Source organism: Leptodactylus fuscus, chromosome 4 (genome assembly GCF_031893055.1).
Source record: "Leptodactylus fuscus isolate aLepFus1 chromosome 4, aLepFus1.hap2, whole genome shotgun sequence".
NCBI classification, from domain to species: Eukaryota; Metazoa; Chordata; class Amphibia; order Anura; family Leptodactylidae; genus Leptodactylus; species Leptodactylus fuscus.
Window position 1 is genome coordinate 39902990 of NC_134268.1, and position 229044 is coordinate 40132033.

General features: G+C 42.8%; 1 protein-coding gene across 2 annotated transcripts; it reads left to right on the plus strand.

Moving 5' to 3' along the window:
- Positions 1 to 119295: 119295 nt before the first annotated feature.
- Positions 119296 to 228263, plus strand: CNGB3 (cyclic nucleotide gated channel subunit beta 3). 2 transcript variants are annotated; one of them, XM_075270346.1, is made up of 19 exons: positions 119296 to 119402; positions 124976 to 125049; positions 129734 to 129875; positions 145907 to 146029; positions 162036 to 162187; positions 162639 to 162851; positions 164367 to 164575; positions 166273 to 166323; positions 167995 to 168081; positions 170532 to 170596; positions 173027 to 173149; positions 188289 to 188430; positions 191352 to 191511; positions 193264 to 193361; positions 195316 to 195399; positions 214532 to 214650; positions 215073 to 215219; positions 221435 to 221612; positions 227877 to 228263. In XM_075270346.1, exons 2-19 carry the CDS (start codon positions 125007 to 125009, stop codon positions 228162 to 228164), a joined length of 2424 nt encoding a protein of 807 aa, XP_075126447.1. In that variant the 5' UTR covers positions 119296 to 119402; positions 124976 to 125006; the 3' UTR covers positions 228165 to 228263. The 2 variants fall into 2 exon arrangements, with proteins under 2 accessions (XP_075126447.1, XP_075126448.1); XM_075270347.1 differs by lacking the exons at positions 119296 to 119402; positions 124976 to 125049; positions 129734 to 129875 and having other exon boundaries at positions 145921 to 146038; positions 162042 to 162187.
- The last annotated feature ends 781 nt before the right edge of the window (positions 228264 to 229044 follow it).

Here is a 229044-nt window from a genome sequence, read left to right on the forward strand (position 1 = left end):
GGGACAGGAACTACGACACCGGTGACGTTGAAAAAAGTAGGCAAAACCCATTGGCTGCCGAAAACATGTGACCTCTAATTTAAAAGAACAGCGACGCCCAGCTTCGCGTCATTCTGAGCTTGCAATTCACCGAGGACGGAGGTTTCCGTCCAGCTAGCTAGGGCTTAGATTCTGGGTAGGCAGGGACAGGCTAGGATAGGAAGGAGAAGACAACCAACAGCTCTTGTAAGAGCTAAATTCCAGGGAGAAGCTTGTCAGTGTAACGTGGCACTGACGGGCTCAATCGCCGCAACCCAGCTTTCCCAGGATCCTGAATGGAATACACTGTCAGTGTATTCCCGTATACCCGATATATACCCCGATACCCGTTCCAACGGTGTGCCCCCCCACCTTCACCCCAGAAATACCCTGCAAGTCCCCTAGCAATAGAATTGGGGCTATATACACCCACAATTTTTACTACTGGTATACAGTGCCATTGTCTGACTGGGAATTCAAAGAGTATATTGGGAATACAAATACCCTCATTTCTTGCTACTGCCATATAGTGCCAGTTTCTGACTGGGAATTCAAAGAATATATTGGGGTTACGTGCACCCACAATTTTTACTACTGGTATACAGTGCCATTGTCTGACTGGGAATTCAAAGAATATATTGGGGTTATAAATACCCTCATTTCTTGCTACTGCCATATAGTGCCAGTTTCTGACTGGTAATTCAAAGAATATATTGGGGTTACGTGCACCCACAATTTTTACTACTGGTATACAGTGCCATTGTCTGACTGGGAATTCAAAGAGTATATTGGGAATACAAATACCCTCATTTCTTGCTACTGCCATATAGTGCCAGTTTCTGACTGGGAATTCAAAGAATATATTGGGGTTACGTGCACCCACAATTTTTACTACTGGTATACAGTGCCATTGTCTGACTGGGAATTCAAAGAATATATTGGGGTTATAAATACCCTCATTTCTTGCTACTGCCATATAGTGCCAGTTTCTGACTGGTAATTCAAAGAATATATTGGGGTTACGTGCACCCACAATTTTTACTACTGGTATACAGTGCCATTGTCTGACTGGGAATTCAAAGAGTATATTGGGAATACAAATACCCTCATTTCTTGCTACTGCCATATAGTGCCAGTTTCTGACTGGGAATTCAAAGAATATATTGGGGTTACGTGCACCCACAATTTTTACTACTGGTATACAGTGCCATTGTCTGACTGGGAATTCAAAGAGTATATTGGGAATACAAATACCCTCATTTCTTGCTACTGCCATATAGTGCCAGTTTCTGACTGGGAATTCAAAGAATATATTGGGGTTACGTGCACCCACAATTTTTACTACTGGTATACAGTGCCATTGTCTGACTGGGAATTCAAAGAGTATATTGGGAATACAAATACCCTCATTTCTTGCTACTGCCATATAGTGCCAGTTTCTGACTGGGAATTCAAAGAATATATTGGGGTTACGTGCACCCACAATTTTTACTACTGGTATACAGTGCCATTGTCTGACTGGGAATTCAAAGAATATATTGGGGTTATAAATACCCTCATTTCTTGCTACTGCCATATAGTGCCAGTTTCTGACTGGTAATTCAAAGAATATATTGGGGTTACGTGCACCCACAATTTTTACTACTGGTATACAGTGCCATTGTCTGACTGGGAATTCAAAGAGTATATTGGGAATACAAATACCCTCATTTCTTGCTACTGCCATATAGTGCCAGTTTCTGACTGGGAATTCAAAGAATATATTGGGGTTACGTGCACCCACAATTTTTACTACTGGTATACAGTGCCATTGTCTGACTGGGAATTCAAAGAGTATATTGGGAATACAAATACCCTCATTTCTTGCTACTGCCATATAGTGCCAGTTTCTGACTGGGAATTCAAAGAATATATTGGGGTTACGTGCACCCACAATTTTTACTACTGGTATACAGTGCCATTGTCTGACTGGGAATTCAAAGAGTATATTGGGAATACAAATACCCTCATTTCTTGCTACTGCCATATAGTGCCAGTTTCTGACTGGGAATTCAAAGAATATATTGGGGTTACGTGCACCCACAATTTTTACTACTGGTATACAGTGCCATTGTCTGACTGGGAATTCAAAGAGTATATTGGGAATACAAATACCCTCATTTCTTGCTACTGCCATATAGTGCCAGTTTCTGACTGGGAATTCAAAGAATATATTGGGGTTACGTGCACCCACAATTTTTACTACTGGTATACAGTGCCATTGTCTGACTGGGAATTCAAAGAGTATATTGGGAATACAAATACCCTCATTTCTTGCTACTGCCATATAGTGCCAGTTTCTGACTGGGAATTCAAAGAATATATTGGGGTTACGTGCACCCACAATTTTTACTACTGGTATACAGTGCCATTGTCTGACTGGGAATTCAAAGAATATATTGGGGTTATAAATACCCTCATTTCTTGCTACTGCCATATAGTGCCAGTTTCTGACTGGGAATTCAAAGAATATATTGGGGTTACGTGCACCCACAATTTTTACTACTGGTATACAGTGCCATTGTCTGACTGGGAATTCAAAGAGTATATTGGGAATACAAATACCCTCATTTCTTGCTACTGCCATATAGTGCCAGTTTCTGACTGGGAATTCAAAGAATATATTGGGGTTACGTGCACCCACAATTTTTACTACTGGTATACAGTGCCATTGTCTGACTGGGAATTCAAAGAGTATATTGGGAATACAAATACCCTCATTTCTTGCTACTGCCATATAGTGCCAGTTTCTGACTGGGAATTCAAAGAATATATTGGGGTTACGTGCACCCACAATTTTTACTACTGGTATACAGTGCCATTGTCTGACTGGGAATTCAAAGAGTATATTGGGAATACAAATACCCTCATTTCTTGCTACTGCCATATAGTGCCAGTTTCTGACTGGGAATTCAAAGAATATATTGGGGTTACGTGCACCCACAATTTTTACTACTGGTATACAGTGCCATTGTCTGACTGGGAATTCAAAGAATATATTGGGGTTATAAATACCCTCATTTCTTGCTACTGCCATATAGTGCCAGTTTCTGACTGGGAATTCAAAGAATATATTGGGGTTACGTGCACCCACAATTTTTACTACTGGTATACAGTGCCATTGTCTGACTGGGAATTCAAAGAGTATATTGGGAATACAAATACCCTCATTTCTTGCTACTGCCATATAGTGCCAGTTTCTGACTGGGAATTCAAAGAATATATTGGGGTTACGTGCACCCACAATTTTTACTACTGGTATACAGTGCCATTGTCTGACTGGGAATTCAAAGAGTATATTGGGAATACAAATACCCTCATTTCTTGCTACTGCCATATAGTGCCAGTTTCTGACTGGTAATTCAAAGAATATATTGGGGTTACGTGCACCCACAATTTTTACTACTGGTATACAGTGCCATTGTCTGACTGGGAATTCAAAGAGTATATTGGGAATACAAATACCCTCATTTCTTGCTACTGCCATATAGTGCCAGTTTCTGACTGGGAATTCAAAGAATATATTGGGGTTACGTGCACCCACAATTTTTACTACTGGTATACAGTGCCATTGTCTGACTGGGAATTCAAAGAGTATATTGGGAATACAAATACCCTCATTTCTTGCTACTGCCATATAGTGCCAGTTTCTGACTGGGAATTCAAAGAATATATTGGGGTTACGTGCACCCACAATTTTTACTACTGGTATACAGTGCCATTGTCTGACTGGGAATTCAAAGAGTATATTGGGAATACAAATACCCTCATTTCTTGCTACTGCCATATAGTGCCAGTTTCTGACTGGGAATTCAAAGAATATATTGGGGTTACGTGCACCCACAATTTTTACTACTGGTATACAGTGCCATTGTCTGACTGGGAATTCAAAGAGTATATTGGGAATACAAATACCCTCATTTCTTGCTACTGCCATATAGTGCCAGTTTCTGACTGGGAATTCAAAGAATATATTGGGGTTACGTGCACCCACAATTTTTACTACTGGTATACAGTGCCATTGTCTGACTGGGAATTCAAAGAGTATATTGGGAATACAAATACCCTCATTTCTTGCTACTGCCATATAGTGCCAGTTTCTGACTGGGAATTCAAAGAATATATTGGGGTTACGTGCACCCACAATTTTTACTACTGGTATACAGTGCCATTGTCTGACTGGGAATTCAAAGAGTATATTGGGAATACAAATACCCTCATTTCTTGCTACTGCCATATAGTGCCAGTTTCTGACTGGGAATTCAAAGAATATATTGGGGTTACGTGCACCCACAATTTTTACTACTGGTATACAGTGCCATTGTCTGACTGGGAATTCAAAGAGTATATTGGGAATACAAATACCCTCATTTCTTGCTACTGCCATATAGTGCCAGTTTCTGACTGGGAATTCAAAGAATATATTGGGGTTACGTGCACCCACAATTTTTACTACTGGTATACAGTGCCAATTTCTAACTAGGAATTCAAAATGCGCAAGGCTCCCGGAAAGGGACGTGGACGAGGCCGTGGGCGAGGTCGGGGGAATGGTTCTGGGGAGCAAGGTAGCAGTGAAGCCACAGGGCGTCCCGTGCCTACTCCTGTGGGGCAGCAAGCATTGCGCCACTCCACAGTGCCAGGGTTGCTTGCCACATTAACTAAACTGCAGGGTACAAACCTTAGTAGGCCCGAGAACCAGGAACAGGTCTTGCAATGGCTGTCAGAGAACGCTTACAGCACATTGTCCAGCAGCCAGTCAGACTCTGCCTCCTCTCCTCCTATTACCCAACAGTCTTGTCTTCCTTCCTCCCAAAATTCCGAAGCTTTACAGAACAATAACCCAAACTGTCCCTGCTCCCCAGAGCTGTTCTCCGCTCCTTTCATTGTCCCTCAACCTGCCTCTCCACGTCACGATTCCACGAACCTAACAGAGGAGCATCTGTGTCCAGATGCTCAAACACTAGAGTCTCCTCCATCTCCGTTCGATTTGGTGGTGGATGACCAGCAACCCACCCTCATCGACGATGATGTGACGCAGTTGCCGTCAGGGCATCCAGTTGACCGGCGCATTGTGCGGGAGGAGGAGATGAGACAGGAGTTGGAAGAGGAAGTGGTGGATGATGAGGACACTGACCCGACCTGGACAGGGGGGATGTCAAGCGGGGAAAGTAGTGTGGATGTTGAGGCAGGTGCAGCACCAAAAAGGGTAGCTAGAGGCAGAGGCAGAGGTCAGCAGCTTAGGCGAAGCCAGGCCACACCCGGAATCTCCCAAGATGTTCCAGTTCGTACCCAGCCCCGAAAAACTCCCACCTCGAGGGCACGTTTCTCGAAGGTGTGGAGTTTTTTCAAGGAATGCGCCGAGGACAGATATAGTGTTGTCTGCACAATTTGCCTCTCGAAATTGATTAGGGGCTCTGAGAAGAGCAACCTGTCCACCACTTCAATGCGCCGTCATTTGGAATCCAAGCACTGGAATCAGTGGCAGGCAGCAACGGCAGGACAAAGGCCGCCTGCCGTTCACGCCACTGCCACTGCCTCTGCCTCTGCCACTGCCACTGCTGACTGTGCTGGCGATGCACTCCAGAGGACGAGCCAGGACACCACTTCATCTGCCTCCGCCACTTTGTTGACTTCTACCTCATCCTCCCCTGGTCCTGTCTTATCTCCTTCTCCTGCACCATCAAAGGCACCATCAGGCGTTTCTTTACAACAACCCACCATCTCTCAGACATTGGAGCGGCGGCAGAAATACACTGCTAACCACCCACACGCGCAAGCCTTGAACGCCAACATCGCTAAACTGCTGGCCCAGGAGATGTTGGCGTTCCGGCTTGTTGAAACTCCCGCCTTCCTGGACCTGATGGCAACTGCGGCACCTCGCTATGCCGTCCCTAGCCGTCACTACTTCTCCCGGTGTGCCGTCCCCGCCTTGCACCAGCACGTGTCACTCAACATCAGGCGGGCCCTTAGTTCCGCGCTTTGCACAAAGGTCCACTTGACCACCGACGCGTGGACAAGTGCATGCGGACAGGGACGCTACATTTCACTGACGGCACACTGGGTGAATGTAGTTGAGGCTGGGACTGCTTCCCAAACTGGCCCGGTGTACCTCGTCTCCCCGCCTAACATTCCTGGCAGGGACACGAGAAGAACACCCCCCTCCTCCTCCTCCTCTACCGCCTCCTCCTCCGCCACCGCCTCCTCCTCCGCCACCGCCTCCTCCTCCGCTGTTAGATTGACCCCAGCTACGAGTTGGAAACGTTGCAGCACTGGCGTTGGTAGACGTCAGCAGGCTGTGCTGAAGCTGATCAGCTTGGGGGACAGACAGCACACTGCCTCCGAGGTGAGGGATGCCCTCCTCGATGAGACGGCAATATGGTTTGAGCCGCTGCACCTGGGCCCAGGCATGGTCGTTTGTGATAACGGCCGGAACCTGGTAGCAGCTCTGGAGCTTGCCGGACTCCAACATGTTCCATGCCTGGCCCACGTCTTCAACCTAGTGGTGCAACGTTTCCTAAAGAGCTACCCCAATGTTCCAGAGCTACTGGTGAAAGTGCGGCGCATGTGCGCCCACTTTCGCAAGTCGACAGTAGCCGCTGCTAGCTTAAAATCTCTCCAGCAACGCCTGCATGTGCCACAACACCGGCTTTTGTGCGACGTCCCCACACGCTGGAACTCAACGTTTCAGATGTTGAATAGAGTGGTTGAGCAGCAGAGACCTTTGATGGAATACCAGCTACAAAACCCTAGGGTGCCACAAAGTCAGCTGCCTCAGTTTCACATCCATGAGTGGCCATGGATGAGAGACCTTTGTGACATCCTACGGGTCTTTGAGGAGTCCACAAGGAGGGTGAGCTCTGAGGATGCGATGGTGAGCCTTACAATCCCGCTCTTGTGTGTTCTGAGAGAATCCCTGATTGACATCAGGGATAACTCAGATCACACAGAGGAGTTAGGGATAGCATCCGATCCGTCACAGCTGGAGAGTAGGTCCACACATCTGTCCGCTTCACTGCGTTTAATGGAGGAGGAGGAGGAGGAGGAGGAGGAAGAAGAGTTGTCCGATGATGTGATGGTGATACAGGAGGCTTCCGGGCAACTTCGAATCGTCCCATTGTTGCAGCGCGGATGGGTAGACATGGAGGATGAGGAGGAAATGGAGATTGAACTTTCCGGTGGGGCCAGAGGAGTCATGCCAACTAACACTGTGGCAGACATGGCTGAGTTCATGTTGGGGTGCTTTACAACCGACAAGCGTATTGTCAAAATCATGGAGGACAACCAGTACTGGATCTTTGCTATCCTTGACCCCCGGTATAAAAACAACATCTCGTCTTTTATTCCGGTAGAGGGGAGGGCCAATCGCATCAATGCTTGCCACAGGCAATTGGTGCAGAATATGATGGAGATGTTTCCAGCATGTGACGTTGGCGGCAGGGAGGGCAGTTCCTCCAGTAGGCAACCAAGTTCTCACCGGTCCACACAAACGAGGGGCACACTGTCTAAGGTCTGGGACACCTTGATGGCACCCCCTCGCCAAAGTGCCGCCACGGAGGGTCCTAGTGTCACCAGGCGTGAGAAGTATAGGCGCATGTTGCGGGAATACCTTTCCGACCACAGCCCTGTCCTCTCCGACCCCTCTGCGCCCTACACGTATTGGGTGTCGAAGTTGGACCTGTGGCTTGAACTTGCCCTATATGCCTTGGAGGTGCTGTCCTGTCCTGCCGCCAGCGTCCTATCTGAGAGGGTGTTCAGTGCAGCCGGTGGCATCATCACTGACGAGCGCACCCGTCTGTCAGCTGAGAGTGCCGACCGGCTCACTTTGATAAAAATGAACCACCACTGGATAGAGCCTTCATTTTTGTGCCCACCTGTGTAAAGCACCCCAACATGAAACTCCATGTCTGTACTCAACCTCTCCAATTCCTCCGCATCCTCATACTCATCCACCATAAGCGTTGCACAATTCTGCTAATACTAGGCTCCCTCCAACATGATTTCCCCCAACTCTGCTGGTTAGAGGCTCCCTCCACCCTGATTTCCACCAACTCTGCTGGTTAGAGGCTCCCTCCACCCTGCTTTCCCACAACTCTGCTGGTTAGAGGCTCCTTCCACCATGAATTTGCCCAAACTGGGCTGTTTAGAGGCTCCCTCCACCATGAATTGGTCCAAACTGGGTTTTTTAGAGGCTCCCTCCACCATGAATTGGTCCAAACTGGGCTGGTTAGAGGCTCCCTCCACCATGAATTGGTCCAAACTGGGCTGGTTAGAGGCTCCCTCCACCATGAATTTGCCCAAACTGGGCTGGTTAGAGGCTCCCTCCACAATTAATTGGTCCAAACTGGGCTAATTAGAGGCTCCCTCCACCATGAATTGGTCCAAACTGGGTTTTTTAGAGGCTCCCTCCACCATGAATTTGCCCAAACTGGGCTGTTTAGAGGCTCCCTCCACCATGAATTGGTCCAAACTGGGCTGGTTAGAGGCTCCCTCCACCATGAATTTCCCAAAACTTGGCTGTTTAGAGGCTCCCTCCACCATTAATTGGTCCAAACTGGGCTGGTTAGAGGCTCCCTCCACCATGAATTTGCCCAAACTGGGGTGGTTAGAGGCTCCCTCCACCATTAATTGGTCCAAACTGGGCTGGTTAGAGGCTCCCTCCACAATTAATTGGTCCAAACTGGGCTAATTAGAGGCTCCCTCCACCATGAATTGGTCCAAACTGGGTTTTTTAGAGGCTCCCTCCACCATGAATTTGCCCAAACTGGGCTGTTTAGAGGCTCCCTCCACCATGAATTGGTCCAAACTGGGCTGGTTAGAGGCTCCCTCCACCATGAATTGGTCCAAACTGGGCTGGTTAGAGGCTCCCTCCACCATGAATTTCCCAAAACTTGGCTGTTTAGAGGCTCCCTCCACCATTAATTGGTCCAAACTGGGCTGGTTAGAGGCTCCCTCCACCATGAATTTGCCCAAACTGGGCTGTTTAGAGGCTCCCTCCACCATGAATTTGCCCAAACTGGGCTGGTTAGAGGCTCCCTCCACCATGAATTGGTCCAAACTGGGCTGGTTAGAGGCTCCCTCCACCATGAATTTGCCCAAACTGGGCTGGTTAGAGGCTCCCTCCACCATGAATTGGTCCAAACGGGTTTTTAGAGGCTCCCTTCACCATGAATTGGTCCAAACTTGGCTGTTTAGAGGCTCCCTCCACCATGAATTTGCCCAAACTGGGCTGTTTAGAGGCTCCCTCCACCATGAATTGGTCCAAACTGGGCTGGTTAGAGGCTCCCTCCACCATGAATTTCCCAAAACTTGGCTGTTTAGAGGCTCCCTCCACCATTAATTGGTCCAAACTGGGCTGGTTAGAGGCTCCCTCCACCATGAATTTGCCCAAACTGGGCTGTTTAGAGGCTCCCTCCACCATGAATTTGCCCAAACTGGGCTGGTTAGAGGCTCCCTCCACCATGAATTGGTCCAAACTGGGCTGGTTAGAGGCTCCCTCCACAATTAATTGGTCCAAACTGGGCTAATTAGAGGCTCCCTCCACCATGAATTGGTCCAAACTGGGTTTTTTAGAGGCTCCCTCCACCATGAATTTGCCCAAACTGGGCTGTTTAGAGGCTCCCTCCACCATGAATTGGTCCAAACTGGGCTGGTTAGAGGCTCCCTCCACCATGAATTTCCCAAAACTTGGCTGTTTAGAGGCTCCCTCCACCATTAATTGGTCCAAACTGGGCTGGTTAGAGGCTCCCTCCACCATGAATTTGCCCAAACTGGGGTGGTTAGAGTCTCCCTCCACCATTAATTGGTCCAAACTGGGCTGGTTAGAGGCTCCCTCCACAATTAATTGGTCCAAACTGGGCTAATTAGAGGCTCCCTCCACCATGAATTGGTCCAAACTGGGTTTTTTAGAGGCTCCCTCCACCATGAATTTGCCCAAACTGGGCTGTTTAGAGGCTCCCTCCACCATGAATTGGTCCAAACTGGGCTGGTTAGAGGCTCCCTCCACCATGAATTGGTCCAAACTGGGCTGGTTAGAGGCTCCCTCCACCATGAATTTCCCAAAACTTGGCTGTTTAGAGGCTCCCTCCACCATTAATTGGTCCAAACTGGGCTGGTTAGAGGCTCCCTCCACCATGAATTTGCCCAAACTGGGCTGTTTAGAGGCTCCCTCCACCATGAATTTGCCCAAACTGGGCTGGTTAGAGGCTCCCTCCACCATGAATTGGTCCAAACTGGGCTGGTTAGAGGCTCCCTCCACCATGAATTTGCCCAAACTGGGCTGTTTAGAGGCTCCCTCCACCATGAATTTGCCCAAACTGGGCTGGTTAGAGGCTCCCTCCACCATTAATTGGTCCAAACTGGGCTGGTTAGAGGCTCCCTCCACCATGAATTTGCCCAAACTGGGCTGTTTAGAGGCTCCCTCCACCATGAATTTGCCCAAACTGGGCTGGTTAGAGGCTCCCTCCACCATGAATTGGTCCAAACTGGGCTGGTTAGAGGCTCCCTCCACCATGAATTTGCCCAAACTGGGCTGTTTAGAGGCTCCCTCCACCATGAATTTGCCCAAACTGGGCTGGTTAGAGGCTCCCTCCACCATGAATTGGTCCAAACGGGTTTTTAGAGGCTCCCTTCACCATGAATTGGTCCAAACTTGGCTGGTTAGAGGCTCCCTCCACCATGAATTTGCCCAAACTGGGCTGTTTAGAGGCTCCCTCCACCATGAATTGGTCCAAACTGGGCTGGTTAGAGGCTCCCTCCACCATGAATTTCCCAAAACTTGGCTGTTTAGAGGCTCCCTCCACCATTAATTGGTCCAAACTGGGCTGGTTAGAGGCTCCCTCCACCATGAATTTGCCCAAACTGGGCTGTTTAGAGGCTCCCTCCACCATGAATTTGCCCAAACTGGGCTGGTTAGAGGCTCCCTCCACCATGAATTGGTCCAAACTGGGCTGGTTAGAGGCTCCCTCCACCATGAATTTGCCCAAACTGGGCTGTTTAGAGGCTCCCTCCACCATGAATTTGCCCAAACTGGGCTGGTTAGAGGCTCCCTCCACCATTAATTGGTCCAAACTGGGCTGGTTAGAGGCTCCCTCCACCATGAATTTGCCCAAACTGGGCTGTTTAGAGGCTCCCTCCACCATGAATTTGCCCAAACTGGGCTGGTTAGAGGCTCCCTCCACCATGAATTGGTCCAAACTGGGCTGGTTAGAGGCTCCCTCCACCATGAATTTGCCCAAACTGGGCTGTTTAGAGGCTCCCTCCACCATGAATTTGCCCAAACTGGGCTGGTTAGAGGCTCCCTCCACCATGAATTGGTCCAAACGGGTTTTTAGAGGCTCCCTTCACCATGAATTGGTCCAAACTTGGCTGGTTAGAGGCTCCCTCCACCATGAATTTGCCCAAACTGGGCTGTTTAGAGGCTCCCTCCACCATGAATTGGTCCAAACTGGGCTGGTTAGAGGCTCCCTCCACCATGAATTTCCCAAAACTTGGCTGTTTAGAGGCTCCCTCCACCATTAATTGGTCCAAACTGGGCTGGTTAGAGGCTCCCTCCACCATGAATTTGCCCAAACTGGGGTGGTTAGAGGCTCCCTCCACCATTAATTGGTCCAAACTGGGCTGGTTAGAGGCTCCCTCCACAATTAATTGGTCCAAACTGGGCTAATTAGAGGCTCCCTCCACCATGAATTGGTCCAAACTGGGTTTTTTAGAGGCTCCCTCCACCATGAATTTGCCCAAACTGGGCTGTTTAGAGGCTCCCTCCACCATGAATTGGTCCAAACTGGGCTGGTTAGAGGCTCCCTCCACCATGAATTGGTCCAAACTGGGCTGGTTAGAGGCTCCCTCCACCATGAATTTCCCAAAACTTGGCTGTTTAGAGGCTCCCTCCACCATTAATTGGTCCAAACTGGGCTGGTTAGAGGCTCCCTCCACCATGAATTTGCCCAAACTGGGCTGTTTAGAGGCTCCCTCCACCATGAATTTGCCCAAACTGGGCTGGTTAGAGGCTCCCTCCACCATGAATTGGTCCAAACTGGGCTGGTTAGAGGCTCCCTCCACCATGAATTTGCCCAAACTGGGCTGTTTAGAGGCTCCCTCCACCATGAATTTGCCCAAACTGGGCTGGTTAGAGGCTCCCTCCACCATGAATTGGTCCAAACTGGGCTGGTTAGAGGCTCCCTCCACCATGAATTTGCCCAAACTGGGCTGTTTAGAGGCTCCCTCCACCATGAATTTGCCCAAACTGGGCTGGTTAGAGGCTCCCTCCACCATGAATTGGTCCAAACGGGTTTTTAGAGGCTCCCTTCACCATGAATTGGTCCAAACTTGGCTGTTTAGAGGCTCCCTCCACCATGAATTGGTCCAAACTGGGGTGGTTAGAGGCTCCCTCCACCATGAATTTGCCCAAACTGGGCTGTTTAGAGGCTCCCTCCACCATGAATTGGTCCAAACTGGGTTTTTTAGAGGCTCCCTCCACCATGAATTGGTCCAAACTGGGCTGGTTAGAGGCTCCCTCCACCATGAATTGGTCCAAACTGGGGTGGTTAGAGGCTCCCTCCACCATTAATTGGTCCAAACTGGGCTGGTTAGAGGCTCCCTCCACCATTAATTGGTCCAAACTGGGCTGGTTAGAGGCTCCCTCCACCATGAATTTGCCCAAACTGGGCTGGTTAGAGGCTCCCTCCACCATGAATTGGTCCAAACTGGGGTTTTTAGAGGCTCCCTCCACCATGAATTGGTCCAAACTGGGGTTTTTAGAGTCTCCCTCCACCATGAATTGGTCCAAACTGGGGTTTTTAGAGGCTCCCTCCACCATGAATTTGCCCAAACTCTGCTGGTTAGAGGCTCAATCCACCCTGATTTTCAAAACAAATGTTGGTGCCAACCTCAACTTACTACAAGGGCCAAATTCACTGCTGGTGACAAGCTCTCCTCACTGCAAGTGCCAAATACACATGTTTCAAGGTGTTTTCCTACTGTCAGAGAGGTGGTATTGAGTGTGTAAAGTGTGTAGTTGTTAGGCTGTGATGTTGGGGTAATAGAGGGTCTTTGGTGTGTTAGATGCCCCCAGACATGCTTCCCCTGCTGTCCCAGTGTGATTCCAGAGGTGTTGGCATCATTTCCTGGGGTGTCATAGTGGACTTGGTGACCCTCCAGACACGGATTTGGGTTTCCCCCTTAACGAGTATCTGTTCCCCATAGACTATAATGGGGTTCGAAACCCGTTCGAACACACGAACATTGAGCGGCTGTTCGAATCGAATTTCGAACCTCGAACATTTTAGTGTTCGCTCATCTCTATTACTCACCTCTCCAGGATCCGATGTTAGTCCTAGCAGGCTTCAGGTCTATATGGTAATGTCACAGATGTCACATGGTCTGGGACATTACCATATAGGCTTGAAGCCTGTGCTAGCAGTACCATACAAGCTCAAAGTCTGTACTAGTAGTAAGAGCCAGTTACTGCTAGTACAGGCTTCGGGCCTGTATGGTAAAGGCTGTTACTGCTAGCACAGGCTTTGGGTCTGTATGATAATGCACCAGATGTCTGGGACATTATCATACAGGCCCAAAGCCTGTGCTAGCAGTACCATACAGGCCTGAAGCCTGTGCTAGCAGTAACATCCTGTTACTACTAGCACAGGCTTTGGGCCTGTATGGTACTGCTAGTGCAGGCCTGAAGCCTATTAGGATTAACATTGGATCTTAGAGAGGTGAGTAAAACTGTTTATTATGTTCCCTCACCTCCCCTAAGTCTCTGATTATTATACTTGGGGGTTTAAAAAGACCCTTGAGTATAATAGTTCATTGGTAGGGCACTGTGGGGCATAATTGTTGGTTGGGCAACTGTGGGGTATAATAGAAGTTGCAGGGTCCACTGTGGTCCCTGTAACCTCTATTATGCCCCACGGCGACTCACCTCCCCCTTCAACCTTTATTATGCCCCACGGTCTATTGAGCCACTGTGGGTCATAATATAGGCTGGAGGGGCCGCTGTAGAGAAGTGAGGAGTCAAAGATGTCTGTGTTGTAAACTTTACAGAGTCAAGTCACAGCTGGAAGAACTGGTCATAGCGGTCCAAAGAGAAGAGATGGGAAATGTGGGAAGAATTCCTCCTGTAAGTATTACTGCACAAAATATTGCTGCATTGTTTTCACTGTTACCACTAGCACCCCCTTCCTTCCCCCCGCTGCCTGAGGCGGACGATCAAAGACGTCCCCCCGCCAGTATTCAGTTGGGCCTCAGGCAGCAGAGAGGCTAGGTTCAGCACTGATCAGGTCATCAGTATCCATGACTTGAACAATCCCTTTAATACATCGTACAGCCACAGCTTCCAGTGTAACAGTACCTTCATCACAGCCAGTGAAAGTGAATACGTCCCAACTGCAATAATTTTTATTAGCTGTGGTCTTCGGCCGTGTGATGTGTGCCGCAGTCAAGGTCGCCATAGCCTTATACCATAAAAAGTGAATATCTTATAACTAATATTTGTTCATACAGTAACATCATACAACACTGGTAGTTTACAGGCCTGAAATGTTCTGAATGTAAGGAGGAACTTTCCACCCTGATTTATACTGAAGTGGACAGTGTTTTTCATTTAGACGTTCATTCATTGCCTGAGTGTCCATGTAGCTAAGTGAAAAGCACGAGCGATTCCTACATTGATAGATTATACGATTAGAGAAACAGAACAATAAGCTGAGTCTTGCATTATTCATGCAGGCAATAAATAAAAACACGTGACTTGCCAGTAATTTCCACTAAGAACTTCTCATGCATTGACTGACATAATTACAGATGTCAGAGACAATGCCGCTACATGGTAAATGACTGCAGCCGTATCAATGAGCTACAACCCAACCAAAGAGAAAGCTATTTCTGCTTGTTTAATGACATTTAGAGGGAACCAGGCATCAATGAATTCCTCTTCTGATATAGGGCAAATGGCTGAAGCATCATGGGGTTTGCTGTGCCTTCCTCTGGATCAACACACTAGGGTTATAGGTTGGACTTGTGTCTTCATCCAACCTTATCTACTATGTTACTTCTATCTAGGCTGGCTGAGTAGTTGTTAAATATCTCTGAAATTGCGGTGAAACTTGCGACCACGTGTTGTAGGCCTTAACACGATAGGAAGAGTCAGTTTGTTATGAACATGTAGAGCTTAATTAAACATCTTGAAGGTAAACACAGGAACAGAGAAAATGTCCAAATAACAGAAATATCCGTCAATGTCAATGTAGCTTACATCTTCAGAGAAGTTATGCTTCTTCATCTGGATATCTTGTACAGTACAGCTTGGTTCATGCTTGTCATTTGGTGGATGGACTTGGGCTGGTCACGACGTATCAGAGAGATCCTCCATGGATGAACCACCTGCCACCACTCATGACCACCCACCCTGGTCTTCCCAAAGACAGACCTAGACATGTGTATTTCTTACTCATTTATATTCATGAGACAGGGTGTTGCCTTCCATCTTGCAGCTATGTAAGGAGATTTCTACTATGGTGTACTCTAACCACACCCATGTTCCCAGAATATAGCAGATATGATGTTAGTAGGGTATTAACCCTTATTGTGCTAGAGAATATTGTAATTTTCATACTATTTAACAGTATTATACTGATATAATGATATATTGATTAAAATGTATTAAAATATAATCAGAATTAGATTATCCAGGATTATTATATAAATGTGGTGAAGCGGGACTGTAGTTATTGAAGGACTCTATGTTTGACACAGTAGGTACAGCTGTCATCTTCACAGATCTATCCTTTTTTTACCTATCATCTTGGCTGGACATTTCAAGATAATGTTAAAGGAGTTATCCAGTCGTAAGAAGTTACCCTCATCCAAAGGCTAGGGGGAAATGTTCTGATCAGTTGGGGACCGACCCTTGGACCTCCTACCGATCACGAGAGCCAGTTTTGAACAGAGTGGCAGGTCAGACATAGCACACCATCCCATTCATTTCAGTGTGACCATTGGAGATAGCCGAGTGCTGTGTTTCATCTCTCTCCAGCAGTCCCATTGAAAGGTAATAAAAGGGGCAACACAACTTTGACTAATGCAATATTTGTACATGGATTTTTCTCCATTGACTTATGCCATTGTTCTTCATCTATAATACAGTATATACACAGTCCAGTCATATTAATGTGACCACCGCCTACTTTCGACATCAACGTTAAATACCCAATGGCAGAAGGCACATGTCATCAGCCATTGGGGTGCACTCATCATTGTGGAAGGCACGATGGATCAACACAAGTATGCATCTATCCTTGCGGACCATGTTCACCCCTACGTGCGAATTGTTTTTCCTCAGAATGATGGCATCTACCAGTAGGACAATGCAACGTGTCATAAAGCTCACAGTGTACGTGCGTGGTCCGAGGAGCACCAGGATGAGTTTACTGCACTCCCTTGGCCAGCAAATTCCCCGCGCTTGAACTGAATCGAGAATCTGTGGGACCACCTCGATCGGGTTGTTCGCACCATGGATGCTCAACCGCGTAACCTACCATAGCTGGACACGGCACTGGAGTCGGCATGGCTCAACATCCCAGTGACCATCATCACAACATCCCCTCTCTTCCTGCACGTCTCTCAGCGGTCCGCTCTGCCAAAGGTGGTTTTCTGGATTTTGACAGGTGGTCATATTAATGTCACTGGACTGTGTAGGTCTTTTTTAGGACAAATGCACCCAAGCTGAACCGACAAGAAGTACTTTTCCTTTTTTCCTAGTGTAAAGGAATACATCTCTTACATGAATACTCATACCATACTTAGATCCACTAAAATATAATAAAGCACCGTAAAATGTACTTTATGGTCCATTACAGTTTGCAATATGAAACATTGCAGTTTGGAACCTACTAAGCAGTTTGGAAACTACTAAGCATCATTTGTTTGTCAAGCTATAGTCACAAATGTAAATTTGCATGTTCAACATCGCTGCCATCTGGAACTCTCTCTTCCAGCCAAAGATATTATCAAGTAAAAATGTCATGATGCATGAAAGATGCCAGATGCCAAAATCGAGTAATAATAACAACAGTAATAATAATGACGGTAAGGTGGAGAATAGCTGTAAAACTAGTTTTCTTTAGCATTTTAGAGAGAATTTGTTTATTTTGTTTGCTTTGACTTGGAACAACGGGGGATTATCTGCTAGAGCTGAGATAAACACAGGGGGCACCTATTATTGTGTCTTTGCATTTTGGTCATGAACATACTGTTAAAGGGGTTATCAAGGACTGATACTGAGCTCCACTTCCTCACATCATGTCTCTTGGTCCCATGGCCATGCTGCAGCTCAGTGCCACTCCTCAGCCACATCAAATAAAGCCCTAGTCCTTTTTGTAAAGGAAATGCTAGTTGGGCAATTCTCTAGTGCTGCTGCTGGAACAATGGAAGACCAGAAAGATAGAGACCTAAACTCAACCCAACCCCTGTCCCCACCTAATTGTCACAACTGGCCTAATGACAAGAACAACTGGGCGACGGTCCTTTCTCTGAATAAGTGTGCACAGAACAAGACAAGACAAACAACAAAGAAGAGCAGACAGTAAGCCAAGGGTCAAAGCCAGAGGGACAAGCAGTACCAAATCATAATCCAAAAGAGTAGTCATAAAGGAAGCCAAAGGTCAGAAGTCAGAAATACAATACAAAAGGAAGAGAACAATTAGCAAGGAACAAAGTCACAGGACAGGCTCACAATAGCCAGCAAACCAGTGTGGGCTGATGACCTTTATGTAGGAATCCCAGGACCTGCCCCAGACTTGATTGGTAGACAGGCTGTGAATCACACAGGCAAGGCTAAGATTAACTATTAGATGAACAGCGAGAATCAAGGTGCAGGAGATGGGTGTGGTGGAAATTCAATGACAGTGGAGAAGTAATCGAGCAGTGTTCACACAGAACAACACAAAACTCTAAGCAAAGAATCAAACTAAACACGGCTCATGTGCCACAGCGTGCAAGCAGAGGGTGGTGCAGAAACCCGAACAGGCAGCTACGATACAGTTTTATCCCAGTTGTGTAATGTTTCAGAAATATTACTTGACGTATATTGTTTCTTCTTTTGGAGACCACCAATAGGCATAAGGAGACTTACAAGACAGACAATAATGGAACCAAGAATTAAATAATAATACGCAAGTTAGCTCTTGTCCAGAGGGAAGACAACTGTGTCTATGCGGACAGCTGCCCTAGAAGTCAATGTCCAATCTTTTAGCAAGCCTTCCAAAATAACTAAGGAACTCCTCAATAGCTACATCAAAGGATTCTCACCCAGCCCACCAATACAATGCTCTGTACTAGTGAGGGTACCGAGACAGCTGTCTGTAGATGGATTTTTATTACTATACATTGATCTATTCTTCTGACAAAAATCTACAAAAACAAACAGGCCTTATTCACATGGCTGTGCCATTTTTCACTGATCTATTGTCAGTCCATGTCTGTCCATTGAAGTGTACTGGAGCCACTTATTCACATGATGAATGATGGCCATTATAGAACCCATGAATTTCAGTGAGTCTATTGACATGGCACTGTCAATGTCCCTATCAATGAACCATCAAAAAAACCTGACATGTGAATAGATTGGATTGAATGGACATGTGACAGGTGTTGCAAAAATGGCCATCTAATATCCATTTTCACTGTTGTGTGAAGTAATGTTTAGGATTAGAGATGAGCGAACACTGTTCGAAACAGCCGTTCCAAACAGCACGCTCACAGCATGCTACCATAGAAATGAATGGAAGCGGCCGACATGTGGGGGGGTTAAGCGGCCGGCCGCCGGCAAAGTCTGCGTGCCAGGTGCTTCCATTCATTTCTATGGGAGTGGGCTGTTCGGATCGGCTGATCCGAACAGTGTTCGCTCATCTCTATTTAGGATACATTAAAATCTATAAGTCCACTACATACTTTGTAGCTATCTGTGTTGATGCTAGATTTAGCTTTAGGACCCGAAAAATGGAAACCCTATCTGCTTAAAAAGCAATTACCCACAGAAACCCATGGGCCCCATAGACTATAATGGGGTCTGCGAGGTTTCCGCCTGGTTTTGGCCCAAAAATGTGGAGAGAAATGTCTTGCATGCAAGACTTTTCTCTCTGCATTTTTCAAGCCAAAGGGGGGACAGAATCTCCAAATGGAGAGCAAGCGCTAGTGATTACCTAATCCATTGGGTATGGCATGGTGACCACCACAGCACAGTGTGAACAGGAGGAGCAACACAGCCTAAGGGTCAATACGCACAGAGTTTTTGGGCACTGATTTTTACACTGAATCCGTATCAGAATCCGCGTGGAAAAAACTCATCCCCATAGAGTTCTATGGGTTCTGTTCCCTTTTTCTTTCTACTTGCGCAAGCAGAAAAAAAGCTTCCTTCAGGCGGATTTCGCCTGCAAAAAACAATGCAGTCAATGGAAAGATTACACGTCAAAATCAGCACCCAAAAACTCTGTGTGCATTGACCCTAATAGCACCTCTGCCACCAGGATAAGCCCACAGGCGCAACACCACAACAACGACAGCTGCCGATCAGATCTCCAAAAGTTCACCTTACCACATGATGTCAGCCATTCCGTTTTGTTACGCCGGCACAAGTACATTGCGTTCGGAACATTTTATAGTTAAATTTAATAAACAGTTTGCTTGATATCGTAGAGAATTGGAGGAATTCAATAGTGTATAAAAGATAAAAAGACCTTTGTAAAAACCACAAAAAGTCCATTTATCCCATAATATTCACATGTGTAATGTTACACAATAAAGGCGGGTGAAGGTGGAAAATCTCATTAAAATAAACTTTATTTGTAGGATTTCTCATTTACATTTTTATTTCACAGCCTTCTATTTCCTCTATGCCTTGGCCCATGTTGCCGGTATCTCGGAGCTATCATATCTAAAGGTTCTTTGAAAGGCGTTATTAAAATATGTGAAATCAAATCATAATATCCCTTTATTTTGTTTCTATGACCTCAGAATCTGCAGCACTTTCCTTTTGCTGAGATATAAATATATTTTGCAGAACAATGGCATTTCTTCTAAATAGATAGTTTCTGCTTTAGCTGTAGAGCTTGCAAATTCTTAAATTCACCAAATATTTCACAGCACGTCCATTCATATTTAAAACAGTGAAAACAGATTTGAAGCGACCCGGATAAAGCTTTGGAAATTGAAAATCTTGGAAATAGAATATTTCTGGACAACTGAGGCAAACAGCGGACTAATAAACTTATTGTATTGTATAGTTTTGGACAAAAGTTTGGAGGCCGACACAAATTTTGGTTTTCGCAAAGCTTGCTGCTTCAGTGTTTGTAGATGTTTAAGATGTTTCTATTATGTATCTAAGACTTTACCCTTGGTTCAGATCTGTGTTTGGTGATCAATTTGGGGAGTCCGTATGGGGAGTCCGTATGGGGACCCCCCCCCCGAACGGACTACCGAACGCATTTGCAAGCAGTGCGCAGTGAAAGCACACGGAGACCATAGACCAGGGGTGCCCAATACGTTGATCGCGATCTACCGTTGGATCGCGAAGGACGTATGGGTCGATCTCGGGATGCAGCCAGGGATCCCCGGTGTCTGCTTGTTCACAGTGCAGGCTGAGAGTCGACTCTCAGCCTGTGCTGTGAACAAGCACTCCAGACACTTGCAGGCCACTCTTAGGGATGGAGGGGGCCGGGGTGCTGCTTGTTCACAGCGCAGGCTGAGAGTCATCTCCGAACACTGGCAGGCGGGGCTGCCGCAGCCCCAGCCTGCCAGTGTCCAGAGATAACTCTCAGCCTGCGCTGTGAAAAAGCAGACACCGGGGATCCCTGGGCGGTCACAGAATGCCGCTGTCTCCTGCTCTCACGCTCCGCGCCGACCCCGCCCACAAGCCGGCCCCGCCCACATTCACAGGTCCACCCACAGACCCGCCCCGGCCCCACCCACAGACCTGCCTCGGTCCCGCCCACAAGGAGATCTCACAGCAAGCACATGGACCCCATTATAGTCTATGGGGTCTGTGTGCTTTCATAAGTTCACTGCTTTTGAATGTGTTCAGTAGTCCATTTGGAGGGGTCCTTATGTGGACTCCTCCGAACAGATTACCAGCGGAGATGTGAATGAGGCCTTAGTCTTTTGTCGTAATCAGTTACTGATGGATATGCCCATGAGAGCAGGAGGATAGCCTGTCAACAAGGAAATCATGACTGGGTTTCTAACAAGTGCCAGATCATAGAAAGTTCCTGCACTCATGGTCTTATACTGGCAACTGATCAAGTCAAAAGATGTCACCACTGAGAAGTTGGAAAAAAAATTCTTTGAAACTGCAAAATTTTTAATTTTATGTATTTACAAATATAGCTAAAAATGTTTCACTATTATATTTTAAAATTTTATACCATCTTTTAAAGTCTGCAAAATTTGCAATTTATTATATTTACAAAAATGTGTACCTTTTGTCAAAAAATTTAAATACGCTTATGTCCATGGGAAGACCCCTTTACACTCAGGCACACATTGCAGAAATGCAGCATTTTGCCGGCAGCTGCGTTCTAAATGACATTCTGGCCAATCCAATCCAATCCAATCCAAACACTGAGGAAACAATTACTGCAGAAAAGCTGCATTTTCAAATATGCATGAGGTTTTGCAAAACTTAGCATGTTCATTTTACCTGTGAGAACACAGGCATTTCCCCTACAGATTTAAGGGAAGAAAAACTGCAGGGAAAAAAACGTAGCAAAAACATGAAAAATGAATGAAAGAATGAAAAATGCTGCAAAATTCTTAAGCAGCGGGCGGCCTTAACCTTAAAGTGAGTGTTCACCCCTGATCACATTCTGTCTAGGCTCAGTATTTTGTTCTGATAAATTTCTTAATCACCTTCATACCATGTGGGGCTTCATTGTTTTAATACTGAGTTTTGGTTGCTTATGGCATGACGGGAGGGATATAATATCTGGTCTACATCTGAGATTAGACTGAGAAGAAGCAGGCAGAGGTAACACTAGCAAGGGTCAACCGCACTGAGAACATCCAGACGCTAGCATTAACAGGTCAGGGAATGAAGAAATTAATTACTTTATTAATTGATTTGTTCGTTCCCTGAACTTACAGCAGTGCGAGCATCTGGATATTACTCAGTGCCATGCTTGTGTTAGTGGTGCAAGTTTGCTGCATGCTTTCTCCTGGCCCAATCTCTGCCGTGCCAATAAAATATAGCTTACGTGCCAGGGGTTGCTGACCCATGTTCTAGAACATCCATGCTGAGCCTATACAGGTTTGTTTTATTCAGGATATTTTAGAAGACCTTTGCTTATTCTTTTTTTTTTTTTTTTTTTTTTAAATGTAGATTGTGAGCCCCACACAGAGCTCACAATGTACATTTTTTTTCCTATCAGTATGTCTTTTTAGAATATGGGATGGAAATCCATGCAAACACGGGGAGAACATACAAACTCCTTGCAGATGGTTTTTTGTCCTTGGCGGGATTTGAACACCAGAACCTAGCGCTGCAAGGCTACAGTGCTAACCACTGAGCCACCCTGTGGCCCCACCTTTGCTTATTCTGATACAAGTAACATAGAAAGTCTTAAAGGGGTATTCCCAAGTCGCATACTCACCAGTCTTCACTGCTGTAAAATCTTCTTTCTTCCTGGTTTCTTGCATCATTTGGTGGGCGGGGTTTCACATGCAACCTGCTGTTTAGCTCCGCCCCAAATTAGTGTGTAGCTCCGCCAACCGCATAGCGTGATCCTATAGGGCGGCTGAAGGGCCTGTGATGTCATCAAAGGTCCTCAAACAACACTATATGCACAATATTGGACTATGAAGTACAGGCAGGAGCAACTCCATTCTGTGTTACATACATAGACTGCCTGTCTCTGCCATAATGAACACAATTGAATTAGCTAGCCTGATAACTGGGAGAACAGAAGACGAGTTCAGAAATGAAAGCAGCTCCTCTCCCCTATCTGAGAGCAGGAAGCTAGGTCACGTGGTGTAGACACAGGAATAGCTAGATACACAGGCTCGCTTCCGTGCACTTAGCCCCTCCTCCCTCTCCCTGAGAGCAGCAGATACATCACTTGACTTTTGAGCAGATAGTCAAGGGCTGTGTCAACAATGAATTGAATAAAGTAAGATAGTGGAAACAAAGCAGTTTTGCTGAAGCAGTGTATTTAGGAAAAGTCTTACATCCACATTAACAAGCAGTATAGAGAGGATCCTTGTGATGGGACAACCCCTTTAACAACAAAACCCATAAGAAAATCACGCAAATGTAGAGCTGTGCAGCTTCACAGTACATTGCACGGAATATTAAATGGCACTGCTATAAAGTATAATCAGTCTTGTTTTTTGCATCTGTGCATTACTTTTTTATGCAGCTTGCATGGAATAGTAAGTGATACCACTATGAAATACAATCTGTCCTGCAAAAAATAAACCCCTGGAAAAATTAAAAATGTACGGTTTTTGAAAAATAAGGAGTAAAAAAATGAAAATCAAATGATGAATTTCCCTTTAGGAATCGATGCCTCTGTTGACGAGATATTATTACTTACTTTGGAGCAATGAGGGTGTGGCCACTTACATCTTTAGATCAATGGCAACGCTCTCATTGCTCGAAAGATCTCATGGTTGATATGCTGGGTTCTGATGACAGACTCCCTCATAATCAGGAAATTATTATTATTTTTTTTTTCAACTGTTTGCCTCTGTATTAGAGATGAGCGAGTAATACTCGATCGAGTAGGTATTCGATCGAATACTACGGTATTCGAAATACTCGTACTCGATCGAGTACCACTCGCTATTCGAATGTAAAAGTTTGATTCAGAACCAGCATTGATTGGCCGAATGCTATACAGTCAGCCAATCAACGCTGGTTCTTTTCCTACCTTTAGAAGTCTTCTCCGTGCAGCTTCCCCGCGGCGTCTTCCGGCTTTTCATTCACTCTGCCCAGGTCCGATGCCTGGCAGAATGAATGAAGAGCCGGAAGATGCCGCGGGGAAGCTGCACGGAGAAGACTTCTCGGAGGATCCAGCCCGACCCTCACTCGTGGACTTGGTAAGTATAATTTGATTGAACGTTGCCTACCCCTGAAACAAGCATTTTCCCCCCATAGACTATAATAGGGTTCGATATTCGATTCGAGTAGTCTAATATTGAGGGGCTACTCGAAACGAATATCGAACCTCGAACATTTTACTGTTCGCTCATCTCTACTCTGTATGACACTTCTTTATGGTAGAGTATTTTACGGATGAAAAGATGACACCATTGACCTAGGTAGAGTATGTATAAATAAGTGACATAATCACTTTATTTCTCCCCCTGCTCAAATATTGTTCAAATTGTTTTTGCAAAACATTTAATTCCTACCGGAACTAAAACCCTCATCTGCGGCGGGTCGATGGATCCTTCAGCCTTAAATACATTCCAAGAACATTTGACAAGTGCAGTTAGTGGACTGGAAAATCTAAAGATTAAGTTGATTCCGAGCATAAACCAAATGGGCTATAGGTTCAGCTTGATATATACAAGGGCAAACTTCACCAACGACTCTATTAAAAGCAGCATGCATGAAAAGGTTTCATAAGACACATTGGAAACTAGAAAATAGGGATTACCTCTCCGTCTTGTTGTTCTAATGTATGATGATCCCATTATTTGCCAGTTAATTGCATTGTGATGACTATGGGAATGTTGAATTGGATGAAACCATGCGTGAATGTGAAGCGGCTCCGTACACCTCGGCTGAGCCAGATCGGCTCACTTAAGTCTTTGGAAAAGTAACATAAAATAAACCTATATTATGTATGGGGATCTGATAGGACGGGATGGGTTTTATAAATATGCACAGAACCACTTACTTCTACGGAAAAAAAAACACCAACTGTGCAAAAATTGATCTCTAACAGGCAATTAAAATCTGTAGAGCTTATAATCATAAAAGGTTATTGCGATGGCGCTGGAATTTACAAGGCAGATGAGACCACATCTGCTCAGCATCTGCGTTACTGACTGACTGGATACCAAGGAGTAAACCCCATTGTGAGTTCTGTTCCTGCTGCTTCTGTATTCGCCTGAAGACACAAAATAATATAAAATGTATAATTAATTATTAGCATTTGCTTGTGCCATACAAATTACATTTACTAAATTCCAGCCGATTTCGCAGCCTACTGGATTTTTCACGGCATATATAGTCATTCCTATTAAAGGTCGTCTCTTTCTTTCCTGTGGTGCTCACCCACTAGGGGGCGCTGGACTACGGTGATGTTATAGATAATTGATTTACTCGTCAGCTGTAAGGAAATATAATGCCCCGGTCTGCAGCTCTCGGGGCCTGGCGAAAGAGATCGCTGCTGTAAAGGATCTCCATGAATGATCAACCAACTTGGTGACATTGACATAGAAAAGAGAAATCTAAATCCAATCAATATTTGATGTGATCTTTGCCTTCCATCAATTTTTCTCGATACACTTGCAGACAGTTTTTGAAGAATCTCAGCAGGGAAGTTGTTCCCGGCACTTCTGTGGATGTAGGCTTGCTCCGATCCTTCTGTCTCTTCATGTAATCCCAGACAGACTGGGTGATATTGATATCATGGCTCTGCAGGGGCCGTACTGTCATTTCCAGGACTCCTCCTCCAAAAGGCAAAGGTCACACCAAATATTGATGACATTTAGATTTCATTTTGTTAATTGAGGCCCCATACTCATGGCCATAGTTTTTTCTGCATATTACCCACATTTATGGATCCGTAAGCACAGATAGTATACAAACCCATTTATTATTATGGCCTGATACGCACATCCATAATTTTTGTAGAACGGTGCCTGAGCTGTAGAAATAATCTACAAAATATGGAACAAGTCCTATTGCTGTCCGTATTTGTAGCACAGACACACCCATACACGTGTATAGGATCATACAGGTTGTTAAGTGGATCCATGATTACAGATCACATACAGATGCAATAAGGACATGTTGTTGGGGAATATAGATCTCTCTCTGTTCATAGGAAAACTTTTTAAGGTTAAGGGCCCACAGGACAACCCGCAGGAAAAAATGTGGTGGGTACGCATCGCGGTTCTTCCCGCAGCACTATAAACAGAAAATTTGCATAGTTTTCTTCTGCAAACTTTCTGTTACAATTATATCTATGGGGAAACCGCCGGCATTTCCGTAGATATAATTGACATGGTGCGATTTCCAAAACGGCGTCGGTTTTGGAAATCGTGGCATGTCCGCTCCATGGTTTTTATTTAACATTGTGGATAATAAAAAATGAAACCTTGTGTGAAAATATAAAATATTAAAGTTTTTCTTCTAGTAAATCATCTTATTAGTCTTGACCATTGGATACAATGGATATGACTAGAGATGAGCGAACACTAAAATGTTCGAGGTTCGAAATTCGATTCGAACAGCCGCTCACTGTTCGAGTGTTCGAATGGGTTTCGAACCCCATTATAGTCTATGGGGAACATAAACTCGTTAAGGGGGAAACCCAAATTCGTGTCTGGAGGGTCACCAAGTCCACTATGACACCCCAGGAAATGATACCAACACCCTGGAATGACACTGGGACAGCAGGGGAAGCATGTCTGGGGGCATAAAAGTCACTTTATTTCATGGAAATCCCTGTCAGTTTGCGATTTTCGCAAGCTAACTTTTCCCCATAGAAATGCATTGGCCAGTGCTGATTGGCCAGAGTACGGAACTCGACCAATCAGCGCTGGCTCTGCTGGAGGAGGTGGAGTCTAAGATCGCTCCACACCAGTCTCCATTCAGGTCCGACCTTAGACTCCGCCTCCTCCCGCAGAGCCAGCGCTGATTGGCCGAAGGCTGGCCTATGCATTCCTATGCGAATGCAGAGACTTAGCAGTGCTGAGTCAGTTTTGCTCAACTACACATCTGATGCACACTCGGCACTGCTACATCAGATGTAGCAATCTGATGTAGCAGAGCCGAGGGTGCACTAGAACCCCTGTGCAAACTCAGTTCACGCTAATAGAATGCATTGGCCAGCGCTGATTGGCCAATGCATTCTATTAGCCCGATGAAGTAGAGCTGAATGTGTGTGCTAAGCACACACATTCAGCACTGCTTCATCACGCCAATACAATGCATTAGCCAGTGCTGATTGGCCAGAGTACGGAATTCGGCCAATCAGCGCTGGCTCTGCTGGAGGAGGCGGAGTCTAAGGTCGGACCTGAATGGAGACTGGTGTGGAGCGATCTTAGACTCCGCCTCCTCCAGCAGAGCCAGTGCTGATTGGCCGAATTCCGTACTCTGGCCAATCAGCGCTGGCCAATGCATTCTATTAGCCCGATGAAGTAGAGCTGAATGTGTGTGCTTAGCACACACATTCAGCTCTACTTCATCAGGCTAATAGAATGCATTGGCCAATCAGCGCTGGCCAATGCATTCTATTAGCTTGATGAAGCAGAGTGTGCACAAGGGTTCAAGCGCACCCTCGGCTCTGATGTAGCAGAGCCGAGGGTGCACAAGGGTTCAAGTGCACCCTCGGCTCTCCTACATCAGAGCCGAGGGTGCGCTTGAACCCTTGTGCACACTCTGCTTCATCAAGCTAATAGAGTGCATTGGCCAGCGCTGATTGGCCAGAGTACGGAATTCGGCCAATCAGCGCTGGCCAATGCATCCCTATGGGAAAAAGTTTATCTCACAAAAATCATAATTACACACCCGATAGAGCCCCAAAAAGTTATTTTTAATAACATTCCCCCCTAAATAAAGGTTATCCCTAGCTATCCCTGCCTGTACAGCTATCCCTGTCTCATAGTCACAAAGTTCACATTCTCATATGACCCGGATTTGAAATCCACTATTCGTCTAAAATGGAGGTCACCTGATTTCGGCAGCCAATGACTTTTTCCAATTTTTTTCAATGCCCCCGGTGTCGTAGTTCCTGTCCCACCTCCCCTGCGCTGTTATTGGTGCAAAAAAGGCGCCAGGGAAGGTGGGAGGGGAATCGAATTTTGGCGCACTTTACCACGCGGTGTTCGATTCGATTCGAACATGGCGAACACCCTGATATCCGATCGAACATGTGTTCGATAGAACACTGTTCGCTCATCTCTAGATATGACAGTAAATGCAGAAATTCTCTTTGGTCTGGGACTTGTCAAAAACCCAACCATGATTTCCTTATTGTGGCCAGGTTGTCAGGTAAGGGCACTTTATGTATGAGAAGATCAATAATAGGCCATAATAAGGAAATCTTGGCTGGATTTCTGACCATAGAATGTTTCTACCTTCATAGTCGTATCCAAAAGCAACTGATCCAGGGAAAAGATCCACCACTAAGTTATAACTAGGGTTGAGCCGATCTTGAAATTTCAGGACCATTTTTAAAATCCAATTTCCGATCATTTTCCATTCGAACCCGATCCCAATCGCAATTCCGATCCTAATGCAAGTCAATGGGATTTTTTGTAATAATCGAAGATCGGATTTTAAAAACGATCCTATTCACTACACAGCATGGAGACCAAAAATTGTTTACATTTTTGGACTCCACCCTGTGCAGTGATTAAAAAAAAATCCCCCGGCTACTTAGTCCCCCTGGTGTCCACTTACCTGCACAGATCCGGTGCCGCTGCCGCTCCCCGTTCTCGTTCCAGTCCTCTCTCATTGACATGCCTTCAGAGCGCAGTTCATGCCCCCACCTCCCTAGACTAGTTTTAGAGATGATGGGATTAGGCAGGGCTTTTTGTTGCTTAGGAGAGTGAGGGCGGAGAGACGTGAGCGCATAACTCACGTCTCCCCTCCCAGTACCCGCCCACACTCTCCTAAGCCACAAGCCTCGCCTTCTCCCAGCATCTCTAACACTAGTCTAGGGAGGCGGGGGCGTGCAGGGCGCTCTGAAGGCATATCAATAAGAGAGGAGAGGAGTGAGAAGAACGGGGAGTGGCAGAGGCACTGGATCTGTGCACGTAAGTTGAGCGAAGTTCGCGAGTAGATAGATACTATCTACTCTTCTATTTCCTTTCTACTGTGCCATATACTGGACTCTGCTACATCTCCATAACTATACATTGACTTGTCTATCTACTCTTCTGCTTCATCCCTGCTTTACTGTATACTCAGCTCTGCTGCATCTCATATGCAGCAGAGCTGAGTATATGGTAAAGCAGGGATGAAGCAGAAGAGTAGATAGACAAGTAAATGTACAGTAGTATCTATCTACTCGCGAACTTCAGCCATGGCTTACTATATGGCGAGTGCCTCGTCGTCCTCACAGCAGTGCAGCACAGAGTCATTTACCGCAGCCTGCCACTCTCCTGCTTCGTCCCTGTTTTACCGTATACTCAGCTCTGCTACATCTGAGATGTAGCAGAGCCGAGCATATGGCACAGCGGAGAGGAAACAGAAGAGTAGTACGCTTCCATAGGAATGCATGGATGCAGCCAACACGCAGGGGGTTAAGCGGCCAGATGCCGGCAAAGTCTGCATGCCAGCCGCTTCCATTCATTGCTATGGGTGTGTGCTATTCGAAATGGGAGTTTTGAATAGTACTCGCACATCTGATACTATAGTTTTTCCCACAATGCTCGGCTACTGGCCCATCATTGTGGGAAATAACCTCCGACCTCGATCCCGCCGGCAAAGATTGGGATTGGAATTCCAATCGCGATCGTGAAATTTACTCGATTGCCGATCGGAATCTGAACATTTCCAATCCCGATCTCTCAACCCTAGTTATAACTAAGTATATTAAAACTCATTAAAACTCAGCAAAATTTGTAATGACTTATATTTACAAAAAAGTTTAATTTTTAATTGTCCACAAATTTAGATATGGTTATGTCCATGGAAAATCCAGTCGCGGCATCCTGTTCTGGATTAGGCCCAAATGAATGGGCCTAGTCAAGAAGGAGTGTCACTCTGCGGACGCTGCGGTGGATTCTGCTGTGGAATCCACGGCAAGAAAGGGTAAGTTCACACAAGGTTTTTTGGACTGGATTTTGACACAGACTGCACCTTCCATTGACCTTCCATTGACCTCCTATTGATGCTCATGGATAAAAGAAGCAAGCTGCCCTTTCTTGTCGCGAATTCCACGGCTGAATCCGCCACAGCCTCCGCAGCACAACACTCCCTCCCAACTAGGCCCATTCATTTGGGCCTAATCCGGAGCGGAATGCCGCGACTGGATGCTGGTGCACAGCACTGGTATTGAGTCACAGCTAGCCGTGTTTGGGACCGGATTCTGAGGCCGCCTCCGCTTCAAAATCCAGTCCAAAAAAAACCCGTGTGAACTTACCCAAAGGGTAGCTTGCTTCTTTTTTCCGTGAGCGACATAAAATCGTTAACAGAATAAGATGTGAATGGCTCCCATTGAAGTCAATGGGAGGCATTTTTTGGAGCCAGATTCTAAGGCGGATTCCACGTCAAAATCCGTCCAAAAAAACGAGCGTGAAATTACCCTTACTAGACAATCCACAATGTAAAGGTGTTTGGTTGTGGTTACCATAAAGAAGTCTATAAATTCTCCCATATAATGGCGTCCTAGGCATGGTGATACCTGATTTTTGAGCAGCTTGACAGAAGCTTAATAGAAACGTTTGTTTTCTATATTATTTGCATTATACTTTTACACATACCAAGAAAACTACGATAATGTAGCTTAAAACATGTTGGCTATTTTGCCACACCCCAGGAAGCCCCTTCCTTGTATATAGCATTACTGGAGAGAAAGTGATTGCCTTGGATTGAGCGGAACTAATAGGCACTTAACAACAAAATAGTAAATCCTACTGGTGGTCAAGAACCTATTACATTACTGTCCAACAGCGAGTAATATACTTATGTGCTCATTCCTGGAAGAAACTAATTTCTGTGTTTGCATTGTAATAGTGGATACAAGTGTCTGAGCAGTGTAGCCTAATATTATAACAGCCATAACATTACAACCACCTGCCTGATATCGTGTAAGTCCCCCTAGAACCAAAACAGCGTTGGCTCATTCAGTCACAATGCTATGGATTTGCTGCCCAAGGAATTCTCAAAAGGTAATGTCATTGCTATTTAAGCAATTTTCTAATACATAGCAAGTAGGGCTTAGCCAATCTTGAGATATCAGGATCGTCTTTAAAATCCAATTTCCGATCATTTTCCAATTCCAATCCTAATGCAAGTCAATGGGATTTTTTTTAAAAGATCGAAGATCGGATTTTAAAAGCGATTCCATTCACTACATAGCATGGAGTCCAAAAATTGAATGCTTCAATTTTTGGACTCCACGCTGTGTAGTGATTAAAAAAAAAAATCCACCAGCTACTTAGTCCCACCTGGTGTCCGCTTACCTACACACATCCACTGCTGCTCCATGTTCTTCTCGCTCCTCTTCTCTCTCACTCACATGCCTTCAGAGTGCCGTGCGCGCCCCCATCTGCCTAGGATAGTTTTACTGATACTGGGAGTAGGCAGGGCTTGTTGTGGCTTAGGAGAGTGGGAGCGGGTACAGGGCGGGGAGATATCTCATGTCTCCCCTCCCAGTACCCACCCATACTCTCCTAAGCCACAAGCCCCGCCTTCTCCCAGCATCTCTAACACTAGACTAGGGAGGTGGGGGCGTGCACGGTGCTCTGAAGAACGCGAGTGAGAGAGAAGAGGAGCGATAAGAACAGGGAGCAGCAGCAGATCTGTGCAGGTAAGTTGAGTGATCAGAATCGGAATTACGTTCCCAATCTTTTTTAGGCGGGGTTGGAAGCTGATCGCGATCCTGAAATTTACTTGATCGCTGATTGGGATCTGATCTTTTCCAATCCCAATCGCTCAACCCCAATAGCAAGTAGAGCAAACCAGTTTGGATTAAACCAAGTTTGACTTGAATTTTTCAAGAGGTGATTCATCACCTACGAATCAGAAGTGAAATTACTATATTCTTGGATCTCTTAAGACAAACAGTTGTACTCCCTTTTCCTCACCTACACTGGGCATCCTGGCAGCATTTGGGGCAAACTTTGGGTCCCTTTACGGCCAGTGATGTCATGCACCCCAGGATTACTACTGAGGTCAGCGATTGGGGTGACCTCAATGGTTACCTCTTCACAAATGGCACGTGACTGCTATAACAAGCCACTTGTAAAGAGGTAATGATTGAGACCTGTGATTGGCTGCAGTGGTCTAATGCCACAGTCCAGGGACCTGTAAACTGAAGACCAGAGCTGCCACTGCTGTACACAAAGACCCTGGGACAGGTACATAAAGGTTTTTTATGTTTATCACCCCTACAGCAGCCCTATTAAAGAGGTATTCCCATCTTAAGAATCCAGTTGCTATTGCAAGATTTTGTAAAATCAGGACCTTTCCTAAATACATTTCTTTAGCAACACTGCTTCATTTTCAGATTATTTGCTCCCTTGTTTACATATAGTTTCCTTGGTGCCTATCCTATATTCATAAGACAGGACAGAGGAAAAGTCACTCTCTGTAGGGCTGGGTTCTCTTACTGCTATGTGGTCAGGATGATCAGGTCAGAAAATTGCAGTTTGCTAATAAAGGTTCAGAGAGTGCGTTATCTCTTTAGGTAAACACAAAGATAACATTGACTTTACTGCAAATCCTTTCTCTCCTCTGCTGTCAACCCTGTGTAATGTAATATACATTTAATGTGCATATTTTTTATTCAGCATTTACATTAGATTTCTAGTAATGATACCAAATATTCGTTCATGGTAAAAGCAATGCTTGTATCTACTGAGGTACTTCATACTGTCCTATTCATCAAACAGTCAAAGCCACCCACCAGCTTGTGGAAGAATACAGGAATTGAGAAGAAGAGACAGCAGGCAAAGCTACTGACAGGAAGACGGTAAAACCTCTTTAAACAATAAAAAATGTGTCAGACAATCAGTTTCAGGACTTATTCTAAGGATAAGTCATCTATATTTAAGACCCAAAAAGTTATTTTACAAGCTAAAATTAAAATTGATATGCTAACTAACTTATATGTGTCTATGTTAACTAGTCAACGGGGGACTGGAAGATGTGAATTTTAGCCATTTATTGATTTTGTTGCAATATTATGCTTGATTCATGAGATATTGGAATCCTTATCCAAATTAGAAATAAGATAAGTGTGGACACATCTTCATTAGAGATGAGCGAGTAGTACTCGATCGAGTAGGTATTCGATCGAATACTATGGTATTCTAAATACTCGTACTCGATCGAGTACTACTCGCTGTTCGAAGTTAAGATTTGATGCAGAACCAGCATTGATTGGCAGAATGCTATACATTGCCAATCAACGCTGGTTCTTCTCTTACCTTTAGAAGTCTTCCCCCTGCGCAGCTTCCCCGTGTCCTCTTCCGGCTCTGAATTCACTCTGCCAGGCATCGGGCCTGGGCAGAGCCGACTGCGCATGTCCGCTTGTACTGCGGGCATGCGCAGTTGGCTCTGCCCAGGCCCGATGCCTAGCAGAGTGAATTCAAGGCCGGAAGAGGATGTGGGGATGCTGCGCAGGGAGAAGAATCCAGCCCGACCCTCACTCATGGACTTGGTAAGTAGAATTTGATCGAATGTTGCGTACCCCTGAAACAAGCATTTCCCCCCATAGATTATAATGGGGTTCAAAACCTGTTCCAACAGTCGAACAGTGTGCGGCTGTTTGAATCGGATTTCGAACCCCGAACATTTTAGTGTTCGCTCATCTCTAATCTTCATATATCTATGTAAATAATAATAGTAAGAACAGCGAGGCTCTGGAACTCTCTGCCCCGGGAAGTGGTGATGGCGGATTCATTAAACAAGTTCAAAGAGGGCCTGGATGCCTTTCTTGAAAGAAAAACATAACAGATTATGGACTCTAGATTTTAAGGACACGTTGATCCCGGGTTTTTATACTGACTGCCAGATTGGAGTCACGAAGGATTTTTTTCCCCTGAAATGGGGCAATTGGCATGAGCCTCCTGGGATTTTTTGCCTTCCCCTACATCAACACTGTAAGGGATTGTAGGATTATAGGTTGGACTTGATGGACTGATGTCTTCATCCAACCTCATCTACTATGTAACTATGTAACAACAGGTATGCTTTAACAAATAATGAAGAATTACATTCCATTACAATATACTGTATCCGCATCTAGTAACCTGTGTATTAAAGAAAGTCAGTTGGGGGTTTTGTGAGAAGTAATTAATTTTCCAAATACTTGATTAATTCTAAATTCCAGGTGGTTTGTCGTGGAGATATTTGCACATATGCAAAATACATAAAGCTAATCAAGGGAATTACGGTATAATAATCAAAGAAAACACTTGTAAGTTATTATTGTCAAGGTCTCATCAGGAAAGTATTGGAATACAAAATGGATACAAGCGTTATGAAAATCTCCAGACTTAATCTCCTTTCTTAAAATACAACTGTCTTTATTCTCTGCTGTTCAAAGACAGCCTTGGGATGTTTTCTATTTCAGGTGTGAAATGGAATTCATAATTCGGCGCTTTGTTTTTTTTAACTTTATATTAGCATTGCCTTCCTATTACATCTTTTCTATCATCATGCAAGCGATGTTCATGAACACAACAATCACTTTTACAAGGCTGAGACATTAGTTAAGCAAAATACTGTAAATCAGAAATGAGCAAAACTTGGCTCGGTTGTGTTCTCATGAATCCAGTCGCCTGTTATAAATGTGAATAATATATATTGATTTTGGTGTTTTTTCTGCTGTATTGGTTGATCTGGAGCTTTGCAAGGAAATGTCATCATGTCCTTTCTAGGTGAAAAATAATAAGCTTTTTCCTTTTTGAGATATTTTACCAGTGAAAGAGCTCCTCTTTGTAAACAAATGACCAAATTCTATCAATAGATATAAATTAAAAGCTAACATGACATGACTAGTAGTGTATACGCTACTTTTTCCACCGTGTATGCAATTTTAAAAATGTAGTATAATTTATCCCTACTGTATTGTCTGTAACTGAAATGCTTATCTGAACCAGTCTGAAATGTAGTCACATGAACATGCTCTTGGTTATGTGTCCTCTCCAAATATGTGGTTATCTCCCCTCTCCCCTGGGGTATGGTACATTACAAATCACAAACCTCTACTCTGCCTATGTTTACTCCTACCTAGCTCATCTCCTGCTTCTTTGTCTGTAGAGGGGTTGTGTTTCACATGCTGGGCAGCAGATCATGTAGTATCTCCATAGCAGTGTTATGTAGTCTATAAAAACAGTAATTGCTTTACAATCCGACTATGTATGCAGCTGTACTGTAAATAGAGATAATGTTCATGAGAGTATAATCATGAAAGTTGTAGTCCTCTCTGCACAGAGTTTGGCTTTGTAAGCTAACAGAGGAGGCATCAGCATGATTGATGAGTAATGTCAATTGCTGCAAATGCAGTATATTAAAGGGAACAACTCAGGGGGAGCAAAAGAACAAGAAAAGTTGGGAACTTGAAGTACAAGTGAACTATTCAGCAGTAATGACAAGATCTAACTGCAAAAGCAAATAAGTACCTAGGGTTAATGAAAAAGCGAGATAAAACCTGAGATGCCTGTTGAAACTCCTGGTGTATGTGAGCCATCGGTTGGGTGCAGTTTCTCTGGCCAGCACTCGTCGGTCTCTATCGCCCAGTTTCAGGGGTGTGTTGACTCTGGGCACATTCCGACAATCACCGTTCACCTTCCACTTCGTAATCACATAGGCCACTGTCGATTTTGGGTAATTCAGTTTGCTTGCTATGTCCCTTAAGGATCAACCATTTCTGTGGTACCCCACAATTACCGATTTCTTGAAATTGTACAACTCTGCACTTCGCGGCATCTTGCATGTGACTAATGTCAATGCTGTTTCCTATTTAACGGCGGAAAGCGTGACGTACATCATGACTGCAGATATCTTCATTTGCATGGGAGTCCAAATACTTATTGGTAGACAGTGGAGAGGAACACCACTGGAATTATAAGCAATGGCCCCACTGCTATGGAAGAGCAGTTGCTTCTATTAAATTCAATAGCCACGGCAGCTCTTCTGTAACTGGTCCATTTGATTTCAGATTTGGGGGTTTGGAACTAAATTAAAATGACCACTTCAAAGCATTTATTCATAGCAGAGTCACTATTGAGAATAGCAGCAGTGTTGTCACAAATGTTATTATTATTCCTGTACTGTGAGATCATTGTGTTACATCACTGGGATAGATCATAGCAAGGTTGCAGCGGCTAGTAGAAGCAGTGGCTCTGTTATAACTTTATGCAACTTCGCACTATGACCACGTGACCACTGAGGCCAATCAGCAGACTTAGCAGAAGGGAAACAGGATGTCTCAGAGATCAAGAAATTTATCAGCAAGAAGGCACCCAACTGGACTGGACCATCCTGGAAGGACACCAGAGCGTCATGGACAGGTCAGTCTATCTAACGTCTAATGATAAAATATTTTTTAGCCTGGACAACCTCTTTAAGTCTCATTCAAATGAATGGGAACTGCTCTGCAGGACTTGGTCTGCTACACGTAGAACAGAGCTGTATGCTTTCTGATCCATTATCTGTGTATTAGCTTCTGAGATCTTTTCAATGATTGTGGATCTGGGAGTCAAACCCCTCAATCTGATTTTTTTATTTTTTTTTTGCTGACTATCCTATTTGGTCTGTGTGTGGCCATTCAGTAGGGGTGGTGGGAATTGCAGCCGTTCAAGCCTTTGGCTAACATGTCATGATATTGTGTTGAATTAATTTCACAAGGAATTGCATTAACCAACTAAACTGGAGATCAGGTAAGTCTGGTCCCATTTATACCCCGTCATGTTCAGCCAAGGGCATATGTAAGGGAGGACATATCTAGAACTGAAAATAATCACAGTGACTCAAATAAAGAATTTCCCTATGATAAATGTTTGCACTGTTTGAGTTTAGTCGTAATATGTATCGTAAATATCCAGATACAGGGTAAGCTATTTATCTATTGCTGATGGCATTTTCACTGCCTGTTTTTAATTACTATAAGGATAATTACAGTTTCACCATTCTCAGCATTATGAGAACTTGTTAGCAAAAAATGTTTATTATCTAAACTTTACCAATTCAGGAAAGAAGACTTTGAATAATGATGTCATTTCTCAAAAATATGAATAATTTCCCTTGTCCTGCGCAGTCATATCATATTATCATTACATTAGTATTTCTTTTCATTAGCATTTCCCATAGAATGACCTAGAATGTAAGTCCTGTTTCTATCCTATAGTTTTTCTTTTGTGAAAACTAGGTCACCCAATATGTTGAGTATTACAGATCTTACATGGGTTGTAACGAAACTATGCGCAGCAACTGATTTGCAAAGTTATACTGAAGATATTAAATTCTTGTTCCTCGCACCATGCCCGTGATTGTTCTGGCATCTCAGCAGCTTGCTGGGATGCCATATAATGAGCATGTTGTTGGCGTCGATGATTCCCCTGAGCTCTGCGTGAGGAGAACTCTGTGACTTCTGGCTAACTTCATAGCTCTCGTTGTTTTAGATTTTCTTTTTCCCAGCATGTTTAAAGTTGGCAAACTGCCAATTTGCATTAAAGGGGTTTTCTCATTTCAGTGTGTCAGCGCTGCCTGGAGCAGACCAGATAATATACAGATGCTTGTACACAATGGACTCAGGGTTATCTGTGTGTTTACATAGAGAGATAACAGACCTGGCTTTATCAGCAACCTCCAATTAGCTGAGATAAGCAACGCAGGAGCAACGTAATTTCATAACAGTCCTGAAGTCATGTCATTTACCGGGATAAAAAAATCCAAAATCTGATCAGCCGTTTTTGCATGATCGAGTAACAAACACACAAACATACAAACTTTCACATTTATAATATTAGTAGGATAAAAAATATATCAGGACAGGTAACAGGTCCTCTATAAATCCAGGTCCAGACCACTATGATGACTTCTCCCGATGACTACTGCTTCTGTAGTCAATTGCAAACTTTATAGCGCCACCTATAAACTAAAACTTTCTACCAGATACCCTAAAATGTATTCAAACCCCATTCCAAAACCAACTGACTTAATCTGAGCTCAAAATTAATTCAGACCCTAAATTCCAAAATAAAGTCAAATCGAATCAATTTCATATTCATAATTTCATATATTAAAATTCTAGAAAATATATTATTTTTATAAAATCAGGGATTAAGTATTTCACAACTCAACATTATTTGATACTATTTTTTTTTTTTGCTTTTGGATTTACTTTTTTTTTTCTTTCTAGAAAGTCACTTTCCCAGATCCATAATCTGTTTTACCCTTCAGATATCAGAAGTGTAAACACATTGCAAGTCCTGTATTGAGCCTATACTACACTCAGCATGATCATTTCTGTATTACAGTTGATTTATAATGTCTCTGAGCAAAAGTTTCTGAACACTAAATCATCAATGACAGGATGTTTAGGTTAGAACTTTATACTCTTTATAGCATTTTGATAGCAACTTTTTATGTTATGGGAACAGTTCAAAGGTATTTTCAAGCACAACATTCATCCAAAATTGAACCTTTGGTAGCTATGCTATTACTGCTATCGTATATCATACCCCTGGACACATTGTATACTGCTGACCCTTGTAATTGTAAGAAATCCATTGGAATGGCCTATTGTTAAACCAAACGTTTATATGTGTATTTTATACAAAAAAGTGAGACGGCAATAGAATTGGATGAAATAAAGCCGAAGGTGTCCTATATTTGGTCTACTAACAAATATTTTTCTAATGTATTTTTTTGGTTATATTTAATTTTCTATGTCAATTTATATCCTGAAATTTTCATCTTGTCCTCTAAGCATAATAATAGACTGACACTAGCCAATTCTGTCAGGATTTTCATTGCAGGAGTAACATCATTTCCATCACAAACAAGACAGACAGGGTCACAATAGAAGATAAAGCTGTACCGATAACACTTACAGTAACCCATCATTCCATCCACTGTTGACAACAGATGATGTCACAGCTTATCTTATCCCCTCCCTTTTTTGATACATTTAGGCTAGTCTTACATGACTATAGTTTTACACCGCAAATGGTCCGCAATTGCGGGTTTAAAATTGCGGACCATTTGCGGTCCCATAGTTTTCTATGAGGCCTCATACACGACTGTAGATTTTGTCAGTAGTATGGCGCGCCGCAACCGTGCTCCGGATAGTATACAGCCATGGCCAAAAGTTTTGAGAATGACACAAATCTTCTATTTTCACATGATCTGCTGCCCTCTGGTTTTTATGTGTGTTTGTCAGATGTTTTTATCACATACAGAAATATAATTGCAATCATATTATGAGTAACAAAAGCTTATATTGACAGTTAGAATGAGTTAATGCAGCGTTGCAATATTTGCAGTGTTGACCCTTCTTCTTCAGGACCTCTGCAATTCTCCCTGGCATGCTCTCAATCAACTTCTGGACCAAATCCTGACTGATAGCAGTCCATTCTTGCACAATCAATGCTTGCATTTTGTCAGAATCTGTAGATTTTTGTTTGTCCACCCCTCTCTTGATGATTGACCACAAGTTCTCAATGGGATTAAGATATGGGGAGTTTCCAGGCCATGGACCCAAAATCTCTATGTTTTGTTCCCTGAGCCATTTAGTTATCACCTTTGCTTTATGGCAAGGTGCTCCATCATGCTGGAAAAGGCATTGTTAATCGCCAAACTGCTCTTGGACGGTTGGGAGAAGTTGATCTTGGAGGACATTCTGGTACCATTCTTTATTCATGGCTGTGTTTTTAGGCAAGACTGTGAGAGAGCCGATTCCCTTGGCTGAGAAGTAACCCCACACATGAATGGTTTCAGGATGCTTTACATTTGGCATGAGACAAGACTGGTGGTAGCGCTCACCTCATCTTCTCCAAATAAGCTGTTTTCCAGATGTCCCAAACAATCGAAAAGGGGATTCATCAGAGAAAATGACTTTACCTCAGTCCTCAGCAGTCCACTCCCTGTACCTTTTGCAGAATATCAGTCTGTCCCTGATGTTTTTTCTGGAGAGAAGTGGCTTCTTCGCTGCCCTCCTTGAGACCAGGCCTTGCTCCAAGAGTCTCCGCCTAACAGTGCTTGCAGATGCACTCACAACTGCCTGCTGCCATTCCTGAGCAAGCTCTGCACTGCTGGTAGCCCGATCCCGCAGCTGAAACACTTTTAAGAGACGGTCCTGGCGCTTGCTGGTCTTTCTTGGGCACCCTGGAGCCTTTTTGCCAACAATGGAACCTCTCTCCTTGAAGTTCTTTATGATGCGATAGATTGTTGACTGAGGTGCAATTTTTCTAGCTGCGATACTCTTCCCTGTTAGGCCATTTTTGTGCAGTGCAATGATGACTGCACGTGTTTCTTTAGAGACAACCATGGTTAACAGAAGAGAAACAATGATGCCAAGCACCAGCCTCCTTGTAAACGCGAGGCGTTTTTTGTGCTTATTTTTACGGCCGTAAAAAGACGTTTCCATTGAGTTCTATAGTAAAATACGCCTGTATTTTTATGTCCGTAATTTTACGTCCGTAAAATAACGGACGGAAAATTACGGATGTAAAAATACAGGTGTATTTTACTATAGAACTCAATGGAAACGTCTTTTTACAGCCGTAAAAATAAGCACAAAAAACGCCTCGCGTTAATCCGTGTGAATGGACCCTCTAAGTGTCCAGTGGTGTCATTCTTACTTAATCATGACAGATTGATCTCCAGCCCTGTCCTCATCAACACCCACACCTGTGTTAATGGAGCAATCACTGAAATGGTGTTAGCTGGTCCTTTTAAGGCAGGGCTGCAATGATGTTGAAATGTGTTTTGGGGATAAAGTTCATTTTCTAGGCAAATATTGACTTTGCAAGTATTTGCTGTTAAGCTGATCACTCTTTATAACATTCTGGAGTATATGCAAATTGCCATTAGAAAAACTGAAGCAGTAGACTTTATAAATATTAATATTTGTATCATTCTCAAAACTTTTGGCCATGACTGTACTGCATGTCTGTAATGGCCGTGATTTTACGGCATGGCACGGAAGGTCCAATAGAAGTCTATGGGCGCATGCAATTTTGCGGATACACACAACACATGTTCATTGTGTATCCGTAATTGCGGATGTCAGGACTGGATGCTTCCGGAACTATATCAGCGCGCAGGAGAGTGAAAAGAAGAAGACGACAGCTGAGGAGCCATTAGCTTCAAGACGTGAAGCACAGAAGATGACACGTCAGTTTGTGGAAGAGCTCCTGCTCTGCACAAAGCAAAGATGGCCACTATTCAACAATGTTACCTATGCAGGGGGTTGGGACATCCCCTTTTTTTTTTGGTTGGGGGTGTGTGTTGTCTTTTGTGGATCCGCAAGAAAACGGGTGCATACGGATGCATTTTGCGGTTGGACGCGGTCTGCGAAATTAGTTTTTTGAGTGAAATTTGAGTGAAATTTGTGTTGCGGATCCACAAATTGCGGACCATAAAAGCCACTACGGTCGTGTAAGACCAGCCTTAATGTTTCTTCTGCCCCCCCTTGCACCAAAATCTGAGATCTATGCAGCTATGAGCTGATACTTTTTACACCAAATTCTGGCCCAAAAACAATAATAACTCCCCCCCCCCTCCATTGTACTGGCTTTAGTCATTTAGATTAATTACATATAAATATGTAAATTAATGTAAATTCAAACACATTTCTACATTCTTTTTTATTACATTTTTAAAATATTGTAGCTCTGTTTTCGGCATTATGGAATGGGCATTTAGTGTACCAAATCTCTCTTTTATAATGGAATCTGTGGCTGCATTAAAAATAAAAAAGCTTTATACTCACCTATCGGTTGTAGTCCCTGTGCCAGCAAACTTCTTCTGTGAATCCAGATGAGTACATCTCAGCTTCAGTGCACATGCAACATATCTCCTGCACTTGCGCAGAGAAGCCAGGGGTATATGTCCTCGGCTTCACTGAAATGAATCTAGGTAAGTATAAAGCTTTTTTATTTTTAATCTGGCTGCAGATTGCATTATTATAGGGTGATTTGGAACATTAATCCTCAGGTCTGTGCGTAGGTTAGTGTCCCAAACCAACCCTTAAAAGTGAAAAAAACTACCAGGGAGGTGCAGTCATAACTTTTCTTCCTGTATTAGTTACATAGAGCTATAATGAATGATGAGTAAAAAAATGACATTAGACTACAGTAATCCAATGTCTAGAAAAGAAAGACTACTGCAACTCTCCCACAGGTCATACAAGCAGTATACAGAGTGTGTATATTGTTTTGTTGCGCTATCAGTGCATCCAACAGTGCAATAGATTTTTATCATTAAATTTCCCACACTTTGATGAATTGTGATGGCACCGATGGTTTTGTCCCATTCTATACAGCAAAGCTGAAAAATAAGCCCTATAAAACATGAACTGTCATCCTATTGTGTGGGTTTTAATAGTTAATGAAAATTAGATGGCTCTCATGATCTGTCCCAGTCTACACAGCAAATCTTAAAAGTGAGCTGTACAAAATGTTAACTGTCAGCATATTGTGTGGTTTTAGTGGTTAATGTAAATTAGATGGCTCTCAGGATCTGTCCCGGTCTACACAGCAAAGCTTAAAAGTGAGCCATGCAAAACGTGAACTGTCATCCTATTCTGTGTGTTTTAGTGGTTAATGAAAATTAAATGGCTCTCATGATCTGTCCCGGTCTACACAGCAAAGCTTAAAAGTGAGCCATACAAACATGAACAGTTAACCTACTGTGTGTTCTAGTAGTTAGGATAATACTGTGTAAGGGAGCCTTCACACAGAGTTTACGCTCCGCTCATTCTGAATGTAAACTCGTTCAGAGTGAGCAGCGTAAAAAACAGATCCCATTGACTTCAATGGGTGCCGGCATGTGCGGGCTCCCCATTGAAATCAATGGCAGGCTTTTTTACCTATTGCTTTCAATGAGATACACGCATATGCTGGGACCCATTGAAGTCAATGGGATCTGTTTTTTACGCTGCTCACTCTGAACGAGTTTACGTAATCTCCATGTGAAGGCTCCCTGATACTGAAATATACATGAAAAAAACTGAAATACGATAAAAAAAAAACCCTGTGTCCTAATAATAGTATTGAATTGTTTGAGTAACGAGTCATTATCTGATGATATGCTCCATGTAACGCCTTCCCAATGCCCATGTTTTATGCTCTTCTGGATTCAGTACATCTGTCATAGCCTTACCTTTATCATGGAGAATTTTAATCTCTTCATTGCGTTGTATTTTTACAAACATTGCTTGAAAAACACCTCTTACCCCGCCAGCACATGTCCTTTAAGGTAAAATGTCAAGGTTTTTCTCTCGCGAGTGATTAAATATATATTTATTTGGTGTGACAGGAGAGCGGCGTATCCCAACACCTGGCCAGTCACTATAGTTTATCACTCTTCCCTCCATTATAATGAGATATCATTAGTTCTACTTAACACAATAAGTTCATTCCAGGCTAGACAGTAATTGTTTCAGCATACAGTATACAGAGGAACCAGGATGGCAGATATGCAGGGGCGTACATAGAAATACCAGGACCCCATAGCAACCCGTATGCTCCTACGCATCAAACAACAAGCAAGTAGACAAACAAAAAAAGATTGCCAGTCACATACATGCCTGCCAGTGGGTGAGATGTGATACTATGACATATGTAACGTCCAGGCAGACTGGGGAGGGATTACTTTATCCCTTATTTTATTTTAAAGGGGTCTATTTTTGTATTGTGTCATAATAATAGAACCATAAACATAAAAAGAACCTTTACTTGCCATGTCAAATCAATAAGACTTTAATATGAATCATTCACTCCTTAAAATTTTGCCATATCCTAAAAAATCAAGTGAGAAATATACAATGTACATTTTTAGACATATAAAGGGTATTCACATAGAACAAGGTACCCCCTTTCCAACCAATGGGACCCCACAAATCTTTTCTCCACCTGACTCAAGCAGCAGGTCAAGCATGCACATTGTGACAGTTTCGGGGATAGTCATGAGCTGTGCTTGTCTACAGTATGTCTAAGACTCCAATGCAATAGATACAAAAGCTTATTAAAAAGAGGATCCAGGAAGAAAAACATGGCAACACATTTTGGGAGTCACCTGCTCCCTTTCTCAAGCCAATATGTATGCAATAAAAGAAGATGGCAGTCATCTTTTATAGTGTCCATATTAGGTTGAGAAAGAGAGCAGGTTTTGGAGTTTTTTTTTATGTGAAGCAAAGTTTCCTGGCGCTTTGTGTATTGACAATGTTACAGGACGGGCTGAGCAGGGACCAAGAGACCTGAGCTGTGGCTTGGAGAGAATTACCAGTGAGATACGCTGAATATTATGGTAATCTGTTTTCTGATGAGCTTCTGTCTACTTGAGCGCAGTGTTGTATATACTACATGACTATGAGAATTACACTATGGGGGCGCCCTTGTACTGTTTTTTTTTTTTTTTATGAATTCCAATCCCATGGAGTTGAATGGAGCCACCCATGTAAAGCAAATTGTCCCATTCATTTGGGGGTAAAAGGGTCCCCATTCTCATGAACAGTAGGGACCCAGAGGTCAGACCACCACATACCAGGAATTTAACCCTTATCCTGTGAATAGAGGGGCAACTTGTAACCAAAATATGCCTTTAATAGTGATTACCTTCTGTATCCTGAGAACAGGTTATCAATCTCAGACCTGGTGAGGGTCCAATATCTGGAAACCTCACTGTTCAGTATATAATTCACAGTTCATACCATAGTTCACATTTGCGTAGGGTTTAATGTGAAAGTGCCAGGTTACATCTAATATCAGCAGAAAACAAAAATTATATGCAAGGAAAGCTCACCCTTCCAGAGAATATTCGTTAAGTCCAAAAAACGTTACCCAGGTGCACGACCACTCCTCCCGACTCCACGGAGCAAAGTATCAGGTGATAATCCAAAAAAGAACCTGCATTTCTTTTTTGGATTACATCTAATATCATTATCACTTGTACTGTCCTGCTGGAGGTAGTGGGTATTACACGGAACAACATCAATAACTACAATGTTTAACCTTTTCACAACGTCCACTATAATATTACAACAGATGTTGGGTCTGTAAATATGGAGGCCACTCAAGATCTGAGCATCTGCCATAGCCACTCACCTCTGTATTATACAACAAAAACCCAGAAGAAATGCTTGTGATCAGTACACATACCTTGATCCCACCAAGGTACCATTTTCTCGGTGGCACCATTTTTACCTCTGATCGCTCTCAATACATCAGACATTCCCCAAAATTGTATGAATAAATAAAAAGAGCATCTAGCCCAGGGGTGCTCACACTTTTTCAGCATGTGAGCTACTTTATAAACTGACCAAGGCAAAAGTTCTACTACCCACTTCTTGTGGGCGGGGCCAGGGTGGGCCTGTGGGTGGGGCCGGGCGTGTCTGTGGGCGGGGCCGGACATGCGAGCGGGAGCGGGTGGAGTGTGAGAGCAGGAGACAGTGTCGTTCTGTGGCCGCCAAGGGATCCTCGGTGTCTGCTTGTTCACAGCGCAGGCTGAGAGTTATCTCTGGACACTGGCAGGCTGGGCCTGCGGCAGCCCTGCCTGCCAGTGTCCAGAGATGACTCTCAGCCTGCGCTGTGAACAAACAGCACCCTGGCTCCCTCCATCCCTAAGAGCGGGGAGCGCGTCATCCCCCGGAGCTGCTGCTGCCCCGCCTGCCAGTGTCCAGAGTGCTTGTTCACAGCGCAGGCTGAGAGTCGACTCTCAGCCTGCACTGTGAACAAGCAGACACCGGGGATCCCTGGCTGCATCCCACGATCGACCCATATGTTCTTTGTGATCGACTGGTAGATCGCGATCGATGTATTGGGCACCCCTGATCTAGCCCCACAAAAAGGTGCCTTATACAGCCCAAGAAATTTTTGTTTTAAAGTTACAACTGTTAAAATATAGCAACTCCATGAAAAAATGTTTTTCAAAGTCCGAAGACCGAAATCGCATCATAATACCAAATATAGGCAACATTTCATTTTGGCTGCACAGTAAAGCTATAAGAAAGTCACACAAACACAGATTTTCTCTAATTCCACCTCATTCTGATTTTTCTTCCTGCTTCCCAATACATCGTACAGAATATTAAATGCTACCATAACAAAGTACAATTAATCCCACAAAAATGAAGCCCCCACACGTCTCTATGAATGAAAAATCTAAAAAAAATTTGAAAGGTGTGGCATAAAAAACAAAAATTAAAAAAATAGAGGAAAAGGGTTAAAAAACGGTTGCCTGACTTTCGGGTTCTAGTCTTGTAACTGACTGATAATTGTCATACAGGAGTGAGAAATGTTTCTAACTACTCAGTTAAATCACCTTCAGCTTTATCATAGACATGTTCCTCCTTTATCGTGTATTGAAATATTGTAAAGACGGTGAATTGTAAGACGGTAAGAATCTGTCATTTGCCTTATTTGCTATCAGACGGAGCAGTCAGTCATTTATCTCGGCTCTTTCATCTGCTCCGGCCTCAGCTGACTCTTCTGCGTCTTCCCTTTAATCTCCCTCTCGGTTGCCCTCAGCTTGGTTTGGTCATTCTTTTTTTGTACAATTTTTCTTGTACTCTACAGGCGTTCTCCTATAAAAATACTTTAGCTTTGAAGTTCTGAATTAATAAGAATAATGATTTTTATGCTAACATATTTAACAAGACATTTCAGGTGCGCGATCACCTTTGAACATCATTTTACAGTTTTAATATAGAATTAATCTACATAAAAAGTTGAACAACTTTGTAAATACGCGGCATTACTTTTCCGGCTTTGTTCCCGAATTAATGGTTAGAGATGAGCGAACAGTAAAATGTTCGAGGTTCGATATTCGTTTCGAGTAGCCCCTCAATGTTCGACTACTCGAATCGAATATAGAACCCTATTATAGTCTATGGGGGGAAAATGCTCGTTTCAGGGGTAGACAACGTTCGATCAAATTATACTTACCAAGTCCACGAGTGAGGGTCGGGCTGGATCCTCCGTGCAGTCTTCTCTGTGCAGCGTCCCCACGGCATCTTCCGGCTCTGAATTCACTCTGCCAGGCATCGGGCCTGGGCAGAGCTGACTGCGCATGCCCGCTTGTAGTGCGGGCATGCGCAGTCGGCTCTGCCCAGGCCCGATGCCTGGCAGAGTGAATTCAGAGCCAGAAGACGCCGCAGGGAAGCTGCACGGAGAAGACTTCTAAAGGTAGGAGAAAAACCAGCATTGATTGGCCGACTGTATAGCATTCGGCCAATCAATGCTGGTTCTGCATCGAACTTTTCCATTCGAATAGTGAGTGGTACTCGATCGAGTACGAGTATTTTGAATATCGTAGTATTCGATCGAATACCTACTTGATCAAATACTACTCGCTCATCTCTATTAATGGTTTCAGACCTGAGAAGATGATCCTTTAACTCACCCAGACAAACTCAAACTGTATAAATGTAATAGCCTATGACTTTGAATTGCTTGCATATTAACCTTTAGGCCACGAGATGGACTCGCCGCGATTTCCAAAACCGGTGTGGTCAATTATACCTACAGAAATGACGGCAGTTTCCCCATAGGTATAATTGTAAAAGAAAGTCCGTAGAGGAAAACTCCACAAACTTTCTCTCTAAAGCGCTGCCGGAAGAATCGAAATGCGTTGCCATTGTGGTTTATCCCACAGCACTTTTTTTTACTGCAGGACATCCCGTGGGGTCTTAGTCTTAAAGGGCTTTTCCAGGCCAAAAAAATGATGATCTACCCTTAGGATAGGTTATCAATTAAAGATTAGCAGTGGTCTGGGCTCTTAGTCGATTAGTCGGCTGTCTGAATAGGTTTCAGGATTTGGGTGGGCGCTGTGGCCTCCTTTGACCTCCACAACACCAAACATTTGTACAGTAGCTCTGCTTAGTATTGCAGCCTAGCCCTTTCACTTAAATGAGCCTGAGCTGTGATCAAGCCCTGGGATAAATGAGTGCAATGTCAAATGGTCTATGAAGTGATAGTTATATAACTGCTGATGGGTGACTGGGTGGCCCCTCCATGGAACTTCAAATGATGATCTATCCCAAAGATAGGTCAACAATTAAAAGCCCTGGAAAATCCAACTGATATCTACTCCTTCTAACTTTTCCATGCTCAGTTCGGCCAAAGGAGAGAGTGAAGTATATTGCTACATGAGATTTCGGATGGTGGTTTATCTTCAGAGACAACAAAAAGATCAGGCATTGAAATTCCTTCCTCAACTTCATCTGTCCATTAAGGGTTGGGCATCCTCCACACACTTTAGATGTTCTACCTACAAAATCTGCTGGTTTGGCTGACCAAACATAGTGGAGGTCCAACACATGTCCTCCACACCAGTTGACAGAGTTTAGACAACCCCTTTAACTTTACCATTAAAACTTTCACCATTCTAAATCACCACCACCCTAGACCTCTCTAAACCTTCAGAAACTCTATGATTTGTAGAACCCTTCAAATTTACATTGAATGCATGCAAACATGTATCCATACTCATAGCTAGTTTTTAACCTGTACAATACCTAGTCGCAATATTAAACCAATAGAAATATCCGATCAGTTGGCTAGATTTACTGTCCTGAACATGGCTCAGGTGGACTGGGCAGACATTCTGAGTCACATTCAGTAATATGGTCGTAACTGTACAAATGATGATGATGTGGGTTGGAATCGCAGTTCATCAGAATCAATTCACTAGGTTTGAGATTATCTGGTTAAACAGATGAATAGGCTCCAGAATTCTTTGGAGTGGTGACTATTTGTGAGATGGATCTTGCTGTCACCAGAATTCGAGCATGGCCCTTAATGCAGGTGGTGGCCCCGCAGCTCCTGACCTGAAGTCTTATTTTCAGTAAACAGTAGAATGATGTGCTTCACCAAAAAGCTCTATCTTGGTCTCCTCTGTCCAGACATTTCTAAGAGGGTTTTTGGCTTACTTACATACATTTTAGCAAACTGCAGTCTAGCTTTTTATGTCTCTGCGTAAGCAGTGGGGTCCTCCTGGGTCTCCTGCCATTGTGTTTGATTTCATTCAAATGTCAACAAATATTGTAGTTAATGCTGACAATGATGCTCCCTGAGCCTAGAGGACAGCTTGAACTTCTTTATAACTTGCCTGGAGCTGCTTCTCCACCATCCTGACTCTCCTTCGTTGCAACCTTTCATCAATTTTTCTCCTCCATCCAATCCAGGGAGATTAACTACAGTGCCATAGGGTGTAAACTTCTTGATTATGTTGTGAATCGTGGACAAAGGAACATCAAGATTTCTGAAGATGGACTTGTAACTTTGAGATTGTTGATATTTTTCCACAATTTTGGTTCTCAAGTCCTCAGTCGGTTCTCTTCTCTTTCTGTTCTCCATCCTTATTGCGGCACACACAATGTGGGATCCACAATGCAAAGACTAAGTCAACTCCTCTCCTTTTTACCTGCTTTTAGGTGTGATTTTTATATTGCCCACACCTGTTACTTGCCACAAGTGAATTTGAATGAGCATCAGATGCTTGAAACAAACTTACAATTCTGAACGGGTGTCAACAATTTTGTCCGGCTCATTTTTGAACATTTGTGTGAAATTATGCCCGATTTGCCATTTTTCTTAGTTTTTTTGAGATGTTCCGATAAGCACAAAGGAAATAAACATGTGTGTAATAAAACATGTATAACTACAATAATTTTAAGGGAGAAATACTTTGTTTTCTGGAAAAATTTCAGGAGTGCCAATCTATCTATCTCCTATCTATCTATCTATCTATCTATCTATCTATCTATCTGTCTCATATCTATATAATCTATCTAGTCTATCCATTTATCTATCTATCTAATCCATCTATTTGTGTATTTATGTATTTATCTAATCTATCTATCTAATCTATCTATTTATCTATCCAACTATCTATCTATCTATCTATCTATCTATCTATCTATCTATCTATCTATCTATCCTATCTATTTATCTTTCTATCCATCTATCTTTTGTATAGACGCATTCATATCAGATTTTAAAATATTTGTCCAAATAAGATTTCATGACAACTTTATTAGAATGGAATTTTGGGAAGTGGTGAATAATTTATTGTTATTTGATAAATCTCTCCCAATTTCACCAAAACGACAATTGTTTTCGATGTGACTCAAAGCCTCATTCCTTCAGCAACGCACCAAAAAGAAATCATAAAGCCATAAATGAGAAAAATGACAATACAGCTGCTACTGTGTATTGGTCTGTAAAAGTCATTTAATTTCACACTGTTTTCAGTACTTCCAATCCAATTAGATAGATGCTGCACAAAGCATTTCTAGGTATTATTCTCCCTCCTTTCCAGCAATAAATTAAAAATAAATCTGTTATGTTTCACTGGCCATAATACTTTCATAGGACCAGTTCAAAACAATGGTCAATAAAACTTTGGCAGCTTCTCCGAAATAAATCCTCCGGTATACGAACGCATTGTTTTATTTTTATATAGTCCACTTAATCTAGATGAGATCTAATTCTAAGTGCATCATCATGAAAATAACCTTTTTACATAAAATATTCCATATTGTGCTCAACGTGAAAACACCTTCTGAAAAGCGTTCTATTTTTTTTTAGATTTAGGGGTTTTCAGCCCTGTTACTGGCTAATGGAGAGCTGTTCCAATGATTGCTTTGATAAAATGCGAGAATAATTATCCCAAACATGGACGGTTTTACTGCAAATCACAAATATTAAGATCATATAAAAACTCCAGCTGTGTCGATATAAAAATTCAATTATAATAATATCCTTTCTCCCAAAAGCTGATAGAATTGTTTATATGGTAGAATGCCTTTATTCTTCTTAAACATATTGATGATCTGAACCGGGCAATGATGTGGCAGGAACAAAAGGAGAAACTTAAATATTTTGAAATGGAAATAAAAAAGGAGAACTTTCAGATACCATGAAGTTGGTTCCCATTAGAGATGAGCGAGTAGTATTCGATCGAGTAGGTATTCCATAGAATACTACGGTATTCGAAATATTCGTACTCGATCGAGCATCACTCGCTATTTGAATGGAAAAGTTCAATGCAGAACCAGCATTGATTGGCCGAATGCTATACAGTCAGCCAATCAACGCTGGTTCTTCTCCTACCTTTAGAAGTCTTTTCCGTGAAGCTTCCCTGCGGCGTCTTTCGGCTCTGAATTCACTCTGCCAGGCATCGGGCCTGGGCAGAGCTGACTGCGCATGCCCGCGCTACAAGAAAATGGCCGCTTTGACTGTAAGCGGCCATTTTCTTATAGTGCGGGCATGTGCAGTCGGCTCTGCCCAGGCCCGATGCCTGGCAGAGTGAATTCAGAGCCGGAAGATGCCGCGGGGACGCTGCACGGAGAAGACTTCTCAGAGGATCCAGCCCGATCCTCACTCAAGGACTTGGTAAGTGTAATTTGATCGAATGTTGACGGCTCCTGAAACGAGCATTTTCCCCCATAGACTATAATAGGGTTCGATATTCGATTTGAGTAGTCGAATATTGAGCGGCTACTCGAAACGAATATCGAACATTTTACTGTTCGCTTATCTCTAGTTCCTATATGTTTAATATTAAAAAATTTGTCAGAATCTGAATAGTATATATCACATTCACAGCAAAACATGTCAGATCCTCTCCAGTTACACCAGGTAAGTGACAGTCCAGGGATTTGAGAGGGTTAGCCACTCGCCCCATGTAGGGGATCACCTTGGCTACCTATAATACAACATTGCCTAAGGCTTCACCAGAGCCCACCACAAGATATGCTGGATTTGACAGCTTAGGACCCGGGTTGCAACCATGGACAATGTGTCAAAAAACAGATGCTCTTGCAGGCTAAGTAACAATCCAAAAAAACTATGGCTGACAGAGAGAGTAATACACTAGCCAGAAACATATGGGAATAGCCAAAACAAAAGCAGTAGTCAAGGTCCCTGGTCAAGTCCAAGTGGTGACAGATAAAGTCAAAAGACAAGAGAAAGTTTAGCAAGAAAATACAAAATCAGTAAACCAAGAGATCAACAGAATACAGGGTGAAATACTAATAGTGAGTTGTAAGAAAATTAAGAACCTAAGATCAAGAAGCAATCACAGGTAATAAGTGAATGTCAGAGCCAGGTCTAAACTCCAAGCCCCTGCCCTAGTCTGGTCAACACTCTGACTGGCTCTGCAACTCAAAGTTCAGTCTGGCTGAGCAGACCCAGTCAAAGTTTGACTGATAGCCATTGCAACCTTAAAGAGCTCTTGTATATCCAACAAAATTACAGACAACTATCCCAGACAGACCCTATTATGGTCAGTGAGGTGTTTTGGGATCTGTTTGTTTCAGTATGTTGGATCCATCCATGTTGGGATTTCCAATTTTATGTTACTATAACAGAAGAAAATTGGAACAATTGGAAATGACAATAGTGATGTAAACACAATCTAAAACTAAAAAATGAAATATAAGGACAGAAATCTAAATTATATCATATAAAAATGGTGTTTTAAAGGAATTCTACCATTGAAATCAATTTTTTGTGACTAACACGTAGGAATAGCCTTAAGAATGGCTATTCTCCTACCTTTAGATGTCTTCTCTGCGCGGCCATTCAGTAGAAATCCTGGTTTTCATCGGTATGCAAATGAGGTCTCTCGCAGCACTGGGGGCGGGTCCGAGCGCTCAAACAGCACTGGGGGTGTCCCCAATGCTGCGAGAGAACTCTCCAGTGCTGCCTCCATCTTCAGGAACGGACTCTTCATGCATCTTCTTCCGGTGCAGTCAAACTTCTAGGCCTCGGGCAGAGCCGACTGTGCATGTCCACAAGAAAATGACCGCTACCGAACGGCAGCGCGGGGAAAACATCTAAAGGTAGGAGAAGAATAGCCTTTCTTAAGGCTATTCCTAAGTGTTAGTGAGGAAAAAAAATTGATTTTAATGGTAGAATTCCTTTAATTTACCAGAATTTCCTAATAGGCTAAGTTTTCCCAAAATTTTCTTCTGGTCTTGTAAAGTTCTATAATATATTACAGGTTTGTGCAGAAGAGTATTAATTCCATTTTGCTTATAATGATATGGCAGATTAGAGGAATATCACTGGCTTTCTATACATTGCCTAATGCCACTTGCTTAATACAGTATTATAGGGTGGTAGATTAGCATGACATGACTCCATTCCTTCAGGGACATTAAGGAGCTCTCCCAAGATTGACACACATCACCTAGCCATAAGATAGGCCATGTGTCTGATCACTGGGACCACCACCAATCAGGGGTCCATGTATGTTATTCAACCTTGATAGGACTGACAGTGATAGTGACTACAGCATTCTATTCTTGTAATCAATGGGGGTTGCATTGGTAATACCTCAAATGATAATTGTCTATTTTGAGACAACCCCTTTAATCCTTTTGTCTGATACTTAGCATCAACCATAGAATGGCAGATCATAATTCCAATATTTCCGTATCTCCAAATGTAGCAAAGGCTATGAACAGAAGGTTAATCCATCAAAGCTGTCATTTACATCTGAATGGTCGATGGGTCTAACTGGTCACAACAATACGACAGTGTTTTATGCTTCATTTATGGGATGGTCAAAGTGATCCCTCCAATTTATTGGTGATAGAAATGACATTTTATGATATGGCAGCTAATATCAACATTCAGAAGGTTTGTAACTGTGAACACAGAAATATTTAATATATGATTGTTTAAGTGTATAACTCGCATAAGCCGTAACACAGCAGCAATGTTATGTTGGGAAGGTTTCTGTATCTCTGCGTGCTGCCATATGTTCAGAAGGAGATGTTTTGGTACGCACTCAATGTGTCGCTGTATGGAAAAAAAAATTCCTGCCCTGCTCCATCTGATGCCATACAGGTGCTGATGTATAGAAGTCAACAGAGAATGAAAATTCCCATCTGTGAATATTTAGCGAAGCCAAGTTAAATCTTCCCTTATTATTTCCTCCCTGAAACTACTGTCAAGGAAGATTGTTGTTTAAGGAAGAGATATAACAGAACTTGAACGGTATTCATACGAAATAACATGACATTCACAAGGAAGTAGATGCAACCTACTGTAGAGAGACCATCATAATAATAGACCGGACTATACATGGTCAGGATACCTACACACAGCCGAAACCCTTGAGAAAAGCCTTGCTTAGTTTCCAGATCAGGATGGGATACCTGCCAACTCTCCTCCAACAGATGCTCAGAATAGAAGGATCGAACATGTTGAATTTCCGAGTCAGATCGATTTATTCTCAGAGATGATAAACCATTGCTGTAGCTGTAACTTCTTTTAGGTCATGCTGGTGGTTTCACCATCGTTTTCCAATCTGGGTCGTAAGTAGAGGTAAGTGAACCTTGCAAGATTTGTTTGACGAATATTCGCAAGGTTCATCCACCTGTTTAGGTTTGGTTGGCATTAAAGGTGCTATTATTTTACACCAGATCTCAGAGATAAAGGGGAGGGGTGGAAACATAATCTACACTGATACCCATCTTCACTAACCTATCCAGGGCTCCCTTAGGGTATCCAGCGCTACCTCAGCGTCCTCTTTGGTCGTCATATCACATATTCTGGCCAACTAGGTGACGTCCCAAGCCCTGGCAGACCACTGAGGCATATGATTGGGCCTCAGCAATCACGTGGGGCACGCCAATGTCATGATGCTTTAAAGCAGTCTTTCTCAAAGTGGGAAATAACGCCCCCTTGTGGGCGCTGGAGGCCTATAGGGGGGCAGTAAAGGGCACAGAGAAGATTGGGGGGCGTTGAAGCGGTTTAGGGGGGCGATGGCTAATTTAAAGGGGTGGTATCACAACAATGATTCTATCTATACTGCTTGTTAATGTGAATGTAAGACTTTTCCTAAATACATTGCTTCAGCAAAATTGCTTTGTTTGTCCACTATCTTACTTTATTCACTTCATTCTGGACACTAGCACCTGGCCCCCTGCTCATTGCTGAGGGAGCCACATGATGTAGCTCCCTGCTGTGTGTGTGGGGGGCTGAGTGTACGGAGCCAGCCTGTGTCTGCACCACACATACACATCACATACACATCACCTAGCTCCCTGCTGTGAGATAGAGGGGGGTGTGTGGAATAAGTTCTGCTTTCTTATATAAAGCAGTCTAAATCCTACTGGGCTAAAGGACCTGGTCTCTCTGTTCACTAGGATAAAGCTTTAGTATATAGAGCAGGCTGCTAGTGGGCAGAGGAGCCAGGTCCTTTAGGAAACTCCGTACAAGGTAAATCCAAGTCTACAGGACCTTTTGATGACATCACAGGCCCTTCAGTCATCCCATAGGATCATGCTATGTGGTGGGCGGAGCTACATGATAATTTGGGGGTGGGGCTAATTGACGCGAGCAAACAGGAAGAAAGAAGTTTTTAGGCAGCTTAGAAGGCAGATCAAGCTTCATGAGGCTACCCCTTTAAAATAGTTTTTTTGCTTTTAACACAAACTTTACCGCTCCTTTATGCTTAACGCGCGTTTCCTCATGTAACGCCATCTAGGGGACTAGACAGTAACTATTTCCTGTCCAAAAGTTGTCAAACTGTACCATAGATGGCGGTAAGCTCCAATGCGAAGCGAGAAGTTTCTAGTCCATTCTCGAAAGAACTAGGCCCGCCCACTGCCTCATATAAAAGCGCACGCGCCATTATGTCACAGCCAGTCATGTCATTTGATGATATTACGAAAACAAGTGAATTTAGCCGCTAAAAAAATTGGGGGGGGGGGGGGCGCTAGAAAATAATTAATTCTCGAAGTGGGCAGTAGACAAAATAAGTTTGAGAACCTCTGCTTTAAAGGGATTCTACCATTAAAAACTTTTTGTCAATGCGTTTGGTATTTTGGTATTCCGCTCGGGAGGTCCCCATGCAGACTCCCCGAATGGAATACCAACGCAGATGTGAACCAGGCCTAAAGTGGGAGTCTCGTGGGAGACTTTTGAGTGAATGGCTGCTAAGCAAACTTGCATGTGCATAAGAAAATGTAAAGGAATTTCTATTAAATGTGCACTGGATTAGAGATGAGCGAACACTGTCCGAATCAGCCGATCCGAACAGCACGCTCCCATAGAAATGAATGGAAGCACCTGGCATGCAGACTTTGCCGGCGGCCAGCCGCTTAACCCCCCGCGTGCCGGCTGCTTCCATTCAATTCTATGGGAGCGTGCTGTGAGCGTGCTGTTCGGAACAGCTGTTCTGAACAGTGTTCGCTCATCTCTATACAGGATATGTCCCCTATAAGGCTATGGTCACACTAGCGGTATGTGACAGTTCGGGGACTCTGTCCACCATTCTGCTTAACATATGAGGAGAGAAAAGTCCTGTAATCAAACTGGGGCGGAAACCTGGCAGACCTATTATTACCCCATTATTCCGCAGGTATATGCTTTTTAATATGGCTTCCGATTTTTGGGTCCCCAAGTGGCCCTGAAGAACGGATTCCCGAGCGCTAACGTAAGTCAAATGTGTGCTTTATTTTATTTAAAACAGCATGTCCAGATTATTATCTTGTCCATAAAAGATTGCCTTCTCTTTCTCCGCCATGAACAGGAGTACATGAGGTCTGCTAAGACTAGAGAAGAAGAATGAACCTTATAAATATATTAGTAAAAGCCATCAATGAAGACAACAAAGCAATTAACCAGATGGAACGTGCGATGTAAATGTAATAGCTCATGGCTTAGCATCAGGCGAATATCAACTCTTATTAAAAATACATTCATTATATTAAATATAAAAGTTGAATTTCTTGCCTACGAGTGTAAGGTAAGTGTATTCTAGTTCTCCTTACAGATGATAAAAGCCCAGAAATGTAACACCGGCGCATATATTTCATCTTATTCTATGTCCATGGTCAATAGGGTTTGCTAGAAAGTGTTTAACATTGTTTTCTTGTGTAAAGGAAACCTTGGCAGGATAAGCGGCAGTAAGATAAACCTGACACCATCAATTCTGGTAATGGGATGAGATTTATTGGAAGAGATTGGATGTGGCAAGGCTGTCGAATCAAGATCAATAAAGCACTCCAAATCTTGTAAAGTAGATTAGGATTTTGTAGATCTGCGGAGAGCAAGCGGACCCTCATCTATTCCCAAAAAACTTTGACAAAGCCCTCTTTTCTTAGATAATTGCAAAGTATATAAATGTTATAGTAACTTAAAGGGGACCTGTCATATTGATCTGCCAGAAGCATGTTATAGAGCAGGAGGGGCTTCGCAGATTGATATGCAGTATTGTACGATAAGAATCAGTGTAACTTGTATTATTTTTTAAATTCATGTTCATTATATGCTTAGGAGTCCAGTGGGAGGGACTTATCTGCAATGTACACCAGGAAGGCTGTCAGTCACAAAGCAGGACGGCCCATTGGACTCTTAGCAATCTGTTCAGTCAGTGGCGTAACTAGGAATGGCGGGCCCCGTGGCCAACTTTTGACATGCCCCCCCCCAACCGACACTGACACCGTAGACCTTGAAGACCCCCTCCTATGCATTCCTGCGTGTTCTATTATGCCCCATAGTGGCCCCTCCACACAGTATTATCCCCATAGTGGCCACTGGACATAGTATTGTCCCCTATAGTGGCTCCTGCATACAGTATTATCCCCCATAGTGGCCCCTGCACACAGTATTATCCCCAATAATGGCCCCTGGACATAGTATTGTCCCCCATAGTAGCTCCTGCACACAGTATTATCCCCCATAGTGGCCCCTGCACACAGTATTATGTCCCTTAGTGGCCCCTGCACACAGTATTATGTCCCATAGTGGCCCCTGCACACAGTATTATCCCGCATAGTGGCCTCTGCACACAGTATTATCCTCCATAGTGGCCCCTGCACACAGTATTATCCCCCATAGTGGCCCCTGCACACAGTATTATCCCCCATAGTGGCCCCTGCACACAGTATTATCCCCGATAGTGGCCCCTGCATACAGTACTATGCCCCATAGTGGCCCCTGCACACAGTATTATGCCCCATAGTGGCCCCTGCACACAGTATTATCCCCTATAGTGGCCCCTGCACACAGTATTATCCTCCATAGTGGCCCCTGCACACAGTATTATAGCCCATAGTGGCCCCTGCATACAGTATTATCCCCCATAGTGGCCCCTGCACACAGTATTATGTCCCACTGTGGATACCCATAAACAATTATTATACCCCGGAGACCCAGGGGAATAAAAACATAAAAAAACTACTGTTTCTTACCTGTCCCCGGCTCCTACGCTGTCGGCCTCCGCTGCTGTCCTTCTTCAATGATGTCGGATGTCACATGACCCGGGACGCAGGCTATGGCGGTAGTTACGCCACTGTGTTCAGTTTCTCTTGCTATGTAACACATTGTCCACAGATTGCACATTATTTAGAAGGCGACAGGTTCATTGTTGGTATTTGGAATTTATGTTTTCTACATTTATTTACTTTCATTTATTGAAATGAATAGAACTTTTCAGTGAAATGGATTTTATTTCTTGTTCCTAGGATGCAAGTGGACTGATCCCATTCCTTAAAGACGACCTTTCACCACCTCCGCCAACTCCAACTCTTTGCAGGATTACCACCTGGTCACTTTGAGCTCTAGAATAATTTCACATCCGGTTCTATCCGAAGATTCACTTTGTCCGAACACTGAACAAAACAAATCTTAAAAGGTTCACCCATTCTCACACCCGAAGGTGCTATGATGTGCTCCGTTGGGTTTCTGTTATTTTCTCCGTCTAGGACTTTTCCATTCACAATTTTAGATAGACTTTAAAAACACAGATGTGAACCGAGCCTTACTTCAATGTCTATGGGAGTCATGCAAACCTCGCTAGGATACTTCAATACTTCCGGATAGCACGGACTGCGCCAGAAGAAGGGATATTTTGATCTCAGTCTTGAAAGGCTGAGATGGAAATAAACCATTTAATGTAGATGTGCCTTCCATTTGAAGTAGAGAAGAAAGGAAAGTGCAGGGAAATATTATATATGCTTGTATGCATCTTGTATACCTGTGTGGTTTACTATGGATTCAACATTCTGGTCCCAGGAAAGAGCAGCTCTAGAATAGTAGTGCTGAAACCAGGAACGTGCCTGATAACCCTGCAAGGGTCAAAATATAGCAAAACTGGGCAGTGATATAGAAAGGGAAGATTCCGGCCAAGTCTGAAGAAGCGAGCAAGGAAAAAAAGTCTAACCAGGATCAGAAAAATACAAAGTGAAACAAGAAACAGCACCAGAAGTCAGGAAGAGCAACCTCAGATTTAGGGCTTGTGGTAAGGCCATTGGCCATGCCAGGGGCCAAAGCACCAGTAGTGAAGAACAGAAGGATCCTAATATGGAACAGAGGAGCAGAACTGAGGTTAAGAGAGGAATTGATAATTTGTATTAAAGAGGACCTTTCACCTCCTGGGGCGGTTAATACACTGCTAGAAAGCCGACAGTGCGCTGAATTCAGCAAACTTTTGGCTTTCCTGTTCTGTGCCCCTGATGAAGAGCTATCGGTGCTGGTACCATAGCTCTTCACTGTCAGAAGGGTGTTTCTCACAATCAGTAAGGAACACCCTTCCTCACAGTAGCGGCTATAGTGCTGTACTGTGACGACGCCCAGCAATGACAATGAGTGGTAAGGAACGACCCCCTCCCCCCCCCCCGTATTCGTTTATGGACGAGTACTATCAGGAGCGGAGGGAGGTGTTCCACACTGCTCTCATAGTACAGCGCTATAGATGCCGCTGTGAGGAAAGGCATTCCTGACTGTCAGAAACGCCCTTCTGATGGTGAAGAGCTACGGTACCGGCACCGATAGCTGTTCACGGGGGTCACATAATTCAGCGCTCTGACGGCTTTCTAGCGGTGTATTAAACCGCATGTGTCCCAAGTGGTGAAAGGTCCTCTTTAAGTGAATAGAGAACCAATTGGTGAGGACATTAGGAGAAAGTTCTCCGTAGTAGAGAATAAGTGTTTCTCTACCCACTGGCAGCTGTAGGACACTGTCCACACACAACAGGCCAGAATATCTTTTACTGTGACCAACTCATTTGTGTCTGATGTCTCTTTAGAAAAAAAAAAAAAGAGAGCTGCTTGGTAATTCGTGTTGACAGGTTGCTGAGCGCACATTGTACTGCTCGCAAATGTCACTAATTTAATGATTCTTTATTTCTCACTGGCTGGAACCCCCCGGGGGATCTCTACCCTTTTGACATATTTCATTGTTACAAGTGCCTATGTGTAATAGATTATATATCAACTACTTAAAGACAGAAGGATTATGTATTTTTAGAGCTATGTCTTACCTGTCGTCAATAAGGAGTCATTATCGGCAGGTTTCTAACCAACGAATATAATAAAATAAAGGAAAATTATTGATTGCTTGACGTTGTAAACAGAATTTTGTAAATGTGTATGAGATGTTCTATGGAGCGGCGGCGGCGAGTGTACAGTAAGTACTGTGATCAAACTCATTGTCACTAAATGTGTTGCTAAGTGAGAATCGGTTCGTACCAAGACGGTTTTGACCTGAATATTCCAAATTGTTCGTTTTTTATGAAACTGAATAAACAGATATTTGTTTCAATTGAACTATAATGGTCACTAGATTATACTCTGGGGCCTCTTCAAAATTTTAAAAATGCAGTAACGCCATTTTCCTACGGGCTTTGTTTTCACGCCTTCCACTCTCCAGTAAACATGTTATGTTAGCTTTATTCTCTGGGTCGATACGATCACGGTGATAATACATTTATATAATTTTTGTTCATGTTTTAATAACTTTCCAAAAATTTGAAATTTTTAAGAAAAAAAAAAAAAGTCTTTGAATCACCATATTCTGACATCTGTAAAAAAAAAAAAAAAACTTTTCAGTGTGTTTATTTATGCGGGACAATATGTGGTTTTTATTGATACCATGTCGGGGAATGTATGATGTTTTCACCACTTTTTATTCTATTTGTTTTAGGGAGGCAAAGGGAGGGGGGATTCGACAATTCTACCATGTTGTTCTTTTTTTTTCCTGGAACCCATCTATAAAACATAGTGTAGAACACTGTCAGGGCTCCTAGGAACCTATCTATAAAACATAGTGTAGAACATTGTCAGGGCTCCTAGGAACCTATCTATAAAACATAGTGTATAACACTGTCAGGGCTCCTAGGAACCTATCTATAAAACATAGGGTAGAACACTGTCAGGGCTCCTAGGAACCTATCTATAAAACATAGTGTAGAACACTGTTAGGACTCCTAGGAACCTATCTATAAAACATAGTGTATAACACTGTCAGGGCTCCTAGGAACCTATCTATAAAACATAGGGTAGAACACTGTCAGGGCTCCTAGGAACCTAACTATAAAACATAGTGTAGAACACTGTCAGGGCTCCTAGGAACCTACCTATGAAACATAGTGTAGAACACTGTAAGGGCTCCTAAGAACCTATCTATAAAACATAGTGTAGAACACTGTCAGGGCTCCTAGGAACCTATCTATAAAACATAGTGTAGAACACTGTCAGGGCTCCTAGGAACCTATCTATAAAACATAGTGTATAACACTGTCAGGGCTCCTAGGAACCTATCTATAAAACATAGTGTAGAACACTGTCAGGGCTCCTAGGAACCTATCTATAAAACATAGTGTAGAACATTGTCAGGGCTCCTAGGAACCTATCTATAAAACATAGTGTAGAACACTGTTAGGACTCCTAGGAACCTATCTATAAAACATAGTGTATAACACTGTCAGGGCTCCTAGGAACCTATCTATAAAACATAGGGTAGAACACTGTCAGGGCTCCTAGGAACCTAACTATAAAACATAGTGTAGAACACTGTCAGGGCTCCTAGGAACCTACCTATGAAACATAGTGTAGAACACTGTAAGGGCTCCTAAGAACCTATCTATAAAACATAGTGTAGAACACTGTCAGGGCTCCTAGGAACCTATCTATAAAACATAGTGTATAACACTGTCAGGGCTCCTAGGAACCTATCTATAAAACATAGTGTAGAACACTGTCAGGGCTCCTAGGAACCTATCTATAAAACATAGTGTAGAACATTGTCAGGGCTCCTAGGAACCTATCTATAAAACATAGTGTATAACACTGTCAGGGCTCCTAGGAACCTATCTATAAAACATAGTGTAGAACACTGTTAGGACTCCTAGGAACCTATCTATAAAACATAGTGTATAACACTGTCAGGGCTCCTAGGAACCTATCTATAGATCATAGGGTAGAACACTGTCAGGGCTCCTAGGAACCTAACTATAAAACATAGTGTAGAACACTGTCAGGGCTCCTAGGAACCTATCTATAAAACACAGTGTAGAACACTGTCAGGGCTCCTAGGAACCTATCTATAAAACATAGTGTAGAACACTTTCAGGGCTCCTAGGAACCTATCTATAATACATAGTGTAGAACACTGTCAGGGATCCTAGGAATCTATCTATAAAACATAGTGTAGAACACTGTCAGGGATCCTAGGAATCTATTTATAAAACATAGTGTAGAACACTGTCAGGGATCCTAGGAACCTATCTATAAAACATAGTGTAGAACACTGTCAGGGCTCCTAGGAACCTATCTATAGATCATAGGGTAGAACACTGTCAGGGCTCCTAGGAACCTAACTATAAAACACAGTGTAGAACACTGTCAGGGCTCCTAGGAACCTATCTATAATACATAGTGTAGAACACTGTCAGGGATCCTAGGAATCTATCTATAAAACATAGTGTAGAACACTGTCAGGGATCCTAGGAATCTATTTATAAAACATAGTGTAGAACACTGTCAGGGATCCTAGGAACCTATCTATAAAACATAGTGTAGAACACTGTCAGGGCTCCTAGGAACCTATCTATAAAACATAGTGTAGAACACTGTCAGGGCTCCTAGGAACCTACCTATAAAACATAGTGTAGAACACTGTCAGGGCTCCTAGGAACCTACCTATAAAACATAGTGTATAACACTGTCAGGGCTCCTAGGAACCTACCTATAAAACATAGTGTAGAATACTGTCAGGGCTCATAGAGACCTATCTATAATACATAGTGTAGAATACTGTCAGGGCTCCTAGGAACCTATCTATAAAACATAGTGTAGAATACTGTCAGGGCTCCTAGGAACCTATCTATAATACATAGTGTAGAATACTGTCAGGGCTCCTAGGAACCTATCTATAAAACATAGTATATAACACTGTCAGGGCTCCTAGGAACCTATCTATCCAATTTCTAGCTCTTTAAGACAAACATTGCCAAAGTTATGTCAAAGTGAAAAGTGACATTATCATACTCTGGTGTCCCTTCAGACCCTGTTACATCTTTTGGACCTTCTCATGGCATTCAGAGCTCTCTCAGCCTCATTGGTGACATCATGTGGATGAGGTCACATTGAGGCCTGTGATTGGTGGTGACATGGGCACTCCGAGCACCGTGTGAAGTTTGTTGAAAAGTTAATGGCCTTTTCAGAAAATTATATTCACTTAACAATGGTGTGTGAACTTCTCTATTTTCACAATTCACTGTAAAACAATGGCTCAAGCTATTTTATACTCAGTTGAGTTGGTCATAGGCACAAGGACTGTGATCTATTCTGACCACTCTGAGTAAATTCTTGCATGTGGTGTTATCTTTAGCAAATTTTCGTTTTTCATAGCATTGGTGTATAAGGTGGACAGAAAGGATTTACTGTTGACCTGTATGGTATTGGATTATCACTTGACCTGTTCTTGTGTAAGAAATTCAGTATTAAATGTCATAGCGATTGACAGATCCCAGAACATATCTTCTGTTCAAAGGTCAGTAGGTGCTCTTTTGTTTAACCAGCAGATAGCTTAGTCATTCTCCAGCACCAAAAGGACAGAACAAAATGGGACACGTCACCTACATGTGAAAATGGGGTGCACTGCAAGACTTGCTTTCAACACCCCTTGGGTCAGCCAACTGAATGGGCTGTTGCAGCTCCAGAAATGATATGGTACTACTTCTGTCCTCCTATCATTTCTATTAGAGGGAGCTGTAGTACCATTCCCGTCCCTTGAAAAGTGGATAAAGCCTTGCTCTTGCTCTGGCTTGTTCAGTCATCTTGTGGTCGACTTTGTAAAACCCCATTAAGTTTAAAGAATACATAGCCAAAGTAGTAGTTGAGTTTATGGGGTCATTGCCTGGGCAAATGCAAACAATGGGGGTAGTAGTAGTCCTTATGGCAGTTCACTCAGCAGTGTATCCAGGTGTCGATGTCACAAGAGACACGTGAAGGATATATACATATATATATATATATATATATATATATATATATATATATATATATACACTCACCGGCCACTTTATTAGGTACACCATGCTAGTAACGGGTTGGACCCCCTTTTGCCTTCAGAACTGCCTCAATTCTTCGTGGCATAGATTCAACAAGGTGCTGGAAGCATTCCTCAGAGATTTTGGTCCATATTGACATGATGGCATCACACAGTTGCCGCAGATTTGTCGGCTGCACATCCATGATGCGAATCTCCCGTTCCACCACATCCCAAAGATGCTCTATTGGATTGAGATCTGGTGACTGTGGAGGCCATTGGAGTACAGTGAACTCATTGTCATGTTCAAGAAACCAGTCTGAGATGATTCCAGCTTTATGACATGGCATTGCATTATCCTGCTGAAAGTAGCCATCAGATGTTGGGTACATTGTGGTCATAAAGGGATGGACATGGTCAGCAACAATACTCAGGTAGGCTTTGGTGTTGCAACGATGCTCAATTGGTACCAAGGGGCCCAAAGAGTGCCAAGAAAATATTCCCCACACCATGACACCACCACCACCAGCCTGAACCGTTGATACAAGGCAGGATGGATCCATGCTTTCATGTTGTTGACGCCAAATTCTGACCCTACCATCCGAATGTCGCAGCAGAAATCGAGACTCATCAGACCAGGCAACATTTTTCCAATCTTCAATTGTCCAATTTCGATGAGCTTGTGCAAATTGTAGCCTCAGTTTCCTGTTCTTAGCTGAAAGGAGTGGCACCCGGTGTGGTCTTCTGCTGCTGTAGCCCATCTGCCTCAAAGTTCGACGTACTGTGCGTTCAGAGATGCTCTTCTGGCTACCTTGGTTGTAACGGGTGGCTATTTGAGTCACTGTTGCCTTTCTATCAGCTCGAACCAGTCTGGCCATTCTCCTCTGACCTCTGGCATCAAGAACGCATTTCCGCCCACAGAACTGCCGCTCACTGAATGTTTTTTCTTTTTCGGACCATTCTCTGTAAACCCTAGAGATGGTTGTGCGTGAAAATCCCAGTAGATCAGCAGTTTCTGAAATACTCAGACCAGCCCTTCTGGCACCAACAACCATGCCACGTTCAAAGGCACTCAAATCACCTTTCTTCCCCATACTGATGCTCGGTTTGAACTGCAGGAGATTGTCTTGACCATGTCTACATGCCTAAATGCACTGAGTTGCCGCCATGTGATTGGCTGAATTAAGTGTTAACGAGCAGTTGGACAGGTGTACCTAATAAAGTGGCCGGTGTGTATATATATATATATATATATATATATATATATATATATATATATATATATATATATATATATATATGCACAATAATTTAAAGATTGTGGATCCAAAAATGTGAGCCGCAATAATGCAAGTGCAAAAGTATAAATACATAGGTCAGAATACATTATCCACAAAGTGGAGCATTTTACTTAAGATGTATCTGGCTTCATGAATGAATCAATAGATAGAGTGCAGGACTAGAATTTACTGTATATGTATGTGCCTGCATACATAAAGGTATACTCAAACTCCCCAGATACAAGTATATAGAGTATTGTGCTCACCACTGTGACTCCCACTCAGAGCCCCAACATAAGTTTCACACCCTTCATCAGGGGTCTACAAAGTGGGAGTCAGAGGGTGAGCATTTTATAGGATACACACACCTGAACATACTAAACTCCCATTAGTGCCAGTGGGTCAGTCATGTTGTGCTTCTCACAAGTCATGTAATGCAAGGAAGCACACGTGACCTGTGATTATAGTACATGATGCCTATTTTAAATAGATTCCATTGTTTAAGTAGACTAAATAGTGTTAAGTCTCTTGGTATATACACATATACTTGATTCATCATTGCACAAACACACAGCGGGACAAAGACACGCCCCCAATCATCACACGCCTCATCCAAGCTGCCGGCAGCACATTCTATCCATACATACAGTGGGGCAAAAAAGTATTTAGTCAGTCACCAATAGTGCAAGTTCCACCACTTAAAAAGATGAGAGGCGTCTGTAATTTACATCATAGGTAGACCTCAACTATGAGAGACAAAATGAGAAAACAAATCCAGAAAATCACATTGTCTGATTTTGTAAGAATTTATTTGCAAATTATGGTGGAAAATAAGTATTTGGTCACCTACAAACAATCAAGATTTTCTATAGGGTTGAGATCTGGAGACTGGCTAGGCCACTCCAGGACCTTGAAATGCTTCTTACAAAGCCACTCCTTCGTTGCCCTGGCGGTGTGCTTTGGATCATTGTCATGTTGAAAGACCCAGCCACGGTTCATCTTCAATGCCCTTGCTGATGGAAGGAGGTTTGCACTCAAAATCTCACGATACATGGCCCCATTCATTCTTTCATGTACCCGGATCAGTCGTCCTGGCCCCTTTGCAGAGAAACAGCCCCAAAGCATGATGTTTCCACCCTCATGCTTTACAGTAGGTATGGTGTTTGATGGATGCAACTCAGTATTCTTTTTCCTCCAAACACGAAAAGTAGTGTTTCTACCAAACAGTTCCAGTTTGGTTTCATCAGACCATAGGACATTCTCCCAATACTCTTCTGGATCATCCAAATGCTCTCTAGCAAACTTCAGACGGGCCCGGACATGTACTGGCTTAAGCAGTGGGACACGTCTGGCACTGCAGGATCTGAGTCCCTGGTGGCGTAGTGTGTTACTGATGGTAGGCTTCGTTACATTGGTCCCAGCTCTCTGCAGTTCATTCACTAGGTCCCCCGCGTGATTCTGGGATTTTTGCTCACCGTTCTTGTGATCATTTTGACCCCACGGGGTGAGATTTTGCGTGGAGCCCCAGATCGAGGGAGATTATCAGTGGTCTTGTATGTCTTCCATTTTCTAATTATTGCTCCCACAGTTGATTTCTTCATCCAAGCTGGTTGCCTATTGCAGATTCAGTCTTCCCAGCCTGGTGCAGGGCTACAATTTTGTTTCTGGTGTCCTTTGACAGCTCTTTGGTCCTCACCATAGTGGAGTTTGGAGTCTGACTGTTTGAGGGTGTGCACAGGTGTCTTTTTATACTGATAACAAGTTTAAACAGGTGCCATTACTACAGGTAATGAGTGGAGGAAAGAGGAGACTCTTAAAGAAGAAGTTACAGGTCTGTGAGAGCCAGAAATCTTGATTGTTTGTAGGTGACCAAATACTTATTTTCCACCATAATTTGCAAATAAATTCTTACAAAATCAGACAATGTGATTTTCTGGATTTGTATTCTCATTTTGTCTCTCATAGTTGAGGTCTACCTATGATGTAAATTACAGACGCCTCTCCTCTTTTTAAGTGGTGGAACTTGCACTATTGGTGACTGACTAAATACTTTTTTGCCCCACTGTACGTGTGCACAGTCCAAACACATAGAACACAAAGAGCACATATAGCTCAATGCTCTATCAGGCTGCAAGAAGCCCAAACAAAAATGACCATATAAAAACTATATGCATTTTCAGACCAGTCAGAGAAGGTACTATTGGAAGACATAAGAATAGCAGGGAGAAGTATTTCACCATATCAGCTGTCCATGTATCATAAGATGTAGATTTGTCAAAACTCAATATATTAAAATAAGAATGAAAAAATGCAACCATGTGAATAGTGACCAAGTATAAGCAAATAGATGCATAGAAATAGTGAATGTAGCTAAGAAATAAAGTATATATTTGTACAGTTTATATTTTTGTGGACATTATTCATTGTTTTACTAGCCTTGATACTAGATAGGTATAACAATTCATACCCTGTCTACCAATAACTATTTGGACCCCTGTAGTAGAATAGAAAAACAACATTTCTTCCTCTCCAATAGTTGGTAGAGCCCAGCAGATGCTTCCTTACAGATGGTATTGAGCGACACAATACTCCTGGATGCCTGGTGACACTCCTGGTGTATGTGAGCCATCGGTTGGGTGCGGTTTCTCTGGCCAGCGCTCGGTCTCTATCTCCCAGTTACGGGGGTCTGCTGACTCGGGGCACATTCACCTTCCCCTTGGTAATCACATAGGCCACTGTTGATTTGGGGTAATTCAGTTCGCTTGCTATGTCCCTTAAGGATCGACCATTTCTGTGGTACCCCACAATTACCTCATTCTCGAAATCGGACAACTCTGCACTTCATGGCATCTTGCATGCGACTAATGCCAATGCTGTTTCCTATTTAACGACAGAAGGTATGACGTACATCACGACCGCAGATATCTTCATTTGCATGGGTGTCCAAATACTTATTGGTAGACAGGGTATATACATATCACATCAGTGCAGTTCACTTTACGTCACAGGTGGTTCCAAAATCCATTCCCCAGTGGTTATATCTCTCTTTCATGTGACCCTCTAGCATCATAACAATGACAACTACGCCCTCTGGCCATGCACTCTTCAGTCCATCACTTCCACTGCTACCCTATATAAGGAGCAGCTCCTGCCCATCTCTGCTTTGCAGTTATCAACCTCAACTCACAGGCCTTCTCTTGGACAGCTCGTGGACCCGTAAGGATCTGCCGAGCCATCGCTCACACCGGTCACTTACTAGTCACCTTATTATGTTGCCTCCTTTGGGCTTCCATTGTACTATGCCACCATAACAGCGGATCTTTATTTTCCTTCCATTTTTGACACTGAAAGACAAATAATTTTACTTTCACTCCCATATGAATAATGCCTAATGGGCTGTTTATTACCGATTCCTGCTTAATGGAATTGTGAATTAAAATGGAATAAATAAATGGGGTAATCTCTGACATTAATGGCTTTTAGACATAAACAAGAACATATCAGGGATATGGATCAAGGATATAAAAGTGAGCAATGCAATGGCTAGGTAGGATTGACACAATCTCATTTTACTATAAAGCATAAAATGTTATGGCTAATAAACTAGTAGGCACTTGTAAGCTCCAATGCACATTGAAACATCACATTGCGACTGCCTGCAGCCACCACTAGCTATAGCACAGGGCCTACTGCATATGATATTAGATTTTATATCGAGATCTATCCAGGGAATCTGCTGCTCCGTATCAGAAAAACAAAGCTCCAACTGCTATCAAGGTTTGATAGAAATTTATTAGGAAAGAACTTTTGAACCTACAGTATACAGACAAAATAGAAACGGTTCTTAACCCTTTCCTGCTGTAGCTTTCTGCTTTCCAAAAGTCATAATTTTTTTGCTTTTCCATTCATAGAGCTATTGAGGGCTTATTTTTTGCAAGACAAGTTGTACTTGTACTTTTTTAAATGTATATTTTGAGGGCTTATTTTTTGCAAGACAAGTTGTACTTGTACTTTTTTTAAATGTATATTTTGAGGGCTTATTTTTTGCAAGACAAGTTGTACTTGTACTTTTTTAAATGTATATTTTGAGCCCCATATAGGGCTCACAATCTTCATTTTTCCTTGGCAGTATGTCTTTGGAGTATGGGAAGAAATCCACGCAAACAGAGGGAGAACATACAAACTCTTTGGAGATGTTGTCCTTGGCAGGATTCAAACCCAGGACTCCAATGTTAACCACTGAGCCACTGTGTTGCCCCAAACAAGTAGTACTTGGTAATGGTACCATTTGACAATCCACGCATAGCTAGAAAACAAATGAGAACGGAGTGGAATTAGAGAAAAACTGCATTCAAGCCATTTTCTTATAGGTATCATTTTTACGGTATTCACTGACATGTTTCTTATTTCTTGTACCTGCGATCGTTAGATGGATTGTCCCATAGATTGCAGTATAACTGTATTACAGTCTATGGGCAACTTACAACATATATATTATATCTATGACAGGCCTAGCATACTTTATAAGGCAGGTGTCCTGCGACATAATAGGTAATGGAGGTGTACCACCAAGGTACCAGTTGGGGTATTAGGGAGGTATTAAACAAATATTGCTGAGATACCATTATTTTTGTCAATATGCAAATGGGATCCTCTGAGCAATGAGGGCACAGCCATTTAGGTCTTTGGAGCAACGGCAATGCCCTTATTGCTCCAAAGCCTATTTGCATATTGACGAAATAGTGATATCTCAGCAACACAGGCAGGAGAAAACCCTGTATGATTCAGGTGACCCTATCCTATCTATATGCACGGCTGGGTTGATAGACTGGGTTCTGGTGACACACTCCGTTTAATGAAAAGCACAAAGATAATTCTTTGGAAACTAGGGGGCAGGGAAAGTGAATGAGGAGCGAGATGGGAGGGATAGAGACAAGGTGATTGTGCATGTGCCTGGTCTCATAAGACATGGAGGTTTATGGTCCTCTGACAGGTTTGAATAGCTAAAGTCATTCTCAAAGGGCATATAGACAAATCATAGGACTGTCTCTTATAGGATGCTTGAACAGTTTCATTAGAAATGACCTAATGTAAGTGATCGCGCCTTATCCAATCCATTTCCCTTTTACCAAACACTTCACTAAAAGAGATTTATAGCCGACTTGAGCAGTTTTATTTTCATAGTATTGTATGGCGAAATTCTTAAAGGCAAAAGTAGAAGAGCGCGCTACTCATCGGGGATGCACACTTACAGATATAAATTAGTATCAAATGGTTAGAGGTTACATTGTATTGTATGAAATTGTTCCTTATTATAGAGATTTGTAGCACGATGCACCATTGCTCCCATAATTAATCATATAAGGCAACTTATCCTAATAAGGTATTTTACAAGCAGACTTTCCCAGACAAGAACATATCAGCAAGGTAATGGTGCAATGAGTAATCTGTCACATAAGCCTTGACACCCAGCATTATACATCATCAAAATGATGGTTCGCAGATGATATACAACATGATGATTCCGCACTTGATGGTCTAGTTCAGAAAAGACTTTTTCAGACCAAAAACTTTTTATTAGCATAAAAATTGTAATAGTGCCATCCATTTACATCTATTTATTGAGGATTGGACAGGAAGAGAAAAATGTTGTGTCATTTCATTTAACTAGAATGATGTGCTGCGGTGCAGGGCTGAGCTGGACAATTATTTATGGCATAAACTATGCAATAGAGACAAAGCTATCTATTAGAAAGACATGCACTTTACTAAAGATTATGGGAATCCATTGGGTTACATGCAGCTTCTTGCCATCTCTTGCTTGCATCTAGTGACCTCACAGTCCCATCCTTGGACATCTAGTTCTTGAACTCGTAAGGACCTACCAAGCCGTTATTCACCACATCACTTACTGGTCACCTTCTTTAGACTTGTCCTTTCTGCCATTGACCACCTCTCTTGTATGTTGTCTCTATTGGGCTTTCTCTGGCCACTCCAACCTGGGCCTGAGTCAGTTTCTTTGGCCACCAGCTCTTTCATTAGCCTCTTGTAACGTCTCTGCCTGTTCGGGTCACTGCACCACCCTCTGCTCACCTGCTGTGGCGCAGGAGGCGGGTGCAGTTTGGTTCTTGGCTTAAAGATTTTGGTCGCACTGTGTGAACTCGGCTCCAGTTCTGTGATTATATTTGCACCACGCCCATCTTCTGCCCTTGTTGCCTCTGTCCATTAAGTGGTTAATTTTGTCTGGCCTGTGATTGACAGCCTGCCTTCCTGTCAACTCCAGGGGAGGGTTCTTCCTCCCCTATTTTATCTTGGCTCTCATTCACACCAGTGCTTGCTATTGCCTTGTGCATACTCGCTCCGTACTGTTACTATTTCTGTTTGTATTCTTATCCTTGACCTTTGGCTTTCCTCACTGGCTATTCTTTGGACTCCGATTTGGCACTGCATCGCTCGACTGTTACTGACTCTTGGCTAGATGACCTCTCTTTCTTGTTGTCCGTCTTGTCTGCGTTTTGTGTCTCACCTATACAGGTAGGGACTGTCTTCATTGTTGCCTCCTATTACATAGGATAGGGCCTGGCAATAGGAAGGGAAAGTTGGGGGCTTCAGCTTAGGGCTCACTGTCTCTTGTGTCCCGTCCCAGGGTTCAAACAGTTACTGGGGAATTGCTGTCCTAGCAATTACCTTACACCTCTATTCTTGGTTTGGCCCCAACTGCTGGATATGCCAAGTTCCTGGTCTGACTTAGACCCACTGTAGGCCTCACCTCAAGCTTGAGGACTAGATATTAGCACTTCTCCAACTGGACAGGAAAACCCTTTATTTTACAGCTAGTCCAAAGGCCTACCCATTGTTCACCCTTTAATCTCTCTCTATATGAATCTGGAGGTCTCTTCAGAGACTCCTCAGATCACTACACCTAGGAGTCATCTTCATTATAGAAACTTACAAAGCTGCTGGTAGAAAAACTTCAGTCCCCCAATGTCCTTGACAGAGGCTTCGGCGTAGATGTGCACTTAACCTAAAGTCTTCTAATTCTTTCTTACAGTTTATCAATCTGTGCACTAATTTTACCTATCGCCAATCATTTGCCCCTCACATAGCATTTATTAAACTATATAAAATCAAAATTAACTTTTAATTCTTTTTGATTAGGGAATAAAAGCTCAGATTAGATCCTAAATTAGAAGTATTGTTATTAATAGTATTCCCTAATCAAATATAATTAAAAGTAATTTTATTCTCTAATCCAAAATAATTAAATGAAAAGTTTTATCTTATATAGGTGCAATGCAAGGGTCAAACGATTGCCAATAGGCAAAATGAGTGTGTAGTTAAAGGGATTGTTCAAGGTAAAATGACATTTCTGCACTAAGCTAAACTCCCTCCCCCTGCCTACATTGAGTTAGTTAATTTGGAAGGGCTACTAGTGGGCAGGCTAGCTAGAGAAACAGGGAGGGGGTGTGAGGGAGTGAGAGAGCGAGGGATTGAGAGGTGGAGGTAGGGAGGTAATGTGAGCCCACTCTGAATATAGCACAATGCATCATGGTAGTTGTAGGAAAACAGAACAGGAATCTACCCTGTAAACAAATGCAGAAGATGCCAGGAGCTCCCAGAGACACTCAGAATTCACTCAAGACCTATAGGGATATATACACGTGGACCAAATTGTTGGTGCCCCTCGTTTTAAGAAAGAAGAAAAGAAAGAAAAAGCCAGAATGGCCACAATAACTTGAATCTGACAAAAGTAATAATAAATAAAAATTGTTGCCAAGCCACAAAGCTTCTGGGAGAATGTCCTATGGACAGATGAAATGAAAATAGAACTTTATGGCAAGGTATATCAGCTGTATGTTCACAGATGGAGAAATGAAGCATCTTGAAAAGAACACTGTCCCTACTGTAAATGGAGGAAGCTCTGTTTTGTTCTGGGACTGCTTTGCAGAATCTTGCTCAGGGTGTCTTGAATCTGTGCAGGGTACAATGAAATCTCAAAATTATCAAGGGAATCTAAAGAGAAATGTGCTGCCCAGTGTCAGAAAACTTAGTCTCAGTCGTTGGTCATGGGTCTTGCAACAGGATAATGACCCAAAAAACACAGCTAAAACCACTCAAGAACATTGGACTATTCTGAAAGCAGGACTAGCTGCACCCTGTACAGATTTTGCTGCTGTGAGTGTTTTTATTAACTGTATGCAGATTAATATCTTGAAAATAGAGAGAAATTAAACCACAAAGTATATCAGAAAACAATATCATTTTATAGAACTGAATTTTATTACTAGAATCCCATGCACTCATTATACAAATACTATGTCACATAGAGCACAATAAAGAAGGCAGAGACTACAAGAAACCACATAATAGATAGATTTAAAATCGAATATTCATGGAGCAATGAAGAAAAGCAATCGAATGTTTCCCAGTTTTGGAGGTTTGTACTGACGCATGGAATCTGTTAATCCTAATGATGCCAAATCTTTAGTGAGGTCTAATGAGAATTTTCCTGCAGATGAAATAAGTTATTCTGTATATCGATAACCGCGCAGGTTTTTTTCTTCGCCTGGCAGCGTATCATCCGACTATAGCTGTGTCATTAATTACTGCAACCAGATGTCAGATATGGAGGAACTTTTGGAGTTGATTCTGATCTCTATCTAGTTGAATTAATTTGTCAGTGATTAAGTCGAGAAATTTTCTAGAGGGGCTGCCCAAAAATTTATCACACATATAATAAAGGTTCAGTTACGGAGAAATTCTCACCTTGGACACTAACGGATCCCAAAGTAGAGGGCATGAGGCTATAAGTTCATTGCCTACTGGAGAGTTTCATGGTTTTAATCCATTTTCCACACCTTGACATAACTTAACAAAAACTGAGATGGTTTATCGTCTTATAGGCTCAGAAGCTGTAGTTCAATTGATAACTACTACAATTGGAGATAAATTAACCCCAAACCCGGTCATTTCACCACTTAACTTTAAGGAGTCTCCTTCTGTTTCTGCAAAGAATAAAAGAATGTAAGTAGAACGCTCAGAAAAGGTTTTATTGTCTGACCTGTTAGAAAGGTAGAATGTAAATGTAATGTAACCTATGACCCCTGTATGCTGTGCGTTGTCCATTTCCTTCTGACCCTCAGATGTGTCATAAGACTTTCCATCTTACTATTGGACAAGAAGTCAGTTGATATGTGAACTGCACATTCATTCCAATGACAGCCTTAAACAGGACCGTTCACGACCTCTACTAACTCCAGCTCTCTCCATTCTTCAATAGGTGCTTCTCCACTGATACCAATGCAGTTGGATTTTTTTTGGTAGCCATCCTGAACAATTGGTGCTGTTAGTTTCAGCATCCAATATAATACCTAGCCTCTCTTATGTCAGGTGGGCTGTCCTCGAACCCTTACATAACAACAGAAACCATACTTAAAAGTTAAGTATGCGTGGGTTCAGACTACTGTTGTTAATGTCCGTTGCTGTCTTATGCCATAGGATGACAACAACGGACATTAAACTGTTGCAGAGAACGGACACAGACTGATTCTGCATGCACAATTTTATCTTCCGTTACATAAGTAAACAAACATGACTTAAGATAATGTCCATTATGTTGTTTACATTACTGTCATTGGGAACTGATTCTGCGTCCGTTCTTTTCAGGAGTTTAATGTCCGTTGCTGTCATCCTATGACAGCAGACTGCAATGGACATTAACAAAGGTAGTGTGAACCCAGCCTAACAGAAAGGATTGCTGGAGAATGATGTGGGCCAGAAAAGAAATTCCAACTGAGCCAGAATCAGTGGAGCAGCACAGAGGATGTAAAAAGTGGGTGGAGCTGGTGATAGGTCCTCTTTAATGTGAGTCTCATAATGAATGAATAGAAAATCTGCCCACACATAAAACACTGTGTCAGCTGTATTCTTCTTACTGGTCACATGATACAGCTAAGGACCAAAAGGGAACACACAATTCACAAAAACAGCTACCAATAAGGGCTCATTCACATCTGCGCCCGGTCTCCGTTCTGCAGGTTTCCATTTCCTGCACAAAACAGAGGCAGGAGACGGAAACCTGCAGGACTCTTTCATACCAATTCATTTGAATGGGTGAGAAAGCTGTCCGGCCGTGAGCGGTGGTGAGCGTTTTATGCTCTCCGCCGCAAAACCGTTTTTTTTAATTCGGACACAGAGTCGGACATGCAGTACTCTGTGTCCGGTTTAAAAAAAACGGTTTCGCAGCAGAGAGCATAAAACGCTAACCGCCGCTCATGGCCGGACCCGCTCTGTGGTTTCCGTCTTCTTGCATGCAGAAGACGGAAACCACAGAACAGAGACCCGAACGCAGGTGTGCACCTAGCGTAATAAGTCTACCTACACTACAATTTTCCTATAAAATGGTTCAGAAAATGAAAGAAATTGAGTGAGTTTTATTTTAATATTTTAAGATATAGTGAAATAATGAGAAAGCTAACATGAATGGGTTCTATGACAAAAAATGTTTTTTCTTTCCATGCTTCCTCCAAAAAATATGAAAGCTCACTGTCACCTCCGACTAACACAGGAACATTTCCTTGCGGACAGAAAAGGTGTAAAACCTGCCCTCACATACTGACCACCGAGAAGATAAAGATACCAAATTCTAACAGGGCATATAAAATCCCAGGTACGTTCACCTGCAGCACACCTAATGTAGTGTATTTAATAATAGGTACCAAATGTTCCACTGAAAATCTGTATGTTGGAGAGACCGGACAGAATGCTTAGAATGCGGATTAACTCACACCTTCATACAACTAGGGAACAAAGAATGGACCTTCCCGTGTCAAAACATTTCAGCGATGAAGATCATAATATGACCGATCACATGAAAATTGTGGTTTTAAGAGGGAATTTTAAATCAAGGAAAGAGAGATGGATTTATGAGTACAAGTTTATGACCCTGCTTCAAACATTGCAAGAAGGGATGAATCTGTCACATGGGTTCATGGCATCCTACAGAAATCACTGAACTGAGACAGCCATAAAAGACACTCTCTGAACTGATAAGAACATTGCAAACTGATGAATTGTTTATTTGTATGTACCAATAACCAATAACCTTCTTCCACCCTCCCTCCTAGAATTCTATTCCTGAGTGTCCTTTTGTACATAAATATGCAGCCTTCAGAAATTGTTTTTAGATATACCTGTGAAGCATGGGATTTTTCAAAAAAACAATCAGGTCTTGAATGATGAAAAGAATCCAAGGAGTTTATTTCAGGAAGTCCAGTTTTAACAAAAAATAATAATTCTTCAGAAAATCTCCATAATGTATACAACAAACACCTTGTACCTCAGGCTGCTGTAGTCTCACAAACTATCCATCATGTGAACTTCACCAACACATACCCAGCTTTCTGGGAATTGGAATCATTTTATACCTTAGACATTTCCCATAATACTCTGCAGTTTTCCCTATAAAACCCTGGAGTTGCTGCAGACTTGCCTCTTATAAGATCAGGGGAGACACACCCAGTGCAACTCCACTCATGCAGGTAAATATGCAAAAACACTTTATAAATCCATGTTAATGTGAACAGTTCCTTAGTGTTAGTATATGGTTCCCAGATGGTAAGACAAGAAATAGTAGGAAAATAGAGCATTAGGTGGCCAGCCTAATGAGGAAAGAAAGAAATAAGAAGCAGTAATAGAACATTCACACAGAGATATTACCAGATCTGGGGACTTATGTACCACCACTAAGGTTACAAAGAAGAAAATACATGTAAACATAACACAAAACAGTTTACCTCTTCACATTCCTCCCCCCTTAAGAAGAAGCTTGTCCTTCTTCAGACTGCTTTCACTTCAGCACCATACCTAGACAAATGATCGGCATTTTGGTGCTTGGACCCTGACCGATGTTGTATCTCAAATTTAAATGGCTGTAATGCTAAATACCATCTAGTTATTCTGGCATTTTTGTCCTTCATGGTATGAATCCAAGTGAGGGGATGATGATCCGTCACTAAAGTAAACTCTCTTCCTAATAAATAATAGCGTAATGCCTCCAATGCCCACTTAATCGCCAGCCCTTCCTTCTCGATTGTAGAATACTTTTGTTCACGGGGGAAAAGTTTCCTACTTAAATAAAGAATAGGGTGTTCCTCACCATTAATCTCTTGACTCAGGACTGCCCCAAGTCCCACCTCAGATGCATCCGTCTGTACAATAAATGGTTTGTCAAAGTTTGGGCTTTGTAAGACTGGTTCTTTACACAAAATTTCTTTTATTTGTTCAAAAGCTAAATCACATTCTGTTGTCCATATCACGTCCTCTCTACTGTTCTTTTTAGTTAGGTCGGTTAAGGGAGCAACGATAGTAGCAAAGTTTGGAATAAAACGTCTATAATAGCCAACAAGACCTAAAAAGGATCTGACCTCTTTCTTTGTGGCTGGAATAGTCGCAGATTGAATGGCTTGTACTTTGGATATCTCTGGCCTTACTTTACCACTACCCACAATAAACCCAAGGTACTTTGTTTCTTGGAATCCCAAAGCACATTTACGTGGATTAATTGTAAATCCTGCTTTCCCAATTTCAGTTATCACCTTTTCCAAGTGATACAAGTGCTCTTCCCATGATTTGCTAAAGATTACCACATCATCTAAATAAGCAGCACTGTACTCCGTATGATCCTTCAAGAGTAAGTCCATGGCTCTTTGAAACGTGGCTGGAGCACCATGAAGACCAAATGGCATGTTTCTGAACTGATACAAACCATTAGGCATCACAAAGGCAGTTTTTTCTTTTGATTTCTCATCAAGTGGAATTTGCCAGTACCCCTTACATAAATCTAGGGTAGAAATATATTCTGCACACCCCAATCTATCTATGAGCTCATCAATACGCGGCATTGGGTAATTGTCAAAACTAGATATAGCATTAATTTTACGAAAATCTATGCAAAATCTTATTGTCCCATCTTTTTTCCCAACCATCACTACAGGTGATGACCAAGGACTTTTAGAGGGTTCAATAACTCCCAATTTAAGCATTTCCTGAACCTCATTTTCAGCCTTACCCTTTAATTTTTCAGGTATACGATAAGGTCTATGTCTGATAGGCGGATGATCTCCAGTATTTATTGTATGAGAAACTAAAGACACACGGCCAGGCTTACTTCCAAAAATATGTGAACTGGACCCTATAATCTTCCTCAGATCACAATGTTGCTCTTTAGATAACTTTGGATTCAATGTTACCTCTGACCAGTGAGCACAATTTTTCAACAAATCATAGATTTCTTCAGACATATCCTGTGAAGACTCTGCGACAATAGTACAGGTAGTGTTATCTTTAGGACTAACCTCTGGTTCAATCCAACGTTTTAATAAATTTACATGGTAAACCTTATTTTTTTGTTTTTTATCTGGGGTTTCAATTTCAAAGTCAACAGGACCTGTTTGTCTAACCACTTTATATGGCCCTTGCCATCTGGCCAACAACTTATTCTCACTGCTGGGAAGCAAGAGAAGAACCTTATCCCCAACTTTAATCGATTTATTTTTGGCATGTTGATCATACCATTTCTTTTGGTAAACTTTTGCCTTGTGGACATTATCATGAGCTACCTTAATCAATTTCATTAATCTTTCTCTCATTTCCAATACATGTTCTACCACATTTTTCTGATGACCATCTTTACCTTCCCATACCTCTTTAATAACATCCAAGAGTCCCCTGGGTCGTCTCCCATATAACAATTCAAAAGGGCTAAACCCTGTAGACTCTTGTGGAACCTCACGATAGGCAAATAATAGAAAGGGCAACCATTTGTCCCATAGTTTTGGATCATTATGTGCAAATTTCCTAAGCATGTTTTTCAAGGTTTGGTTATACCGTTCAGTCAACCCATCAGTTTGTGGATGATAAGGGGTAGTCCTGAGAGGCTGTATACCAAGAAGCTTATAAACTTCTAACAGAAAGGAAGATGTAAAGTTACTCCCCTGATCAGTAAGGATATGCTTAGGTAATCCAACCCTGCTAAACACCTTCAAAATTTCCTCTGCAACTCTTTTAGCAGTAACTGTGCGCATAGGTATGGCTTCAGGATACTTGGTACAGTAATCAACAATTGTAAGAATAAAACGGTTACCTTTGGAACTTCTTTCTAGTGGACCGATAATATCCATACCCACAGTATTAAATGGTTCATCAATTATTGGTAAGGGTATAAGCTCTGCTTTGGGAGGAGCTGAAGCAGTGTACTGACATATTGGGCAACTACGACAGTAAGTAGTGATCTCATCATAAACTCCAGGCCAATAGAACCGATAGAGTACTCTGGCCAAAGTCCTTTTATAACCCAAATGTCCAGCAACAGGAACATCATGCGCTAATTTCAAAATTTCTGGTCTAAACTTTTTTGGCACAACTAACTGTTGCACTTGCTCTCCTGTTTTTGGGTGACTACACACTCTATATAAAATATTGTTTTCCACCAGATAATAGGGTGTAACAAGCTGCTTACCACTTTCTGCAACCACTTTACTGTTAGTTAAACCGTGTTCATACAATGCATACAAGTCAATGTCCTGTTTTTGTTCAAATGTAATATCAGTGTCCCACAAGTCAGCATTTTTATACTTGCCATCCAGGGAAACTCTTCTCCTAGAGACATCCTGCTGTCCTGGAACTCTCAGAGACTTTGATGATGGCGGCTCCATGATGTCCTCATGGAATGGGAAAATGTCCTCCAAAGTCTCACCTCTCTTGTGTGCCTTTGCTTTAGCTCTGGTAGTCACAGCAGACAGCTGGCTTTTCCCCACTAGCAAATCTTTGAATCCGGGTGTGGTTCTTCCAAGGATCACTGGTACTTGTAGTTCTGGAACAACAACTACTGGCATGGTAAAACATTTTTCATCCAACTGCAGGTCAATATTTGATGTGGAGTATTTTTTTGTATCTCCATGAACACAAGTAATTGGCACTTTGGGAGAGTCCATCTTCTGAGTTATTAGGTTCTCCTTTACCAAGCTTAATTTACTGCCAGAATCAAGCAAAGCATCCACGTTCTGTCCATTAACTTGGATTGGCAGCATGAAGTCACTGCTAGCAAAAAACAATCCAGACTTTGTGCCTTTAGTGCTTTTCCTGGGGCAAAATTTAGCTATGTGTCCCTTTTCTTGGCAAATATAGCACATTTTTTCACTGGTGACAGTTTTTAATGGACTTCTGGCTTCTTGACCTCTCCCTCCAGAGAAAGTTCTGAATGGTTTGGCTGGGCCAGTTGCAGACCTGCTTAGGTCTCTTTTTGCTAGGATAAAGTCCTCTGCCAAAGAAATAGCTTTGTCAGCATTTTTGGGCCGATGTTTTTTAACCCAAGCAAGAACATCAGCTGGAAGAATTTGTAAAAATTGTTCAAGTATGATCACTTCACTGATCTGCTCAGTCGTCTTGTTGTCTGGTTTCATCCATTTCATGTATAAGTCTTGCAGGCGAGTAAAGACTTCCCTTGGACCATCAGTGTAGCTGTACTTGAGTTCTCTGAACCTCTGTCTATAGGTTTCCTCACTGATGTCATATCACCTTAGAATAGTCTCTTTAACCAAGTCATAGTTATTTGCATCATTCATGTTCATGTGGCTATATGCCAGTTGGGCTTGTCCAGTAAGATATGGCGCCAGTCTTACCACCCACTGTTCCTTAGGCCACTGACAGGTATGTGCAATTCTTTCAAATGTGGATAAATAGGCTTCAATATCATCTTCTGGAGAAAGTTTAGTCATGCGAGGGTCTTTCCAAGCAACAGGCGGTCTCAGGGTTTGAAACAGCTCCCTCCAGCGTTCATCCTGACGTCGCAATTCCTCGCAATTTCTCCTGGCTTCCTCCATTTGCCTTTTTTCTGCATTGATCTGCTGCACAGTTAACCATTTCATAAGGTCAGCAATGCTCTCTGGTAAAGTCTTTTCAGAAGGCTCAGCAACACTTGGAGTTAATGGAGCAGCTGTGGCTCCTTGCACTTCTGCATCCTCCTCTAGCAGTGCTCTCTGTCTGACACCTTGACTTTCCATATTCACTAGTTTCCTTGCAACAGTTCGCTTTGCAGACTTAGTTGGCGGCTTTGCATTAATACGCCAGGAACGCGTCTTGTACATAACTCCCTTGTTTCTTTAGGCTTGAGTACTTACAGCAATACTCCAAAAATCATCCCACTTCTGACACCATATGTGAAGCATGGGATTTTTCAAAAAAACAATCAGGTCTTGAATGATGAAAAGAATCCAAGGAGTTTATTTCAGGAAGTCCAGTTTTAACAAAAAATAATAATTCTTCAGAAAATCTCCATAATGTATACAACAAACACCTTGTACCTCAGGCTGCTGTAGTCTCACAAACTATCCATCATGTGAACTTCACCAACACATACCCAGCTTTCTGGGAATTGGAATCATTTTATACCTTAGACATTTCCCATAATACTCTGCAGTTTTCCCTATAAAACCCTGGAGTTGCTGCAGACTTGCCTCTTATAAGATCAGGGGAGACACACCCAGTGCAACTCCACTCATGCAGGTAAATATGCAAAAACACTTTATAAATCCATGTTAATGTGAACAGTTCCTTAGTGTTAGTATATGGTTCCCAGATGGTAAGACAAGAAATAGTAGGAAAATAGAGCATTAGGTGGCCAGCCTAATGAGGAAAGAAAGAAATAAGAAGCAGTAATAGAACATTCACACAGAGATATTACCAGATCTGGGGACTTATGTACCACCACTAAGGTTACAAAGAAGAAATTACATGTAAACATAACACAAAACAGTTTACCTCTTCACAATACCTGAAGAAGAGGCCGAGTGCTTCGAAACATTGTAATCTGTCACCATTATTAGTTATTAGAGATTGGCGAGTAGTGTTCGATCGAGTAGGTGTTTGATCAAATACTACGGTATTCGAAATACTCATACTCGATCGAACACTACTCGCTGTTCGAAGTTTTAGGTTTGATGCAGAACCAGCGTTGATTGGCAGAATGCTATACATTCTGCCAATCAACGCTGGTTCTTCTCTTACCTTTCCGAAGTCTTCTCCGCGCTGCGTCCCTGCGTCTTCTTCCGGGTGGAATTCACTCTGCCTAGTCATCCAGCCTAGGCAGAGTCGACTGCACATGCGCAGACATGCCCTCGCATGCGCAGTCGGCTCTGCTCAGGCGTCGGGCCGGGCAGAGCCGACCGCGCATGCGCAGTCGGCTCTGCCTAGGCCCCGATGCCTAGGCAGAGTGAATTCCGTCCGGAAGAAGACGCGGGGACGATGCGCAGGGAGAAGAATCCAGCCCGACCGTCACTCGTGGACTTGGTAAGTATAATTTTATCGAATTTTGCATACCCCTGAAACGAGCATTTCCCCCCATAGACTATCATGGGGTTTGAAATCCGTTCGAACAGTCGAACAGTGTGCGGCTGTTTGAATCGGATTTCGAACCCCGGACATTTTAGTGTTCGCTCATCTCTATTAGTTATCCATTAAAAAAGGTATCAACTACTGAAGACTCAAGTTTTTTTGTTTTTTTTTATTTCCTACCCACTGGCTAGCACAGTACAATATATATATATATATATATATATATATATATATACACACACACATCTATATACATCTTATTTATTTTTTAAATAAGACTTTGACTATAAGTAATGTACCTTTGTTGATTTTTATTTTAGTGAAGAGGAGACCAAATCCTAAACCCCTCCATTGGCCCGCTAGTAAGCAATCTATATTCCAGCCTCTTCACTGCTAATTTGCTGCAAAAATGACCTTCTTTTGCCTTCGGTTTTCCGTCAGTATCTTTCAACAGGTATTGACCCTTACTGAATAAATGTTCTATTCTTCTCCTTCTTCCGTACAATTAGCTCCATTTCCCCAGACACAGCTCTTTTAAAATTGCTTTAATTGCTGTTGTTCTTGTGAGACTCAGACCCGCAAGTAGCTTTGTCACAATGCAAATCCGGACTTGTCCCAGGTATTGGAGTTTTATTGAATTCTGTGACATTGTTAGAGCTAACAGATAATTGTACTGTATACTTTGGAGTCAATGCTGAAATCTTATTAAGATGTCTGTAGATAAAATCAATTCTTTATTCTTGAGGTTTGCTATTCAGTCTGTCACTGCAACGTATTATTAACATTGTACAACTGGACCTGACAAACAGCTGTGAGGACAAATATGAATTACAGGAAATAAATCAGAGTGTAAAGTATAGATTTACCTGGAAAGTAAGATATTGTCTTTGTAGGTATTGAATGGATTTGAGGTTTGCAACGTTGCGTTACCATTATACAACTAGTAGAGATGAGCGAGTAGTACGCGATCGAGTAGGTATTCTATTGAATACTATGGTATTCGAAATACTCGTACTCGATCGAGTACCACTCGCTATTCGAATGGAAAAGTTCGATGCAGAACCAGTATCGATTGGCCGAATGCTATACAGTCGGCCAATCAACGCTGGTTCTTTCCTACCTTTAGAAGTCTTCTCCGTGCAGCTTCCCCGCGGCGTCTTCCGGCTCTTCATTCACTCTGCCAGGCATCGGGCCTTTGACTGTAAGCAGCCATTTTCTTGTAGTGCTGGCATGCGCAGTCGGCTCTGCCCAGGCCCGATGCCTGGCAGAGTGAATTCAGAGCCAGAAGATGCCGCGGGGACGCTGCACGGAGAAGACTTCTCGGAGGATCCAGCCCGACCCTCACTCGTGGACTTGGTAAGTGTAATTTGATTGAACGTTGCCTACCCCTAAAACAAGCATTTTCCCCCCATAGACTATAATAGGATTTGATATTCGATTCGAGTAGTCGAATATTGAGCAGCTACTCGAAACGAATATCAAATATCGAACATTTTACTGTTCACTCATCTCTAACAACTAGAACTGGATTACAACTGTAATCGAGTGTGATCTTTAAGGCTAAGACCCCAAGCCAAAGTGCTGTGGGAAAAACCGCGTAGGGAACACATCGCGGTTCTTCCCGCAGTGCTTTAAACAGAACGTTCACAGAGTTTTCCTCCATGGACTTTCTGTTACCGTTATATCTACGGGAAAGTCGCCAGCGTTTCCATAGATATAATTGACATGTTGCGATTTCCCCATAGCTGTTTTTCCTCTTTCCCAAGTCTGTTAATCTGTCTCTGTACTCCAATCCTCCCATTCCCCTTATTATCTTGGTCGCCCTCCTCTACACTCTCCAATTCACTTATGTCCTTCTTGTACTCAAGAGGCAAAATTTCTTCACAATAATCTATGAGTGGCCATACCAGAGACACAACTATGTTCTTACTGGGAGCATCAATGCATCAAAAGAGTCACAACAGATTGAGGAATTCCCAAACCTAATAGAGAAAATCCTTACTATTACCATTAGTAGAAACTGAAATATTTGAGCCAGTTCTATTCAAGTCGGCACCCAGTATGGCAAGGATCTATTTTGTTGTAGTAAGTGTATATTTGAGGATAAGACACATTTGTAGCAGATTTCTATAAGGCTGAGGTGTAAAATACTGCTGTGGCAAAAATACTTGTTGGGTGAGCGACAACAATTGGAATAATAATTCAGTAGTTTCATCGACCTTGTGGAGTAGGACAAACGTTATTATTTGCATGTGTGTCCTAATCCAGTAAATGGAGTGGTCTCTCAGGGTGGACATATTTTAATATCAAGGAGACCTTTGAATCTTTAAGAAGACTGGTAATTACCCTGTGCTCTGATAAGGTTGACAAATGTGATGTTTTCTGCCAGGAGACATTTCCCTTGGTGTATGTGATAAAAATAGCAGCGCTTAACTTTACTATTCCCTGGCACTGTTTGTTTTAGCTCTCCTTGTTCCATGCCCAAAAACTAATATTTCTCAAACCGGGAGGCGCCTCGTAGTTGTTGGTATTCAAATATTTGTTGAAAGAAGGGAATGTATGCTGCATAGTCCTTTTTTCATTTAGAAACATATTGTCATTGACTATTCTATCAACTACCTCGAGAGGGACTGGAGGTCACGTGAGTCAGATGACTTATCTCTCTAGAAGATTATGGGGGGTTTGGTGAGCAGCTAGTGTGGGAGATACGAGAAGATAGACAGGTTTAGACTGATGCTGGAGCTAAATAGAAGCTTTCTATCAAAACCAAACCACTTTTCACATAACTATAGGTCAGTCCTTCACTATATATGTCCTGCACGATCTTGACGCTGTTTCTGAGTGAGAAAGAGACAATTACAGATCAGATTTTTCTTCTTTTCACTATGTGTAAGGTATGGCATCTAGTCTACACCCACCAGCTCAGAGAGGAATGAAAACTACGAAGATGGTATATAAAGGGAAAAGTGATAAAAACTGAAGAATATACTGTAAGTTATATAATGTGTAGAAATGAGCGAGTAGTATTCGATCGAGTAGGTATTCGATAGAATACTATGATATTCGAAATGCTCGTACTCGATCGAGTACCACTCGCTATTCGAATGGAAAAATTCGATGCAGAACCAACATTGATTGGCCGAATGCTATACAGTTGGCCAATCAACGCTTGTTCTTCTCCTACCTTTAGAAGTCTTCTCCTCGCTGCGTCCCCGCGGCGTCTTCCAGCTCTGAATTCACTCTGCTAGGCATCGGGCCTGGGCAGAGCCGACTGCGCATGCCCACGCTACAAGAAAATGGCCGCTTTGACTGTAAGAGGACATTTTCTTGTAGCGCAGGCATGCGCAGTCGTCTCTGCCCAGGCCCGATGCCTGGCAGAGTGAATTGATTGACAACGGATGAAAACGCGGGGACGCTGCGCAGAGAAGACTTCTTGGAGAATCCAGCCTGACCCTCACTTGTGGACTTGGTAAGTTCAGTTTGATCGAATGTTGCCTACCCCTGAAATGAGCATTTTTCCCCCATAGACTATAATAGGGTTCGATATTCGATTCGAGTAGTAATTTTATGTATTTAACTACTCGCTCATCTCTAATAATGACCCAAAGTAGTATTGCTTATCTTGTGCACACATAGCAGCTTATCCTGAAAATCAAATAAAATAAATGGTACTCTTTAAAGTAGACCTTTCATGTCCTTGGGAACATGTGGTTTTATATACTGCTAGAAAGCCAACAATGTGCTGAATTCAGGGCCCTGTCGGCTTTCCCATTATGTACCCTGGGGGTGAAGATATTGGTGCTGTTATAACGGTACCAATCTCTGCCCACCATCAGAAGGGCATTCCTGACAGTCTAGCTGGGCTATGAGGAATGCCCCCCCTTGACTGTACTTGTCCATAGCTCTGTGCTGTCAGAGGGAGCTTTCCTTACCGCCCAGCCTAAGGTGAGGAACACTCCCCGAATGTACTCATCCTTAGATGAGTACTGGAGAGGTGTTCCTCACAGCTCAGCATCATTCCTGGGCGGTAAGGAAGGCCCCCTCTGACAGTACAGAGCTATGGATGAGTACAGTCATGAGGGCGTTCCTCACAGCCCATCTAGACTGTCAAGAAAACCTTCGTATAATGGCACGGATATATCCAACCCTTCTGGCAGTATATAAAACTGCATGTGCCAGAGGACATGAAAGGTCCTCTTTAAGGGTAGGGATCTTTGGGATTGAAATGGTGGTGATCTCACAGTTACTGTACGTGAAATGACATGATGTGATCCAGTAGATAGATAGATAGATAGATAGATAGATAGATAGATAGATAGATGGATAGACAGATCCAAGTTGGTTGGTTTGGCGCATCTTCCATAATGGGTGGGACACCTTACTCTGGATCATGGTGGGTAGAAAATGAGAAGAGCGTTGGCTACCATTTTAAGTGGCTATCATTTCTTTAACACCCTGCTGAGTTGCCAGGAGGAACATTTATCCTACACAGTTTGCTATAGATGAAGTTACATTGTTGGTGATAATGAAGTGAAATCAATGACTCTCGTAGATTTTTTTAAAACCAAATATGAAAGATAAAATATCGGACTTCTTTCCTTCCCACTCGCATAAAGGAGCGAGTTCTTGTCGGGTCACGTCTTCTTTTCAGAAGAGAATCAACAGGAGATACAACAAACTTTTTATTCCTCTTCATTTTAAGAGAATCTGACATTTAATGATAATACAGACAAACATAGCTCTAACAGCAATTTTGTTAATCTTTAATGTATTTTGCTTATTCCCAACTGCAAATTCCACATAGGAAATTGGTTTCCTATTCAATCCTTTGTTCCCCAGTGAAGAGCACAGACTTTACTTCTGAATTAAAACTATCACGAAAAACGTGTTATTGTATTTCTTGAAAATACATAAAAAGCATAATTTTCAAACATCACAAAGTAGAGAAAATTGTGATTCATGTGGCGAGCGGAGGATGCCTACTTTCTAAGTAATATTACAGATTATTTATTGTGACAAAATGATTGGTTAAATCACATTTCAGAACAATGTACCGAGTATAAACAATACGGTATAATACGGGGACTAGAGATGGGACGGAAATGTCCAGTTTTTCCTCTATTATTTATGCATTAGTGATATATAAAGCTATGAGAAAAACAAGGTCCACCCTCTTTGAATGATATGGTTTTACTGGTAGATTATAGCAAAAATTTTTAGAATTTCTCAAATTGGATAAATACATCCTCCGATGAACACCACCCAACAGATTCTACCATTTCATTATTTATTCAACAAAGATGAAGCCAAAATATAAAAACCGTGTGAGCAAAAACTAAGCGCACCTCAGGCATTAATAGCTTGTAGAGCCGTCATAGCAGCAATAACTTAACCCCTTCTCGCTCTTTTCAGACCCCAGAGTATAATAATCGGAGACCCAGGGGGGATAAAAAAATTAAAAAAACACTGTTACTCACCTATCTCCAGTTCTCCGCTTTTGGCCTCCGCTGTAGTCCATCTTCTATGATGTCAGATGTCACATGACGTGGGATGCAGGCCGGGGTCATGTGATGTCAGAGACGTCAGACAACAAGGCCTGAAGCCTGCCCGGATCGTGCAGAGGTAAGTAACAGTATTTTTTATGTTTCTTACCTATCCCTGGCCTGTAACGGGCGCTATTTACTTACCGATCCTGGCAGGGCCGGGATCAGTAAGTGATGCAGCGGCCCCACAAACACTATCATTATACTCGGGGGGTGTGAAAAAACCCCTGAGTATAATGATAGTGTTTGTGGGGCCACTGCATCACTTACTCATCCCGGCCCTGCCAGGATCGGTAAGTAAATAGCGCCCGTTACCGGCTGTTGTAACTCCATTTGTGAAAATGGTAAAACCAATATAAATATGGTATCCTTATATTTAGAATAATGTAATTAATCTTCAATGTTTCCCACTTGGCAATAATCTTTCCCACTGCGGAATGATTGGAAATGGTCTTGTAATCATCTTAAATTAATAATCAGCAACTATTGCTTCTCTTAGATCATTGCTAATATCTTTCCTCCTTGGCATTGTATTAACACATAACTAAATGCTCAACACCAGCAAACTGCCAAAACTTCTGCTTTTATAGAGGGGGTGATGATCAGCAGTATGGAATCAGTAAGGGTTACTTAATTTTCCACACAGGGCTTTTCAATTTGATGTGGTTTTTGCTAAATAATAACACTGTGTACTTTGTCATGTATTGTTGATCATAATTAGAGATGAGCGAACAGTGTTCTATCGAACTCATGTTCGATCGGATATTAGGCTGTTCGGCATGTTCGAATCGAATCGAACACCGCGTGGTAAAGTGCGCCATTACTCGATTCCCCTCCCACCTTCCCTGGTGCCTTTTTTGCTCCAATAACAGCGCAGGGTAGGTGGGACAGGAACTACGACACCGGTGACGTTGAGAAAAGTAGGCAAAACCCATTGGCTGCCGAAAACATGTGACCTCTAATTTAAAAGAACAGCGCCGCCCTGGTTCGCGTCATTCTGAGCTTGCAATTCACCGAGGACGGAGGTTTCCGTCCAGCTAGCTAGGGCTTAGATTCTGGGTAGGCAGGGACAGGCTAGGATAGGAAGGAGAAGACAACCAACAGCTCTTATAAGAGCTAAATTCCAGGGAGAAGCTTGTCAGTGTAACGTGGCACTGACGGGCTCAATCGCCGCAACCCAGCTTTCCCAGGATCCTGAATGGAATACACTGTCAGTGTATTCCCGTATACCCGATATATACCCCGATACCCGTTCCAACGGTGTGCCCCCCCACCTTCGCCCCAGAAATACCCTGCAAGTCCCCTAGCAATAGAATTGGGGCTATATACACCCACAATTTTTACTACTGGTATACAGTGCCATTGTCTGACTGGGAATTCAAAGAATATATTGGGAATACAAATACCCTCATTTCTTGCTACTGCCATATAGTGCCAGTGTCTGACTGGGAATTCAAAGAATATATTGGGGTTACGTGCACCCACAATTTTTACTACTGGTATACAGTGCCATTGTCTGACTGGGAATTCAAAGAATATATTGGGAATACAAATACCCTCATTTCTTGCTACTGCCATATAGTGCCAGTGTCTGACTGGGAATTCAAAGAATATATTGGGGTTACGTGCACCCACAATTTTTACTACTGGTATACAGTGCCATTGTCTGACTGGGAATTCAAAGAATATATTGGGAATACAAATACCCTCATTTCTTGCTACTGCCATATAGTGCCAGTTTCTGACTGGTAATTCAAAGAATATATTGGGGTTACGTGCACCCACAATTTTTACTACTGGTATACAGTGCCATTGTCTGACTGGGAATTCAAAGAATATATTGGGAATACAAATACCCTCATTTCTTGCTACTGCCATATAGTGCCAGTGTCTGACTGGGAATTCAAAGAATATATTGGGGTTACGTGCACCCACAATTTTTACTACTGGTATACAGTGCCATTGTCTGACTGGGAATTCAAAGAATATATTGGGGTTATAAATACCCTCATTTCTTGCTACTGCCATATAGTGCCAGTTTCTGACTGGTAATTCAAAGAATATATTGTGGTTACGTGCACCCACAATTTTTACTACTGGTATACAGTGCCATTGTCTGACTGGGAATTCAAAGAATATATTGGGAATACAAATACCCTCATTTCTTGCTACTGCCATATAGTGCCAGTGTCTGACTGGGAATTCAAAGAATATATTGGGGTTACGTGCACCCACAATTTTTACTACTGGTATACAGTGCCATTGTCTGACTGGGAATTCAAAGAATATATTGGGAATACAAATACCCTCATTTCTTGCTACTGCCATATAGTGCCAGTGTCTGACTGGGAATTCAAAGAATATATTGGGGTTACGTGCACCCACAATTTTTACTACTGGTATACAGTGCCATTGTCTGACTGGGAATTCAAAGAATATATTGGGAATACAAATACCCTCATTTCTTGCTACTGCCATATAGTGCCAGTTTCTGACTGGTAATTCAAAGAATATATTGGGGTTACGTGCACCCACAATTTTTACTACTGGTATACAGTGCCATTGTCTGACTGGGAATTCAAAGAATATATTGGGAATACAAATACCCTCATTTCTTGCTACTGCCATATAGTGCCAGTTTCTGACTGGTAATTCAAAGAATATATTGGGGTTACGTGCACCCACAATTTTTACTACTGGTATACAGTGCCATTGTCTGACTGGGAATTCAAAGAATATATTGGGAATACAAATACCCTCATTTCTTGCTACTGCCATATAGTGCCAGTGTCTGACTGGGAATTCAAAGAATATATTGGGGTTACGTGCACCCACAATTTTTACTACTGGTATACAGTGCCATTGTCTGACTGGGAATTCAAAGAATATATTGGGAATACAAATACCCTCATTTCTTGCTACTGCCATATAGTGCCAGTGTCTGACTGGGAATTCAAAGAATATATTGGGGTTACGTGCACCCACAATTTTTACTACTGGTATACAGTGCCATTGTCTGACTGGGAATTCAAAGAATATATTGGGAATACAAATACCCTCATTTCTTGCTACTGCCATATAGTGCCAGTTTCTGACTGGTAATTCAAAGAATATATTGGGGTTACGTGCACCCACAATTTTTACTACTGGTATACAGTGCCAATTTCTAACTAGGAATTCAAAATGCACAAGGCTCCCGGAAAGGGACGTGGACGAGGCCGTGGGCGAGGTCGGGGGAATGGTTCTGGGGAGCAAGGTAGCAGTGAAGCCACAGGGCGTCCCGTGCCTACTCCTGTGGGGCAGCAAGCATTGCGCCACTCCACAGTGCCAGGGTTGCTTGCCACATTAACTAAACTGCAGGGTACAAACCTTAGTAGGCCCGAGAACCAGGAACAGGTCTTGCAATGGCTGTCAGAGAACGCTTACAGCACATTGTCCAGCAGCCAGTCAGACTCTGCCTCCTCTCCTCCTATTACCCAACAGTCTTGTCTTCCTTCCTCCCAAAATTCCGAAGCTTTACAGAACAATAACCCAAACTGTCCCTGCTCCCCAGAGCTGTTCTCCACTCCTTTCATTGTCCCTCAACCTGCCTCTCCACGTCACGATTCCACGAACCTAACAGAGGAGCATCTGTGTCCAGATGCTCAAACACTAGAGTCTCCTCCATCTACGTTCGATTTGGTGGTGGATGACCTGCAACCCACCCTCATCGACGATGATGTGACACAGTTGCCGTCAGGGCATCCAGTTGACCGGCGCATTGTGCGGGAGGAGGAGATGAGACAGGAGTTGGAAGAGGAAGTGGTGGATGATGAGGACACTGACCCGACCTGGACAGGGGGGATGTCAAGCGGGGAAAGTAGTGTGGATGTTGAGGCAGGTGCAGCACCAAAAAGGGTAGCTAGAGGCAGAGGCAGAGGTCAGCAGCTTAGGCGAAGCCAGGCCACACCCGGAATCTCCCAAGATGTTCCAGTTCGTACCCAGCCCCGAAAAACTCCCACCTCGAGGGCACGTTTCTCGAAGGTGTGGAGTTTTTTCAAGGAATGCGCCGAGGACAGATATAGTGTTGTCTGCACAATTTGCCTCTCGAAATTGATTAGGGGCTCTGAGAAGAGCAACCTGTCCACCACTTCAATGCGCCGTCATTTGGAATCCAAGCACTGGAATCAGTGGCAGGCAGCAACGGCAGGACAAAGGCCGCCTGCCGTTCACGCCACTGCCACTGCCTCTGCCACTGCCTCTGCCTCTGCCACTGCCACTGCTGACTGTGCTGGCGATGCACTCCAGAGGACGAGCCAGGACACCACTTCATCTGCCTCCGCCACTTTGTTGACTTCTACCTCATCCTCCCCTGGTCCTGTCTTATCTCCTTCTCCTGCACCATCAAAGGCACCATCAGGCGTTTCTTTACAACAACCCACCATCTCTCAGACATTGGAGCGGCGGCAGAAATACACTGCTAACCACCCACACGCGCAAGCCTTGAACGCCAACATCGCTAAACTGCTGGCCCAGGAGATGTTGGCGTTCCGGCTTGTTGAAACTCCCGCCTTCCTGGACCTGATGGCAACTGCGGCACCTCGCTATGCCGTTCCTAGCCGTCACTACTTCTCCCGGTGTGCCGTCCCCGCCTTGCACCAGCACGTGTCACTCAACATCAGGCGGGCCCTTAGTTCCGCGCTTTGCACAAAGGTCCACTTGACCACCGACGCGTGGACAAGTGCATGCGGACAGGGACGCTACATTTCACTGACGGCACACTGGGTGAATGTAGTTGAGGCTGGGACTGCTTCCCAAACTGGCCCGGTGTACCTCGTCTCCCCGCCTAACATTCCTGGCAGGGACACGAGAAGAACACCCCCCTCCTCCTCCTCCTCTACCGCCTCCTCCTCCGCCACCGCCTCCTCCTCCGCTGTTAGATTGACCCCAGCTACGAGTTGGAAACGTTGCAGCACTGGCGTTGGTAGACGTCAGCAGGCTGTGCTGAAGCTGATCAGCTTGGGGGACAGACAGCACACTGCCTCCGAGGTGAGGGATGCCCTCCTCGATGAGACGGCAATATGGTTTGAGCCGCTGCACCTGGGCCCAGGCATGGTCGTTTGTGATAACGGCCGGAACCTGGTAGCAGCTCTGGAGCTTGCCGGACTCCAACATGTTCCATGCCTGGCCCACGTCTTCAACCTAGTGGTGCAACGTTTCCTAAAGAGCTACCCCAATGTTCCAGAGCTACTGGTGAAAGTGCGGCGCATGTGCGCCCACTTTCGCAAGTCGACAGTAGCCGCTGCTAGCTTAAAATCTCTCCAGCAACGCCTGCATGTGCCACAACCCCGGCTTTTGTGCGACGTCCCCACACGCTGGAACTCAACGTTTCAGATGTTGAATAGAGTGGTTGAGCAGCAGAGACCTTTGATGGAATACCAGCTACAAAACCCTAGGGTGCCACAAAGTCAGCTGCCTCAGTTTCACATCCATGAGTGGCCATGGATGAGAGACCTTTGTGACATCCTACGGGTCTTTGAGGAGTCCACAAGGAGGGTGAGCTCTGAGGATGCGATGGTGAGCCTTACAATCCCGCTCTTGTGTGTTCTGAGAGAATCCCTGATTGACATCAGGGATAACTCAGATCACACAGAGGAGTTAGGGATAGCATCCGATCCGTCACAGCTGGAGAGTAGGTCCACACATCTGTCCGCTTCACTGCGTTTAATGGAGGAGGAGGAGGAGGAGGAAGAAGAGTTGTCCGATGATGTGATGGTGATACAGGAGGCTTCTGGGCAACTTCGAATAGTCCCATTGTTGCAGCGCAGATGGGTAGACATGGAGGATGAGGAGGAAATGGAGATTGAACTTTCCGGTGGGGCCAGAGGAGTCATGCCAACTAACACTGTGGCAGACATGGCTGAGTTCATGTTGGGGTGCTTTACAACCGACAAGCGTATTGTCAAAATCATGGAGGACAACCAGTACTGGATCTTTGCTATCCTTGACCCCCGGTATAAAAACAACATCTCGTCTTTTATTCCGGTAGAGGGGAGGGCCAATCGCATCAATGCTTGCCACAGGCAATTGGTGCAGAATATGATGGAGATGTTTCCAGCATGTGACGTTGGCGGCAGGGAGGGCAGTTCCTCCAGTAGGCAACCAAGTTCTCACCGGTCCACACAAACGAGGGGCACACTGTCTAAGGTCTGGGACACCTTGATGGCACCCCCTCGCCAAAGTGCCGCCACGGAGGGTCCTAGTGTCACCAGGCGTGAGAAGTATAGGCGCATGTTGCGGGAATACCTTTCCGACCACAGCTCTGTCCTCTCCGACCCCTCTGCGCCCTACACGTATTGGGTGTCGAAGTTGGACCTGTGGCTTGAACTTGCCCTATATGCCTTGGAGGTGCTGTCCTGTCCTGCCGCCAGCGTCCTATCTGAGAGGGTGTTCAGTGCAGCCGGTGGCATCATCACTGACAAGCGCACCCGTCTGTCAGCTGAGAGTGCCGACCGGCTCACTTTGATAAAAATGAACCACCACTGGATAGAGCCTTCATTTTTGTGCCCACCTGTGTAAAGCACCCCAACATGAAACTCCATGTCTGTACTCAACCTCTCCAATTCCTCCGCATCCTCATACTCATCCACCATAAGCGTTGCACAATTCTGCTAATACTAGGCTCCCTCCAACATGATTTCCCCCAACTCTGCTGGTTAGAGGCTCCCTCCACCCTGATTTCCACCAACTCTGCTGGTTAGAGGCTCCCTCCACCCTGCTTTCCCACAACTCTGCTGGTTAGAGGCTCCCTCCACCATGAATTTGCCCAAACTGGGCTGGTTAGAGGCTCCCTCCACCATGAATTGGTCCAAACTGGGGTTTTTAGAGGCTCCCTCCACCATGAATTTGCCAAAACTGGGCTGTTTAGAGGCTCCCTCCACCATGAATTGGTCCAAATTGGGGTTTTTAGAGGCTCCCTCCACCATGAATTTGCCCAAACTGGGCTGGTTAGAGGCTCCCTCCACCATGAATTGGTCCAAACTGGGCTGGTTAGAGGCTCCCTCCACCATGAATTGGTCCAAATTGGGGTTTTTAGAGGCTCCCTCCACCATGAATTGGTCCAAACTGGGCTGTTTAGAGGCTCCCTCCACCATGAATTGGTCCAAACTGGGGTTTTTAGAGGCTCCCTCCACCATGAATTGGTCCAAACTGGGCTGGTTAGAGGCTCCCTCCACCATGAATTGGTCCAAACTGGGTTTTTTAGAGGCTCCCTCCACCATGAATTGGTCCAAACTGGGGTTTTTAGAGGCTCTCTCCACCATGAATTGGTCCAAACTGGGCTGTTTAGCGGCTCCCTCCACCATTAATTGGTCCAAACTGGGCTGGTTAGAGGCTCCCTCCACCATGAATTTGCCCAAACTGGGCTGTTTAGAGGCTCCCTCCACCATGAATTGGTCCAAACTGGGTTTTTTAGAGGCTCCCTCCACCATGAATTGGTCCAAACTGGGGTTTTTAGAGGCTCCCTCCACCATGAATTGGTCCAAACTGGGGTTTTTAGAGGCTCAATCCACCATGAATTTGCCCAAACTGGGCTGTTTAGAGGCTCCCTCCACCATGAATTTGCCCAAACTGGGCTGTTTAGAGGCTCCCTCCACCATGAATTTGCCCAAACTGGGCTGGTTAGAGGCTCCCTCCACCATGAATTGGTCCAAACTGGGGTTTTTAGAGGCTCCCTCCACCATGAATTGGTCCAAACTTGGCTGTTTAGAGGCTCCCTCCACCATTAATTGGTCCAAACTGGGCTGGTTAGAGGCTCCCTCCACCATGAATTGGTCCAAACTGGGTTTTTTAGAGGCTCCCTCCACCATGAATTGGTCCAAACTGGGGTTTTTAGAGGCTCCCTCCACCATTAATTGGTCCAAACTGGGCTGGTTAGAGGCTCCCTCCACCATGAATTTGCCCAAACTGGGCTGTTTAGAGGCTCCCTCCACCATGAATTTGCCCAAACTGGGCTGGTTAGAGGCTCCCTCCACCATGAATTGGTCCAAACTGGGGTTTTTAGAGGCTCCCTCCACCATGAATTGGCCCAAACTTGGCTGTTTAGAGGCTCCCTCCACCATGAATTGGTCCAAACTGGGGTGGTTAGAGGCTCCCTCCACCATTAATTGGTCCAAACTGGGCTGGTTAGAGGCTCCCTCCACCATTAATTGGTCCAAACTGGGCTGGTTAGAGGCTCCCTCCACCATTAATTGGTCCAAACTGGGCTGGTTAGAGGCTCCCTCCACCATTAATTGGTCCAAACTGGGCTGGTTAGAGGCTCCCTCCACCATGAATTGGTCCAAACTGGGTTTTTTAGAGGCTCCCTCCACCATGAATTTGCCCAAACTGGGCTGGTTAGAGGCTCCCTCCACCATGAATTGGTCCAAACTGGGTTTTTTAGAGGCTCCCTCCACCATGAATTTGCCCAAACTGGGCTGGTTAGAGGCTCCCTCCACCATGAATTGGTCCAAACTGGGTTTTTTAGAGGCTCCCTCCACCATGAATTTGCCCACACTGGGCTGGTTAGAGGCTCCCTCCACCATGAATTGGTCCAAACTGGGGTTTTTAGAGGCTCCCTCCACCATGAATTTGCCCAAACTGGGGTGTTTAGAGGCTCCCTCCACCATGAATTTGCCCAAACTCTGCTGGTTAGAGGCTCCCTCCACCATGAATTGGTCCAAACTGGGTTTTTTAGAGGCTCCCTCCACCATGAATTTGCCCACACTGGGCTGGTTAGAGGCTCCCTCCACCATGAATTGGTCCAAACTGGGGTTTTTAGAGGCTCCCTCCACCATGAATTTGCCCAAACTGGGGTGTTTAGAGGCTCCCTCCACCATGAATTTGCCCAAACTCTGCTGGTTAGAGGCTCCCTCCACCATGAATTGGTCCAAACTGGGTTTTTTAGAGGCTCCCTCCACCATGAATTTGCCCACACTGGGCTGGTTAGAGGCTCCCTCCACCATGAATTGGTCCAAACTGGGGTTTTTAGAGGCTCCCTCCACCATGAATTTGCCCAAACTGGGGTGTTTAGAGGCTCCCTCCACCATGAATTTGCCCAAACTCTGCTGGTTAGAGGCTCAATCCACCCTGATTTTCAAAACAAATGTTGGTGCCAACCTCAACTTACTACAAGGGCCAAATTCACTGCTGGTGACAAGCTCTCCTCACTGCAAGTGCCAAATACACATGTTTCAAGGTGTTTTCCTACTGTCAGAGAGGTGGTATTGAGTGTGTAAAGTGTGTAGTTGTTAGGCTGTGATGTTGGGGTAATAGAGGGTCTTTGGTGTGTTAGATGCCCCCAGACATGCTTCCCCTGCTGTCCCAGTGTCATTCCAGAGGTGTTGGCATCATTTCCTGGGGTGTCATAGTGGACTTGGTGACCCTCCAGACACGGATTTGGGTTTCCCCCTTAACGAGTATCTGTTCCCCATAGACTATAATGGGGTTCGAAACCCATTCGAACACACGAACATTGAGCGGCTGTTCGAATCGAATTTCGAACCTCGAACATTTTAGTGTTCGCTCATCTCTAATCATAATGTATTTACCTCATTGTAAATCTTCCAGTTGTTTTTTTTTTTTTTTTTTAAATGATATCTTGCCATGTAAAACCATAGAATTCAAAGAGGCTTTCATCCCAGTAGAATGCTCTGATATCATAAATTGTATTTCACCTTTCTTTAAATTGATTTTCATCTTACAATTTTCCTTCCATCATTCCCCCTTATTGATTTCTATAGGTGTGTTGTACATATACACGCTCTGTGACATGTTTGAAAGTCACTGCACAGGTATAAGATGAACTTTCCCCAGGACCATCAATGCCGGGATCCTGTTTCATGCTATGTCAGCTTTATAATAGATGTTTCCTTTCATTGTAATTCTTCCCACTGATGAAAATGAGATAATTCCCGCTCCCAAAGTACACAAACTAAGAAGTGTTAGCCTATTTGAAAAGTCAATAGTCAATGTGAAAATGGATATTTCTGAAATATACTTAAAGAGAACCTTTCATGTCCTTGGGCACATGCGGTTTCATATACTGCTAGAAAGTCGACAGTGTGTTGAATTCAGTGCAATGTCGGCTTCCCTGTTATGTGCCCCAGGGCTGGAGATATCAGTGCTGTTAATTTCGGCACCAATCTCTCCCCACTGTCAGAAGGGCGTTCCTTGACAGTCTAGCTGGGCTGTGAGGACGGCCTCTCATAACAGTACTCGTTCACAGACTGGGGGGGGGGGCACTCTTCACAGCTCAGCATCATCGCAGGGCGTTAAGGAACACCCCCTATGACGGTGCAAGACTATGTTACAATACTGTTCGGGGGGGAAGGATTCCTCACGACACAGCAATAACATTAGACTGTCAAGAATGCCCTACTGACAGTGGGGAGAAATCAGTGCCAAAACTAACTGCACATACCGGTAAAGCCAACAGTGCAATGAATTTAGCCTTTCTAGCAATATATAAAACCACATTTGCATGAGGACATGAAAGGTCCTCTTTAATATAGAGAACACCGAGAAAAATTAAACCTTAAAATCTTAATTCTTCATTTAGTACCTTTTTTTAATATATATAATTAGAGGGATTGTCTGTGATATCTGATTTTTTTTTTTTCTACTGTAGATTGTGAGACCCACATAGAGCTCACAATGTAAAAAAATTTCCCAATCAGTATGTCTTTTTTGGAATATGGGATGGAAATCCATGCAAACACGGGGAGAACATGCAAACTCCTTGCAGATAGTTTTTTGCCCTTGGTGGGATTTGAACACCAGGACTCCAGCGCTGCAAGGCTGCAGTGCTAACCACTGAGCCACCGTGTGGCCCCTGAAGTTGCAGAAAGATCTAAGGCGCACAGTTCTTGGGGGCGTTTTCTGCGCCTTGTCCTTGATGGTAGGAAAGAACAACCGATTCATGGTTCAGACTGACCCTTACATCGTGAACTAATCTTTATATTCTCAGGCCTTCAAGGGCTTTGTAGTCTTTCCAGAGTTTTGTTTGTATGGTCTGATATTGCATTGTATTGGTTTCATGAGAAATTGGGCTTCTTAACCAAATTTGAGGTGAGGTAAGGTTGGACACATGTCACATACGACTATTGTTACTGATGAGGAACGTTACTCCACAATTGTCCTGCTGGTGGTGTAAAACAGGCCAAATGGTGTAACGTATTAAAAGACGGGCTTCAACTGAAATATCCCAAATTGCTTCGGTTATAACAAAACTGAACAACTTGGGATTTCTATTAGACGAACTAAAATGGTCGCTGTGATATACATTGTGGGAACTTACTAGGGTCTAGTCTAGGGTCTAATAGATGGAAGCCCAGGAGAGGTGACATAACAAAAAACATATAAACTCACCTTCCATTACCTCTTTTGGGCCTCCTGGCAACATCCTGGGTTCTGTCTCTGCCCCCTCAGGCCCCATGATGTCATGATACTCTTCATTCCCTGATTGGGTCTCAGCGGTGACACTATTCGGAAGACGTTTTCTTTTAATATTGTATAGGTGTCTGTGGGAAAAACTTTTGCAATATATTTTATTACAAAGCTGGCTTTAAAGTCACTGAGGTTCACAAAGTAGAGTCTGTTCCATACACAGCTTGTATAGTTTGTACTCCTTGTCCAGTCCTGCTCCCTTTTCCCCCCTATGTGGGACTTGGTGCACCAGAAGCCGGGAGGTTCACATGACCACTAAGAGAAAACATTGGTCTCAGCGGTCACTTGTAAGAAACCAGTGACATATGTGAATGACATCATCGGTCCCTCTCCAGTGACATATGTGAATGACATCATCGGTCCCTCTCCAGTGACATATGTGAATGACATCATCGGTCCCTCACCAGTGACATATGTGAATGACATCATCGGTCCCTCATCAGTGACATATGTGAATGACATCATCGGTCCCTCTCCAGTGACATATGTGAATGACATCATCGGTCCCTCTCCAGTGACATATGTGAATGACATCATCGGTCCCTCTCCAGTGACATATGTGAATGACATCATCGGTCCCTCACCAGTGACATATGTGAATGACATCATCGGTCCCTCTCCAGTGACATATGTGAATGACATCATCGGTCCCTCACCAGTGACATATGTGAATGACATCATCGGTCCCTCACCAGTGACATATGTGAATGACATCATCGGTCCCTCACCAGTGACATATGTGAATGACATCATCGGTCCCTCACCAGTGACATATGTGAATGACATCATCGGTCCCTCACCAGTGACATATGTGAATGACATCATCGGTCCCTCACCAGTGACATATGTGAATGACATCATCGGTCCCTCACCAGTGACATATGTGAATGACATCATCGGTCCCTCACCAGTGACATATGTGAATAACATCATCGGTCCCTCTCCAGTGACATATGTGAATGACATCATCGGTCCCTCTCCAGTGACATATGTGAATGACATCATCAGTCCCTCTCCAGCAAACGTGACACTGCTTTGTCTCAACGGTCATGTAAGCTTCTCTGCTTCTAACATAACGAGCTTAAAGGGGTTGGCCACTATCAGATCAATATTAGCAAACAATTGTACAATACAAAGATATACAATTTTCCAATATACTTTCTGTATCAATTCCTCAGTTTTCTAGGTTTCGGCTTGCTGTCATTCATTGTGTTACTTCTAGAGGATAAAACTCTGACCATGGTCATGTTTGTCAATATTGGTCTAAAAGTGGCCAACCCCTTTAAGCATGGGAGGGAAAGAAGACCAGGACATGACAATGGACCATAGGTGGGTATGTCTATGTTATCTTTAGACCCACCCCGGCCACCGCTGATCTTCCTCAACCCCTTTAAATGAGGATAACACACACACAAACCATCGAGTAGTTTTGTAATTTTAGAAATTTTCAACTTTTTGTTTCGTATACTACAAGGCGCTGCCCAGTGTTTTTACACTTTTATTGGCATAACATTATGGGCGGATGTGGTCTTTCCATGTAACAGATACTAAAGGTGACAACATCACAATTTCACAACTTTACTTACAGGCCAATATTTAGCATTTTGTGCCATCTGAAGATTCTAGCGTAGTTAAAGAACAGCTGCAGAGCCCACGTCCCTGGAAATTTTGTGATAAACTCTTGGTTATGTCTTGGCTTAAAAACTATGGGAAAGTGGCATGGATGTAATGTAAACTCTAGTAAAAATGATGCAATTCTAGAATATAAATGAACAGACCGAAGAGGGACAAAAAGGGGCACGGTGCCCAGGCACATTGATGTTATCACGCTGATCAGAGACTATTCTGATTAGTCTGGTTTCTTGAGAAAAAAAAAAAAAAGTTAATTAAAACTGTGTAGTAAGCAGACCTGCAGGTGCAGGCTTGTAGAGCCGAACTGTACGAGACTTTCTACTCCGCGGTGTGCGGCATATTAATCATTGTATCATATCTTGGCAGAGGTGCTTAAGCTGTGGGTTGTTTGGGAAATGTCTGGAGAGTTTTTTACCGCTTAGATTAATGAGCAGTTTTGACTACTTCTCTATGTGTGACGGTGGCAGAACTTGCAATGATAATTTTAGGAGAAATGAGACTTTTATGAGATGTAATAAGATATAGTCTAGAAGTACGGTTCAGAGTACTGTCGAGATGTGGTGCGATATAAAGAGTAACTCTACAGTATATGTATCTACGAGGAGGCATCAAAATTAGAGATCACTGTTATTAGAGAATACCGTTCCTCATGGTCCATTACAATTTTTGTAGTAAGTAGGTGAAACAGTTCAAAGTAGCATGGAGATCAAGAGCCAAAGTTTTCCAATAGAACAAAGCCTTAATGGTTGGAGTTTCCACCTCTATATCAACTCAGCTAGAATCTGTTCGCCTTGTTTTCAATGGGAGATGCCAATATATTTGCAACACTTTATAGACATTGTCTTCATCCATTGTCCCAAGTAGGGTTCACAATCTAAAATCCCATTTGGTACATCTTTGGAGTATGGGAGCAAACCCAAGTAACCGGAGGATTAGGGTTGAGCGATCAGGATCGGAAAAGATCGGATTCCGATTCCGATCTTTTCCCACGGGATCGAGGTCGGAGGATATTTCCCACAATGCTTGACTATTGGCCAATGAATGTTAGCTTTTCCCACAATGATTGGCCAGTAGCTGACCTCGATCCTGCGGGAAAATATCGGAATCAGAATCCGATCTTGTCCAATCCCGATCGCTCAACCCTACGGAGGATACAAGCTTCTAAACTGCCGATGTACAAAATCCCATCAACATTAATAACTGAACAATCCAATTGGGGGTCAGTTTACTTGTTAAAAAAACAGAGCACATGGGTAAAAAAAAAATAAAAAAAAAATAGAGGGGCAGGATAATAACTAAAAGATTTCCGCATGTGTCCTTTGTTTTGGTGTCATGAGACAGACCACCAGTCATGAGACAGACCACCAGACCAGTCCACCTTCTACCATTGTACTGAAGACACAGGTGACAGTGGTCAGCATAAAAATTCTGACCATTCTGTGTCAACACAGACCCCAATAAAAAAAAAAAAGAAAAAAATGCTGCAATAATAATCACTGGTGATAGCTTAGAATCATTTATTTGCTAACAGCAACGTGTTTCGACACCTATCCTTGTGTCTTCGTCAGGCCAACCTGGTGGTGCTAGTAGGTTATTTTACCAACCAGGCATAATAATCGGAGCCCCCATGTTAGTGCGGAAAAATAATAAAGACTTCATAATCACAATTCCTGAAATCTTTAGGGGTTTGATCTACTGAGGGACTTCAGCAGTCCCTGGGGACCTTAGTGGTTGTGTAGGAAGCATCAATTGGCATTGGTTATTATTTGCCTTGATATTGTTTTCGATAAAAGTTGCAGTCTGCCGCTAGGTTTATAGCTTAAAAAGCGATTACTTGGGGAAACCCACTGACCCCATAGATTATAATGGGGTCCAACTTGTTTCCAACAGTTTTATACTGAGAAAAATCCCCCTTGTACGACTTTTCTCTTCGACAATTTTAAGCAGAATTTGCGTCGGAGTCTCCTACGTCGATGTGAACCTACCTTGACAGGACTCTAGTACTTTGCCCAAATTAAGTCCTACGTATTTTGTGACTTTCCTATGGCCACTAGACTGATGTGACTCTGGACACTGCGATCCATTTTATATCCAAAGTGGGAGTTTAGCAATGGCACAAAGGTATGGCAGATGAGATTACAGCTTTGGTGAAAATCTCACCGCCTTGAAACCTATCCACATAGACAAGCCAACATTCAGCACTCAGAGATATCATTAGCCCGGTTTCCTTCTTTCGCTCACAGCTTAAGTGAATTGTTTGTTCTGAAACACAGATACCAAAGTTTAACGAAAAAAGAAAAAGAAAACAACTTTTGGCAGGCGTACAGAACGTCTTTGACAAAACAGTATACTTTACTGCCGGCCAGGAGCTCTGGAGCAATTGCAAAGTAATTAGAGATGTTTTCTATTCATGTTAGTAGCTTGTGATAGTACATTGGGCAAGCGGCCAGTGTCATCATTTATGTTCTCTGTGACTGTCGCCCCAGTCCTAAATCAAAGGAGGAATCAAGAACACTTTGTTTTCAACCTTGCACTCATTTTACATGTTTTATAGCTCTGGAGTATCTTCATGAACCAGTGTCTAGTCAAGAATACACGGTTATTGTCTATTTTAGTACATGATCTCCTTAGAGGACGTCAATTGCCACATGTGCTCTTTGCTGTGGGAGACCTAAATATGGCAGGTTTGTAACTCCCTCTCACTATCTGGTCTCTTGTGGAAAGAGTGAACTCATCACATCCATCAAAGTCCTTGACGTGTCTTTACAGGCTGCTGGTGGGTCTGTGACTAGCCCTGTTGCCTTGCAGTGTTGGAGTATTACGATGTGAATGCCGCCAAAGACAATATCTACAAGGAGCTTGTATGCTCCTCTCATGTTTGGGTGGTTTTCTTCCCATATTTCAAAGACATATTAATAGGGAATGTAGATTGTGAGCCTGATATGGGACAATTCCCTATTCATCATTCATAAATCTCCAATTCCCTATGCCAGGCAGGTAGTTTATTAAGACTGGCGTACAATACCAGGGGCCCCTGGCTGTTCGAAGATGTTGCAGCATTCAGGTAAGCGCTGCACTTACCAAGAACAGCACCATACCTTCGCAAAGTGGTTATGCTTGATATTGCAGTTCAGTCCATTTATTTGAATGGGACATAGCTGTGATTAGGTCATGTGACCAATGAACATATATATATATATATATATATATATATATATATATATATATATTTTGTAAACTGATGGCTGGTCGGGTAATGGAGGGGGTGTACATCTCACCCAGACTACTCAGGTGGGTGAGATGAGAAAACTCCAGGAATGTTTGTTCTCAGCAGACAACTCTTGTCTGCTGAGCATTTTGGTAAATGCTCAGTACTGGGTTGGATTTTTAGGACCTGTCATTCCGCCCCCCTCCAGTCCACACTTTGGGGATGTTCCGGCAGCGACTCAGCTGTTGAGAGTCTCCTCGTCAAGGAGGCATAAGAAGCCAGCTCCAGCAGCAGACCTTTGGCAGAGATTGGCTGGAGAGTTGACAGAGAGGTCATATTTGTGGAGTTGTGTCCTGAATGATTCAACTTGCTTTTGGATTTCTGTTAATCTAGGTGAGGTAACCTATTCTATGCTTAGTTAAAGCCTAGCCGGGCAGGGATTTATTTTTGTATTGTTCCATTTTGTTGCTGCACTACTTTTTTGAGTGAAAATAAACTCTACCTTTGTTTTGGACTAAAGAATCTGGACTTGTGTGTCTCTGCCACCCAACCTAGCAACCCCAGACCCTGATAACATATATATATATATATATATATATATATATATATATATATATATATGCATCCTTTGGGTTGTTGCGGTATCCCAGAGCCTACAGTTATTGCACGGTGAAAAATGTAATCGGTATCTATGAAGATAATGGATTTCTCTAATGTGTATGGTTCCTAATCCTTTTCATTTCTCATGGGATTTAACCAGATGGCTCTTGAAGGTATGACATGTTATATACATGCCTGATGACTTTACATTTAGCCCATAGAGAAGAACTGGGGGATGTAAGGCTCAGTGTATCAAGTAGAAGTGACAAGCACTGAAATAACCAGTATTCATGTCTATCTGATGGTGAAGATATGATGGCTTGACAGCTTGTAATGATGGTTTAATGGAAGGGAGAATTAAGTGATCGTAATACATAGTGATGATAGCAAGAATTCAGCTGGGGTTCGTGTGTATCCCAAATAAGACACAACCACAGGGTCTAGCCTGGAGTTGGGCTAGTAGGGTCTCTGTTCTGGGTGCCATTAGTGAGTCCATCAAACAACTCTGCCTTGGCAAGGATTTATAAATGCTGTCTATGATATTACAACATACTCTATTTTTGTAATGCATGAAGGAAAGCCTACCTATGACACAGTATAGGACATATACAGGTAAGTATTTATTGGTGTTATCTGGTGTTTGCTTAATACAACAGGAAAAGCACTGCCACACTTGGCGTTATGTTAAAGGAGTTTTCTAGGGAAAATATGTTTAAAGCTTTTAAGAATGGAGATGCTAGCATAAAAGAAAATGAGGACTGAACTAGAACATTACCAGACCTTGTGAGGGTTTTAGTTTATTATGTTATGAACCCCTATTCATAGCAGGTTTAACTACAAATGTGTCTTCCTCTTTCCTTTGGTTGGAGATGACCAGCTTTTCAAGACAATACTGTTTCGTGATATAACTGTATGTGTATGTGGTCTGTGTGTCTACATAACATTTCAAGGGCTTTGTTTGCATGCTACAATACTGGATTGGTTTCAAAAGAAATTGGGGAGTCCTTAACCAATGAATATGTTCCTCACATAATATTGGAAAAATTCTGTACTCTTTACCAACTTTCTTAGCCATGTTCTCTAAGACATTTATCTGAGAGTCCGTGTCCTATCTGAATTGATACCACACTAAGGGCTCGTTCACACGGGGCAAGAGGGGGGGTGTATTATGGCACTGAATCCATGTCATAATCCGCCCCCTCACAATAGAGGTCTATGTAGACCGCTAGCCTTCTTTTTTCTGTGAGTGGTATGTTGTTGCTCACGGAAAAAAAGAATTGACATGCCCTTTCTTCATGCGGATTTAGCCACGGCGTCCATCTCACGACACCATCCTCCGGACTAGGCCCATTCATTTGGGCCTAATCTGGAGCGGAGAGCTGCGATGCACTGCAACGGCATCTCATTGCAGCAGCCGCAACGGAATATGTACAGTGGAATCTACATGTAAACTTAGTCTTACAATGCTCAAATCGAGTTTTCCTCTTGCCGGGGGTTGCCTTTTGCCGGTTCTAAATCAGGATATACAAATCTTACTTGCAATTTATTTTCAATAGCAGTGATAAGACAATGAATATCAAGTAGGGTTGAGCGATCGGAAAATATCGGATCCCGATCAGCGATCAAATAAATTTCACGATCGCGATAGGGTTTCTATCCTGCCTAAAAAAAGATCAGGAATGTAATTCTGATCCCGATTGCTCAACTTACCTGCATAGATCCGCTGCCACTCCCCGTTCTTCTCGCTACTCTTCTCTCTCATTGACATGCCTTCAAAGCGCCCTGTGCGTCCCAGCCTCCCTAGACTAGTGTTTGAGATGCTGGGAGAAGGCGGGGCTTGTGGCTTAGGAGAGTGCACTCACGTCTCCCCGCCCACACTCTCCTAAGCCACAACAAGCCCCGCCTACTCTCATCATCTCTAACACTAGCCTAGGGAGGTGGGGGCGCGCACGGCTCTCTGAAGGCATGTCAATGAGAGAGGACTGGACCAAGAAGAACGGGGAGCGGCAGCGGATCTGTGCAGGTAGGCGGAAACCAGGGAGGCTAAGTAGCCGGCGGATTTTTATTTAGTCACTACACAGCGTGGAGTCCATACTGTGTAGTGAATAGGATCGTTTTTAAAATCCGATCTTCGATAATTAAAAAAAAATTCCACTGAGTTGCATTAGGATCGGAATTGTGATCGGGATCGGGTTCAGATGGAAAATGATCGGAAATCGGATTTTAAAAACGATCCTGAAATTTCAAGATCGGCTCAACCCTAATATCAAGTTTTCATTTTTAATTTCTATTTTGCAATGTGTAATAATTTATTGTACATTACTTCATTTACTGAATCACAGACTTATAGCATTACGTTTCTGAAATCTTAACTGTATATAGAAAGCTATAAAGTGAATGTTAATGATTGAATATCACCTTCTCTCTTTGGAAATTACCTGGTTTTTTCACCTGTCAGGTTATTTCTACTGCCCTGAGGCAGAATATAATACAAGGAGAGAAGCTTAGCTCTGGGATTTTCTAGCTTTCTATGATTTGCAGCATGATTTTGAAAGTAAAAAGAGTAACTCCTTACAGGACTCCTAAGACGACAGAGAGTCCTGCTTATCATGCCGACACACAGTGATTGACAATGTTCAGGTACACACTGATACAGGGAAAGTTGGGCAAGGGAAGCAGGACTCTCTCTGTCATCCTAGGAGTCCTGTCCTGCTACTCTAATTTCTCCTGCTCTTAATCATATAAACCTATCATATCACAGGTCAGCTTCACTCCCTGTATGATATAAATGTATATAGTACAGAGCTCAACTTTCCTCTTTTATCATATAACCCTACTAGCTGGTACCCACGACTTCGTCTGCGGTGATTGTAGCAGTGGGTATATACAGACGTGGGTAAGGTTTTCGTACTGTGTATAAGGTATGGGATATGAAATGTAACTTTGTATTTTGTTTTTGCTGTAATTCAGAGAATACGTGAGACTTTTGTGTTGAAGTGTTTTGTATTTGAGCTGCTATATATACGGTGTTGTGAGAAACTTTACATAGTGACTTTGGGACAGAAGTATTTGAAGTTAACCCTTTCCCGCCGATGGCATTTTTTGATTTTCGTTTTTGACCCCCCTCCCTCTAAACCCCATAACTTTTTTATTTCTCCGCTCCCAGAGCCATATGAGGTCTTAATTTTTCCTGGGACAAATTTTTCTTCATGATGCCGCCATTATTTATTCTATATCATGTACTGGGAAGCAGGGAAAAAATTCAGAATGGGGTGGATTTGAAGAAAAAATGCATTTCTGCGACTTTCTTACGGGCTTTGGTTTTACGGCGTTCACTGTGCAACCAAAATGACATGTCCCCTGTATTCTGTGTTTCGGTACAATTCCGGGGATACTAAATTTATATGGTTGTATTTACATTTTGACCCCTTAGAAAAAATCCAAAACTGTGTTTAAAAATTTTTGTTTGAAAAGTCGCCATATTCCGACAGCCGTAACTTTTTTATACGTGCGTGTACGGGGATGTATAGGGCGTCTTTTTTTGCGTGACCGGGTGTACTTTGTAGTTCTACCATTTTCGGGAAATGTTATTGCTTTGATCACTTTTTATTCAAATTTTTATCAGAATCAAAACAGTGAAAAAACAGAGGTTTGGCACTTTTGACCATTTTTCCCGCTACAGCGTTTACCGAACAGGAAAAATATTTGTATAGCTTTGTAGAGCGGGCGATTTCGGACGTGGGGATACCTAATATGTATGTGTTTCACAGTTTTTAAGTACTTTTATATGTGTTCTAGGAAAAGAGGGTGATTTGAATTTTTAATCCTTTTTATTTTTTTTTTATATTTTTTTACTTTTTTTAAATACATTTTTTTTGCATTTTTTAGACCGCCTAGGGGTATTGACATGGGTGGGGGGTGTCGCGGATTGTCAGAGCGGTGGGGGTCGGCAAACATGGCTGCTCCGGAGCGTTAAAGAGCGCCTCCTGGAGTATCGTTAAGGTGAGGGGCAAAGTGGTAAAGTATATGTATATGAGATTGTGTGGGGTTAGGGGCGAGGCTGTAGAGGGCAATATGAATTTTGTGGCTTGCTATGGTCCAAAGTGTGTGAGATTGCAGAGATGGTGGTGTGAGTTTGGGTTTTGTGGGGGTCCTGGCACAAACGTATGTGCGCTATTGTGACGAAAAGTAGCCTATTGTTTAATCGGGTGTATTAACTATGTTTGTGGAAAATTTCAGCCGAATCGGTCGAGCAGTTTTTCCGTGATTGAGGAACAAACATCCGAACATGCAAACATCCAAACACACAAACCCACAAACCCACAAACTCACAAACTTTCACATTTATAATATTAATAGGATATATCACAGAGCTCAGCTTCTCTCCTCTATCATATAACCCTATATATCACTGAGTTCAGCTTCTCCTCTATCATATAACCTATATATCACAGAGCTCAGCTTCTCTCCTCCATCATATAACCCTATATATCACAGAGCTCAGCTTCTCGCCCTCTATCATATAACCTATATATCACAGAGCTCAGCTTCTCTCCTCCATCATATAACCCTATATATCACAGAGCTCAGCTTCTCCCCCTCTATCATATAACCCTATATATCACAGAACTCAGCTTCTCTCTTCTAATATGTCCAGCTATCACAGGACAACAGAAATCACCTGAGATTCTTTTGGCAATGGACCAACCACTTAAAAGATATTGTGTTTGAAGAAATGAATCAGTGAAGAATTTTTATCCTAAATTCTACAAGATGATTGAAGAAGCTTCACTTTAAGCATTTAGTCCAAGTCCATATAGATTCTCATATGTTCCTCAGCCATAATGAGATACACAATGGTCAATGACACAACTGGGTCATCCATCTGCTTTTCTTACTTTATTCTTCAGTGTCATTTCAGATTGACATATTTTGCCTAAATTAATGTTTCCTGACATTGCTCAATTTAAACTATAAGGAAGAGCGGATCCGTCGTCTCCTCTGATACAGTTAATGGTATTCATAAGATGACAAAGTGAGACAATGGGGTTGAAATAACAATAGTTTAGGGCACAGGTTGTCCAAACTTGAACCAAAAATCAAGACATTAAAGGGGCTTTCCAGGCATTTGATATATTGGTGAACAATAATGAATAAATCATGAATAATAGATACTATACAGTGGACAGAGTCAGAAACAGACGTCTCCACTTACTGTATAGTGGCCGTGCTGGGTAACACAGCTTAAGTTTACTTCCAAAAATTAGGAGTGGCCGCTATACAGAGCCGTCTGCTTCCTGTTATGTCAGATCCATTGGGAAAGCGGATTGTCTGAAAAGTTAGGGAGTGACAATGCCAGCTTTACAGTGAACACATGATACAGGTGGTTCCTGCTGGACTAATGTGGTTCCTGCTGGACTAATGGTCCCAAGTAAGCTAAATTAATTTTAAAAATAGTTACATAGTAGATGAGGTTGGAGGAAGACACTGGTCAATACAGTCCAACCTATAATCCTACAATCCCTTACAGTGTTGATCAAGAGGAAGGCAAAAAAACCCTGAGGCTTATGTCAATTGCCAATAAATCTGACAAATTTGTTACCCCCAAGTTAATGTGTTGTCATAGGAGATCTTGTGTCTAAATAACAGTTACTGTTTTTAGAGTTGTTCCTCAAAACCCACCATCTCCCATGGTGCTACAGATGACAATGACTTATTTCAGACTGGACCATTTTCCTTGCTTCAGGACCAAACACATTTGTTTTCAGTAGCAAAAAGTGGCACAAAATTTTTTGAAAATGTGAACATTTGTTGATCCCTCTCTGCTATGATCATTTTTATGGAGGTGACAATTATTATTGTGTTTCCGGGATTAGAACCTGTGATATGTGGTAGAGGTGGTTTAATGTTTCTGGGATTTTTTTTTTTTTTCATTTCTGCATCCTCCTACCATTTACCACAGAACTGATCTGACTCCTTTATCTGGGACCCAACAGCTCATGCATTCCTCGGCTCCTCACCAGCATCTGACAGCAGGGACAGAAGTGGAGCCGTATTATGGCGGCTTCCATAGTGTACGTACCTGTTCGTCCTTGCAGTGTTGAAAGTGGATGTATAAAGTCAACATGAGGTCCGATGAAATTCAACAGATGTTTTTTTTGCACAGGCTAAAAACTGGTGTGAGTTATACAGGAAATTTACGCCAGTGCTTAGTTTGGTCTTTGATAATTGAGGCACAGCTAGCACCAATAGCAAACTTCATTAAAGGGATTCTATCATTAAAAAAACATGTTTTAAACTAGAGACATGTAGGAATAGCCTTTAGAAAAGCTATTTATCTCTTATCTTTATCTTGAAGGTCTGTGCCGCCATCTTTGAATTTTTCTTCATTCTCTATTGTGCTCTATTGTGTTCCCCCTGAGCTCTGAGCACAGCGTTGTCATCCATTCTAGTGCCGCCTTTCTTCTGCTCCATTAGCCATTCTCCTCCTCTTCTTACAGGAGACCACTACAAAATGGCCACCGTACATACGCAGTCAGCTGTTCCATTGGCCATTTTGTGGTGGTCTTCTGTAAGAAGAGGAGGCGTATGGCCAACGAAACAGAAGAAAGGCAGCTCTGGAATGGATGACAATGCTGTGCTCAGAGCCCAGGGGAAATGCTCCCTGTGCTTTCTGAGCACTATGAAGAATGAAGAGAAATTTAAAAATGGCGCCACAGATCTTCAAGATAAAGATAAGAGATGAATAGGCTTTATAAAGGCTATTCCTAGGTGCTTTTAGTTTAAAACATGTTTTTAAATTATAGAATGCCTTTAACACTGGAGTACAGAACACCAGTCTTAATAAATTCTCCCATTGTGTTGGTGGGCTAGAGGTTGAGCACATCCCTTGCAATACCCTCGGTGTGATAACTTAGAACATGACTTAGCATACATCTATGCTAATCTATAAGCATAAATCTATGATAATATGCTTATATATGATGTCATGTTACTATAAAGCATTATGGATACATAAAACTTACTATATAAACTTTTTTTCTGCAAATTATATACTGTAAGGTGGTCCAGCTCACACGGTTGGGGAATGGCAATGACTCAGTTCATACAGGCAGTAGGATTAACCATCCGGAGTGTTTTATTCGAAAACTTCAGCATAAAACACTGTCAGCAAACAACAGAAACAAAAACCTAAGCCTGTCCGGCTCCAACTAAACAGCAGCATGCCTGTCTATGCTATAGCAGGTCAATGTATTATCCAATGCAGTGACCCAAGCGGTACATACCGTCCCAGTAGTGCTCGGTCTCACACCGGCTACAAAGCACTGTCAGCCCTCCTTTTACTAGGCTTCCTTCTTCAGTAATGGCCATGAGGAAGCCTGACCTGTGAGCCCCTGGGACAAAGGGAAAAACCCATGGTGGACCAGAGGTGTAGACTGGAAGGCTCCCACTACCAACCTGCCCTCCAGTCCAGAAAAACCAGCCCATGATATGGAAACCAAAAGAGCTCTTGCAGACTATATTCTGCTAGAGAAGAAATTACCACTCTGGGTTTCCTTTATCTCACTTGTCTGAGGAAACCAGGCGAGATATACACCCCGTCCACCACTTTCCCATACACTTTACCACAATACTTAATAACTTGTTTGTTATAGTGCAGTAATTTTTACCTATGATCAAAATTCCTGATACTGTTTAGACCAATTCATAGGATTGTATTCAACCATTTTGGTACCAATAGTGTAAGGATTACTCAGTCAGGACCCAAAGGGGTAGTGGAGGAGGTCATGACAGTAAAGAGGCTAAAGAGCTAGCCAGGTGAAGGGGAGCTTAAAGGGTCAATAAGGGGACAGGAGGTGGAGAGCATTTACAGTTTATAAAAAGAAGGGAGACAAGGGGGGTAACATTCAAAATAGGAGCTGAGCCAGGAAAGTTGTCCCGCCCTCCCTTAATTTAATTTTTGGCACGGTGGCGTATAGAGGAGGGTTCTTTGGTGCTTAAGTGGAAAAATTGTAAGGATGGTAGTAGTGGTAGGATGACATGGTGGATGCTGGTTGGGGAACCAGATGCAGATAAACTCCAATGGTGGTTCCCCTGGGGTGGGTGGATTACGGCTGGGGGTAGAATTTGGAGGGTTGGGGATGTGGTCTTGGATTGCTGCCTTCAGGGACTCCTCCTTCTAGGTGCAACTAGCGGTTACTGATGGGGACAAGTATTGTTAGGGTTATAGGTCCATGAAGGTTGTTGTTATATTGGTAGGTTATTGGCAGGTTACATGAATGTTTATTATGATTGTTATTTAATATGTGATATTTATGGTCATATGGTTCTAAGTTATTATTTATCTAATGTGTACGTTTATATAAATGTCACTGTGGCCTTTACTTCCAGTCCTGGTGTCAGCATCTTTATTGGGTTATAAGGAAAATGTAAAAGGGGTTGGAAAAGAAGGTTTCAGCTCATTTTGACTATTTTGCTAGTCAAGAGATTCATTGTCCATTGTCAATGTAAGTCACTCCTGACCTCAGGACTAGTGTCTGGTGCCATCCTTACTGTAATGCCTTGGTCGTCAAGTACTTGCATCTTAACCCCACATTTGGTGTCTGAACCTTTAGAAAAACTGCTAGAATGTACCGTATTTTTCGGACTATAAGACGCACTTTTTTTCCCCAAAATTTCGGAGGAAAATGAGGGTGCGTCTTATAGTCCGAATGTGGGGGAGGAGCGGATTTGCAGCATGGCCGCGCTACTGCCACCGCTGGTTTTCTTCAGCGGCAGGAGCGTGACAATACTGCAGGCCCCGGCAGCTAAGACACTCCCCGGCATCTGCCGGTCTATTACAGCAGATGCCGGGGACTGTCTTAGCTGCCGGGGCCTGCAGATTGCCACGCTCCTGCAGCTGAAGAAAACCAGCGGTGGCATGCTGTAAATCCGCTCCTCCTCCGCAGGTCCCGGCAGTTAGTTAGCCCCGGGGCCGGTCCCCACCGCCCCATACCTTTAGTGATGCAGGCCGGCTCCTGCACGGCGAGGCTGCAGGAGCCGACCTGTTCCGATGACAGCTGGGAGCCTAATGAAGGCTCCGAGGCTTGTCATAGATATAGATTACTATCGCGGCTGGTCTATGACCCTCCGCGATAGTAATGTATAGAATCTCCCATAGACGGCAATACACTTGTATTGCCGTCTATGGGACTTGCAATCAAATGATTGCAGGTTCAAGCCCCCTAGGCGGGGGATAATAAAATAGTAAAAAAAAAAAAAAAAAAAAAAAAACACTTAAAAAAAATATAATAAAAAATAAAATAAATAAAAGTTCACCTTCTTTCCCTAGAATACATATAAAAGTATAACATTACTGTGAAACATACACATTAGGTATCCCTGTTTCTGAAAATGCCCGTTCTACTAATATTTTTATGTACAGTGAACGTCAAAATCAAAAGTGCTAAACCGCCGGGTTTTTCTCTCTGTTTTGCCTCTGAATTAAATAAAAGGTGATCTAAGCAATAAACATTTCCCAAAATGGTATATCTAAAAAGTACACCTGGCCCCACAAAAAAAACGCCCTATACATCCCCGTACAGCTGCAGGGTCACCTGTCAGTGTGGTCTTGCAGCTGTTCCAAAACTACAACTCCCATATATTAAATATTTTACCATTTTTTGCCTGAAAATTTTTTTTCCCTATTTTTCTCCTCTAAAACCTGTGCGTCTTATAGTCCGAAAAATACGGTAACTACATTCCCTGGTTAAGTGATTGGGTGGTATTATTTAGGCGACTGTATTTGAGCACCTTGGGGTAATGTTGTTTATTAGTGTCCAGCGGTAAAAACCAGGCACTAGACCAGATGTGTTTTAGGGGGTGCAACAATAGAATACACTGCACAGAGAACGCTTTCCAACCTCAAGTGATCCCTGTCTGACCTCTTAGACTTGTCTAATAAATGTTTTGTAGACTAAGACAGTTTGTGCTAAGGATTACCGAGAGAGCCAGAGTGGAAATATGCCATACTGTACTCATACATAAGGTATGGCGAGTAAAAAGCAGGAGGACCATGTAAAATGCATGAAGAATTCGCAAGGCCATAGAGTTCATGGGAAGGAAAAGCTTTAACGTTCGAAACTTAGATAAAGTTTTCCTTCCAACATAACTGGGACTAGAATGGCTGGTGTAGAGCAACAGAAGCCAGAGCATCCCATAGCAAAGATCAAGCTGGCCCCATTATGGTTCTGGAGTTTGTCCCCCTACCCATGGCTTTCACATTTTTCTTGCATTAATTTTTACCCCTAGAGAATTCAGATCATCGTACAGCTTAGAAAGGGCCTGTGTCCAAGGACGTGAAGCAGCCACATTGTCAGTTCCTACAGTAGATACCTCCTAGGGACTAACCAGATGATGTGTCAAAAACATAGATGCCAATAGAGGATTCAAGAGTCAAAAACACCATAGACTAGCCTAAAAAATATATAATTGATGCAAAACCAACTTATACTTATGGTGTGTAAAATAGAAGAGCCCCCGGGCAAATCCTTTACACCCTGTAACAGTAGAAAAATAAATAAGGGAAAAAATTCTGAAAAGAAGATAAAAAACTGTTATATTATAGGGTTCTGTCAAAGTGCTCAGCGGGCCCAGCTGTGGAAGTCACTTTATTGCCAATGACATCTGGTGCCTTGGCATCTTCTAGAGATGTTATACTGAGCGATCCAAATTATATTCCCACTAAATTCAATTCTTGCTTTTTTTTAGCTTGACCTTCCACAGCGAGTCTATTACTGCAACACTATATCAATTGTTAAGTCACAATATGGAAAAGCAATATCTGCAGAGTACGGTATATAGAGTCGTGCAGGTGCCGGTTTTTATTTAGTGACTTGCACATTATAGAACATGTAATGTCACCACATGGTCAGTACAACATACCCTTAAAGGGAACCTCTACTGTACTGACATATCTTAGTAAATAACCCTTTTATTCATGAAATAACAATTCTGGTTCATCGTTTCCTAGAACTTTTAATTGTCGTTCCTCTATTATTCCTCTTAGAAATTTCTGAACAAATAAAACACTGAGTATTACCATTCCACCAGTCAAAAGGGTGTGTTCATAGACGGATTGACATTACCAATACAGATTGGACAATGTCAGACTGTGAAACCTCCTTAGATTCACCTCCTTAGGTAGGTGGCCACTAGGGTTAAGCGATCGTGTTCGGAAGAGATCGTATTCCGATCGGCGATCGAGAAAATTTCACGATCGCGATCAGAAGTCCGAACACGATCTTTTTAGGTGGGATCGAGATCGGTACTATTTCCCACAATGCTTTGCTTAGCCTTCACACTGAGTATATAGTGTATATTCAGTGTGAAGGCTCCGCTGCGGTTCCATAGGAATGAATGGAAGCATCCGGCACACAGCCTTAACCACCTGCACGCCGGCTGCCTCCATTCATTCTAATGGGAGACTAAACTAACATCTCTAGTAGCTACTTACCTTCAGAGATGGCTGGTCTGCAGTACCTGGTGTTCTTCTTTGCCTCGCTGCCGCTCCACGCTGCTCTTCTTGCCTCGCTGCCGCCTGCTCCCAGGTTAGTGTTTAAAGAGCTAGGAAGGCGCCCACACTCTCCTGGGAGGCGGGGGCAGCGAGGCGAGAAGAGCAGCGTAGAGCGGCAGCGAGGTGAAGAAGAACACCAGGCACCAGAGCAGCCATCTCTGCAGGTAAGTGGACACCATGGGGGACTAAGTAGCCAGAGGATTAAAAAAAAATACTCTGGCTACTTAGTGATTCACTACACAGCGTGGATTCTAACAATTAAAGCGTTCAATTGTTAGATTCCATGCTGTATAGTGAACAGGATTGCTTTTAAAATCCGATCTCCGATTAATAAAAAAATCCCATTGACTTACATTGGGATCGGAATTGGGATCGAGATCGGGTTCAAATGAAAAATGATCGGAAATCGGATTTTAAAATCGATCCTGAAAAGTCAAGATCGGCTCAACCCTAGTGGCCACATATAGCATTCCTGCCCAAAAAGAACTTTTTTTGTGCTTAAGAGTCTACAACAGTAGTGTCCCATGGCATGACCACATGCTAACTGCAGTGAGACACTTGTCTATGGCTTCAATGAATTGGAGGCCCTATGCTTCTTTCCGGGAGCCAACGTCAGGCAAGTTCTTTTGGTTGGCTAGTGAGTCCATACAGTCCAAGGAAGCAGCTACTGTATCAAAGGGGACTGGAGGCCTAGTAAGGGATTTTGATAATGGACGTCCCATTTGGGACCAGGAGTGATGTCCACGGATTCATCTAAATATTCCCCATGTGACTGATGTTACTGGATACTGTGCTGTGTTTTATGGGATTTTCACTTATCTTATACATCTATAACCAAGTAAAGTTCAGTTCTAGTATTTAAAGAGTTTCTAGAGGTGTTTTTTTCTGACGCTTGATCTGCATGGAGAGGTGAGGCCTAGTCAAACCTATCTGTTACACAGGGACATATGCCTATCTGGTAACATTCACTTGGCAAATGTCTCTCCATTGTCATCTTTACTTTATACAGCATTCTGATCTAGTATGCAGTATATTGATATGTCTATACAACCACCATTGCTCTGTTTCACTATTATTGGCTTATTTCCACTTGTACCTAGGACATCTTTGTCATACCCATGATGTATTATAGATGGCAGGATATTGAATACAATTGTCATGGGTCTAGGATTTGCCAATCATATTTACTGTTTGAAGAAATAGAAGTCTGATGGAATTAGACTTGATAGTAAAGTATACGGTAGGTATACATAAAACATCACAGAACTTCAACTTATTGGAGTTTGCCCAAGAAAACAGGCAATGTTTCTGTCTCTACAGGCTTTGGTTTGACTCAAGTTCACACACCAGACAAGAACACCAAGCACAATGAACTAACCTACCCAAAAACATGCAGGGGTTCCTCAATACATTAAAAACCTTCACCTTGGTGTGATATAAATGTCACACTACATCCAGTCCAGTGGGACTTGTCAAATGAGTTCTCCCAGTATACAGCTCCTCGGTGTATCTACACTTCCCCCTTAAATTTGGCACCTGCAAGGAAGAATAACATTCAGCCCAATACACCAGTACAACTATCACATATTGGTCAGTAAGAATATGTCTTGCCATATAGAGGTGTCTAACCTGTCTTGGATAAGGACATAGACCAACAGTCACCCACCTAAGGGTTTTGGCTGGAGAGGTTAGCCTTCACTCCAGTCCCGTAACCAGGATACTATATAGCAGCATTTGGGTCCTTATGGCTCTATGGCACTCCATGTGCCATATGTAGAAAGAGTAAATCCCATTACAGTCTATGAGTACCCTATTATGGTCCCACATAACCTCTAAGATACAGAAGTCATTGAAAGGGAAGTTTTAATGTCTTTGCATAGAGATACTTCAACTTTAGCAATGGCAGATAGTAACATTGCCAAGTTATGGCATCTCCAGCAATCAGTTAATAAGTTCGAAATGACAAGTTCTGCCCAGGGGTCAAGTTTTCGTATTTTGGTGCAAGTGCCTTGTCCATGAATGTGAAATAACAGAAAAAGATTTCCAATTCTAGCAAATCTGACTGTGCCGCCTAATGACTCTACATAATGCCACCACTGGGCTTCCTTATCTGGTCGGGGACTTGCATTATGGAATTTAATTAAGCTAAACCCTAAAGTACTTAGAAGACTGATTAGCTTGCCAGGTCAAAGCTAAGAAAGAAGTCAAATAGCCGACATAAGCAGTTGACGTGGGCTGTCAGCTGGGAATACATCACAGGACGGGCATGTAAGCCAAGAGCACTTCTTTTCCGAGATTAGCCTGCAGAGAAGGTAATGTATACATTTATTTACATCTAGAACGGCTCATCAGAATATGGCCGCTATCCAAGTAATTTCGTCTTACATTATTAATTCTGATGGAAAAGGACAAGTTGTCACATAATCCGCTCTCATGTAGAACTCTAAGAATTAAAAATTGTGCAAATGTATCAGTGTGTTACAGAAATATTGTAGCTATTAATGTATAAGGGACAGAGATCCTATATGGGAACCCTATCATGGTCCCATAATAACTGCAGGATACATAAGGGCAAGTTTTACAGTCTGCGTGTAAAGACTTAGGCTGTGGCCCTGCCAAGTGCTGCCATGTTCAGCAATCTGTTCAGAATTCTGAAATGCCAAGTCGTGCCAGGGGTCGGGTTGTTGTATCTTGTGCTCTTGTAAAGAATATCTAAGTATTAAAAGTTGTACAAATATATTAGTATGGAAATATTGTAGCTATTAATGAAGGGGGTAACTATAGGGGGTGCAGAGGTTCTACTTGGTCTCCGAGGAGGTGTTGTGATTGATGTATGATTGTTGGACCCCATTTACAGATTATGCATTGGGTCCGGAAGCTTTAGGCTGAGGCCCCACGTTGCGGAAATGAGCCAAAACCAAGAATGGATTGAGTCGAAGGTAGAAGTATAAGAACTTCCTCTATATTTCCCATCCCTTTTTAGTCATTCTTGGCTCTGACTCAAAAAATTGCAACAAAAAAAAAGCTGCGTTTCTGCAACATGGGGCCTCAATCATAAAAGGGTTGTGTTTTATTTTTGGGGGTTTTTTTTTGCATGAATACAACCATATTTAGATTTGTGGACAATAAAAAGTTTTTATTTTTGCAAATATAATTAAAATTTAGCAAAATTCTACTGACTTTCTCTATCTTTCTGGTGACATCTTTTATCTTGATCAGTAGCCAGTAGATATGACCATGAATGCAGGAACTTTCTATGGTCGGGCACTTGACGACAAATCCTTATTGGGGCTGAATTGACAGACAGGGACTTTACATGTATGAGAAGATAACTCTGCTATAGCAAGAATATTGAAGCTGGATTTTTGACAGCAACCAGACCATAGAAAGTTCCAGCATTCTACTAGAATGGAATGAGAAAACCTTTTGATTACTTAAATTTGCAAAAGTTGTGATTGTCTACAAAATCAATCTATTATCTACAGTATCTATCTATCTATCTATCTATCTAGCTATCATATATCTATCTATCTATCTCATATCTACTGTATCTATCTATCTCATATCTATCTACTCTATCTATCTACTGTATCTATCTCATATATATCTCTCTACTGTATCTATCTATCTATCTATCTATCTATCTCATGTATATCTATCTATCTATCTATCTATCTATTATCTATCTATCTATCTACTGTATCTATCTGTCTCATATTTATCTATCAATCAATCTATCATATATATCTATCTACTGTATCTATCTATCGATCTATCGATCTATCTATCTATCTATCTACTGTACCTATCTATCTATCTATCTATCTATCTATCTATCTATCTATCTATCTATCTATCTATCTTCTATCTATCTATCTATCTACTGTATCTATCTATCTATCTATCTATCTATCTATCTATCTATCTATCTATTTATCTATCTTATATCTATCTTTCTATCTATCATCTCATATCTATCTACTCTATCTACTGTATCTATCTCCTATCTATCTATCTATCTATCTATCTATCTATCTATCTATCTGCTGAATATTCTGCAATAAATATAAAGTGACTTTGTGTATTAGCTCACAATAGATGTGTGTTTATAACTAATGTATACGTAAATGGATACTTAGATGGGTAGACAAAAAACTATGAAGGAGGATTTTCACTCCTGTCTCTATCTAGTTCACATGGCATTTACATAGTCATTAATATGATGAAGAAAATCTGGTATCTTTGTATTATTAAGGCTTCCATATGTCGGCAGCTCTGCTGGGAATGCGTCGCTTGAAATGCTTATTTTCCACTCTTCAGATTCTTGATAGATCTGGATTAATGGGGATTAGCGAAAATCAATTCCAATCCAAAACGCGGCATTTAGAGCCTGGCCAGAGCACACGTGAAGTGTTAATACAGAGAATATGAGCTGCTGTGCATTTCTGTTAACAAATCATATGACATTGCACACAGTATTTATTACATCGCAGAGACGTGTCATGAGACGTTACCAGAGCAGCGTGATAACTACAGAGCTCGCACAGTCTTACCGTACATAGAACATATGGGAGCTACTGGGGACCTCATATTAAGGATTACTATTTTATTATGGTACTAATGGTGCAGGGTTATTCAATGAATCACTGAAATCCAATTTGACTAATGTTCACATTATGCAGTATTTGGTTCTTTATGACCTATGAGCTTTTCTAATGGACGATATTCTGGTGCAAAAAAGCATATGCTTCATCTCTGTATGATCTATACCATTAGAGGCCTAATGTGTAGAGCCAGAGCCCCAAAGTCAGATACAGACCCGGCGTCCTCTTATGTGGCAGAAGGGCCATTGAGACCAATCTCGCTCCCCAATACACCCCAAGGAAAGCCTTCCTTTATCATAACGCTATATATAGTGGTACAGTAACGGTATACGACTAAGGACTTGCACATTAATATTCCTAATGCTAATACATCTGTTCGGATAGATGTCACAACCTGAATTCTTGTGATTAAGTTGTGCGTTTTTCTGGTGGGGATTTGATCCAGTGTTCTTTTGGTGGTTTCCTTGCTATTGGACCATCTGATTGTACATTCGGTATCGGCCTTCGGCGTATACTTGAGGTTCTTTAGATTGAGCTTCAGGTGTTGGTCGTTACCATCATCCTATCGGACGCTTCTGGGGCCTGTATTAGGAGGAGGGCTGGCTCCACTAGTTGCCGGTTTTCATTGTATCCAACATAGAATTTGTGGCTCAGGGAGGAGGAGTGTTTTTGGTGTGAGTGTTGCCTTGTGTGTGAGTCTGGTTTTCCCCTCCACACTTCTACTCTGCCCTGTCCTTCAGTTCTGGTTGCCTGACACTGTCTTGATGTTTGTGAGGTTTGGGTTTCAGTTTGTTTTGCCTCAGTCTTGTGTTAACCCTTTCCTCACCTCTCCACTTTCCTTCTCCTCATTCTCTTGTTGCGTATTGTGTTGTGCTGTGTGTCTGTTGCACCTTGGTTTCTGCAGGGGTCACCACCTTAGCATCCCCAGTCCCTATCCCTCTTGTAGCTCTTGCCCTATCTGTCGGCTAGGCCTTCATGTTAACGAGCCCGGAGTTGTCGGGGCCAAGGCTAGCTTGGGAACAGCTGACCACCACCCACAGGCAGGGCCTAGCTAGCTGCCGTAGTGTCAGGGAAAGTCTCCCACCCCTGTTCACTTAGCGGTGCAGTCTGCAGTCCGGATTTTGGGTCTGGGCATAGACACGAACGTGACAGTAGACTATCATATTATGCTGAGATGATGGTCAGCTTTTAATACAATATTTACAGTACTGAATGGACATTCACATTCATTTTTGCCTTGTTTTTTATGTTAGAGGTCACCCGTTTATTTTTTAAGCAGTTACAATACAGACTCTCCAGTGATTTTTTGTTTTTGTTTTTTGTTTTTTTGCTTATTATTATATACAGTTGTCAGTGTATATACTCCAGTGTCTTTTCTTTTCCTGCGTTCTTCAGTAAGTTACATGATGACTGTGTAACTTCTTTTTTTCTAGCATGGGTTGCTGTGTAAACAGGAGGTCTCACTCTGCTACCTATAGATAGTAAGAACCATGTGACCTCAAATTCATCAAAAAAGTTTGCCCCACATTTTTTTGCTCTACCTCTTCTGCGAAACTGGCTCTCTATAGCCCCCTTCGCTCACAGTTCACCCTCTTGGTGTGAGATCACATGTCCTCATTACCTACCCCAGTGTTATCAGCAGCAGTTAGTGCAGCTTTAGAAGGACCTGTGGTGACATCATCAGATTCTAAGGTCCTGGAAGGTGTTTTTTATTATTAGCTCTGCAGTGTTTTGCAACAGAAACTGGAAATAGAAATTGGTACTGGCTGTAGACATTTGTACAGGAACTAGACATCGGTATTAGTTATAGACATGGGTACAAGGACAAGACATGGGTTTCAGCATCAACAGTAGCAGATTTGCAATCTTTGATGACGGCATCTCATAATTTTAAAAAACATCATACTCATCCTCCTGATCTCTGAACATTTCCATGTCCATTACCTCTTTAGTTTCTGGACCTTCTCATCATGGAAATGACCACTGATGCAGGTTGTGATTGACACTATGGTCGTTGGGTGATCATTTTCTATGTTGAGCGGGACTAGGAAGTATATAAAAAAAAAGATTGGGAAACTTAAGACTCATTAGAACAGGACACACAGGGCATCAGTATATTCAGTATGACTTATGTGGTGAAGTTAGCTTGGTAGAAGCAGTGGTGCGGACCCAAACAGTCAACACAGGGACACAAAATATGCAGAAAACTGGTTTATTTAAAAAAAAAAGAGGAAAATACATAAACCTTGACTTTAGGCACAAAATGAGCAAAACAAAATACAGCCTTATCTTCAGGCAAAAACAGAATAAAACCTGCTCATCCGAGCCACTAGCTAAACACAATGGATAATCTAACTATACATGTGGCTTACTATCAGGCACACAAACAAAACAAGTGCAATATAGTCTCACCAGACTCAGGGTTACAAGACAGAACCATACACCTCCTTCACCTCATGGATCTGCCCTGCAATGCAGGAGCTGCAGCCTTTTCTGCCCAGTAATGAGCCCAGGATCTACACCCGGGCTGAGGCCTACTCCAGATCTGCCCTGGACCACACATAGGTCAGAAACCTGGGGCTGATATATCTGACACCTTCTCACATTTATTTCATGTATTTAAAGTGAGTCTGTCACCAGAACCCAGCGTATCACCCCAGCCTTGCAAATAGTTTAGGGTCACCTGAATCAAACAGTGCTACCCCCTTGTGAACCATTGCCACTATTGCTAAGATATCTCCTTTTGACAATGTACAAACTAACTATTTCAAGCAATGAGTGACTTGCTATTTCTCCAAGGAGATAAGCGGCCCTTGTTATTCCAAGGAGGTAATTTGCATAGTGACAAAAACAGCAGCATCTCAGCCATGGGCTCTAATGCTGTATGCATGGCTGCACATGGATAAACTGGACAACAAGGGCATGTGTAGATATTTGCCAGAGTTCATGGACAAAGTGGTCAAAATATGTATATCGTGGGGCAACACGGTGGCTCAGTGGTTAGCATTGCAGCACTGGAGTCCTGGGTTCAAATCCTGCGAGGAACAACATCTGCAAGGAGTTTGTATGTTCTCCCTGTGTTTGCGTGGATTTCCTCAAAAACTACAAAGACATACTGATAGGGAAAAAAGCCCTATATGGGGCTCACAATCCTACTAAAAAAAAAAAAAAAAAAAAAATGTCATGAACATGATGTCACAGCCACTCAATGAAAGCTGTAATGAAGTGAAATGGTGAATACGAGTATATAACTCAAATATATATGTTTTTTTTTACAAAAGGGTCAAGAATTATTAAGAATAAATCTCCACAATGAAAAGACTGAAAGCAATCTTCCCTCAACCTGGGAAAAAAAGTAAGTTTCCGTATTTATTTGGTGCTGATATTATAAAGAGTGTTACGGTACATATACTGTAGTAGCAAAGTCATTCTAAAGTTTTTCCACAATTGGTGCTGCCTGCTGGGTACGCAACATAGAGCCCCCCATGAGCACTAGAAATGGGGATCAAGTCCTCCATTTTATCTCAATGCATCACCACACTGAGGAGGAATTTCCCAAAAAAGTCCATTGTGAGAAAATCTTCTTTACTACTAGTATATGACCAGTGTGTTCTATTTAAACAAAAAGGGGATGATATATACTTTGGGGGACAACAAACTGTGCGGGCAAATAGAGGGGGCTATATGTATCATGGGGCAACTGGAGGGGGACAAGAAATTTTGGGGGCAAGTGGTGGGGGACAATATAATATAATGTCTGGGGGAGCCACATGGGGACAGGTTAATGTCCGTGAGGCCCCGTGGAGGGGGCAGGTTAATGTCTAAGTGATAGTGATGGGGGCCATTTATGAAACCTGTGCACTGGGCCCACTAATGTGTTAAATCAGCCCTGTGTGGCATGTGGAAGAATTAATGGCTCGGTGCCTACTACTAGAGATGAGCGAGTAGTACTCGATCAAATACTACGGTATTCGAAATACTCGGACTTGATCGAATACTACTAGCTGTTCGAAGTTAAGATTCGATGCAGAACCAGCGTTGATTGGCAGAATGCTATACATTGCCAATCAACGCTGGTTCTTCTCTTTAGAAGTCTTCTCCCTGCGCAGCGTCCCCGCGTCCTCTTCCGGCTCCGGAAGAGGACGCGGGGACGCTGCGCAGGGAGAAGAATCCAGCCCGACCCTCACTCATGGACTTGGTAAGTAGAATTTGATCGAATGTTGCCTACCCCTGAAACGAGCATTTCCCCCCATAGACTATAATGGGGTTGAACAGTGAGCGGCTGTTCGAATCGGATTTCGAACCTCGAACATTTTAGTGTTCGCTCATCTCTACCTACTACAAATAATAGGAGTTATCCAGAGGGATGATGTATATATGTATGTATGCCATAGGACATAATAGTTGTATTGTCATACACTTGTATACCGCTTAAGACTCTTCAACTTCCACTTCTTAAAAAACTGTCATAAAAGGAATATCTCGAAATTGACTTCAAGGAATCTAAAAAAAAAAAATACTTACAAAATCCAGTCTATAGATAACATCACCCAATAGAGAAAAGGCAGTGCAGCAAATATCCTCCCCTGATTTTATTACATTTCTAAGGGCTCTTATTATCAGCTACTTACTTATTCAGCTCGGTTGTACTTCTTTATTCCAGTTTTAATATTTTTCATTTTATTGATGAATCTCAATGTAATCAGATTTCTCCGTTCTTTAGTCCATCAAAGATATTTCAAGAGCAATGTATGAAGTTTAATATACAACACATCAGATAAGAATTTCAGACTAAATATTTCTACATTGCAGAAAAAAGATTATAGTGCTGGCTGGCGCTGGGAGAATGTGTTGAATTGCCCAAGGGAACATGCTCGCTCCGATATGCTGTGATGATGTTTGTCATAGTACACTGGCCAGGAAATGTGAATCACTTTCATCCCTCATATGTCCATGAAATCATTATTTTACCTAAACTCTAAAAAAATAACATCAAACGTTAACAGTCCAGCAATTCTGATGGGGTTATCGATGGTAAAAATATATAATATTAGCAAAAATACAGCTAGTTGCTAAAATTCTACTTTTGAGCCTAAATATCACATATTATAGAAACCACAGTACTATTGGGCACTGCATCCGTATCATTGTCTATATTAGATTAATGACCAGGGTGGCTCAGTGGTTAAAGGATTCTATCAATAAAATGCAATATTTTCTGGGTACCACGTCGGAATAGCCTTAAGAAAGGCTACTCTTCTCTTACCTTTAGATGTCTTCTCCAGGACGCTGTTTGGTATAAATACCGGTTTTCGTCAGTATGCAAATGAGTTCTCTCTCAGCACTGAGGGCTGTCCCCAGCACTCAAACAGCACTGGGGGCGTCCCCCATGCTGCGAGAGAACTCTCTAGCACCGTCTCCATCTTCTACGCTTCTTCTTCCAGCACTGGCTTCAAACTTCTAGGCCTTGGGCAGCCGACTGTGTAAGTGGCCATTTTCTTGTAGCCGGCGGGTATGTGCAGTTGGCTTTGCCCTAGGCCCGAAGCCTAGAAGTTTGAAGCCAGTGCCGGAAGACGACGAGAAGAGAGGCCGTTCCAGAAGAAGATGGAGGCGGCGCTGGAGAGTTCATTGCAGCATTGGGGACGCCCCCAATGCTATTTGAGCGCTGTGGACCGCCCCCAGTGCTGTGAGAGAACTTATTTGCATACTGATGAAAAAAGGGATTTATACCGAACGGCAGCGTGGAGAAGACATCTAAAGGAAGGAGAAGAGTAGCCTTTCTTAAGGTTATTCTGACGTGGTACCCAGAAAATATTGCATTTTATGATAGAATCCCTTTAACACTGGAGTCCTGGGCTCGAATCCTACCAAGGACAACATCTATAAGGAGTTTGTGTGTTCTCCCTATGTTTGTGTGGGTTTCTTCCCACACTCCAAAGACATACTGAAAGGGAATGTAGATTATGAGCCTTATATGGGAGAGTGATGCTCAATTAAATATCAAAAAGGACTTATTTCCATATTCAATCAATACATAGATATATACTGACCTACAGACTGAAGCTACAGGAGCTACGGCCAACTCTATAGTATACCTGAATTATTGTCCATGGTGAGGAGGTCCAACAAAGCCATTCTCAGCCAGATCAGACTTATCTCTATATTATTGGAAGCCATTCTGCGCTGATATCATAGTCTGTTTGTATCAATTTTCGGAACCCTTGCCTCATTTAGCATTGCTTTCCCTTGCACACGTCTGTCTCCAGCACAAGGTTCCCTCCTCCATGTTTTCACTCTACCATTCCCGTTCCTCTGGCTTCACGCTATTCTTTTGATCTTTTTGGCGTCGTATTTCTCACAGCTTGTTTTTCTTCTCCTTGTCATTATTGGAAGTTCATAAACTAAGGCCACACAGTCATAAAGCTATAAACAATTTTTAATTGGTTCCCATGACAATATGGAGCATTATAAAATATTTAAAAAAAAACCATTTTTTTATAATAAAATATTCAATACTCTACTCTCAAGTTGTAAAGATCACAGCGTCATTACCATTACTTTGGGTTACAAATGTTTCCTTTTAATGGAATAGGAGGGTGCCAGTGATAAAACGCAGAAAAAATTCCAAGCTTGCAATAAAAGTCACGTATCTTGGCATCTCTACGAGAATCACAGTCGAAATCTCCAAATGCTAATGTGTGTCTGTTTTAACAATGTCTCCAGAAAAGTACTCGTAATTTAGAACAGTTTTCTGTATATTGAGTTTATACATAAATTTTGCAAGCAGAGTCCATTATGGGCAATTACTGTAACTACCATGGGACCGAGCATTGTGGGTATTGGATCTTCCATCATGAACTTGTCTTTTTACTGCTAGTACTAGAGATGATACACAACAACGAGAATTGATGCAGTCATGCTACATTGTAGCAGGTCGCACACGTTACAATGCAACCACCTGTTGTTTTAATTGGATTGTTACCAAATTGGTAATTAAATGGATTATAACCGGCTGTAGCCTCCTTTCTCTCCGCTAACTTTCTCAAACTCAACATCTTCACCCCACCTCGTATGGCCCCTCTACCCGACCCATCTATCAAAATTAACAGAACCAGACTTACCCCTGTCCCATGGGGCTGATGCTTTGGGTTAACCCTATACTTCAAGTCGCATGTTCAAACCCTCAACACTTCCTGCTGCCTCCAACTCAAGAACATCCATTGAATCCTCTTAGATTACGACAACACCCTTCTCCATGGCCTCCTGACATATACTCTCGCCCCCTCCAGTCCACCCTAAACTGTGCTGCTCGCTTAATTCACCTCGCCCCCTGTTCTTCATCGGCTGCTCCCCTCTGCCAGTCCTTTCACTGGCTACCCATTGCCTAGCGTATAGATTTCAAGCTACTAACGCTAACTTACAAAGCCATCCACAACCTGTCCCCTCCATATATCTCCGAACTAATCTCCTGCTACCTGCCCACACGTAACCTCAGATCCTCTAAAGACCTCCTACTCCGCTCTGCTCTTATCCGCTCTTTATACAACCATCTCCAAGATTTCTCTCGTGCATCCCCCATACTCTGGAACTCCCTACCAAGATACATAAGACTGACCCCACAATCACAGGCTTCAAGAAGGCCCTGAAGACTCCCCTATTCAGGAAGGCCTACAACCTCCACTAACACTATGGTCACCATACCACCATCTGTACAGTCTCCCCATCTCCCTCTGTCTCTACCCCCCTTCCCTCATAGATTGTAAGCCCTCGCGGGCAGGGCCCTCTACCCCACTATGCCAGTCGGTCACTATTAGTATTATATCTACCTGTATATTCTGTGTACTGTATGTAATCCCCAAATTTAAAGCACCATGGAATTACCAAAAGCCCAGAGCAACTGCCATAAAAATCTGCCTAAAATCTAGTGCATTTGGACAGAATTGATCCCCCCACAGAATGTGGTCAGTTGGTAAATCTGACATATGGGTTACTGACATAGTTCCACCTCATACATAAGACTATTTTCTGTATACTCTTAGATGATCCATGTGATGATAATTCAGCCAAAGAAAATAAACCAGACTCATCTCAGCCCCAGGATAAAGTCTCCTCCAGTGCACCAGCGGAAAGTTCTAAAGCAAGAAATGAAAACCAAATTTGTGAAGAAAGCAACAAAAATGTGTAAGTAAATAGTAAATAGTTGACATTGTACGTTATAAGCCTTGGCGAAATTATTGTTTGATATGAAAATAATTCCCTCCAGTACTAGCAATGTCAATGAGTTACAGAGGACCTTTCACGTCCTCATAGATGTGCGGTATTATATACCACTAGAAAGCCGAAATTGTGCTGAATTCAGTCCACTAATATGAACTCCGGTGGTGAAGATATCTCCCCACTGTCAGAAGGGTGGGCCTTATAGCCTAGCATCATCACTGAATTATAAGGAAGGGAGTTCCTCACAGTCCAGTGATGACGCTAAGCCGTAAGACCCACCCTTCTGACAGTGGGGAGATATCAGTACTGAAACTAACTGCACCTATATCTCCAGAAAAATAAATAAGTAAAAGCATCCTGGCTTGAACTGGGGTGCAAACCGCCCCAATTCTTGAAATCAGTGGGGGGCCTAGTAGTGGGATACCTAAACATCAGCAAGTTACCCCCTATGTAACTTGTTGTAACTGGAATACCCCTTTAACAATAATAGAGACTGCTACAGTTTATTCTGAGCAGCCAGCAGGCTACAATGTTATACCAGGATGTCCTCAATAGCCTAAACAAGTTCTCATCCATAACAAGGAAACAATACCAACTATTTTGGAAAGTTTTACCCCTTTATCGTAGGCCTGGCACTATTTCTGCATTTCCTGTCTATGAATGAGTCCTCTTTTTCTATTTAAGGCTTCTCCTACAATTTCCACTTTCTTCTTGCCAGATTACACGGCAGCGCTAATGTTTGTGTCCTGTACAATGTCAATGATGCATTTCCTCCGATTCTTGGGTAGTAATAATATTTATTCTGTATTTTTACTATTGCCACTAACTTGTTTGGTCTACACTTACGTATCTATAATGGAGATCTGTGAACTCTTCAAATCCATTGAAGGGATTCTAAGTGAGTCACCATTCTGAGTAATAAGCTTTTTGGAGAGGAGGGGGTACCTGTTTGTTATTATTTATTTCATGGTAATATGTCAGCAGAAAATAACTTATTTTTTTAAAACCGAGTTTTCATGTGTAGCATATTTAGAGTTAGAGTTTTTGGTATTTTATTTTGCAATAATAACTCTGTCCACCAAACTTAATAATAGGCAAACAATTGCCAATTCTGTTTGGGTTTTCTTTGCAGCAGTCACTTCATTTATATCACAGACAAGACAAATAGAATAATAATTGATGATAACACCTCTATAAGCATTACAATAGAAGATAATACCTCTAATACCTATAGTGTAAAGCTGGATTTATATAACACAGAGTCACTGTCAGACTCTCATAGTCATTGAGTCAATTTCTAATGTAGTTATTTGTTATCCAAGTGCCTGCAGTAAAATAAATCTGTCAAACTTCTGTTCTCAGCTCAGACATGATACAAATAAATAAAAATATAGTCAGAACATGAAACAATTTGTATACATTTTTAACCTCTAGCCTCTAGTCACAGAAGCCTATACCCCGTGCAGCAGCCATATTATTCTGAGGATCATTAGTAGGATCCCCGGGATGACGTCTTGCCCGGTCTCTGCCTAGTGGCAACTGACACAATGGTGTCTATTACTGTGACATTAGGATGGGCAGTCATGGTGATCTCTTCAAAGGTTGCTTCGAAGCCCCATGGTGCCGCCCCATGTTCCTCAGTCCTTGAGAGAGAAAGAGACTGATTGATAGAGACAGCCTGGGTGAAGAAATGATGACAAGAGTTGCGATATATATATATATATATATATATATATATATATATATATATATATATATTTTCAATATTCTAGGGAGAATTGCCATTTTTAACGGGATTCTACCATTAAAAAACTATTTTTTCTAGGAAACACGTCGGAATAGCCTTTAGAAAGGCTATCCGTCTCCTACCTTTGGAAGTGATCTCCGCCGCGCCGTTTGTTCAAAATACCGGTTTGGGGGGCGTCCTCCAGCGCATTAGATGTAAAGGGGGCGTCCCCATTGCTGCTCGAAAACCGACTCCAGCGCCGCCTCTATCTTCTTCTGCATCCTCCCTTTCCTTCTTCGGCTTGATGTCAGACGCCTGCGCAGTACGCTCTGTTTGGCGAACTTGCGGTGTCGGCACTATGGCCGCGGGCATGCACAGTACGTTCGGCATATAAACAATACAGGGACAATATTGTGTGCGCCGCTCAGTCGGGCCCCTTTAGATTAACAATATTTATAGCAGTGGAGGAATGAGGTTTTCCCCGACCACCATCACCGTGTTCAAGGGCCTTGGCCATTTCCAGCTGGCCACGGGCCTCATAGCCCTCTGAGCCTAGTCGCAGTCGCACTCCTTGTGACCACAATCGTTTATACCACTGATTGCAATACTAAAAGTGTCAATAGCAGTATTTGCCATTGAAAGTAAAAAACAGTGTTCATTGTAAAGAAATTTGCCATTATTTTCTTTTATACAGTAATACTTAATGCCAGGAGAAGTCTTTCTGACCTCCTCACCAGGCAGCGCCGGTCACATTTTGACATTGTATCACCTGATATTTTTGTGCCATTCCAAATGTATTGTCAAAGAATCAACAGTGAAAGGCTCTAAGACTGCAGGGGCCATGCTAGCATTGGATTCCATATGACTCCTAACAGTGCACTCTCATTTATATGCATTTATTAAATGCATGTAGAATACAGGAGTGTGTACAAGTGCAAATATAGATGTCCATGCCATAGGTGCCATATAGATGTCCATGCCATAGATGCCATATAGATGTCCATGCTGATCTCACATGTGGTTGATGACTTCACATGAAAATAACACAATATCACAACATACATAGAAAAGCATCAACAGGCTGCAGTTCACATCAGAACCTCTGGGTGGACGCATATAGACAAATATAGGATTGATAGCATATCGTTTTGTGATAGCATATCGCAAAAAATTCTCATCTTATGACTGGACGTGTTTGGAAATGTCCGGTAAGGAGAAAAGGTAAGGACACATCTGCAAATATCACAGAGGGGTAATAAGGGTGGTCAAAAAGCAAAAATGATCATCTATGCTATTACGATCTATTACAGGTAACTATAGAAATCTATAACTGCTATAACTTCTAATGCTCGGTCATCACTTCTAGGAATCAACAAGGACATTGGCAGGGATCCTAGTTCCTCTACTACCTTGAATGAGACCATGTTCACATCTCTATGGGCTTTCAGAGGATTAGGCTATGTGGGAAATATCTATTTATTGCCTCCGTCTTTGAATATCTACATAATTCTATATAATGATGGGCTTGGTACAGTAGACGGGGCGAGGCGCAATGAAATGCGAAAAACCTAAAATGATGTAAATGACTAACAATCTTTTATCGTCACGTGTAGTGAATAGTCAATGTCATCTGAGCAGCAATTGCATCCCAAAAAAGGGGACATAAAATTAAGGCTCATTTCAAGATATGTAAGAGACTATTATATGACACCAAGTGTATTCTGGGAGAATTGACTTGAGGGAGTATAATTAGGCGAGACCTATGCAAAGTAGCGCATTTATATGGAATATAATATCCTGGTTTTCTAAAATAATATCACGCAGTTAAACTATAACAATGATATGACGGAATTGGAATGAACCCGGCTTTTATCAGATCAGCAGCTTAGAAATCCTTTGTCAAAATACTGTTCAGATCTAAACTACTTTATAAATATAGCGGGGCGTATAGGAGAATGAATTTAAAGGAGTTGTCCTGGATCGGGAAAAACTAGCCCAAGGCCAGTTTTAGATGAGCGTCTTATGGGTACCTTGGCGCGCCAATACTATGACTGCAACTCAAAGCCTCACGGCGAATCTAATAACCCAGACTGACAGCACCATAGTTATTTATATAGGTATTAGAATGGGTCATTAGACCTGAGATTGGGCCTAGGATTTGGCATTGTTAGGTAAGTGCTCAATTGCAATCATATTAAAGAGGTTGTCCATGACCAGGGCAAAATAGATACTATCGACCTATCCATAGTATAAGTCATCAGTAGCATAAAGACACCTGGACCCTGCACTGATCAGCTGCTAAAAGTCATGTACTAAGTATATGGACAGACTGGGCTCTGCTGGTTGAGAGCAGAGTTGCAGTCCCCCAGCACCACCACTACAGTGTATAGAACCAGAAGCTGTATACAATGTAGTGTAGTGGAGGTTCTGGAGAATTGCAACTCTACACCCATTCATTACCATTCTGCTACCCTGTATATGGCTGATCAGGGTCAGACCCCAACCTCCACCCACTCAATCTGATACTGATGATCCATCATGTGGATAGGTCATTATTATCCATTTTGCCTGGGTCTTGGACAACCCGTTTAAGGTTTTGTGCAACTGGCCTACCAGTAGATCAACCGATTTTGGCATGTTTGTGTAGCCATATAATATGTCTGTGGTCCTCCAAACTCACCCATGACTGCAGATGCTTTGAGGGGTAAAGATTGGAGTTCCACTGCCCAGTCTATTTGTTAACAGGAAATAATCCACTCTGATCTCCTATTCAGTACGGAGCCACTGCTCAGCTATCTCAGGTGAATGGCTGGCTTTAGAAATAGGTTTTAGAGGAGAAAAATAGGGAAAAAAAATTTCAGGCAAAAAATGGTAAAATATTTAATGTATGGGAGTTGTAGTTTTGGAACAGCTGCAAGGCCACATTGACAGGTGACCCTGCAGCTGTACGGGGATGTATAGGGCGTTTTTTTTGTGGGGCCAGGTGTACTTTTTAGTTATACCATTTTGGGAAATGTTTATTGCTTAGATCACCTTTTATTTAATTCAGAGGCAAAACAGAGAGAAAAACCCGGCGGTTTAGCACTTTTGATTTTGACGTTCACTGTACATAAAACTATTAGTAGACCGGGCATTTTCAGACACAGGGATTCCTAATGTATATGTTTCACAGTAATGTTATACTTTTATATGTATTCTAGGGAAAGGAGGTGAACTTTTATTTTATTTTTTATTATATTTTTTTTTAAGTGTTTTTTTTTTTTTTTTTTTTACTATTTTATTATCCCCCGCCTAGGGGGCTTGAACCTGCAATCATTTGATTGCAAGTCCCATAGACGGCAATACAAGTGTATTGCCGTCTATGGGAGATTCTATACATTACTATCGCGGAGTGTCATAGACCAGCCGCGATAGTAATATATATCTAAGACAGGCCTCGGAGCCTTCATTAGGCTCCCGGCTGTCATCGGAACAGGTCGGCTCCTGCGGCCTCGCCGTGCAGGAGCCGGCCTGCATCACTAAAGGTATGGGGCCGGTGGGGACCGGCCCCGGGGCTAACTAATTGCCGGGACCTGCGGAGGAGAAGCGGATTTACAGCATGGCCGTGCTACTGCCACCGCTGGTTTTCTTCAGTGGCAGGAGCGTGACAATCTGCAGGCCCCGGCAGCTAAGACACTCCCCGGCATCTGCTGTAATAGACCGGCGGATGCCGGGGAGTGTCTTAGCTGCCGGGGCCTGCAGATTGTCACGCTCCTGCCGCTGCAGAAAACCAGCGGTGGCAGTAGCGCGGCCATGCTGCAAAACCGCTCCTCCCCCCACATTCGGACTATAAGACGCACCCTCATTTTCCTCCGAAATTTGGGGGGAAAAAAGTGCGTCTTATAGTCCGAAAAATACGGTAATCATTGATATACACCCAAATAGCTGAGCAGTGTTGGGACATATGACCTTCTAGTACTGCATTGACATAGACTAAAGCAGATCCTTTTTGGTGCTTCTCGTAGTGGAAAAGCAATCCAAATCAAGCTGAGATTATTTGGTACCATGCCATGGAAAAAGGGGTTTGCGCACTCCAGGCCTGAGAAAGAGGCCAATGTGAATTCACTAAAAGAGTCCAAATGGCTCCTGGGTGCCTTTAAGGGGGGCCTTTGACCACTTCTACCATCTCCAACTCCTTACATTTTCTAAAAGATGACGCTCCAGATTCTCCAGCAGTTGCAATTTTTTCTCTAGTCCCCACCATTCCTGAGCAATCATTTCTGTTACTTTCAGCACAATTATGTTCTTTGCTGTCAGGTGGGCGGTCCTTTTCTGTTAGCTTCTGTTGACACCACCCACCTGACAGTAGAAAGCACAACTGTGCTGAAAGTAACAGCACAGATTGCTCGGGAATGGTGGGGGATAGAGAAAAATTCTAGCTTTGTCAGAAATAGGGGAGGAGCATCTATTGGAGGATGCACAGAAGCTGCTGGAGGAGGAGAAAGATCCTCTTTAAGTGTAATAATATTATAAATGATGGATACTAGGTTATCGGAGAAGGGTTCTTGATGTATATATGATGAGGAAAATTGTTGTTTCCTTCATGGAGAGTTTTGACGTCCAGGGATAATGAACAGTAGACCTATAAGACTTTTTTGGCCTTACAAGCCTTGTTAATATGATAACTTGTGTTACTATTAATATACATTTACAGTATTTCAATTGTAACCGTTATTTCCGTTTCTTCATAATAAATCAAAAATGCGGGTGAATTTAAAAAAAGAAAAACTTTCTGAGTCAAAAACTCCCCTCCCTTCTAAACTGCTCAATTCACTGCTCAGACCTGTTCTATGGAGAGGGGAAGGGGAGGAGGAGCTGAGTGAGAGAGAGATGCTGCTGTCCATTACAGTGTGTTTTTAGCAGTATGGACAGTATAGATGTGAATGAATCTCTTAGGGTATGTTCACACGGTGGAAAAAGGACTCTGTGTGTGAACATACCACGAGTCTAGCAGCAATGGAGTGCTGATACAGTGCACTGGCATCTCATCGCATCATTCCACTCTGGATTAGGCCCAAATGAATGGGCCTAATCAGGAGACAGTCTTGCATCACGGACGCCGTGGCTCAGTCAGCCGCGGAATCCGTGGGAAGAAGGGGCATGCCGCTTCTTTTTACCGCTACTAGCTAGCGGAAAAAAGAAGCAAGCGGCTCCCATTGAAGTCAATGGGAGCCATTTTACGCAGCGGATTTTGAGGCGGATTCCGCGACAAAATCCGCTGCCAAAAAACTCCATGTGACCTACCCCTTACTGTTATTCACAGCACTGTTTGCGCCTGAATCTTTTTTTCTTTTCTCTAACGCAGCCTCTCTTCCCTTTCCACCCTCCGTTCTCCGTAAACTTTGAAGAAAATGGTAATGGAAAGCGGCCATGCTATGCAAAACGCATAGCGCATACATTGAGAAGCAAGCGTTTATTAACACGACAAACGTTCGCTTTACGCCTGCTATATCTGTACCGCTATATACAAGCTCATACAGTCTATGACAGGCTGGCTCCAGTTTGGGCTGCTTTTTCAATGTGACCGCTCACTTCAAAGGCAGACCATCATTACTTTAGAAGTTAGAGTTCAATCCTTTGACAAGAACGATTAAAGTCAATGCATGAGTTAGTCGAAAAAGTTCACGTTGCAGTAATTGCGCTTTAGTCAGTCCCGAGCAGCCTTGTACTTAGACTGTCATGGCAGTGTTATTATTAGCATCATTACTGAATCACGGCTTACAAGTATCACTGGGGAACATGAAGTCACTTAGTCCAATTTCAAGAAGTCATCAAACTTTTAAGTTCTTTCATAGAGGTATTAGACGCTGACTTCAGATCTCCGTGCCTTAAAGCGTTACTGTCGCGTCATATTTTTTTCTGTTGTGTGGGCCGGTGTATGGAGAACCGTTTTATATACTTTATGGACTGATTTTACTTCTTTTTATCAATGTGTCTGTAGTCTCAAAGTGTTGTGTAGGAAAGTCCATTGTGTACATAGAGAAGACCTCATACACTTCCTACAGCTTGTATGACTTTCTGAAGAAGACTCCTTAGCTCGCCTCTACAGTCCCTACATGATGATAGTGAATATTTAGAGGGGCGCACTGTGGTGAAGGGAGATAGAAATGGGGCCGCTCAGATGAAAAAAAAAGCTAGATTACTGAAGATGGCTTATAAAGAAGGTATCCAAAATAGAAGTTGATTCCAGCCAGGTTTCGTGGAAAATTGAAAAATTCTTCTTTATTATTTAAAATAACATAACATGTATGACAGCACACATCTCAACAGGAGCATGGGCGTCAGACTGACGCGTTTCGGATTAGTTCCTTTGTCGAAGTCTGATCCGACTTCGACAAAGGAACTAATCCGAAACGCGTCAGTCTGACGCCCATGCTCCTGTTGAGATGTGTGCTGTCATACATGTTATGTTATTTTAAATAATAAAGAAGAATTTTTCAATTTTCCACGAAACCTGGCTGGAATCAACTTCTATTTTGGATTTCCTCATTGTCAAGCTCCGAGCCGAGGGAGTGTATTCCGAGCTGAGCTTCTGAATTGGGTGGAAAAAACTACATGTTGGAGATTGATTTGATGCTGCAAGTTGGCTGAGTATAAATTCCGTTTCCCCCATTTCCTCTATGCATGTATAAAGAAGGTATGGCCATAGAGGCATCCCTTATATATGTATTGAGCTAGTTTTTATAAAAGGGTTTATGATTAGAGATGAGCGAGTAGTACTCGATCGAGTAGGTATTCGATCGAATACTACGGTATTCGAAATACTCGTACTCGATCGAGTACCACTCGCTGTTCGAATGTAAAAGTTCGATGCAGAACCAGCATTGATTGGCCGAATGCTATACAGTCGGCCAATCAATGCTGGTTCTTCTCCTACCTTTAGAAGTCTTCTCCGTGCAGCTTCCCCGCGGCATCTTCCAGCTCTTCATTAACTCTGCCAGGCATCGGGCCTGGGCAGAGCCGACTGCGCATGTCCGCTTGTAGTGCGGGCATGCGCAGTCGGCTCTGCCCAGGCCCAATGCCTGGCAGAGTGAATTCAGAGCCAGAAGATGCCGTGGGGACGCTGCAAGGAGAAGACTGCATGGAGGATCCAACCCAACCCTCACTCGTGGACTTGGTAAGTAAAATTTGATCGAACGTTGCCTACCCCTGAAACGAGCATTTTCCCCCCATAGACTATAATAGGGTTCGATATTCGATTCGAGTTGTTGAATATTGAGGGGCTACTCGAAACGAATATCGAACCTCAAACATTTTACTGTTCGCTCATCTCTATTTATGATCTCTTAATGCAGGGACTGTCTGACAAACTGTATCATAAAGCTCACTAAAGGAAGCAGGGAGAAGGGTTTATGTTACTTGACCTCCAGACATCTCAAGAGATTAAAGTTTTGTCAGAGGGACTAATGAGTCCCCTCCATCCACAGGTCGCATGGCAATTGCCTACCCTCTCTCTATAATAGGTATGCCAGTGGTCACATAAATACCATCTTTGATACACACCCTGTTCCTCCAGAAATAAGCCCTACCCCGAAAATAAGTCCTAGTTAATTTTGAGCACCTTCAGTGTTAGGTTATGTCACGTGACATAACTGACGTCACGGAGATGAAGGAAAGAGATACCATAGCCCCCAACCATCCCAGACAAGTTCCCTGCTACATCCCACCACAGCAGGACAAAATCTGCTCACCCACTACCGATTCTCATCCCTTTCCCTTCCGAGTGCCGCTTCTTGGGTCCCATTTCCCGACATTACTATGCTGTGGGCTTGGCTACCTACCTACCAGAGGTCAGGTGCAACCACTGCTCGCTCCCAGAAACGCAGCAACTCCACTGAAGCATCTTCCCCTAATCCTAAAGGAAAAGAGATGGAGGGGGCCACTGCCACACAAAGTGTTTAGAGAGGGAGTGCCAGTAAGTTTATTTAAGACCCTCTTACTGCCAGATTGGAGTCAGGAAGGAATTTTTCCCCCTGAAATGGGGCAATGGGCATGAGCCTCATGGGTTTTTTTGCCTGTAGGGGATTGTAGGGTTATATGTTGGATTTTATGGGCTGATGTCTTCATCCAACCTCATCTACTATGTAACTATGTAACCATCAATTTTGAATGTAAGTGAGGGTTAGGGTTACTAACCCTAACCATTTTACAAGATTCGTCCAGAGTGAATCAAAAAAGATTCTGATTCACTACAGTGCCTGAAAAATAAGACTTACCCCAAAAATAAGCCTTATCAGAAAATAGTAAGTCCCTATCTGTTTTTCATGGACCCACACACACACACACGGGAAGGAACTTCACAATCCCTCTATGGAGAGATGATTTTTGGGCACACAATTGATGCAAGGACCTTTCTTGCACCAATCATGCAACTCTACATCCCATTCTGTGCCTTGTTCACCACTTTGTGTGAATGTGAACAGAGCGAGGCGAGGACACCTCAGTCCAATATATCTATAATAACTCACACCAGTTTATCAAACTCCCTACGCCAATTTTCTGATGTAGTGTAATAAAAACGTATCACACACTTGGCTTAACACCCTTTCTTACTCCAAACATGAGCCTCAATCCCCATTCTGTGCACCTTGTATAAATATGGACAGAGCAGGGAGTGCAGCATAGCGGCGACACCTCATCCTGACGTATAGTTTAATGGAGTGAGTTGCAATGGAAAAATATCTTCATTCTGGTGCATGGGTGTTCACCTGGTTTATAAAGGGGCCAGAAGCTTTTTCATAAATCAGTCGTGCCCTTGATATGTCTGGGCCTTTATTAATACTGGCATACGAAACGCCAGTCTTTAAAAACCTGCTCCACTGTCAGGTACATGTAGCCTAATCAGTGAATCCGTTTGCTACATTAGGGAATGGATCACATAAAACCCATCCTCTTTGGATTAACCCTTATGATTAGAGATGAGCGAACAGTAAAATGTTCGAGATTCGATATTAGTTTCAATATTTGACTACTTGAATTGAATATCGAACCCTATTATAGTCTGTGGAGGGAAAATGCTCGTTTCAGGGGTAGGCAATGTTAGATCAAATTATACTTAACAAGTCCACGAGTGAGGGTCGGGCTGGATCCTCCGAGAAGTCTTCTCCTTCCAGCATCCCTGCGGCGTCTTCCGGCTCTGAATTCACTCTGCCAGGCATCGGGCCTGGGCAGAGGTGACTGCGCATGCCCGCACTACAAGCGGACATGCGCAGTCGGCTCTGCCCAGGCCCGATGCCTGGCAGAGTGAATGAAGAGCCGGAAGACACCACGGGAAGCTGTACGGAGAAGACTTCTAAAGGTAGGAGAAGAACCAGCGTTGATTGGCTGACTGTATAGCATTTGGCCAATCAATGCTGGTTCTGCATCGAACTTTTACATTCGAACAGCGAGTGGTACTCGATCGAGTACAAGTATTTCGAATACCGTAGTATTCGATCGAATACCTACTCGATCAAGTACTACTCGCTCATCTCTACTTATGATCCTTTCCCCTATAGTGTACCCATCACCACCAATTCCTTCCCGTAGGGATATTTTCAGCCATTCCTCCTTATTTCCAATCCAAGGCACTGTACAATTCCTGCCACGCTCTCGTGATGGTAAATAAACAATGGCGTTAATCTTCTTCTCACGTTGTATGTTTCTTAAATAATGACTAATAACACCTAATAATGGGACGCCTGGCGCACCCGCTGATCCAATTTATCTTTATGCTATCGCTGCTCAGATAATAACAATGTAATCTGGTGGCATTAGGGTAATGGACGGCATAATAAACAGGTATCGAGACAGCGTGAAAACCAAGTAGACTTAGGAAAAATTTGTAAACTGACCCCTTCTATAACATATTGCAAATTGAGTTTGGTATCTAATTTGTAGCCTAGTAATGGCTAAGTAGACCCGGGGGATTATATTAATTGATGCTGTGCATGGAAATGTTTGTCACAAAGAGTTGAGCTACGCGCTCAGTCACTTAACCACATAATCATATTTTCCCAGCTTTTAGATATGGACTCATGCTGGAAATTAAATTAGCTCCTTATATTAGGTAAATCAGATAGCGGCACTTCAGACACATAGAGAGCGCGCAAATGATTCCTTTAAGAGAAAATGGACTTGATCTACGGTCACGCTTTTCTTCATTTACAAATTAGGCAGCGTGGTGGCACAGTCGAGAGTGATGTTGTCTCATTGCTTGGGGTCCCAATGCTTCATTCTCATCACTTGGTGGGGTTTTTTTGTCCGCTGTGTTTTATAACTTGTTTCCTATAGTCTGAAAACATAATGGAATCATTAGTGATGTGTTAAAGTGGAAATAATGCGAGTCATGGGAGGCAGAATGAGAGGTTTGACTAAGACAGTAACTTATGGGAAGACCAACCAATCTGCTATTCATGGCACAGCACGAAAGCTGTGTATATAAGGCTGTGGATAGTGTTATCCTCTATGGGGGGGCTGCAAAACTGGAAAGGAGGTAGCAAATCCTAGGTCGAGTAAGAGTTAGGTTTATAGGAAGTATTTTCCCGTAAAGATCTTTTGCCTCTACTTTACCTAGACTAAAATGAGGTCAACCAAAACCTGAACAGTCTATACAAAACGTATAATATTAATATTAATAATGATCTCCCTATTCCTAAATACCGCACCCCTACTAGTGCACATTAGAGTCAATCTGATCAAATACATAGTGAACTTCAAGGGAGTCTGTTACAAGATATCAACCAAACCCCATAGATAGATAGGTTAGGGTCACCAGAATCCAAGAGAGTTTGTGAACCGTTGCCTTTGTTGCTGAGATATTGCTGTCAATGTGTTAATGTGCAATGTGGGTGTAGCCGCTCTTTGGAGTAGTGACAACGCCCTCATTGCTCCAAAGTGCTCTAATTCAGATGGGGAAACCTATTAATCTGCAGTTGATATGCTGGAGACAGATTCCCTTAAATTCATTAGTGGCCAGCATATAGGGTTTCTGCGCTGGTCACCAATAGAGCTTGTTCCACTATCTTTGGCTTTCTCCTTCAGTTGTTGTGGAATAATGCGGGATCCCCAACACTCTCACACCCATTTGCACAGTTGTGTATTTGTACTGGCTCCTAATGCCTGGGATCAGGAAGCTGCCAATCTTGGGACGTTTATCACCTTAGATGTTGCAGTCAATAGCAACTGCGGCATCTAGGGGGTTTTGGAAGGAGGGGGCTCCCTACTAGAGACGTCTACTTTTACAGCATTTTGATCTATGTTTTGGTCTTAGACATGGGTCCCCTGCCAGGATCCCGCATATCAGACACCAGCTCATCTATTATTGATGTCCCATCCAGAAGACAACCCCTTTAATATCTGCACTTTACAGACAGGTTCCATCCACATTCTTTTCCACAATATATGGATGTAATTTAATACAGTCTACTTTTTTTTCTGCTGCTGTAATGTAATGCATGTATTTCATGTCCATAAATCCAGTATATCTGCCACATGTGAGAGCATATCCTAAAGAGGGACATTAACATTTTGTGCTTTCCTCTATGTTCTGGTAAAAAATAAAAAATAAAGTCATCTCCTTAATTCCATCTCCCAGTTAATACATTTTATTATTGTCCTTTAGATGCCGCTTTAATATCTGCAGCATACAATTTCCATATTAATGGACAAGGAAACTTGGAAGATATCCCAGTATACATATTTTGCTGGATGTCTTTGTACTGAAGAGCAGAGTTATCTGCAAAATACAGATGACATTCACAGCAATCCATGTATTTTGGCTGGAGTATGTAGGGAAACAATGTATGGATGGACAAGACGTATACAGACGTATACAGATGTATCCTTCTTTACTTGTCCTCTTGGCTGGCCATGTATACATATATATGAGTCACAAACTAAGCAGCTTTTCTAAAGGTAACATGATCTCTGAAAAGTTAACACAAAAGGATATTCTAACTATTCCATATGTGTGGCCACTCCATGAGAAGAGGTAAGGAATAGAGATGAGCGAACAGTGAAATATTCGAGATTCAATATTCGTTTCGAGTAGAGTCTCAATATTCGACTACTCGATCGAATCCCATTATAGTCTATGGGAAAAAATGCTCGTTTCAGGGGAAACCACTTTTCGACTAAAGGAGAGTCACCAAGTCCATGAATAACAGGAGGAGAATGTTTAGGAGGAGCGCTGTGCAGTTAAAGCGCACAGACCGTGCGCTTTAACTGCACAGTGCTTGCAGTTGCGCTGATAAAAAGTCAGCTCCCTCGTAACCGCAAGCTGCCAGCTCTCCCGACTAGCAAAGAAGAGCCTGCAGCAAATCAATGCTGGTTCTGCAGCAGGCTCGTCCTTGCTAGTCAAGAGAGCTGGCAGCTTGCTATTACATACTTTTTCTCATAGGAATGAATTGGCCAGCGTTGATTGGCCAGGGTACAGCATTCGGCCAATCAATGCTGGTTTTGCCGGAGGCTCGTCTGTGAGGAGGCGGAGTCTAAAATTGGACCACAATGGAGACTGCTGTGGTCCGATCTTAGACTCCGCCTTCTCACAGACGAACCTCCAGCAGAACCAGTGTTGATTGGCCGAATGCTGTACACTGGCCAATCAACGCTGGTCAATTCATTCCTATGAGAAAAAGTAACCTCCCTCGTAACAGCAAGTTGCCAGCTCTCCTGACTAGTAAGGACGAGCCTGCTGCAGAACCAGCGTTGATTTGCCGAATGCTATACACTGTATAGCATTCGGCCAATCAACGCTGGTTCTAAATCGAATATTTACTGCGAATAGTTAGTAGTATTCGATCGAGTATGAATATTTCAAATACCGTAGTATTCGATCGAATACCTACTAGATCGAATACTACTCGCTCATCTCTAGTAAGGAACCTTTCAAGGCAGTAAGAAACACAGCATAAGTAGATCTGGGAAAATATATGCCCTTAAATTCACAGAATACAGACTGTCATACAGAATACAGACTAACAAAGAAAAAAATACGCAAATCTGTTCTTCAGGATGTAATTAGGAGAACAGTGCCTTTGTTTGCTGCCCTCTAGAGGCAACCCCCTTAACATCATGCATGATTTGTTAAAAAGCCTAATAACATAATGCAAGGATTATTGCCAAACTAGTATTTCTATTCCAAAAGGAACAGATTCCCAGCTGCGGACAGCACATTTTCAATCTGTTGGATCTCTTCAGCACAGCGCAGGGATCTCACTTTGCCAAAGTCTCTAACTTTGCCAAACTAGTATCCCTGTGCTGTGCTGAAGAGATCCAACAGATCTAAATGGTGCTGTCCGCAGCTGGGAATCTGTTCTTTTTGGAATAGAAATACTAGTTTGGCAATAATCCTCGCATTATGTTATTAGGCTTTTTAACAGATCATGCATGATGTTAAGGGGGCTGCCTCTAGAGGGCAGCAAACAAAGGAACTGTTCTCCTAATTACATCCTGAAGAACAGATTTGCATATTTTTTCCCATAACCCCCAGTGGAGCAGAAATGGCTTCTAAGTCTCCATACGCCTGTGAAGGTGCAGACTCTCCCTAAGGAGTGTTAATATCCCCCGATCCTTACCATACAGAATACAGGCTGCCTTACAGAATACGGACTGCCATGCAGAATACAGACTGTCATACAGAATACAGGCTGCCTTACAGAATACGGACTGCCATACAGAATACGGACTGCCATACAGAATACGGACTGCCATACAGAATACGGACTGTCATACAGAATACGGACTGCCATACAGAATACAGACTGTGATACAGAATACAAGATACAGAATACAGACTGCTATACGGAATACAGAATACAGACTACCATGCAGAATACAGACTGCCATACAGAATACAGAATACAGAATACAGACTGCTATACGGAATACAGAATACAGACTGCCTTACATAATACAAAATACAGACTGCCTTTCAGAATACAGACTGCCATAGCTGCCGCTCCATATTCCCTTGACAGATCCTGCACGTTCTAATGTCAAACTTTGATTCTGCTAGAAATGTTCTGCTTTACATTATTACAACAATAGCTCATGCTTATAAAAAGAGCAATGTTCATTTTCTGAATACTTTTTATCTTTTTTATCTAGATTTCAACCAATGCACTTATATATGTCTTCCATATGAAATTATTATTATTATTATTATTATTATTATTATTATTATTATTATTATGTGACCCGTATACTGTAGCATTTCCTTGTTATCTGAGGCCTCTCTTCTATTTTGCAGCACGACACTGGCCACTAGGACACAAATCGGTGTTCTCTTCAGGGTCCCATTGGTGATCAACTGTATGAAGGGGATTTTGCAAACACAACGACAACTTAAAAAACTAGGCAGTTCTGCACTTAGGTAAGATGCGTATTTATGTCATTGTCAGCCATGGTGTAAATGACTCTATCTCCATTATGTTATAGCTTAGTGGCAGGTGTGTGAAATGTGATACAAAGCAGGAAAGTTTGGAAAAAATGTGTTATAGTTTATTTTTGTTGATTAATGCAAAGTGAATGAAGAGAAGAGAAATCTAAGCCCCATCAATATTCGGTGTGACCTTTGTCCTTTGCCTTCCAGCAATTCTTCTCAGTACTTGCAGATGGATATTGAAACAACTGTTCCCGTCAATTAAGGCCTCTATTCCATCCAGGGGAGTTCGCATGAGCCCCCCCCCCCCCCCCAACGGAATACTGACCACAACTGCAAGCGGTGCGCCAGGGAAAGCACACGGACTTCATAGACTATAATGGGGTCCATGTGCTTGCCACCAGATCTCCACAGGGATCATGCGGACAGGAAAGTACTTCACAATCTACGTTCCTGTCTGCATGACTCATGCAGGCAGCGCGCGGCAAGCACACGGACCCCATTATAGTCTATGGGGTCCGTGTGCTTTCACTGCACACCCCTTGCAATTGTGTTTGGTATTTCATTCGGGAGATCCCCATGCGGACTCCCTCAGACGGAATACCAATGCAGATGTGAACGAGGGCTAACATTAACATCCTTTGTGTCCATCAATGTCTGGGGGGGGGTTAATGGACACAGTGAAAACGGATATCCAATGGTAGCATGAACGTAAGCTAAGATTGTTACATTATTGGAAATATTTTACCAGTGGTCAGCTTTAACTTGCCATTTCTCGATCCGATACATTAAAGCGTCTCCAAACGGAATCTACTATGAATATACGTCTTGCATCGAAATGACGATTTCTTAGAAGTTCTTAGCTTTGTTCTAGATGTTTGAGCCTGAAGTGATATCCGCACAGACACTCACATGCTAAGCGGTCTGATCAATCATCATGACAAACACAAGGCATAGCCGGGCTTAACGAAATTATCCGGTAAGTCAGCCGGCATCGGTTACCCATAAATATTAAAATGAGGAACATAAATTGTATCAGCTATTGTTTAAGGGGGCGAAAAGCCATGGGATATTACAAGGCAAGAGGCTGATGCAATGAAATCCATTTTCTGTCCATCAGACATTAAAAGAAAGAGTGTTAGAAATGAAAAATTAATTGGTCCTTTAGTCGCGCTCTCTTTTCTCTTTCAATGTGTCGGGTGTAAAATTTGTAATTAACTTTTCAATCATTTTCTCATTTATTCTGCTACCTGGAATAGCATTTAATGTGCCGAAAATAGAGCTATATTTTTCCTAAGAGAGTTAAAGGAAGGAGATTAGAGGATTCATCCTGTAGTGACTGACTGATTCTTTGCACTAAGCCGCCATTTCACGTCTTACAAAGAATTTAATATAAAGAGAGAATTCCTTTGTAATGTGACCATCTCGATGAACAGAATTGACTTCTAGCACTTGAGAGGAATAATTGCTCTCGCGCTTTGTGCTATTCTCTCTTCATTTTTTTTTATTTCTTCTTAATATAAAACATGATTAAGAGCTCATATGAAAGTGAATTTTAGTTTATGGCGACTATAATTGACATCAGAAAATACTTAGAATAGAAATCTTTAACCAAATGGAAAATATCCTTGGAGGTTGTTATCCAAAATGCAGGCGACTAAAGGATATATTAGAGGAAAATCCACATAAAGCAACCGAGCAAGGCTAAGGAACGCGGCAGGGTGCAAGCTATACGCCGCCTACCATGTGCAGCCAAATAGAAAATGACATCGAGGTCTGCACTTAAAGGGAATATCTCATGTTTGATTCCTTGAATGAGATTTTAGTATTCGGAATGTAGAGTTGTACGTAGAGACTTTTTGATCTTTCAAAATTTCCCTGATTGAAACAAATAAATGGGAATGAATGGATGAAAGATATCCTGAACTATTACGGTCTACTGCTTGTATAAGTTGTAACTGTATCTGATTATCCGGGGTAGAGCATTCTAGTGAAGTAGTGCAACGCAGGAGAAGTCTGCTTTATGTTGGTCCCCAGTTGTATAATCATTAGCCTCTAAGGGCTCGTTCACACGGGGGCGGTGGGGGCGGATTTTGACACAGAGAGTGACGCGGGAGCCACGTCACTCTCGGGTCAAAACCCGCCTGCCACAACCATCACGGTCATGGCTTTCCCCTCCGTAGCCAGCTCAAATGAATGAGCCGAAACTGGAGGGTGCTGCCGCTAGGCGGAAGCCGCGGCTCAGCACGCCACGGCTTCCGCCTGAAGAAAGGTCATGTCGCTTCTTTTTTCTGCTAGCAGGAAAAAAAATGCACTCTACATAGACCACTATTGTAAAGGGGAGGATTTTGAAGTGAAATCCACTGTTGAAATCCGCCCCTTTGTTCACGTGTGAGCTAGCCCTAAAACTAGAGAATGCTCTACAGATATGTCCAAGTCTGTACAGAAAAGCTGACAAGATTGCTGTAGAAAACAAGAAATGCCAGTCTATTTTGTATGCTCTATAGCCGGCATGAAAACTAAAATATTTTAAGATATATATCTTAATCACAAAAAAATCAGAGGTGAGAGATACGTCTGAATTATTAAGAGGTTCTGGTCTGTGCTCTAGAATGGAAATCTTTGGCGGACAGAAATGGTTGTAGATTTAATGTATGACTAATACCAGATTTGTGGTGTGAATTATAATAAATATCTTGGGCCAAGGCCTCTGTCCGAGTCCATGGCACTCCACCTGGCTCTGCCTAAATTCGCAGAAAGTGGAGAGTGAGGCAGAGAACAAGGGATAAGGATCATCTTTGGTGCAATAAATGGCTGTGCGCCAGAGATACACCATATTATCAACCATCTACTAACCCAAACTAAAACTATAGCTGGAAGGATAAATCCCCCATGAATAGGTTTGTAATAAAAACCTGGTTAAACAATTATTTCTGAACATTACTTCTGTTTATAGCATGAAGTATATAGTAGTATATACACTGTACCCTGGTGATAAGATAAGATAATCCTTTAATAGTCCCATAGTGGGGAAATTTCAGTATGTTACAGCAGCATAGTAATACAGATACAGGATAATACACAGTAATATATTACGGAAGTAGAAACACATAAGCTGAGAAGAGAAGATATACTAGGAGTCCATAGCAGCTATAATCTAGTAGTACGCGTCATATCATAGGGAACCATGTGAGTAACAGTTGAATAAATGTATTTCCCATGGTGATCCACTGCGGTAGAACCTAGTTACTTAGTGGGACAGTATCATATATAGTTTTAGTTGTCATGTGACCAGTACAATAGTATTCGTATGAATACATTATCTCTCATTGGTAATGGGTTAGTGCATTCAAGGTAAAGGTGCAGATGTACCTGATGGACGAACATGTGCGGGCCTCTGTGACTGAACAGCATGGCCGATCCACAGGTGGCACATAGATGTCATCCATGTGCCATGCTTCCGCAGCCCCATTCATTTGTTCAGAAGCATGGCTGCAAAACCGGACAGAAATAGGGCCTGCACTGAGTTTTACGACCCAGACCGTTGTCTCACACACTGATCCATGTAATACACAATCACGTGCATGAGCCCACCGAAATGGGATAAACCTGGATAGCACACTAACCTAGCACACATGTCCAGAACCCAACATATCAACCCAACCCAACAAATAGATAAGTTAGAGTCCCCTTGAATCTTTCTGTTGCCGAGATATCACCGTTTTTGTCACTGTGCAAATAAGTTTTTTTGGAGCAACAAGGGATTGCACTTACCTCTTTGGGACAATAGCAATTCACATTGACAAAAACCGTCATCTCCACAATGGAAACACCAATTCACAATGGGAATAGATTGTGACAATGAACTGTAAGAGTTTTCCTCAATGCAGACGATGCACTACCTGAATAGTGTTGTGTTCCGTTCTGCAACTACAATTAGCTTAGAGGATATAGGTATACTGTATATTTCCAGATGGTTTTTATATCTCGGTACTTATCACATGGCCAAGCTTATCCCGAGTTTCACGAATCTGTACGAGATCAGTTTCCTTCATGGATCCATACACTTCTATGGGTGCATGAAAACTGAAGCAGAATACCACTCCGTGCAAAAAATAACACACGTCTTCTTTTTCACATATCACACACCACACAGCCAAGAAACTTGGCCATATGTAATGAAGTCAATGAAGTTTTAATCTGAAATTGAACTTTGTAGCAATGCAATTCCCGTCCTTCTTGTCTGATGGATGTGTTTAATCCATTTACCAGTTATGGCAGTGAAAACAGAATCTCAGTTCTTCTCACAAGAGATTTTCTATTCTTCTGTTGTCTGTTTGGAGTAAAATAGCGAGCGAGAGGATAGCTATGAATATGTGCCAAGCACCTTAGAGTATTGTTCTATTTTCTACTGATCGCTGAATTATGTATGAGATTACAACAAGTGTCTTTTCTGATCATACAAGTGCCTGAGAGTTTTATTAGAAAATTATTCCCATGCTATCATGTACTCCAAACATTTTCCTAAAGGAGGATCTTGTCCTAGATTGAGAGCAATTGTGCATTTAATCTTCAATACATGACATATGGTGTTTTCATTCATTTTTATGCCGCTACTTGAGAGTATGTTAGGGCACTTACCGCTGCATTTAATACAGTTTGCTCACCCCGTGCAGACTTAAGTGTATGATAAATGAACCTGCAAGGCTTACAGTCAACATAAAGCTGCGGTTTATGAACAATTTCCTGTAAAGGATAGATGCGCCATAATAAGGGTTAGGGGGAAATAAAAAGAGCTGCTAATTGAGTTTTAGTCTAGAAACAAATATGATCTGGATAGACAAATATACTTTCCAATAGAGCGGCATCAACTGGGCGCAACCTTATACCGCAGCTCAAAGGTCCTTTTGCACTATATCCCTTGGAAATAATTAATTTTAAGGGTCTCTTTTTCAGGAAATATTCAAGGCTCAAGGGGTTGACCAGGAATTTTTTGTGCCCTACGGTATAAATATCTGATTGGAGAGCCTGGCCCTGCACAGTTCACAGTACGGAGCCACTTCCGATGCCTATACTATACACTGCAGATATATCTAAAAACACTTTCTGCAGGCTGCATAATTATGTACAACTGGACACATAGGGATAGGATTTCAGGAGGGAGGGGCAATAGGCTTATTACTATATACATATAAATATAAACAATTCACAGTTACCAGGTTCTTTATGTTTATGGCTGTCTTAGTTCAGTGATTTGTATAAAATGACATGTGATACATTCATTCCATTATCCAGAGTGTTAAATAGGGTCATCCACCTGTACTCATAAATCCGTCTCTGTTTCCTTGATTTAGAATTCTCTCTCAAAATCAAAATTTTCATGTCATTGGCGATATTATGATCTTCCTGGCAGAAATGTTTTGAAAAGATAAAGAACCTGGAAACTGTGAATTGTTTATGTTTATATTTATATGTATATAGTAATAAGCCTCTTCCCCCTCCCTCCTGAAATCCTATCCCTATGTGTCCAGTTGTACATAAACATGCAGCCTGTAGAAAGTGTTTATAGATATATCTGAAGAAGAAGCCAAGAGCTTCGAAACGTTATATTCTGTCATTATGAGTTAGCCATTAAAAAAGGTATCATCTACTGAAGGCTCGCAAGTTTTTTGTTTTTTATATTTCATACCCACTGGCTAACATGGTAAAAAAACAAACATTTTCCTTATACTATACACATCATGGACTTGGAAGCAGCTAGTTCCGGTCCTTGTTTAGCGGCCAGGTATCAGTACTGCAGGTCAGCTCTTGACTTGAGTGGACGCTGATTCAATGATGGCAGCCAGCCACTATATAGAGCAGGGGTCTCAAACTCAACTCAGCATGTGGGCCGCAGAGCAAGATCCCAGCCAGTCGGCAGGCTGCACCGTGGCAAATTTAGCTCCACCCCCTTTTATGTTGACTCCGCCCATTCATTTTTCATGTGCCCCCACACTGTATAATCCTCGTACAGTCAGCCGTAAACTATATGTCCCCCCTCCATCTTTCCCCCAGTTACATATACACCTTCCATCTGCCCCCAGATTCATGTCCCTCCATCTCTGCCCCCAGATTCATGTCCCCCCATCTCTGCCCCCAGATTCATGTCCCCTCCATCTCTGCCCCCAGATTCATGTCCCCCCATCTCTGCCCCCAGATTCATGTCCCTTCCATCTCTGCCCCCAGATTCATGTCCCTCCATCTCTGCCCCCAGATTCATGTCCCCCCATCTCTGCCCTCAGATTCATGTCCCTCCATCTCTGCCCCCAGATTCATGTCCCCCATCTCTGCCCCAGATTCATGTCCCTCCATCTCTTCCCCCAGATTCATGTCCCTCCATCTCTTCCCCCAGATTCATGTCCCCTCCATCTCTTCCCCAGATTCATGTCCCCCCATCTCTTCCCCCAGATTCATGTCCCTCCATTTCTGCCCCAGTGTCATGCCGTTCTCCCCCCTCCCTTCGTCTGCCTCCAGTGTCATGACTCCCTTCATTCCACCTCAATGTTTAAAGAGGACCTTTCACCATTTTGCCCACAGGCAGTTCTATATACTGCCGGAAAGCTGACAGTGTGCTGAGTTCAGCGCACTGTCGGCTTTCCCGATGTGGGCCCAGTGTGAAGAGCTTACGGTCCGGTACCGTAGCTCTTCTATGGTCAGAAGGGTGTTTCGCACACTCAGTCAGAGACGTCCTTCTTCACAGCACAGCCAATTGCGCTGTACTGTGAGAGCCGCTCCACAGTACAGCGCGAGTATCAGAAACTCCCTTCTGACCATAGAAGAGCTACAGTACCGGACCGTAAGCTCTTCACACTGGGCCCACATCGGGAAAGCCGACAGTGCGCTGAACTCAGCGCACTGTCAGCTTTCTGACTGTATATAGAACTGCCTGTGGGCAAAATGGTGAAAGGTCCTCTTTAACACACAAAAAAACACTTATACTCACCATCCAATGCTCCCCCGCCACGCTCTGCAGTTTCACTAATAGACCTGTAGGCGCGATGTGATGATGTGACGTCATCACATCGCGCCTATATGTCCACTAGTCGGAACGTAGCGGCTAGTGGATATAATCATCTCGCAATGTATTCAACTCGGATCCGGCATCCCTAGGCTTGTGCGGGCCGCACAAAATTGTTCGGGGGGGCCGCGAGTTTGAGACCCCTGATATAGAGTGTGGCGTCATTTACTTTCGGCTCTGCACCCTGCATAGTATGGGCATCGAAATTGGTCCTGCACAGCTGATTTAGTTACGAGGTACTCCCCCTTTGTCAAGTGGAATGAGGTTTACACAGAAACGCCCAGATTTTTTGGGTGAAGCTCCCCAGGCCATTGGCTCAGCTTGTCTTCCTCAGACTCAGTCTCAATCTCAGACTCAGTCCTTTGAGCATTGTGTGTTGTGGTATATATTGTAATAAAGTTGCGTGTGTTTTAAGAACATTGGAGTAAGCGAGGTGCCTTAATACTTTGGTTATCCTTCTGCATTTCATCCGTCCCTTGTGGATGTACAGGGCCCCAGCTGCTGATCTATACTCCGTTCCATTGGGATCCATTTATCCAAGGCTCTAGGTAACCTCAGAGCAGGATCATATTCACTAGCTCAGTGCCTATCATCGCTGTGTTATCCTAAGGATAGACCACAAATAAAAATTCCTGGCCAACCCCTTTAACACCAGGGACACATTTTTGTTGGATTTGTTCTTAAAGTAGAGATAAAATAAAATAGTTTGCAACCTATATGCTATTACACGTTTGCCATGGATCCCTTGGATGCTACAAATAATGTGTCGGCTACACTTGGAACAGAGTGTTAACTTTTTCAATAGATTTAAAAGGCTTTTGTCTCCTGTGACAAGATATCAGTGCAATGTTGAATTTTGCTACATCTATATACTTTGCTGTACCTGCGTCTTAGACTGCACTTGTTATAGCACCGTAAAGAGATCCAATTTATTTTTCGCTAGTAATGTGAGCTTACAAGAGAGTCGTAGCAAATTGCCTGCAGGTGGAATGACCCAAAAAACTAGTTGTGTCGTTCAATCAATCCAACGGCAGCCTTGAGTGAACTTGTTACTTCAAGTGTTTTCCTCCAGAAAACAAAGCCTTGTCTAATGGCAGCTGCCAACCACTGATGGATTGTTCCTGCAGCGTCTGCACAGTGGACAGTGGAAATAAAAAGGATCCGCTATAATCTGTCTGTTTATAGAACAGTGTGGTGGATGTAGGACAGATGAAGAGCAGTGCAATGTAGGCACTACAGGTAGACGGCAGTCCACTGTGTGTAGTAGAGGTAGAGAGCAAGACGGTACATGTAGCAAGCTAAAGACCACATATAGTAAAGGTACAGACTAGGGCGGTACATGTAGCAAGTAGAGATGAGCGAACACTAAAATGTTCGAGGTTCGAAATTCGATTCGAACAGCCGCTCACTGTTCGAGTGTTCGAATGGGTTTCGAACCCCATTATAGTCTATAGGGAACATATACTCGTTAAGGGGGAAACCCAAATTCGTGTCTGGAGGGTCACCAAGTCCACTATGACACCCCAGGAAATGATACCAACACCCTGGAATGACACTGGGACAGCAGGGGAAGCATGTCTGGGGGCATAAAAGTCACTTTATTTCATGGAAATCCCTGTCAGTTTGCGATTTTCGCAAGCTAACTTTTCCCCATAGAAATGCATTGGCCAGTGCTGATTGGCTAGAGTACGGAACTCGACCAATCAGCGCTGGCTCTGCTGGAGGAGGCGGAGTCTAAGATCGCTCCACACCAGTCTCCATTCAGGTCCGACCTTAGACTCCGCCTCCTCCGGCAGAGCCAGCGCTGATTGGCCGAAGGCTGGCCAATGCATTCCTATGCGAATGCAGAGACTTAGCAGTGCTGAGCCATTTCTGCTCAACTACACATCTGATGCACACTCGGCACTGCTACAATCAGATGTAGCAATCTGATGTAGCAGAGCCGAGGGTGCACAAGGGTTCAAGCGCACCCTCGGCTCTGATGTAGCAGAGCCGAGGCTGCACATGGGTTCAAGCGCACCCTCGGCTCTGATGTAGCAGAGCCGAGGGTGCACTTGAACCCTTGTGCACCCTCGGCTCTGCTACATCAGAGCCGAGGGTGCGCTTGAACCCTTGTGCACACTCTGCTTCATCAAGCTAATAGAATGCATTGGCCAGCGCTGATTGAAGCAGAGCTGAATCTGTGTGCTTAGCTCAACTACTCCACCGGTGTAGTTGAGCTAAACACACACATTCAGCACTGCTTCATCACGCCAATAGAATGCATTGGCCAGCACTGATTGGCCAGAGTACGGAATTCGGCCAATCAGCGCTGGCTCTGCTGGAGGAGGCGGAGTCTAAGGTCGGACCTGAATGGAGACTGGTGTGGAGCGATCTTAGACTCCGCCTCCTCCAGCAGAGCCAGCGCTGATTGGTCGAGTTCCGTACTCTGGCCAATCAGCGCTGGCCAATGCATTCTATTAGTGTGAACTGAGTTTGCACAGGGGTTCTAGTGCACCCTCGGCTCTGCTATATCAGATTGCTACATCTGATGTAACAGTGCCGAGTGTGCATCAGATGTGTAGTTGAGCAGAACTGGCTCAGCACTGCTAAGTCTCTGCATTCGCATAGGAATGCATTGGCCAGCCTTCGGCCAATCAGCGCTGGCTCTGCCGGAGGAGGCGGAGTCTAAGGTCGGACCTGAATGGAGACTGGTGTGGAGCGATCTTAGACTCCGCCTCCTCCAGCAGAGCCAGCGCTGATTGGCCGAATTCCGTACTCTGGCCAATCAGCACTGGCTAATGCATTGTATTGGCGTGATGAAGCAGTGCTGAATGTGTGTGTTTAGCTCAACTACACCAGTGGAGTAGTTGAGCTAAGCACACAGATTCAGCTCTGCTTCAATCAGCACTGGCCAATGCATTCTATTAGCTTGATGAAGCAGAGTGTGCACAAGGGTTCAAGCGCACCCTCGGCTCTGATGTAGCAGAGCCGAGGCTGCACAAGGGTTCAAGCGCACCCTCGGCTCTGATGTAGTAGAGCCGAGGGTGCGCTTGAACCCTTGTGCACCCTCGGCTCTGCTACATCAGAGCCGAGGGTGCGCTTGAACCCTTGTGCAGCCTCGGCTCTGCTACATCAGAGCCGAGGGTGCGCTTGAACCCTTGTGCACACTCTGCTTCATCAAGCTAATAGAATGCATTGGCCAGCGCTGATTGAAGCAGAGCTGAATCTGTTTGCTTAGCTCAACTACTCCACCGGTGTAGTTGAGCTAAACACACACATTCAGCACTGCTTCATCACGCCAATAGAATGCATTGGCCAGCACTGATTGGCCAGAGTACGGAATTCGGCCAATCAGCGCTGGCCAATGCATCCCTATGGGAAAAAGTTTATCTCACAAAAATCACAATTACACACCCGATAGAGCCCCAAAAAGTTATTTTTAATAACATTCCCCCCTAAATAAAGGTTATCCCTAGCTATCCCTGCCTGTACAGCTATCCCTGTCTCATAGTCACAAAGTTCACATTCTCATATGACCCGGATTTGAAATCCACTATTCGTCTAAAATGGAGGTCACCTGATTTCGGCAGCCAATGACTTTTTCCAATTTTTTTCAATGCCCCCGGTGTCGTAGTTCCTGTCCCGGTGGGAGGGGAATCGAATTTTGGCGCACTTTACCACGCGGTGTTCGATTCGATTCGAACATGGCGAACACCCTGATATCCGATCGAACATGTGTTCGATAGAACACTGTTCGCTCATCTCTAGTAGCAAGCTAAAGACCACATATAGTAAAGGTACAGACTAGGGCGGTACATGTAGCAAGCAAGCTAAAGACCACATATAGTAAAGGTAGAGAGCAGGACGGTACATGTAGAAAGCTAGAGAGCACATGTAGTAAAGGTAGAGAGCAGGACAGTACATGTAACAAGCTAGAAATCACATGTAGTAAAGGTAGAGAGCAGGACAGTACATGTAACAAGCTAGAAAGCACATGTAGTAAAGGTAGAGAGCAGGACGGTACATGTAACAAGCTAGAAAGCACATATAGTAAAGGTAGAGAGCCGGATTGTACATCTAGTACCAGTAGAGTAGCATTGTATGTTCTGCTGTGCTGGCTCCTGGTTCTACATTTATTAGGATCTGTGTGTGAACAGGATTCTACATATACTGGGCACTGGATGGGTGAGCTAGGAAATACTTCCTTTGGATAAATTGAAATACAGATTAAAAGCCTTTCAATTAGGGTTGAACGATCGTGTTCGGAAAAGATCGGATTCCGATCGGCAATCGAGAAAATTTCACAATCACCATCGGAATTTCGAACATGATCTTTTTATGTGGGATCGAGATCGGTGATTTTTCCCACAATGCATTGCTTAGCCTTCACACTGAGTATACGCTGTATATTCAGTGTGAAGGATCCGCTGCAGTTCCATAGGAATGAATGGAAGCAGCCGACACACAGCCTTAACCCCCTGAGCGCCGGCTGCCTCCATTCATTCGAATGGAAGGCTAAACTAAATCTCTAGCAGCTACTTACCTCTAGAGATGGCTGCTCCAGTGCCCTCCTTCTTCTTGCCTCGCTACCCCGCCTCCCAGGTTAGTGTTTAAAGTGCTAGGTAGGCGGGGTTTGTGGCTTAGAGTGTGGGCGGGTACAGGGCGGGGAGACGTAACGTTTCCCCTTCCAGTACCTGCCCACACTCTCCTAATCTGGCAGGGAGGGGGCAGCAAAGGAAGAAAAGCAGCAGCGAGGCGAAGAATGAAGGCACAGGGCACAGGACCAGCCATCTCTGGAGGTAAGTGGACACCAGGGGGTAGGATTGCTTTTAAAATCCGATCTCCGATTAGTAAAAAAAATCCCATTGACTTGCATTGGGATTGGAATTGGGATCGAGATCGGGTTCGAATGAAAAATGATCAGAAATCAGATTTTAAAATCGATCCTGAAAAGTCAAGATCGGCTCAACCCTACTTACAATACAAATATACAAGTACTGCAGGTAGAGAACAGAGCATTGTATGTAGTAAAAGTAACGGGCATTACAGTAAATTAAGCAGAGGTAGAAAGCTGTATGATACGAGAGGTACAGGTAGACAGCATTAGAGTACATATAGTACAGGAAGAAAACAGTACATATAGCACAGATAGTAAGCAAAATAGTACATGTAATACAGGTAGAGAGCGGTAAAGTACAGTATACAGTATGTATTACAGGCAGAGAGCTGTATAGTACATGTATTACAGGCAGAGAGCAGTACAGTACATGTAGTACAGGCAGAGAGCAGTACAGTGCATGTATTACAGGAAGAGAGCAGTACAGTACATGTAATACAGGTAGAGAGCAGTAAAGTACATGTAGTACAGGTCGAGAGCAGTACAGTACATGTAGTACAGGCAGAGAGCAGTATAATGCATAGTATAATGCATGTAGTACAGGTAGAGAGCAGTACAGTACATGTAGTACAGGCAGAGAGCAGTACAGTACATGTAGTACAGGCAGAGAGCAGTACAGTACATGTAGTACAGGCAGAGAGCAGTACAGTACATGTAGTACAGGCAGAGAGCAGTACAGTACATGTAGTACAGGTAGAGAGCAGTACAGTACATGTAGTACAGGCAGAGAGCAGTACAGTACATGTAGTACAGGTAGAGAGCAGTATAATACATGTAGTACAGGCAGAGAGCAGTACAGTACATGTAGTACAGGCAGAGAGCAGTACAGTACATGTAGTACAGGCAGAGAGCAGTACAGTACATGTAGTACAGGCAGAGAGCAGTACAGTACATGTAGTACAGGCAGAGAGCAGTACAGTACATGTAGTACAGGCAGAAAGCAGTACAGTACATGTAGTACAGGTAGAGAGCAGTACAGTACATGTAGTACAGGCAGAGAGCAGTACAGTACATGTAGTACAGGTAGAGAGCAGTATAATACATGTAGTACAGGCAGAGAGCAGTACAGTACATGTAGTACAGGCAGAGAGCAGTACAGTACATGTAGTACAGGCAGAGAGCAGTATAATGCATAGTATAATGCATGTAGTACAGGTAGAGAGCAGTACAGTACATGTAGTACAGGCAGAGAGCAGTACAGTACATGTAGTACAGGCAGAGAGCAGTACAGTACATGTAGTACAGGCAGAGAGCAGTACAGTACATGTAGTACAGGTAGAGAGCAGTACAGTACATGTAGTACAGGCAGAGAGCAGTACAGTACATGTAGTACAGGTAGAGAGCAGTATAATACATGTAGTACAGGTCGAGAGCAGTACAGTACATGTAGTACAGGTAGAGAGCAGTATAATACATGTAGTACAGGTAGAGAGCAGTACAGTACATGTAGTACAGGCAGAGAGCAGTACAGTACATGTAGTACAGGCAGAGAGCAGTACAGTACATGTAGTACAGGTAGAGAGCAGTACAGTACATGTAGTACAGGTAGAGAGCAGTATAATACATGTAGTACAGGCAGAGAGCAGTACAGTACATGTAGTACAGGCAGAGAGCAGTACAGTACATGTAGTACAGGTAGAGAGCAGTATAATACATGTAGTACAGGTCGAGAGCAGTACAGTACATGTAGTACAGGCAGAGAGCAGTACAGTACATATAGTACAGGCAGAGAGCAGTACAGTACATGTAGTACAGGCAGAGAGCAGTACAGTACATGTAGTACAGGTAGAGAGCAGTACAGTACATGTAGTACAGGCAGAGAGCAGTACAGTACATGTAGTACAGGTAGAGAGCAGTATAATACATGTAGTACAGGCAGAGAGCAGTACAGTACATGTAGTACAGGCAGAGAGCAGTACAGTACATGTAGTACAGGCAGAGAGCAGTACAGTACATGTAGTACAGGCAGAGAGCATGGGAAGAATATGCAAATCTGTCTTCCATGATGTAATTAGGAAGTCAGGTGCCTCAGTGTTGCAAACCAATAGAGGGCGCTGACTGGAATGTGCAAGCCTGTCTTCCCTGATGTAATTAGGAAGACAGAATCTCAGTGAAATAGCCCAATAAAGGCTGCTCCCTTTAACATCATGCTCGACCTTCCAAGAGGCCTTTGTTTTGCAATGATGCTGGGATTATTACCAGGTATAGTCTCTCAACCGAGGACGGCCGTTTCGATGTTATTGCATCTCGTCAGCCCGGTGTAGAGAAGACTAACCTGGTAGAGGTGAGAGGCTTAGACAGAGTTAGGGGGATATCGTCACTCCTTGGGGAGGCAGAGAGCAGTACAGTACATGTATTACAGGAAGAGAGCTGTATAGTGCAATTGGTACAAGAAAAAGTCAGTGCAACACAGGTAAACAATAGTATATTACAGTTCATGTAGTACAAGTACAGAGCTACATAGTATAAGAGATACAAGCAGAGAACACTACAGTACATGCAGTACAACTAAGAAGCAGTACAGTACATTAAGTATATATAGATAGCAGTACAGTACATTAAGTATATATAGATAGCAGTGCAGTACATTAAGGATAGATAGATAGATAGATAGATAGATAGATAGATAGATAGCAGTGCAGTACAAGTAGTACAAGTAAGGAGCAGTACAGTACATGTAGTTTATTACAATATTATAGCTAGCAGTACAGTACTGTACATTTAATAGAAGTTAAGTTAGTGAACAGTAGACTTAGTGACTGTGAATAGCAATGAAAAGCATGTATCACAGCCATACAACAGTACATTATGCGGTAGCACAGTAAATCTAGATACTGCAGAAAGTCCCCCAGACATAGATCAGTACATGCACTCATGAAATATACAGTCATTGCCATAAGTGTTGGCAAGTCTTTCTCCCATAAAATTATTGCAATTACTCATGTTTTCTTATACACAGGTCTATTTCCTTTGTTATTTCCTTTGTGTGTATTGGAGTAGCCCAAAAAAAAAGCAATTTGTACATATTTTCACACAAAACTCCTAAAATTGTTGGCACCTTTTCAAAATTGTGGGTACATAACTTTGATTTCAGCATGCAATGCTTGTTTAAGCTCACTTGTGGCAAGTAACAGATGTGGGCAATATAAAAATCACACCTGAAACCACATTTTGTGTCTGTGTGTGCCACACTAAGCATGAAGAAGAGAACAGTCTGAGGTCTTGAGAACCAGAAATTGTGGAAACAATCTCCATCTTTAGCTTGTTGGTTTCTAAAGATGGACCATCCATAGTAGCATGGTGGGAACACCAAATTAGGAAGAAGGGAGGCACTTAGTAGCAGGAATTTTACAGAAGTTTTCAGGAAGAAATAAAGTGCATGACACTTTGGTCCAGAATCATGTCTTCTATTAATTGAGACTAATTTTTCTGAAAAGTTGGTCACCATTTAATATAAAGTGGTTTTCCTATATGAGTTTATTTTTTATATGAAAAATCTATGATCAAAATCAAGAACAGCCAGCAGCCAGGAAAAGTCCTTCAAAAGGTTTGCTAAGAAATTACTTGTGTGTCATGTTAATAAGATATGTCAGTAAAGTAAGATTGGTGATGATATACAATAGCGGGTAGACAACCTTGTCATATCATAACGCCAATGGGTAAATGATGATCAGATCTGGGGAACATGATAGACGATGGGATGTTCTAGTTTTGTCAGTTAGATGGCAGCAATAGTGTTGAGAGGGAATCCTCAGGAGATGTTGGAAGAAACAAGACACAAGGACTCCGATATCACTTGGCATCAATATTATTGACTACCCTTCCATGATTCTGGTCTCAACTAACCCTACATTGATGTGTGATATAAGAAGAACTCAAGGAGAATATATCTACAACTGCAGCAACCTTCGCTACTCCATTGCACTTGGGTATTGTTCTATGTTACACCATTGTATTGTTTGTTTGTCATTGATACATTATTGCGCTTATTTGCTTTTATATAGTACAATGCTGAGCGATCATGTGACTGCTATAAGTTTCATCTTTATTTGGTTTGACAGAGTAAGCAAACAAGATGAGTCCAAGATCACCAGCGAGTATGCAGAAGCCCAAATTCTTGACCTGGTCAAACGCATGCGGGAGAGAACTAGCCATTACAAGGATAAACTGGCTGATCCGGAGATTTCGTCAGCAGAGCCGAGCCCTACAAAAAGTATATATTTAGATTATAAGGTTTAGATTTCGATTAAATTGTGCCTGTCCCGAATCAATGCAACGATTTAATGCAATGGCAAAGCTCCCCGTACACAAGGGTCTTATCAGAAGATCCCGGGCAACTTTAATCTTTTAAACCAGTCTTATATTCTCTACAACAACCAACAAAATTGCAAAAAAAAATTCAGTGTAGATATCAGCTAGACAGAATATATAACTACATTACATGCCCCTTAAAGTGCTTAATTCATATGTTCTGCTCTACGTCTGCCTTAAACACCAGGAAATTCTCTTTACATATACACAGGCATGCCTAGAATTTTATGGGCACACATATGTATGCAGGGTCTCGTTTTGGCATAACGATGGCCAAGGGGCCCAAGATGACCTTCTGACCAGGGTCCCTGCATAGGTTTGTGCATAATGTTGCATTGGTACTGTCCTTTCAGCTCCAGTTACGAAGAAGCCTGAACCACCACCCCCACCCCCGCCACCCCCTAAAGAAGAAGAAAAGCCTGAAAAGGAAAAGGATGTTGAGAAAGCAGCAGAACCAGAAGAAGAAGAACATTACTGCAATATGCTATGTTGCAAGTTCAAGAGACGCCCAATTAAAAAGTACTTTAGCAAGATGAAGATCCCGGACTCCATCGATGGTTATACAGGTAGGCCAGGACATTTTAAGGTTTGGAAACCATTACCAATTTAGAAGCCTTACTCACAGATATTACTGCCTTAGAATGATGAGTTCACATTTAATCTTCTATGATAAAATGGTCCTACAGACCATTGATGGAACACAACTCAGACCTGTATAAAAGTTTGAGAAACTTACAGACTGGTCTTTGTACCACATCTACATCCTTGTGATACTACTTACAATTTAAATTTGCAGATATATAATGTAATAAAACATTGGGGCAGATTTACTAATCTCTCAGAGGAGCTGACAGCACCTATGGTCCATACATGGTCTAGATTGGCAGACATGGTTGACTCCTAGACCCTGGAGCCTTTTGACCATGACACATTTATTTTACATCTACCAGGAAAAGAGTGGCTCTACTACTAGCAAATAGTCCACTTTGTTATCATTCTGTATGGTGGTCTGAAGAACTCTCTCTTGACCACATTTGAGAAATTATGTTGAGCTGGTACATCCACCAAAGGCTTAATCTCCTCCATCTACCAGGTTCTTTCCTCTGCAGAGTGCTGAGAGTTCCCTGCCCACAGATACATGGCTAAAGAGGAAGAGCCTGTAGGACGGCAATTTCACCTGGTCAATGGCAGATGATATGATCAAGAGCTTCTAAATCTTCTATGTGCGTGACCTTCAAGGAAACGCAATACAAGCTTTTGATGCACTTGTACCACAAACTAGCCCTTCCACACTCTCAAAATCTTATTATACTGTCTGAATGTTGGTGGTGCTATATGATATATATATATATATATATATATATATATATATATATATATATATATATATACTGTGGTCTCCATTTACTACATTTTCTGTGACCGTCCGCTTATGTTGAGCTTCTGGCTATAGGTGAGGGAGTTTACTGGCACTCTCTTTATACACGGTGTTCCATTAGATCCCTCCATGTATCTACTTAATTTGCCCCTTGACAATGAGATAAGAAGTCCTCCCGCTTACTCCTCTAGTCATGCACTGCTGCTAAGACCATAACAGCACTTTTTTGGAAACAAATGAATCCCCCCCCCCACTGGCATTGACCCTGCATGATAGACATTCATAGCCTGGAAAACCTGATGGCAACCTTGAGTAACACAGTAGAGGTGTTCCAAGCCATATGGAAGCCGTGGGATACCTTTTGTATATTATGAGGTCTAGGACAGTTCCCTCCGCCCTACCCAGTATTTCCCCTGGTGTTCCAACCTTAGTCTCTTGTCTTATTGTGTTTCCTAGTCTCCTGCTGGTTATTGATTTTGTTCTTTTTGGAAATTTAATAAAAATTACAATTACCTTTTACATTAGCTCTCAGAACATGACACACGTAATTGAGGAATATATTCTTAACGTATATTTAACTTCCTTTGCTACCTACGAAACATATTGTTACCTGTAATGATTAGCGCAGTCAGAAAGTGACATAACTATTACCCAAGTAATTCCGACACTTATATATTGCACATGAACACTTCTTCTCTCCTAGATTTATTATATCTGTTCTGGCTGCTTATTGTTGCATTGACATTCAACTGGAACTGCTGGTTTATTCCGCTGAGAATTGTATTTCCATTCCAAAACTCTGACAATCTGTTATACTGGCTGATCATTGACTATACCTGTGATACCTGCTATCTTCTGGATATTTTCGTGTTCCAGCCACGTCTCCAGTTCATAAAAGGAGGTGACATAGTAGTAAGTACAACATACCGTGAATATGTCAAGATGGTTTCTCCAAAAAACTTTTAGTTTGTGAGCACAACAGAAATTGTATTTTCAGTTTACCCGGATTAATGTTGCTTCACATTAAAGGGGCTCTATCAGCAAAATCATGCTGATAGAGCCCCACATATGCGTGAATAGCCTTTAAAAAGGCTATTCAGGCACCACTAAAGTTATATTAAACTAATACCCTAAAAAAGAATGTGATCAACTTACCCATCGTGCACGGTGGGCGGGCATTCAGGGTCCGCCGTCTTCTTCATCCACACCTCCTCTTCGTGCGATGTCCTCGGGTCCCGTCCTCTGGTGCTCGCGAACTGACATTGCTAAAAAAAATGGCCTGGGCGCATGCGCAGTAGCCGTAGTAGAAGCAGCATGCTACTGCGCATGCACCCAGGCCATTTTATTAAGCAGTGTCAGTTTGCGAGCGCAGGAGGAGGACGGGACCCGAGGACATCGCAGGAAGAGGAGGCGTGGATGAAGAAGACGGCGGACCCTGATTGCCCGCCCACCGTGCACGATGGGTAAGTTGATCACATTCTTTTTTAGGATATTATTTTAAAACTGGGGGGTAGTTTAATATAACTTTAGTGGTGCCTGAATAGGCTTTTTAAAGGCTATTCACGCATATGTGGGGCTCTAGCAGCATGATTTTGCTGATAGAGCCCCTTTAAGAAAGAGGGAAAAACCAATGTAAAATCTAGACCAGGGCCCCAAGTTCCATTTATAGTACAGTAGTGTCTTCTTCTATATAGTGTCTTATTTTTTGATGAAGAGACCTTTGGTCCCATTCAGTAAGAAGGGCTTAGAGATTGTTCACATGGAGTAACATGGAGTAATTTAGGGGCAGTTCACACAGAGTTTTTTGGCAGCGGATTTTGATGCAGAATCCGCCTCAAAATCCATTTCCAAAAACGGCTCCCATTGACATCAATAGGAGCAGCCCGCTTCTTTTTTCCACTAGCTAGTAGCAGAAAAAAGAAGCGAGATGACCCTTCTTGCCACGGATTCCGCAGCTGAATCAGACGTGGCGTCCATGGCGCGAGGCTCCCTCCCAATTAGGCCCATTCATTTGGGCCTAATCCAGAGCAGAATGCCGCAACACAGCTAGCTGCACGTAATGTTCTCACACGGAATGCAAATTCCGCAGTGTGAACATACCCTTAGGGAGATTTTTGGTCAGGACTTGCAAATGGGTTTGCAAAGTGACCACCCATGAGCGTCTTGTGCCCCTCCGCGGCGAAACTGGAAACAAAGTCGGACATGTAGGCCTTTGTATTCGGTTAAAAAAAAAAAAAAACGGTTTCCCTGCGGAGAGGCAGAAGATGCTCACAGGCGGTCACTTTGCAAACCCATTCAAGTGAATGGGTTTGAAAACTGACCGCCGGGTCCTGTCCAGTTTCTCTCGGCAGAAGACGGAAACCAAAAGCGGAGACCGGGCGCAGGTGTGAACCCGTCCTGACTGGTTTTCACTAGGTCTTTCAATCTTCTTTCAATGGTTGAAAGCAGGGCGATACTGGCATCAGAATACCAAAAATACACATATTTGTTGTCCTGTTGGTATTCCCACACACTGGACGTACACTTGAACACACTTGCATTTAATAGAGTGGATTTATTATTGGGTGGTCCCGGGCTGATATACAGTAATAAAACTCTTTTCTAATTAGACAGAAAGAAAACTAACAAAGAAAAACTACTGGGAGTCTGCAAAGTGTCGGGTAAGTACTTCAGTAAGTCCCTGCTTATTTATAAAGTCCAACTAAGGGTGCACTTACCAAAGAGGGGCCCTTGAAGAGATGGAGACTCTGTCGTAGATGTGAACCCATCCTAAGAAATACACATGCTAAATGTTTGTATACAGCTATATAATCCAGATAGGTTTCTTTGACCTAACAGTGCTCTTTCTCGGAAACAGTCACACACCATTGTTAGGCTGGGTTCACACAGGGGGTTTTTGGAGCAGATTTTGACGCAGAATCCGCCTCAGAATCTGGCTAAAAAAAACGCCTTTCATTGACTTCAATGGGAGCCGTACAATTCCTTTTTCCGCGAGCAGTTTTTTTCCCACTCGCGGAAAAAAGAAGCAACATGCCCTTTCCTGCCTTGGAATCCACAGCGCGACACTCCCTCCCGACTAGGCCTAATCCAGAGCGGAATACCGCGAATGCTGGAATGCTGCAACAGTTGCGGCTAGCTGTGGGAGGCGTTTTTTTGGTCCGAATTCTGCTGCGGCTTCCCGACTCAAAATCCGGTCCAAAAATTCCAATGTGAACCCAGCGTTATTGCCCCTTGCTAGCATCTGTCAGAAAATGCTAACAGACAGCTAAGGCCCAGGTCACATATGCGTTCCAGCCATTTCGTTAGCCTATCCGCATGAAATATACGAAGAGAGAAATCCTGCAATCCAGCACTTTTCTCTCCACATTTTTCGTGCGAAAACCACACAAACCCCATTATAGTCTATTGGGTCACTCCTCGAATGGAAACCCGATCGCAGATGTGAATAACAGATCCATCAAAAATCTGCTAAAAAAATCACATTGATTTCAATGGGATTTTCTCCATCCAGTTTATTCATATCCATCACAGGCCTGTTATTATGGCGGAGATAGTAACACAGGGTGAAGGAATTTTGTCTCCATTCAAAATAATGGACTTACAATGGATGGATGGTCAAGTGTCCCTTATATTTTTAACATTACTGTCTATTAGAGATGAGCGAACACTATTCGGAACAGCCGTTCCGAATAGCACGCTCCCATAGAAATGAATGGAAGCAGCCGGCATGCACACTTTGCCGGCGGCCGGTCGCTTAACCCCCCGCGTGCCGCCTATGTCCATTCATTTCTATGGGAGCGTGCTATTTGGAACGGCTGTTCCGAATAGTGTTTGCTCATCTCTACTGTCTGTTTAATGAATTTATGTCCAATGGCAATGGATGGTCGTGTTTCTTCTCCGTTATTTCTATCCATTTTTTTCTGTGTGCTCAGAAAGTCCCCCAAAAATGGACTGAATAACAATGGATGTTAATGGATTAATTTTTGTCCACCTTTACTATATTTTTTTTTAACTGATCCATTTAATTTATTCATGGTTCCTCAAGAACACAAGGGTTATAAGACAAGATGTTCCAGAATGATTATTTTATGGGAAATACTAGTCAGTACTAATACAAACATGTCAAGTCCTCTTTAAAGGAATCATCATGAATAAATAAAGGGATAATACTAATGGTAATGATGTAGGATGTTCAGCAAATCACTCCAACCTCTCCAGATCATCATAGGTTAATTGAATGGACCTCATGGTGTGAACATCACAAATCCATCCACATAATGTCATATGTTTGGTTTAATTGGCGCACTAAGCAGTGTTGTCTTGTTTCACAGCTTGATGTAGCATCTGTGATACCACTTGATCTTCTGTACATCGTCTTTGGATTCAAACCATTGTTCAGATTAAACAGAATGTTAAAGGTAATCCAACGTGAATGTGAATATATCTGTCTGTTCACTTTATGCTTGGGAAGAACAGAGACATTTTGTCGCCGTAGAATTTACTCACCAAGGGAAACATGTCACACAATTTACAATCTTAACCCCAGCCAAAAAAAAAAAAAAAGTCTTTCAGTGAGATCTATGAAGCTCCGTTTGCTCCAACAGATTGATAGTTATCACCAGGGTTCTGTTCTCTGTTAGGTCAGCCATTTTAATGGAGCTACGCTATCATTATAGACAGATCTTGTGATTCTAAGCAGATTTATCAATGTGCTAGAACGTCATTGTGACGTCTGAATACCAGAAACATTCAATAGGTCCCCATGAATGACCTATTGGTCTTAAAATCAAACCTTACCCATCTAAGACTGGATTCAGATCTATGAAGTCGTTGCCTCTTTTCTGTTTTGCCATAGAAGAAGGTCATGGGGTCAGACTTTATTGGGGTTGGGTTCCATATTAGTGTTCATCACTTTTAGCCCAGTGTGACATAATCTGCAATGCAGGCTCCAACCAGAGCTCCATATCTGATATCCTGCTCAGAGTCCTTCCTTATGTGGACAAACTAAGCAGCATGCGTCTAATCCCCTATAGAAATAAAGCATTACACAGTCCTACTTGGAATGAAAAAGACAAATAAATTCTCCTTAGTGAAAAAAAGGAAAACTTGCTCTAGCCCCACCCTTTGGACGATAGCTCCTTATAGATCAATGCCTGGTTTTCTAAGAAAGCTAGAGACATTGTCTGAGATAGAAGCCAAATCAGAGCATCTTTTCTAATATAAAGAGAGAGCCATCCACAGTCAGCTGTTTTAGTTATTGCTCCTCATCAGTGGGAATTATAGTACAGGTTTGGGGTCAAAGAGATGGGTTACAAGGGGCACTATATCTCCTTCAAAAAGGTGATGCTAGAGTAAGTTTTAATTTTTCCATTAAGGATTGCTTATTTGTATATTTATTTCTCATAATTCCTCATAGGTCTGTCCTTGAAGGACTCTATACTATGTAGGGTGGCCCAATAAAGGCATTGTCTCTTTGAGTTCCCCTTCTATAGCACATGGACACGCTCGGACCTCCAAAGCAGGAAATCCTCTTTGCCTCTGTTTTCTCCTCTGACTTATTCATGAGGGTCCTATTATAAATAAAAAAAAACCTTCTGTTAAGATAGAACTATCTAAAGCCAGGTTAACACTAGTGTTCGGGGTTCTGTTCTTCGGGCCCAAAAATAGGATACCTTATTGGTAAGGTTGAGCCGATCTTGACTTTTCAGGATTGATTTTAAAATCCAATTTCCGATCATTTTTCATTCGAACCCGATCTCGATCCCAATTCCGATCCCAATGCAAGTCAATGGGATTTTTTTATTAATCGGAGATCGGATTTTAAAAGCAATCCTATTCACTATACAGCATGGAATCTAACAATTGAACGCTTTAATTGTTAGAATCCACGCTGTGTAGTGAATCACTAAGTAGCCAGAGGATTTTTTTTTAATCCTCTGGCTACTTAGTCCCCCTTGGTGTCCACTTACCTGAAGAGATGGCTTGTCCGGTGATCGGTGTTCTTCTTCGCCTCGCTGCCACTCCACGCTGCTCTTCTCGCCTCGCTGCCCCCTGTCTCCCAGGTTAGGAGAGTGTGGGCGGGTTAGGAGAGCGTGGGCGGGTACTGGGAGGGGAGACGTCACATCTCCCCGCCCTGTGCCCGCCCACACTCTCCTAAGCCACAAGCCCCACCTTCCTAGCTCTTTAAACACTAAACTGGGAGGCGGCGGCAGCGAGGTGAAAAAGAACACCGGGACCGGAGCAGCCATCTCTGGAGGTAAGTAGTTAGTTTAGTCTCCCATTAGAATGAATGGAGGCAGCCTGCGCGCAGGGGGTTAAGGCTGTGTGCTGGCTGCTTCCATTCATTCCTATGGAACCACAGCGGAGCCTTCACACTGAGTATACACTCTGCTCAGAATGAGACCTAAAAAGATCGTGTTCGGTATCCCGATCGCGATCGTGAAATTTTCTCGATCGCCGATCGGAATTTGATCTTTTCCAAACACGATCGCTCAACCCTACTTATTGGCTTAAAAAGTGGTTACCCATGGAAACCCACAGACCCCCCCCCCCCCCCATGGACCCCATTGACTACAATAGGGTCTGGACTTTGTAAAGCAGTAAATCATCTTCAGAGAAGAAAGTGAAGAACTCTCATGTTCTGAAAGACCTTCTATGTTTTTGCAAATGTCTTCCAATGTGTAAAAAAAATTATACATTTTTATTCAATGCCAAACCGAAAAAAAAAATCCCATTTCTGTTTTGAATGTGTTATTCTCTGAAGGTTTTCCGGATTTGTCCTAGTTTCTTGCTATACATGACAGGGGTTTTGTTAGCGCTGTGTTATTATTTGTGTGGGTCTAATTGTTTCATTCCTCATTGTTTTCAGTACAGCACATTCTTTGAGTTTAATGATCGGCTAGAAGCCGTCCTCAAGAGAGCGTATATTTACAGGTGAGGCACAAACTGTGAAAACTTGCCAGAAAAGCATAATTTATCACACAATGGAATGAAAATCAGCAGCTGCATTACCTTTCTGATAACCAATTTTTGCCTGTTTAATTTTCTTTCTGAAGAAATGAAAATAAATTCACAAAAACGCGAAAAGTTCACTTGGATGAATATCATGTAAAGAGTAAAAATAGAAAAAGCAACAAATTCTCCATCTGCCTCGCAACGTAGGACATGAGACATGTTTATAAATACGGGATTTCATAAATATTGAGATATTTAACAAATTTGTGAATTTAAAGAGGACTTCCATGAACTTTACCCCTTTACATCCTTTAATAGACTCCTCTCCGATGATTCTGGTATAGTTGGAATTTTTTCTCTAGTCCCCACTGTTCCTGAGCAATCATTTCTGCTAGGACCAACACCCAATGTTGTCGAGTGGGCGGTCACAGATTAGGACCACCCACTTCACAGTAGAGAGCCTAATTAGCATATAGGGTGCTTAATTTAACAGCATTGATTGCTCAGTGATGGTAGGGGCTAGAGAAAAAATTCCAACTCTGCCAGAATCAGTGGAGCAGCAGCTTTTGCAGGGTGCAAAGCTGGAGAAGGTGGAGGTGGTGAAAGGTCCTCTTTAAAGTTTACCACCATACTCCATTAAAGTACAATTTTTAGATATGAAAAGACTGCCTAGGGGATGTAAAAAGTAACCCTCAATAAGATTCGGTTCTCAGCCAGTGGCATTTGAATAGACCCCCAAATCCCTAACCCTAAGAGGGGGAACACCCTTGATCTCTAAAAGCAATAAGAAAAATGCAAGCTTAAAGGCAGTTTGTCACCTGAACCCAGCACACAGATAGGTTAGAGTCACCTGAAGAAAAGGTGTTGTTCCCTGGTGAATCGGTGTCTGCGTTGGTGAGATATTTCCATTTTTGTCAATATGCAAATGAATTATTTGGAGCAATGAGGGAGTTGCCGCTTACCTCTTTGGAGCCAAAGCACCCTTCATTCAGTGGACCCTAAACTATCTAGCTGTGGGCTGGGTTCATATGTTGGGTGACAGTTTCTGGTAACCATCCAGTTGTGTGTCACCCGTCCACTTGTAGCTTACCCCCATTACATAAGATAAGATAATCCTTTAATAGTCCCACAGTGGGGAAATTTCAGCATGTTACAGCAGCATAGTAATACAGATACAGGATTATATGCAGTAATATATTACAGAAGTAGACACACATAAGCTGAGAAGAGAAGATATACTAGGAGTCCATAGCAGCTAAGGAACAGAAGAAGAAAGAAGGAAGACTTCATAGTCATAATCATTAGTTCTCTGTGCGGAGTGATCTTCGCTTGGTTTGATGTAGATTATACAGCCTGGTCGCGGTTGGAAGGAAGGACTTGCGATAGCGCTCCTTCTCACACTTGGGGTGAAGTAGACGGTCACTTACAGTGCTGCCAAGTCCCATCAAGGTCTGATACATGGGGTGGGATTTGTTCATCCACATGGAGGTCACCACGGACAGTATCCTGTCACCCACCACCTGTACTGGGTCCAAGGGGCTCCTCAGGACAGAGCTGGCCCTCCTGATCAGCCTGTCAAGTCTATTTCTGTCCCTGGTTGATATACTGCTCCCCCAGCAGGCCACACCAAAAAAGATGGCTGAAGCAACCACAGAGTTGAAAAAGGCCCTAAGAAGTGTCCCCTGGACTCCGAAGGCCCTCATCCTTCTGAGCAGGTAGAGTCTGCTGTGACCCTTTCTGTGCAGCGCCTCCAGGTGATCAGCCCAGTTTAGTTTATTGTTGAGGAGCACACCCAGATACTTATAGGTCCTGACTATCTCAATGCATGTCCCTCGGATCTCCACCGGGGTCGGGGCACTTCTCCGTCTACTAAAGTCCACCACCATCTCCTTGGTCTTCCCAGCATTAATCCTGAGGTGGTTCTGCTGGCACCATTCAACAAAGTCCCGGTTTAAGTCTCTGTATTCCCTATCGTCACCATCAGTGATAAGGCCGACTATAGCAGAGTCATCGGAGTACTTCTGTAAGTAACAGCTGATGAGTTGTGCCTAAAGTCAGCAGTGTACAGTGTGAAGAGAAATGGGGCAAGAACTGTACCTTGTGGTGCCCCCGTACTACAGATCACAGTGTCAGACACACATGCACACTCAGCAAACCATGCATTTTTTAGTAGCAATTACTCTCCTTTTTGTTTGCATTTTTGGGGACATTAAAATCTGGAAAAAAAAACATACAAAAATATAATAGTTGTAAAAAATAATTTGAATGAAAAAAAATGTTCACCCTCAAAACCGCCGGTAGGAAAAAACACAAAAATGTGTCTAGTCTTGAAGTGGTTAAATACTCATTTTTTCACCTATTGTTCATATGAGTGCCTCCACCAAATACCATGTTTTATTGTTTTCTCAGAGTCATCAGAACAACAGGTTACCTACTGTTCATTCTTCATATCAATGCCTGTATCTACTACTGGGCATCCACTTACGAAGGCATCGGGAGCACCAAATGGGTTTACGATGGAAACGGTAACATGTAAGTTTTGTATATCATTATCCTTATACATATTTGTTGACCATGCATGGAATGGTTAAACCATCTCCAAACCTTCAATCGAATTTACCCCCCTCCACGACGGAGCAATAACCTTTTATAAGCTCGGAGGATATTTTTAGTAGGGCGATATGTGTTTGACATAAGGCACGGTTAATGCTAATACGTTATCACAAAAGGTCAAATTCAGCAGCCACCCGTATAACTATCTGTCATTTGACAGGACTGACAGCTTGTTATTTCATTTGCTCTACAAATGACACAAAGACAATAGAGATGATGGAGAGATCCAAGATGAAGTGTATTATTTATGCACCCAAAGTATCATGGGACTTTTTAGAAAGTAGCTCAAAGTGACACTCACCGCGATGCTGGCAACGGAATCGGAAAATGTCTTAAAGTGAACAGATACATATTTAATCACAAGGACTTTCATTCATCTCAAACAGCCAGGGGGCTACAGGAGATTTATTACCAAGAGCACATCTATGTTCTCCTTCGAGATCACTTGTTTCTATAGGAATTGATCTTCTTACTGATCCCCTGAGACCCCCGGGCTATATCTGTATTTCGACTTCCTGAAAGAAAGGTATTTTCTCGTGACTTCTCTGAGCTCACAACTTCATTTTGTATTGCATGTTGTTATTTTTTTTGCCATAACCTTTTCATTTTTTACAAGTAATGGGCACATTGGCCTATAAGCTATGGCAGCTTCTAAAGGTGGGAGGATTTTGTTTTTCTATGGGTTGTGAGCACAGTTGAACCATATATTATACTCGGTGAGCAATGTAACCTTTTCATAATTATTTGTCAGGTCTACATTGACAGCACATTGTCTACTAATCTAATAAACAAATGAATCAATGTCTTAAGAACAAAACCTAATTGGAATATTGTCTACTTGGTGATCAGTTGATCGACATGACTTCCATCTTCTCAAAGTACTGGTGATCAGCTGTCGTACTATAACTGTGCGTGACACAATAGCCATACAATACATTTAAAGAGGACTTTCACCACCTCCAGCAACTCTGACTCTTTCTTCAATGGGCTCCTCTCCACTGATTCCAGTACAGTTCTAATTCTTTCTCTAGTCCCCGCCATTCCTGAGTAACCTGCAGTAGCCACAGTAGCAGAAACTTTCATGGTGGACATTAAAAAGAATGGACATATAATACATGGTCACAGTGGCGTAACTAGGAATGGCGGGGCTCTGTGGCACACTTTTGACATGACACACACCCCCCCCCCCCGACGCTAAACATCCTCCCTCACAAGTATGCCCCATAGTGACCTCTGCACACAGTATTATGCCCTATAGTGGCCCCTGCACATACAGTATTATGCCACATAGTGGCCCCTGCACATACAGTATTATGACCCATTTTGGACACCCATGAACAATTATTATACTATGGGGTCTTTTCAGACCCCAGAGTATAAAAATCAGAGACCCAAGGGGGGGATACAAACATAAAAAAACAATGTTACTTACCTATCCCCGACAACACTGCACTCCCCACTAATGTTGGCCATCTTCAATGATGTACAGGACTTCACGTGACCCAGGCCTGCATCATGTGACATCAGCGACGTCACACTAGTAGGCCCGAAGCCTGCCCAGAGTGTTACTCCAGCCCACAACGGCCAAATAAAAAGAAAAAATGCAGCAGTAGCGGCTGTCGGTGGGTCCCTTAATGTTCCGGGCCCTGTGGCAGCCACTACCGCTGCTACCCATGGTAGTTACGCTCCTACATGGACAGATTGGTGTTACAGAATATGAGAACCTCATACTCTGACTTAGGACCTTTCTCTATTATTACTCTAATAGGCAGATGTAAAGAGACTGTCCTATGAGAGACAATTCCTATACCCTCACAGTCACTACCTTATATCATACCATCACTAAGTGCCCTCTTTACGGCAGAAGTCCTACTAAATTCAGCTCTGCCTGTCTTACTACAGATGGCCGTCTTCCCATCTACCTGGGGATCCTATGGATTAAATATATATAATAGTTACAAATATAAAATAAGTTTAAAAAAAATTAACAATTAATTATAATGGTGGATTATGTAGATAATCTGTTTTCCCTTAGTCATAACAGCAGCACAATGTGGGGTATTTCTGCCCCTGCGTGCTGGTAGGACAGGCGGAATTTTTAATCAGCAATCAATTAATATGCATGACTAGGCCCTATAAGAGGGCACAGGAACCTCCCCCTGTATGTTAATACAAAAGTATAATAATAATACAATAGGGAGGGAAGCCTTGTGCTGCTGTTATGACTAAGGGAAAACAGATTATCTACATAAGATCCTACTTCCAGGCTGCTCCAACGACCTTGTATAGTCCTCTTGTCCACATGGGCTCCCCATCCCAACTGGGATGCATCTGTTGTCAACAGAGTTCAAATTGTTTGGACTAAGGACCTTTCGTCTTTCAGGAGTATCCACCTTCTGAGGGAAAGACAGGTACTGGGAGAAAGGCAGATCTTCTTGTGGAGTCCTCCTAGAGACCTGTTCCAGGTCTTCAATACTTCCATCTGGAGCGGATGGGAATGCCATAAAGCTTAAGGGATCGCCCTGGCTGAGGATGACATTAGGCCTGGGACTCTCCTGGCGGTTCTGATGGTTACACGCCGTGTTTGGTATAGAAAACAGGCAGCCGCCTCTATTCTCAGCCTACTTGGGGCGGATAATGAGATCTGCAGAGCCACTGAGTCCAAACAGAAACCCTAGAAGCTTCCTCTGGGTGGATGGTACTACCTCAGATTTCTCCCAAATGATTAGCCAGCCTAGCCTCTCAAGGAAAGAGATGGCTATCTGTGGATGTTATTGGAGGACTGGAGCTGACTGAGCTTTTGTGAGCCAGTCGTCAAAATAGGGAACTATGAACAGACCTTGAAGTCTGAGGGAGGCAGCGACGGGAGCCACACCTTGAAGGTGTGAGGAGCGGAAGAGGTGCCGAAGGGTAGATCGGCAAGCTGGTAATGCTTCTGTGACTGGAAACTTGGATGGCAATCCTGAGGTATTTTCTGTGTGGCTGAAAGATGGGTACATGCAAGTATGATCATTCCCCAGTCTCCAAATCCTACTGAAGGAGGAACTCTCTCCAGGGCTCCTTTCTGGATATAGTGGAGGAAGGAGCTCTCCAGGATGAAATGACAAGCAACAGGCAGAGGATGAGTTGCGACAAGTCGGTTGATCGGAGGATGGGAAAACTCGACAATGTAGCCACGTTCTACTACTTTCACTAAGGGTCTTGAATAAGAGCATGCCACACAGTCAGGAAATAGGAGAGATGACCCCCCAACAGGGACTCCGGTCACAGGGAGTGAGACCCCATCAAAAAATGTGGGGGCGGAGTCTGACCGCGCACGGTGTAGGATGCAAGCCTGCTGAGCTCCTCACACGCAGCCCTTTTTCGGACTCCCTGATAGCTGATACGGCTACTACCATGGGCAAAAATGGTAAAGAACGGGGCCCGGATCCCCCCGGGACCCCAAATCAGTCGAAACATTTGGGAGATTTGCACAAATCAGCGAGGAAGAAGGTCGGGTACTCACCTGCTAGGCCTTCCAAGATGGCGCCGGGCACACGCAGAGGATATGAGTCGGAAGAGGATTCGGAGGCAGAGAGTGTGGCGCTCACAGACCAGTCTCAGCAGCAAGAGACCGGACAAGCCACTGTGTCTATGGCGATGCTACAGAAAGCCTTGACTAAGGCTCTTCACCCGGTTATGTCGGAGCTGGCGGCAATCAGGTCAGATTTACAGCATATGGGGCAGCGGGTGACTCAATTGGAAAACGGGGCCATGGCTCTTACTAACCATGCTACTTCTGTCGCTGCTAGGATGGCCGTGTATAAGGAATATATAGACAGATCATTGGTGCTTGTGGAAGACCAAGAAAACAGAGGGAGGAGGAAAAACTTGAGATTAAAGGGGATACCAGAACAAGATAATAATGAAAACCTAAATGACACGGTATATAGTTATTTACAGGTGTTATAGATTTATACACTTCTGTACTTTCTTTTTTTTTTCAGCAGTTGTATGTCTTACTTAGTAGCCGTATCTTTTATGCTACTTTCTCCAGCGGTTTGTATCCAGGGAGACTGATAGGGCTGGAATTCCGATCAGACCTATCTCCAAATTGTTCCGTCCCTATCATCTTCTTGTTAGCAACATTATTCCTCTTATAATTGTGTTTATTTTACATTGGATAACACTCGGATATAGGTGCACTTCGTTTGGGCATCTAGGTCCCTAGTGTTTTTCAGAGATTCTTTTCCATTGACCCACCTTCCTCCCCCCCCCCTCTCTCCATTCTTAACCGTATATTTCATTTCCTATACCCTATCCCCCCCCCCCTCCCTCTTTACGGTACTAGAGACGGTGTTACGTTTTATTGAGTAGTGAAGTCCTTGCTTTGGTCTGCATCTGTAGTTATGGCGGCGCTCTCAATCACTTCTCTAAATGTGAACGGTTTTAACTCTCCACAGAAGAGACATGGGATTCTGCGGTTAGTCCAAAAATTGAAGGCGGAAGTGATAATGCTACAGGAGACTCATTTTAAAGCCACTAATTTGCCCAATTTTCCAAAAAAATATTTCGACCAATGGTTCTTTAGTTCACACCCTACGTCTGCGTCCAAAGGGGTGGCGATTGCGTTCCACCGCTCTGTCCCCTTCGCTTGTAAACAGTCACAGATGGACGCAGAGGGTAGATACTTATTTGTTAAGGGGACCTTGGCTACCAGACCCCTCACCTTCGCTTGCCTGTATGCGCCTAACCAAGGTCAGGTGAGCTGGATCAAACAGACGCTTATTGATCTCCAACAATTTGCAGAAGGAGAAATAGTGATGGGAGGAGACTTAAATGTCACCTTAAACCCCCTATTAGATACTTCAACCGGGAAATCAGCAGTCTCACAAGTAGCTTTAGCTTCTCTTCTTAAAACCTTCCATGATTGTCATCTGATTGACACTTGGAGATCTTTGCACCCAAATGTCAAGGACTTCACGCATTTTTCTCCTAAATATAACTCGCATCAGCGATTGGATTATGTGTTTTGCTCTAAATCGCTTCTTACCAATCTTACTGGTTCAGATATAGGCTATGCGACCCTTTCAGATCACGGTCCAGTCTCAATCTCCGTTGTGATACCTGAAATTACGCCAACTGAATGGAACTGGACGCTAAATGAGACGCTTTTGAGTGACGCAGTGTTTTTAGATGAGCTTAGACTTAGGCTTGGGGAGTTCTTCCGTATTAACCAATCTAATGAAGTATCCACGGGCTCTATCTGGGAGGCTCATAAGGCCTATGTCAGAGGTCTATTGATAGCGAGAGGCTCACTGCTTAAGAAAAAAAAGCAGCTTGAAATAGACTCCCTTTTAGCTCAGATCTCTAACTTAGAACGGGCTCATAAACGGACACAGTTAGCCTCTATACAAAAGGATCTAGTGGCGCTTAGGGAGAGATTGCAGCGCATTTTTCAGAAACAACTAGCTAAGAATCAACTTTATCACAAACTTCGTGTGTACTCACATGGAGATAAAGGGGGCAAAACTATGTCGACCCTAGTGAAGAAAGCGAAGGCAAAATCATTTATTTCTTCGATTAAAGATGCCTCAGGGATCACACATTGTAATACACCTGAAATTGCTAGAATCTTTAGAGATTATTACGAAAAACTTTATAATATTGAGAAGGCAGACGCACCCGAAGAGAGGGATAGACAGACACTCCTCTTTCTACAAAAATTGCATCTCCCGACTGTCCCCTCGGAGGATGTAGAGAAATTGCTTGCCCCTGTTACTGTCCCAGAATTGCAAAATGTTTTACAAAGTTTTCCATTAGGGAAAAGCCCGGGGCCGGACGGTCTGACGGCCATGTATTATAAGAAGTTGCAAGATGTTCTTCTTCCCCAGCTGGCTGCACTGTGCAATGCCCTGATCTCTGGCAAAAAACTTCCTAAACAGTCTCAAGAGGCCTTTATAACCTTGATAGCTAAGGAAGGCAAAGATCATACGCAGTGTGGAAATTACCGCCCCATTTCCCTCCTGAATCAGGATATTAAGATTTGGGCTAAACTACTCGCAAATAGATTGAAAGCCATTGTCCCTAAACTCATCCACGAAGAACAAGCAGGTTTTGTCAAAGGAAGGGAGGGCAAAGACAATGCACATAAGTTGTTGCATGCCATAGCGCTGGCTAAATCCTCAGGCAAGTCATTGGTCCTTCTCGGTGTTGACGCCGAGAAGGCCTTTGATAGAGTCAATTGGTCCTTCATGGCAGCCACCCTTAAATCTTTTGGCTTTCCGCCTGTCTTTGTCCAGATGGTCTTTTCGCTTTACACAGAACCACATGCCAGGCTACGGGTTAATGGGACTCTCTCTACTCCTTTCTATATACAAAACGGTACCCGCCAAGGGTGTCCGTTATCGCCCACGTTATTTATTCTTACCCTTGAAACGTTATTACAGGCTGTTAGACTACATCCCGAGATTGTAGGCTTTCGTGTGGGTTCCCGGGCATTGCACAGTGTAGCCTTTGCCGATGACGTTTTGTTTCTGGTCACGGATCCAGCCAAGGAGCTCCCCATACTTACTAAATTGATGGAACAGTATGGGAAGTTATCGAACTACAAACCGAATGTTTCTAAGTCTGAGGTGCTTGTGATCTCTCTTCCGAGCAAAACTAGAAGGGAATTAGAGGCTTCGTCCCCTTACGTCTGGAAAAGAAATCATATCACTTATCTAGGAGTGAAGTTAACCAGCAATCTTCTCAATTTATATAAGGAAAATTTTCTCCCTCTTTTACATGACTTAAAATCCTCTTTGCAAAAAATGGACATCCCTTACTTGTCATGGTTTGGCAGACGTAGTTTGTTACAGATGTATATTTTGCCAAAGTTATTGTATAAACTCCAAATGTTGCCGATCGATCTCCCTAACACATACTTGGGCTCACTCAGGTCACTTTTTCTCCGGTTCCTCTGGAGAGGAAAGCCAGCGAGACTGGCTTATGACAAATTGATTTGTAGGAAAAGTGCAGGTGGTATCCAATTTCCTGATGTAACACTGTACTATGAGGCGAACTTATTGTCGAGATGGCTCTCTTTAGCTTCCCCAAGACAAAATTCTATAGTTAGAGAGATGGCAGACTTACAGCATGGACAAAATCTCATTTCGCACCTCTGGACCCCAGAGACTCGACATCTTAGAAACCCGACTTGGGATTGTATTTTGAAAGGCCCTTGTAGGATTTGGTTGAAGTGGAGAGATAAATTAGCCCCCCCTCCCTCTAGATTATGTCCCGCTCAGCTTGCACCAAAACTATTAAAGAACCCCATAGATGGTTACGGTGGCTTCTGGTCGCAACTGAGGCATTTAACTTTGTCAGAACTGTACACTATGGATTTTGAACCCCTCCCATTAGAGCAACTTCAGGAAAGAATGCCTCTCTCTAACATAACCCCTCTTCATTACGATCATTTTCGCTGGTGCCTGAAATCGATCCCCATACGAAGAGCCTTCTTTAGACCTCTTACTAAATTGGAACAAATACTTTCGCTACCCTCCAATAAAAGATGGAATCTGGCTCAGTGCAAACAAATTTTACTTGATGTTGCTCAGGTAGAGACCCCGAAGTTTGTTAGAGATTGGGAAAAAGATCTTGAGATTCAATTCACGGAGGAGGAGGTGTCTCATATTTTGAAGCACTCCCATGGGTTTTCTAAGTGCGTCAAGCTACAGGAACTACACTTCAAAGTTCTCTCTAGGTGGTACAGAACCCCAATATGGCTACATGATCGTGGGCTCTCTGACACGGATTTATGCTGGAGATGTAAAACTGAGAAAGGCTCCATGTTACACATCTGGTGGAGCCGTCCAATCATTAGGGATTATTGGGATCAGATCCAATCGGCTATTCAGAGGGTTACAGGCTCTCCTATTGATCTAACTCCAGCAATTGTTTTATTATCCACCCCCTCAAACGATTTCAGGCACCACCGGAGGACTCTCCAGACACATCTGATCGAACTGGCCAAGTCTTTGATACCCTATTATTGGTTAAATCCATCTGCCCCTCCGATCTCACACTGGAATGAGAACGTCTCACAAGTTGCTCGTTTCGAGGAACTTTTAAGTTGGTCCACAGGTACACATGAGAGTTTCCTGAAAACCTGGAAACCGTGGTTCTTGGACCAAAATACGTCTATACACACAGATTGATATTTGTAACTTCCTAGTACTCGTTCTGTAGAGCCAGCCTATGAATATCTACACCTATGATTGTATTCTTCTACTGTCTGACTGGATGGGAATACCGTCTCCCTGCCTCTTCCCTTTCTTTCCGCCTTCCCTGATTTCCGCATCCTACCCACTCCAACGTACCTGTTCCCCCTCTCTCCCCCCTTCCTATTTACCTTGTTTTTTTTTCTTTTTTGTTTTTTTTTGGTGGTTTAATCCCACTTACTCTTAAAATGTAATAATTTTATATGTCATTGGACAGTTTATTTCCTTTTATTGCCATATTCGGCATAATGTGACACTGGGGCCGCCTGGACGATAGGCCCCTATTTACCTGTTGTCTTTGTCATCAAGATGTTATTTGTAATTGCTCTTTTAAATTTTTCAATTGTTTGGATGTATGATTATAACGGATGCTCTTTTCACCTTTGTACTTTTAATGTTTCAAACTTTTCAATAAAATGAGAATTTAAAACAAAACAAAACAAAAAATGTGATATCTTCCTTGGATCCTCCTAAGGGCATCCACGTCCAGGCCTCTCGGGTGAAATTTTGTGCGCCTCTATGACTGGGATCTGGGGCCAATAGGTCCACGCCCTCTACCAGAGGCCTCCCGTATGCCTCTGGAGGCTTGGGGCAGGGACTTGCCCTTAATGTCCGCGAGACCATCCATCAAATCATCCAATCTGCGACCAAGAGTCTTCCCGGCTCAAACGGTAGCACACATAGCGTAAATTTTGATGAGATGACAACCCTCCAGGGCTTAAGTCAGAGAGGTCTCCTTGTCGCGGAGGATAGGGCCATGTTCTTAGAGGCTATTTTCAATTGTTGACGGGAGGCTTCGCCCATGAAGTCAGCAGCCATAAACAGGGAGGACATTGAGGACAGTATGTCGTCCCTAGGGACCCCGGAATCAATAACCCATTCTAGCTGGGCAAAAAGGGTAACATAAGCTATCCGCTACAGAAGTAGAGGCTATGGCCACAGAGGCCGGAGCTGAGGCCGTGGAAATAGCATTCTCTCAGGGTCCCACACACATCGGTCCAGAAGGTCTTGTAAGTTGGAACAATCATCCAGAGGGACCACCGTACGTCGAGAGAGCTTCGAGACTGCCAAATCCACCTTAGGAGGCGGACACAAAGGATCTAGCTGTGATGAGGCTATGGGGTACAGGGTCTTGACCTCTGACAGTCCTCTATTCAGAAATAGGGACTGGAATTAAGATGAGCTTTCTCAGCATGTTTCCACTCGGTCTCCATCAGCTTGGCCAAAGCTGCGTCCACTTGAAAAGGCTCTCTGCCCCCCAGAGGTGGACGGGGAAGCTCCCCAATCAACATCTTGCTTGCCTGACCGGATGGACTTCAGCAGCCTTCCCATCTTTTCCATGGGGAATATAGGTCTGCCGCTACTGGAGCTTCCTCATCAGATGAGATGGTCTGATCATTCACGCGTAGATGCTCCAGAGATGGAAGGGATAATGAGTGCCTATCTGTGCACAATTTAAAATTTTTTGGAGATGTGAGATGTAGAACCCCTATATCCTTGAGAATCCTCCATGAATTATTTTACCTCAGGAGGAGGGCCTCAGCAGGAGCGGCAGCGGGATCAATGCAGATATAAAACCCCCATACGGGTTTTTTTTTTTTTCCTTTCTCCTGAATATCAGGCTAAAGTGAACTCATCCTACCGTCAGGAAGAGGTACTTCGCAGACAGCGCAGCCATATGACTACCTCTTGAAGCTCATCAAGAGAATGCCAAGAGTGTGCAAAGCAGGAATCAAAGCAAAAGGTGGCTACTTTGAAGAACCTAGAATATAAGACAGATTTTCAGTTGTTTCACACTTTTTTGGTTAAGTATATACAGTTAAGTATACACATGTCAATTCATAGTTTTGATGACTTCAGTGTGAATCTACAATTGTCATAGTCATGAAAATACAGAAAACTCTTTGAATGAGAAGGTGTGTCCAAACTTTTGGTCTGTACTGTATATATAATAAAATATTTTTATAATTATATACAGTCCTATGAAAAAGTTTGGGCACCCCTATTAATCTTAATCATTTTTAGTTCTAAATATTTTGGTATTTGCAACAGCCATTTCAGTTTGATATATCTAATAACTGATGGACACAGTAATATTTCAGGATTGAAATGAGGTTTATTGTACTAACAGAAAATGCGCAATATGCATTAAACCAAAATTTGACCGGTGGAAAAGTATGGGCACCCTTATCATTTTATTGATTTGAATACTCCTAACTAGTTTTTACTAACTTACTGAAGCACAAAATTGGTTTTGTAACCTCAGTGAGCTTTGAACTTCATAGCCAGGTGTATCCAATCATGAGAAAAGGTATTTAAGGTGGCCAATTGCAAGTTGATCTCCTATTTGAATCTCCTCTGAAGAGTGGCATCATGGGCTACTCAAAACAACTCTCAAATGATCTGAAAACAAAGATTGTTCAACATAGTTGTTCAGCGGAAGGATACAAAAAGCTGTCTCAGAGATTTAACCTGTCAGTTTCCACTGTGAGGAACATAGTAAGGAAATGGAAGACCACAGGGACAGTTCTTGTTAAGCCCAGAAGTGGCAGGCCAAGAAAAATATCAGAAAGGCAGAGAAGAAGAATGGTGAGAACAGTCAAGGACAATCCACAGACCACCTCCAAAGAGCTGCAGCATCATCTTGCTGCAGATGGTGTCACTGTGCATCGGTCAACTATACAGCGCACTTTGCACAAATAGAAGCTGTATGGGAGAGTGATGAGAAAGAAGCCGTTTCTGCACGTACGCCACAAATAGAGTTGCCTGAGGTATGAAAAAGCACATTTGGACAAGGCAGCTTCATTTTGGAAACAAAAATTGAGTTGTTTGGTTATAAAAAAAAGGCGTTATGCATGGCGTCCAAAAAGAAACAGCATTCCAAGAAAAACACATGCTACCCACTGTAAAATTTGGGGCTGTGTGGCCAATGCCGGCATCGGGAATCTTGTTAAAGTTGAGGGTCGCATGGATTCCACTCAGTATCAGCAGATTCTTGAGAATAATGTTCAAGAATCAGTGACGAAGTTGAAGTTACGCCGGGGATGGATATTTCAGCAAGACAATGATCCAAAACACCGCTCCAAATCCTCAGGCATTCATGCAGAGGAACAATTACAATGTTCTGGAATGGCCATCCCAGTCCCCAGACCTGAATATCATTGAACATCTGTGGGATGATTTGAAGCGGGCTGTCCATGCTCGGCGACCATCTAACTTAACTGAACTTGAATTGTTTGTCCAAAATACCTTTATCCAGGATCCAGGAACTGATTAAAAGCTACAGGAAGCGACTAGAGGCTGTTATCTTTGCAAAAGGAGGATGTACTAAATATTAATGTCACTTTTCTGTTGAGGTGCCCATACTTTTGCACCGGTCAAATTTTGGTTTAATGCATATTGCGCATTTTCTGTTAGTACAATAAACCTCATTTCAATCCTGAAATATTACTGTGTCCATCAGTTATTAGATATATCAAACTGAAATGGCTGTTGCAAATACCAAAATATTTAGAACTAAAAATGATTAAGATTAATAGGGGTGCCCAAACTTTTTCATAGGACTGTAAATATATATAATAAAAATATTTTTAAAATTATTATTTTTAATTTAAATATTTAAATTATTTTTATTTTTTAATTTAAGATGTTTAGCTTATTCCTTCTTTCCAATGTGATTGACACCAGGAGGCCGCGCACACCTTACACTATGATCTCGCCTCTGCCTTGCTCATTGTTTATGCTCAGTCTGTTACATTCGGCTCTGGCTGTTTACACATTAGCATGCCAGTCTATAATAGTATTTGTTTAATTCAGTGCCAGAGGCTCTGGAATGGGTATCGATGTGTTGCGGAGCAACCTGGCATACTATTGCCCAAAGCATTGTTATTTTAGCTCCATTTTATGAATAAAATGCATGTGTTCTGTGCTGTCATTGCTCGGCAATTCTTGTCTATTATTACAGGATTGTTCTGCTTTGTCAATCATTTTGCACACTTTTCACATAGGCTGCTCTTATTTTGCAGACTTTTCTCTCCTGTTATTTCCATATTTTTGACCGCGGCTTTAGATACAAATATTATACAGACAAAGCAACAGTCTTGAACGCTAAAGGGGGCATATTAGCATTACCGCATGAACCGAACAAGCTACTAGGGCTTGAAATGAGAAACATCAAATAAAAGAAAATAAGGGAAAAACTCAACAATAACACCTAATAGCCCTATAAAAAAGTTGTGTTTTTGGCTTTTTTGTTTTTACAGAGGAAAACATTAAATATACAACATTATTATAACCAAAAGAGTAATCACAATGTACTATACAACAACTTGTATGACATCATCAGTAATAGTTGTCTCTTTCGGCTGGTTCTGGTTGGAGATATTATTACTAAATATTGATCAAGCAAATATTTGGAATAGGCCATTTTGGCCATGTAGTTAAAGGGATTCTCCAGAGATATAACAAGTTATTAGATGTTTTAGAAATAGAAACTAATACAACTATAAAACTTTGGCTGCAACTCCTGTCGCGCGATCAAAGATTACCGTGTCACCCTGCAATTCCTTCACTAGTCACGAGCATTATACTGTATGGAGACGCTGTGGAGCATTATATTGTGTGGGGTGACTGTGGAGCATTATACTGTGTGGAGAAATGGTGGAACATTATACTGTGTGGAGAGATGGTGGGCATTATACTGTGTGAGACTACTATGGAGGCACTGTGGAGACTTGTACTATGGAGATGCTGTGGAGCATTATATTGTGTGGGGAAATTTGGAGCATTATACTGTGTGGAGAGAGAGCGGGGTAATATACTGTGTGGGACTACAATGGAGGCTCTGTGGAGACTTATACTGTGGAGACTGTGTGGACCATTATATTGTGTGGGGAAATTTGGAGCATTATACTGTGTGGAGAGAGAGCGGGGTAATAAACTGTGTGGGACTACAATGGAGGCTCTGTGGAGACTTATACTGTGGAGACTGTGTGGACCATTATATTGTGTGGTGCGACTGTGGAGCATTATACTGTGTGGAGAGAGAGAAGGGCATTATACTGTGTGGGACAACTGTGGAGGCACTGTGGAGCATTATACTATGGAGATGATGTAGACCATTATATTGTGTGGGGAAACTGTAGAGCATTATACTGTGTGGAGAGAGAGCGGGGTATTATACTGTGTGGGACTACTGTGGAGGCTTTGTGGAGACTTATACTGTGGAGACGCTGTGGAGCATAATACTGTGAGGAGTGAGGTGATTCTGTTTCCACATCTACAATCTCTGAGAATACTGAAACTAACCAAAATGATAGCTTGGCTCGAGACAGCTGCTCTACAGAGGGGATGACTGTCTGGCTTAGTTCATTAGTTAATTCAGCCGGCTTCTCCACCGTGGCTTAGGAAAGACAGAGGCTTAGTTAATGAACTAAGACAGTAAGCCCACCACCTACATCACTGATACAAGGAGGGGGAAGAACGAACCTGGAAGTGGAAGTTTGGAAACAGTAGAAGAGATGTGAAATTGGGAACAATGGTGCCAATTTTATTTTATTTTAAAAATGTACATTTGTAAGTTTTATTCAATTGCAAAACATCCAAACAACTTTTTATGCAGACAGACAACCGCATTTCCAGTATTCATGATCACAATAGATGCACATACTGGGTTGTGCAAATGTTTGACAGGTGTGGATGCAGAGATTGCATTCAAAAATAGAAGTGTTGATAGTTTATTTTTATTAATTAACACAATTAAGTGAATGAAGAAAATATTTAGGGTGATTGCCCTTTGCCCCCCACCAATTCCTCTTGGCGCACTTGCAGAACTCGGCAGATAGTTTGTGTCCACCATCTTGGAGAACTAAGCACAGATCTTCTGTGGATGTAGGCTTGCTCCAATCCTTCTGTCTCTTTATGTAGTACCAGACAGACTGGGTGAAGTTGGGATTAGGGTTCCCGCCTCTGTTAAAACCATATCATCACTCCCAGTACTCAAATATTGATTTGATTTAGATTTGGGTTTTCTGTCCCCTAATCGAATTTACATACTGATGACATATCCAGAAGACAGATAATCAGTATGTTATCTGCCAGGGTCCAACACCCAGACCCCACTAAGATCAGCTGTTCTAGAAGCTTCTGGGTGCTGCAAGCTTCTAGCGGACAGCAAATATTTGATATTTTAGTATAATATTTCACTTTTATTATCCTGATGTCATAAGGGTTATAAATTACAGAGTACATGCAGTGTGAGAAGGTGACAGGCAGATTGCTGGAGTCCAGATATATCAGCCCCAAGTTTCTGCAATATGTGTGGTCCAGGGTGGATCTGGAGTAGGCCTCAGCCCGGAGTAGATCCTGGGCTCATTACTGGGCCAGAGAAGGCTGCAGAGCCTGCAGTGCAGGGCAGTTCCATGAGGTGAAAGGTGGTGTATGGTTCTGTCCTATAACCCTGAGTCCCGTGAGACTATATTGTGCTTCTTTTGCCATGTGACTGGAAGTAAGCAACAAGTATAGTTAGGTTATTAGTTCTGTTTACTTAGTCGCTCAGACGAGCAGGTTTTTATTTTGCTTTTTTTGACTGAAGTTAAGGCTGTATTTTGTTTTGTTTATTTGTGCCTGTAGTCAAGTTTTATTTATTTTCCTTTTTTCTAAATAAACCAGTCTGCTGCACATTTCGTGTCCCTGTCTTGACTGTTTGAGTCCGCACCACTGCTTCTACTGAGCTAACTTCCCCACAGTACATATGTAATACTCTTATTATTGAAACCACATTGAACATATTAATAAATGTCCTTGTTTGTCTGCAGGTACCTGAGATGTTACTACTTTGCGGTGCGGACGTTGATCACAATTGGCGGCCTTGCGGAACCTCAGACATTGTTTGAAATACTTTTCCAGCTGTTAAATTATTTTTCTGGGGTTTTCGTCTTTTCAAGTTTGATTGGACAGGTAAAAAATTACTCAGTACTAGTAACAAAGCCAGTGCCACCATGACAGTACAAACACTGTATGCAAACGAAATAATCCAAAAATTCAATGCCGAGGAGCAATGTCGCCAAAACACTGGTCCTAATTATTGATTGACTGATGAGCGCCTTAGTGATCCGCTGGTGTTAGGAATCTAAAAATCTATGCTCTTAAATCTGCGCTGACAGTCAATACACCTTTTGTGCAGCACTGCTGGGGAAGATCCTCTATGGCCATCGCTTTAAGGTTGTTATGCCTACCAGCCAACTCTGGCTGGGTCTACAGGATGCAAGCTGTGGCAGAATTGACCATGTGCAGGAAAGATGACTTACGGTAGGCGTGGAAAGAAATATCCAAAAGGTGGAGCAGTAAGAAGGCTGGCATATAAGGAAGGGGGACCTGGAAAATCTGGTTGAGCACCCTATGGACCCCGTCCCAGAAATCCCTCAGCTCTGGACACCCACAGAAGATGTGCAAGAGTGTCCCCTCCTCCGAGCCATAGCGCCAAAAGGCAGAAAAGGAGGACGGGTAAAACTTGTGTAATTTAGATGGGACATGATACCATCTGGTCAGAATTTTGTATCCCGCCTCCTGATACTTACTGGCTATCGAACTCTTGAGAGCGAACTCGAGAATTCTGGTGCATTGCGAATCAGAGAAGATCAGGTTCAAGTCTGCTTCACACTTATCCAAGTAGGAGGTTCTATGGCCCGGAAGGGGGGAAACCAAGAACAAGTAGAAATTCGAGAGAGAATGCCTGACCAGGCTGGACCTAGAACAGGCCCTCTCGAAACTCATGAGTTGTCTATCATAGCTTGTGGATTTGGGCAGTGAGGAGCGAAAGGACTCGCCGTGGGTCGGTGTGCCTGGGGCTTAACTCTTGCATAGAAGACTTTTTGAGAGCCCGCACTGACTCCCATAAAAAAGTAAGACTAATAACAGCTTTACGGCATTTCCTGGCAGGCTGACTGCAGTTGTCTTTTTACTATTGTTATGATGATATGATTATTTATGGCCGTCCTTGGAGATGTTGTTTAATTAAAAAAAAATCTTCTCCATAAACAAATGAGCCTTTGCCAGTTTGTTAAAGTAGTTGGATGTATGAAGACACTTTAGTTTCCATTTAAAAAATCAATATGAGGCCTGAAGATGGAGTCTTGTACCCGATAACAAAGCAGAGTAGGCTTATTATGAAAGGTTCCGATTAAAACATCAGCACTAAATGATGTATTGTTCAATTTCAGTGCGCTGGCAAAGAGTTGACCTGTGGGCGGGCAATATAGGATATAAGCCAAGAAAGGAAATATAAAGAGATAGAGATCAAAGATATGAAATAAATTAATATAATCATAAAGTAATATACACATAAATCATAAAGCAATATAAGCACGAGACTCATATAGGATGATGTTCCTTATTTTTCTACTACAATTGTTATGATGATTTGAGTGTATAGACTTACAGTAAAAGAATCGATCCTCTACTGACAGGGGCATAACTTTGGGGGGACTGGGGGGTGCAAAATGGCATTTCCACCCAGGACTTGGAGCCTTAAGGATCCCCCTAAGGTGTCTCTTCCCATTATTAAGAGACAGTGCATTATAGTTGGGGGGGTCTACTAAAGATCTTGCATTGGGGCTCAGGAACTTCATGTTACCCCTCTGTCTAATGGATATGAGATTTAGTGATTTGGACCCTAGCCAGAATCCCATTGATATAGCTGCATCATATACAGTATTTTCCTACATGGCATATCCTATCCTATGGGACCTTCTCCCAGCTGTTACTGCAATTTGCCATATACTTGGACCAGATCACCCTTGACTCTATTTACATCCATATAAGATGGCAGACATAAGAACTAATCCTGATGGAGGTCCCCATCTTATACTACCACATACCTGCACAACAGAAAAGTCATATATGCTATGGCACCACCTACTTGAACACAGCTGCATCCATTCTGAGAGTATAGAAAGAGTTCATTGAGGGTTCAGCACAACACAAAACCAAGTTTGTTTGACACCCCTTGAGAGATATGTCTTAATGGACCATACTACTTTCCTTGTCTATGGACACATGGACCAATGCAACCTATTCATCTCTTTTTCTTCTTATTTTTAAAAGAATGTTCTAAGTCAAAACAGAACCTAAACATACAAGGCAGATAAAAACCAGGAGATGAACCAGGAGAGTGAATATCCAAGCCAAAGTCATTCCAAGAGTTAACGTCACAGTTAAAATCAGGAGACAAGAAGATTTCCAGTAACAAGCCAAAGGACAATATAGAGCAGTCTAGCAGAAGTGATAAAGCTATAGAAGCCAAACTAGGTACAAGCAAATAGCAGGCACCTGGCTGAGGAGGAAGAGGGTTTAAATATTCCTCTTCAGCTACTAATTGGAAAAGCCTAGAAGAACCTTGAACACTGCAGAAGCTTCAGAGGTCGGCACGGTAACCTTAAAGTAACACTTGGAATGAGATTATTGATAGAATGTTCTTTATCCATCCTCTCTCTATCGATCACTCCTTATTCAGACTTTCATTAGCAGTTTTGTGTTATCCTTTATGGTTCTATTAATAGTTTTGCTTTATTTATCCATTACTATTAGAACATGACACCTTGCTTTAACTACTTTTATTTTGTCCCTTGGTTGAACCTACTTCATCTGCTATCACTGATATTACCTGCAGTAATCCATTGTAAAACCCAATGTAAAAATGTCACAAATGTAGTCTAAACTATAGTAAACCAAAGATCTCAAAATTTCACAGAACATCATTTTCTTGACTATAAACTCCAGTAATATAATATTAATGTGACTGTAAAATAGAAAAAATATTCTGAAACCAGGCTTATAAAATGTAAGAAACAATAAATGTTAACCATCAATGTCTTCCTCAGATGCGTGATGTGATCGGAGCCGCGACTTCAGGACAAAGCCATTACCGCGCCAGCTTAGATAAGGCTGTAGCCTACATGAACACGAACAAGATCCCCAAATATTGCCAGAACCGTGTGCGAAGCTGGTATGAGTATACATGGGATTCACAAGGAATGTTGGGTAGGATTTTATCCTTCACTATGTTTACAAGAACAAATTCATTTGTGACTAAACATCAAATTTTTGAGATTTGTCCTGAAATTAACCAATAGACTTATACTGACCAATGCCACCTCTTATAAGAGAGATCACATGGCAAGATTAGGCTGGGTTCAGTTAGGAGTGTTTGAAGCAGATGCACAAAAAAATAAGATAATGGTATCACCATACATAAGAATGGTAAAGCCAAGATATTTACAGAGCACACATCCCTTAATGTCCAAAAATCGAGGATATGAAGACCAATTATTAGGGTTGAGTGATCGGGATCAGAAAAGATCGGATGACGATTGAGCAGATTTCACGATCACAATCGTCTGGAAAATTATCGGAAATCAGATTTTGAAATCTCAAGATTGGCTCAACACTAAAAGTGACTTTTCCCATAGAAAAGCATTAACTAAGGTTGAGCGATCGGGATTGTCTGTAAAATGATCGGAAATCAGATTTTAAAATCGATCCTGAAATCTCAAGATCGGCTCAACCCTACCAATTATGGAATATAAAGACGTTAATACTGATAATTCATACAGCTTTGGCCAGTTTGGTATCTAGAACAGCTGGTGTAGGCACAGACACAGCCATCTGTTACAGGGCCATATATGACAGCTTGTATACCCTAGGTATGGGCTTATTAGGCTGGTTTCACAACTGCGGCCAGTTTCCGTTCGGGGATTCTGTTCCCCATTCCACTTGAAAATCGCAGAGAGAAAAGTTCTGCAAGCAATCAGGTCTTTTCTCTCTGCATTTTTCATTTGTAAACCCCATAGTCTATGGGTTTACGTGGATTGGGTTACTGTTCTTCGGGTCCCCATGCATAACCAAAGAATGGAAACCCAGAGGCATATGTAAACCTAGCATTAGATGTCATGGTTTCCGCATGTTGCACCATGGAAGGCTGTGTGCAAGTTAGAATAAATTGGTTTATATGTAAATGGGTATTTTGGTTATAACAAAGAGTTCCAGCCCCCACCCATCACAAGAACAGGGATCCCATTTCCCTGTCTGAATTGGGAGACAGTTCAAGACTGTGCTCTACTGCTCTATTCGGTCTCTATCTGATTGCCGGAGATAGGTGGGTGTTGTATTTGGCCGCGCATTTGCAACCAGCTGTGCCTTTGATTTGGGGGTACAGTTGATCCCCATACTCATGATCAGTGGTGATCAGCAGTAAGACACCTCCACTGATAAGTTTCGTAGTTGTGCAGGAAAAGGGTTCAGGCATACTACTCTCCTTAAAAGGAACATGTCATGCAGGTATATTCAGTATAATGTGCCATTTATTCATATCCAGTATATCTCAGCTCATCAAGTTTTAGGGGTCCAGTACAGTAAGTTGTCCTACTCAATGGGAAAAATGTATGAAGATTGGCGTATTCAAAGCCAATCTTCATATCCCTTACACTGGCATGCTACAAACATTTTATGGTAATGAATCCATCTAGTGCACCGTCCATCCTATGCCCATATCAATACAAGTGGTATGGATGGCACAAAACAGAAATTTCCTGCACAGAACTGCCATACGAGGCATAATGTCTGAATCCGGTATCTGCACACTCATACAGGATGACGGTCTACACTACACATCAATCTGCTCAGCCTCCCTAGCTCTATACCATGCTACATCTCCAAAGTCTCAAGTTCCCTTTGACCCTGCAGACTATTTCTTATTGTACATATATACATGTATACTTATCTGTATTTTTATAGATGAATCTGAACTACTCGAGGAAATGCCAACAAAAATGCAGCTGGCCATTGCAATGGATGTAAATTTGGCGATTGTCAACAATGTGGAATTATTCAAAGTAGGTGGCGCTGGAGCTTATTCATGATTCCTTATGTTTTTATCTATATCATGGCATGACAATAAGCTTAGGATATAACAAATGTGCGTAGATATATAGAGGCTGCACAGGGGTCTCGATGGAGGTTGGACTTAATTTGGCCATGGAAAGTTGCAAAACCATTATTTTGATGAAAGGGGTAGGGGGCTTTCAATATGGCTATGGCTGTTTATTGGTGTAATTGAGTCGGTTTATTGTATAGTTATTTGTGGGTTATTTAGCTGTGATCTATTCCTGGACCATTCATTATTCAGTGATATTACTATATTATCTGACGAGGACAATGTCCTATTTAGTGGTAACGTGTTTTTATGGGTGTTTTGTATATTTGGTGTATTGTATTTTCATATTGGGATTTTTAATACTTTGGGAAACTTTGCAGGTTATTTCTATTATGGTTGGCTTCCTGTATTAGTTGTTTTTGATGTAATGTGATCTGGTATCCTTTTTTTGGATACTATAGTAATATATTACATAGTTACATAGTAGATGAGGTTGGATGAAGACATCAGTCCATCAAGTCCAACCTATAACCCTACAATCCCCTACAGTGTTGATCCAGGGGAAGGCAAAAAAAAAAACCCATGTTGATTGCCTGTACTCAGGATAGGTAACTAATATCAGATTGATCTAACACCCGGGAACCCCACTGATCAGCTTTTTAGAGACCTTAGTGTTTGGGTGAGCATAGCAGCACTGAATACCCAGCACACCAGTATACATTGTATAGCAGCTGATCGTAGGGTCACGTATATCAGACCCCCACCAATCAAATATTGATGACCTCTCCTAAGGTTAGGTTATCAATATTTAACTCCTGGAAAACGTATTAAACGTGGACATGTCCTGCAAACATTCTGCTAAAATGAGTGTCAATCACAGTCACATTCATGTATTATAGGGACAGTCTGCTTTGGAGCAAACATGCCAACCTTTGTCAAAAATAATTGTGTGAAACCAACCTGATATTACTTGGAAGTGGTACACAAGGATATGTCCTTCTTTACGGTGATGTTGGTCATAGACTTCGGAAACCTATCAAATGACAGTCATCCGGTCTCAATCCAACCATACATGCCATACATGTCTATGCTCAACTTAGCTAAACATGAAGATTTTCCTAATTTTCTGAAATTTTAGGAAAGAGAATTTTAGTCAGCCACTTCTGGAAGAATCTTCCTGGTAACACAAGGATGGAACAAGCTTACATCCAATTGCCCAAGTCTTATCTCACCTGACATATTCAGAAGAGTTTGGATGGCTAGGTTTTCCAGTACACACATGATGGTCCACAGATCCCAGTCAGTAGATTTGACCAATATTAATGGCATGTGTATGACCAGGAGATTTTGGGACCCTAAACCCGCCTTTGATAAGCCTATCCACCATGGGGTTGTTCCAAAAACTACCCCATTACTTACCAAGAGAGGTGCACCCAGCGCATGCGCATTTCTTTATCGAAGGCCTGGGCAGTACACTCAGCTTCACTGCGCATACACTTGATGTACATGCATTTCTCCATTGAAGCTGAGGTGTACTGCCCTGGCTCCATTGAAAAATGTTCATATGGCTACTAAAGATAAGAGCACCAGATCCATTTCCCGATAAGAATTTTTTTTATTTTTTATTAAACGATCCCAAAACCCTAAGGCTCATCATAGCCATGTTTTGGACACTGAACCCCCAGCCCATAAAGAAATGCTGGTGGGTTAGTGACCCTAAACCCCTTGAGGGGTTCCCTATATTTCACTTATCTGTGACTATTCAATGATCCACAATAACTTTTACAATCTTTTTCACATAATTTTTAAAGAGACAAGGAAAAGGTCTTCCAATATAGTACAAGAAGAGGGGGGAAAAACCCAACTTTTTTATGGCACAGCCTTGATATTTTTATTATTATTTTTTAATCTAGGGTTGTGATAACCAGATGATTCACGATTTGCTGTTAAAGCTGAAATCCATTGTCTACTTACCGGGAGATTTTGTTTGCAAAAAGGTAATTCCGTTTGCCAACTATTGTCTTGTCTTATATCACTAAGGATGATTTTGGTCCAAAAAAATTGGATGTGTGAATGTGAAAAAATAATTGAACCTGCTAGAACACGTCTGTATTAACTTCCTGACAAGCAACAATATGATATTCACTAGTGGTTGGCAAATTACTGGTAAAATGCAACTGTGAAATACACCCAGGGCTACATAGAAATGAGACTAAATGTGATGGCGTCTGGAGTGTGACTTGGTGTCCTCTAAAGTCTTTCGTAATATCCGAAGCTTGATACTGATGGCTTGTGACACAGTGATATGTTGTTATACGGCGTCTCCGCAAATACCACTTAATCATTGAATAATGAAATGTTATATTACTACTTTATGTTTCTCACCATTTCTAGTTCTCTGCTTTCTGACACCAATAGAAACACTTGTCCATGCTTTAACAATAGAAACAAAAGGAAAAGAAAAATACTCCACAGGGTCTTCCATTCGATTTATAGTTGCTAATTCATAGTGCTAGGTTGCTTGAGTAGAGGATTCTTGAAGATACAGACAAAAAGAGTGAAAAGGAAAGATAAAAGTTGCTCTCAGCTTGAGTGGCAGCCTTGATACAGAGCTCCAAGCTTTAAGACTCAAGACCTGGAATTTCCTGTGTGCACATGTGCCTGTTACTATCCCCCCAGGAACTAAGGACAGCATGGTCACCATGAGGCTGAGAAAGCTGGAGGAGAAACCTGCATGGAAGTGTGGACTTCTTCTTTTCAAGGAGATGATTTTTGGCGTCTATTGCTGATGTGTGAAGATGCCTACAGCTGACTGGAATTTCTTTATTTTACTTTGGACACATGGGACTCTGTTACAGCCTGGGACCCTACCATCACCCACCTACCCCATGAGTTTATGGAAGCTTGGCAAGAGAGCAGCACCCTGTCTACATGGATGGCTTCAGACTTCTTTGGGCAGTAGAACACAGTGGTAAGAAGAAAGGAGGAGGGCTTGTGATGAAGGACATTTGGGGCATTTTTTGTGGTTAAGGAATAATAGCGCTGATGCAAGATACCGAACTATCAGCTGTTAGCAGGAGATCTCACTACCTACCAAAGAACTACCACATGTTATCGTGATAGCTGCATATGTCCCCCACCTTTGCAAAAAAACGTTTCTGCCTGTTATATCTACATACTGTGACCCCCCTCCTCATGTCTTCCAACCACGGTCAGGCCATATTATCAACATCACTTCACACAGAGAACTAAATGATCCTGCAGTGTGTCTTTGTATTTTTTCATTTTAGTTGCTATGATTCCTAGTATTTCCCTATCTGCCATGTGCATGTATGTGTTTCTCTCTTTTTATATACTACTGTACCATCTATGAAACTGTATCACTGAAATTTCCCCATTGTGGGACTTTTAAAGGATTATCTTATCCCCTTCCCAGGGTTCTTCCTCCCTATTTAGTCTAGGCTCTCATTCACACCAGTGCTTGCTATTGCCTTGTGCGTACTTGCTTTTTGCTGTCACTATCCTTGCTTGCATTCTAATCCTTGACCATTGCTATTCAGTATATGTGTATAAATATATTAGTTCATATTTTGGAGAAAAAAAGAAAGATATGGACTGCAGATTCCAACTTTATACATTGATCTTATGCTTCTCAGCAAAATCTGCAAACACGAGGTTCTTAGCATACATTTTGATCAGGGTGTATAAGCCTACTAGCCAGGTAGTTTCAGGTTCCTACTCTACTGGTTGCAGCACTACCTGGCGACCATCACCACCACAGTTCAGGGCTTAAAGGGGTAGCGACCAAGCAGCCCACAGCGCCCTCAGGCCACAGCACTACACAGGCACATCACTACAACAACAGTAGCTGAAACGCAAACTGTACCTTGTGAACAGATCTCAAAAAGTTCACCTTAGCAAATGTTCTTACTAAGAAAGAAAGAAATGGACTGACCATCTCAGTATTTTGAGTATATTGATCTTGTGCTCAGTTTTCTAGATTTTGCAGAGAATTATGAGGTTCTTAGTATACATTTTGATCAAATGATATAAATATATATATATATATATATATAGTGGTGAAGTTAGAAGCAGTGGTGTGGACTCAAACAGTCAAGAGAGGGACACAAAATATGCAGCAAACTGGTTTATTTAGAAAACAGGAAAATAAATAAAACTTGACTTCAGGCACAAAATAACAAAACAAAATACAGCCTTAACTTCAAGCAAGAACAAAATAAAATCCTGCTCATCTGGGCCACTAGCTAAACAGAACGGATAACCTAACTATACATGTGGCTTACTATCAGCCATACGAACAAAACAAGTGCAATATAATCTCACCGGACTCAGGGTTACAGGACAGGACCACACACCTCCATTCACCTCCTGGAACTGCCATGAACTGCAGGCTCTACAGCCACTTATGGGTCAGTAATGAGCCCAGGATCTACACCTGGAGTGAGGCTTACTCTAGAGCCACCCTAGACCACACGTATGTCAGAAACCTGGGGCTGATATATCTGGACTCCAGCACTCTACCTTCTCACTATATGTCTATACATAAATATAAATATATATATATATATATATATATATATATATATATATATATATATATACACACTAGCTGGTCACTGCGACTTCGTCTTTCGTGATTGTAGCAGTGGGTATATACAGGCGTGGGTAAGGTTTTCGTACTGTGTATAAGGTATGGGATATGAAATGTAAGTTTGTATCTTGTTTTTGCTGTAATTCAGAGAATACGTGAGACTTTTGTGTTGAAGTGTTTTGTATTTGAGCTGCTATATATACGGTGTTGTGAGAAACTTTACATAGTGACTTTGGGACAGAAGTATTTGAAGTTAACCCTTTCCCGCCGATGGCATTTTTGTGATTTTGGTTTTTAGTTTTTGACTCCCCTCCTTCTAAACCCCATAACGTTTTTATTTCTCCGCTCCCAGAGCCATATGAGGTCTTAATTTTTCTGGGACAAATTTTTCTTCATGATGCCACCATTATTTATTCTATATAATGTACTGGGAAGCAGGGAAAAAATTCAGAATGGGGTGGATTTGAAGAAAAAATGCATTTCTGCGACTTTCTTATGGGCTTTGGTTTTACGGCGTTCACTGTGCAGCCACAATGACCTGTCCCCTGTATTCTGTGTTTCGTTACGATTCCGGGGATACCAAATTTATATGGTTTTATTTACATTTTGACCCCTTAAAAAAATCCAAAACTATGTTAAAAAATTATTTTTTTGAAAAGTCGCCATATTCCGACAGCCGTAACTTTTTTTATACGTCCGTGTACGGGGATGCATAGAGCATCTTTTTTTGCGGGACCGGGTGTACTTTGTAGTTCTACCATTTTTGGGAAATGTTATTGCTTTGATCACTTTTTATTCAAATTTTTATCAGAATCAAAACAGTGAAAAAACGGCGGTTTGGCACTTTTGACCATTTTTCCCGCTACGGCGTTTACCGAACAGGAAAAATATTTGTATAGCTTTGTAGAGCGGGCAATTTTGGACACGGGGATACCTAACATGTATGTGTTTCACAGTTTTTAACTACTTTTATATGTGTTCTAGGGAAAGGGGGGTGATTTGAATTTTTAATCCTTTTTATTTGTTTTTATATTTTTTTTTACTTTTTTTTAACTTTTTTTTTACATTTATTAGAGCGCCTAGGGGTATTGACATGGGTGGGCGGTGTCGCGGATTGTCAGAGCGGTGGGGGTCGGCAAACATGGCTGCTCCGGAGCGTTATAGAGCGCCTCCTGGAGTATCGTTAAGGTGAGGGGCAGAGTGGTAAAGTATATGTATATGTGATTGTGTGGGGTTAGGGGCGAGGCTGTAGAGGGCAATATGAATTTTGTGGCTTGCTATGGTCCAAAGTGTGTGAGATTGCAGAGATGGTGGTGTGAGTTTGGGTTTTGTGGGGGTCCTGGCACAAACGTATGTGCGCTATTGTGACGAAAAGTAGCCTATTGCACAATCGGGTGTAGTGACTATGTTGGTGGAAACTTTCAGCCAAATCGGTCGAGCGGGTTTTGCGTGATTGAGGAACAAACATCCGAACATCCAAACTCACAAACCCACAAACCCACAAACTTTCACATTTATAATATTAATAGGATATACACTCACCGGCCACTTTATTAGGTACACCTGTCCAACTGCTCGTTAACACTTAATTTCTAATCAGCCAATCACATGGCGGCAACTCAGTGCATTTAGGCATGTAGACATGGTCAAGACAATCTCCTGCAGTTCAAACCGAGCATCAGTATGGGGAAGAAAGGTGATTTGTGTGCCTTTGAACGTGGCATGGTTGTTGGTGCCAGAAGGGCTGGTCTGAGTATTTCAGAAACTGCTGATCTACTGGGATTTTCACGCACAACCATCTCTAGGGTTTACAGAGAATGGTCCGAAAAAGAGAAAAACATCCAGTGAGCGGCAGTTCTGTGGGCGGAAATGCGTTGTTGATGCCAGAGGTCAGAGGAGAATGGCCAGACTGGTTCGAGCTGATAGAAAGGCAACAGTGACTCAAATAGCCACCCGTTACAACCAAGGTAGCCAGAAGAGCATCTCTGAACGCACAGTACGTCGAACTTTGAGGCAGATGGGCTACAGCAGCAGAAGACCACACCGGGTGCCACTCCTTTCAGCTAAGAACAGGAAACTGAGGCTACAATTTGCACAAGCTCATCGAAATTGGACAATTGAAGATTGGAAAAACGTTGCCTGGTCTGATGAGTCTCAATTTCTGCTGCGACATTCGGATGGTAGGGTCAGAATTTGGCATCAACAACATGAAAGCATGGATCCATCCTGCCTTGTATCAACGGTTCAGGCTGGTGGTGGTGGTGTCATGGTGTGGGGAATATTTTCTTGGCACTCTTTGGGCCCCTTGGTACCAATTGAGCATCGTTGCAACGCCAAAGCCTACCTGAGTATTGTTGCTGACCATGTCCATCCCTTTATGACCACAATGTACCCAACATCTGATGGCTACTTTCAGCAGGATAATGCAATGCCATGTCATAAAGCTGGAATCATCTCAGACTGGTTTCTTGAACATGACAATGAGTTCACTGTACTCCAATGGCCTCCACAGTCACCAGATCTCAATCCAATAGAGCATCTTTGGGATGTGGTGGAACGGGAGATTCGCATCATGGATGTGCAGCCGACAAATCTGCGGCAACTGTGTGATGCCATCATGTCAATATGGACCAAAATCTCTGAGGAATGCTTCCAGCACCTTGTTGAATCTATGCCACGAAGAATTGAGGCAGTTCTGAAGGCAAAAGGAGGTCCAACCCGTTACTAGCATGGTGTACCTAATAAAGTGGCCAGTGAGTGTACACACACACACACACACACACACACACACACACACTTTAAATATAAATACTGAGAATGCCATACCGTGCCATAGGACCTCAGGTCCATTATTGCAAACTTTAAGCTGTAAAAAACGAACCCCATCTAGAGGCCTCTGACAGCAAACAAGAACATTTCCATCCAATGACCTGCGGCAGATTTCCTGAATATGGGCAGAAATAAAACCATGAAATGAGAAGTTCCGTGATTAAACTTTCTTTACACCCCACTGATCAACTCCATGAGATGGAATATGCACAGTAAACGCTGCTAGTAACATTTAGCAATAACCTAATACAGTCCTATGAAAAAGTTTGGGCACCCCTATTAATCTTAATCATTTTTAGTTCTAAATATTTTGGTGTTTGCAACAGCCATTTCAGTTTGATATATCTAATAACTGATGGACACAGTAATATTTCAGGATTGAAATGAGGTTTATTGTACTAACAGAAAATGCGCAATATGCATTAAACCACAATTTGACTGGTGCAAAAGTATGGGCACCTCAACAGAAAAGTGACATTAATATTTAGTAGATCCTCCTTTTGCAAAGATAACAGCCTCTAGTCGCTTCCTGTAGCTTTTAATCAGTTCCTGGATCCTGGATGAAGGTATTTTGGACCATTTCTTTCTACAAAACAATTCAAGTTCAGTTAAGTTTGATGGTCGCCGAACATGGACAGCCCGCTCTCAAATGATCTGAAAACAAAGATTGTTCAACATAGTTGTTCAGGGGAAGGATACAAAACGTTGTCTCAGAGATTTAACCTGTCAGTTTCCACTGTGAGGAACATAGTAAGGAAATGGAAGACCACAGGGACAGTTCTTGTTAAGCCCAGAAGTGGCAGGCCAAGAAAAATATCAGAAAGGCAGAGAAGAAGAATGGTGAGAACAGTCAAGGACAATCCACAGACCACCTCCAAAGAGCTGCAGCATCATCTTGCTGCAGATGGTGTCACTGTGCATCGGTCAACTATACAGCGCACTTTGCACAAATAGAAGCTGTATGGGAGAGTGATGAGAAAGAAGCCGTTTCTGCACGTACGCCACATAGAGTTGCCTGAGGTATGAAAAAGCACATTTGGACAAGGCAGCTTCATTTTGGAAACAAAAATTGAGTTGTTTGGTTATAAAAAAAAGGCGTTATGCATGGCGTCCAAAAAGAAACAGCATTCCAAGAAAAACACACGCTACCCACTGTAAAATTTGGTGGAGGTTCCATCATGCTTTGGGGCTGTGTGGCCAATGCCGGCATCGGGAATCTTGTTAAAGTTGAGAGTCGCATGGATTCCACTCAGTATCAGCAGATTCTTGAGAATAATGTTCAAGAATCAGTGACGAAGTTGAAGTTACGCCGGGGATGGATATTTCAGCAAGACAATGATCCAAAACACCGCTCCAAATCCTCAGGCATTCATGCAGAGGAACAATGACAATGTTCTGGAATGGCCATCCCAGTCCCCAGACCTGAATATCATTGAACATCTGTGGGATGATTTGAAGCGGGCTGTCCATGCTCGGCGACCATCTAACTTAACTGAACTTGAATTGTTTGTCCAAAATACCTTTATCCAGGATCCAGGAACTGATTAAAAGCTACAGGAAGTGACTAGAGGCTGTTATCTTTGCAAAAGGAGGATCTACTAAATATTAATGTCACTTTTCTGTTGAGGTGCCCATACTTTTGCACCGGTCAAATTTTGGTTTAATGCATATTGCACATTTTCTGTTAGCACAATAAACCTCATTTCAATCCTGAAATATTACTGTGTCCATCAGTTATTAGATATATCAAACTGAAATGGCTGTTGCAAATACCAAAATATTTAGAACTAAAAATGATTAAGATTAATAGGGGTGCCCAAACTTTTTCATAGGACTGTAACTTCGATTAGGAAGTAAGATGTGTTTTACTTGGAGGAGCAGCTTGTGACACTCCTAGTGCGCCCATTGTACATCACACTGGCATCGGTACTGTCCTAATGGGTGATCTTACCCACTGAATCTCTCTTTTGTACATCTAAATGATTTAAAAATGTTGATTTTAGTAAAATATTCAGCGTGCGCCGGCTGCAGCCGAGCTGATGCTTTATGCTACATCATTAAAGATTCATTTCATCTGTTAAGTCTTTTGTCTGCTGTGAGCCAGAACCCAGACTACTCCTGAAAAATCACTCGGGTGCTCGCTATTTCCTGTGGCCATTTTTCTGTAGCTATAAGCTGGTAAACTTCTAAAACAAAGTAAAATGAGGGATATTTTGGCTATTCACCTCCAGACATCATCCTTTTGCTTGAACTGGGAATTCCAGGCGCTGTGAAGATTATATCTCTATTGTTCTTTATAAGGAAATGTCAGTTCATTCAGTTATATTCAGTTACATTGAAGCAAATCGTCTATGTAGTGTAAGAAGGTGACAGGCAGACTGCTGGAGTCTCAGTAATATGTCCCCAAGATTTCTGACCTATGTGTGGTCCAGGGCGGGTCTTCAATAGTCATCAGCCTCAGGTCTAGGTCCCAGGCTCACTACTGAGCCATAAAAGGCTGCAGAGCCTGCACTTCAGGGTAGTTCCTGGGAGTGAGAGGAGGTGCCTGGGTCTGTCATGATACACTGAGAGTCTGGTGAGACTGTACTGTGCTACTTTGTTTGTTTGTTTATGTGGTTGGTAGTAAGCCACATGTATAGTTAGTTTTTTACTGCTTAGTTAGTGCTCGTACGAGCAGGGTTTTATTTGATATTTTTGCCTGAAATTAAGGCTGCATTTTATTTTGCTTATTCTGTACCTGAACTGAAAGTTTTATTTATTGTGCTGTTTTTTCAAATAAACCTGTTTGCACCAGACATTGTGTCCCTGTTTCTGATTGGTTAGGTCCACACCATTGCTGCGACTGAGCTACCTTCCCCATAGTAGATTAATGTGAACAGTGGATAACACTACTATATGTGTTATGATTTCTTAATGGGAGTCTGTCAATAGACCCAGAATATCAACTGAGTTCTGCAGATAGATAGGTTAGGGTCATCCGAATCAAACGTTTTTCCCCTTGTGAATCATCTGTTACAGAGATATTGTAATTTCTTGGTGACACATTGCCTAGATTGCTATATTTCGAGCAGTTAGCTAATCCTCTGCAATATACAGTACCAGCATAGTGGATGGGAGTTACGTAAATCATATACACAAAGCAGATTGTGCTGCAGGATTTATCCATTGAAAACTAGCCGAGCTGCAGGAGTAAAACCCGAGGCAACCCCCCCCCCCCAAAAAAAAAAACAAAAAAAAAACATACAAACAGTCAATTTCAATGTCATGTGCCCTAAGCCTCAAACACCAAGCAAGATGATTTCATGTGTTCCTTTCTCAAGAAGTTTTGTCACTGACCTTTGTACAGTCCTATGAAAAAGTTTGGGCACCCCTATTAATCTTAATCATTTTTAGTTCTAAATATTTTGGTGTTTGCAGCAGCCATTTCAGTTTGATATATCTAATAACTGATGGACACAGTAATATTTCAGGATTGAAATGAGGTTTATTGTACTAACAGAAAATGTGCAATATGCATTAAACCAAAATTTGACCGGTGCAAAAGTATGGGCACCTCAACAGAAAAGTGACATTAATATTTAGTAGATCCTCCTTTTGCCTCTAGTCGCTTCCTGTAGCTTTTAATCAGTTCCTGGATCCTGGATAAAGGGATTTTGGACCATTCCTCTTTACAAAACAATTCAAGTTCAGTTAAGTTTGATGGTCGCCAAGCATGGGCAGCCCGCTCTCAAATGATCTGAAAACAAAGATTGTCCAACATAGTTGTTCAGGGGAAGGATACAAAACGTTGTCTCAGAGATTTAACCTGTCAGTTTCCACTGTGAGGAACATAGGAAGGAAATGGAAGACCACAGGGACAGTTCTTGTTAAGCCCAGAAGTGGCAGGCCAAGAAAAATATCAGAAAGGCAGAGAAGAAGAATGGTGAGAACAGTCAAGGACAATCCACAGACCAGCTCCAAAGAGCTGCAGCATCATCTTGCTGCAGATGGTGTCACTGTGCATCGGTCAACTATACAGCGCACTTTGCACAAGGAGAAGCTGTATGGGAGAGTGATGAGAAAGAAGCCGTTTCTGCAAGCACTCCACAAACAGTCGTCTGAGGTATGCAAAAGCACATCTGGACAAGCCAGCTTCATTTTGGAAGAAGGTCCTGTGGACTGATCAAACAAAGATTGAGTTATTTGGTCATACAAAAAGGTGTTATGCATGGCGTCCAAAAAAAAACAGCATTCCAAGAAAAACACTTGCTACCCACTGTAAAATTTGGTGGAGGTTCCATCATGCTTTGGGGCTGTGTGGCCAATGCCGGCACCGGGAATCTTGTTAAAGTTGAGGGTCGCATGGATTCTACTCAGTATCAGCAGATTCTTGAGAATAATGTTCAAGAATCAGTGACGAAGTTGAAGATACGCCGGGGATGGATATTTCAGCAAGACAATGATCCAAAACACGGCTCCAAATCCTCAGGCATTCATGCAGAGGAACAATTACAATGTTCTGGAATGGCCATCCCAGTCCCCAGACCTGAATATCATTGAACATCTGTGGGATGATTTGAAGCGGGCTGTCCATGCTCAGCGACCATCAAACTTAACTGAACTTGAATTGTTTTGTAAAGAGGAATGGTCCAAAATACCTTCATCCAGGATCCAGGAACTGATTAAAAGCTACAGGAAGCGACTAGAGGCTGTTATCTTTGCGAAAAGAGGATCTACTAAATATTAATGTCACTTTTCTGTTGAGGTGCCCATACTTTTGCACCGGTCAAATTTTGGTTTAATGCATATTGCGCATTTTCTGTTAGTACAATAAACCTCATTTCAATCCTGAAATATTACTGTGTCCATCAGTTATTAGATATATCACACTGAAATGGCTGCTGCAAACACCAAAATATTTAGAACTAAAAATGATTAAGATTAATGGGGGTGCCCAAACTTTTTCATAGGACTGTATATTAAGTCTCCTTCAATATCACAGAGGTTTTTTGCTTATATCCTCTCCCCCGTGCAACATCCCAGTGGAAATTGGTTTATGTTACTTTTTTTACTGTACTGCGCCACAGTGTACCTGTCTACATATTTACAGTCCTATGAAAAAGTTTGGGCACCCCTATTAATCTTAATCATTTTTAGTTCTAAATATTTTGGTGTTTGCAGCAGCCATTTCAGTTTGATATATCTAATAACTGATGGACACAGTAATATTTCAGGATTGAAATGAGGTTTATTGTACTAACAGAAAATGTGCAATATGCATTAAACCAAAATTTGACCGGTGCAAAAGTATGGGCACCTCAACAGAAAAGTGACATTAATATTTAGTAGATCCTCCTTTTGCAAAGATAACAGCCTCTAGTCGCTTCCTGTTGCTGTTAATCAGTTCCTGGATCCTGGATAAAGGTATTTTGGACAAACAATTCAAGTTCAGTTAAGTTAGATGGTCGCCGAGCATGGACAGCCCGCTTCAAATCATCCCACAGATGTTCAATGATATTCAGGTCTGGGGACTGGGATGGCCATTCCAGAACATTGTAATTGTTCCTCTGCATGAATGCCTGAGGATTTGGAGCGGTGTTTTGGATCATTGTCTTGCTGAAATATCCAACCCCAGCGTAACTTCAACTTCGTCACTGATTCTTGAACATTATTCTCAAGAATCTGCTGATACTGAGTGGAATCCATGCGACTCTCAACTTTAACAAGATTCCCGATGCCGGCATTGGCCACACAGCCCCAAAGCATGATGGAACCTCCACCAAATTTTACAGTGGGTAGCATGTGTTTTTCTTGGAATGCTGTTTCTTTTTGGACGCCATGCATAACGCCTTTTTTTATAACCAAACAACTCAATTTTTGTTTCCAAAATGAAGCTGCCTTGTCCAAATGTGCTTTTTCATACCTCAGGCAACTCTATTTGTGGCGTACGTGCAGAAACGGCTTCTTTCTCATCACTCTCCCATACAGCTTCTATTTGTGCAAAGTGCGCTGTATAGTTGACCGATGCACAGTGACACCATCTGCAGCAAGATGATGCTGCAGCTCTTTGGAGGTGGTCTGTGGATTGTCCTTCACTGTTCTCGCCATTCTCCTTCTCTGCCTTTCTGATATTTTTCTTGGCCTGCCACTTCTGGGCTTAACAAGAACTGTCCCTGTGGTCTTCCATTTCCTTCCTATGTTCCTCACAGTGGAAACTGACAGGTTAAATCTCTGAGACAACGTTTTGTATCCTTCCCCTGAACAACTATGTTGGACAATCTTTGTTTTCAGATCATTTGAGAGCGGGCTGCCCATGCTTGGCGACCATCAAACTTAACTGAACTTGAATTGTTTTGTAAAGAGGAATGGTCCAAAATCCCTTCATCCAGGATCCAGGAACTGATTAAAAGCTACAGGAAGCGACTAGAGGCAAAAGGAGGATCTACTAAATATTAATGTCACTTTTCTGTTGAGGTGCCCATACTTTTGCACCGGTCAAATTTTGGTTTAATGCATATTGCACATTTTCTGTTAGTACAATAAACCTCATTTCAATCCTGAAATATTACTGTGTCCATCAGTTATTAGATATATCAAACTGAAATGGCTGCTGCAAACACCAAAATATTTAGAACTAAAAATGATTAAGATTAATAGGGGTGCCCAAACTTTTTCATAGGACTGTACAAAGGTCAGTGACAAAACTTCTTGAGAAAGGAACACATGAAATCATCTTGCTTGGTGTTTGAGGCTTAGGGCACATGACATTGAAATTGACTGTTTGTATGTTTTTTTTTTGTTTTTTTTTTGGGGGGGGGGTTGCCTCGGGTTTTACTCCTGCAGCTCGGCTAGTTTTCAATGGATAAATCCTGCAGCACAATCTGCTTTGTGTATATGATTTACGTAACTCCCATCCACTATGCTGGTACTGTATATTGCAGAGGATTAGCTAACTGCTCGAAATATAGCAATCTAGGCAATGTGTCACCAAGAAATTACAATATCTCTGTAACAGATGATTCACAAGGGGAAAAACGTTTGATTCGGATGACCCTAACCTATCTATCTGCAGAACTCAGTTGATATTCTGGGTCTATTGACAGACTCCCATTAAGAAATCATAACACATATAGTAGTGTTATCCACTGTTCACATTAATCTACTATGGGGAAGGTAGCTCAGTCGCAGCAATGGTGTGGACCTAACCAATCAGAAACAGGGACACAATGTCTGGTGCAAACAGGTTTATTTGAAAAAACAGCACAATAAATAAAACTTTCAGTTCAGGTACAGAATAAGCAAAATAAAATGCAGCCTTAATTTCAGGCAAAAATATCAAATAAAACCCTGCTCGTACGAGCACTAACTAAGCAGTAAAAAACTAACTATACATGTGGCTTACTACCAACCACATAAACAAACAAACAAAGTAGCACAGTACAGTCTCACCAGACTCTCAGTGTATCATGACAGACCCAGGCACCTCCTCTCACTCCCAGGAACTACCCTGAAGTGCAGGCTCTGCAGCCTTTTATGGCTCAGTAGTGAGCCTGGGACCTAGACCTGAGGCTGATGACTATTGAAGACCCGCCCTGGACCACACATAGGTCAGAAATCTTGGGGACATATTACTGAGACTCCAGCAGTCTGCCTGTCACCTTCTTACACTACATAGACGATTTGCTTCAATGTAACTGAATATAACTGAATGAACTGACATTTCCTTATAAAGAACAATAGAGATATAATCTTCACAGCGCCTGGAATTCCCAGTTCAAGCAAAAGGATGATGTCTGGAGGTGAATAGCCAAAATATCCCTCATTTTACTTTGTTTTAGAAGTTTACCAGCTTATAGCTACAGAAAAATGGCCACAGGAAATAGCGAGCACCCGAGTGATTTTTCAGGAGTAGTCTGGGTTCTGGCTCACAGCAGACAAAAGACTTAACAGATGAAATGAATCTTTAATGATGTAGCATAAAGCATCAGCTCGGCTGCAGCCGGCGCACGCTGAATATTTTACTAAAATCAACATTTTTAAATCATTTAGATGTACAAAAGAGAGATTCAGTGGGTAAGATCACCCATTAGGACAGTACCGATGCCAGTGTGATGTACAATGGGCGCACTAGGAGTGTCACAAGCTGCTCCTCCAAGTAAAACACATCTTACTTCCTAATCGAAGTTACAGTCCTATGAAAAAGTTTGGGCACCCCTATTAATCTTAATCATTTTTAGTTCTAAATATTTTGGTATTTGCAACAGCCATTTCAGTTTGATATATCTAATAACTGATGGACACAGTAATATTTCAGGATTGAAATGAGGTTTATTGTGCTAACAGAAAATGTGCAATATGCATTAAACCAAAATTTGACCGGTGCAAAAGTATGGGCACCTCAACAGAAAAGTGACATTAATATTTAGTAGATCCTCCTTTTGCAAAGATAACAGCCTCTAGTCACTTCCTGTAGCTTTTAATCAGTTCCTGGATCCTGGATAAAGGTATTTTGGACAAACAATTCAAGTTCAGTTAAGTTAGATGGTCGCCGAGCATGGACAGCCCGCTTCAAATCATCCCACAGATGTTCAATGATATTCAGGTCTGGGGACTGGGATGACCATTCCAGAACATTGTCATTGTTCCTCTGCATGAATGCCTGAGGATTTGGAGCGGTGTTTTGGATCATTGTCTTGCTGAAATATCCATCCCCAGCGTAACTTCAACTTCGTCACTGATTCTTGAACATTATTCTCAAGAATCTGCTGATACTGAGTGGAATCCATGCGACTCTCAACTTTAACAAGATTCCCGATGCCGGCATTGGCCACACAGCCCCAAAGCATGATGGAACCTCCACCAAATTTTACAGTGGGTAGCATGTGTTTTTCTTGGAATGCTGTTTCTTTTTGGACGCCATGCATAACGCCTTTTTTTATAACCAAACAACTCAATTTTTGTTTCCAAAATGAAGCTGCCTTGTCCAAATGTGCTTTTTCATACCTCAGGCAACTCTATTTGTGGCGTACGTGCAGAAACGGCTTCTTTCTCATCACTCTCCCATACAGCTTCTATTTGTGCAAAGTGCGCTGTATAGTTGACCGATGCACAGTGACACCATCTGCAGCAAGATGATGCTGCAGCTCTTTGGAGGTGGTCTGTGGATTGTCCTTCACTGTTCTCGCCATTCTCCTTCTCTGCCTTTCTGATATTTTTCTTGGCCTGCCACTTCTGGGCTTAACAAGAACTGTCCCTGTGGTCTTCCATTTCCTTACTATGTTCCTCACAGTGGAAACTGACAGGTTAAATCTCTGAGACAACTTTTTGTATCCTTCCCCTGAACAACTATGTTGAACAATCTTTGTTTTCAGATCATTTGAGAGTTGTTTTGAGTAGCCCTTGATGCCACTCTTCAGAGGAGATTCAAATAGTAGATCAACTTGCAATTGGCCACCTTAAATACCTTTTCTTATGATTGGATACATCTGGCTATGAAGTTCAAAGCTCACTGAGGTTACAAAACCAATTTTGTGCTTCAGTAAGTCAGTAAAAAGTAGTTAGGGGAATTCAAATCAATAAAATGATAAGGGTGCCCATACTTTTGCACCGGTCAAATTTTGGTTTAATGCATATTGCACATTTTCTGTTAGTACAATAAACCTCATTTCAATCCTGAAATATTACTGTGTCCATCAGTTATTAGATATATCAAACTGAAATGGCTGTTGCAAACACCAAAATATTTAGAACAAAAAATGATTAAGATTAATAGGGGTGCCCAAACTTTTTCATAGGACTGTATATATGTAACTGATATATTATTCCCTTAAATGGGCTTATCCAGTATGTGGGGAGATTGAGGGGTTGTTGAGTCCATCCAACAAGTTCTGAGGTGTGGGAAGACACTGGAAGTCTTCCAGCGTCCATAGAGGTACAGTATGGGAGCAGCAGTGCTAACAAGAACACTACAACTGTTCAGTAGCCTTGGGGACTAGACGGGCACTAGAAAGCTGCCTAAAACTGAGGGAAGTTTTGGAGTTAGTAAAGTACCTTATTGAGAGTTTACGGACAAATGTATTCAGGGCCTAAAAGCATTGCTGAGCCATAAGACAGATATTGAGTGAGACTGTCATTGCGATTTCAGGTGCAGGCTATTGGATCTACCATCCACCATGCTCATTCCATTGCCACAGTTGTTGGTTGCCTTACTGGATCATTTCCCCAATTTTCCTGCAACCACGAGTCCTGTTTCATCTCATGCAACAACATCATGGGCACACCAACCCCATCTGGCTCATGAAGACATGTCAGGACATGCCCTGGGGGAAAACTAGCACCACCATCAGATACACCACAGGCCCCCTCAGCTCTGCACCAGCCCAGGAGGATTTGGTAGAGTCAACACTTTGACCCCTGTTATTTTAGCTACTACTTCTACTTTCAGCCTCTGAGTTCCTTCCAATGGGTTGCTGCACTAGCATCATAACTATAGTCCTACTAAGTTTCTGCACCCTGCCACTAGAAAAAGAAAAACAACTACAAAAACATCAGTGCTGATTCCTCCAGGATGCCACTTGTTCCTAGACATTCCTAGAAACCTCACCCCGCTCCTAGGACAGCGTCTTCCACTTCTTGTAATCGACAGGTACACTTTAGAAGAATTATTAAAGAATGACTCCTGTGCAAATCCATGAAACCCGGTCTAATGAAAGCTTTTATGCGGACATCTGTTTTCGGCTTTGACAGCTTTGTAAAGTGTATATAATAAATGAAGGATGTAACCTTCATAACGCTGTGAATACCAACTGCAAATGTCTTCATTTAAGACACAAGATATAATCATCGGAGAGGCATAGCAGATATGATTTAGCCGCAGCGAGGAGAAGCGCGCCGGAATCCTAACAGTATATATTATCTAACAATGAGTAAACACAATTTACCAACTCAAGGCCAAGGCAGCAATTCCATCATTATTTGAGAAATGAAAGACTATGAAATGATTATCTGACATCTAGAGGGTTCGCACACAAGAAGCTATGACATCCTTGACCTAACTGATTACTTGTCTTTCACAAAGCTCCCTTGTTAAATCATCATTCTTTCCTGCTTTTTCTTCACTATTTGCACGCTTGTCTTTTTTCATGTAAGCTTTATTTGTCGTGCAATTCCCAGTGCACTTAGTAATCTAACAGGCCACATTCATGGAATGGTCATCCTCCAGTATGGATTCCAAGGGCACGGATTCAGCTTTCCGCCGCGACTTTCACTTGCTGATTAGACTTAGATGAACAAGGCTCATTCTCGGTGTGGCGAGATCTGCGGCTGTATCAGCTCTGGAATCCATGGATGTATTAGGCATGTATTTTTATCTCTGTGTTCAATGTGAGGCAGATCCAGGCCAAATTATGACATGTTGAACATAGCCTTAAGCTGAGTTCACACTAGCATTCAGATTTCTGTTCTTTTGGTCCGCCCGGGAACCCAGAGAACGAAAACCTAATCGGCTTAATAAGCAGTTACCCACGCAAACCGATGGACTCCATAGACTATATTGGGGTCTGCCGGGTTTCCGACCAAAAAATGCTGAGTGAAAAGTCCTGCAAGCACATTTTTCAAGTAGCCTGTGGGAGGTAAACCCCCAACAGAGACAGAGCGCAGATATGAACCAGAAAGGGAGCAAGTAGCCACCATCATGGGCCTCCTCCACCTACACCAATTCCACATTTCTAGCCCTTGGGGTGTTTCAATAAGTTTTGCTATCATTGCTCACAAATATATCATCAGTAACATCTATGAGGCTATTTGGGCACCAAGGTATTGGCGCATGTTTAACACTTCCTTTACACCAGGTGGAAAAATGTCTCAAACTTCAGATTTATGACTTTTAAACCTCCAATGTAACAATAATACTTGAAATTGGTGTTTTTGCCCCCAATGTCACTTTTGTAAAAGTGGCATGAGAGATGATCAACAAAATCTATGCAAGCTATGAACTACCATCGATTACAGCATAGGTGCACAGCCTGGCGGAAGATCCATCGTATTTAGGAAGAGTCGTGTATCATCTCATAACTGAGGCTGATGTTCGGCCAGTATCAAGTTTTTGAAGACCAGTGTTCAATACAACAGTCTTCATATATATGCCTCAAAAACTCGGTGGCTTCAAAGTCATCTCCAAATGTGGCTGTCTTCTGCTTGTCATGTGGGGCCCTGTTGTATTAGGTGCACATTATGGTGTCACACGGTCCTCTGGTACACTGAAGATCCTGTCTGACCTTTTTCCAGAAGCTTCAGAAAAAATGCACCCTCATTAAAAAAAAATGGCATCCGTTATTTCCAATGGACACACAAGTGTTCAGCAGAGATTGTGTACACCAGACTGTGCAGATATGTCTTCTTACCTTTCCTCTGGGATGGACATGTCTAGATATGTATTTCATAAATTAAAGGGAGTCTGTCACCAGAACTCAGTATATCAGCTCAGTCCTGCAGATAGATAGGTTAGTGTCAGCAGAACCCAGCATATCACCCCAGCCAACAGATAGATAGGTTAGTGTCACCAGAACCAGCATATCACCCCAGCCCTGCAGATAGATAGGTTAGTGTCACCAGAACCAGCATATCACCCCAGCCCTGCAGCTATCTGTCACCTAAATCAGTGTTTTCCCCTTGTGAATTGGCATCTCCATTAACAAGATGTTGCTGCTTTTGTCAATATGGAACTGAAATATTTGGAGCAGTACGGGTGTCGCCATTGCACGATAGAGGTAATCGGCAACATCCTCATTATTCCAAAGAGCTCGTTTTCCTATTTGTGTCTATTTAAACACACTTGACAGGCTGATCAGGAGGGCCAGCTCTGTCCTGGGGAGCCCCCTGGACCCAGTACAGGTGGTGGGTGACAGAAGGACACTGTCTGTGGTGACCTCCATGCGGAAGAACCAATCCCTCCCCATGTATGAGACCTTGATGGGACTTGGCAGCACTGTAAGTGACCGTCTGCTTCACCCCAAGTGTGAGAAGGAGCTATCAGAGATCCTTCCTCCCAACCGCGACCAGGCTGTATAATCTACATCAGACCAAGCGAAGACACTCCGCACAGAGAACTAATGATTATGATTATGAAGTCGTCCTTCTTTCTTCTTCTGTTCCTTAGCTGCTATGGACTCCTAGTATATCTTCTCTTCTCAGCATATGTGTGTCTACGTCTGTAATATATTATTGTGTATTATCCTGTATCTGTATTACTATGCTGCTGTAACATACTGAAATGTCCCCACTGTGGGACTATTAAAGGATTATCTTATCTTATCTTATTGTTTGCAATTCATTTAATGAGAAATTGGGGTCTTTAACTGCAGTTACGTGTGGACACATCAGACTACTGGAAAACAGTATGGGGAAGATTTCTGAAGACTGGAGTTAGTAACACCAGTCTTCATAGCCTTGGAGCTGGCAGAGGGTATGCCTTGTCACAAATGGGCACTCTTTGCCAGGAGAGGGGAATATATGGCATCTCATAGCTGGCGTACATTTCTCCTCTTCATTTATGCCTTAATTTCTGGCCCGGGCCCCCCACCACTCCTCTTATTTGCTGAAACCACAAAACCCCTCTACGTTTATATAGTGTTTTTAATGGTTTGTATAGTTCATATATTCTGCACAACAAACAAGTACAATGTCATTTACCTACTCTCAATATGATACAGGGGGAGATTGGAAGAGAGATGTACATCATCAAGCAAGGAGCTGTGCAGGTCCTGGGGGGACCGGATGATAAGAAGGTCCTGGTGACACTCAAGGCTGGAGCGGTGTTTGGAGAAATCAGGTTATGTTACTTTCTAGGTGGTAGACTTACATATCTGAAATGTAATACCTACAACAGCGACATGTGGCGTCATGTATGACTGGGACAAATTGTTAGTTGTATTTTTAGTCTCGGGTAGGGTTACCACTTTTTCCAACCAGGTTTAATGTGTATTTATGTGCATTATGTTCCCTTCTTACTTCAATATTGCAAACAAAACACCACCAACCCAACACATGTAAATCTACCCAAAAATGGGTAAAACATGGGCATGGTTTGGGTGTTCCAAAGAGGATATGGGATAGATTTATTATGCCAGTTTTTTGACATACAAGTAATAAAAAATTTGTAAGTATGGTAGGGTGACTCACAAGTGTGTAATCTAGCTAGCGCTCTACTCTTACCTTTCTTTTCATGACATCGAGTCCTAATATTTCTTTCAGTCTCCTATCCGCTGGTGGAGGGAACCGCAGAACGGCTAATGTGGTGGCCCATGGATTTGCAAATCTCTTCATTCTAGATAAAAAGAGTCTTGGGGAAATTTTGGTTCACTATCCAGATTCGAAGACACTGCTCACCAAGAAAGCCAAGTATGTGATACTAACATATATCAGAATCATAAGGTTATATAGAGTTTATTATACATCTACCATGGTCCTATATGGGGGTGACCAGTAACACCAGTCTTAGGTTCCACATCATCAAAAATTAGGACATAGATTTTCGACTCCATTACAGAACTGTGAGCTACGTAGAGATACTCTTAGTTCTCCATAGAAGCCACAATTACATGAACTAAGGTTACATTTACTTAATGGGTATCTTAGAAACAATTAGAGTGAATGAGTGTATTCATATGTGCGTTTTGTGCCTATAACTCTAGGAAACATGCATACAATAGGTATAAAAAACTGCTGTTATAAACGGATGGGTGTCACATATTTGTCATCCATTTCCTGGCCGTCTGATCATGTTTAACGCCAGTTGTCCTCCTTTTGTCATCTTTTTAACTGTCTTTAATGGCTGTCAGGGCTCGTTCACATCTGCGCCCGGGGTCTCCGTTATGCAGGTTTCTGTTTCGGAAACCTGCAGGCATTTATCAAACCCATTCATTTGAATGGGTTTGAAAAGTGTCCGGCCGTGAGCGTCGGTGTTTTGTGCTCTCCATGGCAAAACCTTTTTTTTTTTAACCGGACACAAGGTCGGACATGCAGGACTTTGTGTCCGGTTTAAAAAAAAAAAAACGTTTCGCCGCGGAGAGCACAAAACGCTCACCAGTGCTCACGGCCGGAGACGGTCTGACAGGTTTCCGTCTACTGCCTGAAAACGTAGACTGGGCGCTGGTGTGAACCCAACGTCACGTGCATGCAAAACTGTTGTGATGGATGTTAAGAAACATCTATTGACTTGTATCGGGTCTATGCTATCTTCTGACATGTGAATATAGCCATAGACTTTCATTCCTCTGAACACAGCCGATGATGGATAAAAAAAACAGGCATCACATGGACATTTTTTGCTGTTCTGTACATTAACCCTCAGGCCCTATTCACACAAGAGTGAAAAACGTCTGGTATATAATCGTTTTGAGAATACATTGGATCAACACCGTAGGGTTATAAGTTGGACTTGATGGACTTGTGTCTTCATCCAATCTCATCTGCTATGTTACTATTCATATGTCTGATTCTTTGACAAACCATTTTTTATGGCCATCAAAAAACTCACCTGCTCTTTGTCTGTTCTGACAGATATTTGGACCCAATAGAAATTAATGGATCCATTTTGATGGATGTAATACCATTGAATTCCAAGTGGTGTCCATTAAAAATGGATCAACAGTCTGGATCATAAAAGAAGGATCCATGATTAGGGTTGAGCCGATCTTGACTTTTCAGGATTGATTTTAAAATCCGATTTCTGATCATTTTTCATTCAAACCCGATCTCGATCCCAATTCAGATCCCAATGCAAGTCAATGGGATTTTTTAATTAATCGGAGATCGGATTTTAAAAGCAATCCTATTCACTGTACAGCATGGAATCTAACAATTGAACACTTTAACACTGTGTAGTGAATCACTAAGTAGCCAGAGGATTTTTTTTTAATCCTCTGGCTACTTAGTCCCCCCTGGTGTGCACTTACCTGCAGAGATGGCTGCTCCGTCTCCCCGCCCTGTACCGGCCCACACTCTCCTAAGCCATAAGCCCCGCCTTCCTAGCTGTTTAAACACTAACCTGGGAGGCGGCGGCAGCAAGGTGAAGAAGAGCAGCGTGGTGCAGCAGCGAGGTGAAGAAGAAGGAGAACACCGGGCACCAGAGCAGCCATCTCTGCAGGTAAGTAGCTACTAGAGATGTTAGTTTAGTCTCCCATTAGAATGAATGAAGGCAGCCGGCGTGCAGGGGGTTAAGGCTGTGTGCTGGCTGCTTCCATTCATTCCTATGGAACCGCAGCAGAGCCTTCACACTGAGTATACCCTCCACTTAGAATGAGCGGAGCGTATACTCAGTGTGAAGGCTAAGCAAAGCATTGTGGGAAATAGTACCGATCTCGATCCCACCTAAAAAAATTGTGTTCAGAATTCTGATCGCGATCGTGAAATTTTCTCGATTGCCGATTGGAATCCGATCTTTTCCAAACACGATCGCTCAACCCTATCCATGATCTATTTAATGGTCCATTAAACAGAGATGCAAATTGGTCACTCAGCTGACAAAAAAACAAAAAAATCAGGATGGAATGGATGAAAAACAACCATCAAAAATGGCTTTTTTTTTTTAATAGACATTAGATCATCCATAAACAGCACAGTGATGTGAGAATAAGGCTTTAGTCCCATAGTATGCAGCAAATTTTTATAAGCAAGTTTCTCTTTCCTCTACAGTACGTCTGATTTAGACTAAAATAATTGCGCCCATATGCATTGAATGGATTTTTGGTCTCCAAAATTTCTGCAACATATTTGCCAGGTGTGAATACTACCTTAAAATGCTCTTTACAGGCTCCAAAGTTACATTATCACTAGACTGCCGGCGGTGTTCACACCAGTAAAAGACATTTCTAGTATTGGCGTATTGAGCTGGATAAAGCAGTAATCCCGCATTGTGCCGGCGTACAATTTCACAACAGGCCATGTAATGATTTCACGAGAACTCGTCAGGACATTAATTACTCAGCCATTCAATTACTTTCATTCACCGATTCATGAGCAAGAAAATTTGCGCTCATGAGATCTAGGGATATAATAGGGGGTCGTTACAATGTTATTATGTATCATTGTGAAATGGGGAAAAAGGAGGCTGATGAACGTCTACCACACAAACACTGTATGGTCAGGAGAAGATGGAAAATATTCCAGTCCAAAACTCTACAAGTCCAAGTCAGCACTTTGCATTGCTCTAACGAAATGATACTATTACACCCTAAATACATAGAGCATGTTCCATCCTATAATGCACACTTGTAAGGTTACATACTAGCCCTATCATACGCAACCATGGAGCAAACATCCATAATTTCACAATGTGCAAATGAGCAGGCTGGTGCACCAAAGATGGTTGCGTTGCTCCAAACTGCTCTAATATGCCGATGCGAACATGAGGATTCAGGGCCAGGTGAGATTTCAGCCCCGTCACTAAAAGAAGGGAGGGAGGGAAGCAGGGCTTTGTAGAGCAGTGTGGGGCAGAACTGTTTGGAGCAATGGAGTAGCCCTCTAGACTACTCATTTGTATATTATGAAATAAATTAATATCTCGGCAATGGAGACATGAATTTTCATGGGGGAAAGGTGTTATTTTTCACCTATCTAATGGAGTTGCTGGTTAAATATTCTTCACCCTGGTGACAGACTCCCTTCAGAGCAGCAGTTTGCAAAAGAGTTGCTGCTAGGAAAACCGTAGGCAGCTTTTGTGTGTTTCCATAGCAAGAGACTACAAATAATTCTTGTTTATTCTCAATCTGCAATTACACTTCCATCCATATGTCCCACACTTATTGGTTACATATATATTCCTTAGACTAGCAAGAAGTATCGGCCAGATGGAAGGATACCTGACTACGGGATAAGACGATATAAAGACATGATTACTAATACTCTTTATCTAGGGGCGTACCCAGGATTTACAGAGGGGAGTTTCATGGTGAGGAGATGGGGACTGATCAGGGAACATCATATTATTGGGAGTATTAACTTTACAAACTGTAGTGTCCCCTAAGCGCCCCCATATAGTAAATTGTCCTCAAGTCCCATCCACTATAGTACTCCGAGACCCCATACACTAGAGTACTCCCTGGTCATATACACTATAGTACCCCTCAGGTTCCAGACACTATAGTACCCAAAGATCCCATACACTATAGTACCCCCAGATCCCATACACTATAGTACCCCCAGATCCCATACACTATAGTACCCCCAGATCCCATACACTATAGTACCCCCAGATCCCATACACTATAGTACCCCCAGATCCCATACACTATAGTACCCCCAGATCCCATACACTATAGTACCCCCAGATCCCACACACTATAGTACCCCCAGGTCCCACACACTATAGTACCCCCAGATCCCATACACTATAGTACCCCCAGATCCCATACACTATAGTACCCCCAGATCCCACACACTATAGTACCCCCAGATCCCACACACTATAGTACCCCCAGATCCCACACACTATAGTACCCCCAGGTCCCACACACTATAGTACCCCCAGATCCCATACACTATAGTACCCCCAGATCCCACACACTATAGTACCCCCAGATCCCACACACTATAGTACCCCCAGATCCCACACACTATAGTACCCTGAAGATCACCTACACTACAGTGCTCCCAGGTCCCACAAACTATAGTTTCCCCAGGTCCCACACAGTCAAGATATCCTGAGCTAACAAAGTATGTGTCACAGAAAGTGAGCAGTAAAATGGAAATGATTCTCAGCACTTACCACTTTTAGCACTCTGTACTTCTTCTTTGGTCCTGGCACCTACATCGGAGTGAAACTGGAGCAAAGAAGGGGTGGAGAGTCCAAGGATTAGGATCCTACTTACCGCTCACTCCATGGCCCCAATGCAACCATTGTGGGCTTCCATCACTACTGATGGAACACTCATTGGTCACCAATCCACCATTGTCTGGACATCGGTGCCAGTTAGCAAGGTGATGGTTTAAAGCATGAAAAATGCCCTTTTGCCTAAACCCCCGAACTCCCCTGTCCAGTCTATCACAAACACAGTAGCCAGACTCATCTTTCTAAGTGCTACACCAATGCCTCTACCCTGTGGCAGTCACTACAGTGGTTTACCATTCACTTTGAATCTTGTCTCAGTGTTATTCATCCTACATCTCCACCCTACAGATTAGATAAGTATTGGTTGTAGTCTGTTACCATAGAGCTGTGGACACAAACAGGTAAGAAATTCTAAAATTTGCAAAATTGACCTTCACTTCATGAATTTTAGGCAGGGACATAGCTATAGGGAGTGCAGAGGTAGCAATCACTATTGGGACCAGGGGCCCAGGAATCCAGGGGCCCAGGAGGCCCAAGGGCCTCTACACACCACAAGATATCAATATTACAGATTACCCTTGGTAAGCAGTGGCCCAATTACATATTTTGCATTGGGACCCAGTTATACCTCTGGGCGTAGGGACTATAAAAATGCCATCATTTTCTGTGATTTTTTTTTAGATAATTTCTATATTTTTGAACTATAAGAATCCATTTCACATCCTTACTCCGTGTGCAAAGTATACTGAAAAGTAAAAGTTTAGCTGAACTCTGAAACTTAGATTTCTTTCCATGTCTTATCTCTTTTTTTTTTATCCAAGACTTAGATCGATAGTTCTCACTTTCTAGTCCTTGGTGGCCAAATATTTTATCCAATGATATAAAAAGAGCTGATTTTAGTATTTAACTGACATAGTGCAAGAAACGCATTGAAGTATAACTAAGCCCACAAAATGGGCTGTAACCCAACATTAAAAGGGGTCCAATAATAGGAGTCCCTTGATTCGTCTCCAGTAAATATTCTTGTCTATTGACCTTCTCGCCCTGACCTTACGGCTCTTCGGTATGTATCGATGAGCGGCGTACACCTCCATGCATTATTCACATGGCTCGGGCTTCTAGTATATTGTATTTGTTCTATATAATGTTGGATTGTGTATTTATGTGTATTGTTATCATAGGAAGTAATAGGTGTTATATTTAGAAGGGAACAAATGCAATGATCTCGCACAAATTGCTCGCTCTGGCACAAAGGGAATGGATTGAAACTTTCACAAAGCGTCTCTTCTAGTAAGCGCAGATCAATACTTGTAATCTCACCTTCAATCTCGCTGCACCTTGGATGCCAATTCAGTGGCTTTAGGAATCATAGAAGAGAAAATATAAGAACATACAGGAAAAGTTGAAAACGTAGGATTGAATGTGTTCACTCTGTAAATGTAAGCTATATCTGTAGTTGGTCTAATTGGACAATGACTTTCTCGAGGTGACCCTGTTTTGTCTGTCCCATAACTACACATTGCATTGTTACATTAATTGAAGAAGAGCTGGTCTGAAAAGTCCCAGTGATCATCTGATCGGAGCGGTCATCCTGAGCATTTTGGTGGTTTGTTCATCCAAATCTGTTCAGCCGTTCCAAAGATATAAGCCCACATAGTGTTGAAGCCAATTAGGTTATACTAGCCAAGTGGGCGGTATCACTGCCCGACCTACAGCACACAGAGACCCCGCCCCCGCAGAACCCATAGTGTCTTTTCTAAAAATGAAATAAATTTTAACATTACAGGAAATTGTTAAAGGATAAAGGAAAGCCAGCCGCACCTGCAGTAGTAAGGAAAGGCTTTGCCCACCTGATACCAACTAAAGAAGATACACCTCGTCTTCTCAAAACCTTATTGGCAGCGGCCGCGCACAAACCTGGATTCCGCTTGTTACATAAAGGGAAGCAGCAACAGCCTCAAACGGTAAGAACGTCGAAGTCGTGATACAGAACGCAATCCATGTATATTATCATATTTATTCATGAGCCATCTTAGGGGGCGGTCACACTTGTGCCCGGTGTCCACCCTGTGCTCTTCGCCAGGTTACCATCCTAAGCCCCAGGGAAACTGTACAGAGGACGGCTTCCCGATGGCCATCTTTAAAACCCATTCATTTGAATGGGTTTTTAAAGTTAACCGCCAGTGTCTGCCTACGGTTTTTTTTCGGCTGGACACAAAATCGGACATGCAAGACGTTGTGTCCAGCCGAAAAAAATGGTTTCCCTGCAGAAACACTGCAGACAGACACTGGCAGTTAACTTTAAAAAACCATTCAAATGAATGGGTTTTAAACATGGCCGCTGGAAAGCTGTCCTCTGTCCAGTTTCTCAGGACTGAGGATGGAAACCCGGTGGACAGACACGGGAGCAAGTGTGAATACCTCCTAAGCCAACATTTTCTTGACCATGACCCTTTTTCACATCCGTTTTACAATTAAGGGGCAGCCATTTTCCCAGATCCCTCATACATTGCAGTCTATGGAGGGATCTGTGACAAGAGACAAGGATAGAGCATGACGTATTTGGGATCATCATAATATCGGTCATGTGAATAGCGCTATTAATGAAATTAGTGCTAATAACTGTTGTGTGAATAGAGGGTAAGGCCATAAACACACAGTGTGTGTCTGCGGGGGTCCTGAGGGTTGGACCTCCAGAGATCTCTAGTTAGACTAGGAGCACACCACAGAAAAAAACAAACATTAAACGGATACATCTGTTCATTTTCAATGTCTGTTTTCTATCAGTCACCCGTTTTTAACTATTAGTTATAAAACCAGATGAACTTCATTGGTCTTTTTTTTTTACCCACTCATCCTTTTTTAACGGTCATCAAATGGATGCAAATCCATTATGATGGACGTTAAACATGGACCCATTGACTTGTAATGGTATTGGTCTGTCCATCTGTGAGAACAGACAAAAATGGAAAATGCGTATGTCCCCATTGACTGCATTATTCGTAAAACAGATGTGTAATGGATGCTAAAGGGATGGCCTGTTATGGATGCTTGTCCCTTATCTACAAGGTAAGGGTAAGTGTCCAATCACTGGGGGTCAGATCACTTGGTCCTCCAGTGATCAGAAGAATGGGGGACCAAAAATCAACCTAAGGCTGTATTCACACAGAGTAACGCCAGCGTGTATCACAGCCGTACACGCCGGCGTTACAGCAGGGCTGCCGTACACTTCCAATTCATTTCTATGGGAGCCGGCATGCGAGCGCTCCCCATAGAAATGAATGGGTTGCTTCTTTCACTACGAGCACTCCCATTGAAGTGAATGGGAAGTGTACGGCAGCCCTGCTGTAACGCCGGCGTGTACAGCTGTGATACACGCTGGCGTTACTCCGTGTGAATACAGCCTAAGGCCTCCTTGTGAATGGAGCGTCAATGTGCTTGCATGACAAGCGCTCCATTCACTCCATTAAAGGGGTTGTCCCGTCACAAGGATCCTATCTATACTGCTTGTAAATGTGAATGTAAGACTTTTCCTAAATACACTGCTTCAGCAAAACTGCTTTGTTTGGCCACTATCTCACTTTATTCATTTTTTTGTGGCCACAGCCCTGACCTAGCTGCTCCTGAGTCAAGTGATGTGTCTGCCTGCTCTCAGGGGGGAGGGAGGAGGGGCTAAGTACACAGGAGCCAGCCTGGAGGGGGGGGGGAGTAGTTTACCCTTTGGGGGACAGGTGAAGTCAGCAACATCGCTATGCTTCTGCCCTGCATGAAGCAAGCAGCGGCAGAAGCGATGCTGCTATTCCGGGGCGGGGGGGGGGGGGAACGGAGGAGCAGAATAACAGCATCGCTTCTGCCACTGCTGTCTTCATGCAGGGCAGGCACATAGCGATGTTGCTGGCTTCACCTGTGCCGGCGTCTAACTCCCCGGCATCCGCTGTAATAGGCGGATGCTGGGGACTGTTAGACGCCAGCACAGGCACATCGCTATGCTTCTGCCCTGCATGAAGCAAGCAGCGGCAGAAGCGATGCTGTTCCGCTCCGGGGTCACATATGCAAAGCCAAGCGGCGAGATGCCGCCGGCCCTGCGTGCACGCTCATACACCAGTCTAGCCTTCACAATGCTAATACAGACCCGCAGGGCGTCGGGTCTGTATTTGCATTGTGAAGGGTAGACTGGTGTATGAGCGCGCACACAGGGCCGGCGGCATCTCGCCGCTTGGCTTTGCATATGTGACCCCGCCCACCAATGACGAGACAAAGCCGGAAGACAGAAGATTTTAGAGGAACGAAGACGGGTGAGTATGCGACGTGGGACAACCCCTTTAAAGTCTGGGTAGCTCCACAAGAGTGAACGGAGTGCTGATCACGCAAGCGCATTGGCGCTCCATTCACAAGGAGGCCTTAGGGGAACTTTCAGTCCCCCGTCCTCCTTCACTGTGGATAGAGAAAAAGTGTCTATAGTGGGACAACCCCTTTCAAAAACATCCATTACACATCCGTTTTTCACCTTTGTGTGTATAGGGTCTTAATGACCTAAGGATAGATCATTAACTAAAAAATCCATGAAAACCTCTTTAATGTTAGAATATCACTGAGGCAACTAATCCCACCGGGTCATCTCTGCTACGTCTATACAAAGGAAGACTGTTCGCTGATCGGCAATGAATCCCACACAACAATGGCATCCATTATCTTACATTACTTCCAGTTAAGTAAAATATATCATCACGAGCCACAATCTCACTTTCCTATTGCGAAGTGTAAGCTTCCAAGGTCGGCAGACTTGCGGACAAGGTCGTAGAAGTCCAGTTTTTCCAGAGAAGAAATTATAATTCTGCTGTTACTGATACATTTCTAAAGAAAGGTCGATAGATGCATCAGCCAGCAAAGATGATGGATAGCCAGTCACAAATACAGCAGGAGAGAAGACAGATCGCATAAGCAGAGGAATTATAATATGGACCGACCAAGTGCTGGAGGGACCGTCTACTGGGGACACCCGCGCAGAAAGGAGATTAAGCGGAGACTGTATCATCCACATGTAGATAGCATTTCTAAACCCATTCAGCCTGACACAATGATTCGTAAATATAGCTTTTTATATAAAATACATCTTGGTAACAGAATTGCTGCAGAGATGTTAAGTGTGAACGCAGAAGTGGTCAGACATACACCCGGCCACTCCATTCAATGGGAGGAATTTCTTAAGACTGGCATAAGACATGCCTGAGGTGGTAAGGCGAGATTCACACTAGCTCTTGGTTTGCCTTGGGAGTTTGCCTTCCCCATTCCACTTAAAAAATCGAGTCCTGCAAGTAGGTCTTTTCTCTCTGTATTTTTTGGATGGAAACCCAACAGACTCCATTATAGTCTACGGGGTCTGCAGGTAACCACTTTTTGATTGGATTTGGTTTCCATTCTTCGGGTTACCAAGTGGACCCAAAGAACAAAAAGCCCAACACTAGTGTGAATCTAGTATAAGAAACTGACCTCGTAATAAATCAGGGGCATGTCCATGCGCCAAAATTGCAAGAACTGGCATAGCTTCCATGTATAACCCACACCAGTTTTCTGGCTTGAGTTATAATAAATTTGTCAGGTTGAGACGTCCCCGCTCTGACCTGCTTTGCTCTTCGCCCCTCTCCACCCTCTTTCACAAAAAATCACAAGCGATGTGGCGCATCTTTGGCACAAGGACCTTACGCCAATGATGTGCCCCAATTACACCCAACTACACCAAGAATGTTTCCCCAAAATGTTTATAGGGCTCAGGCATGAACTGGCCGAAAACGGAGCCGCTGAATTTCCGGTAGGTCTCTGAACCAATTTAGGGCCCCAACCCACTATACAAGATGTCCATGACACAGTGCTATATACAGATAGCTAGTGTACGACTTTTGACGTAATTTTTGGTAGTTTTTGGGTTACAGGTGCAGCATGTAATATAATTTTTTTTCACTTCTCATAAAAAACTGCATCAAAATTACAAAAATGCAGTTTTTTCCAGTGTTGTTTTAATGCACAGTGTGAATGCTCTCTTATGGAAGTACCATCCTATACTTCACACCCTACACATATCAACATTCATCTTTCACCATCACTATAAATTCACTCTCGCCCATACAGGGCACAGATGGAGTTGACATACTACTACCTTGGAGTGTCATGGCACCAATAGAAGGTTTATTACGGCACTGGTGGAGCAAGCAGCCATTAGATGATGCTGAGGGTGCACATAGTGTCCTCCCGATTATGTATTTTCCCTATATATCGGAAGGACACCATGTACAGCTTCATGTGTGTGGAGGCAAATGCAAATGTGTTGGTTAGGTGCCCTATTGGGGGCCCCTGACCAATGCATCTGCATTAGTAAAATGAGGACTTAACAGTCAGGGCTCGGGGCCAACCGGGGGATTCACCGCTTCCCCAGTGGGCCAGTCCGAGCCTGCCGGTGGCTACAACAGCATCCTGGTTGGAACAGGCCGGGCTAAGGAAGAAAAATTGTGACTGTTTACGTGAAAAGGGCCCAGATCGTCGATACTAATTATAGAGAAAATAGTCCAAAACATATTTGGGTAAAAAAATCACAATTTTGTTTTATGCAAAAATTTTATTTAAAAATATGTCAATTGTGCTTTCAATAAAATTTTTTTGCTGTTTCAGACAATGTTACACCATAACCGTTACAATGATACCAAGAACTCCATATCGACAGTGTGGGCCCTTTTCACATAAACAGCCACAATTATTTGTGCCAATGCAGTTTCAGGAATTTGTGAACAGGGGTCAAATAATATTTAGTAAGAATGCTGCACTGCATAATGGGAAGAGCCCCTATAAGCCCCCTTGACTTTGCAACCACTGTGACCCCTCTACCAGTCAGAATGACTTCATCTTGACAATTTTTAAGATTATTTTTAGGACGGTAAATGAATTGTATTCAGTATTCTCCCCTATTAACACTGATTTAATACAGGGAGACCTGGAACATTCAGAAAGTGCATTTCAGGAGAAGCCGCTTAGTCATTTCTTAGGCTCCTCCGGACCGGTGGCTGCTTTCACATATTAATGCTAACTTTGTCAGCTTCCTGGAGATCTTATCTTCGACTGGAGGCTGGACACGTGCGGCTGCCTCACAGACCTGAACTGACAAGTCATCTATAACTTTTCTCAGGGCGGCCTCACCATAAGAAAGACATTGCAAGAAAAATCCTTATGCTGGGATATTAATACATAAGAAATTTGTCATCGTGTCCGTAAGAAATACATAAGATGAAATGAGGTGGCGGAGGAAAGTGCTGAGCGTTCCACTGACGGCTAAAGTACAGAAAATAGAAATAGAATGATGATAATAACAGATAGCCACTTCATTTATTATGTTTTATATTTTTTCATACATTCTATATATGTTTATTGCTTGATTAATATGAAAAATCTCCTTATAGATTGTCCATTAAATTTAATTTACAGAATATTTCAGTGGAATCATACAAGAAATGTCCCCCTGTCTAGATACTGCTGTTACACACTTATTATGGCGCCCCCTGGTGTTCTTTTAATGTCCCCTCACAACATCTATATGTGTCCGGTGCGGGTGGTCGCACATGCTCAGTAGCTCAGACCCACCATCTGGATTCTCTTATGTAATCTGTACACATGGAGGGGCTTCTTCTTGGCACTGACCATAGGGACCATTATGAGCTGTGCTATAGGGTCGCTGATATTGTATTTTGTATCATGTGTTTCCCATCTTGCATTAACACGTATTTTACCCATTTCCTTCAGCCGCAAGTGCCGAAACCAAAAAAAATATCTATTTTGTGTCATTGTTAAAAATCTTACTTTCTCCTTCTCTTCCTGCTTACCGAGAAAGCTGTTCCCACATTTCTTTGTATCGCAACGTCTCAGACATCACTTACCTTCCATTTTCATGACATATTTCAACATAATGGCTGGGATTTATTTGTGGTAGAAGTCAGAATGTGACTTTGATGTAGCAGAAGGAGGAGGCGGATATTGCAATGGCTTATTACTCCGGCAGTGACTACTACAGTTTGCCCTCTGCCCCGATGTACTGGAAATAAGACGGCTGTGTACAACAAGTAAATATGTAACCATTTAGGATGATGGGTGGCAGCGGCAGGACATACATAGCTTTTAATGTGACACTACTTTATTATTTATGGCTTATTTCAATACAAACAATGTATTTTCTGCACTTTTTAAAGGGAAAACCAGAGGATAACACTGCAGAAGCGGCTGCAGAGAAGAATAAGATGCCCTTAAATCAAGGGGAAGCGGAGAAAAGTGAGAATGTGAAAGCACAAGAACCCGGCAAGCAAGAGCCACAGAGCCAGAGAGATGAAGGGAAGATGGATAGTGTCATCCCATCCAAAACAGATGTACCGGCGGACGCAAGGAACAAATCCTACATTATACGCATGTCTCCTTCAGCTAAGGCCGGAGAAGGAGAGGTTCTTACTGTGGAAGTCAGAGAACTGAAAAAGGAAGATTAGTGTCTGCCGAGATGGTGGGGTGGAAAAAACGGATACCCCAAGGTGACTGAAAAATAAAGGGAATGTATCACCAAATATTTTATTTATTAAAACCAGATATAACTGAAATCTATCGCTTTTATTCTACTGTGTTTTTATTTTCTGATAGATTTTTTTGTAATTCTATTTTCTGTACATGATTATAGGGCGGCCATCTTGCCTCAGCTTGTCCTCTGCTCTGTTTCTAGCATTTAGTAATATGCTTTACAGCAGTCGCATGGCCATGGGCTGTAATAGACTGGAGTTGACTCATTGAGGTTTTTAGAAGAGTTTTCTGGAGATGCTTTATGTATCAAGGAGGAATAAATAAGCTGTGATGTCATTTATTGTCAGTAGTGCGGAGACGCTGCAATCATAGGCGTAAAGTAGGTGCAGGGACGCTGTAATCATAGGCGTAAAGTAGGTGCAGGGACGCTGTAATCATAGGCGTAAAGTAGGTGCAGGGACGCTGCAATCATAGGCGTAAAGTAGGTGCAGGGACGCTGTAATCATAGGCGTAAAGTAGGTGCAGGGACGCTGTAATCATAGGCGTAAAGTAGGTGCAGGGACGCTGTAATCATAGGCATAAAGTAGGTGCAGGGACGCTGCAATCATAGGCGTAAAGTAGGTGCAGGGACGCTGTAATCATAGGCGTAAAGTAGGTGCAGGGACGCTGTAATCATAGGCGTAAAGTAGGTGCAGGGACGCTGTAATCATAGGCATAAAGTAGGTGCAGGGACGCTGCAATCATAGGCGTAAAGTAGGTGCAGGGACGCTGCAATCATAGGCGTAAAGTAGGTGCAGGGACGCTGCAATCATAGGCGTAAAGTAGGTGCAGGGACGCTGTAATCATAGGGGTAAA

What these genes read in the sequence shown, in the direction of transcription:
- CNGB3 (XM_075270346.1), top strand. Translation starts at nt 125,007, where the DNA reads ATGAAAAGACTGAAAGCAATCTTCCCTCAACCTGGGAAAAAAA. An exon ending in CTAGGCAGTTCTGCACTTAG is followed by an intron (nt 146,030 to 162,035) that starts GTAAGATGCGTA and finishes TTGGTTTGACAG; the next exon opens with AGTAAGCAAACAAGATGAGT. An exon ending in TAAAAGGAGGTGACATAGTA is followed by an intron (nt 164,576 to 166,272) that starts GTAAGTACAACA and finishes TTTTCTAATTAG; the next exon opens with ACAGAAAGAAAACTAACAAA.